Raw genomic sequence first — 288,358 nt, forward strand, 5'->3', positions numbered from 1 at the left:
CTATTAATGATATAAATATCTCAGCAAGAGGCCCAGCAATCACTTCTCTAGCTTCCCACAGAGTTGTCGGGTACATCTGATCAAGTCCTGAGGGTTTTTCCACTTTTAACCATTTCAAGACATCCAGCACTTCCTCCTCTGTAACCTGGACATTTTGCAAGATGTCACCATCTATTTCCATTCAGTCTATATCTTCCATATCCTTTTCCACAGTAAATACTGATGTAAAATATTCATTTAGTATCTCCTCCATTTTCTGTGGCTCCACACAAAGGCCACCTTGCTGATCTTTGAGGGGCCTTATTCTCTCCCTAGTTACCCTTTTGTCCTTAACATATTTGTAAAACCCCTTTGGATTCTCCTTAATTCTACTTGCCAAAGCTATCTCATGTCCCTGTTTTGCCCTCCTGATTTCCCTCTTAAGTATACTCCTACTTTCTTTATACTCTAAGGATTCACTCGATCTATCCTGTCTGTACCTGACATATGCTTCCTTCTTTTCCTTAACTAAACTCTCAATTTCTTTAGTCCTCCAGCATTCCCTATACCTACCAGTCTTCCCTTTCACCCTGACAGAAATATACTTTCTATGGATTCTTGTTATCTCATTTCTGAAGGCTTCCCATTTTCCAGCCATCCCTTTACCTGTGAACATCTGTCTCCAATCAGCTTTTGAAAGTTCTTGCCTACTGCCATCAAAATTGGCCTTTCTCCAATTTAAAACTTCAACTTTTAGATCTGGTCTATCCTTTTAAAACGAATAGAACTATGGTCGCTGGCCCTAAAATGCTCCCCCACTGACACCTTAGTCACCTGCCCTGCCTTATTTCCCAAGAGTAGGTCAAGTTTTGCACCTTCTCTAGTAGGTACATCCGCACACTGAATCAGAAAATTGTCTTGTACACACTTAAGAAATTCCTCTGCATCTAAACCTTTAACATTAAGGCAGTCCCAGTCGATGTTTGGAAAATTAAAATCCCCTACCACAACTACCCTATTTTTCTTACAGATAGCTGAGATCTCCTTACAAGGTTGTTTTTCAATTTCCCTCTGACTATTGGGGGTCTATAATACAATCCCAATAAGGTGATCATTCCTTTCTTATTTCTCAGTTCCACCCAAATAACTTCCCTGGATGTATTTCCGGGAATATCTTCCCTTAGCACAGCTGTAATGCTATCCCATATCAAAAATGCCACTACCCCTCCTCTTTTGTCTCCCTTTCTATCCTTCCTGTAGCATTTCGGATCGTGGAACATTCAGCTGCCAGTCCTGTCCATCCCTGAGCCATGCTTCCGTAATTGCTATGATATCCCAGTCCCATGTTCCTAACCATGCCCTGAGTTCATCTGCCTTCCCTGTTAGGCCCCTTGCATTGAAATAAATGCATTTTAATTTATTAGTCCTACCTTATCCCTGCCTGCCCTGACTGTTTGATTCACTTCTGTTCTCAGCTGTACCCGGCTCAGATCAATCTCTTTCCTCACTCTCTCTCTGGGTCTCACCTTACTAGTTTAAATACTCCCAAGCAGTTCTAGTGAATTTCCTTGCCAGTATATTAGTCCCCTTCCAATTTAGGTGCAATCCGTCCTTCCTCTACAGGTCACTTCTACCCCAAAAGAGTTTCCAATGATCCAAAAATGTGAATCCTTCTCCCATACACCAGCTCCTGAGCCATGCATTCATCTGCTCTATCCTCCTATTCTACTTTTCTTCTGCTGGCCACAGAAACGTCTGTCTGTACCTCTGACTATAGAATCCCCTAACACGATTAATCTCTTGAAAGCCGACGTACCCCTTGTTGCATTAAAGCCAGTCTCAATACCAGAAATGTGGCTGTTTGTGCTACATTCCCCTGAGAATCCATCATCCCCTACATTTTCCAAAACAGCATACCTGTTTGAAATGGGTATATCCACAAAAGACGCCTGCTCTAGCTGCCTAGCTCTCTTACCCTTCCTGGAGTTAACCCATCTATGTGACTGTATCTGAGACGCTCCCCCCTTTCTATAACTGACATCCATCACAGTACTGTTGCTGTTGCAAATTCCTCATTGCTTCTATCTGTCTCTCCAACCGGTCCACTCAATCAGATAAGATTTGCATCCAACAGCATTTATGGCAGATATAATCCGCAGTAACCCTTAAACTCTCTTTAAACTCCCACATCTGACAAGAAGTACATATCACTGCAAAGGCCATTTTTGCTCCTTCACAATCTGCAGACCCAGAAAATAATACCGTCTTATTCCCCTACAAACACTGCCCCAGGTTAAATTAATAGCTATGGCTTATATTTTAAGTTTAATCAAGAGACTTATCTCCAAAAACATATAATCAAGAAAGAATCCACTGTACCCACTACTGCAGCCTTTCTTTTGGACAGACTTAAAACAACAATTAACTTATCTGATCCTGTGCTGTGAACTTCATCCAACAGTTCCTCCAAGATTTAGTTGTGAATTTCACTGTTTGTTAATTTTCCCAGATGCACTCCGACATCCAGCGATACACAAATTCAAACAGCAAAGACGGTTAATGTGCAGGTTTTCTCACATTTTCTCTCCCTCTCTCCTCCTCCTGCGCAGTCCTCACCGTGTGCTTCCTTTGTCTGCTCTTCTCCCTTTTTAAACTGCTTTTGTTTTGACTTTGCATTGTTTTGGGAAAAAAAATGTTCCAACAACATATAAAACAATAATTGCTACTCCTGGAATTCGAGGAAATCACCTCCAACACCTAAAATACCTCAAAAAAAGAGCAGCTCTTACAGCCAGAAATTTTTCCCTTCCTCCATCTTGGATTACCCAGAATCCATGTTCTACCCTGATTGCTTTTCCAAAATGCAGCACCTCACATTTATATAAATTAAATTCCATTTGCCACTCTTCAGCCTATTGGCCCATCTGATCAAGATTCCATTGTACTCTGAGGTAACCTTCTTCACTGTCCATTACACCTCCACTTTTGGTGTCATCTGAAAACTTAAAAGGCACTGGGATGGGTACACAAGTAGGAAGGGTTTAGAGGGATACAGGCCAAGTGCTGGTAAATGGGACTAGATTTATTTGGGATACCTGGTCAGTATGTAAGAGTTGGACCGAAAAATCTATTTTCATGCTGTACATTGCTTTGATTATCTACCCAACAATTTAGGGCGGCACGGTGGCACAGTGGTTAGCACTGCTGCCTCACAGCGCCAGGGACCTGGGTTCAATTCCCGCCTCAGGTGACTGACTGTGTGGAGTTTGCACGTTCTCCCCGTGTCTGCGTGGGTTTCCTCCGGGTGCTCCGGTTTCCTCCCATAGTCCAAAGATGTGCGGGTCAGGTGAATTGGCCATGCTAAATTGCCCATAGTGTTAGGTAAGGGGTATATGTAGGGGTATGGGTGGGTTGCGCTTCGGCGGGTCGGTGTGGACTTGTTGGGCCGAAGGGCCTGTTTCCACACTGTAAGTAATCTAATCTAATGAAAGGTGGAAAACTGCCTAGGTATGTCCTGTATACAAAACGTAGGGCAAATCCAATCTGATCAATTACTGCCCCATCAGCCTGTTCAATCTTTAGGAAAGTGATCACCGGGATCATCAATAGTGCTTTCAAGCAGCACTCACTTAGCAATAAGCTGCTCATTGTTACTGTTTGGATTCAGCCAAGGCCGTTCATCTCCTGACCTCATGCCATCTTTGGTTCAAACATGAACAAAAGAGCTGAATTCTGAAGGTGAGGCAACTTGACTGCCCTTGACATCAAGACCAATTTTGACTGAATACGACATTGAGGAGCCCTGGCAAGAATAAAAATGAAAGAAAAAACACTCTATTGGCAGTGGTTTATAGAAATTCTGATAACAGGCTAGCTGTACTAACAAGGGCTGCATTCACAACCACAAAGTCCTACTAATCTGGATGCTGATTGCACTGTCTTGAGAAAGCACCATACTGAGTAGTTCAGCATAACCCTGCTGTGGGCCTCATGACATACATTTCCAATTAATGGTGTAGACAATCTGTCCCAGAGGATGATTCAGTGCTCAGCCACTAAACTAACACATTAACCACACTCTTAACCCTGTTGTTTGTACATTGCTCAAGAGAGAGGCAATCAGCTCTGATAGTTTTCAACTTGTGCTCACCAGACCAAAGGCAAGAATGCCAAATTTTAAACAATCTCAACAATGTATGCAACAAGAGAAAAGGGTGTTGATTAATTGGCAAATTGAGTCAGGTTGAGGCATTGACATGGAGATATCAAAGTGAGCTCCTCGAAATTCAAAACAGTAAGGGTTTGAACACATCCCTTTCGTTTGCAGAGAATAAATCCGTGTATGCCACTTCCAGCCAGCGGTAAACAGTTACAAGTGCACTGATAGTTACCCTAACATCAATTTATGTGAATCATTCAAGCTTGTACCATTATTAAAGCAAAACACTGCAGATGCTGAAAATCTAAATTAAAAATAGAAAGTGCTGGAGAAACCCAGAGGGTCCGCCAACATTTATGGAGACAGCAACAAATTTAACATTTCAAGTCTGTTATGACTTTTCTTCTTTGGAACTCACTGTGACTCATTAAACCAAAGTGAAAATCGTAGATGCTGGAAAACTGAAACAAAAATAATAATTGCTGGACTAAACTCAGCATCTCATAGTCATAGAGTCACAGAGGTATACAGCATGAAAACAAATGATTTGGCCCAAATCATTTATGTTGACCAGGTTTCTGAAACTGAACTAGTCCCGTTGCTTATATTTGGCCCATATTCCTCTAAACATTTCCTATCCATGTGCCTGTCCAAATGTGTTCTAAGTGTAGAATCACAGAATCCCTACAGTGTGGAAACAGGCCCTTTGGCCTAACAAGTCCACACTGACAGTCCAGAGAATAACCTGCCCAGATCTATTTCCCTGACTAATGCACCTAACACTATGGGTAATTTAGCATAGCCAATTCACCTGACCTACACATCTTTGGACTGTGGGAGGAAACTGGAGCACCCGGAGGGGACCCCATAGACACAGGGAGAATGTGCAAACTCCACACAGACAGTTGCCTGAGGCTGGAATTGAATCCAGGTCCCTGGTGCGGTGAGGCAGCAGTGCTAACCACTGAGCCACCTCATGGCCATACCAGCCTCCACCACTTCCTCTGGTAGCTCGTTTCATATACACACCACTGTCTGTGTTTAAAAAAAAGTTACCCCTCAGGTCTCTCTTAAATCTTTCCCCTCTTACTTTGAACCTATGCCATGTAGTTTTAGACTTGCCTGCCCTGGGAAAAAGAACTTAGCTATTCGCCTTATCTATGCCCCTCATGATTTTCAGCCTTCCTTGCTCCCAGGAAAACAGTCTAAGATTAGAGAGGTGCTGAAAAAGCACAGCAGGTCAGGCAGCATCTGAGGAACAGGAAAATCTACGTTTTGGGCAGTAGCCCTTCATCAGGAATTTCTGACCTGATGTGCTTTTCCAGCGCCACTCTAATCTTGTCTCTGATCTCCAGCATTTGCTGTTCTCAATTTTACCTGGAAAACAGTCGAAGCCTATCCTCCTTATAACTTAAACCTTTCAGTCTTGATACCATTCTTTTAAATCTTATGGGCACCCTTTCCAGTTTAATAACATCCTTCCTCTAGCAGGGTGACCAGAATTAGACACTGTATTCTAAATGTGGCCTTACCAATGTCTAGTACAGCTGTAAAATTACATTCCCAACTCCTGTACTCCACGATCTGACCAATGAAGTTGAGCATGCCATATGCCTTCTATATTAGACCATAAGACATAGGAGCAGAAATTAGCCATTGGGTCCATTGACCCAATACCATTTGATCACGGACGATAGGTTTTTCAACCCCATTTTCCCACGTTCTCCAAAAACCTTTGATTACCTTTGCAATCAAGAACTTATCTATCTATGTTTTAAACACACACAATGACCTGACCTCCACAGCCCTCTGTGGCAAAGAATGCCACAGATTCACCACTCTTTGGTTGAAGAAGTTTCTCCTTATCTCCATTCTAAAGGGTCTTCCCTTTACTCTAAGGCTGTGCCCTCAGGTCCTCCTCTCTCTTGCCAATGGAAGTATCTTCCCAACGCCCACTCTGTCCAGGCTGTTCAGTATTCTACGAGTTTCAATCAGAACCCCCCCCACCATCCTTCTGAACTCCATTGTGTATGGTCCCAGAGTCCTCAAACATTCCTCCTATGTTAAGCCTTTCGTTTCTGGGATCATTCTCATGAACCTCTTCTGGACCTACTCCAGGGCCAATACATCCTTCTAGAAGTATGTGGCCCTATCCACCCCGTGACTCCACTTTCAAGGAATTACATATCTGAACCCCTTGGTCTCTCTGTTCGACAACACATCCCAGGGTCCTACCATTAATTGTGTAAGTCCCACCCTGGTTTGTCTTATCAAAATGAAACAACTCACATTTATCTGAATTAAACTCCATCTCCTCAGCCCAATGTCTAATTGATCTAGAGCCCATTGTAATCCTAGATAACCTTGTTCATTCTCCACTATACCACCAATTTTGGTGTTGCTGCAAACTAGAAGGGTCCCTGGACCCTAAATATTGACTCTGCTTTCTCTCCACAAATGCTGCTAGACCTCCTGAGTTTCTTCAACATCTTATGTTTTGGTCTCATTAAACCTGTACAGCCCCATTGCTTCCTCTTGCACTTTGCCTGGTGACTGCAAGACAAAAAGATTTAACATCATGTCTCTTTTTATCAGCAACATTCATGGGTTCTGCACTACAACACTGCTGCTTGTTTGTTGTGTTCTGTTGAGTAATTGCTGCAGATGTAGCAGTTCAAGGAGAGGGTCCACATCACCTTCTCCAGAGAATCTACCAGAAGGTCAAAGGCAAGATGTCCAACATTTGTTGCCCGTTCCCATGTGACCTTGAACTAAGTGACTTACTAAGGCCATTTCAGTTAAGAATTAATCTCTGTACTGTATAGTAGGAGTCATATTTAATTGACCAGATCAAGCAAGGTTGGCAGATTTCCTTCTCTGATGGACATCAGTGATCCAGATGGGTTCTCAGGGTAAATAATTGTAATCGCATAGTCATCATTTATAAGACTTGCTTTTTTGCTACTAGGGTGGGATTTAGTCTAGTGCTCTAATTAATAGTCCAGTGACATTAGTACTACATTACCATCTTCCACAGATATGTGTAGCAGTACTAATACTCAAGAAGTTCAATTACCATTCAGGATAAAGTAAGTTACTGCAGGAGCCCATTAACCATCTTCCAACAAGATGGCAGCAGAGTAGGATGCTCCACACAGAGGTCTTCTGCTTGCCTGATTCTTTTCTTGCTTTTCGCTTTTGTATATCTTTAGCAGTCCCAGAGCGGTGCTCCAGGAGTGAAGTGAGTCCACAGCAGTACGGGGAGGGGGCGGGGGAGGAGAGAGGAGAGAGGAGAGAGAGTGAGTCCCGGAGCAGTGCACGTTGGGGGGAGGTAAGTCCTACAGCAATGCAATCTACCTTGGTGTGGCTAAGTGCCAGCACGGGAGAACTAGAGACTTGGAGCAGAGCGGGATATTTATTGGACTGGAGCCTGGCATGGGCTGTCAGACCATGTGCTGAGATGTTGCTATTTGAAACTCTTTACTGGACTGTAATGTAAATCCTTTAACTATGTTATAACTATCTTATTTCTAACTTACTTTTTTCGATGCGGTAAGTAAGGCTACTACTTTTCCTTTTATTCCTTTTTTTATCCAAGATTTGTACCTAGGTATTTGTACTTAAGGTGGTACCATTAGAAACAGCCATTGTAAAAAGGTTTCACTGTACTCTAGTACTTATGTACTGGAAATAAAGGATATTCTATTCTAAACATCACTTTTTCCCTCACCAGAACACTGCAGCCCCAGTGCTACAATTTATAGGACGTATTGTGACAGTTCACCAAAACTACTTCAGTGATGACTTCAACTGTCTAGAAAGTTATGAACAATAGGTAGATGGGAACACCATCACCTTTATTCCATCCTAACTTGGACACACATTGCCATTCTTTCATTGTCATTGGTTCAAAATCCTGGAACTCTCTTCCTAACAGCATCATGGGAACAAGTTCACTACACAACCTGCAATATTTCAGGGTAAGGTTCAACATCTCTTTGACAAGGACAACTGGGGATTGGCAATAAATTCTGCCCTTGTACTGGCACCTATGTGCTGAGAATTACTTTTTAAAAAGTGTGCCTGGGTAATGACTATCTGTACCGATGTTCAGCATAGTTACTGTAACTTAACTAATGGATAGCTGTTTAATATCATAATGTCTTCCCCAATTCCTATGACTTTGAGATATCTGCCTCTTCCAACTCTGGTCTCTTGCATTCCAAATCATAATTGGTTTTCCACTGATGGCTGTGCCTTCAATTGCCCAGGCCCCAAATTCTGGAATTCTCTGCTGACACCTCTCTATCTGATTTTCTTCCTTCAAGACTCGTCTAAGCACCTATGTGTTTAAACCAAGTTTTTGCCATCAGACTTAATATTTTCTTCATGACTCAATATCATACTTTGTTTTTTGATGCTCCTATGAAGCAACTTAGAACATTTTGGTATTTTAAATGTAATATAAATTTGTTGTTATTATGTGCATTGTAAGTCAAAATAAATATCCAGACATTAATAAAACGGGATACAGCTTAAAGGATATCAGATTATTCCAACAGGTCTTAGAGCAACCTTCTAAGTGCACAATTTAATTCAGCAATAGCAGTAACATAAAAGCTGTCCTATGGAGGGATTTATTTTACTATTGTGACAGTGTTGTGGTTTTAAGGAATGTGTTTTGTCATGGTTTCTTTTGTAAAGAGGGAGACAGGTACAAAACAGTATATTAGAAGGTAAATGATTCGTGAAGACTTGGGGTTTTTTTTAAGCTGGAACAATAGAAGCAGCCTGAGTGGGTGTAGTCAAGCTCCCACACACAGACCAGGGGTTTTTAGTTTTCAGCAACAATACTGTTGGGATTTTGAAGAAGTGGAAGGTATTTTTCCCTCTCTAAGTTACAACCAAAGGCTAAGGTTCTCTTCCTGGACTGTTGGATTGCGTATGAGACAAAATCTGAATTTATGAATTAGCCAAGGGTGTATTTATGAGATGTTACAATATTGGTACTGTTAATTAGTAACACTTACACTATTATTGTGTTAAGTTTTTCAATAAAGCTATTATCCCAAGTTCTTCTTTCTTTTGTTGTATTTTAACTGCACTGCTTGAATGAATTGCACCTGGAACACAACACCTGACATTTACCTTTTAAAATAAGAAAAAGTTAGGGTCTAGGCTACCTTCTTAATATATTTTTTTGGGGGTATGATCAGTTCCATAACACTATCAGTGGTCATAAACTCTGAGGTATGTATGTCCATGATATCACAAAGCACATTTTCATACATAGCATTGTGAAAATTGGCCCCAATGATATTGATTCTGGCTTTTGTGAAAATTGATCATTTTTTTGTTAGGCAAGATGCTCAGGAATTATATAAGAATCTAAGGTATAGGAGTTGGAGTAGGCCATTTGGCCCCTCAGTACTCCTCCTCCATTCAAAAGGTTCATGGCTATCTTTGAACTCAATTCCCATTTCCTACCCATTCCACATTTCCCTTCAATGTGTCCCAACCAAAGAGAAGGAAATAGTACTTATGGAATGGAAACTTATATCTTGGTAGCCTGTCTTTAATTTGTTTTCTTCAATGGATGTGGATGTCTCTAATATGGCCAGCATCTGTTGTCCATCCTTCAGTGCCCTGAAGTGAATGGCTCGTTCAGCACTTTCAGGAGGCTGTTGAGAGTCGAGCACATTACCTTGGGTCCAGAGTCACTTGGAGGCCAATGGTTGATTGTCTTCCCGAAACAACCAGGTTTTCTTTGACAACAATTGTTGATAGTTTCATGGTCACCACTACTGGGACTAGTTTTCCCTTCTAGACTTTTAAATTGAACTTAAATTCCACCAACTCCCCTGGTGCCCAAACAAAATTGAAATGAAGTCAAAAAACGCATAGAAGTTATAATCATTGGAAACCAATCATCTCCACTCCAGGAAATTGTGGCATGCCTCCCTCAGGATAGATGTTTGCCTGAAAATGTGCCCAGTGAAACTCATCCTGGGTAGGATGATGATGGGATTCTGACCCAATTTGTCCCACTTTGGGGAAATTCTCATGTGTGAAAACCTGTTTCTCCTCATCCATTAATATATTATCAAACCGGATCAATTCAGTCTGTTGGTTAAACAATCTTTTCACCATCACCAATGATTTTATAACTAATAAATATAAGACTTTGTCAAACAGAGTACAATTTTATTCAATGCCTTGGTGATTTTCATCTGGAGTGCTCATTCTGGAGACTAATTCTCAATCCCTGATGACTCCAGAGGGCTGGGAAACTTAAGCCCATTGCGATTCATAACTCAGCAAAAAGACAGAAATGGAATTTAAATTCTCAATGGGTTACTCAGGCCACGGAGAAAGGAGGTATAAAGAAATGTGCAAACCTAAGTTGAATGATTTATTTGTCATTGTTCAAACGTGAATTTTTTTAAAAATTAATTTTTTTTTCAAAGATGCTTTGACCTGTTTACTAAGCATTGGCTCTACCTCACACCAACATCTGTTGTTGCTTCGCCATCATTATTGAGTACAGGTGCGGCCTAAGTAAAGTCAGCTGTGGGCAGTAACCAGCTGGACTACATCAATCCCTCCTGCTGCTCCTTCAAAACAGTGCTGAAGTGTTGTTGGCATTCCTTTTCTGGTACCAGGGCGTCTCCACTAATTGTCAAAACCCATGGGAGGAAATCGTATTGGAAAGGAATATTTCAAAACTGGCATACTTTGCACGATGCTCCAAGCGTATATGTTATATACATACAGGATGTTGAGGGGTAATGAAATCAAGGTGTTTAAAGCATTCAGTAGAAAGACGTGTATTTACGTAGGGCCCTTTGGTGACCTAAGGACTTCCTTAAGACTTTTACTACTAATTAAGCATTTTGTACCTCTTGTAATGTAAGAAATGCAGCAACCTATTTACAGGTAGAAACAGTGAGAAAAATGACCAGATAGTCTCTTATTTTTTAGTTGGTAGCTGCAGAGAAACTATTTTCTAATTCAAGCCATCTTTAAAAATGATAGTGGAGTGTCAGGAGTGAAATCAGGAAACACTCATCTCCTGCAGTAGCAGTGCAAAACTGGTATTCTGTATCAAGGCTAAGAATTAGTATTTTTTCTAGGCAAGAGCAAAGTGATATGGAGAAAAGATGGATAGATGGAGCTGAGGCGCAGATCGGTCATGATCTAATTAAATGATGGAGAATACCTGACCAGATGGAGGTTTTGAGCTCAGCTTGCCTGTAGCATTAAGATCGATGGGGCAATTTTCCAGGAGGCGTTTTCCTAATTGCCTTTGTGTTTGTTATCCTATTGTCAGTGATGAGTGGGCCCCTGATTCTACAGTCAAGTTTAGAGTGGTGCTGGAAAAGCACAGCAGGTCAGGCAGCATCCGAGGAGCAGGAAAATTGGCGTTTTGGGCAGGAGCAGGCCCAATTAGAGCACCCACGACTCTACAGTACCCCTGGTGAAGGGAGTTGATGTTGAGACATGTTCAGAACCACAAGGGCACCTCAGCATGGAGGTAGCTTATTGGCCAACATCGAAGGATTTCATTCAAGACATTTGGAGAAGACAAGTAGAAAAGTGAGGACTGCAGCTGCTGGTGATCAGAGTTGAAAAGTGCAGCGCTGGAAAAGCACAATAGGTCAGGCAGCAGCTGAGGAGCAGGAGAGTCGATGGCCTGCTGTGTGTTTCCAGTGACATACTTTTCGATTTAGAGAAGACAAGGTTATCACTAGACGCAGAGAACCCTTCTACAGGTCTGTTTGCTGATGAGACTATGGCTTCTCATCTCCATTGAATGCAATCAGTAGTCCTTGATTGAACTGGAGGCCTCAGCACAGAGAAAGAAGATACTGTCTGACATCAGTACCCACTGGCACTGTTTCAAGATGGCTTCTATGCTCTGCCTTAATTGAACAAATTGGCCAGTCTTAAAGTCCACTTCTAGGTAAATTCCCTACAGTTGGGAATACTTTGGAAAAGCTTTCCCGCAGGGACTCTCTACTATTTGACTGGATCAAACCACCACCCAACCCCCCCCAACCACCCTGCCAAACAACTAGCCAATGTCTCATTTTCTTCCCAATGTTTTCCTTAGCTTGCAGATGGTGATTCTCTTCGGTCAGTCTTAGCTCATGTTTGGGCCTAGATTGTTTTGATTTTTCAACCATGACAGAAATGTCCATGGGGATGAGCATAATCCTTCCATCAGGATTCCACAGAAATGTGATTTCCAGCTATTGGGCATTAGATAATCAAGGGCACAAACATTGTTTAATTTTAACCATAGATACTATAGCCAGCTATTGTTTCGTCACAATATCACATTGGAATGTCAGCACCTACCCAGGATCTAAAGGCAAGAAGTGATTAGTGAAGTTCACGGTGGCACAGTGGTTAGCACTGTTGCCTCACACCACCAGTGACCTGGGTTCAATTCCCACCTCACACTGTGCGGACTTTGCACATTCTCCCTGTGTCTGAGTGGGTTTCCTCCCACAGTCCAAGAACATGCAGGTTAGGTGAATTGGCCATGCTAAATTGCCCGGGGTGAAATGTAGGGGAATGGGTCTGGGTGACCAGTTGCGCTTTGGTGTGTCAGTGTGGACTTGTTGAGCTGAAGGGCCTGTTTCCACACTGTAAGTAATCTAAAAGTAATGTGTTTTGTTGTATTCAGCTTATATAATTTTAAAAGAAACAATTGTTCCTTCTCTCCAGGTTGAATTTATTAACCATAACATTTGATTTATAATCTCCATCACACACTCTGCTTCTTAACAGGAAGATGCTATCTAAATCCAAACATTGGATCATTACTTGTACTCCATACCTAGGCACAGAGCTAGGCAATTAACCCTTTAGTCAAGATGCTAGAGGGCTTATGGTCTCCTCAATAATATCCCAATAAGCCTCAATTCATGTAGGATATCAGGGCTAAATACTTTGTAGGAGGAGGTGGGATGGAGGAAGGTTGTGAGAGGGATGGGAAGAGTGCACTGGAGACTGTTGACTTAATCCTGTTGTATGATGCCACTTTTAATCGAATCTGATAATAAGTTGCAGTTGATAAGACTGTTCTAGATAATAACCAAACATCCATCTCTCTATTCCATGTTAACCTTCTAATGTAACTTCAGCCCATGAACACTATGCTCCTGTCCCTCCAACCCCCACCAAAAACCCTGTGTTTTATCTTTATGGGTTTGGTCTCAGCGGAACTGACCTATTTTCTGTTAACTAGGTCATTAACACCCATTCTGGCATATTAACTCTTTTATTCCCATAAGCCCTCTCTTTGATGTTTAGTCTGGGCACCTTTACTATCTGTTCCAGTTGCTCCCTTTCCTGCCTTGTCAGCAGCACATAAACAACATTTTCCAGATGCCTTCAGTTTTGAAAAAGGGTCAGTTTGGGACCAAGATGTTTCTCACGGCTTGGTGGTCCAGTGGTTAGCATTGCTGCCTCACAGTGCCAGGGACCTGGGTTCAATCCCAGCTTTGGGTGACTGTGGAGTTTGCACATGGCTGCAAGGGTTTCTGCCAGGTGCTCTGGTTTTTTTCCACAATCCAAAGATATGCAGGTTAGGTGGATTGACCATGCCAAGAAACCAAACTGCCAAAGATGTGTAGGTTAGCCATGGTGAGAACACCATGCAACGTTACGGGAAGGGGTGGGGTAGAATGTCTGGGTATGATGCTACTCGGAAGATCGGTGCAGACTCGATGGGCTGAATGCCCCGTTTCCACACAATAAGGATTCTATGATTCAGATGCTGCCAAACCTGCTGAGTTTCTCCACATCTTTCTGCTTTTATTTCAGATCTCCAGCATCCGCTGTATTTTGAATTTCTTTGAAAACTTTCCCAATTGTTGTCCTTGTTGTGAACCCACGCAGACACGGGGAGAATGTGTGTATGGAGTTTGCACAGTCACCCAAGCTGCTGTTCTGGTATTTCCCATCTGACAGTTTACCTCAGTTTATAGCACTCTCCCTTCCGATTCAGAAAGACTTTGCACTGTGTATCAGTGATTGACAAGGAATGTGAAATGCTTTCCTTTTATTAGCCAAGGTACAGACTAATGATCTGGGAGGAGAAAGTGAGGACTGCAGATACTGGAGATCAGAGCTGAAAATGTGTTGCTGGAAAAGCGCAGCAGGTCAGGCAGCATCCAAGGAGCAGGAGAATCGATGTTTTGGGCATGAGCCCTTCTTCAGAAATTCCTGAAAAAGGGCTCATGCCCAAAATGTCGATTCTTCTGATCCTTGGATACTGCCTGACCTGCTGCGCTTTTCCAGCAACACATTTTCAGCGTAGACTAATGATCAAGTTAGCTAGAACTGTATGCGATGGTGTTCAAGTTACAACTAGAGTATTGTGTACAGTTCTGGTCATTGCATTGCAGGTTGGAGCACATTGGAAGGAGACAATACAATGATTTATAAAGATGTTGCCAGGAATGGATATTTTTACAATTGGGAAAAATCATGAGAAAATTGATAGTTAATTTCTTTGGAACAGAGGATGCTAACAAGCAACTTAATTGATGTGTGCAAAATTACTAGGAGCATAAGAAGGAAGGATAGGAAGCATTTATTTTGGTTAGCAGAGAAGTCAAGAGTGAAGTGGCATGAATTTTAAGTAATTCACACAAGAATTAGAGGAAAATTCCAAAGAATATTGAGGGTCTGGAACTCACTACCTGAAAACATTGTAGAAATAGAACCTTTAATTGCATTATAATAGTTATGGGATATGCATTTTAAATGGCTAGAGGGTGAAGGACTAAGGTCTGGAAATTGGGATTCAGCTAGGTAGGTTGACATGGACCCGATGGCACAAGTAGCTTCTTTCTGTGTGGCAAAAGGTTCTGAGATTTTCCCAATGGCATCAAACTGAAGCTACTCTCTATCAATTGCTGCTATTTCAAAGGTCTCCCTGTTTTGTAACAAAATTTATCACGTATCAAATGAATAAGTCACTTCTCTTACTGCTGTTGTGGGAGCTTTTTGTACACAAATTGATGGCCGTGCTTTCTGACATAAAAATAATGGCTATACTTTATGATAGTAAAAAATGAGGTCTGCAGATGCTGGAGATCACAGCTGCAAATGTGTTGCTGGTCAAAGCACAGCAGGCCAGGCAGCATCTCAGGAATAGAGAATTTGACGTTTCGAGCATAAGCCCTTCATCAGGAATAAGAGAGAGTAGCCAAGCAGGCTAAGATAAAAGGTAGGGAGGAGGGACTAGGGGGAGGGGCGATGGAGGTGGGATAGGTGGAAGGAGGTCAAGGTGAGGGTGATAGGCCGGAGTGGGGTGGGGGCGGAGAGGTCAGGAAGAGGATTGCAGGTTAGGAGGGCGGTGCTGAGTTGAGGGAACCGACTGAGACAAGGTGGGGGGAGGGGAAATGAGGAAACTGGAGAAATCTGAATTCATACCTTGTGGTTGGAGGGTTCCCAGGCGGAAGATGAGGCGCTCCTCCTCCAGCCGTCGTGTTGTTATGTTCTGCCGGTGGAGGAGTCCAAGGACCTGCATGTCCTTGGTGGAGTGGGAGGGAGAGTTAAAGTGTTGAGCCACGGGGTGATTGGGTTGGTTGGTTCGGGCGGCCCGGAGGTGTTCTCTGAAGCGTTCCGCAAGTAAGCGGCCTGTCTCACCAATATAGAGGAGGCCACATCGGGTGCAAGGATATATTTCTCTCCCCTCCCCTATCAGCGTTCCGCAAGGACCACTCCCTTCGTGACTCCCTCGTCAGATCCACACCCCCCACCAACCCAACCTCCACCCCCGGCACCTTCCCCTGCAACCGCAGGAAATGTAAAACTTGCGCCCACACCTCCACACTCACTTCCCTCCAAGGCCCCAAGGGATCCTTCCATATCCGCCACAAGTTCACCTGTACCTCCACACACATCACCTATTGCATCCGCTGCACCCGATGTGGCCTCCTCTATATTGGTGAGACAGGCCGCTTACTTGCGGAACGCTTCAGAGAACACCTCCGGGCCGCCCGAACCAACCAACCCAATCACCCCGTGGCTCACCCCCCACCTTGTCTCAGTCGGTTCCCTCAACTCAGCACCGCCCTCCTAACCTGCAATCCTCTTCCTGACCTCTCCGCCCCCACCCCACTCCGGCCTATCACCCTCACCTTGACCTCCTTCCACCTATCCCACCTCCATCGCCCCTCCCCCTAGTCCCTCCTCCCTACCTTTTATCTTAGCCTGCTTGGCTACTCTCTCTTATTCCTGATGAAGGGCTTATGCTCGAAACGTCGAATTCTCTATTCCTGAGATGCTGCCTGGCCTGCTGTGCTTTGACCAGCAACACATTTGCAGCTATACTTTATGATAATTCATTGGTCATGTAACTTCGGAGCATCCCAACTATGTGAAAAAAGAAAAATAAATGCTAGATTTTTTTCATTTCTAAATAAAATACATGATGTTGAGGTCAGAAAGAGAGTTGCTTTCTGGAAAATATATTAGAAAGCTAAGTGAAGATTCTTTAAAATTAAACTGGTTATATAGGTCTGTCTCTTACCAGGTCACAGAAAAAGGGATTGATGTGGTAATGAGTTAATTTTCATGGTTTCTTTATCCACAATGACTTGGGGCAATGTAATAATTTGACATGCATCATGCGACTTACAATTGGCTATCCATTTGAGATGATGTGCTTGTACCTGTTTGTCTGGCACAATATACTCTTGGGAGGAAGTAGCCAGTTTTATTGGTGGACGCACTGGCAAATCCCTGAATGAAGAAATGTTTGAAGCTTAGTATTCTCACTGAAAAACTCAGCAAAAAATAGTGACAAGAGGAAAGTCAATCAGTTCAATGGGATGTGGGAAAGAAGCCTGGTCACCTTAATCTCAGATCTAAATATATTCGTCTTTGAAATGTCAATCTCTGTTTGTCCACAATCCCATGTAGCACATTGGGATGCTTTACTAAGTTAAATCTGAATATAAATGCAAGTTGCTTTTATTGATGGTGAGCGGACCTACTTCTATTGTTAATGGATATGGACTGAAAGCTTGGTCAAAGAGGTCAGTCTTAATGCAGGAGAAAGAAACACACACAAACACATTTGAAAACATGCATGAAAATGAACATGAGCATACACAAACTCAATTGTACACATTAAAACACAAACACGCAAATGAACACAAACACACAAACATAGACATGAACTCACAAACAGAAGCACACACATGAACACACACATGAAGGCAATAGGGAATGCACAAGAGACTATAACAGGAGGAACATAAGAGCTGTCCTTAGAGGATTGAAGGTTTAAGAAAGTTACAGAGAAAGGCAAGGATTGAGACCAAGGCATGAGCATGAATATGAAAAACATGAGTGAATTCACCAATTTTTTTTTATTCACACTTATAAAATAAGTGTATTTTGATTATTATTATAATTTCGATTTCTGGAAAATCAAACAGCTTGATGATTTAATTCTGGCCTCCTTTTGTTAAAAGTTTTCAATCCATCCACTGAAAGATTGTAGAAGCATTCTGATGACATATGAAAGGAAAATCATCCAAGAGCCGTAATTGTTATGCCCTGTATTATGAACATACGAATAATGACTCCTTGTTCTATCCAACCTGTCCCACATATTTGCGATACTCCCTTGTGAAGCATCTCAAAATTATTACACTGCCCCAAGTCACTGGAGGAGTAAAACAAGTGTGGAAACTTTGCTCATTACCATATCAATCCACTTTTTTTGTGAGCTGATAAAGACAGACCTATGTAATCAGTTTAGTGAAAAAAGGTTTCATCCTTTAGCTCCATGATATACTTTCTAGAAAGCAAATCTCTTTCTGACCTTGAAAATGTGTTTTATTTCCAAAGGAAACACTCAGGAAAACTAATCCGTGACAGAAAAAACAAACAAAATGCAAAGACAATTGACTGAAAATCTGGAAATCTCCTCTCTGACCACCTTAACCAATCAATACAATCCAAGGGGTAATTCTGACTATTAATTTTATGCTCTATATTTTGTTTGAGCTGATCTCCCATGGATGGATTTGAATAATGCAGTTATGTTTCTGAACACAAGTGACCACTTGTAGCCAATGTTGCCAAACTAGAGAACATTTAAGATAGAAACAAAAATTTTGATACGTTTTTCAGCATCAATTTCATCATGTTCAGTTGGATGCAAGATGAATTTCATGTAAACTGGTGACTTTCTGATTGTGTAGTTGTGAAATAGCAGGAAATTGGAAAATTCCTTGAATTGGTTGAGGAAGTAAGTGTGAATGGGTTTACTCAACATAGAATCATCATTTTGCAGCAGCCAACTTAGAGAAGCACTGATGGTCAGCTCGGGAGTGGCTCACTCATTCCAGTTAATGGAACTGAAAATTTATGCTGTTAATCTAGCCACTCAGAGGTCAGGAGCTAATTATCCAAGAAGGGCAAACCATCTGGCCACTTTTGAACTTTCACCAAACAAATGGCCGTGCATACTATCAGACTGTTAGCAGACCAAGTTTGAAGGGTAACCTGACCATGAACCACTGGAGATCAGTGATGCATGAAAGAGACTCGCTGCAACTTAGGATCTCAGCAGCAGAGGTTTAGAAGGGATTTATTCTGGCAGACAGATGGTTGGAGAATAGCTAGGAGAGATTCTATACTATCAAGTACAGAGGTACCACATTTTTGTGAAATATTTCAGCAACAAATGAGCTGAGGTTGAGTCACAGGTAGATATTAGGGAAGTGGAAGTAGATATGAAGGAGAGGAAGTGGTCTCAAAAGGTTATTATGGGTTCAAATAAGATGGTAAAGTTCTGAACAATCTGGATAAGCCTCAACTCTAAAGGAGGTGAGATGGAGTTTGAGGCTAGGTGAGGGAGGAACACTGTACTATTTAGGCTCCTAAGTAAAGCATTAGCATTTGGGCAAGTTCTTCAGTTCTCTGCGTGAAGTCACATCTGCCCAAGAGCTCACAAGTAGGGCAGGGAATTCCCAAATCCATCCAACCTGGAACACGATTTAGATTCAATGCCATTGGCACCAATCTGATCCAGAGTGGTACTCTAGCAAATAGTACCAATGGGCATACCAAGGAGTCTACGTTGTTGTGGCAACTACACATTTATATGTATGTTATAGCCGGACACTATGGCAGTGACGACAGAGACTCAAGTTCTTTCCATCGTATAGATGACCAGGAATCTCTCCTGCTATTACTGCCTGTCATCGGTGTGTGTTGGAAGGATTTAAAAGTTGGTACTCAACCTATTTGGTCTATGTTATTAGATTAGAAACAGTCTCTTGGTCCAACATGTCCACACCGACACTCCCCGGCTAGACCCATTTCCCTCTGATTAATACAACTAACACTATGGGCAATTTAGCATGACCAATTCACCTGACCTGTACATCTTTGGGAACCCACACAGACACTAGTAGAATGTGCAAACTCCACATAGAAAGTCTCCCAAGGCTGGGATCAAACCTGGGTACCTGGTGCTGTGAGGCAGCAGTGCTAACCACTGAGCCACCATGCCACACAATGCAGTAGTAAGCAAACTACTGCAGATGCTGAAAATCTGAAGCAACCTCGGAGAAATGCTGGTGAAATTCAGCAGGTCTGACAGGATCTGCGGAGGGAGAAAAGAATTAATGTTCCAAGTCCTGAATGACCTTTTTTTTAGGATGTTCTGAAGGTGCTGGCTGAATTTTGCCAGTATTCTCTGTGTTTGTTATATTATGAATGCACCTTCTTTGGCCATTATTGGAGTGAAAGTGGAATCCAGATCTTCTAGCTCAGAGGCAGGGACACTACTCATTGTGCCATAAGTTCTCCTTTTTTGGGAAAATGCAGAATGCATATGAAGTCATTAATAACATACCAAAGAATCAACGTTGTTGAGCAGGAGAGGGAGCAATAAATGGTAATGAATTAAAAATCTCAATATTGGTGTTGAGTTAATCAAATTTATGTCTATCACAAACCACAAAAGAAAGAGCATTTGTCTAGTCATCATAAAGAAGAGCGCAGGCTCCTAAATTTGACAATCTTCTCTGTGTTTAGAGGTTGTTCGTAAGTGATCCAACTGCTAGTTTTGATTTATGACACAATTTCCCCTCACAATGCCATAAAACACATTGTGGTTTGTCTGTTATTCAATGCTGCCTTTACTGCAGTGAAGTTACAAATCATTTTTGTTTCTTCTTCACATCATTCTTAATTTATGCCAGCAGTTTCTGTGATATATTTTCCTATTTAGATGTGCACTTTACCCAACAGAGCCCCTTGTTCTTCCTTTTGTACAAGGTGGACTCCTTCACAAGTGACATCACCTTGGGAAATTTTTAAAATTAGAGTAAAATGGGCTAAACCCTTTTCTTGTTTCCGCCTGTAGAAAGTTAACTCATGCAGTCAGAGATCTAAAAATACCCAGAGTTTGAAAATAACAGCAGTCAGAGTTTTCGTGATATCATTCCAATGAAAATATCACTTCATACAACACCTAATCATACTGTACCACACATGTGGAGTGCAGACTCATGGCTTACACTCAATAGACTTTGTGTTCCTTCAAACACTTTAAAAATTAATCTTCTGTAAGGAGATGAGTACATTCAGTTGTTTTAGTAAATAATGGGGTGGCGCAGTGGTTAGCACTGCTGCCTCACAGCACCAGGGTCCCAGGTTTGATTCTAGCCTTGGGTGACTGTCTGTGTGGAGTTTGCACATTCTCCCCATGTTTGTATGGATTTTCTCCCATAGTCCAAAGATGTGCAGGTCAGGTGAATTGGCCATTCTAAATCGCCCATAGTGTTAGGCGCATTAGTCAGAGGGAAATGGGTCTAGGTGGGTCCCTCTTCGGAGGGTTGTTTGGGCTGAAGGGCCTGTTTCTGCACTGTAAGTAATCTAATCAACTCCTATGTTTTTCCACATCTGTTTGTGAATGTGTTTCTGAAAATAAATAATTTTATGATATATTTAACATAGTTTGTAATGCCTTTGATTCAAACAGACAGAGAAAATTAATGTAGATAACTATAGAGCAATTAGTATAGTATAAACTGTGAGACAATATTTTAAACCTAAAATGAACATACAATTGACAAAAGATGTTGGTTAATTGAGGCCAACTTTAGCTATTTTAAATTTATTCATGGCATGTGGACATCATTGACAGGCCAGCATTTATTGTGTTAAAAATGTGGGACTTCACAAGATAGTTTAATTTTAAAATGACTCTTTTAAGGTGAGGTAGAACAGAATGTTCTGGATATTGACAGTGCTAGTTATATTGGAGACAGACCGCCATGAGATCTTGTTTTCATGGGAAAAGAAGCGCTAACTGAAATCTATTGAAAATCACACATTAGTTTACATGCTTTGACTTGGAGAAAGGACAGCTGCATTTTGGAGACAGAGAAACATGGAAATATGAAGAGACAGAAAATGCAGCTATTGCTGTGAGGAGATTGTTTTTTGTGTTTGCAACCAATCAGGAGATTGGGGACAACACGTTCTCTATTTGAAAGGAAGGAGATGGAACAGTTGGGACTTCTGGAGATTTCAGAAAAGCGGAATCTCTGAGATGGGCCTTACTAATGGAAGCTAGTTCTGGAATACTCTGATTGAGTGAACATATTTTTGAACAACTCTGGAAGATCTGACATGACAAAAAAACATCTTCTGGCAATCTTGGAGTAATAAGGGACTGATTTTTTGTAATATCACTGGAAGCCATCAGAAGCAATGTACATTGCAAAAATAATTGAAAGAATTTGTAAGATATAGATCAATTGCAGTAGTTGGTTAATCCAAAAGTTACTTTTCTTATTTGATTGACATATTTGCTTATTGTCAAGCAATATTTGATTAAAGTTGAATTTGGTTTGTTACAGTAAAAGTTTTAAAATGTGGAATCAAGTTCCTTGGTTTATTTCCATTGTCATGATGAAATTAATCTCTTTCAAAAAGTTAACAATATCTAGAGGGACCATAACAAATCTCCAAACCTAATTTCCTGAAGATGATTATGGTAAACTATGCTTTTGGACCACTGCATTTTGTGTGATGTAAATGCAGTTACGGAGATGGAACGGAGCCAATTCCAACATTTTGACTCCATGAAATGGCAATATATTGAGGGAGTATGATGTGTGACTTGGAGGGACACTCGTTGATGGTTCTTATTGCTTTTGTTCGTCTCGGTGACAGAGGCCATGGGTCTGGAAGATGCTGTCAAAGAACGCTTGTAAGTTGCTGCTGTGTATCTTATTGATAGTACATACAGCTTCCATTGTCAATCTGATGGAAGAAGTGAAGGTTTAAGTTGGTGGACAAGGTGCAAATCGAGGAGGCTGTTTTGTTCAGGATGGCATTGAGCTTCTTGAGTATAATGTAGCTACATCCATCCAGTTAAGTAGAGAGAATTTCATCACAGTCCTGCATTTTACTTTTTGGATGGTGGAGAGATTTTGATAAGTTACTTGTTTCAGAGTTGCTAGCATTTGATCTGTTGTAGCGATGGTATTCACACAGTGGGGCCAACTAATTTTCTGCTCAAAACCAAACCCCAGAAGGTTTAAAAATGGGCAATTCAGTAATGGTAATGCCATTGAATGTCAAGAAAAGCTGATTAGAATGCTGTTGGATGTAGTCATCACCTAATACTTTGATGCAGTGAATTAAACTTGTCCGCTATCATCCCAAACTTAAAGTTGTCCAGTTCTTACTGCATTGGGGGTTGGAAGGCTTCAATACCCAAGATACATATGAATGGAACTACTTAATATTAGGCAACAATCCTACTTCTAAGCTTATGATAGATGAAGGGTCATTCACAAAGCAGTTGAAGATGCTGTAGCCTATAGTACTGCCCTATGAAATTCCTTTGGTGATATCTGTGGATAGGATGATTGGAATCCAACAACAACCATTCCTTGGTACTGGGTATGACTCTACTCAGTGCAGAGCTTACCTCCTGATTTCCATTGACTTTAGTTTTATGAGGGCTCCTTGAGGCCATGTTCAGTCAAATAGGACTTTGTCAAAGCTCATACCTCACCATTGGCAGTAAGCACATTTAACTACATTTGGTGCAAAGCTGTAAAGAGTTTTAGGGTTCAATGTTCCTTGTTAACCAAACTGAGCAATGGTAAGCAGGTTATTGGTATATGGGTGTCATTGAACATTGCTAATGACACCTTCAATTATAGTGGCACTGTCCATGGGTAGATTGATGGAATAGATTGAACTTATCCTGCTTTTTATGGAAGGGCAAACCTGGAAAATGTTCTAATTTAGTGGTCCAATACCAATATTGTAGCTGCACTGAAACACCATCACTGGAGGTACAATTAGTTCTGCCTAAAGCCTTTGCTGAGTTCAATGCATTCATTTCATTTTTGACATCATGTAGAGTGAATCAATTCAGCTGAAGACTGAATGAGACAAAGATGGATCACCCATTTACTAATTCAGGATTGTTTTATTGGTTTGATGATAATTGTTGAATGATTGACTAGATATATTAGGGGATGTGATTTTAGCATATTTGGATTTTCAAAAGATGATCAATAAGGTCCGTGTGATATGATGTGCATGTACACATGAGGGAAAATATATTAAGCTATTGTCAATCAATGTTCATCTCAAGGGGATACAATGTAGTAGTCCAATAATGTGCTAAGCAGCCTATAAGCAGCAAAGATCAGATATACAAGCCGAGTTAACTCTTTCTGTGTATTTTGTCATCTTTAAATAAAGAACCCACATTTTTGGCTTATCTATGCTTGTGTATGGTTGATTCCTTAACATTGAAGAATGAGAAGAATGTAATATGGTGGAAATGGTGAACCACAGTTTCTGAAATTTGATTGAATGGAATATCAACAGTAATCTCTTCACATGCAGAAGAAGACACACTAATGTGAAGGTAAAACAACTATCAGAATTTACTGTGCTTGTGAAGCTGCAACATTGTAGGAATAGACGTTATGCCTTCATTGTGGGATTGTGTCTCAGTCCAGCCAGTAGGCATCAGGTCCTGGTGAGATGGTTGAAATTTGCTTAAACAGTGAAGACTTACTGATTATATTGTTAAAGCAGGAACAGAAGTTAAGCGGCACACTTCAGGTTGTCTCAATTAAGTAGAATTTCAGGAAAAGGAGGAAATCTTGCTTGCTGACCATTTAGGAGGTCAGGGGGAAGCTAAACAGACAAGGCGAAGTTAAGAAGAAGCATTCATCTATTAATAGCCAGAAGAGCCTGTTTAAAAAAACTTTTTTCCACTAGTTACTTCAACTTTGAAGTCAGCTGCCATTTTTCCTGTCAAGGTTGTTATTTTATGGGCAGAGCTTAGAAGCCAAGAAGAATAGAAAGAGGATCACTATTACAGTCGAGCAAAATCTATGACTAGCTAAGACTGTGACTAAGGCTACCGCAACTCAGAACTTGCCGGTTGGTCAAAAGTCCCAGATGGCATTAGAAAATCCTGCAAAAACCCAGAACGTGACCACAAAATTTCAAACAATTGGTTGGAAATGAATGGATCTCCTTTTGGATTTTACAGTGTTCTGACAATACATTGAACTGTGTTTTTCTGACTTCAACATTTCCAAATCAGACAAATGAGCCATTAAGATTAAATTTACTATATCCAGTGAAGGCCGCTAATGAGAAAATGTTTTAGATCTAACAGACAACAATCTGAAAAATCCAGAATAAACATTGCCGACATTTGAAGATCATTTACAATTGCAATTCAACTTCAGAACACTGTCATAAATTTGTGTTCTTTAGACAATAGTAGTCAGAGACCATTGAGCAATTCCTAGCAATAAGGAGATTAACTGCAACTTCACAGCAGCAAGTTGTAGGTAGAATAATCAAGCTCATGGTACAATCTACACTAATGGAAACATTGGAAAATAATATCTTGGCTGAATGTAAATGTTTCAGAAGTGCTAATACAAAACAAACGCAATTAGTTGTTTTTCCAATGAGTAGACAGAGTTGACGAGCTAAGAGTAATTTGCCCACCGTTGGCATGATAACCAGTGCAGAGCTAGGAAGTGATGCAACTTCACATAGGTTTGTCCAGCTTTTAATGCTATATGCAAAGCATGTGACACCATAAGATATTGGAAGCCCAATGCCTAAAGCAAAGGCATTTAAGACCACAAGAATCCATATCCAGAGGCCAGACAGGTACAATATTCTTAATACATAATACATACCAAACAGCTTCAAGATCTGTGAAATGTCTAGCCAAGCCAGAGTGTCAGATGTTGAAGATGATTAGACCATTAACGACCAAAATGAGCTGACATTCTGCATCGTGGACATCAAAGCATATATTGGCACTGGTGCCAACCAAAGCTTTTGCTCTTTAGGTTATATGCCTACTGATACACCATCAACAATAACTTATATGCAAAACTAGATGCCAGCGCAGGTGAAAACATCTTTCAAGGTCACACACTGAAATGTTTGGGCTCACAATGTGGCAAATGGTGATTCAACTAAAGAGTGCCAAACTCAACAGATACAGTGGCTGAGAGATTCCATCCCTAGGATCCATTACACTCCAGACTTTTTGTAATATGAAGCCACATGTCTCAGTGATTGAAAGTCTATTGGAATGCAAAGACACATCCTTGTCACCATCCATATCATCAAAGAAGCATCATCAAAAAACCATAAGTTTAAATTAGGAGAAGGTCCTCTAACTCGACAAAGCAGGCCATCAGCCAATAGGCTACTTGACACTTCTTGAAAAGAATGCGCATATCTATTTCAAACTTGCAAATGCCACATTGTGGAGCCAATGGGGAAGTACTACTCAGTGACCAAACACCCACAATCATAATTGGTTGATATTTCCGGGGGAATATGATGCATTTCTCAAGTAACAAAGCAAAGTAAAAGATGTGGCGACATGGTGGCTCAGTGGTTAGCCCGACTGCCTCACAGCACCAGAAACCCGGGTTCGATTCCAATCTCGGGCAACTGTCGGTGTGGAATGTTTGTACATTCTCCCCAAAACTGTGTGGGTTTCCTCCAGGTGCCCATTTTTCTCCTACAGTCCAAAAATATGCAGGTTAGGTAAATTGCCCATGCTGAATTACCTATAGTGTTCTGGGATGTGTAGGTTAGGTGCATTAGTAAGGGGAAATATAGAGTAATAGGGTAGGGAAATAGGTCTGGGTGGGATACACTTCGGTGGGTCAGTGTGGACTTGTTGGGCCAAATGGCCTGTTTCCATATTGTATGGTTTCTGTGTGATTCTATATCTGTGTAATGTCCATAAAAGGAATATGGATAATGAATTACCCAACTCATAGCACCTTGAATCTAGCAGGAATTGTCAACATGTGCTCAGAGCCAAGATAATATCAATTATGAACAACAAATGGCATGACTGTATGATAAAACAGATGCCACATTAGAACAAACCCACAACCAGATACACCTATTACAATCAGAACATGTTCTTAAAAGCAACACAAAAAAAACCAAATCTAATGAACATTCTGAAATATACAGCTGTCTCCAGCAAAGACCACCATAACTGAACACAAAAGTTGCCAGGGAAACTTACCAGGTCTTGCAGCATCTGTGGAGAGAGTTAACATTTCAGCCTTTAGAACTGAAAGGAAAGGTGAAAATGAAATTCATTACATGTAGCAGAGAAAGATGGGGAGCAGCAAGTCAGGGGAAGGTTAGAGCACGCAGAGTAATTAGAGCTTGCAGGTATTAAAACCAAGATGAGTGTAGAGGAGGGATATGTGGATATTTGGGTGGAAGGTGCAGATAGGCCGAGGAAACAAAATGGAAAAATAAAACAAAAATAGTCTGAAGTTTTTGAACTTAATGTTGAGTCCTGAAGGCTCAAGTGCCTAAGTGGAAATCAAACTGTTGTTCCTCCAATTGGCACTGGGTTTCACTGAAACAGTGCAACAGACAGAAATGTAGAGCATGACAATAAGATTGTGTTTTAAAATATTGATTGGCTGGACAGTTCTTGCAGACTTAGTGGAGATGTTCAGCAAAACAATCACCTAATCTGCATTTGGTTTCTCAAGTTTGGAGAAGACAGACAAGTACGAATGACCAGATTGAAAGCACTAAAGTAAATCACTGGGAGGAGTATTTGAAGATTGTAGAGGGTGGGTGTAAAATGGCAACTTCTTGCATTTGGATAGGAAGGTGCTGTGGGAGATGATGGGGTACATAGGTGATAGAGCAGTGGACTAGTGTGTGCCAGAGTTGTCCGTGCCTTTGGAATGCTGATAAAGACAGGGAAGTGAAAATGTATTTGGTGGTGGTATCATGTCGGAAGTAACAGTAATAGTGGAGAATGATCCTTTGCATGTAGGTTTGCTGGCTGAGCTGGAGAAAGATCCTTTAAATACAGAAGTTGGTGCCGATGTAAATTGAGAACAAGGGAAATTCTATCGCTGTTCTGGGAGGAGGGGAAAGGGTTAGGGCAGAAGTGCAGGAAATAGGTTGGACAAAATTGAAGGCTCTGTCCTCCACATTGTAGAGAATGGTGGGCAAATCCTCAATTGAGGAAAAACAAAGAATGATGGAAGCATTTGTGGAATATGAAATCATCATTGGAGATGTGCCAGACTCCAAATTCAAAGAGTTATAGCTCTGCTGCAATGTTGCAATAAGCCCAGGAGCATGGCCTTATTTTCAGTTTAAGAGCTCCACAGCCTTCTGGTCTCAAGATTGAGTTCAACAACTGTTGAGTGAATTGAATTGGCTGAAGATTGGTAATTCTGGGGAACAACTTGGAGAGGCAGAGATGGATCATCTTCTCAGCACTTCTGGCTGAAGATTGCTCTGAATGCTTCATCATTACCTTTTGTACTGATGTACTGAGCTCTCTAAACATTCAGGATAAAACATTCATGAAGCTGCCTCCTCCAATTAATCATTTAATTGTCTACCACTACTCACAACTGGATGTGGCAGGACTACAAAGCCTACATGTTGATTGTGTAATCGCTTAGTTCCGTATACCACTTGCTATTGATGCTGTTTGGCATGCAAGAAGTCCTGTTTTGTAACTTCACCAGGTTGACACCTCATTTTTAGGTATGTCTGATGGTGTTTGGGTATTTCATTCCTACACCCTTCATTGAACTGGAATTGATCCCCTGGCTTGATGGTAAAGGTAGAGTGGGGGATGAGCCATGACATAACAGAATATGTTGGAGTGTAATTCTGCTGCTCTTATACCACACATTAAATGCCCAATTTTGAGTTACTACATCTGTTTGAAATCTATTATGAGAAAGTGAGGACTGCAGATGCTGGAGATCAGAGTCAAAATTCTGACACTAGAAAGCACAGCTGGTCAGGCAGCATCTGAGAAACAGGAACGTCAAAGTTTTGAGCATAAGCTCTTCATCGGGAATGTGGAGGGGGTGTGCAAAAGGGGGCTGAGAGTTAAATGTGGGATGTGGGGCTGGTGGGGGGGGGGGGGTGAAGGAGGTAGCTAGGATTGTGATAGGTTGATGAAAGCCAGGGATGATGGTGATAGGCCAGAGTAGAGGGGGAAGATGGACAGGTAAGACCCTTGTGGAGGGAGGAGGAGAACTTCTTCAAGGTGGGCATCTTTGCAAGAGGCTACACAGAAGTTTACAATCAACTGGCAGAAAGTGAGTCCTACCTGTCCATCTTCCTTCCCACCTATCTGCTCCACCTTCCGCTCTGACCTATCACCATCATCTACCTATTGCATTCCCAGGTACCTATCCCCCAGTCCCAACCCCATTTATCTCTCAACCCCCTTTGGGCTCCCCCAACATTCCTGATGAAGATCTTATGCTTGAGAGGTCAACTCTCTTGCTTCTCGGATGCTGCCTGACTGGCTGTGCTTTTCCAGCGCCACACTTTTTGACTGTTTGAAATCCATCTCATTTAGCAGTGATAATGCTCCCCAACATGATGAAAGGTATCATTGATGTGAAGATGGGACTTTGTTTCCACAAGGACTGTGCAGTAGTTGCTTTTTCTGATACTGTCATTGACAGACGTATCTGTGGCAGGTAGGTTATTGATGATGAAATAGAATATGTTGTTGGTTCCCTCACTATCTGCTGCAGATGAACTTCACCAATGGCTATTTCGTGTAGGATTCGACCAACTTATCCAGACCAACACTTGGTGATGGATGTTGAAGTTACCTTCCCAGAGTACATTCTATGTCCTTATCCCTTTCAGTGCTTTCTCCAAGTGGTATTCAAAACCGGCAGGGAAGGTAGGTAAGTGTTAATTACCAGGATGTTTTCTTGCCCACATTTGTCCTGATGCCATGGGACTTCATGAGGTCCAGAGTCAATGTTGAGGACTTTCAGAGCAGCTCCCTCCTGGCTGTATATCACTGTGCCACCACCTCTGTCATACCGGTGGGACAGGAGACATGGTGATGTCTGAGACATGCTCGTTAAGGTATGATTCAGTTAGTATGACTATTTCAGACAGTCTTGTCTGTGAGGCAGTTCTCCCAATTTTGGCCAAGTAACCTCTAAATTTAGTTACATATAACTTTACAGGGACAACAGAATTGAGGTTGCCATTGTTGTTCCATCACCCTGGTTGATCTGTCTAGCTTCATTTGAGAATTTATAGCATTTCGATACAACTGAGTAGCTTGCTTGAGCATTTTAGAGAACAGTTAAGAGACAGCCATTGTAGGTTTGGAGTTTAATGTAGTGAGGGCAACAGTTTTCCTCACCTAAAGGGCATCTACAACAATAGTTTCATAATCATCATTAGACTTTTATTTCCAGATTTTAAAAAGCTAATTTTAATTCTACTAATTTATGTGTTGTGAACCCATGTCTCCAGAACATTTATTGAGTAGTCCAATGACAAGACCACTATGTCATCATCTTCCCCCTATTGTGCTGCAATATAGAATGCAATTGCATTGAAAATGTTTGAAGCAGAGACCACTGCACCTTTAAAAGCATATTTGGTGCAAAGGCTAAATGGGGAGAAAGGGAAAATAATTGGAAATAGTTTCAGATTTAATTCACAAATGGCTGTCAGATGTGCCAAGGCCTTAATGGTCTCTTGCTGTTCTAGGACGTCTATGGTTCTGTACTTTGCTAGTTCTCCACTCGTATTTAAATGCCTGAGCATCTTTGACAAGTAGGCCACAACCCTTTGTGTCCAAAGCATTTTAGCAGTTTAAGAGGTTAAGTTGCATCAGGCTATTGTTAGAGTATCTCACCTTTCTGCAATCCAGTCCTCACCTGGTAATTTCACATGGATACTTTCCAAGTCAGTAATTGGAGACTCTATCATTCACTCCTTAACTCAGAGTTAGAGAAGATTGATAACAAGAACAAATAGCTAAAAGTAATTATGTATTCTTGCCTATTGATTGAGTATATTAAATAGTGTGTGCTATTGAGACAATAGTATTGAGACAAATGGGTCAAGGGTTTTTTTGCTCGGTCTGCACTGAAATGGTCAATCCATGCAGTGCCGGGTGTACAGATGAACTCTGAACTAGGGGAAGGAAAAGAATTACAGTTTGGGTTCTCAATCATTGTTAGACAAAGTGGGTAAATGAATCCACAAAATATAAATTTTGGTGACAGCAATGTATCATTTTTTTAGATTTAGAACATAGAACATAGAACAGTACAGTACAGGCCCTTTGGCCCATGATGTTGTGCCGAGTATTTATCTTAATCTAAGATCAACCTAATTAACACCTCCCTCAGTTTAATGCCATCCATGTACTTGTCCAGTAGTCACTTAAATGTCCCTAATGTCTCTGACTCTACTACCACCACTGGCATTGCCTTCCAGGCACCCACCACTCTCTGAGTAAAAAACCTACCTCTGATCTCTCCCCTATACCTTCCTCCAATCACCTTGAAATTATGACCCTCATGACAGCCATTTCTGCTCAGGGAAAGGTCTCTGGCTATCTATTCTATGCCTCTCATTACCTCGTACAACTCTATCAAGTCATCTCTCTTCCTTCTTCTCTCGCTGCTCTTAAACACAATCCCCCGGTTTATGAAAGCCAAAACACCATATGCCTTCTTAACAACTCAAACAACTTCGGGGTGGCAACTTTGTGGGATCTATGTATGTGAACCCCAAGATCCCTCTATACCTCCGCAATGCCAAGAATCCTATCTTTAATCCTGCATTCAGCATTCAAATTTGACCTTCCAAAATGAATCACTTCGCATTTATCCAGGTTGAACTCCATCTGCTACCTCTCAGACCAGCTCTGCATCCTGTCAATGTCTTGTTGTAGCCTGCAAAAGCCCTCAACACTACCTACAACACCACTGACCTTTGTGTCATCAGCAAACTTACTAACCCACCTTTCCACTTCTTCATTCCACTCATTTATAATAACTACAAAAGCAGAGATGCAAGAACAGATCCGTGTGGGATACCAGCGGTCACCAACCTCCCGGCAGAATACTTTCCATCCACCACCTTTCGCTGTCTTCTATCGGCCAGCTAATTCTGTATCCAAATTTCCCTGTATCCCATACCTCGTAACTTTCTGAATGAGCCAACCATGGAGAATCTTATCAAATGCCTTACTGAAATCCATATACACCACATCCACTACTTGACCTTCATCAACTTATCTCATCATGTCCTCAAAGAACTCAATAAGGCTTGTGGGGCATAACCTGCCCCTCACAAAGCCATGCTGACTATCCTTACTCAAACTATGTTTTTCCAAATAGTCATAAATCCTATCTCTCAGAAGCCTTTCCAGTACCTTGCTTAGCACAGACTTAAGACTGGCTGACATGTTATTCCCAGGGATTTCTCTATTCCCTTTCCTGACAGAGGAACAACATTTGCCTCCCTCCAATCACCTGATACTACTCCTGTGGAGAGTGGGGACACAAAGATCATTGCCAGATGCACAGCAATTTCAATCCTCACTTCCTGTAGTAATCATGGATATATCGGGTCGGGCCCTGGGGACTTATCTATCTTGATACTTCCCAGAATTTCTAGCACATCCACCACCTTAATATTAATCTGTTCAAGCCTATTAACCTGGTGCACGGTGTTCTCACTATCAACAAGGTCCCTCTCTCTAGTGAATACTGAAGCAAAAAATTATTTACGGCCTGCCCTACCTCTTCAGATTCCAGGCACACATTCTTTCCACTATCCCTGATGGGCCTTACCCTTTCTCTGATCATTCTCTTACGCCTCACATGTAGAATGCCTTTAGATTATCCCCAATACTTCATGCCAATGCTTTTTCATGCCCCTTTTGAGCTCTCTTCAGTCCATTTTTGAGTTCTCTCCTAGCTACCCTGTAATCCTCTAATGCTGTGCCAGATCCTTGCTTCCTCAACCTTAAGTAAGCTTCCTTCTTCCTCTTGACGAAAACCTCTCTTCTCTTGTCATCCAAGGCTCCTCCACCTTACCACTCCTTGCCTGTCTCAGTTGGACAAAGTTATCCAACATTCGCAACAAGTGCACCTTAAACAGTCTCCACATTTTTGTTGTGCATTTCCTGTAGAACAATTGTTCCCAATTTATATGCCAGAGCTCCTGTCATATAGCAGTATAATTTCACCTCCCCCAATTAAATACCTTGCCATGCTGTCTATTCCTATCCCTCTCCATGGCTGTAGTAAAGATTGTCCCTGTCACTGTCAAAGATCATTGTCACTGAAATGCTCTCCCACTGAGAGATCTGACACCTGACCTGGCTCATTGCTTAGCACCAAATCCAATATGGCCTCCCTCCCTAGTCGGCCTATCTACATATTGAGTCAGGAATCCTTCCTGGACACAATCTAACAAAATTGGCTCCATCTAGACCATCTGCACTAAGGAGGCTCCAATTAATATTGACAAAGTTTGAAGCCACTCATAACAACTCAATTACACCTGCAGCTTTCCAAGATCTGCTGTCCAATCTGTTCTTCCATCTCTCTGCTGCTATTGGAGGGTCCATACAAAACGCTCAGTAAAGTGACTGCTCCTTTCCTGTTCGTGACTTCAACCCATACAGACCTCAGTAGACAAACTCTCCTCAACAAACACCTTTTCTGCAGCTGTGATGCACTTACTTTTTAACAATGCTACTCCCCCTCCTCCACATACAGGCAGCACGGTGGCACAGTGGTTAGCACTGCTGCCTCACAGCGCCAGAGACCTGGGTTCAATTCCCGCCTCAGGTGACTGACTGTGTGGAGTTTGCTCATTCTCCCCGTGTCTGCGTTGGTTTCCTCCGGGTGCTCCAGTTTCCTCCCACAGTCACAAAGATGTGCGGGTCAGGTGAATTGGCCATGCTAAATTGCCTGTAGTGTTAGGTAAGGGGTAAATGTAGGGGTATGGGTGGGTTGCGCTTTGGCGAGTCGGTGTGGACTTGTTGGGCCGAAGGGCCTGTTTCCACACTGTAAGTAATCTAAACAACTCCTCAGAATAGTGTCCTGAATCCAAATATCTTCAGCTGCTCCTTCAATTTCCTTCCCTCTGATATAAAGTTAGAGGTGGTAATGTTCATTTGACAATTGCTTACTTTGGCACCATTTGTGGGTTTTCAGATATTGATATCTATGTCCAAATGCAACAAGACCTGGACAACATTCAAAGGCACATCAGAAGTGAGGTGGAGCACTCGCCACTGGCCTGGATGAGTGCAGTTCCAACAACCGTGTCTGCGTGGGTTTCCTCCGGGTGCTCCGGTTTCCTCCCACAGTCCAAAGATGTGCGGGTCAGGTGAATTGGCCATGCTAAATTGCCCGTAGTGTTAGGTAAGGGGTAATGTATGGGTGGGTTTCGCTTCGGCGGGTCGGTGTGGACTTGTTGGGCCGAAGGGCCTGTTTCCACACTGTAAGTCTAATCTAAAAAAAATAAAACACTCAAGAGAAAGGCTCAATACTGTCTAGGGCAGTGCTTCTCAACGGGGGCCGAAGCACCCCCTGAGGGGCATTTGCCTTCCTTTGGTGGGCGTTGAAGTCAAAGGGGATGGAAAGAGGGCACTGAACAACTTTGTAGAGAGCTTACCAATCACTTGGAACTACCAATCATGGTTTGCACTACCATTTCCTACCTCTTATTTGGTTGAGAAAGGATTCAGTGCTGTCGTCAGAATAAAAGATAAGACCCACAATCGCATGGATGTTGATTCAGCGTGGTGACCTGAGATTGCTTTTGACAAAAATTGAACCAGATGTATATGATTTAGCAAGACAACATGAACCACAAGGATCGCATTGACTATTTTGCTATCACAGACTAAATTTTATACGGAGTGAGCCAAAAGTAGGTGGACAATTATTCCTGATGAAGGGCTTATGCTCGAAACGTCGAATTCTCTATTCCTGAGATGCTGCCTGGCCTGCTGTGCTTTGACCAGCAACACATTTGCAGCTGTGATCTCCAGCATCTGCAGACCTCATTTTTTACAATAAGAACAGTAATAAATGATAACATTTATTTTTTGTTGGATATAAAACATATTTCACAGACGTTTTCTGTTTTCAGCACTGCAGTGTATTGCAGTTATATGTGCAAAAACAGACTTTGGTGATTTGGGAGCATTGCATGATTTCAAGGATAAGAAGGGGGCATTGAATATGGAAAAGTTGAGAAACACTGACCTAGGGCAAAGCAGCCCAATTGATTGGTAGCCCATCTTCAACATTCATTACCTCCACCACCAGCATCTTTAGCACAGCACACATCATTTACAAGATACACTGCAGAAACTCACAAGTTCTCCTTAGATAGCGTTATTCAAAGTCGTGATCAGAACCATCTAGAAAGACAAATGCAGCAGTTACATGGGAACAATGCCACAATTCGGTTTTCCTCCAACAACATTCTTTCCCTGTATCTGGATAAAAGCTCTGTACCTGCCTCCCTAATGGCAGTATGGATGCACCTACTCTTCATGCACAGCAGCACTTCAGAAGTCAGTTTGCCACCACCTTCTCAAAGGCAATTACTGAGAGCTAGTAATTGATGACCTAAACAGCTACATCCCGTGAATGAATTTAAAAATACACCATTTTGACTGGAATGTTGTTCATTTCTTGTCAGTGGAAGGTAAAAGATAATGTTACAAGGTTACAGAAATCACACCTTAAAAGACTGAAAACAAGCCAAAATGTAGACATGTAGGCTCCAAACAATTTAAAATTCTTTCACAAACCCTTCTTAAATTGCATTAACTTGACATCTCCTGCTTACTTAGCGTTTCTCTGTGGAATCTTACTCTAAATTCGGACTTTGCCTCTATCACACAGAAGTCATGTTTATAGTAGAAAGATATTAGTATTGACACTTGTTAAGTTATTTCTCTTACAGCATATATAATCGTACATCCATCCTCGTGGAGATTAGCACATAGGTGACAGGAACGGGCAGGATCAAGATAGACTGACTTTCACTATTGTACTTAAATGATGGATATGGAGCTATATTCTAACATGAGCCATACTTTCAGGGAAGCAGGAGAGAAAAGATATATTTGGAGCAAATGGAATGAATGGGAGAAGAGGATAAATATCCTTAATTTAATAAAAAGTATCTGGATCCATATAAAATCCAGCATTGTTTCCTATCCTTACAGAATCCTGTTATAAAATTGGAAGGATGTTTCTCGGGGAATGATAAACATTGATTTGTCTGCACACAAGTAAAACTAAACCAAGGTCACCCTCAAGAGTTAGAATATAAATAATATTTTCTTCTGTCTCTGAAGTATCTTTTTAATGTTCCACGCAAAAAATGTTTTCACATAAACTAATAATAAATGGAGCACCTTTTAAAAGTTGTTGAAATGGATAGAACTGACCGAAGCCCTCAATCTGCATTATGATGTCATGAGGAAATGGTCTTGATATTTGAGATTTTACTGTAAAAAGAAATGAAAATCAATGGAAGATCGTAAAGTGCAAGTAAAATAAGAGGCTTGTGGAAATAACACTATTAAGTGTTGCACTGGCTTGATTCCGTCTTTGCAAAAAATGTATAAAAATAATCGCTATTGCAGTGATGACTCTCACCAATCCCTGGACCATGTATTTCAATGATGATTAAATAAACTCCAACTCCTATTGAAAGTGTAGGGGACTATATATAAATGCAATCAAAGGGAGGTCTGTACGTTATTCCTGAGCCAGACATTTGCTGCACAAATGTGCACATTATGTACTGTAGTTGGCTCTGAATTCAAATCAATTATACCCAAACCTGTCCAAACACTGGAAAAATTCTCCATCGAGAATTTTCATTTGAGTCTACGTCAATCTATTTCCACTGGGGAACGTTTGCCTTTCCACCCCTCCCCCACCCAAAATGGTCTCCTTTCGCTTTAACAAGTAAATAACGCAGGATAACAGGGGGATTTAAAAGCAAGCAATAACTGAACTAACACAGAGCTTGTTGTGCAGATCAAAGAGATCTCTTTTGCTGTGACTGTATTGCCGACCCTACATGGGCTGCTTGTTAACGAAGGCTGATGGCGTTGGCTTTGTATGAGTGCCTGTGTTTTCTTTGGATCAGTTGCAGAAAGCTTTGATTATTTATGATCTGGGACAATGTGAATGTTATGCTTCTGGTGCCTATTACTCACGTCTGAGTGTCAAGACACCCAAAGTTTGACATTTAGGGCTCTGTTGCCTCTTTGATCTGTGCTACACAAAGAAACCTGGTCTCTGGAGGTGCTCCTCCCCAGTGAAGTGAAATCTCAGTGTTGCCCAGTTATTCCAAAAAGGATTCAAAATCACAGTAACAAGTGCTCGTATTGCTTTAGGAAGTCTTCAGCGGGACCTCCTGAAAGATGCTTTCCTGTGGTGAATCATGAATATGAAATCATAGAACTGTGTAGGTCAATTGGAGGCCATTCAGCCAATCATGCCAGTACTAGCTCCTTGAAGAGTTATCAAAATAGTCCCACCTCTGTCCCTTTCCCAAGCTCTGCAAGTTTTCCTTTCTAAATATATATTTAATTTCTTTTGAAAATTATAATTGTATTGCCTTCTGCCAGTCTTTAAGGCAGTTTATTCCAGCTCATCCCATCTCTCGTTCTTTTAAAAATTAACTTGCATCAATGCCTCTAGTTACACCTTATTTACTGTTTCAAGACCCTCCAGAATCTCCTCAGGACAAGTGGCTGAGTGCTGGGAGATCCCAGGTCTGTATTGAGTTTCAGTTGCGACAGCAGCATTCAGAGTGTCCTTAATCCTGAGACCAGGAAAGAAGGAACAATAACAGTCAGACTTATTGCTGTCTGATCGCTTCCAATGACAGTGCAGGAACTATGCTCCAGCGATGGTCCAGTTCAAGGGAGGAGAGGACAATAGTGTTGGAAGATAGCAAAGTCTTTCTGCACCAGCCTTGTAACAATCTTGTAGAATTACTTAATTGATCATTTTATTTTGCTGCCTCATTTGAGATTAGCAACTTCCCTAGCGGTATCTGTCCATATGGCTTGTGATGTTCATAGAGACAAGAACAAAACCAAAACACTGCAGGGGCCGGACATCTGAAATAAATATGTTGGAGAAACCCAGCAGCCTCTGTGGACAGAGAAAAAGAGTAAAGGTTTTGAGTCTAATGACTGTTCTCTGGAAGTTCAGTGGGGTTGGAAAGTGATGGTTTACATGCTGTTGACCAAGGTGAAGGAGGGATGAGTGGAACAGATGGTGCGGATGACCAGAGCAAAAAAACAAAAGGAGTGATAAAGATAGTAAAAGAACAAAGAACAAAAGAGAAGTACAGCAGCCCACCAAGCCTGTGCTGATCATTGTACCCTAAGTAAACTAAAAAACAAACCGTCTGACCTTATTTGGTAAAGAGAGATCTAAAAGAAAAATTGGTGTTAATGATAGGCATGAATAGTTAAAAATAATGTATCTTTATTAAGAGCAAACCCACACAAAAAAGGCATGTGTTTTGTAATCAAAATGGATGATAGTGCTCATGCTCTGAAGTTCTTGAATTTAATTTTGACTCCTGAAGGCTGTGAAATGCCTAGGGGTAAACTGAGGTGCTGTTCCCTCCACTCAGCATTGAGCATCACTGGAACATTGCAGCAGACCTATGATAGAAATGTCAGCAATAAAAGCAAGATAGTGCTTTGCTTGCCATTTCAATACAATTTGGATATTCACACTATCAATCACACCTATTTTACTTTTAGACCTCTCCTTTATTATCAATATCACTTGTTTGTCTTTTACACTGGACTTCACCATCTGTTCTCCTCATTCCTCAATCCTCTATGTCAGCAGCATAAAACAGCATATCAGTCAAAATGGATTGAATCTTAAATTTACCATAAGGGTATAAAACCATTGTTGGCTATTCAGCTGGCCTTTATACAGACTATCTAATTTCCAAACCTATTTTCATGGCTCACTCTCATTTCTGAGACAAAAGGTTCCATTCCAGAGCCCCAGTACCACTAGGTGTTCTGGCCAACATTTGTCCCTCTACCAACAGCAGAAAAACAAATTATCTAGTCGTTATAATATTGTGGTTTATGGAACATGCTGTGCAGAATGACGACTGCATTTCCTTATGTTGCAACAGTGCCAGGAAGTAATTCATTACTTGTAAAGCATTTTAGGAATGAGGTTGTGAAATGCACAACATAAATTTAGATTCTACCACTATGTTTAATTTAAGCTTGATCCTTCCATGCTACAATGTAGAACTTACCTTACTAATGCCCACTGTTTACTTTGAGTCATAGAGATGTACAGCACAGAAACACACCCTTTGGTTCAATTTGTCCATGCCAACCTGATATCCTAAATTAATCCAGTCCCATTTGCCAGCACTTGGCCCATATCCCACTAAACCCTTCCTATTCATATACCCATTCATATGCCTTTTAAATATTGTAATTGTAACAGCCTCCATCACTTCCTCTGGCAGCTCATTCCAGACACACATCCGTCTGTGAGAAAAAGTTGCCCCTTAGGTCCTTTTTAAATCTTTCCCCTCTTACCTAAACCTATGACCTCTAGTTCTGGGCTCCCTCACCCCAGTGAAAAGACTGTGTCTATTTACCATATCTATGCCCCTCATGATTTTATAAACCTCTATAAGGTCACCCCACAACCTCTGATTGTCCAGGGAAAACAGCCCCAGCCTGTTCAGTCTCTCCTTATAGCTCAACCCTCCAATGCTGGCAAAATCCTTGTAAATCTTTTCTGAGCCCTTCTAAATTTCATAACATCCTTCCTATAGGAGGGAGAGCAGAATTCCACACAATACTGCATTCCAAAAGTGACCTAACCAATGTCCTGTACAACCCTGATTGATAGCTTCTATGTAATCTCTTGAAGGAAAATAATGCATAAGTGCTTTCTAAATCTCTCAAGTAAATACTCATTCGAGCATTGAAAATAAGTCTTATTTTGTCAAGTTTTTGTGCCTTGCTCTTGTTGAGATATTCACAAGAATGCCAACATAAAGAGGAACAACATGTTTTATATTTATGAAGTGGAGGTGCTGATGTTGGACTGGGATGGAAAAAGTTACAAATCACACAAGACCAGATTACAGTCCAACAGATTTATTTAGAAGTAATGTACAAGCTTTCAGAACACTGCTCCTTCATCAGGTATCTAGCGGGGCAGGATCATAGGACAAGGAATTTATAGTAAAAGATCAAAGTGTCATACATATGATGCAATGCATTGAACAAACCAAGATTGCTGTTAAGTCTTTAATCACTTAGAATGGGTTGCAGGTTTTGATTCATTAACATGTAAATCCCAAAACATCTTTCAAGTCATATTTCCAAGATAACTCTTATACACGGTCACACTCACACGCACCCTGTCTCATATAGATGTTCTCTCTCAGACGCGCGCACACACACATATAAGTCTATGGGTGAATTTACATTTGTAGCTTTTTTATTTGCAGATACATTCTATTTTGTTCAGAAAGCACACAATCTGTGGGAAGTCATTCCATGTGACATTTTATCAATTCCTACTTTGGAAATAAAACCAGTCTGACTCAAGGTTGGGATACAGACAGACCCTAACCTCACACCTTTAATGCATTGTCTGAGCTGAGATGTCACCTGTTTTTATACTGATAAAGTCTTAAGTTATTTCGGGACTGTGACTTGAAAGAAGGTCTGGGATTTACAAATTAATGAATTGAAACATGCAACACCATTCTAAGTGATTAAAGACTTAACAGCAATCTAGGTTTGTTCAATACATTGCATCAGTTGTATGACACTTTGATCTTTTATAATCAATTCTGGGTCCTATGATTCTGCCCCACTAGCTACCTGATGAAAGAGCAGTGCTCTGAAAGCTTGTTCTTCCAAACAAACCTGTTGGATGATAACCTGATGTTGTGTGATTTTTAACTCTAGTTGTGACTACAGAAATTCACCAAACATCCTCAGACATCACCTTCCAAATCCACGACCACTTCCATCTAAAAGAACAAGGGCAGCAGATCTATGAGAAGACCACCACCTTCAAGTTCCCCTCCAACTACTCACCATCCTGACTTGGCAATATATTGCTGTTCCTTCAATCTTACTGGGTCAACTTCATGGAACTTCCCCCCCTAATGGCACTGTGAGTCAATCCACAGCAGGGGAACTGCAGCGGTTCAAAAAGGCCGGATACCACCACTTTCTCAAGAGCCATTAGGGACTGGCAATAAATGCTGGCCCAGCCAGTGATGCCCACATACCACAAATGAATAAATAACTTTTAAAAATTACTATTCACAGCAGGCAAGGTACTGACTGCACAACCCATGTGAGCTTGCAAAACTTAAAATACAAAAGTCATCAACAGTAGATAAAATGCTGCAAATGGACAACACTTGCTAAATAATCTGAAGTATGCTAGCTATTACACTGACCGCAATTTAAGGTGATTGATTAGACTTGCAGTCTGGCACTCTTTACCCATATCGGAAAGTACCTAAATCAATGCATTGCACCGTCTTCTTTGCAGACAGAAAAGACATGAACATATGTTACATTTATTTCAATGTAATAAAATAGACACCAATCATTCTCTGGTTCATTTTTCAGGGCAGGTTCTTGAGCAATCAAAGTTAACCTTCCTGGTTTAAATTTAAACAAGCTTGGCAGTTAATAGACAGTTATCATCTACTTGGTGGATTCCCATGAAAATATTGTGTCAACCAGAGTTGACTCGCCAAACAATCAGCATTCTATCTTATGTAGTATTAACATAATGTTTCTCATTACATTGCCATTGTGAATGTCCTGAGTAGCTTTAATAAAGAAGTGATTATTTCAGCAATACTCAAGTTATGTACTACTAAATGACTGAATAATAATTTGTTCTCATACTTAATCTGTACCTGTTGTCCACCATAAAATAAAAACTGTCATCCACACCCAATGCAGGAAGAATTTCTGTCCATGTCTACAGTAGCTTATTCCATCCACAAACGCAATGGCTCAGTGGTTAGTACTGCTGCCTCACAGTGCCAAAGACCTTGGTTCAATATCAGCCTTGGGCAACTGTTTGTGTGGAATTTTCATGTTCTGCCTGTGTGGGTTTCTGCTGGGTGATCCAGTTTCCTCCCACAGTCTAAAGATGTAGAGGCTAGATAGGTTGGCTATAGTAACTGTTGGGTTATGGAGATGGGGAAGTGGGCTGAGCTTGGGTGGGATGTTCTATGGAGGATTGGTGCAGACTTGATTGGCCAAATGGCCTCTTTCCATACTTTAGGGATTCTATGAAGTAGCTAGATTTCAGTTTGATAAAGCTATCATAGGATATAGAGAAAAGGTAGGCAAATGAAATTGAGGTGCAGATCATTCGATCATAAAGGTGAAGACTTTCACTTCATTTGAAATAGTGAATAAGAGAAAAACATACATTAATAAAACTGTTTTTATAATATCCACACTTACAGCAAAAAGATTGCTTTGAAATGCATTCAATATTATAATACAGAAATATGACAACCAATTGGCATATAGAATGGTGTCAAAAATAACACTGAGTCAATGACTCATGATAATGGCCTTGTACTCTTAATCTAAGTAAGCAAATTTAAGTACAAACTTTATTAGGTTGTACATTTTCAATAGGTTCTCCTGTTCATAGGATTGCCAAATTTGCTGCATTGCATTTCTCGTGATTTCAACAGATTTTGTCTCCAACAACATCACCCTCATTTTCCTCACCAACGGTTGCACATTTCTGCATCTTTTAAAGTTCTTTCATTTTGATTAACAATGGAAAGACCAACATTTGTTGCCCATTCCCGATTGTGCTTAAACTGAGTGCCTTGCTGGGCAATTGGGAGTCAATCACTTTTCTATGTATCTGGAACCATATTTAAGCCTGATTGAGTAAACAGGATGGGTTTTTATAACAATTGCTGATAGCTGTCATGGTCACCATTGCTTTTTTATTCCAGATTTATCAATTGAATTCAATTTCCACCAGCACATGCAAGGGTATTATCTAATCATTTGATCATGGGGTCCAGTGACATTTCTAACACACACTGTCCATTCTTTACAACACAGTGCCATTCGAAAAGTGAAAAGATCTTTATCTGATTGGATGATCATCAACTGCCAAAAAGCCCTTATTCCTATCTCCAATATTTTTTCTAACTAATTCAGTCACATGCCTGATTTTGAGGGTTGTAAGCAATTATCTGGCAGTTTCTTTAGGATTTGCAGCAAAGTAGAAATTGAAGTGTTTGGGAGCCATGATGCATCTTTGCTTTATGTTGCTGGTTACCACAAAGGCCTTGGATAGCTTATTGCAGGCACAAACACATCCAACTATTCCATCATGTAACAGAATGAGTTACCATGTAGCCAATGGTGAGAGTTTCTCCTCACCTTCTCTGTGCAGACCCTAAATTTCTTCATCTCCAGGGAGAAAAGCCCCAGCTTATGTTATTCATTCTCACAGCTGAAGATATTCGTCCCTTTAACCATTTTTGGAAGTCTTTTCTGCAAATCATCAAATGCCTTCACATCGTTTATGAAAGGTGGTGTTCAGACTTGGGCATAACTCAATAGATGAGACCACTCAAAGCAGTGAGTGCAGAATTTTGACAAATTTCATTTAGCAGCCTAGCTTGGAGTGCAGGTGCTATATGCCAGGGTAACCCATACTGTCAAAGCTTTGGTTAGGTCTATGATTAGTATATGTAGATCCGAATGTTGCTCTCTGCATTTCTTTCTGCAAGCATCGTAACAGCTGTTCTGTGATCGGTCTTGAAACCACAACGTGGTTCTGGGAAGTAGTCATCACCAAGGCAATCTTGTAGATGGTGTAATAAGAGTCTGGTGGGGATGTTTTCTGTGATTGAGACAAAATCTATTCCTTGGGTGCAAGACACATACATTTTTGAATCCTTCACACTTCCTGCTATTGATTCTGTTGGTACCTTTGACGTCTTGAACCAATTCCAATCCTAGGAACTGTTGAAGGTGGCTGTACATTTGTAGATAAGCTTTGTACTTTTACATTTCCAAGTCTGTGTTGGAATGCTTGCTGGGCCAATGGCTTGATTGTTCTGATTCCTTTTATCAATGGGAAGAGGGAGAAACAGGCCCTCTTTCTCAGTTAGTTGCTCAATTGGTGCAGAACCTCTGCTGAGATTAGTCTACAAAGGACCATTCCATTGCAGTTACCCTTCACTGGTTAGCTCAAATCCACTGGGAACAGTATGGGAGGAAAGGTTGCAACCAACAAACTAATAACAAAAGTTTTTTTTTAATAAAATGCATTTTATTTTAATTCACAATGATTTTATTCCCTTAGCCTTCTCCAGGAAATGAATTCACAATTCTAGGAGTCTGTAGGCCAATACTGAAGGGTTGGTAACCATGCTTGTTATATCAGCAATGGGGAGAGAGGTAGTGACCATTCACACTTCATAAAAGTCTTGAATTTGCAGGCATAAATCTTGAGTAGAGTTCTCACCAATAATTCACTCATGCCTCTTGCTCAAAGCTTTATGGAAAATAGATTGTTTATGGAGCACGAATAGACCATGGCTTTGAATATTTTGACATTTTCCAGCTGAACACATCAATGAAACACAGCGGTTAATGGAGCAATCAGAACAATGGAAAAAAATACTCTTTATGGAGTGTCCTGTTGAATTATCATGTTGGTCTGATTCCCTCATGACACATTTACTGGAATTTGGAGGTCCCACAGTTTGAAAATATCTATTAAAATTGCTGTTATGTTAGATTGGAATGTAACAAAATGTTTACAGCAACCGCCAGGAAATGAGATTTTCCCAACTGCCTCAGCTTTATTGGTTTTCCACTGGGCTGGTTTAATACACAGAGCTGAGATGTAGCACCACATTCATATTTATACTATAGTGTGAATTGTACCCTCCCTGGAAACGGGAATAAGTGAAACATCAGATCAAAAGGTTTCATACTGAAGCCAAAACAAATCTTAAAAATGCTAAGTAGTACAATTGCATAACAACTCAGAATATCCCAAAATACTCCACACCAATGATCTATCTCAGCAATGTAGTCAGTGTTATAGGGAAATGTAATGAGCAGTTGACAGGCAAAAATATCCCACAAAACAGCAAGCAGATAATAATGAGGTAGCCTGTTCTGGTGATGTGAATCTTGACTAGGACAACGAGGAGAACTCTTCAAATCATCTTCAAGTAGTGGCATGCTATCTTTTACATCTACTTGAGAACTAGGGCAGATGCAGCACCTCTGACATCCTGGGGTATTGCTGAGAGGTGTGTTCTAGCTTCATTAAGTGAGTGGCTTCAGGGATGGCAATGTTTAAAGTACTGATGTTAACAATGTGCTGGCTTCAACACATCAGTTTCTGCACTTGACTGCAGTTCTTTCTCCTGAATGCGAAAAGTGTCCTCCATATGGTGCATATTGGCAATTTCAAAAAGTTAATAACTAATTAAGTGTTATTTTAATTGGGGATTTGATATTTAACTATCACAATTTAACAGGTTTCAGGGGCTTCCCAGACCTTGCCAATGAAAGCAAAGCAGGAGCTCAATGGCAATTAAAGAAGATAAAGAATAAAAGGGAAACATTTGCATAAACATTGACATCTGAGAACTGCTTCCCTGACTAAATATAGGATACTGGTCGCTGAATTTGTTCTGAGGGCTTACTGTCACTACTTTACAGGGTTCTTTTTCTTAATCACTTTGCAGGTGATTGCCACTATATTGGAGGCCACATTCACCAGGTGGGAGGCTTGTGCATTTTATCCCCACTTTATATGATGTGTTTGATCAGCTTTGAGTTTAGATTGTACCCCAGAAGAGGAGCATTAGCAACAGCACCAAGTAGCTGCAAGAAGAACACTAGCCTCAGAAGAACCAACAGCAGAGATACCACCAGCAACTCCAGAAGGAGGAACACCCTCCTTCACCACAGAGATGTGTTGGGGTAAAAAGGGTGCAATTTGCAGAAGTCAATATCCACTGCATAGGGAGTGCAGACAGAGGATCACCTTCATGGAAATGTACAGTCATCCCCCTGTACCCACGGGGGATACATTCCAAAACCTACCACAGAAGCCCAAAACCACAGATAGGAGCAAACCCATTCATTTCAACGGGAAATTTATTCTCCCAGCAGCCCCCGGTTCCTGGTTCCGGAAAGTTCCCTCTAAGATGTTCTGGCCGTGGTAAACCACGGGTAACTGAAACCATGGAAAACAATTCAGTGGATACAGGGCGCGCCCTGTTCAAACAACAGTGATTGATTGGTTTCTCACATTGGGTCATGGCAGCTATTTGCAAATTAGTATTTGCATGAACATAATAAACCAATCACTCCTGGATCACCCTAGTGTATTCATCAATTCTATCAATGTGCAGCACCAAAAACATATTATGCAGGGCTGTATAATATAACAATGCAGGTGCTAAGATACTTTCATCCTGTGCAAGTCCAGCCTGTCTCACCTCTACACACTTTGAAGCAAACTAATGGGTGGCTGCTTGGAGACAAGGCATATTCACTTAAAACATGAGTGTTGGCACATGTGGGGAGCCCAAGCAAGAGGCCCAGGACTGCTATGGGGAAGCCATATGACAACCAGATGTGTCATTGAGCATTCATTAGCAATCTGAAGATACATTTCAGGCGATTCTTATATATTACTAAGCTGGAGTGAGTTCAGAAGGGATTTATTAGGATGCTGCCAAGAATGAAGGATTTGAGTTCTAAGGAGAGGCTGGATGGGCTGTGACTGTTTTCACTAGAGCATAAGAGATTGAGAGGTGACCTTGTAGAGGTTTATAAAATCATGAGGGGTAGAGATATGGTGAATGGCAGGTGTCTTTTCCCTAGGGTGGGGGATATTTTGAAGGTGAGAGAAGAAAGCTTTTAAAAAGACATGTGGGGCAAATTTTTTACACAGAGTAGTTTCTGTGTGAAAGAAGTGGTGAATGCAGGTACAATTACAATGTTTAAAACTCATTTGGGACGTACATGAACAGGAAATGTTTGGAGGGATATGGGCCAAGTGCAGGCAGCATGATTAGTTAGAGATTATGCTTGGCATGGACTAATTGGACCGAAGGGTCTGTTTCTGTGCTATATGACTATGACTCAACAGATCTGAAGAATCCTTCAAAATGTACTAGCCAGAGTTTCCAGTAATGCTTTTCAAACTATTTCCCACAGTGATTCTATTTTAAATTTTGCAAACGGTCACAACTCCATGGTCAGTGGTGGGGGACGGGGTAGGAGTAGAGAAGATAACCTATTAGAGCAGGGGGAAGTGGGGGTAAGTCATTGCTGCCTCACCAGCTCAGGACGCAAGTAAAAAATAAATCCGCTTGCCAATCCTTTTGGTGTCCTGACCCCCAGCTTGGGAAACCCTGGCTTATAAAGTGGTTGTGGTATACTGCACTCTGTGGATCATTGAGGTATGGACTTCAGGAGGACCAAAGTGCAAAGCACACAACAAACACTGTGGTGGCAATGGTGGGATGTTAGTTCAAGCACACTTTGTTGTCCTGGTGCCCTCCTCATGCCAAGGTTCAGTAATGTAATGCCACTGTATCCATCAGGGAACTACATTCCCAACAGTAGGCAGTTCTGCAATCAACTAAACATCCTTTTTGCTGGCATTAGTTCTTGCCTTAGTGTTATATGATGATTATTTCTCAAGTTAAAAAGCCATTTGTTTATAAAAAACAGTTTGATTAAACAGTTATTTTCTTGTTAATGAAAAAAGCCTGGCGTGCATATATTTTTACCCTGAACTAAACAATTGTGCAAAAGTATTCAGTTTGGTGATGTAATCAAATGTTCTTATTTGTATCACTCAGAGAATAGTGGGGCTTAAGTTCCAATGCATGACCCCAATACATCTTGACAAACATAACATTTGATAATCTAATATTGTGTAAGACAATTTTTTCCTCTTCGTCGTATTTCTATGTAGTTTAACCCCTGCGACTTCAGCAGAGGTATAGACAGGCTGCTGAATTCCCTGTTCTAACTGCTGAGATGCTCTTGGCTGATGTACTATGGGTTTTAGGAGTCTGTGAGGACTCTGTCTACAGACTGCTCTATTTGTCTGGGGTATACATTGCCATCAGACATGAGGCAGAGCTTGAGGTATTGGTGAGGGGTTGCATATTTGAGCAGCAGATGCATTTTGAGTGAATACTGCATTTCCATTCCTCCTTTCACCATTATTTATCTCATGTACCAGCAACATTCCCCAACCATCAGTGAGCTGCAGAACATTACAGTAATAAGGGTGGGGGGGGGGGGCAATGAATGGCTGAGTGAGGGCTTGATTAATCTGAGGTAACATTGCAATGTTTGTGTTATTAGTGAGGATCTGCATGTAGTTGTTTTATTTATGTGCATCAGTGGTCACCCTTTTCTGTGGATTAAGACATTGTCATGAAGACAATGACTGCAACGTCATATCACTCAAATTTTAGACCAATTTTATTTTTCTATCTTCAAGCAGCACAGTGCAACTCTAAAATTTTCAGCATATTCTTTGCTATATAGAGAATCCCTACAGCGTGAAAGCTGGCCATTTGACCCATTGCATCCATACAAACCCTTCAAAGGGCATCCCACCCAGGCCCACCCCCCTACCCAATCCCTATTACTGCACTTTCTATGGCTAATCCACCTAGTCTGCACATTCCAGGATATTATTGGCAATTTAGTGTGGCCAATTCACCTAACCTGCACACCTTTGGATTGTAAAGGAAACCCACACAGACACGGGGAGAATGTGCAAACTCCACATTGACAGTTGCCTGAGAGTGGGAGCGAACCCGGGTCCCTGGCGCTGTGAGGCAGCAGTGCTAACCACTGAACCACCCATTTCTTCAGAAGTATCCCTTTGTTGACAGCCCTAAAGGTTCAATACCTTTAGCCAGCTGAGTAGAGCTTGCATATCCTGCACCCTTCGCTACCATCACCAAAAAGCCAACTATTTAGCCTACCAGTCCCATAGAAGTGTGAGCATTTGAGCTGTTGCGTGGATCGGCTGAGTGCTGTAATGGTGTACTCTCATGCTGCGTTGCTTGCCCTAAAGAATCGTCGCTTTCCTCCTGAACCACCTCCTGGGGAATATTCCTCGAAGGACACAAATCAAAACTGTCAAGGCAAAAATGTTTTAAGGGATTCTTCTACATGCGTTCACAGTTCATGGGCTGCAATGTTGTTCTACAGTCTTTTTCTCCAGCAATTCAGTAAGCAATGAAATATGAATGAACATAATGTAATTTGTTGACTGGATAGAAGGACACCATTTACGAGGGTGAACTTTGAAGGAAAGGCATGACTTTGCATTAAAATGAAGGTGAGTGGGAGATCCAAGATGGTGGTAGTCTGAGTGGTCTGCTCTGCTGGATTCTGTGCCATACCCCTGGGCAAGTTGGATCTTTAACCGCACCCCCCCGCACCCCACCCCCCCTCACCAATCAGCCCCAGGAGAAAAAAGTACTTATTTAAACTTGCTGACCATTTGGAACTGCTGAAATCATGTGTGATAGCTTAAGGCCAGGATGAAATCAAATAAAGGTAAGGGGCCTAAAGGAGCACCTTTGGATCCAGCATTTACTCTCGGAGTTTGCCAAACTCCGAGAGTGGATTCAAGCAGCAGTTCAGCCACTATCAGCCACGCTGATAAAGCATGAGCAAGAAATCCAACTACTGGACCAAAGAATGGAGGCAGTGGAGGAGAGGACCACGGCATCGGAGACTGTGGCAGAGGTCTCGGGAGGAAAGATCCGAACACTGGAAGACCCGGTTCGGGTCCTTCAGGAACAAATTGATGACCTAGAAAATAAAAATAGAAGAAACATTTACGGATCGTGGGTCTTGAGGAAGGTGAGGACCTCGTCAGCTTCTTGTAAGGGTGGCTCCCGAAGTTCCTGGGGCTGGATTTGGAGTCGGGTTGGTTAGCTTGGAGCGGGCCCATTGGGTTGCAATGTGCAGGTCCAGGCCAGACACACACCCCTGCACGGTCCTAATTCTGCTCCTGCATTATAAAGGAAAACAATTAACAGTTGAAACAACAAGAAGACTGGGAAGGAATTCATAAGTTTCAATGTACAAAGGCTCAAGGATGATGTTTTTTCAGGACTTTTCAGGAGCCCTAATTAAAAGAAGGACATTTGATGAAGTCAAGAAAGAATTAAAGGACCTGAACATTCAATACTCCTTGAGGTTCCCGGCCGTGTTGCATTTCACATATGGGGAGATGATATATAACTTTGACTCCACAGAACTGGCGAAGGACTTTGTGAAGTCTTTGAGTTGAAGGACCTGAGTCAGGGTGGGAGGGGAGGGGGATTTATTGTGGACAATGGTATGGGTTTTTTTATTTCCTCTTTTTTTTAACTTCTCTCTCTCCTTTTTTTGTGGTTATTGGTTTTATATGGATAGCATTGTTGTAAAATTGAAAACAGGAATTACTTTATATATCGGTCAGTTGGGTATTATCTAGGGCTCTTTTTCTAACTGCTGTCCTTTTGAATTTTTTATTGGGAGTGGCTATATCTATATCTGTGGTTAAGATGAGTGGGGCGGTGGGGGGGTGGGGCAGGGAGAGGTGGAATGGGCATCCATTGTTAGCTTTTAGAATGTAAATAACAGGTTTTCCTCATTTGTGAATTGCCTGGGCCAAGGGCGCAGCCTCAGCTTGGGGAAGTTACGATGGTAGTAAGGATTGGGAGGGGTGCCCCCTATGGGCAAGGGGGAAGATCTCAAGTGAATTGGGAGTTATTTGGGTGTTCATTTCAGTCAAATATAGTGATTTTCTTAGTTGTAATAGTTTTTATAGGAATAGTTTTTAGACTTCATAGTGTAAATGTCTTTGTAGCTCATCATGCCTCAGATAAGCTCCCTTCTCCTGGGAGCTGCCTTGGATGACCATGGCTCAGGTGGTGCACCTGGAATATAAAAGGGAGCCATTCTCCTATTAAAAGAAAGCAGGTGTTATCAAGCCTTAGGAACAAAAGTGTAGACATTGCCCTGCTGCAAATGACACATCTAACTGATAAGGAGCATCTGAAAAGGGGGGTTTTGACAGGGTGGTTTTTTTCATCCTTCAGCTCTAAGAGTGGCTATACTGGTAAGAAGGAACCTCCCCTTCCAGGTAACGGAATAGATTAAGGTTGGAGATTAAGGATGAACATGGACAGTTTATCATTCTTAAAGCCCTAATACATGGAGAAGAGTATAGCATCTTGAATGTACATTGTTCCAAGGCGCACCCTCTTAAATTTCTATTTGATGCAGTGGCTAAATTAATGAATCTTGTATGATTACAGGAGGGGATTTTAACTACCCAATAGATCCCAAGATTGACAGGATTGCAAGAGTATGCCCGCGCAGTCTAAGCAGTTGGTGGACATGTGTGAAGTGTTGGGACTAGTGGATGTGTGGAGGTACATCCACCTTAATGGAAAAGACTTTACGTTCTACTCCAACCTACACAAGTGCCATGTATGAATTGACATGTTTTTTTTATACCAGCTGATGGTTTGGACAGAACATTGGTGTGCAAAATTGGGAATGTATCTGTTTCGGATCTTGCACCAGTGTATCTAAATGTTAAAATCACAGGTAGTGGAATGGATGCACGTCATAGATCCATTTTTGTGAGGGGATAGCAAATTTGTTGAGTATATTAGAAGAGAGTTCAGGACCTTAAGGGATCAGCTCAGGTATGGCTAGTAATCTGGCAATACTTTGGGAGACTGCTAAGGCATATTTACGAGGCCTGATCATCTCGTAATTGACGACTAGAAGGAGGCAGAGGGAGGAGCAGCAATGGATGCTGGACGCCTGGCTGAAAGTCGCTGTGAAAATATATTATAATAGGCCATCATTGGTTAAGCTGCAGTGGGTCACAGCTCTCCAGGCTGCTCTCGACTCATTGTACACACACGTGGCTAAAAAAAGAGGTCTCATTTGCCAAACAATGACTGTTTGAATTTTGAGATAAGCCTAGTAGATATCTGACATATTTGACTAGGAGGAAGAAAGCTTCCCAATCTATTATGTCTATTAGGGAGAAGGCTGGTATGATCACCTGTGAGTTGGAGAAAATCAATGTTAGGTTTAGGGAATACTTTGCAGAGCTATATCAGTTGGAGGAGGGCAAGCACGGTACAATGGGAATGCAGTTCTTTTTTGAAAGTTTGGACACCCCCCTAGTATAAACATGGAACAGGCTTCCCTTTTGAATGCGCCTATAACGGTACAGGAAGTGCAGGAAGCAATAAGATATCTCCAGGCTGGCAAAGCACCGGGGCCAGATGGATTCCCAACTGAATCCTATAAGGAATTCATAAGCATGTCAGTGGAGCCACTTCTGGTGATGTATAACTATTCGTACTCACATCTGCCACCTTCTCTTAGGGAGGCTAATATCTCTCCCATTTCAAAGAAGGGGAAAGACCCTGAAGAATGTGCTTGATATAGACCGATTTCACTGTTGAATGTAGATTTCAAAATTCTACCCAAGATGCTGGCTCTGAGGTTGGAGAAGGTCCTGCTCCGTATCATAAAAGAAAACCAGATGGTTTTGTAAGGGTCGTAGCTTCTCCAACAATATCAGAAGGGTACGGAGCATAGTGCAGGTATATCAGCAAAGATTGATCCTGGGTTTGGTGGCCTCCCTCGATGCAGAAAAGGTGTTTGATCGGATAGAATGGCTGTATCTGTTTGGGGTCCGAGAGCACTTTGGCTTGGGGGGATCCTTTGCCGGATGGGTTGCAGTATTGTATGATGACCCTAAAGCGGCAGTCATTACAAATGGTACTAAGTCAGATAACTTTAACACGGGGAGAGGTAGTTGATAGGGGTGTCCTCTCTCACCACTGTTATTTATCTTGGCAATTGAGCCATTAGCTGAAGCTATCAGGATGGATCCTGAAATAGTAGCACCAAGGGTGGGAATGGGGGAAGGATCACCCTCCATGCTGACGACGTCCTTTTGGTTTTGGCCAATCCAGAGAAGTCTGTTCCTCGACTGATTCAAATAATTAATTCATACGGTGATTTCTCGGGCTACAGGATCAACTTTACAAAATCGGACGCCAAGCCGGGAGGGGGATTAGTGGAGGTGCCTCATCTGAAGGATGGAATGCAGTTCCCGTTTAGATGGTCGTCAAAAGTTGTTTTGTATTTGGGAATTTTTATTAGCCCTTCCTTCCACCAGCTGTATTAAGCTAACTATGTACAACTACTTGAGAGGATAAAATAGGATTTGCAGTGGTGGCAGGGGTTACCATTATCATGGTTGGGCCGAATAGCTCTGATTAAAATTAATGTTCTTCCCTGCCTGCCGTACCCCAGGAGAATGCTCCCGTTGTTGTTACCTGGACAAGTGTTATGGAGGCTCAATGTAGTGAAATAGTATTCAATTTAAGTTATTTCAATTTAATTTTAGTGTTTATTTGATATGTCTGTAGTTTAGTTTAAGTTAAATAAATACGTTGTTCTGGTAAAATAGTAGGTCATTCATTAATAATAGTACTGCGTTATGGTTTTGTTGAAATGCCTCTATTTTTATGTTTTGATGGTGTTAATGTTTTTTGTATATAGATGTTTTGTAAAAGATTTTAAAAAGTTTTCAATAATAATATTTTAATAAAAAGATGAAGGTGAGCGTCAGTACTGGATAGTCAGTTGGGAATGAGTGTATTTCCAACTTAAGTTGGGGTAACGAGAGTAATATGTAAGAAGACAGAGTGATAGCATGATGTGATGCGATATAATGCATACCATGGGATATCGCTGGAGGTTTCATTTTACGTGGCATCGGCATTCAAATCCTACCACGGCAGGTGGTGAAATTTGAATTCAATAAAAGTCTGGAACTAAAACCTCGCCTAATGATAATCACGTAAACATTGTTGTAAGAACCCATCTGGTTCATTAATGGTGTTTAGGGAAGGAAATCTGTTATTCTTACCTGGTCTGGCCTAATCATGACTTCAGACCCACAATAATGTGGTTGCCACTTGGCAATTAGGAAAGAGCAATAAATGCTTGCCCAGCCAGTGATGCTCATATCCCACTCAGGAATAAAACAACTCACCAATGTCCTGATCAGGTCATTAAACAGTTTTTTATACCAAACCCAGGCCCATAGCCCTCTGCTCATCCCCAGCCATGCCATCTTACTTTCAGTGATAGCCTTTTCTCTCCTGTCGATAGGAAATATTATCATCTTATGGATCTTTGTATCCACAGTATTAGATCCAGGAAGACATCAGGAGAATAAGGCCACTGGTATGTTTGGACACCATTTTCACATTCACAGTGTTTCTCCACCTCTGCAGTTTCTCAATTGTCATCCTTGCATTGCCTCTTTAAACACTGAAGTGGCAATACACTCCTGTAGGTCATCATCCTGTCTATTCAAGCTATATGGTCACAGTGGAAGTTACGTTAAAAAAATGAAAATAAAATGGTTGGGTTTAAAAAGTCATTGACACACACCTCTGTTAAAATTGTGTTCCAACAAGCTGGTATGGAAGCTGGTATATAAATTACGGTGGTGCTGTGATGTGGGGCAGGGGAGGGGGCAGAATGAAGAGAAACAGGGTTATGTATTGGTTTGACTACGATAGGAGACCTGAGGGTTCCTGTGACACAGTAGTAGTGTTTGTACCTCTGAAACAGGAGACCCAAGTTCAAGTTCTACCTGCTCTCGAGGTATGTAATAACGTCTCTGAGTAGGTTGATTAGAAGATTTCGACAAGATCTGAAAGCTCAAAATGAATTGCCATAGCTCCACATAGGCAGTCCCTGCCTTAAAAATTCAACCAAGATAATGCAACGGCTAGATACCATGTAGAGGCGTGCAATAAAAAATCTTGTATTTAATCAACCTTTCAAGGAATACATTGCTTCCATCTATTGTTAAGTTTACCTCGACTAAAAGCCGTCTTTTCACATCTTTGTTCAAAATGCTTTATCAATCTGAATTTCTTTTATCTCCCCATTGACACCTCCTTTTTTCCTGCACCTGGAATATTATGAGATCTGTCAATGGGCCAAATGGCCTTTGCTGGTCTCCTTGGAGGAAAACACCTTGATGTTCATCATAAATTAGGTGGATGCAGATTGTCAGCAGTGTGATTGCTGTAATTTATTACATCTAAAACTCAGGTTTTCCAAATAAACCACAGGGAGCCTTTTTAGGAAGGCTTTTGGATACACTCTGGGTGGGCCCACCAAATTAAAAATAAATGTATTTTATGTGTTTAATTTCAATCTACATATCCTGTTATTGGCCCACTGTGTAAAAACAATAGGAACATGAGAAGACTTCTGAAAACTAATTAAAGTCTGCAGCACAGAGAATCAAGTCACTGAGCCCACGAATGTCTCTCTGATTCTTCACTGGAGATTTCCGAAATTGCTCTCTGCTTCAGATATTTACCCAACTTTTTAAAAAACTGCAAGTGCCCCATTCACTTCATTGTTGCCAGGTATTGCATGCTCCAATACTCATTGCATCTGGTGTGCTCTCCACACTTTCTCTTGTTGTGACAATTTTAAAATAGAGACATGGTGCCACTCATTTCCCAATCAGAGTAAATGCTGTTGCGTTTGAGATTGGGATCTTGGGACAAATTGCTATCTTGCAGCTTGTAGCAAAAAAAACTCTTAAATTCCAATACAATAAGCTAAAAGAGAAATAAATTAAAGAAATAAATGTGATGGCTTGAGGTATTAGCCTTTGTTGCGCCTTCAACTTATGGGTACAAGCCCCACCCCAGCAAGTAATCCTTCAACAAGTCCAGATTTTATCCTTCTCGCAGAGTGCTTTGGGGAACACCTCCGGGACACCTGCACCAATCAATCCTACCACCCCACGGCCGAACTCCCCCTCCCCTTGACTCTGCCGAGGACATGCAGGTCCTGGGCCTCCTCCACCGTCACTCCCTCACCACCCGGTGCCTGAAGGAAGAACACCTCATCTTCCACCTCGGCACACTTCAACTCCAGGGCATCAATGTGGACTTCACCAGTTTCCTTATTCCCCCTCCCCCCACCTTACCCAAGTTCCAACCTTCCAGCTCAGTGCCATCCTCATGAACTGTCCTACCTGCCAATCTTCCTTCCCACCTGTCTATTCCACCTCTTCTCCGACCTATCACCTTCATCCCCACCTCCATCCACCTATTGCGCTCTTAGCTACCTTCTCCCCAGCCCCACCACCCATCCATTTATCTCTCCACCCTGGAAGCTCCCTACCTCATTCCTTTTGCCCGAAATGTTGACTTTCCTGCTCCTTGGATGCTGCCTGACCTGCTGTGCTTTTCCAGCACCACTCTAATCTTGACCTAGATTTGGTCAGTACTAAGGGGATGCAGCATTGTTGGAAGTGCTGTCTTTCAGATTTGACATCAAACTCTGAAATGGCTAATGAAGATCTTATGCACTAGTTGAAGAAGAGTAGGGGACTTGCCTCAAAGCCTGTATCTGTATTTAACCCATAACTAAAATGGATCTTAAAATTGCATTTGCTGATTGCCTTATTTTTGTCTGTGGAATCTTGAGCACAATTGGAAATTGTAAAGATTTACTAGATCCTTGATGGCAGCAATGGAAATGGGTTGGGTCGATAGGGGCTAGTAAGATAACAGTGAGCTAACCAAGATGGTGCCCTAATAGATTTCCATTAAAAGGTTGTCGTGGTCTGAGAGGTAGATCAGCTTTCCATTCCAAGGGGGTTAGCAGCCTACTTGTGTATCCAAAGACTCTATTTAAGGGCCATTTTATGGAACAAATGGAACTTGATCAATACTGGGGCGACATTGTAACCTAAGAGAAGGTCATCAGCTTAATGGAAGCAACCTTCCAGGGACCAGTATTACTTTGGCTTGAAGTGGGATCTGCAAGTAGAAGGATAACCTTCGTGACACTGCCACGTCCTTTTTCCCTAGAAAATCTTTTCCTCTTTGACCATCAGCCCCCAAATGTTTTATTGTTAATTCACTCCCTCAGAGGGGCAGCCTAGCTGCCTCAGCAGTGCCCACCACCTCCCTGTGATACAGTTGCTGATTCAGAAAACCAGCAGTTCTGTGTAGCAATAGCATCAGCAGCTCATTTGTCATCTTTAATTGGATGGTGGCACTGTATGTGGTTTTCTTACAGTTAAATTGCAAGAGCCACTTTCTGAACCAACTTTCCTACCTGCCAAAGCTAGAGTTTTGAAGCTAGTGCCACAAGTTACCTCTGCATTTCTTCATATAATTTTAATGACTCCCTCAAAGCTGTGATGTGATGTGTTTTGGGATGACCAGCAATTCTCAAAGGCACTACATAAATGCAAATTCTGTCCTTTTATTCCAGGTTTTCAATGCTCATTTTCAAGAACAACAGAGGAAATCTAATTTCTCAGTATCTGCCTTTCCAGTCACTATCCATCTTCAGACAACTCAGCATGGCAACCCATAATCATGAGGCCCATTTAACCTCAATCTCTTAGGTGCTTAGAACAAATACAAAACCTCAATAAAGTACTACCAAGTCATAACGTTTTACAGCATGGAAACAGACACTTCAGTCTAACCCATCCATGCCAACCAGATATCCTAAATTAATCTAGTCGCATTTACCAGCATTTGGCCCACATCCCTCTAAACTCTTCCTATTACATACCCATCCAAGTGCCTTTTAAATGTTGTTTTAGTACCAGCCTCCACTACTTCCTCTAGCAGCTCATTCTATACATGCACCACCCTCTGCATGAAAAAGTTGCCCCTCAGGTCCCTTTTAAATCTTGCCCCTCTCACCTTAAACCTGTGCCCTTGAGTTTTGGACTCCTCTATCCTGAGGAAAAGACTTTGGAAATTCATCCTATCCAAGCCCTTCATGATCTTATAAATCTCTATAAGGTCACCCCTCAACCTCAGATGCTCCAGGGAAAATAACCTTAGCCTATTCAGCCTCTCCCCCATAGTTCAAACCCTACAACTCCAGCAACATCCTTGTAAATCTTTTCTGCACTCTTTCAAGTTTCAGAACATATTTCCAAAGCAGGGAGACCAGAATTGAATGCACTATTCCAAAAGTGGCCTAACCAATATCCAATACAGCCACAACATGATATCCCAACTCCTATACGCAATGCACTGGCCGATAAATAAAAAACTGTTCCAAATGCTTTCTTTCCTAGCTTCTTACTTCACTTTCATGATTTGATGCATTTACTTTGCTGCTAAAATTCACACATATCCATTACACAATAATTAATTAATATTACTTGGAAAATTACAACCAAACAAAACAAGGAAACAGAAAGAGCTATCTACTGAATGTGAGTTTCTTTCATTGTCCTCATGTCTGAAAAGTTATTAAATAGAGTTGTAACTAGGGAAAGTGTAATTTTGCAAACAGATGATCATGAATACACTACAACTTTTAGAATAGGAGGAAATGTACAAATTATTAATTTAAGATGGGCACAAAGTCATTAACAAGGCAAAGCAATTATATTTCTGACATGAAGACTAATGGCAAATAGGACAATTAATTGAAGATGTTCTAACTCTGGTGAACCTACCCCTCAACATTCTGTTTTCCCAAAACCTTCCAACAATCATTCCTCTTTGCCAGTCAATCTCTCTCTCATGTCCAAAACACCAATACCACCCAATCAGCTCCTGAGACTTCATGGTCTCTTTCCTAAAGCTTCTGCAGCCGTGCCTCCCTCTCTCTGTGTTTCTTCATCACTCCCTTTCTAATTTGCTTGTTTGGCTTGTTTTTCTTTTTATCCATCCATGTCTGAGATTTTAAATTCTTTTAATTCATCTTCCATTTTACCAAAAACTTCTGCAAAGCAAAGTTTTGACTTTTTATATTTGTAAATGTTATTTAGTTTAGAACGGAAATTCAAATGTGAGACTAGAATTCAAATTTGACATTAGATGTGTTTTTAAAATGTGTTTTACTATTAGGAGTATGATAGTAGTTGTTAAAATAAGAATAATATGGAGGACTTAAAGCTAAAGCCTAATGGTAATTTGTGAATGTGAACTCCGTTTTACGACAAGTTTAGAACAAAGCTAGCATCAGTGGAAGTGACTATGAAGCTATGGAGTTGTAATAAATGTCTAACTTGTTCACTAACATCATTTGGGGAAAGATACTTTGTTATGATCTCATCTGGCTTACGCTAATCCAGTCCCATAATAAAAAGGTTGACTCTTAATTGCACTTGAAAGTCAATTAAGTCATATGAAACTGCTGTGGGAAATGGAGTATGACAACACCATCTTGAAAATTAATTTTTAAAAATCCATACAAGAATAGATCTCCTGAAAGTGATACTGTGCTATAAAGTAAGCAATCCACAAGTTTTCAACAAATAAAACCCAAGTTGCCCTGAAACCAGATCATGAAATCTTTGTGCATCTCCAGTATGAATATCATTTTAGTGTTGTTAAGTTTTGACAGCGTTGAGTTTATTTCACATATTTTCAACAAACAAAAATAAAATTGAATGGATTTTGTGTAGTTCACTTACTCTAAATTATCAAAGTAAAAGAATAGGAGTTTGTAGAACTATATAGAACTTTTCATCTGGATGTTCAACAGCTTTTATATGCAACTAAAAGTTTCCGAAGTGTTGTAGGAAAAGCAGCGTCCAGTTTTAAAGCAGGTAACTCCCATAAACAGCATTTGGGACCATTAAAACTTATTAGATAATGTTTGTCTGATATGCATATTGAGGAATAAATACTGGTCAGGATCTCAGAAGATCTTTCCTTATAGTTTTCAAAATAGTACCATGGGATCATTCATATGCAATTCAGTGGAAATTTAAAACTTGAGTTTAAGATCACATTCAGAAGATGGCAACTCCAACAATGCAGCTGTTCCCAAATCCTGCAATGGAAGTATCTGCCTACATTTTGCCTCAAATGTTTGGAGCTGGACTTGAACCCATAAGTTTCAGACTTAGAGACAAGAGTTCTCCCATGGACCAAATTGACAATATCACAGTTGAGGAAGAAAACAGAAATGTTTGCCAAGTTCATTAAGGGTTCTGGCAACACTTTTTAAAAAACTTCAAATGAAAACAGATTGCGTACTGTTAAATAAATAATACATTTAATTAAGTTCATGTACAATACTATATAAAAAAATCGCAGTGAAATCCAATAAGGTAGAACTATTATGAAAGGCATTTTTCTTTACAAAAATATCGCTACAATATGGTATGGCTACTTTTGATAACATATCTAGGAGAATACCGTCAACATAATATGGGGGAAATCCACACAAAACTGGAATGTAAGAAAAGTAATACAGTAACATATTCCTTTTGACACTGGCATCAATTCTGAGGAAGTATTGACAATAACTTTGATCCAGAGCTGTGTCAGCAAAAGCACAGAAGTCTTCTGGCAAAGATACAACATAATGCAGTTTTGTATGAGTTTACAGCGGGATTCTGACATTTTGTATAAGATGCAAAATTATCTTTGTAGGAATTGTTTTGCTTTGTATTGTTCAGTTTCTGGAGTACACAGCCCAGTCTTCTGGCACTACAACTTTTCCAATGGTTTTTGTTAATAATAATAAGTTTAAAAAAAACATTAGTAGTTGCAGGGGTGAAAAAATTGTGGAGAGACACAGTACACATAAGAAAAACAAGGGTTTTTTTCTTCCTTAATGAAAATGTCTTTCCTATGAAGATGGGCACCTATCAATGACATCAGCATGAATGGCAGAAAGCAAAGAGGATATAGGTAAAAAAATTTTTAAAAATCTCAATATATGAATAAATTATATTTTAAAATGATTACTATGTGTTACATTCATCCTCATGGTGTTAACAATACATGCTGACAGACTGCTCGCTATCAGTTCATATCACAATACACTTCATAATTGTACCTACAGTAAAGGCAATCTTGTTTTGACAGAGGAAGTCCACTCTTAGATGGCTTGTGGAATGAGCTTAGGGTTCCTATTCAAGATGGTTTGTCTTAGTAGCTCAGATCCACAGTACCACAGAGCACATGTGTAGAATGCACGTTCAGTCCAGTATAAATATTAGTTCCATTGAGCTGATAAAAAAAACATAATAAATTCTGATGTTCATATTTTTTATGCAGCAGAGTAATGGCAGTGGTGTCTCAAATTTTCATAGATTTTTGTTTAGATCACTAGTTAATAAAAAAGGTATAAAGTAGGTCTGCATTTCGCGGTGAGCAGTCTTGCACTGTAGCCAAGAAACCGCACATCTCACCTTAGTCCCACAGACAGAAGTGAGAAGATAAGAAAGTGATTATTAACCCTAAAAAGACGTGCACACATATCAATCCAAACTGAAAAAATAAACAACTTATCGGGAGAAAAATTGCAACTTATGGAGCTGACATGGGTTTTGAAGCTTATTTGTTCCCAACTGTTGCTCGCACAGGTCTGAACTTCAGTTGAAAAATGGCCATCGACACAGTGCAGGAAACAGAGTTATCACAGAGACGGGAAAAGTCCTGCCCTAAATACGGAACTTTTATTCTTCTTTCTGGTAGTAGTCAGCTCCTCATGATTGGTGGTAATGATGGTAATGATGGTGATGGTGGTGTTCATGGTGGTGATGGTGTTCATGTCTTTGAACCACGGGCATGACATAGCCATCACTTGACATAACTGGTGGCAGATCCCGTACAAATTCTTGCTCCAGTGCCGGCAGCTGAACATGGGCTGTCTTCATTGGTGAGTGGTTCTCTTTTATTCGTTGCCTGTACTTTTTATGGCTGTGTAGTTGCGGCTGCTGAAGGTGGTGATGGTCGTGCCCTGGGTGGTTGGGCTGCGAGTGGTAGTGTAGGCCTTTCGCGTTCTTGTTTCCACCGCTGCTCTGACCTGGCACAATGGGAGCTTTGCCAGCTCCTTTGGAGGACTTGCCCACTGGCTTCTCTTGGCATTTCAGCCTCTGGTGTGCTTCACCCAACCGGAGCTCTCCCATGCTTGTAGGAGAGGGCTGGTCCAGCAGGAGCTGGGATCGACGGTGGTGGTTGCTGTGGGCCTCGGATTCCTGGGATCGTGACCTGTTCTGGGATTGAGTGCTTTTCCCATGGTGCTCTTGCCGGGTCTGCAATGGCGGGGATCCTGACAGAGATAAAGGGAGACAAAACCAGTGTCAACAGAATGAGATGAGCAGAGGAACACAGACAATGCAGCAATTTCAGCAGATGATCATTTTGAGAAAACCAAGGCCTAGGGTGGGATATTGGCTCAGTGGTTAGCACTGCTGCCTCACAGCACTAGGGGCTTGAGTTTGATTCCAGCTTCAGGCGACTGTCTGTATGGAGTTTACATGTTCTCCCTGTGGCAGCGTGGGTTTCCTCTGGTTGCTCCGGTTTCCTCCCACAGACCAAAGATGGACCAGTTAGGTGGATTATCCATGCTAAATTGCCCATTGTGTCCAGGGATGTGTAGGTTCGTAGGGCTGACCATGGGAAATGCAGGGTTACTGGGATAGGGTAGAGGGGCTGGGATGCTCTTAGTAGGGTTAGGGTGGACTTGATGGGCTGTATGGCTTCTTTTTGTACTGTAGGGATTACTAGAAATCTTTAAAATCGATGGTTGGTTTGATACATTGATGCTCTTATGTCCAAAGTTAGATTGTTTCCCAACAGGTTAAATAAAGTATTTTAAAGAATTTCTTTGCCCAGCCGAGTGAAAATGTTGAATTCACTACCAGATAGTTATTGCTGAAGCAGAATAATATTGATCCATTTAAAGAGGAGAATACCAGTACTCATGGGTGATGAGCAAGTTTGGCCCCAAAATGACCCCAGATTAAATTCAATTATAGGGTCACTGACTTTTCTCTGGTCATCCCATCAGTAATAAATGTAGGAGACAAACAGACTGGAGGACCAGTCAGGAGTTTGGAAAGTCAGCAGTGGCAGTAAGTCACAAGTAGAGCCCTTGACCAGCTTTAGGGGCATCTTGCAAGGTGAGGGGTGGTGATGGAGGGGATCCTTTGATAGGGAGAAGGAACCTGTATGAGGTGTGAGGTGGTGGCAAAGATTGGACGGGGTGAAACAACAATGGTGGAGGTGGGATAAGGGGGAGATGAGGTGCTGGAAGGGTTTTGGGCAGGGGGTTCAGAAAAGAGGCTGAACAAGGGATACAACAGTGATGGGGTACTGGAGGGAGTTTGAAAGAGTTGTGGGGCAGGGAGAATTTATCTGAACAGTATCGGGGACAAAAAGGAGGCAAGAGGTGTGGGGTGGGGAGACAAAGAAGGATGCAAGTGTATCGGGAGAGAGAAAAGTCTGAAAGGAGAGAGAACAGTTTTAACCCAATCGACAAACAAATTATCAGCTAAATAGGAGCTAGGATAACCTGATACCACTGTAACAATTAATTCTTTGAAAACGACTGTGATATCTCTAACTAAGACTGCATACGTTCAACAACTACTAGATGAGGAAAACAATGTAGTGGATACTATCACAATGAACACTGCAACAATTTTTAAATTTAAATTTGAGATTTAGGTCTGAGGCATTAAAATGCATAACAATTAAAAGAAGGTCCAGTTTTGTGTATATGCAAAGTAAGCACTACAGCTGTGACCTCAACCAGATTAAGGAAGGTGTGTTCAGGGCGACATTTGCATGGATAAAAGTGTGTATGTTGAAAAAAAACCTTTGGTGACAAAATTATGCATATTGTTTTGTGCAAAATGACATATTGCCGTATCTTGGAATGAATCTGCTCCTGTTGTGGTCGTAGTTTTAACAAGTTGGTAATTATTGAGGATGTGGATGAATTCTAATACTGTTTTGAAGAGTGAGCAAATTTAACCATATGTCAACACAAATACAGATGGCATTATTTACAAAGAGACTGTTTCACCTAAGAAGTGAATTAGTGAGAAGAGAAAAGCAGTGCCCGAAAGCAACAAAGCAGCCATCAAGAAAATTGCAAATGGAGTGCTTGAAAAAAAAGTAATTTGACATTGGATAAAATGCACAGGAAATGAAGTGAGAGAGTTATATGTATATGACATAAAACTGAAAGAAGTGTGGATGCTGTAAATCAGAAACAAAAATAGTAATTACTGGGAAAGCTGACCAGGTCTGGCAAGATCCATGAAGAAAAATCAGAGTTAACGTTTCAGGTTGAGTGACCCTTCCTCAGAAGGACATAATGGGAGGAGGCAATTAGAATGGGAGAAGACTTCTGTGCAGCGTACATACAGATCATTTTGCTACAACACACGTTTCCTTAATGCAAATTTGCTGTAATGTGATTGATGAACTGGGGACAGTTTCTAAAGCCCGAACTTTCAAAACATGTGCTGCTGGCTGTAACGCGATTACATCACCAACACTTTACGTGCTGTTTCTAAAGCGTAATTTTTCTATAACACGGGGTTGTACAAGAACTCAAGCATCACATTATAGAGGAATTATCTGTACACAGACAAGTTGGAAGCAATGGCAGTTTTGCTATTATGAATTCTAAGTAATGCAATTACACTTAATACAATAACTTTAACTTGAATTACAAATATATCTTTGCTTTCAGACACAGGTCAAGTGTCCCTTTGCTACATTTCCTCTTGGACTGAGAAAAGATGAAAACAGTGGCTACTGCCCCATTGCAGGAATTCGTTTTGCATCGATCAGCATGTGAAGAACAGCCCTGTGCCAGTCACTCCAAATTACATAGCCCACTTTTCCAGGATTCAAGGTCAAGCTTTTAAGTGTTCCCTAGAGTTCTGCTGTTATGCTGTGCCTTGGGGCGGTTAATTTATCGTCGAGTGTGAATGAAATTTGGCCTCCGTCCAAGCCCTCTGTGTATTTGTACAGGAGATAAGTTCCTGCATTTGTGTGGATCATGTAGTGCTGGGTACAGGCAGCAGTCCAATTTGGCAGTGTCACTGCCCTACTTTGATCTGTAAAGGAAATCACTTCTTAACCCCATCAGTGCCAAAATCACATGGGAGCCCACAAAACGCCAGAACACTGCTAAGTTGTCCATGAAGACTGGATTTGTCCCAAACCAGCTGCTGTTTCAGCAGACTTCATTAATACTACATACCCCGAACTTATATTAGTTCCACATGGATGATTTCAGTCAACCAATCCCTTTAGTTCACTTAATTGAGGAACTCATTATTTTAGAGATGTCCATTAGAAATTAATGACTAGCCACAGATGTTACTGTGGCAATATCATTTCAACCACAGGCACTCAAGCCAATAAAACATATCTTAAGCACCATAAAGGGAAATGTACCCAACATAGGGGTACTTATTCAACAATCAGTAACCAAGTAAAGGGCATCTATATCTATTTTAAGTTATCACTTTTCATCTCACCACTTATCAACAAACACTCAGTAAAGGTAAAGTTTGCATCCATACGTTGTGTGAATCGTTTGAGACTCTATGGCCAACAGTTACATTAATTAAAGAAGAGGTACGACAGATGGTGGAGAACCAAAAATGCTGGAGAAACTCAACACCTCTGGCAGCAACTGTGAAGAGAAATCAAGTTAATGGTTTGAGTTCAATACAATTGCTTTGGTATGAAGAAGTCACGTTGGACTCTAAATATAAACTCAGTTTCTCTTTCTCCACAGATGCAGCCAGTCCTGCTGAGTATCTCTAGCACTTACTATTTTTATTTCAGTGTCTATCACTTACTTTTTATTTACTGCGCTGAAATGCAATCAGCCATGTCTGAATTTCCAGTTTGCCAAATGAAGCTTGTGGCTAATATACTTGATGACAAAGGACCACTTGAAATTAGTTTAGCTGTCTGTAATCTTAACTACAAAGACATTGATTTGACCTGCAAAGTTATCTTATCAGTAATGACAAGACTGTTTAGTCAAGCCGTAGAGCAGATTATTCAAACGTATTCTTTCAATTTTGAAATGGGATTTACAAGGCTAGATTGATGGGACGATATCTAGATGAAGTGAAGTTAGATGATTTTAAAAACTGCCCAATGGGGCAGGAGGCAGGGAAAAATAGAGAGACAGTAGTGGGAAAGCAGTCTATATCTGTGTTACTCATAATTGGCAAACTCACTCAAGAACCAGAGCTGAAAATGTGTTGTTGGAAAAGTGCAGCAACGCATTTTCAGCTCTGATCTCCAGCATCTGCAGTCCTCACTTTCTCCTCACTCAAGAACCACACAAGCATGCGTAAAATAAATGTTTTTCCAAGCCTCTGGCTGATTCTCAACAGTTATCTTGCATCACAAACAACCTGCAAAGGTTTGACACATGTGCCTCCCTGACCAATTAAGAGAGAAGAAGTCTCTCAACACCCCCTCAAAAATATGGTCATGTAGAAATAAACTGAAGAGCAATCTGTGCCATTTTACTTGGGAGTAAATGTCATTTAATGTATTTGGAGTTTACATTTGAGTTCCAAGTTGGGGAAGGAAGGTAAGGAAGAGCATGAATGGGGGAAGGGTTCAATCAATAACTACCTATAGCACGACGTGATCAGTAAAATATAGCTGGGCTTTATAGGTTCTTCCATTTACAACTGTCCCAGTTCCTCATACTACAGGAGGTAACTTTAATTCTTATTGGTTTTATTCAGCTAGCAAAGAGAGCTTGTTCTCGACACAGAGCACAAAAGTAAGGTGGTTATGCTAATTTTTGATCAAGCATTGGTTAGGCAGGCCTCACCTGGAACGAAGGTGGTGAAGCTTTGAAGGAGGTGAAGTGGAGATGTCCCAGAGTGACAATAGGGGAGAAGGACTTCCATGAAGAGATCACAGAAGCTATAGTGGACAAAGTAGAGGGCAAATTTAATGGAGACATTCAAAATTACGAGGACGTTTTGATTGGAGAGGTGGAGAAACAGTGATTCCATTACCTAATGGGATAATTATAAGTGGCAGCAGATTTGACATGATTAGCAGACCAAATTATGGGGGACGGGAAGGAAAATATCTTTGTGCAGTGAGCTGCTATCATTTGGAATATGCTTTTCCAATCATGCTAAAGTAGTGACCGTTTTATTCATTTACCTGGTCCAAATTTGGATGTGTAGTTCTCTATGCCAGCCAAGTCCAAGTAATGGTTTCTTCTCTCTGTGTTTTCATCTACACAGTAATGCTCACGAACACTTGAATGCTGCTGGTCACAGTTGTACCTTCTGCAAGAAAATAACCCATTTCAAAATTATTTTTGACTCATTCCAACATGTTAACAGCTCTTGATGCGAGCTCAAAAGGTTTGGTACTCACTGAGTTGAACTCGAGACCAGTCTCCTCAACACAAGGTCAAATTCTTGACCTGGAGCAAGGTCTGATTTAATTTCAAAGTCTCTTTCACTCTCCCCTTTATTTAATTGAACCTTAACCTTGCAGACTTCCAGCTTATCTACATCCCTTAAAGTCTGCCACAGTAAAGGCACTCGTAACCTTGGTAATTTTAATTAACAATAAAGCCTCTTCAAAATACACACAGTAAATGGGTGATGAAAAAAAAACTTCTTACATTTAAAAAAGTGCAAGTCTAGAATCCAAGGTTATTAAAAGAAAACAGAATCATCAACTAGTTACTCTCCACAAACAGCAGGAGGAGAAGTTGCTTGAGCAGGAAAAGTGGTTTCCAGGAACCCTCTGCAAGTAGCTACCAGAACATATTGATGTATATGGAGAGTCATTAACAGTTAAAACTTCAAATGCACAAACTAGCTAACTCAATTCGTATTCTTTAAGAGTTAGAAACTAAAAGTAATCAATTAGTCTTTAGCAATTGTACTCAACTGGAGTTGGATTCTGAAAGGTAGGCAAGTGACTAACCTGGCTTCATTTTTCATTTTGATTAATAATGGGATACTATAGCACTTCAGGTTTAAAATGGGCATGACTATTAAGCACAGGGCTGTTTGTTGAAATTCAAGGCAGGTATGGCTTTGAAGGCTTTTTGTTGTTGTTGTTGTTGTTGTTGAAGAGATTATGGCTAACATTTTCAAATGACCAGCATTGAGACAGTGGGCCAAATGGCCTTCTGGTTCGAAGAATCAATTAAACAGTGGGCAGGGGAAGTACAGCTGACATATACTTGGTAAAAGCAAATTACTGCAGATGCTGGAATCTGAAACCAAAAAAGAGAAAATGCTGGAAAATCTCAGCAAGTCTTGCAGCATCTGTAAGGAGAGAAAAGAGCTGACGTTTCGAGTCTAACTGACCCTTTAAAAGCTAAAAAAAAAGGGAGAAATAGGGAGGTATTTATACTATTATAAATACCTCCCTATGTCTCCTTTTTTTTAAGCTTTGACAAAGGGTCAGATAGACTCGAAACATCAGCTCTTTTCTCTCCTTACAGATGCTGCAAGACTTGCTGTGATTTTCCAGCATTTTCTCTTTTTTGGTGACGTATGCTTGGATTTTGCAGGAAACCTTTACATTTTGGAAACTGGTACTATAGAAATTACAGAAAACAAGGTCTGATGTTGGCCAAGAAATAGATAAACTAAAATCAAAGAAAATCTATCAATGAGGTTAGAATTAAGATACAAATTCAACAAGTAGTGTTGAATAATGGGTAATGAATAAGGATACAGGACGGATAATTTATGAGTTAGCTGATTATGCTAAACTGGTCGAATTATGAAAAACAATATCCAAATTCTTCTGAATCTGGTTGCAATCAAGCCAATATCTGGTTTGTATGTTCCAGTGTTAACAACTGTAAAGTAATTAAGAATGAGAACAAGAAACCAAAAGAGAAAGGAAGTACTAAATGGAACAATGGTGCAGTGTGCTGAACCAAATACTCAGTTAAAGCGCTCAAGAGGATTAATCTGGGAAGCCTTCAGCTATATTTTGCTATTGTAGGTCACCATGGAATACAGTTCAAAAGGCATCAGTTAGACCACTGCTGAAGGATGTGTGCACAACTCACATTAGTTCTCAATGATTGGTACAGAGGCTACTCAGCCCATCTTGTTGGGAAATGAGCCTCAGATCATGTCAGATATTGTAAATAAGTGCTTCCTGAAATTGCTGCACTTAACTCTTCAATTATTTATATTTAATGCTTTGACTAGTTTGTGCCGAAGCTGATCATGGATAGGATATTATGGCTTAAAAGGAATAATGGTGAGAAATAGAGATATTCCAGGTATTCAGAAGAACAAAGAAAATTTGCAACTCATGGAAAAGATGGCACGCAAGGAATCAACAAATAAATTTTAACAATGATCAAATTCAGGGTGCACACAGTTAATAATGAGGAAATTAAAAATATGGAAAAGATTTTTTTACTATTTGTTTTTGGGGTGCGATTTAGTGGCTACCCATTATTATTTTTAACCTGTGCAATAAGCTGTCTTTTGGGAATAGGAATAGACCATTTAGTCCATTGAATCTCCTCCACAATTCAATAAGATCATGGTTGATCATCCAATTCAATGCTTTCTCCCCCCCCACCCCCGACTCCCCCATATCTTCATGTCCACTGATGTTATTGGTATTTAGAAATCTATCAATTTCCACAAAATATACTCAATGACATAGCTTTCAATATAGAGAATTCCAAAAGTTCACAATCCTCAGTGAAAAATAATTCTCATCTTCGTTCTAAGTGGCTTCCTTCTTAGTTGGAAACTGTGCCCCTGGTTCTAGTTTCCCTGAACAGGAGAAATAGCTTATCTACATCTACCAGGTCTAACCCTTTCAGAATTTTGTAAGTTTCAATGAGATTTTGAAATTCTAGAGAATCCAGATCCAGTTTTTCAGGTCTCTCTTGACAGGACAAGCCTGCTACCCTGGGAACAAGCCTAGTAAACCTTCATTGCATTGCCTCTATTGCAATAATATCTCTACTAAGGCAAGTGTACCAATACTATACACAGCATTTTAGGTGTGGTTTAACCAAGGTTCTAAAGTAGAATTTGCTACTCTTGTACTCAAATCTTCTGGTCTTAAAGGTTTACATTCCAGTAGCCTCTCTGGCTCATAGAATCCCTACAGTGTGGGAGCAGGCTATTTGGCCAATCGAGTCCACACTGACCCTATGAAAAGCATCCCACCCAGACCTATCCCTGTAATCCTTCATGGCTAATCCACCTAACCTGCACATCTCTGGGCTGTGGGAGGAAACATGCAGACTCCATACAATAGTCACCAGAGCATAGAATTGAACCCAGATCCCTGGTGCTGTGAGGCAGCAGTGCTAACCACTGAGCTACTGTGCCACCCCAAATAAGCATGTCACCCTTCAGTGACTTATTGACAAGGAGAAATCAGTTTACACATTCACATTGTCTAACGTGTTATCATTTAAGAACTACTCTGCACATCAATTCCTCATATCAAACTGGGTATTCTCTAATTTTTCCACATTATTGGGTGCGTTCCCGTGTGCTCTCAAAAATTCTCTGAAACCTCTTTGCAACTTTCTTGCAGTAATTATTTGTACCTAGCTTTGTGTAATTCACAAATTTATAAATATACATTTGCTCTCAATTCCAAATCATTGACATATATTGCAAACAGTTGGGGCCCAGAAAGCTAGTTCCTGCAACATACCACTAGTCTCAGCCTGTTTCTACTGTTTTCTGCCCATTAGCCAATTCTTAATCCATGCTAGTACCTCTTATCTCAAGTGTTTTAATTTTGATAATCAAATTTCCTTTGGGGACTTTATATAACGTTCTTCTGAATTCAACCACCAATTCCCCTTTATCAATTCTCAAAAACATGCCAAAAATGTTTATCAACACGATTTCCCATTCACAAATCCATAAGAACTATGTCCAATCGGATAATTATTATCCAAGAGTCCATTTATCACAACCTTTCCAATAGATTTAAGCATTGCCCTAACCTTAATTAAAAAATAACAGGTCTATACTTCCACACTTTCTCTCTCCCTCCCTTTTTAAATAGTTGGATGGCATTTGTTATCTTTCAATTTGCATGAACATTCTGGAATTTATAGCAGTTTGGAAGATGGTCATCACTGTGCCACTATCATGAATAGCTACTGCTTTCAACAACTCTGGGATATAAAATATCAAATCCCAAGTTATAATCATCCTTCAGTCCCATTAATCTCTCTAACATAACCCAGCAAGACTAATTTCCTTCAATCCTTTGTTATCCCTAGCCTCTTGGATGTCCAATTCTGGGAGACTTCTATCTTCTTCAGTGAAGACAGAAACAAAAGTAATCATTTAGCTTCTTTTCCACTTCTCTATTATCCATTACAAATTCTTTTAACTCTGCCTGTAATGGACCTACATTTGTCTGAGCCAAATGGTTTATTTTTATGCACATATAAAAGGTTTTATAGCCTTTTAAAAGCTTTTCTTAAAAAAAAATGGTTTACATTCATATTTTATTCTCCTTTTCAGTTTCTTGGTTCTCCCGTTTGTATTGCAAAATTCCTATAATTTTCAGGTTTCGTACTATTGTTGGCAATTTAATATGACTTTTAATCTTAGGCAATCTTTAACTTCTTTGTTAGCCACAACTGTCAGAAATTTTGGCAGTTTTGGGCCTTGAAGTAAACTATGCAATATTTCTTTAAAGACTTGTTTATATACAATCATACCTTTTAAAGTATTTCCCCAAACACTCCAGCCACTTCTAAACTTCATAATTTCTTTTGTTCAAATTTAACACAGACTTCAAATTTAACGAGCTGACCTTCAAATATAAAATTTTATGATGTTATGATCACTCATCCCTTTTACCACAAGATTATTAATCAGCCTTTTTCAGACATGTAATGCTTGATCTGAAATAGACTGTTACCTTGTTAGATTCTCAATATTTTTAAGCTAGAAAACCATTCTTAACACACTTTTAAAATGTATTCTACACAGCATTAACACTCATTAGGTTTAATCTGAATATATTCGGATTGGAGTCATCCATGATTACTGTATTATCCATCCACATGCTTCTCTATTCCTCTGAGTACAGTCCATTTACTATGGAAGCTAGTCAAATAGAAATGTGTCACTGAGCAAGGAATCAAGGAATGCGAGAAGTAAAGTGGGATTAATCCATTAAAAGGGAATATGTTTATTCCAAAAATGTCTCAAGGATCATTCTGCAGCGTTCCAATCTAAACCTGGAGAGTGATTTAGTAAAGATGGCTGCAGGACCAAAGGAGTGTTTATAAATTGCACGTAGTATACTTAAGAGGGAATTCAGGAGGGCAAAACGGGGACATGAGATAGCTTTGGCAAATAGAATTAAGGAGAATCCAAAGGGTGTTTACAAATGTATTAAGGACAAAAGGGTAACTAGGGAGAGACTAGGACCCCTCAAAGATCAGCAAGGCAGCCTTTGTGTGGAGCCACAGAAAATGGGGGAGATACTAAATGAATATTTTGCATCAGTATTTATTGTGGAAAAAAAAATGGAGGATATAGACAGTAGGAAAATAGATGGTGACATCTTGCAAAATGTCCAGATTACAGAGGAGACGCAGAGGGTGGTACGTGAATGGAATGAGCTGCCAGTGGATATGGTGGAGGCTGGTACAATTGCAACATTTAAGAGGCATTTGCATGGGTATATGAATAGGAAGGGTTTGAAGGGATATGGGCCGGGTGCTGGCAGGTGGGACTAGATTGGGTTGGGATATCTGGTTGGCATGGACAGGTTGGACTGAAGGGTCTGTTTCCATGATGTACATCTCTATGACTCTATGTTTGTGTGCAGTGAAAATTTCCATTGGGAGTTGAACTTTGCAAACTCACAACTCTTGATTTTGCCACATTTTACTGAGAATCCAGACACAAGCTCAAGTGCTCAGTATTTCAAGGACTACAATAACTTTATTTGTCTTTCTAATGAACTCAGTGATTTGGAAATCAGGCTAGAAATCTGTTGGACAAAGTAGATTAGTACCTGAGATGAGCAGACAGCCTTTTGTCCATGCTCTTCATTTCCTCCACATGTTCTCCTTCGTTCCTGCCCCGGCTGCTTTCTCGATCTACAGAACAGAAAAGTCTCTTCATAAACATGTTTGGTTCAGCCAATCCTCACCACCTCATAGGGGTTTCAAGCTGCTCAAAAAGCACAGAGTAAAACTTTCAACAGCAATAAGGGACGGACTGAATGAATTTAATTCACACAGAATGTAAAACTCCTTTCACTAACTGAACTGATAGTTTAAATTCAGTCCTTTTAGTCATAAGTTGTTGCAAAGCCCTCAGATGGGGGGGGTTGGCTAATCAGCATAGACACATTAAAGGGGAATGAGCTAAGTTTCAGTAGGGCCAGGTGAAGTAGGATGGGAAGAGGCTTGTAATGAGCATAAATACGTGCCCACCAACTGGATCAACCTGCCTGCTTCAGTGTTGCATCTTTCTTGTGACTTAAAAGTCAGTGAAGATAGAATAGTGCTGATGAGGAACAGGGAAATGTCAGTGAATCCAGCAGATATATGGTTCATGCCTGTTGCTATAGTGATTCAGGCCATGGCAATTATTCCACAAGAGATTTTTTTTAATCAGGGAAAGTGATGAAGTAGTGCCGAAGCTTTTGGTCAACTGCAATTAACATAATGAAAGAATGTGCATTTATACCCATGATCTCAGGCACCCAATGCACTTTACAACCAATTAAATACTTCTGCAGTACCAACCATATAAACTAGCTTAAAATTCTGTTTGAGGTATAAATAGCCCAGACACTGGGAGCAACACCCCTGCTCTTTCTCAAAGTAGTGTCATGTGACCTTTTGAGTTAATCTGAGCGGTCAGACAGGTGCTTGGTTCAGTGATTCATTCAAAATATGGTCTTTCTGTTTAGATCTCCCTCAGGACTGCAGCTGGAGTCCTAGGCTTGTTTCTATGCTCAGGCCCCTGGAGACAGAATTGAACCCATAATTCTCTAACTTAGAGCTGAGACTGCTGCTTATTGAGCTGAAGCAGGCGCTGTGATCACAATGGTGCATCAAATTGGAGGAATACATGTTCATTAAAACCAAAACAATCCTTGCAGCACCACAGTGAGACTGGGCATTTTAGTTTGTTTTCTAGGACTGAAGGAAGATCTGCCACACACACACACACACACACACACACACACACACACACACACAATATTAATCATGTCCACCTGCTGGAGGATGAAAAATAATTTAAATGAAAAGGAAACTATTCTATGATCAGCTTGCAGTAGATGAGAACCGATTTACCTTGACCATTGGTGAGGCCATCTTTCTTCCTATGCGAAGGCTCAGGGGTCACTGTCAACTTTACCCTCAGCGTCTTGCTGGTGGCAGATGATTGGTTCACAGAAGCATCTACAACTTCATATATGGTGTGCATCAAGCTGGACATATCCTACACATTTCATTTTTCAAAAGACAAGTTTAATATGTTTAATTCAATGAAAAGTCCTTTGTTGCACAGAAGCTTTTCCTACATTTCGACACATGGAATATTCAAACATGATTCCATGTTCTAAATGATATCCTATACTTCAAGTAAATTAAAAACCAGTAGTTAAAATTTTAATTTTTTGCAATAGCAGGGTTCCATATAGCAACAGTAGGCAAACTAGCCACTTGAGCCTGTTACCCAAGAAAAGGAGTTATCCTTTATCACTTATCCTGTTGTTTTTTTTTAAGCTATGGCTGATCTATACCCCCAACTCTATAGCCCTGATTACTCTTCTGTAACAACTTTCTGTCCATCTATCTCACTTTTTGAAGTATCAATGATCATGCATCCACAACCTTAGTGAGTTTTGAGAAGATGTGTAGCTCAGGTTGAGGTTTTGGATGTAGGTTTGCTCGCTGAGCTGAAAGGTTCATTTCCAGACATTTCATTACCTTACTAGGTAACATCTTCAGTGGACTTTATGCAAAGCAATGCTGAAACTTCCTGCTTTCTATTTATATGTTTGGGTTTCTTTGGGTTGGTGATGTTATTTCCTGTGGTGAAGTCACTTATTGTTCCTTTTCTCAGGGGGTGGTAGATGGGGGTCTAACTCGATGTGTTTGTTGATAGAGTTCTGTTTGGAATGCCATGCTTCTAGGAATTCTCATGCGTGTCTTTGTTTGGCTTGTCCTAGGATGGACATATTGTCCCAGTTGAAGTGGTGTCCCTCCTTATCCGTACGTGAAGATACTAGTGAGAAACGGTCATGTCTTTTTGTGGCTAGTTGGTATTCATGTATCCTGGTGGCTAGTTTTCTGCCTGTTTGTCCAATGTAGTGTTTGTTACAGTCCTTGCACGGTATTTTGTAAATGACGTTAGTTTTGTTCATTGCCTGTATAGGGTCTTTCAGGTTCATTAGCTACGGTTTTAAAGTGTTGGTGGGTTTGTGGGCTACCATGGTGCCAAGGGATCTGAGTAGTCTGGCAGTCATTTCAGAGATGTCTTTGATGTAGGGGAGAGTGGCTAGGTTTTCTGGATGTGTTTTGTTTGCTTGTTTGGGTATGTTGCTGAGAAATCGGTGGACTGTGTTCATTGGGTTCTGGATTAGTGGTGCTGGAACAGCACGCCAGGGCCTCAAGTCCTCTGTTTTTTCCTCTCCAGACCAGGGCCTCCAAGCCCTCCGTTTTTTCCTCTCCAGACCTCTATCAGCCATGACCAGGGCTTCCAAGCCCTCCGTTTTTTCCTCTCCAGATATCCCCAACAGTATCCTACCACCGACACTCTCATTCGTTTGGCCGAACTGATCCTCACCCTTAACAATTTCTCCTTCGAATCCTCCCACTTCCTCTAGACCAAAGGGGTAGCCATGGGCACATGTATGGGCCCCAGCCATGCCTGTCTCTTTGTTGGCTACGTAGAACAGTTGATCTTCTGTAATTACACCGGCACCACTCCCCACCTCTTCCTCCGCGACATCGATGACTGCATTGGCGCCACCTTGTGCTCCCGCGAGGAGGTTGAGAAATTCATCAACTTCACCAACACATTCCACCCTGACCTTAAATTTACCTGGACCATCTCTGACACCTCCCTCCCCTTCCTTGACCTCTCCATCTCCATTAATGATGACCGACTTGACACTGACATTTTTTACAAACCCACCAACTCCCACAGCTACCTGGATTACACCTCTTCCCACCCTACCTCTTGCAAAAATGCCATCCTGTATTCCCAATTCCTCCGCCTCCGCCGTATCTGCTCCCAGGAGGACCAGTTCCACTACAGAACACACCAGATGGCCTCCTTCTTTAGAGACTGCAATTTCCCTTCCCACGTGGTTAAAGATACCCTCCACCGCATCTCGTCCACATCCCGCACCTCCGCCCTCAGACCCCACCCCTCCATCCGTAACAAGGACAGCATGCCCCTGGTGCTCACCTTCCACCCTACCAACCTTCACATAAACCAAATCATCCGCCGACATTTCTGCCACCTCCAAAAAGACCCCACCACCAGGGATATATTTCCTTCCCCACCCCTTTCCGCCTTCTGCAAAGACTGTTCCCTCCGTGACTACCTGGTCAGGTCCACGCCCCCCTACAACCCACTCTCCCATCCTGGCACCTTCCCCTGCCACCGCAGGAACTGTAAAACCTGCGCCCACACCTCCTCCCTCACCTCTATCCAAGGCCCTAAAGGAGCCTTCCACATCCATCAAAGTTTTACCTGCTCATCCACTAATATCATTTATTGCATCCATTGCTCCTGATGCGGTCTCCTCTACATTGGGGAAACTGGGCGCCTCCTAGCAGAGCGCTTCAGGGAACATCTCCGGGACACCCGCACCAATCAACCACACCGCCCCGTGGCCCAACATTTCGACTCCCTCTCCTACTCTGCCGAGGACATGGAGGTCTTGGGCCTCCTTCACCATCGCTCCCTCACCACCAGATGCCTGGAGGAAGAACGCCTCATCTTCCGCCTTGGAACACTTCAACCCCAGGGCATCAATGTGGATTTCAACAGTTTCCTCATTTCCCCTTCCCCCGCCTCACCCTAGTTCCAAACTTCCAGCTCAGCATTGTCCCCATGACTTGTCCGGACTTGTCCTACCTGCCTATCTCCTTTTCCACCTATCCACTCCATCCTCTCCTCCCTGACCTATTACCTTCATCCCCTCCCCCACTTACCTATTGTCCTCTATGCCACTTTCTCCCCACCCGCACCCTCCTCTAGTTTATCTCTCCACGCTTCAGGCTCTCTGCCTTTATTCCTGATGAAGGGCTTTTGCCCGAAATGTCAATTTCGCTGCTCCTTGGATGCTGCCTGAACTGCTGTGCTCTTCCAGCACCACTAATCCAGAATCTGGTTTCCAGCATCTGCAGTCATTGTTTTTACTGCATTCATTGGTTACCCATTCTTTTTGAACACACAGTATAGACGATTTTCCTCTGCTCTGCGTAGTTTCTCTGTGCTGCAGTGTGTGTTGGCTCGTTGAAACAATGTTCTGATGCAGCTTTGTTTGTAGGTGTTGGGGTGATTGCTTCTGCAGTTCAATATTTGGTCTGTATGTGTTGTTTTTCTGTAGATGCTGGTTTGAAGTTGCCCATTGGCTGTTTGCTCTACTTTGACCTCTAGGAATGGCAGTTTGCTGTTATTTTCCTTCTCTTTAGTGAATTTTATGCCAGTAAGGGTATTATTGATGGTCTTAAAGGTTTCCTCTAACTTGTTTCGTTTAATGATGACAAAGGAGTCATCCACATAGCAGACGCAGAGTTGGGTTGGATGGTTGGCAGAGCTGTTTGCTTAAGTCTCTGAATTACTGCCTCTGCTAAGAACCCTGATATCAGCGATCCCATGGGTGTTCCATTGGTTTGTCTGTAAGTTTTGTTGTTGAAGGTCAAGTGGGTGGTAAGGCATAGTTAGAATAAGGCATAGTCAAACACATCGAGTTAGACTCCATCTACCACCCCCTGAGAAAAGGAACAGGAAGTGAATTCACCACAGGAAATAATATCACCAAAGGAAATGACATCACCAACCTAAAGAAACCCAAACATATAAATAGAAAGCAGGAAGTTTCAGCATTGCTTTGCTTAAAGTCCACTGAAGATGTTACCTAGTAAGATAATGAAATGTCTGGAAATGAATCTTTCAGCTCAGCGAGCAAACCTACATCCAAAATTCACAGCCTTTTGAGAGAGTTCCAAATTTACACTATGTGAAGAGATGCTTCCTGATGTCACTCCTGAATGGCTTAGCTCTAACTTCAGGGTCATTCTCACATTTTCTGAACTCCCCCACCTGAGAAAATAGCATCATTACCTACAGAAGAAAGTCCTTTAGCTTGAAACATCTTAACTCAGTGGAATACAAGCAGTGTCAGCGTAAGGTGTCCCTTTAATTTCGCTTTTTTAGTTCTGGTAACATTTTGATGATGGACTCTATAAAGCCAGTCCTTCCTGAAGTTCAGTGGCCGGAACTAAATGCAGGACCCTGGAGGTAGTCAATTGGTGGTCTATACAATTGAAATCTTACTTCCAGCAGACATTTCAATAACCTGATAAAATTATTTTCATGTACTTAACCACTAGGTTTGTGGCTTCAGTTCTTGGACCAATAAATCTGTGCTCATCACCATTTAGAAAAGACTTAGGATCAATCTAGCTTGGGGCTAAAGTGAATGATCTCTCACTTGCTAGTAAGCACTGGTGATGAGGAACCCTGCTCACTAATCAACAAAGTACATTGGTAACAGCTGCAAATTCACATGCTTGTCATGCACCCATATACCTGGATTTATGGCTGTGCTCCCCTCGGTGTGAAACATAGACAATCTTCTCAAAATATAAATATCTCTGAAATGGATTGTGTTTTTGTTGGATCTGACACCACTATGCATAGAATTAGAGAGCTTAAGTATTGTCACAGGACAATTTCCTATGTTGTGCTGTACCCAAGGCTTCTCTCACTTTACTGCATCTCGGAGTCATACAGCACAGCAGAGGCCCTTTGGCCCATCGGTTCTATGCTGAATTATTCACACTAATTCCAAATTCCACTTTCCAATACTTGGCCCACAATCTTGAATGTTATGGCATTTCAAGACCTCATCCACACACCTTTTAAGGTTGAGCATTTACCTAAATTACTGTCCTCCCAGGCAATGCATTTTAGATTCCCACCACCTTCTGGGTGAAAATGGTTTTAATCAAATCCTCTCTAAATATCCAGCCCTTCACCTTTAAATTATCCCCCTTGATATTGACCCTTCAACTAAGGTGTACAACTATTGCCTATTTTGTCTATCCCCGCAATCTTACACACCTCAGATTGATCAGATGTAACTCTTTCGTAATCGTCAAAGTTAAGCCCTGTGAATGCCAAAAGTCCAAACCAAAAATAGAAAATGCTGAAAATACACAAGTCAGGTCATTTCTGTAGCAGGATAAACCAGGAGGTGACATTCCAGGACTATGAGTTTTCATCAGTACTGGGTGCTATTTGCAAGTAAAAATGAGGAGGGTTGAAAAATGAGCAAAAAGGAGAACATCAGTGATGGGGTAGAGAGTAGAGTTTAAATGCTAAAGGATCATTAAATTAAGGGAAAGAGAGGTAATGACACAAATAAAGAAACAACATGATGAATGTCAGCTGAAAGCAAAGAAAAACAAGACAGTAAAAGTAAAACCTACCAAGAGAATGAGATAAAATGGAGATAGAAGTTTCCAGTTCTTAACTAGCATCCTTTTAAATGCATCATTGCTCTTTGCCTCAACCATTCCATGTAGTAGCAAGCTCCTTCATATAATCACAGTGAGTGGAGAAGGTTGTTCCAAATTCCTTTGAGTCTCCTCTCGTAACGCACCCGTCCCAGTCCTTGCTAGGTGCCTGCTTCATGTACTCAGAAATTCCGGGTGGGGAACACTGAGTAACAATTGCTGCTAACGGTTTATATGTTACACTGTCATGTTGAAAATGTTCGTTTTCTTTCAACCTCCACCATACCAAGACTACAAAAACACAACCCTTCTTCATAAAATTGATTCCAACAAGAGATAGGTATTGCAGCAAAGCAAATAGGTAACCAGGTTGAAACCAGCAGACAACCATAATTTGTCGCATCACAATAGTCCAAAAGTGGAAGATTTCAGGCTCAATTGCCCTGTTCCATTAGAAGACAGTGGAGAAAGATCCATGACATGATCAGTTGATTCCTAGCTGACTGAGTTTAGTGCTGCAGATAAATGATTTATAGGTGTGTATGCTTCATGACAAGTAAGTGTCAGAATATTTGCAGTGTTGGTTAGACTGCCACAGGGTTGAGCAGAATCAAGTGAATTGGCAACATTAGAGTCATAGAGTCATAAAGATGTATAGCATGGAAATAGACCCTTCAGTCCAACCTGTCAACACCGACCAGATATGCCAACCCAATCTAGTCCCACCTGCCAACATCCGGCCCATATCCCTCCAAACCCTTCCTAATCATTTACCCATCCAAATGCCTCTTAAATGTTGCAATTGTACCAGTCTCCACCACATCCTCTGGCAGCTCATTCCATACACGTACCACCTTCTGCGTGAAAAAGTTGCCCCTTAGGTCTCTTTTATATCTTTCCCCTCTCACCCTAAACCTATGCCTCTATTTCTGGATTCCCCGATCCCAGGGAAAAGACTTTGCCTATTTATCTTATCCATGCCCCTCATAATTGTGTAAACCTCTCTAAGGTCAACGCTCAGCCTCCGACGTTCCAGGGAAAACAGCCCCAGTCTGTTCAGCCTCTCCCTATAGCTCAAATCCTCCAACCCTGGCATCATCCTTGTAAATCATTTCTGAACCCTTTCAAGTTTCACAACATCTTTTTGATAGAAAGGAGACCAGAATTGCATGCAATACTCCAACAGTGGACTAACCAATGTCCTGTACAGCCACAACATGACCTCCCAACTCCTGTACTCAATACTCTGACCAATAAAGGAAAGCATACCAAATGCCTTCTTCACAATCCTATCTACCTGCGACCCCACTTTCAAGGAGCTATGAACCTGCACTCCAAGGTCTCTTTGTTCAGCAACACTCCCTAGGACCTTACCATTAAGTGTATAAGTCCTTCTAAGATTTGCTTTCCCAAAATGCAGCACCTCGTATTTGTCTGAATTAAACTCTATCTGCCACTTCTCAGCCCTAGGCCCATCTGGTCCAGATCCTGTTGTAATCTGAGGTAACCCTCTTCGCTGTCCACTACACTTCCAATTTTGGTGTCATCTGCAAACTTACTAACTGTACTTCTTATGCTCGCATCCAAATCATTTATGTAAATGACAAAAAGTAGAGGACCCAACACCAATCCTTGTGGCACTCCACTGGTCACAGGCCTCCAGTCTGAAAAACAACCCTCCACCACCACCACCCTCTGTCTTCTACCTTTGAGCCAGTTCTGTATCCAAATGGCTAGTTCTCCCTTTATTCCATGAGATCTAACCTTGCTAATCAGTCTCCCATGGGGAACTTTGTCAAACGCCTTACTGAAGTCCATATAGATCACATCTACTGCCCTGCCCTCATCAATTTTCTTTTTAACTTAATCAAAAAACTCAATCAAGTTTGTGAGACATGATTTCCCACGCACAAAGCCATGATGACTATCTCTAATCAGTCCTTGCCTTTCCAAATACATGTACATCCTGTCCCTCAGGATTCCCTCCAACAACTTGTCCACCACTGAGTTCAGGCTCACTGGTCTATAGTTCCCTGGTTTGTCCTTACCGCCCTTCTTAAACAGTGGCACCACGTTTGCCAACCTCCAGTCTTCCGGCACCTTACCTGTGACTATCAATGATACAAATATCCCAGCAAGAGGCCCAGCAATCACATCTCTAGCTTCCCACAGAGTTCTCAGGTACACCTGATCAAGTCCTGGGGATTTATCCACCTTTAACCGTTTCAAGACATCCAGCACTTCGTCCTCTGTAATCTGGACATTTTGCAAGATGTCACCATCTATTTCCCTACAGTCTATATCTTCCATATCCTTTTCTACAGTAAATACTGATGCAAAATATTCATTTAGTATCTCCTCCATTTTCTGTGGCTCCACACAAAAGCCACCTTGCTGATCTTTGAGGGGCTCTATTCTCTCCCTACTTGCCCTTTTGTCCTTAACATATTTGTAAAAACCTTTTGGATTCTCCTTAATTCTATTTGCCAAAGCTATCTCATGTCTCTGTTTTGCCCTCCTGAGTTCCCTCTTAAAGTATACTCCTACTTCCTTTATACTCTTCTAAGGATTCACTCGATCTATCCTGTCTATACCTGACATATGCTTCCTTCTTTTTCTTAACCTAACCCTCAATTTCTTTCATCATCCAGGATTCCCTATACCTACCAGCCTTCCCTTTCATTCTGACAGGAATATACTTTCTCCGGATTCTTGTTATCTCATTTCTGAAGACTTCCCATTTTCCAGCCTTCCCTTTACCTGCGAACATCTGTCTCCAATCAACTTTCGAAAGTTCTGGCCTAATACCGTCAAAATTGGCCTTTCTCCAATTTAAAACTTCAATTTTAGATCTGGTCTATCCTTTTCCATCACGATTTTAAAACAAATAGAATTATGGTTGCTGGCCCTAAAATGCTCCCCCACTGACACCTCCGTCACCTACCCTTCTCTAGTACGTACATCCACATACTGAATCAGAAAATTGTCTTGTACGCACTTAAGAAATTCTTCTCCATCTAAACCCATAACGCTATGGCAGTCCCAGTCGATGTTTGGAAAGTTAAAATCCCCTACCATAACTACCCTATTATTCTTACAGATAGCTGAGATCTCTTTCCAAGTTTGTCTCTCAATTTCCCTCTGACTATTAGGGGGTCTATAATACAATCCCAATAAGGTGATCATCCCTTTCTTATTTCTCGGTTCCACCCAAATAACTTCCCTGAATGTATTAATTTGTTATATGACTTAATGCCCCATTAAGCAATATTTAAATCATTGCTAATCAACTTCAAGTTACAACATTACTCTTCCCTCTACTGCCAATGATTAGACAGTACTTGCAGTTATTCCCCAATCCATCTGGCAATAAAAATGCTATCATAACTTGTAGAAGATTTCTCCACCCAAGAAATGCCGTATAAACTTTCATATACAAACAGACTACATGGATACCCTCGGATGATTCTTTGAAAAAAAAAGTCAATTGTATCGAAGTTCAGTACAAAAGTCAGATGTCGGAGAATAACATAATCAGCAAAAATACAAAGTAATGGATGAAAGGACTTATACAGAAATTAAGGATCTATCCAATGTTGAAGACGAAGAATTCTCTAGAATCACAACACAATAAAAAAACTCACTTGATTACTTACAAATAATATTGCTTCTTGTAAAAATGTTCTCCCATACCCAACATTTCAGAGGGTCTAAAACTAAAACGAAGATGGAACCTTGCAGACCTTTCCTACATCGATTATGTAGTCAAACCATTTGAGAGTGAGGCAGGTCTTACACTTAAGAGAGTGATTCTGCACACTTCAGTTTATTTCAGGTCTCACATAGCTAAGGCTTGACTGCAACTTCTTACTCCACAGTCCCAGGGTCAATCCCCATCAATCATGCATATTTCACATTCATACACTCATCAGCGGATTGTTCTAATAAAGCAACACCAGACATTACTGGATAATTCCCTATTGTAAAAATAGCGAGCTTCTTTAGGGTTCATCATGTACTCTCTATCAAATCTCTCCCAATTATAAGACATCTAAAGTTTTATCAATGTTATTTACATTGGTAGTTTGTGGAAATTAATACACCATGACTTCCCAAGAAGCAGAAACAAATGTAAATGTAAAAGTACCTCCTTAGTAACCTTGCCACAGTTGTCAAAATCATAAAGAGTGAAGGTCCATTCCTGATGGTTATCTTCTTCAACAGACACGTCACACTCTAGCTCCTGAAAAGAAAGTGCATTTCTCTATTCTAAATTTCCTCTACTCGTGGGATTTTTATTAACAGGTTGAAACAAGTCATAACTCTAGGTGCATCGGAACAATAAAATGTGGCATGGTAGTAATGCAAAACCTAGGCTCAAGCCACTACCAAATTCTACTGTTTCTGGGAAATGGTGTCCCCTTATAAAAGTGTAGCTTACGTTAGATTCCTTACAGTATGGAAACAGGCCCTTTGGCTCAACCAGTCCACACCACCCTCCGAAGAGTAACCCACCCAGACACAATTAAGGGATGAGTTACTAGTTTATTTAAGGAATAACTGGCAACTTTATTTGCCACTTAATTTGTAGCTCTTTGAATTCTATTAGATTAAATTTCTTTCACCTTATATTCAATTACTGCTTTGGAAAAGTATAACAGAACTTCTAGAATTGAAGAAATCTATTTTCTATAGGTATTGATAGCTTATTCACCTGGATAATCATCCCAATGTGTGAGTTTGATATTAGAAACTCTGGCTAATCTAGTTAACCACTCATTTATACATCCCTACCTTTCCAGTGAGGATCACCATGAAACTATTTGACAGGGAGGCCTAGCAAATTCTATCCTTCTCCAACCAATGAACTCAAAGGCCAATTGCACCCTTCTGAATATCATTTTAGGGGCACACAGATGGAAAAACTGAACCACAGACCTTCCAAATCAGTAAGCTTCAGCTCAAGACCAGAGTTACCCACTGACTAATATGGAAGAGATTGAGCACAACACGGTGCAATAGAAACTGCTGACCAGTTATGGGCACAAACGCACAAAGCACTTTACACACAATCGAAGTAAATCCATTTCACACATTTATACTTGCATATCATCCACCACCCAAAGAATGAAAGCATCCATACCAATCAAAAAACTCTCCTATTTTCCTGATACTGTTGCCAAACGATGCGTATATCAGTATCGAAATTCCGTGTACAGAAATGGGGTCTATTACTCATTTTCTATTCTCTAAATCGATGGTCAATGCTCCACACTTGATTTTCAGTTGGTCACATGTGGTTAACAAATTAGACAGCACTTTTATACCAGTTAAATTAAAGTTGTAATATACTGGGAAAAGAGTTTATTTGCTTTGGAACTTTACAGTGAGGGATTGATACAGCTTATGTACGTGGTCCAATTCAATTGTAAGCGTAAGCAGCAAGGTTTGAGGAAATCATTAAATTAGTGTCTTCATGGACATGTACTCCATTGCAACATCAACTGTGCAATCGATTTTATCATGGAAATAATATAAATGTCATAATTAGAATCAAACAAGTCATGAGATTATGAGCTTGTACACACCTAAAGTAATCTATTTCTTATGCATGTGACTATTGTACAAGAAAAGGGTTACATTGACTCAGCTTGCATTTCCTTGGGTACAGAAGATTAAGAGATGATGTATACAGAGGGAAATAGTAGGAGAGAGAGAGAGAATGTGAAGGACAGTGGGAGAGAGACTAGGTCTGATGGAGGTATTTGGAAATGAGGGAATAAGCTAAAAGTTATGCCTAGGCTTTCAGGGTTAACATCAAGAAGCATTTCCCAGAAGGGATAATGGAATCTGGAACTCTCCTTTAAGAATTGTTGACGCTGGGTCAACTGAAAAGGCAAGGGTATTAGTGGATCTGAAGTAAAGGTGAGCAAATGGAGCTACATACAGGTTAGTCGTGATCCAAATGAATAGAGAATTGAATGGCCAATTCCTGACCTCTCACTTCTCATGTGCTTCCAGCAGGGATCCATTTCATAAACCAGACATAAGACTCCAGCATTACCCTAATTCTTCAAACATATTCTGTTTTGAGCCCAACCATCTAATAGATGTATAGAATAACTGCCAAAATTTATAATGATATATTAATTTATATATCATTATAAACACAAACATCTGTTTGGACATTTTGTTTTTAAAGAGCTAAAGTTAACCATGCCTCATCAATAGAACTCTTCTCAAAGCAATTTCTTCAATAATTCACTATCTTCAGACTGAAAAACTCACATCAAAGGTCAGTCGTTTCTTGCCTGTCCCTCTACTGCCCTCTTTACCAGGACATTTTTCTCCATCATCTTGGCTGAAGGTGGACGTGAATCCATCACATGGCTCTGCTTTCTCTGGTGGGAGCACCACTGGTGAAAAATTAGGGAAGAAGCAAAAACAGACAAATCAGATAATGAATATCTATTTATGACTAAGGATGATGCAAGGTCAGTCTACTAATTCTCAGTATTGTACTTGATTAGTTCACAAAATGCTATTTACAGTCCAAAGATGTGCAGGGTAGGTGAATTGGCAGTGCTGAGTGTTCAGGGATGTGTAGGCTAGGTGCATTAGTTCGGGGAAATGTAGAGTAGTTGGGGAATGGATCTCGGTGGGATACTCTGGAGGGTTGATGTGGACTTGTTCGGCCTAATGGCCTGTTTCCACACTGTAGGGATTCTATAATTCACAAGTTCAGAACACGCTTACAGCCAATCAAGTATTTGTGCTTTGAATGCAGTCACTCTTTAATAATGACATCGCAACTAATTTTCACACAGCGAGATCCCACAAACACAAAGTGGTCATGGGTAATTTGACCATTTTATAGATGGACTGTTGCTGATTTAAAAAAAAAGTATTAGCCAGCAACTTCCTTAATCTTCTTTGAAAAGTGCCACATCCTTCTGAAAGGGCAGATGAAGTGTTGGCTTAACGTCTCATTCAAAAGCTGCAATGCTGCCCAGGCTGAAATACCAACAGTGGTTCATTGAAGTGTCTGCTTAGATTATGACCCGATAGTGGGATTGGAACATGCAACCAACCAATTTAGAGGCGAGAGTATAACCAACGGAACCATGGCACTGCACTGACATCATAATTCCACTTTATACATGATACTTCATCTATGTATACGTTACAAATAGGATTGCCCACCCCCCTTTCCTGATCAAACAGGTAGATTTTAAGGAGGTGAGTGGAGATTTGAAAAGGAAATTCCAGAGGTTCAAACCTAGTCTGCCAGGAATACTGTGTTGAAGGAAACTGGAGATATGCAACAGGCCAAAATTGCAAGAGTCTGAGTGGTAGAGCACTGGAAGGGTAATAACGCTGTAGGAAGTTACGGGAATAGGGAGGAGCTGAAAAAACTTTTAAAGCTCAGGCATCATCTGACATTGAGCCAATTTTGGTGAACAGGACTTGGTACAAGTTAGAATGAATGCTAGCAGAATTCTGAATAAGCTGATTTTAAGGTGGGTAGAAGATCAGAGGCTGGCCATCAGCACATTGGAACTCCCCCAAAAACATTAACTAGTCTTAAAAACATGTAATCATTCAATAAACTTTATTTATTTCCATACCGATTTCCTCACAAGCAAATAAACTGTAGTTTCTCCCTGCAGAATTCACAAATTTCCAAAAGAAATGGAAAACTGACTCCATGCAAACGGCAGATATGGTTAATTAAGGATAGTGCATGACACAGAATTAAGAAAAGCAGTTTTACTGCACTGAATGATCTTTTCCTGTTCCAGAACATTCTTAAATTCTTGCAATTCCAATATGAAGTCACATGGTATGTGCATTAATTTGGTCAAAGGTAACTTTATTTCCTGAATGTGTCATTCATCTTAATGACACTGGTCACCAATATACTGACAGCTCAACAAAACAAGTAACAAAAGAGAAAAGTAAAACTCGTCCCTGATTTTGAGCAGATAGTTCACCTCCTCATCTACTGAAAGGAAAGGTTTGCATTTGTAGAGAACCTCCTGTACTCTCCCAACATCCCAAGTGTTTTATAGCAGTAACTTTTCATTATCATTGTACCATTAATGCAGTAAGACATCCTGAAATCCAGCAACCAAAACCTGACAGCATGTCAAAGAGGGACTCATTGAGACAGTTGACAGGCAATGAGGAACATGTGAAGCTTTGTCATTGTATTAATACAAGAAATTTAGTGGCCAATTTAGACACACAACAAAATCCCACAAACAGTAATGAGATAAATGACCACATTATCTGTATTAGCAACATCAGTTGACGGGTACATATTGGCAAGGGCTTCCATGTGCTGGAAAGGAATGCAACATTCAACAAGACTTTTTAAGTGATACTCCAGATGGGATTTGGATTAAGCCAGGTGGTAGAAAAGGCCAAATGCACAGGAAACTGTTTTCCAGGGAAAAATTCCAAACAAGAAATTTTCAAAGAAATTTCATTGCATGAGAAACATTCTGGGAATTCCTGGAGCTGGCGCAGAATCACAAAAGTTGGAATGCAAGTGCAGCACATGATTAGGAAGGCAAATGAAATGTTAGGGTTTATTGCAAGTGAACAGAAACACAGGGAAGTTTTGCTGCAACTATGTAGAGCCTTGGTAAGACCATGTCTGGATTACTGTGTACAGTTATGGCCTCTTTATCTGAATAAAGATAAAAATTGCATTCAAAGCTTCTCAGAAAAGGTTCATACAACTGATTCCTGGAATGAAGAGTTACGTTAGGAGGAAAAGCTGAACAAACTGGGCCCAGACCTGTGGGAATTCAGAAAAATGAAAGGTGACCTTAATGAAACTCAAGGTTCTAAGTGGATTTGATAGGGTGGATTGCAAAGGGTAACTACAACAAAGGGAGACTGTTTAAGAATAAGACGTCGCCGCTTTAAGATGGAGAAGAGGTGTTTTTATTTCCAAATACTTATCTCCTGAAAACAATGGAGACTGGAACATTGAATTTATCCAAGGCAGCGTTGGATAGATTTTTGATAGACACAGGAGCCAAAGGTAATGGCGGGCTGAAAGGAAAGTGCAGTTGAGATCACAACCAGATCACCCATTATCTTACAGAACAACAGAGTGGGCTTGAAGGCTGATTGACTTACTTCTGTTTCTAAGCCCAGTTTTCTTATTTTTCTTTAATGGAGCTACTTCAATTGAAACATTAATAATTTAAAAAGTATGACAAGCTGCTGTTGCTTCCAACAAATGTGTATCTAATGCTGAATAGTTAAAAACTCTTACTTGAATCTCGATGTAAGATTTGTCTCCATATGTGGTGCAAACTTGTTCCCAGCAGAGTGTTTTACTCAATGTGGTAGTGTTTATGTTACCTTCCAAATTTTTTAAAATGTGAAAGTATCCTACAGACATCTATTACAATGATTTATTATGTATAAACATTGCATTCCTTGAGCAGAAACATCTAGGTTAATATTAAGGTATTAATTTAAAGCAGAGGCGCATACTTCCTGTTGGGTGTCATGCTTTAAGTGATCCAAGGTAAGATAGATTCTGAGACATTCACACCCTCAGGTCACATCCTAAGATGCAATGGTGACATCATAAGCATGACTCTTGAAAAGTCCTTTGACTTAACGATCATGAAATATAACGCAATAATATGGAGACGGGAGGCTACAAAATAATCCTTGCTGCTCCTGTTTTCCAGATGAAAAAGAATTGGTGGATAGAGAAGAGCAAGAAAAAAGAATTTCAGGGAATAACAATGATTTGGACCTTTGTTCAGGACACAACCACATTGGTAACTGCCATCAGTTAAAGTGAAGGGTTAATATATACATTTCACTGTACTCCTGTTCTAATAGACTTGAGTACACGTGACAACAAAAGCTAAATAACTCAGCATCCAGATTTAATTCCCACAAGGAAAATGGTTTGGATTATGTGGATCAGGTGTTGCACTTGAGATTTCAAATCAGTCAGTGTAGCATTCGCGGTCACTAACCCCCTACATCATGTAAAAAGTAAAATAAATGTTCAAAAACCAAAAAAAAACTGCAGATGCTGGAAATCAGAAGCAAAAACAGAAATAACTGGTAAAACTCAGCAGATCTGGCAGCATCTATGGAGAGAAATCAGAGTTTACATTTCTTTTAGAATTACAATCCCTACACTATAGAAACAGGCCATTTGGCCCAACAAGTCCACACCGACCCTCCGAAGAGTATCCCACCCAGACCCCTTATCCTACCCAATTACTCTATATTTCCCCTGACTAATGCACCTAAACTACACATGCCTGGAGACCATGGGCAACTTAACTTGGCCAATTCACTTAACCTGCACATCTTTGGACTGTGGGAGGAAACCAGAGCACCCAGAGGAATCCCACACAGACACGAAGAGAATATGCAAACTCCACACAGACAGTCACCTGAGGCTGGAATTGAACCTGGGTCCCTGGCACTGTTAGGCAGCAGTTCTAACCATTGAGCTACTGTGCCACCTGCATTTCAGGTCCAGTGACCCTTCTTCAGAAAATAAATGCTCGTTTAGAGATAGAGAAGCAGGCATTTCACCAGTGTCTCATCTCCACACTCCGCGTCGACGCTCCCCTACCCTGACCTATTCAACCCAGTCTTGTCACTCTCCATTGACTGTCAACTCACTATCTTCCTGGGTCATAATTATGATGCCTAGGAAAAGCAGTAGCTTAATCCAAAAACATTAAGGCCTGAAGCTGGCTGGATACTATGGACCACAGGATAGGCTGCAACTTCATCCCCATAAATCACACAGATTTAGCTTTTGTTGTCACGTGTACTCAAGTCCATTAGTACAGGAGTACAATGAAATGTATATAATGTCACCACACATGGTGCCATCTTAAGTACAAAGGTACCTCAATACAAAAATACTTATGTACAAATTAGTAAAAGAAACACAGTTAAAAAAGATACCTACAATAAAATTATATTGGAATCCAAATACCTAACATCAGGGTCCCCATCTATCTCCAATTACCTGCAGTTACTAACACTAGCAGATTACATAGAATTTTGATAGGAACAAGAACTTCAACCTAACAATTCCTTATTGGTGTTTATTCCATGGACAAGCCCCCTCCCAGCCCTCTTCATGTAATCTTATCTGTAATACCTTCTGCTCTTATCTTGAGGGGAAACCTATCCAGCTTCCCCTCAAGAGCATCAATATTTACATTAACTGTATGAAGTGGTAATAGCATCAACATTGCATCAATTCTTTGGACAAATGAATTGGTGACTGTCATCCACTTCTTCTTCAGTCTTCCATTCCAAGGCAGATCTGATCTACAATCTCCACCTTGGGTATTGAGACTGGGATACTACTCATTGCACCACAAGACCTCCAAATTGTAGCCCTTAGCTTTGGAACCTTTCACAAAGTGGAAATATCTTTCCTACATTTACATGATTAACCTCCTTCAGAATTTAAAGACTCGATACATTCTGAAAGAATCACAGCATCCTGTTCAATCTCTCCTCGCAGTTATATCCTCTTATTTTAGACATTGTCCTCACAAATATTGTTTTACACTTTCCATTACATAATTTGCAAACCAGACCTGTGCATCACACTCCAAGTGTGGTCTTGTCATGTTTAACACAAGTTCTTCAGTATATGGACTTCAGTAAGGCGTTTGATAAGGTTCCACACAGAAGGCTATTGTACAAAATACAGAGTTTCAGGATTGAAGGTGGTTTAGCGAATTGGATCAGAAAGTGGCTAGCTGAAAGAAGACAGAGGATGGTGGCTGATGGGATACGTTCATCCTGGAGCTCAGTTACTAGTGGTGTGCCGCAAGGATCTGTTTTAGGGCCACTACTGTTTGTCATTTTTACAAATGATCCAGATATGGGCGTAGAAGGATGGGCTAGTAAATTTGCAGATGACACTAAAGTAGGCAGAGTTGTAGATAGTGCTGAAGGATGTTGTGGGTTACAGAGGAATATAGATAAGATGCAGAGCTGGACTGAGGTGGCAAATGGAGTTCAATGCAAAAAAGTGCGAGGTAGTTCACTTCAGAAGAAATAACAGGAATGCTGAGTGACCAGATGCATAAATCCCTGAAAGTTAACAACCCTACCAACCTCGGTGGCATGAAAGCATATGGTGTGTTGGTGTTTACTGGCAGGAGGATTGAGTTTCAGAGCCACGAGGTCATGCTTCAGCTGTACAAGACACTGGTAAGGCTACACTTGAAGCATTGCGTACAGTTCTGGTCACCGCACTATAGGAAGGATGTAGTAGTGAGGAAAGGCTGAGGGAACTGAAGCTGTTGTCATTGAAGAGGTGACCTAATTGAGATGTATAAAATAATCAGAGGGTTAGATAGGACAGTGAGACCCTTTTTCCTCAGATGGTGAAGGCTAACACGAGGGGACATAGGTTTAAATTGAGGGGTAAAAAGTGAGGTCTGCAGATGCTGGAGATCAGAGCTGAAAATGTGTTGCTGGTTAAAGCACAGCAGGTCAGGCAGCATCTAAGGAACAGGAAATTCGACGTTTCGGGCTAGAGCCACAACACATTTTCAGCTCTTAAATTGACGGGTGACAGATTTAGGACAGATATCAGGGGTAGTTTCTTTACTCAGAGAGTAGTAGGAGCGTGGAATGGCCTGTCTGCAATAGTAGTAGACTTGCTGATATTAAGGGCATTTAAATGGGCATTGGACATACATATGGATAGCAATGGAACAGTGTAGGTTGGATGGGCATCAGATTAATTTCACAGGTTGGCGCAACATCGTGGGTCAAAGGGCCTGTACTGTGCTGTAACGTTCTTTGTTCTTAGCTCTTCAATTCTAATCCTCTGGAGATGAGTCACAACATTTTGTTTTTCAAAAAGAAAAGGCCTTGCTCAAATGCCTCCTTATTGCTCCCACCTTCACACTTGTATTGAAATTTGTTTGTCACTTGCATATTCATTCTGCCCATTTATTAGCCTCGTCTTGCATTTTGTTGGAGTTCCTCAGAGTTGATCATATCACCTACTTTGGCGCTGTCCACAAATTCTGCAATTGCATTTGTGATCGCCAGTTATCTATATAAGTGATTAACAGCAATATATTGCTTATGGTAGCAAATTTAGGATTTATCTATTAATTTGATATCACTATCGGTCTGGAGTCACGTGTAGGCCAGACCAGGTGAGGATGGCAGTTTCCTTTCCTAAAGGACATTAGTGAACCAGATTGGTTTTTCCCAACAATTGACAATGGATCCATGATCATCATCAGACTCTTAATTCCAGATTAAAATGTTCAATTTTATTGAATTCAAGTTTCACCATCTGCCGTGGCAGGATTTGAACCGAGGCTCCCAGAACGCTATCTGGATTGACAGTCCAGTGATAATACCACTAACCCATTGCCTTTGCATCATTTGCAGGCCATCAGGCTTATAAAATCCTGGCAGAAGTTTTTTTAATTCAAAGTATGAAAAGGTTGTCTGAGCTCTAAATTTTCAGGGTTAAGGAATTACAGAGTGGACACCCTGTTGTACAGAATTTCAGGAAAACTCCTCCCATCATGGTTAATTTATTTTGAAACAATAAAACTGTTCAAACTTGATGACACAATGCCTGAATCAATAATTTAGCTTTGAATTCAACATTTGTTCTTGTTTTTTTGTTACAATCAGCTATGGGGATAATTTGTAGTTTGAATATCCATGGAGTCCAGAGGCAGCTCACTGTTTAAAGTTGTAGTTTTATTCAAACAGATGCAATTTTTATAACTAGGATTTCCAAAACTCTGGCTTCAGATATCTAAGGAAAGGACAAATTCTGTTGGAGACATTTAGAGAGGAAGCTCTTTGGAGGGATTTAAGTGTCCCTTTGGGATTGTTTAGAATCAACATGATGACATCTTGATAGTTCCAACGTGGTTAAGTCGTTTACATTTCCCAAACTCACTAAAATTCTGAAATAAAACCCAGCTTGCTGTGGATGCTTGCAATTTCATTGCCTGTTAGTCTAAGCTTGAGGGGGTATCCTTATTGGAATAGTCCTGCACAACTAATTCTACAACCTATCATTATCAGAAGATTATGCTATAGGCTCGCAGTTTGACTGTTAAGTCTGGCTGGTTATAAAGTCCTTAACGTAGGGTTTATAAAGCATTTTTTAAAATGGGGGATTAAGTACTTGAAATCATTATATATTTGGAATGGGATTTTATGAATGAAACTTCTTTTAGGAAGACAATGAAGTCGGTAATAACACTTGTTTTATCTAATTTCTGTACAACTTTTGAGGTCTGCTTAGAGTGGATACAGGGGGAATTGGCATGGAGTATGAAAGTGCAAAGGGTGTTGGAAGGGGCAGTGTCAATGTGCATGAGTGAGCACAAAGCTGGCACTGAAGACAAAAAGGCACTGGGGTGTGACTAGAGGAGTATAATGAACATGGAGGGATCTTAGCTAGGACAATGGATGGTGGCATGGATGGGGTGGAATGGTTATGAGGGATGAGGGCCACGGGGACTTTTTCTTATGTAACAGGAACTTTTACGCATCCTCCCTCAGCATCCAGCAACCCCTTTGGCCATCTCTGCACTGCTTGAGGACAACACATCCAAATCCCATTAAAACTAATCCCACTGGAACAAAAGTCTGAAGATCGGGGCACTTCCTCCAGAGTAGAGTTTGCAGCTTTGGGAATGTTCCTAACTCAAGAGGGAAAATTTGACCCAGAATCACCCAAGGTATCAGGATGTTATTGAAGGCATTGAAATGTAACAAAATATGCTGTAAATAGCCAGTTTGCTTTTATGAGAATAAGGGATCATGGGTAGCTAATTAACATGTCTACCTGGATGCAGTTGCCATGGGGATGAGGGCAGAGGAAGCCTCTCTTGAAAATCAGGTTGCAGGCTTCCCTATAAGTCAATGAATATTTCAGTCAGGTTCTGGTGTGGTCTACTAGAGGGAAGGCTGCTTGGCTTTGTAAGCCACCATAGCTGGATATGGGAAGATACTGGGCTTTAGACAAAGCGATGCATCCTAGAGATGTCAAAGGCCTGAAGTCTGAATAGCCTACTCTTTCTCCTCTGTCTTGCATTCCAACATTGCGGACGTGGCACTGGGGATGAAGAATCATCAGAAAGGGCTCTACTGCTTATGCACTACTTAAGGAATGCTCGGACAAGTGATGAAATCCTGGAGACAGTCACTTACAGTTACTAATCGGTTACACATGGATATGAAAATGATTGGAAGCTAGGGATAAATGTGGACCATTTGCTAAAGGACTATGATCATGGAGAATGCAATGTATACTGACCATAAAGAGGAATATTCCATTCTGCAATTTAAAGTGTTCATTGGCTACAAACAGAAAATTGGATTTCAGTCAAGTATCCTTTTCAAATATAGATTCAAATATGAGATTCAAAGGGAACTCTTGTTTCTTTCTCCACAGACGCTGCCAGACAAGCTGCATTTACCCTGCACTCTTATCTTTCATTTCTGATTGGTAGCAGTTGCAATGGTTTGCTTTTATTTTAGTGGCAATTTTAGCATTTTTTTAAAACAGTAAGCAATTGTAAAAAGTGAAATTCTGTGTCCTTCTTTCAGCTCGTAACTGGAAGTTCAAACTTCTTTTTAAAGGATGGTAACTTTTTCCCTTAAAAATAAATAGACACCTTAAGTGATTGCAAGTTCCACATTCTAACTGCTCACTGAGGGGGGTGGGGAAAAGAAACTTCACTTGAATTCCTGACTAGATTTATTGAAGACTATCTTGTATATATGGCCTCCCTTACATTCCTCATTTCAGAACAGGGAACATGATCTTGTGCCCAATAAAAATTGCTTTTTGACCTATATAAACAATTGAATGACTGAAACCCATTCTGATGTCCCTTCACGCATAACTAGCACAGACCTCAGGATCCTCACCTATCTGGGGATCAATAAAACATAAACACATTCCTGACTAGATCTGTGGTGATATACGAATTTTTATGCCAGGGTCAACAGGAAGAAGTCAGAGATTTATTTGCTTGTGGCAAGTCTCCAAGCTCTGGCCACTGTTCTTACCCTTACGCGCCAAACATCACAGCCAAGAAAATTTAGATTAACGCCATTAGAATAGACTCAACCTGTACTCCATTGAACATCGCCTGCATCTTGCATCTTTGAAGCAAACACACTTGCATTTGCACTGAGTACTCAAAAGATACAAATTGTATCCCACTTGTGCCAAACAAAACAGTTTTGCTTCTGGCACATAGGGCGCCCTTGAGAGGATACTGCTCAAGGTGTTGCAGAGCAGCGAAGGAACACCATATTGATGTCACCCCACTCACCCGGCTGATGCAATGTGGACAACCTAACCTGGACCATGTAGGTGCTGAAAGTGAATTTGGGCAGCACTCTGGAAACAAAGAGTGCAGAGCTGCAAGATAGGCCTCACATAAGTATTTCTTAAAAGACCAAATTGGAGGCAAGGTCATTTTCAAGATCTTTTGCTTCTGGGAAGTGTCAGCTAGTACCCCCCCCCCCCCCCAATACATTTGGAGGTGTATTTATGCCACTACACCCTCACAGGGAGGACAGAGGAGGTTATGACCTGGTCTCATAAAGGATCACTCCTCCTTTAGGGTACTCATTAAAACCTACTGATCCTAGAACTGCTCTATGTGACTTGCATCAAATCTGTCTGATCATTGTTCTTTGAAATAGTTCAGGACATTTTATCTAATTAAAGGGCAGCTATATAAACGCAAGGAGTTGTCGTCTTGACTGGACAAGTAAATAATCCCACTATACTTGCAAAACCCCCAGGTGCAGTTCCCTGTTCCTTGCCCAATAAAAACACCAGCATGATCTCAGTTTTAATTTAAAACCAGAAGCGGGAAGATCATTTTACCCAACCCACAGGTGAAGGGTTACACTAACAAAACTGATACTGAACTGACTGCTAACAGCAAAGTAACTGCAGTCCAGGAGATCAACTGGTTTAAAAACAAAAAAAATCATTTAGCTCCATTAAGTTTTGAAGCAGCCATGAAAAGAAGCAGTCTTCAAATTTCAAATCAACAGATTGAAATAATTTACTCAACATGTGAGATTATGGAGAATAATGAATACCTGGAAGTGATTACTAGCCTATAATCTCACTGGCAAAGGGTCAAACAACATTTGAAAAAAAAGAAACATCTGAAAGTGGAGATGAAATTGGAGCTTAATAATCACTCCCAGCTATGAATCACTTCACTTTTTCTTTAGTTAAGCATATACAAGCAATTTACTCCCTGGTGTTCAGTGAGAGGCAGCCTTTGCTTGGTTTTTAAAATGTTAGCTCTCAAAACTCTGCTTACAACACACTAAACAGAACCAGGTGGCATGGGATCTCTCACATAGGGCTGTGACCCTTTTTTTTAAATCTCATCACTGAAGCTAGTTCAACACTAGTTTGGATAGAGGTAATCAAGTTCTCCATTAATTATTTCTGCTTGTTTCTGCACATCCTTGGGTGGGTTTTAGGCACATTGGACATTAGAAGATTGGGCAGAAAATGGAAGGAGTTGCCAATTCATCATTGACTCGTTCGCTCGTGAACCAAAAATAAATTCCGTCAGGGAATCAAATCAAATTGTCTTTTTTCCTACCGCTCCCCCCAAACCCCGCCCCCCCGCCCGCCAACAAAGTTGGGTTACATCTCTTGAGAAATTTGAGATAAAGTAAATGCTAGAAATAAAGGGATGGTTTTGTATCTATACATTGCAATGGTTTCCTCTGATTGTGATTATTCTCATCTTCTCTGTGGGTCCACCCACTGAAGGAGATGGATTGCTAGAACAGTCAACAACTGCAGTAATACCAAGTGGTTAGTGGAATGGTAGATGGCAAACTAGGTAGATTTGTCCTTTATTATCGAAGTTCCTACACTAATGATACAATCAATGCTTCAGGTGATAGGTGGCAGATGTCTACTCTTTGAATGTTGCATATCAACCTTCAAGTAGGTTTATGACATGTTAAATTAATGTCTTGTGTTCTTTTCCACACCCTCTCTAGCATTTTTAGCTTCCATACTTCACCTCAAAGGCAGTGTCAACAGAAGAGATCACCAGCTCTACTGCCCAATTTAACCTCCAATTGTCATCCAAATTAAATGAACACGGGACCACTTTAGCTACCATGTCTCCAAACTTCAAAAAGCAGTGGAGTATCATATCACACCAAATTGCTTTCTTATCATTGGTGTGAGAAAGGGAAAGTGTCCCATCTTTGAATAGTCCAAGTGAACCGTCTAGAATAACAACTTATATAAGCATGTAAATAGCAGGTTATCAAGCTTCCTGACAGTGAAAATAATCAATGTCCCTTTCTCATTTCTCACTGCTGTGGCAGAAAATTAACCATCTCTAATTCAAAGGTTTCAAAATCATTTGCTCCAATTTGAGCAGCTCAACCTAATTTTACATCTTTGAGAAGGCTAACAGGGCTCATGTCATCAAAGCTATCAGCCAGGTACACAACAAAATCAATCACAGCACTGCTTAGATTTGAATTTTAAGCTTAGTTCTGCTCTCAAGCAAGTAGTCTGAAAAATCATGAAACAATTGTAGCAATTTAGGACAGGACAGGGTACTTGACAGTAGCTGCTTGGTTTTTCTTATTGATGTTCAATTGGGCTTAAAAAAAGTTTTTTTTAAGCACAATTACCTTGGGAATTATATTTTTTATGGAAAATTTATAAACCTTTATCATTTGGTTTCATCTCAGCAGACATCCCTTTCATATTTAAAAATGAAGTATTTCTGGCTGTATTATTTCTTAATCATGTATAAGAACAGTAAGATAGTTCCTCTCAATTCTTTTCCATTGTATTAAATTATTATTCTTGACAGTAGAATTTGCCCTTGGATTGAAATACACACTGTTTTTGCATTGGATTGTCTGCTTTTTCCAGATAGCCTGATTTTCTTTGGTTTAGGCTAAATTCACAAGTCAGTTGCCAAATTATTAATTTTCGAAAGATTTATTTATTTATTTATTTCTTTATTCGCTTTTGTGGATGTTAAGTCGATCATTGACAAACAAGGAAATATCATAATTGGAATCACAATCTTTTTTTCCTGCTCCAGTTAATCAATTCAAAAAAAGATAGTAACTTGGTGCTAACATATAAAAAAACTCAATGGGCTCAGTGAAAGTGATATTCAGTTATAATTTAAAAGACTGAAAAATTCAAAAAGAGGGAGAGAACAGAAAAGAACAAGAATGGAAAATGAGAACGGAAGTAACAGAAAAGGGAAAAGCCAAAGAGGAAGAGAGGGAAGAAAGTGAGACAGAGAACTAAAAGAAAAGAAAAAAGAGAGACCGAGAACAAGAAAGCAACTGCCAGGTTTTCTAACAAAATTGGTCTAATTGGGTGGACAATGTGCAGTTGCCAGATTGTAACCAGAATAAAAGGTCTTTCAGCCATAACCAAAACACATTGATGGACCAATAGTTTATATGCTTTTCAGTTTTCAAAATAAACTTCTAAATTCCTGCCCCAATTCTCCCCACTCCAACATGATTAAACAGTGAGTTGTGAGGGAGTTGCAAACTTCTGCTGACCTTTGAGCTTTCGATTGAAGATACTAATTGATAGAGTTTTCGGTAAACAAATACTTATATCCATTATGGTCTTATTCAGCCATGACTGATTAAGAGGTTGTAAACATGCATGCATCACTGGGAAGTGACATATTTTAACCCTGCATAATTGTCCCTTACAAAGCCTAAAGCTGTCCATGACTTATTTAATTAGAGCCAGCCTCTCGAATGTTCAATTCTTCACACACCAGTGAAGGAAATGTAGAAAATCCCCAAGGTGGTATTGGCTGCTCCATCATCATGACTCACTATGCATGTGAATGAGCAGAAACAAGATCATTCATTCAACTGAAATATTTGCGTCAGTCAAAAAAAAAACACACCATTGAACAAGCGAAAGGGATAAAGGGAGGAGGCTCAAGAAGAACTAGTTAAATAATGATGAAATGCCTCATAGTAAGCAAGCATAATGTTTTGCATTTGATTACCATGCATTACTTCATGCCAACTGATTAAGTTACCATTGTCATTAGCAATTGATATCAAGTCTCCCTTTACTTGAGATGAGCTGTCTCATCTCCTGAAGGTTATAAGCACAACTCTTGGCTTTTTTTAAGCAGCTCAAACTTTTAGCTGTCAATTTATTTTGATATTCTTAAATAATGTAATTTTTGTTTAAAGTAACTGCTTGTTGCTATTTTCACTCACTCATCCTAGTAAAAAGGAAATCCTTCCCCAGCTTACCCACTACCTTCTCACCTGCTGTCTCTACTAACCCCAAATCCGCTCTAATGTCCTATATACTATCCCAAAGACATGCAGGTAGAAAAGTAACTCAACCCTAAGCCTGCTGGGATACAAAAACTTGGCAGACCAGAGCAATTCAACTTCAGATTTTTCTTGTTTAACTGCAAGTAGACTGTGTTGGCAAAGCATAATGTTTAGGCTTTGTAAGGGACAATTATGCAGGGTTAAAATATGTCACTTCCCAGTGATGCATGCATGTTTACAACCTCTTAATCAGTCATGGCTGAATTAGACCATAATGGATATAAGTGGGGAATCAGCCGTCTGAAGAATCAGTAAGAATAAAGACAAGAAGAGTAGGCCATTTGGGACCTTGTGCCTCCTCGGTCATCCAACTCAATCCTGGTTAATCTTGTACCTTGATGCCATTTTCCAACACTACCCCTATAAGTCTTTAATATCTAGACGAATGAGAATCATTGGGATTAAGAAGGAGATTTATGCAGTTGATTGGGTACTGTGCATGATGAAGTAGCATAGATGGGCATGGGAAGTGCATGGGAAGTGACGGATGAGGGTGGGAGGACTGTATTTTGTTTTATTCTAAGTTTAACGGCTGCCATAAAGATCATTGAGGGCAGTTCTGCCCACATGCTACCTCCATTGTGGCTGCCTCCAACCTCAATTTCCTTTTTTTTTGGAGGGGTGGGGGTGGGATTTGGGCACAGATCCAATTAACACCCACACCACCTCCTCGCTTTTCCTCCCTCCACACCGCCAACGCCCATCCAAAGTTGGAACCATCTGGGTCTTTAGTTAGTTCTGAATGGTGTTAGCTGAGCCAGGAATCTGCACTCTTAACATGGCGGGGAAATCCAAGCCTACATTTCAAAACTACTTCACTGGGTGTAATTTGGAAAGCAGAAAGGTGCTGTAAAAATGCAAATATTTTGTTCTTTTTAATTTTTAATAAATATACTTTTCAAAGTTCCAACAATGACTATCTGCTTGACTATTCTCACATAAGAGTCTTGATATTCCTGACAGCACTTGCAGCCAACTTGTTTGATAGGAAAACATACAAACTCTAGTTGTCAAAACTAACATTCCATTAGCTCTTCGGATTATTTTTTGAGGCAGATTACCTCTACAACATTTTAGTAATTCATATCTCCAAATTCATCGGGAAAGCGACCATTCCCAGCTTTTCAGCACATTCCCGAATGTTCTTGGAAGTGTCAAGCACGGCCATTGTGAGCTGGTGGGTGGTATGAGCAGAAACCTGCATTAACCAGTACTGCAGTCTCATGGAGCTCGCCCAGTTGCTATGGATAGCTCAAGGATTTTGTTTTCTAGGTTGGTCAAAGTATGTTTCCCCCTCAGCCAGGAAATTGTAGGGCCAACAAGATGGGATAGGGGACTGGAGGGAAAATGGCCCACACCATTTTGGTCTTTTTCTGTTCATTAACTGCTCCCACTTAATGCTTTTGATTTGGAGATGCCAGTGTTGGACTGGGGTGTACAAAGTTACAAATCACACAACACCAGGTTATAGTCCAACAGGTTTAATTGGAAGCACTAGCTTTCGGAGCGCTGCTCCTTCATAAGGTAGTTGTCTCCTGATGAAGGAGCAGCGCTCCGAAAGCTAGTGGTTCCAATTAAACCTGTTGGACTATAACCTGGTGTTGTGTGGTTTGTAACTTTTCCCACTTAATGCAGCTTCATGGATGCAGTATAATAGCACATAAGAAAACTAGGACCAGTGGACAAAACACTGCAACAGGAGGTACTAAGCTAACAGTGTTAATCACAGCTGTTCCACTGTCAATGCAGAATATATGTTAGATGCTCTATAGGCCTTGTGTGGACACTGTTTGAGGGGATATAACTATCCTGAAGAAAACAAAGACAAATAAGATTTTATGATAACCATGTTTCTTTGATGTTGGATTCTACATGCACACTGGCAATGCCCAGCTCTACCTCATTGCTCCATTTCTCATCTGCTCCAGGCTCTCTGATTTGGAACACCACTTGTCCATTAAAAAGAGCACAGAAAAGATTGACCAGAATGTTACTGGGACTGGAGGCTTTGAGAGAGGCTGGATAAGCTGGTACTTTTTAATTCGGAGCATAGGAGGTTGAGCGGTTACCTTGTCGAGGTTTATAAAGTCAAGAGGAGCATAGAGAAGGTGAATAGCAAGGATCTTTTGCCTAGGGTTGGGGAGTTCAAAACTAGACTATATAATTTTAACGTGAGGGCAGAATGATTTAAAAGGGAGCTGAAGGGCAAATGTTTCACATAGAGTCTGGTTCGTATGTGGAATGAGCTGTCAGAGGAAGTGATAGGTGCAGGTTCAGTTACAATATTTAAAAGACATTTGGACAGGTACATGAACAGGAAAGGTTTAGTGGGATATGGGCCAAATGCAAGCAAATGGGACTGGTTTTGTTTGGAAAACCTGGTTGGCATGGACAAGTTGGACCAACAGGTCTGTTTCCATCCTATATGACCCCTTGGCTCTACATCGTTTCAAATTTCACATTCTTTCCAGTGCCTAGCCTCCTGATTCCACCTCTAATATTATTCTGATAATTCAAAACTTCAGTTAATCTCCTGATCATCCATGTCTTTGTTACCACTAATCTGCTCTTTCAAAGCTGCATGTTGGCTCAGTGGTTAGCAATGCTGCCTCACAGCGACAGAGACCCAGGTTTGATTCCAGCGTTGGGTGACTATCTGTGTGGAGTTTGCACATTCTGCATGGGTTTGCTCTGGCTTCCTCCCGCAATCCAAAGACACGTAGGCCAGGTGAATTGGCCATGCTAAATTGCCCACAGTGTTAGGTGCATTAGTCAGAGGGAAATTGGTCTGCGTGGGGTTGCCCTCCAGAGTGTCAGTGTGGACGTGTTGGGCCGAAGGACTTATTTCTGCATTGTAGGGGAATCTAATCTAATCTCTGCTGGTCAGCTTCCCACCCTCTGTAAACTTGATCTCATCTGACACTTGGAGGCCGAAACCTTAACTTGCAAAGTTCTGTTCACCATTCGCCCCTTTCTCACTAACTCATTCTGACTTCTGACTCAGCAACCTATCACTTTGAAAATCCTCATGCACATACGCCATGGCCTCATAAATCCTAATCACCATTACCTCCTCCAGGCCATCATACAGACAATATGTCAGATTTATATTAAAATAATTAGATTAAAAATAAAAGGGGTTACCCTGGATTTGGCTTTTTGTTCAGCTGGCTGTGGGACTGCGCCTTAATAGCTTACACTTTAGCTGCAAAACATTGGTAGATTTCATTGCATGAAAAGGAAAATCATGCTCCGTGAAGTAAGTTAGGATATTTGACTAGGGTGAGGATGCTATACAAATGCAAAAAGTGTTGAAACCTCTCAGCAGATCAGATGATGGCTAAAGATGGTTTTGAGTGACAGCCTTCATTGGGTCATGTGCTTTTAGGGACTTGTCCACACAAAACAATATCAAGATCCCAACTCATAGGCTAAATATTTTTTGTCTGCTGTTTTTTTTAATTGATTTTCAGCATTTGTAGTTTAATTTCACAAATAACAACAATAATTCATTCTTCACTCACCCTCCAGGGGGCACTGGTCATCAAATAATTGTCCTTTCAGTTCTCCATTCAATACCTCCTGCAGGAGAGACAGAAAAGGAACATATTACAGACAAGGAACAGACGTGTTTGTATAAAAAGGAACCTCAGTCACTGAATCATTAATACAAAGGATAAGCACTTCCCTGCAGAGAGGACCTCGAATGAAAGCAGCAACAGATCCCAGTAATGCACTTTGTGCGTAAAAATCAAAATACCTCAAAACAATCCCACAAGTGAACAACAATTGTTTGAAAGAACTCATTTAAACCTCTCTTCTTGTTTTGAAGGAGGAGTGGTCTTCAAACACAGGGAGGAACTTTACTGATAGTTTCTGTGCATTTCAAATTTTATAAATACTTGTGCATATTCAGCTCATTACACCCATGCTATACTTCCAGGACTTGATTAGATTCTCTACACAGTATGGAATTAGGCCCTTTGGCCCAATAAGTCCATACCGACTCTCCGAAGAGGAGCCCACCCAGACCCATTCCCCAACCTTATATTTACACCTGACTAATGCACCTAACACTATGGGCAATTTAGCATGGCCAATTCACCTAACCTGCACATGGATTGTGGGAGGAAACCAGAGCACCTGGAGGAAACCCACGCAGACGCAGGGAGAATGTGCAAACTCCACACAGACAGCCACCAGAGGCAGGAATGAACCCGGGTCCTTGGCACTATGAGGCAGTAGCACTAACCACTGAGCCATCCCCTTACTTCCCCAGATCGCTTCTCATATTTTTCTGTTTTTCTCCAGTCCCTATTTACAAACTGTTCTGACTCCAAAATATTTTGTGAGGCCATGAAATGCCTGACCAATTTGCCATTCAAGAAAATTCTCTGAATTTCTCTCTGCATTTGGAAATGAAATGTAATTAATTATTTTTCTCTAACTACCAACTCACTGGCCAGTGGAACATTTCTTATTCACATTTTAGCCTTCAAAGGTTTCCCACAATTTTGCACACCTCTATCTTGATTGCCTCATAACCTTTTGTGTTCTAACAGATGGACTGCCAATGCATTTTAGCGTCTCCCATAGGTACAGCCTCTCACTTCTTATAAATGTGACCTGTGTTTTCTCCACAGCCAGCAATTGCTCAAGGCACGATGTCTGGACATCATATTCTAAGTTAGCCTTGACTGACAAGTTATACATTACATTTATCATTACCTTTTTAAATTGGCACTTTATGATGCTATTCATAAATTTGTTTAAAAATAGAAGTTTATCAATAAGTCACCCGAACTGCCTTGTTCTCTATTCTGATTGTGGTCTCTTGTGCATTCCTGACTTGCGTAGCCCTATCACTGAGTGACCACACTTTCATCCATCCCTTTTATGACATTAAAACATGGGGAAGTTACAGACAGAGCCAAGAACACATAACAGTACAGCACACGTATAAGCCCTTCAGCCCACCATGTCCGTGCTGACCATGATGCCATTCCAAATTAATCCCATCTGCCTACTAATGGTCTGTATTCTTGCCTGCTCATGTGTATGTCCAAACGCCTCTTAGACCTTGCTATCGTGTCTGCTTCTACCACTTCCCCTGGCAACACATTCCAGGCAGGAACCATGCTGTGTGTGAAAAAAACTTGCCTCGTCCATCTCCTTTAAACTTTCTCCCTCTCACCCTAAACCTATGTCCCCCAGTATTTGACATTGTCACCCTGGGAAAGAGACTCTCACTATCCACAGCCTATCCATGCCTCTCATAACTTTATACACTTCTATGCCGCCACCCCTCAGTCTCTTACCCTCTAGCAAAAATAATCAAAGATTGTCTGACCTCTCCTTATAGCTAATACAGCCCAATCCAGGCAACATCCTAATAAACCTCTTTCGAAACCTCTCCAAAGCATCCACATCCTTCCTATAGTGTGATGAGCAGAACCACACACAATAACCAAAATGTCACATAACTAAAATTCTACACAGCCACAACATAAATTCCCAAATTTTATACTCAGTGCCCCAACCAATGAAGGGCAAGCATATTAAACATCTTCTTTACCACCTTACTCACTTGTGTTGCCAATTTCAGGGAGCTATGGATTTGGATCCCAAGATCTTTCTGAACATCAATGCTCCTAAAAAGGTCCTGCCATTTAATGTATACTTTCCTTGCATTTGACCTCCAAAATACATCACCTCATATGTGTCTGGATTAAACTCCATTTGCCCTTTCTCCACCTAATCTTCCAATTGATCTATATCTTGCTGTTTCCTTTGACAAACTCCCTCACTCTCCACAACTCCACCAAGTTTTGTGTCATCTGCAAACTTACTAATCAGACCACTTAACACTGTCACTAAAATCATTTATATATGTTACAAACAAAGATGTCACAGAACTCCAGTCATCCCTCCACAACTACCCTCTGTCTCCCATGATCAAGCCAATTTTACATCCAGCTTATCAACTCATCATGGATCCCATGTGACTTAATCTTCTGAACCAGCCTACCATGTGAGATCTTGCAAAATGCTCTAGTAAACACCATAGACACATTCACTGCTCTACCTTCAAGCATCTTTGTCATTTCCTCAAAAAATTCAATCAAGTTTATGAGACAAGATCTCCCCTGCACATAACCATGCTGACAATCCTTAATAAGTCCTGTCCCTAGGAATCTTCTACAATAATTTCTCTATTGTAAGGCTCACTGGCCTAGAATTTCCTGGAATATGCCTGTTGCCCTTCTTAAACAAAGGAACAATGTTGGCCAATCTCCAGTATCCTTGGACCCTGCCTGTGGCTAACAAAGATACACGATCTTTGTCAAGACTTTAGTCACCTTCTCCCTTGCCTCTCTCAATATCCTGAGATGAATCCCACCAGGCCCTGGGGACTTATGTACCTTAATGTTTCTCAAGCCACTCAATACTATTTCCTTCTTAATATTGACATGCCCTGAAATATCAACATACCCATATCTACTCTTATCATCCCTGTCCTCCTTCTTAGTGAATACTGATGCAAAATATTCATTAAGGACATCATCAACTTCCTCTGACTCTACATGTAAATTTTGTCCTTTGCCCTTGAGCAGACCTACCCTTTCCCGAACTACCCTCTTCTTTAAAATACACATAGAAAATGCCTTCGGATTCTCCTTAATCCTACTTGGTAAGGATATTTATGGCCCCTTTTGGTACTCCTAATTCCTCAATTAAGTTCTCTCCGACTTCCCTTATATTCCAAGAGCCTTGATTGATTTCAGTTTTCTAAACCTTACCTATGCTTCCTTTATCTTTTTGATTAAACTTTTGACATCTCCTGTCATCCAAGGTTCTTCAATCTTGCTATCCTTATCTTTAATCTTCTCAGGACCATGCTGGTCCACTGAACTCTAAGTAAACTGCCTTTTAAAGGACTCCCACATGTCAGATCCTCAAACAGCCACCCCAATCTAATTCCTCCAGTTCTTGCCAAATACTGTTGTAATTAGGCTTTCCCAATTTCCCTAAAGACTGATTTTATCGTTATCCATTTCGATTTTAAAATTTGAATGATCACTATTCCCAAAATACACTCCCACTGAAATTTTGATCACCTGGCCAAGCTCATACCCAAATCCAGTACAGTCTCTTCCCTGGTTGGGCATGTTGTTTCAAGAATCCCTCCTACATACACCTAACAAATTCTGGCCAATCCAAGCCTTTGACAGTAAGGGAGTTCCAGTCAATACTGGGGTAGTTAAAATCACCCATTACAACGACCTTGTTTTCACATCTTTCCATGATGTATCTATATATCTGTTCCTCTGTCTCCTGTTGGCTATTCAGAGGCCTATTGGATAACCATGTTGTGATCATTGCAATTTTCTTATTCCCGAGTTCTACTCATATGGCTTTTCTGGAAGAGATCACATCTCTTGGCGCAACTGTGATATTCTCCTTAGTCAGCAATGCAACTTCCCTTTGTTGTTGTTGTTATGTCCCAATAGTCTTACCAGACCATAGGGGCTGCTCTCATTGAAGAGAAGTGACTGGTAGTGATTTAACCTGAGGGCCACCAGACCTCAGGCACGGGACGAGGCTGAGAAGGAGAGTCCTTCGTTGTAACCTCAAACCAGTGATGGGAATTGAACCCATGCTGTTGGCATCACCACTGCTCTGTAAACCAATGATCCAGCCAACTGAGCTAAACAAATTGCACCTCCCCAAACCCTTTCACCTCACTCCCTATCTCACCCATAACATCTAACCCCTGAGATGCTGAGCGGTCAGTCCTGTCAATCTCTCAAACAAGTTCCTGTAATGACTATAACAGTGCAGTTCCATGTACTGATTCATGTTCAAAGCACATCTCCCTATCTTGTTATAGGGCTTTCATTACTCTGGCGCTGCTTGTTGTTCTTGTTAGACTTACTTGACATAAATACGAGCTTCACCTCAATCCATCCACATGCAGACCTACTATTCTGGCTTCCCCACCACCCACCAAACTAGTTTAAACCCTTCTGGGTGACACTTGCAGACCTCCCTGTACCTTGGGCCAGAAATGACACATATTGCAAAACATAGAAGGGTAAAAAAACAACACGCCGCTGATGGCATGAGGGTTTTTCTTGAAAATCGCCAAGTCAACCTTTTGACAGAATTCTTCATTAAAATTACACAAAGTTTGCAGAAAGGAATTGGCCAAGTGATACATAGCTGGTATGACCCCCACACACATCAGCACACCCACCTAGTTGTTGCTCCCTTGTGTACTTTCAAGGTTCCCCCTAACAATGCAATGTAAATCATTTGACAGGAACAGAATCAACATATGTACCTCTTCAACCCCACTTTCATATTTGGAACAGTTCCCAAGTCAATGACAGGCCTAAACTCTGGCCCTCCCCATGCATTAGAATCTGCACCTGTAACCCACTCAATCGATTATTCTTGCCTGTGGAATTAAAACTACCCAGTGAAATCTGAGAAACCTGTAATCTCTCTTTCTGACCTCTAATGGGGCTCCCTCTTTCTGACAAGTGCTAGTGACTTGCTTCAGTTCAATCTCAGCAAATATCCACAAGATTTTTCTCCCCTGTCCTTGACTTTCCAAAACACTTTTCTCAGACACCTTCTCTTCTGTTAACACCATCGTGAATCATCTGCAGTATGCATGCAAGCCTTTGAAGTCTCCCAGGCAGAGGGAGGTGCATAAACAATTTCCAAATCTTTTGGGAAGCAGCCGTCATTGATCAGGAATTCTAGCAAGGGATGTTTCGGGATTGAAGTACACACACACGGCAAAAAGAGTTTCTTTCTTGTTTCTCTTGCTATGAACAAAAGGGAACTGGCAAAATGACAAGAGCTTGGGCTGGGAGAGAAGGCTTTGTTGCAGGCTAATAGCCAAATGTCTCCTTTGTCACCACAAACCCATCATGTTATCAAGGCTCGTGCGAGATAAAGGACAAGATTATGAAAATAAATCAAAATGATTTAGGCACTAGTTCAGAGGAACAAAAAGACCAACTCCAATTTATGCAGTTTTATAATTGGACTCAGTTGGAGACTGGCAGCTTTACTTAATTAAGAAGTGTCAGGATTAATTTTTTATAAATCTACGGTTGAGATTTGATAAAGTTATGTCTGAACACAGAGGTAATTTCTTGATAAAATTCACAGAATTCTTAGGAATATTATTGGGCAGATGGGAGAGGAAACGCTGGATAAATGTTTCACTGCCTGCTGTTTTCTCACAATGGTCAATTGTAAAGTGCTACAGATTGTTCAAACAAGACTGTAATGCCACAAGGAACTACTCTTCAGTTTACAGGTCTTGCACAGGATACAAAAGCCAGTTCTGACGACGTTCTCTACAAAATCTAGCTGAGTTTTTGTGTGAACAGTGCAAGCTCTCCTTAGAGTGTTCAAAAGATGCACTAGTATGGAGTAGAACATGGAATGCAACAATTTCTGATGAATAAGTAACCCAGGGGCATAACATTTCAGCTCCAAAGAACAGAAACTGACATTTATTCATAGATTTCTACAGTATAAGAGACTACCATTCAGCCTGCCATACAACTGCTGGCTCTTTGAAAGAGCGATATAGTTAGTTCCACTTCACGACAAGTGCAGCCCTATCATTTTTCCTCTTCTAATACTTACACCACTTGAATTTAGCAAGTTACTTTTGAAACTGCTTCAACCACCCTTCCTGCAAATTGATTGCACATCGTCATCACATTTCTAGAACATCATACATGTTCTCAAGAAATTCCAGAGTAATTTACAGACAGGTAGGGCTTTATTGACAGCATAGTGAATATGCTTCAAAGTAGGAAAAAAAGTAATTTTTTTAAATAGCATTGGATAATCATTAATGGAGATGAATTCCCTCTCAATTTTCTTCAAAATAGGCTCATGTAATCTTTTACATCATCCTAAATGGACAGACAGAGCTCTGAATTGTCAGGTCAACCAAAAGATGGCAACTAACAGTGCAGCTCTCCCTTCATATATAGTGCAGCACAGGCCAGATTATGTGTAAGAGGCCTCGGAGTGGAACTTGAAACCCCGACTTTAAGATTCAGGGTTGACTGAAACAAACCGGCAGGTTATAGGCAATCAGCAGCTGGCTCTACATCACTCCCCCATTACCATTCCTATTTCCATTGAAGCCTACGGAATTGATCCAGGAAAGTGGCAACACAGGCTGATAAACCCACTCCTGCACCATCATCAAATTAGCATCCATGTTTCTGCAACACATTCGTATCTGCATTTTAAGGTGGACAGGCTGGATAGGTTGAGATTGTTTTTATTTCCATGTAGGAGATTGAGGGATGACTTTATAGAGGTTTAAAATCATAAGGGGGTAGAGAAAGGGTGAATAGCAGATGTCTTTTCCCTTGCATTGGGGATTTCAAGACCATGGGGCGATTTTTAAGCTGAAAGGAAAAAATTTAGAAAAAACATAAGTGGCAGCTTTTTTTTAACACAGACAACATGAGGAATGAACTTACAGAGGATGTGGTGAATGCAGCTACAGTTACAACATTTAAATAAGAATAAGAATAAGAATTGTTTGGAGAGAATTGTTTGGAGAGATATTGGCCAAGTGCAGGTAAGTGAGATGAGTTCAGTTTGACCAAAGGGTCCGTTTCCATGCTGTATGAAGCTATGACTCTAATTTACTGAGACCAACATGATCAAGACAAGCTCCCTTAAACAGAGTAGGAAAAGACAGGCACGAAGATGCAGGCGTTAAGATTAACATTGACAAAGAACAACATTAAAACAAAGCAATGCCCCTTTTAAATTTTGTTTGTTGTGTGCAACCTATATTTTTCAACAAATAACACTTTTCAATGTCTTGCTCTGAGCAGTGTCTGCAATACCTTTCAGACAGGGACAACACAGCTAGCTTTGTAGTAAATTATCTCACCTCAGCATTCCTCAATGTCAGTGACCAGGGTCCAGCATGTACCATTTAAATTAGTAGATTATAATCTCAGACAAATCAAATGTCCAAAAAACTGGATTTGGGTTACATTCGGGAAAGCTTCTGTGCAATGAAGCTTTGAAACCGACTGCTCTGATTTACTTAATACACGCACACACATAAATCAAAAATCAGAAGAGAGAGCCAGTTGACTGTTCCCAAGATCTGTGGAATCATTGCCGATCGCCTTTCAACTCCACCATTTCCAGCCTTTCATGTAGAATCAGGTTGCAGGGCAGCTGTCATCGCTTGGAGGGGAAGAATAAAGGACCAGGTGACATCAGCCCAATCTCTGCAACGACTCCCATTGCCAGCAAACCTCCCCTTTGCATTCCCAAGGAGCCAGTAACACTACAGAGCTTTGTTCAACACTTCCCTTCAGAAAGGTGACCTTTATGAGCTACTCATTTCAGTCAACAGGTCAATAAGGAACATTGTACTAAATGCACAGGAGTTTCCTAAACAACACAATCTTGTGGATAAAAGTCAATGGGGTGGGCAGCAGTGTGAAGAGAGGACCGGAAGTCATTGATCTGATAACAGTACTTCAATGAAAGATAATCTACACTTTAAAAGGTGACCAGTGAGCTCCATTATCACCCTATGTTTTATGCCCAACAAACTGCACATTTGCCATTCATGTTTCCAGATGAAAGATTTTTTTAAAAAACAAGAGTACAAGAGTGGGCCAATTCAGATTTCAAGCTGAAACTTTCAGAATGAAACAAGCATTCCTGTTGAAATATGTCCAAAGACTTCTCAATTTCTTCATAAATTGTTAATGTGCAATTTTCGCTGAAATTCTTAAATAATTTATTTCTATCAAAGAGTCAATGAAAACAAAGAAAAATAACATTGTTTAACCACAGAACAGAATTAGATTATTGCCATATTTTGTAGACAATGGAAAATGGATATGTAATCAATGTCTTCTCTCTCGCTCAGCTCTGGGGGTCTGACCTTATCTGGCTCCATTCCCAGAGCCATCCAAGTGTAGTATAGCATCTTTCTGGAGATGCTCCCTTCCTAGTGCACTCAGTCTCTTCCAAACTTATCCTTGACTCTGGGGAGAATTTCTCTTACACTGTTTCAAAAAAAAAGAGGAGGATCTTGTATGTCCAATTACTGCACTGAAGAATCAGACTACTTGTATTTTAATCACTGGTGTGGGGCTCAAACTCTCAACCTTTTGACTAAGAGGTGACACTCTAAGTATCGCCATTGCATCATCATAGCCCAGATCTTTTATGCCATTATTAATATTAATACCATTCCATTACTTGCCTCAGCTATGCTGCCTTCTGCCAGTTCATTCAGCATTTGGTTTCCTTTGGCTGAAAGAAACTTGCTTTGGACTCCAGTGTCATCTTGCAACCAATTCCATTTCCCTCCTGATCAGTGGTTTAGGTCAAATCCAAAGTGCAAAATTGTACATTGCATCCATTACCATGTGCATTCATCTTGCAACTCCACCACAATTAACTGGTTCCCCCCAGGCCCTGCTCACACCCATTCAGAAATCTTTACCCACACTTCTAACATCTCTTACATCACCATTCTATGATGTGGAGGTGCAGTGTTGGACTGGGTTGGACAACGTAAAAATTCATATGACACCAGGTTACAGTCCAACGAGTTTATTTGAAAACACTAGCTCTGATCTTCATCAGGTGTAGTGAGAGAGGAGGTATCAGACACAGAATTTAAAAGTAAAAGATCAAAGGATATACAACTGATGCATATGTTTGGTTTATTTAGGTTTGTTTAATGCATTTGCATCAGTTGTATAATCTTTTACTTAGGAATTCTGTATCTAATGCCTCCTCTCTCACTACACCTGATGAAGGAACAATGCTCTGAAAGCTATTGTTTTCAAATAAACTTATTGGACTATGACCTGGTGTCATGTGATTTTTGACCATCGTCATTCTAAAGCTCTAAGATTGCCCATGTTCTTTCCCACTCAGGTCTGGTTATTCAGCGCTGACCTTGTTATATTTACAGCTAAGATTTTTCATCAGTGGTGGAGATCAAGGGTTTTGGAGAAAATGCACAAAGGTGGGCAGTAGGAATGTTGGTTCTACCATTATATTACTGAAAGGCGGAGCAGGCTTGAGAAGCTGAATGTTCCTATTTCGTATGGTCTTATTGGTCCCCATTAGCTCAGTTTATCTCAGGACAGTGATTTTAAAATCCTTCTCTTCACCTTTAAACGTGCCCACAGGCTTGCTCTACCATTTAAGTTGTTTCCTCCCTTTGTGTCTTCAGTTAGCCCTATGTCTCCTATCTCACCATTGAGGAAACTGCCCTGAATAACCTCAGTCATACTCCTTGGAAATGCTTCTCAAAATCCCACTCTTGAATCTGAGATAGCTGTACTCCTTCAAATTCTGATCTCTTGCACACTCATTACTGGACCATTGGCAGCCATGCTTTCACTAAAGCAGGCCCTAAATGCTAGAATTCTCTCACTTAACCTCTCCTGCTGCCACTCCACCTTTGAAATACCCCTTAAAATGCTCTCTTTTTGACTAGGTTTTTGGTCTTCCATCCAAACATCTCTACACAGTGTATTATTATGTTTGATCATTCCCCTATCTTGGGATGTTTTAATATGCCAGAGGCATCCTATTGGTTGAAAACTTAGAACAGAAGGGGTGAGGATTGGAGAAATCTCATTTACATTATGCTTATTTAATTCAGGTAATTAAAAAATATAAATGGAAACACATTCATTTATGAAATCACATTAAAACAAAGCTCTGTGATTTTGCAATGCATCTTAAAAGTGGAAATACAACATTTGTTGTTCCCTAAAGTGAAAGGAAATTAAAATAGCTCAGAGCTTCAGGCAATCTAAAAAGATCACAAAGATTTGAAGATATTTATTACTTCAAAATCCTGAAACCAGTTTATAGTCTGCTCCGGTTTACCAAATAGTTCTAGGTCAAGGTGAAAAAAAATGCATTTATCAGAATACTTTATTGACCAAAATGATTTTATATCAAAGTTACATTTTAAATTTAATACACAAATTCCACTCAAGACTTGAATCAACGTTTACAAGTAATCAATAAATAAATAAATAAATCATTTTACACAATCAGTTTCCATCTTTTGACGTATTTGCTACTGAAGGAATCAAGCGAATACACTTAGTCTGTTTCCTTCACAAACTGATGGACCCTTGTAACACCTCACAAACTTTAGCTGCTTTCAAAACAATTGCATACAGACTTGTAAAGGAAATAGCCATATTGCTATTTGGCCTCTTTGGCTGAATAATTGATTTTTGTCATCTCTTCAACTCTAATCACTCCACAAAATAGCTTAGCTTTCAAGTTTTTGTTCTGCTGCTACGACCAAAGGATAGACTTTTGACCTTTGACCTGGGGCCACATAGGCATCATAGGTTTTGCACTAATTCTCCTTGAATATATCAATTCGAGTGTGGGGAGCCACCATCTCAGAAGGTAATGCAGCCTGCAGTTCAGGTAATAGCTGAGGTGCCCTCCTTGGTTGAGATTCAACTTATTAAAAACCAGTAAAGTGCCCTCCACAGCCTCGTCACCATTGTGTGAGGGGAGCCCACTGTTGAACCACAGCTGTGGTCAGGCAAGTGAGGAGGATCTCAAAGACCTCTCTGGCCTGCTAATGTGGTAAGTAGCCTCTGAGCAGCTGCTCTCGTCCCCAGCATCTTGCTGGAGGAGTGGGCATTTGGTGCTGAAGGATTTACCTTTAGGTCAACTATAAACTTTCAGTTGTCCAATGATACTAAGCCTCATTGGCCTTTAACAAGGTCAATTGTTTATTACAACCTGCAGGAACATTGGCTGTGGTTGGGATGGTGCTGATCAAATTGTACACCTACCCTTTGCCATAATTACCCCATATGGGGCTAAGTGCTCTGCACTAAATGACAGGGAAGTGAAGGGAGTGCTGGCAGCAGAAGCTCACCAACTATTTGAAAAGTAGTCTGAAACCAAAGTGTTTTTTAAAATTAATTCATGGGCATCACTGGCTGGACCAGCATTTATTTGCCCATCCCTAATTGCCCTGAGGGCAAGTTAAGAGGGCTCTTGAATCACGTCATCCAGATCAGGTAAGAATGGAAGATTTCCTTCCTTAAAGGACATTGGTGAACCACATGGTTTTTTTCTTGATAATCGCCAATGGTCATCATCAAACTCTTAATTCCAGATTATTATTGCATTCTAATTCCATCATCGGACATGGTGGGATTTGAACCTAGGTCCCCAGAACATTACCTACATCTCTGGATTAATGGTCCAGTGGTAATACCACTAGGCCTTTGTCTACCATGCCATCTTCTAGTAAGGGGATGGTCTGCCCTTTTAGATGGGCACAGAAGAGCAAGCACTACAGCTTGAAAAAGAACGAGAAAATGAATCCTGATCACTAAAACAGACTAGTTGGTCATTTATCTCAATGCTGTATTGCACAAGCTGCCTGTCACATTTCCCAGAGTAGTGCCAACACATAAACAACACTTAACAGCCTATGAAATGTTTTGGGATGTACAGGGTCAGTGAGAGATAAACAAAAATCCTTTCTCTTCTTTTCCTTTTGTGCAGTTTAAGCCACTATTGCCAATTGTTCTTTCTTTCAAACCAGGAGCTTAGCCTGTGGTTTAATTACAACCTCTGGATCTGAAGCTCTGTTTCCCTTTATTTAAAAAAAAGACACGTCTGGCACTCAAACCCTGATATATAAGTAGCTCGTCTCAGCATCCAGCAGCTATTTCCTCCAAATTGAGGGTCTGTCATCTCTCCAAGAAGTTTTACACCAGCCCCAGATGGGAACAGCATTTCCCCATTGGCTGGCGTCCATTTCCCTTCCTCCCACCTCCCTCTCCCGCTTCCCTCCCTTGCCAGCAGTTATCAAAGCCAGGATTTGCTTTCAGTGACTATAGTGTTTGGAAATGGAAAAAAAAATAAAATTCGCTTCAAAGTTCAGCCCCATCACTATTCTCAGTACATTACCTAAACAATCAGCACATCCAACATGTCAAGTCATTCCCACAGAGGAGATTTTGGTGCATTTCCAATTGTATATGCATACCATAACATATATAAAAACATACCGCCAACACAAGTCAAGGCACTGGGCAGCCTTCAAACACTTTTAATCACTGCAACAGCTGGATCAAATCTCAGTGAAGGCAACAAGGTCAGTCTCAGTGGTGTGTAGTGTGCAAAGGCTTTTGGCAGAGCTTCTAAGCTGCTTAGTAGTCAAGGAGCAGCTACATTAAAGCAGCAAACATCACAAGGATAACGATTCACTCCCGACACCGAGCCCATAACAAAACGCATCTCTTCACTGTTTTAACACAGACCTTTCTTCCCTTCAACTCTATAGTCTCAAGCGTTGCCCAAACATGACAATTTGGATGCTCGTAAAATTTCAGTCATTTTAACCACTGCAGACTAGAGAATGCACATACTTTCGGGTGGAAATACTTAAAGAAGAATGGGTATCATTATGGGGTGTCCTGCTCACTCAAAACTTAATTGAATATAGTCCAATTACAATTAACAGGCAATCAAAACTAACACGGTGGGCAGAAACATGCATGAGTGTGTATACACACACACACACACACACACACACACACACACACACACACACACACACACACACACACACACACACACACACACACACATTCTCAACATTATCCATCCAACCTTCTGTGCGGAATGCCAGCCTCCATGAATGTTCTTTTTTGCAACCTTTGAGGTTGTTTGTAAATTAAATAAATAAGGCCAGTCTTTGAATTTTATTTCACAATCTTTCATCCACAGGACAGAATGAAATTTATTACTGCAGAACTCGCCCCAAGGGATGTTGTTCAAATTGAATTACAGCAAGGTCACCACAGCACCTCAGTCCATCTGGAAATGTAGTGATGAAACTTCCAAAATTATAGCAGAAAATGTTTGTGCGATCTCTACTAGGTTGCAAAGACAGCACTCATTAGATTAGATTACTTACAGTGTGGAAACAGGCCCTTCGGCCCAACAAGTCCACACCCACCCGCCGAAGCGAAACCCACCCATACCCCTACAGTTACCCCATTACCTAACACTACGGGCAATTTAGCATGGCCAATTCACCTGACCCGCACATCTTTGGACTGTGGGAGGAAACCGGAGCACCCGGAGGAAACCCACGCAGACACGGGGAGAACATGCAAACTCCACACAGTCAGTCGCCTGAGTCGGGAATTGAACCCGGGTCTCAGGCGCTGTGAGACAGCAGTGCTAACCACTGTGCCACCGTGCCGCCCACCTGCCACCGTGCCGCCAAACAGGAGCACCCAGTCACCAATCTTGTCCTACAGATTCTCCTCAGTTCAATAAATATGAAACAAAAAGGAATTTAGGTACAGTCTACACTGAGCCAATAAAGTGGTGGTACAGAGTCTAAGGCCGAATGGCCTGATTATTTTGCTAAATTGTGTCATTATTTGTATGCTCTTAATGTGCATACAGTACTGTGCAGTTTCCATTTCTGTTCAGTAATGAGTCAGATCAGTAATGAGTCTACACTCCTATTTTTAAAAAAGCATTTCTTGATCCCAACAGCAATCGTACAACACTGCAGATTATTGATCTTGCTGAAGTGGTTCAAGTTGAAATGAAGGATCTCCTCTCTCTCATATGTAATTAAAAGATGAAGAAGAAAATCAACTGCTTGAAAAATGGCCTGATGGCACAGAAATACATTATGGTGGTAAATTACGTAAATTGACAGGTGGAGAAGACATTTCTGTTGTGAGCTATGCAAATCTTGGAAAGGGAACACATGTATAACAGGTTTATCCATCATTCAAATGAAGCGTAAAACTTCTCGTAGTTTTAGATTACCTTTGGAGTTCAAAAAGGAAAAAATTTAAAGTCACCTTATTAAACCAGAAATATTCCACTACTACAGTTTTCTAAGTACCATGAAAATCCAAAGAAATAGATTGAACAAGATTTCTGGAGGAAAGTAGTGACCACACTAACAAATTGCTATGAAAAGTTTTGATTCTGCCTTTAAACTTTCAAACCAGAACCTTTGGAATTCTTTCATTACCAATGCCCAATGCTTATGGTGGAGTCGGCAGGAAAGAAGGATTCAGTTTTATTACGTGCATTTGTGAAAGGCAAGGCATCACTAGCAATGTCAACATTTATTACTCATTCCCAACTGCCTGAGAAAATGGTGTACCAACTTCTAGAAACTCTGCAGTCAACATAGTCATGAGGGAACCCCAGGATTTGAATTAAGCGGCAATGAAGAACTTGCTTCAAAGTTTTTTGATGAGTCGCTGTAATCCACCTTGTTAAAGGTTGGACCGTACACCCCCTAACTACCAATGGCAGAGGAAGCAATTGTTTTAAGATGATGGATGAATTGTAAATAAAGTGTGGTACTTTCTCCCATGGGCTGCACGGTGGCACAGTGGATCGCACTGCTGCCTCACAGCGCCAGAGACTCAGGTTCAATTCCGGCCTTGGGCGACTTGCTGTGTGGAGTTTGCACATTCTCCCCACGTCTGCGTGGGTTTCCTCCAGGTGCTCCGGTTTCCTCCCACAATCCAAAAATGTGCAGGTCAGGTGAATTGGCCATGCTAAATTGCCCGTAGTGTTAGGTGAAGGGGTAAATGTAGGGGAATGGGTCTGGGTGGGTTGCGCTTCAGCGGGTTGGTGTGGACTTGTTGGGCCTGTTTCCACACTGTAAGTAATCTAATCTAAAATGGTGTCCAGCTACAAGTGTTGTCAGGGCTACATTCAGCCTGGTACACTCATTTCCACCTGCAAAACCAGGTCAAGGTGTTAAATTACACAAGACGGCCATTAACTAATGAAATGAATAGTTGCTAAGAATTGCTTTACAGAGTGGTAAGGATGTGGAGTACATGAGTACATCCTTGTACATGAAGTGATTGCAGCAGATGAAACTAATTAATTTAAGAGGAAGTTCAGTACATTCTTGAGGGAGAATGGAATCGATGGAAAAGGAGGAGTGTAAGCACTGATATGGGATATTTGGAGCTAATGGCGTGTTAAGCTGTGCTGTCGGTTCGATACTAAAGTTCCATCTATTTCACCTTCTATCATCCTAGCAGCTACATCATGATAGGATGGTGATAGCAATCAATCTCCATCAATTAGTCTACACCAGACCCACACGACACAAGGAAGATTCCAACAGTGGGATCTTTGGGAACTAAAGATCCAAAGTCACCTATTCATTGCTCTCCAGCATGCTACATTTACCACATGTCATGTCTCAAGTTACTCATATACCATATCCAAAGGTCTTATTTAAATTAATCTAATTCATGCATGAATGAATGAATTCCAATGACTTTCACTGTCTCCCTCGGCAACCTGCTCCACAGTAAAGCAAGTTACTTTGAAAGAAAGAGGAACAGGGAATAAACTTGTCAAATCAGTCCAAAAAAACTGTGTGGGAAACAATTTAACAGCTTTAATAGTGTGTTAGCTCCATTTCTGGCCACTGCAGTACATTCCTGCTCTGTGCTTGGCCCATGCACAGAGCTTATGGTACGTGCAGAATGGCTGATAAAGCTTAAAGGGATTTGTTACACATTCCAAGGACCTTCTGAAAAATTCTTGCCCCCATGCTGTGACAAACTCTGGTCACCAGCTGGGCCATAGCCCCAGAGTTACATGTGAGGAGCGTACAAGGGCAACAGCAAATGAGGCACCCTGGAGCTCACTGCCAGTTCCTGTCGGTCAGTTTCTCGATTAGCACATTTTGTATGGCTCGGCATCTGGGGTTTAGCTTTGTATCATTTACACAAGTGGGAAACCCAACAGCAGAAGAGTTAAGTTGGCTTTCTAGGATTTACTATCGTGGAGTGAGGTGGAAAAGAACCATCCGTTCCATGCGTTTTATGAAATAAAGAACTGAGCAGAGCAACAGGCATGCCAAATGTATCTCAGAGCAGCACATTTCTGGCAACAAAGGAGCAAACATGCGATTGGAAGTCATTCAGTGACTCAAGGGCTCCAGCCTCCTCCTCTCCCATTTCTCCCATGACAAATGTTCAGCAGCCAAAATTAATCTGTCTCATCTGGGCTTTTGCCCAATAACTACCCCTCCCCCCACCCCCCCCAAACCCCACTATCAATTTCCAAACCGTGAGGTAAACAGAATCGGAAAATCTCATAGCATTTTGAGCAGACAGTTCACTAAACATCCACTAGATCTCCAGTCTACAAATGGACAAGTCCCAAAATACAATGAGGTTGCCTTGAAGAAAAAATAGACATGCAAACAAGCACAATTACTGGTACTGGGGATCAATAAAAAGACATTTTCTCTCAAGTTTTCATCACAGCAATTAATGAGTATCCATTTAGAACTGATAGGTACACAATAGTTATGAAACAAACTTCACACAGAACAATGACACATTAATCTGCATGAAAATAGTTTCAGAACAACTATAATGCCGACCAATACCAATTGCAAATGATCAGGAAAAGGCTATTCAGTCCCATTTAACTGTTCCACTGTTTGGTCACATAATGATTGATCTCATGAATAGGAAGAGTTTAGACGGATATGAGCCAAATGCTGGCAAATGGGACTAGATTAATTTAGGATATCTGATTGGCATGGATGAGTTGGACCAAATGGTCCGTACTGTACAACTCTATGACTATCTGTACCTCAACTCCATTCCAATGGAAAACAGTCCATGTTTCAGGCATCTATTGTGATGTCAATAGCCTTAATGAAATGGAAGCCAAGACTCACTGTGTTTCCATTGGCAGCATACAATAAGTTAGCACTAGACAAGTGTAACAAATTATGCACTGGTTTTGTGATTTGTATTTCGACTGAAACCTACGATGATAGATCAGAGTTGAAATGTTGCTCCTCCAGGTCAGAGTGGAAACATTATAATGTTGACAGAATACCAAAGTGTATATTCTAAAAAATTAAGGGGAAATAAATGATCTTGCAATTACAGACTGCCTTTCAACATGTTGCTCTTACAGACATGGAAAACTTTTGGAGTATAGTTGCTGTTGTTATATCAAATACGAGCTAGCTTGTGCACAGAAAGCTCACACAAAGTCGCACTAACAAGACAAGCCTCAGGCGACTGTCTGTGTGGAGTTTGCACATTCTCCCCTTGTCAGCGTGGGTTTCCTCCCACAGTCCAAAGGTGTGAAAATTAGGTGAATTAGCAATCGGAAATTGCCAATAGTTTCCAGGGATGAGCAGGCTAGGTGGATTAGCCATGGGAAGTGTAGGGTTACAGGGATAGAGTAGGGGCCTTCATCTGGATGGGATGCTCTTCAGAGTCATGTGGACTCGTTAGGCCATGTGGCCTGTTTCCACACTGTGGGGATTCTATGATTCTATGAAGACATGTTCTTGTACATGATTCACAAGTTCTTAGCATGCAGGCACTGCAAGTACTCAGGAAAGCAAATGAATTGTCGGCCTTCATTGGAGAGGGAATGGCCCATAAAGGTAGGAAAGACATGCAACAACTGTACAGTGCATTTGTGAGACTGCATCTTGAGTATTGTGTGCAGTTAGGGTCTCCATGTTTGGCAAGTGATATACTCAGATGGAAAGCAGTTTTAAGAAGGTTCACTAGACTGATTCCTGAAATTAAGGAATTATCATGCAAAAATGGATCGAGGAGGTTGGACCTATACTCACTGAAGTTTAGAAAAATGAGAAGTGTTTTTTTTAGATTTTTAGATTAGGTTCCCTACAGAGTAGAAACAGGCCCTTCAGCCCAACCAGTCCACACCGACCCATTTCCCACTCACTAATGCACCTAACACTATGGGCAATTTGGCATGGCCAATTCACCTAACCTACACATCTTTGGACTGTGGGAGGAAACCGGAGCACCTGGAAGAAACCCAAGCAGACACAGGGAGAATGTGCATACTCCACACAGACAGTCGCCCGAGGCTGGATTCGAACCTGGGTCCCTGGTGCTGTGAATGATAGAGTAGATGTAGAGGGGATATTTCCTCATGTGGGGGAATCTAGGACTAGGGCAAACTTTAAAAATAAGGGCTTTCCTATTTAAGAAATGAGGCAGATTTGAGAGGGCAGTTAGTCGTTCAAGTTATCCTCCACTTGGAGCAGAAGTGATGGAATTAATTCCCCCTCAAATATATTAAACTTTTGATGAAGGAGTCGAAGACTGAGGGTGATAGGCAGGAAAGAATGGAGGCCTCCATCAGATATTAGTGAATGATGGAGCAGGCTAAATGAGTCAAATGGGTTATTCCTGCCTGTTTCTTGTGATCTTATGACTAGCTGAACACTGAAATAGTGAAGTTGACAAATAAATAGAAATCAAGGATTATATATGCAAGTCTACAAGTTGCACAAATGCTAGATGGTGTAAATATATATTATCCAGTCACACACATACACACACTTTAGACCGATAAAGGAAAACTTAGCAACTCAATGGCTGAGATGTGTTCATATGTCATGAATACGCATTTCCGATTGCTCATCTGTGAACTAAGTTGGGCAATCAATCGAACAGTAGAACTTCTGCCACTCTCCCAGACATTTTGCTTGGACAAAAGGGAAAATTGTTCTGGTCTCCATTTGTTGAAAGGGACATTGAGACACCAGAGAAGAGGCAAACTAGATTTACAAGGGCAATACCAGGAGGATGCACCCTTCAAGAAAGGCAGAACAGACAGGATTCTTTCTTGTGAAACCAAGATGTGACCTTACAAAGGTTGGCACAGTGGCACAGTGGTTAGCACTGCTGCCTCACAGCACCAGGGACCTGGGTTCAATTCCAACCTCAGATAATTGTCTGTGCAGAGTTGGCACACGCTTCTCGTGACCACATTGGTTTCCTCCGGGTGCTCCAGTTTCCTTTCACAGTCCAAAGATGTGCAGGTTAGATGGATTGGCCATGCTAAATGCAAGGTTATATGGATAGGTAGGGGGGCTGGGTCTGGCTGGGATGCTCTTCGGAGGATTGGTGCAGACTTGATGAGCTGAATGGCCTCTTCCTGCACTGTAGGGATTCCATGATTCTAGGTCTTTAAATCAGGATAAAGGTTTGGTAGGGTAAACATAAAGAGGATGTTCCAAGTTCTGAAAGAGACCAAAACTAGTGGCAATAAATATAAAAGACATTACTAATTCCAATAGTGAATCCAAAGAGAACATTGCCAACCAGTGTGGAACTTCATTGATTAGTTGAAGAGACTGGCATAGATACATTTGGGGAAAGCCAGAAAGCGCGAGGGAGAAGAGATAAGCATGCTCGTAGGATTAAGTGAAAAATGGAAATTCAACATGTGGTGCCAACTGGCAAATTTCTGCACTGTAAATTCTATGTAAAATTCAAACACAAAAATCACACAACACAAGGTTGTGTGATTTTTAATTTTGTGCACCCCAATCCATCACCGGCATCTCCAAATCAAAAATTCAAATATGTTGTGAAGTTAAATATTGGCAGCTTTTGATAAAAGGCAAAAAGATGCACTACTCCCATCGCAACAGATTACAGAGAAAATCTAGACATTTCGTAAGGCTGGAAATTGAGTGGCATATTGTGAATTAATTGAACTCATATAATTCCCTCAGGAGAATGATAACTACAGTTCATGGCTTTTCTCCAAGGAACCTTGAAATCACAGTCCTGGGATCATCCTGGAAAGCAAACCATCATCATAAAGCCCTCCTCCACACTGGCTTTCAACAATAAGCATCAGGAGCTCATGGATTTCTGTGTCACCAGAATTATCTGTGACTATTTGATCTGTTTCCTCTGCTGCATCTGTCCCTTCTAGTTCATCTTCCATTAACTCTCCCTTCTCTAGCCCAAGCACTGAGCTTGCATTTTTTTTTAAATATATGGTTTCTCTCCAACCTTCCTCATGCCATCTCTGAACTCATATACATGAGATCCGCATCCTGAGAGTGCCTGGGTGATTTGGCAAGTGATGGTGAAAATTTCAAATCTGATGTCAGGAGACAGTGGCCTAACTGAGGCTGGTGGGGACAGATGTGAATGGTAAACGGAACCTTTTGGAAGCAGAAAGCTTGAACAGATTTTAATGGAGGCTGCAACAGTCATCTTTATTTCTTCATTCTTTCATGGGCCATTTGTTGCTCATCCCTAACTGCCCATGAACAGAATGGTTCGCAAAGTCATTTCAGAGGGCAATGAAAAGTCAATCAAATTTCTGTGGGTGTAGAGTCACATGTAGACCAGACAGAGTAAGGGTGGCAGATTTCCTCCCTATTGGACATTCGATAAGAAGAGGAAGAAAGACAGTTTTGTGGCTTCATTGCTGTGAATGAATGATGGTGTTAGGATCAGAGGGTGGTGTTTGGGCTTGTAATTGTTGAGAAGCGGTGAGTCAGAAAGCTGGCTCTCAGTGACACTGCCTGATGTCAGTTTTGTTCAATCAAGCCCTGAGTGCTTATAAATGAGGAGCCTCCATGGGGGTTCAACAATCCCCGGGGCAGCCCTAAAGCAAATCCTATGCCTCTATCTTAGTACATATCAGTCCTCAGTTGGCATCAGGGTGAGGGGTCACCCACAAACCTTCCCACGATCAACCTAAACTGGTGCAGAGGTCGGAAAATGGTAGGACTTACCACTTGCCATCTTCACCCCTAATTAAAGCCCCCGCCACCAAAATCACCAGATGGGAGGACATTAAATTCCAACCACGTTCTGAGTTCATGGGTGGAGCTCAAAGCCAGGAGTTAAGAAATGTATAAAATAAGTTGGAGGCGAAAGTTAGAGATCGGCATGAATTTGTAAATGAAAGCATATGTTACATTTGAAATAGTACTTGGGGTAAACTAGTCTCAAAAGGTATTTCAATACCTTTGAAATAGTCTTTGCTGTGTTCAGTGCGAGTATGCAAGCAAGAAGGGGAATAAAACTTGGGAAAAATATAACAATCTTCGGTCAGAAGCCTGACAGAATGATGTAGATCTTTATACAGTGAGGACAAATGGTACAACCTCAGGTGACCTCTAGGAAAATATGGAAGAACCAAATAAATCCAAGCTGCTAAAGCCAACCATTTTGCAACACCCCTTTGTCAAGTACTGATATCAGATGGAGACAGGGTGGCCTCAAGCTGTTATTTCTCCATGGTCAAATAATTTGAGACACTCAGACATCTAGTCTGGGGTAGAAGGGCCAATGAGGGGAAATGTTCAAAACTCACAGAGTGACAGAAATTAAGTATGACAAATGGGGGAAAGACAGAGTAAAGAAGAAAGTGACACTAACATTCGCCAATCTTGCTGAAGTTTCACTAGCTGGGTCTTTCAACATTGTAATCATAGTATAAATTATCCGTCATAAGGTACTGCCCTGAATAAAGCCTACACTTTAGAAACTAGAAATGCAGAAGCACCAACATGTTTCATGTCTGTATTCACTCAAATTCAAACACATCCTGAACTGATTTATTTTCACTTTCTAATTAAGGAAACCTCAGGATTAAGAGTACAGAGCAAATTCCACTTCACTGAGACATATATCTTAGTTAGCGAGTTTTGAGAAGATCTGTTGCTCTGGTTGAGGTTCTGGATGTAAGTTTGCTCGTTGAGTTGGAAGGTTCATTTTCATCAGAAACGTTGAAAACGAATCTTCCAGCTCAGCGAGCAAACTTACGTCCAGATATTTCTTAGTTAACAAAACCGATACATACAAGTGCCTCTGCTAAAAACACTGTTAAAAACAGAGTAAGTAATAAAAATGTGGTGAATTCTTTGCATCATGGAATTGTAAGTGGAAAATTAATGCATCAAAGAAACTCTCAGTTTCAGACCTGGGGAACTCCTATGTAAACAGTGATTGACGTATGTCACAACGTAGGATCTGTAAGGGCTAGATGTACACTTTTTCTACAGTGCTTGCTTCATTCCATTTGTTAGTGTGGCAACAACAGTACTAAGATCAGAAAGGCAAATGCATATCCCATTATTGTGTGATGAAATACATCAATGTTGCAGCATTGCTACAGGAAACCAAATGCTTGTTGAAACAAAGAGATATTTGATAAAAGAGGTATGTTGTTAAAGGGTGACAAGAACTGTCATTTTTTAATTCTCTCAGGATATAGTATTTCAGGCAAGACTGACATTTGTTCCTAATCCCTAGTTGGCTTTGAAGTGATAAGCTGTTTTCTTGAACCACAGCAAAGTCACAGATTTAATATGTGCAGAATGGCCCATCACATCTACACTGGCTGTATTATCTAATGTCAATCATTGAATCATAGAAATCGTAGAATGCCTATAGTATGGATGCAGGCCATTTGACCCATTCAGTCCACACCAACTCTCTAAATAGCATCCCACTCAAATCCACTCCCCTACCCTATCCCTGTAACCCTGCATTTCTGCACTCTGGACACAATGCTAAATTGTTCATTGGTAATCTATCTAACTTGCACATCCTCGGACTGTGGGAGCAAACCAGAGCACCTGCAGGTACACATGCGGAAACTTGGAGAGTATGCAAACTCCACACAGTCACCTGCAGGTGGAATTGAACTCAGGTCCCTGATACTGTGAGGCAGCAATGCTTACCTTTAAGACACCATACCATCAATGTCCTGGATTTTCCCCATCTCCCTGCACACTATCAGTGGGGTTGGTTAGCTCTACTGGGTTCAATTCCTACATTGGCTGAAGTTACCATGAAGGATTTTACTTCTCAGTCACCTCCCCCTCAGTTGAAGAATGGTGACCTCCAAATTAAACCACCACCAGTTGTCTCTCTCACTCTCTCTCTCTCTCTCTCTCTACAAAGAGAGCAGCCCTATGGTCTGGTAAGACAATGGAGACTTTGTCATGAACTGAATGGACAGAATAGATAAGGTAAAGCTATTTCTGCTCATAAAAGATGCAAATGAGAGGGTATAGTTGTAAAGTGATGTGCAAACCTTTAACTTTATTACTAACCAAATAAAACATCCAATGTCCTTTTCAATTTCTCAATTGAACCTGCATCCACCACATTTCTAGATAGTGCATTTCATATCCTAACTACTCGCTATGGTGATAATCTTTTCTCACAGCACTCTTGCTTCGTTTGCACATCACTTTACATCTATCATTCTCATCTTTTATGGGAGGAAACAGCTTTACCTTATCTATTCTGTCCATCCTGTTCATGATTTGGAAAATCTCCATCAGATCTTCTCTCTGCCGCCTTGTCCCCAAGCAGAACAATCCCAATATCTTCGACCTCACAGATGAAGTTTCTCGTACCTGGGACCATTCTAGCAAATCGGTTTGCATTCTCTCCAATGTATTTACATCGTTTCTATAACGTATCACCCAGAACTGGATATAATACTCCACCTGAGGTCTGACAAATTGTCAGTCATAAAACAAAAGGATCATTTGGAGTCACAAAGGTCAATAAAGATGGCAGGTTCCCTTCTCTGTATGGCATTAGTAAACCAGGCAGGCTTTTTTTTTGCAACAATTCAGTAGCTTCCTAATCACTTGTACTAATATCAACTTTTAACTTCTAGATCTCTTGAAACAGAATTCAAGTTTTTGGACCACTACAGTGAGATTTCAATCAATATCCTGTCGAGTATTTGCCATTGTTTTACAACAGAGCGAAGACCAACTCCACTCCATCATTAACTCAACCCTCCACCTTCTTAAGGCAACAGGAGATGGACAATGCCCAGCATTTAAATGATCAGTAAAAAAAAACCTACATCCCTTCAGATATTTTGTGATAGCTCCACTTATTAACAGAAAATAACACTCCCAACATTTCCTTCATTTTCCGTTACAAACACTGCTAAGATTTTCACATTGCGTTCAAATTCCTCCATGCTCTCACCCTTGCCCATCTCTGAAAACTCCCTCCAGCCATACACAATCATCCAAGGACACTGTACTCCTCCACTTGTGCATTGCCTACTCCCTTTACACCTTCAATGGCCTGGGACCCAAGCTTTAGAATTCTTCCTTAAACCATTGTACTTCCTTTTCATTGCTCCTCAAAATCTACCTCTTTGACTAAGCTTCTTGTCATTCATTTGGGATGAGTTACGACACCAAAAGCTAAATATAAATAAAACAAAACATAAAAAAAACTTTGTTGCATTTATTAAAGTTACACTAGTTTCAAAAATGTTACACATATTGATTCCCCAGAATGTAAGAGAACTACTTTAGTCAAAGCAGAGTTACATCAATTCCTAAATTAATACCTTAATCTGAGCAACCAACAGCAAGTCTACCACCAGCTGGCTAATACAGTTTTAAACAAACTCTGCCTAGTTTATTGGTAAACCTCCTAAAATCACCCCCTACATTGTTCAGTATATGTAAACGAGAAGATGAAATATTGTGTAGTTATTTTAGAAGTTGCTTCTGGTTCAGTCTCAATCTCATCTGATTTATCCATTACTAATTTGTGTATAATATTTGCTTAGATTGCTTGTCATGTGCAAGTGAAGGAATATTTAATTGACCATTTTTGCCAATACAACTTTTAAAATGGATTGGGTGAATTAAAAGTTTTAAAAGGGAGCTAAGGGGCAACTTGTTCACGCAGAGGGCGGTGCATGTATGGAACGACAAGTGATGGAGGCTGGTAAAATAGCAACATTTAAAAGGCATCTGGATGGGTATATGAATAAGAAGGGTTTAGAGCTATGGGGGCCAAATGCTGGCAAATGGGATGAGATTAGGTTAGGATATCTGGTCAGCATGGACAAGTTGGACCAAAGGGTCTTTTTCCGTGTTCTATATCTCTATGACTCTATGACTATGCACCTAGTAAATCACAATATAAACCAGAAACTGAGGAATGAAGAACAAAGACTTCAAAGAGAACTGATTATTCTTATTTGTACTCTCCCACAGCTCGCACTTCACAAGCAGAAAGTCCCGACGTAGTTCATTTTCTCAGATAGATGGTACAGGCTCTGAACCATATAATATTCATGTTCTGAAATCATGGGGGTAGATCAAGAGTGCTTTAGGGATTGGTACATGAATTGAAGTGTACTCACTTAATCACTTAGCTACAACTGTTCCTAGTTTTTGATTTCACAGTCTGATAAACACCACAGCACAACAGGTCACAGAAAGACTTGTCTGTCATCATTTTCATCCCGATTATGAATATCAAACCTTAGATCAGACTTTTCACACACACTCACTCTTCCATGTCCTTTCCCCCATTGTTGCAATTTTTACTGCTTGTACAGATGAGTCAACCAGACGTGCATTTATAGAGTACCTTTCCACATCTTGGGCACTCCCAAAGTACTTCACAGTCAATGACTACAATTCAAAGTACGGGAACTCTAAGTTCAGAAATGCAGACATAAATTTCTGTACAGAAACTCCCACAAAGACAGTGAGATAACAAGCGAATAATTGGTTTATTTTTATTTAGTGGTACTAACCAAGGTGATCATTCAAAATTGCAATAGTCTTCAAAATAATGAGATTGCTAACATTCACTCAAGGAGCAGAGAGGTGTCGTCAGTAAAACACCACCTCTGACAGTATAGCATTCCTTCACCATGAAACTAGAGTGCTGGCTTGGAGGTGGTCATGACTCAGGAATTGAATTCAAATTATGGTGCAGGCTCGAAGGGCAGAATGGCCTACTCCTGCACCTATTGTCTGTTGTCTATTGTCAAAATTCTGACTAGAGAGCAAGAGTGCAGCCATTAAACCTATTTGTTAATCTAATTTTAAAACAATGTAAGCTACATATAAAGCTGAAAGAAATTGTTCGTGAGATGTGGGCATTCATTGCTCGCTGGACCAGTATTGGCTGCCCAACCCCAATTGCCATTGAGAAGATGATGGCATAGAATCTTCTTGAACTGCTGCAGTTCTTAGGGTGCAGATACACGCATGGTGCAGTCCGAAATAGACTACAAGGACTTTGACCCAGCAATAGTGCATAGCTTGCATTTCAGAGGGCAACTTGAATGTGACAATCCCATTTATCTGCTGCCCTGTCCTTTCATGTCGTGGGTCCTGTGAAGGACTCTAGGTAATTTGCCACTTTGCTGCAGTGTATCTTGTCGATGGTACACATTACTGCCACAGTTGGTGATGAAAGAAGCCTACGTTGAAGATGGGGATGAAATGTCAATCAAGTGGATTCCTTTATTCTTAACTGGGTCTCAGAAAATATCCTCCTCTTCATTATCTCTCCCAATTTTCTTCCTGCTCTTCCTAAGGGCAGTTCCTCAGTCACCTTCCAGTTTCTCACCCTGTAGGCTTATTCAGCTTTTAGCTTTAACAACTTATGGCAGAATATGAAATGTTGAGGGAGAGCGATCTCAAAGTTGACTTTGACCCTGTCCTTCATCCAATACCCTCACTTCCATCAACAGCAATTAAGACCAGGAGTGTGAGTTACATCTCCCCAACAAACAGACTTCCATTCAAATAGCTCACCCTCATTCTGAATTGAGATCTGCCAACTTTCACCTTTCCTGATCAAGGTTCACATGGTCACTCAAGGCTCTTCACTCTAGCAATAATGAAATCAACTGCAAAGAACATCTGTAATAAAAGATCTACAAGTACATACATCTGGATGAGGGCTTTGCACACGGTACACCACTATCTCTGCCTGCGAAAGTATTTATCTTTCATCTTGCTCCAGGTTATGAGGGATGTTAGCATAAGGCGTCACCGGATAATCAAACAGTTGAGGCTTTCAATAACTAAATAGAATAGGCCCATTTCTACTGCACCCAATTAGCAGCTTACCGAGGTCACTCCAGTTACTAATATAAGCCAGATCTAAATGTCTGAAACTCAAATGACTCTTCCTGTTCAACAGGTTTATTTGATTACGAGAGAGGCACAGACTCCAAGACAGCAGTGTGTCATTGCCCTACTGCTTTTGAGCCATTAAGCTCTTTTCTGTAAATATTTACATACAGGTGGATTTTTAAATAAGAGATATCAGTCAAAGCATTCCTCACACCAACTTACACATTTTAAGAGCTTGCAGTCATCACTTCAAATAAACACACACAAAAGCAAAAGGATCAGGCTATTCAGCCCCTTGAAAGTTGCAGTTCAGTACACATTCAACAAACATGTTCGAGGACAGTCACCACACATTCTGAGATTTCAGGCTTTTCAGCTTCACCATTTTGTAGAATCTAGTTACAAAACCAGACGCCTTTCAAAGGCTATTGATGAAGTCCTGCAATTCTAATTTAGTCAAAACTTGTCATTTATGAGGTATTTTTGGGCAAGTGGGAGGAGGTAATTAAAAGTGACTGTATCATTATTTGGGAAAGGAACCATTTGTTTTAAGAAAAACCTAAAAATTCTTGTCAGTCCCCCCAGATCAGATCAGCACTTCAAGATCCAGAATTAAAGTCCTTTATTATGTTTCAGCAACATGTTTTTATCAATAAAAATGCTCACATTGACTCATCACATTGTTCAAATAATCCGACCTCTCCAAACGATCATTTTAGAAATTCACATTGATAAATGCAACTGCTATTTTGAGCTAATTCTCATGAGCCAGATGACTTGCATTCACATCGCTTTTCTTGGAGTTGGAGGAGTTATCTACCCGAATCAGACAATGGGAAAGCTCACATCTCCACAAAAGGCCTTTACAGATTACAGTTGGTTCTGCTATAACCAGTTCCTTCAACACGGGTTGGCTTCAATGCAATTGAAGAATTTAGATTGTTATTTGGAGAACACAAACACAATTCTGGCTCCATTAGTTTAAATGGCATGGCTATTGTGCGATTTTCTTATAATGAGAGATCGCATGGGAATGGAACTGTCATGTTATATCAGAACCGACTGTATTAGCATTGCAGGCAATAGAGCATCTGAACACAACATGCAGTTCTCACAATGCCACAATCATGTAACCTTTGTGGGTGATGAAGCTTCAACCTTCAAGCTCACTCTGTTCTGCTAGTGTGAAATGTACTGCAGGAGCCTGCAAGATAGAAAGGGTGTAAACAGAGGCCCAGTGATGCAAGGAATGTATTGCACATCACAGACTTTGACTGTACAGTGGAATGCTAGAAGGTTTTATGTTAGATCAGAAAATAAATAAACCTCCAAGTTCAGGCATTGAAGCACCCTCAAGCCTTGGTGGCGTATGTCTAAGTGTACAATGAGTGCAAATCTCATGCCACTTTCACACCATGTTATTCTTTGTGTATTTTCAACTGCACCACTAACATAGTTCATCCTAATCAGTCTCTCTCCATGACATCAATCTATTAGTTTTCAGCCTAACTCACCTGACAGGAAGGTTGCTCCTGAAGCCCATTTTACATCATGCACAAATTTAATTAGATACAAAATTGAGGCATGGGTGTACAAAACAGATATCCAATCCAAACAAGCTCCTTTCTTGCTAGACAGGTGAAGTTATAAGTGGCATAATTATTGCAGAAACAAATACATTAAAGAAATTCCTGTATGTTGCAGGAATTTTGTGCGAATAGCCACACCTTTTGTCATCTTTCTCCTCCATCCAAGTATAAAAGTCTCGCCAATCAGTCTATGGCGCAGCCCATTCAAAAGAATCTTTGCAAATTGGGCTTTTATGGTTAGACCTTCAAACGTGCACCACACACAAAGCAGCAGCTATTAGTTTTTTTTAAACTAAGTGGGATAAAGTTCATCTCTCATTTTGGAAGTTGCAGTGCAACAACTTTAATATAGAAAAATATGGATCTGTTCCAACTGGTTCCACTGGCAGAAATGTGAAATGATGAATGAAGCAATCAGTGGAAAACAAAAATTTAAATTAATGAGTATTTGTGCACTTACTCGCACAGACACGTGTGTGCTTGTGTGTATGTGTGCGCGCACCACACAAAACACACATGCAAACACATTGCAAAAATCTCCTATTTTGAAATAAAGTACCTTCCTGCAATTGTTCACAGATGCCCTAATTCAACTTTTTTTGAACACATCTGGCACTAACCCTATTAAAAAAAATCTTTGTATGAAAAACAGTTCTGCTAACATAATAACAGTGCAATTGCCCCACACTCTCCATCTGAGTGGAATTTAATATCAAGGTGATCTGCCAGCGAGGGCAGTCTGGAAATACTATTGAATGCTTTGAAGTTTAAGTCTCCATTTCAACAGCTAAAACAGTTTCAGATGTGACAATGTAATTTTATGGCTTGAATAATACCTATATACTCACAGCTGAGGTCCACAGAGGGTGTATTACAACTATACTGAAAGATGGTTTGCAGAACTCTGGGCTCCTATAACATTATTCTCCTTCCCCAGATTTCTTTTCTACAGAAAGGAACTTATAAAACTACAGAATACAAAAGTAAAACAAGACAAAACTATCACTTTTGAAAGCAACAGCCATCATTAAAAAAATTCCCTCGACTCAACTCTCCCTACATCAAATGGATTGAAAAGATAAGCACAGAATACAAAAAAAGTGTTTCTGAGCATTACTGTCCAACAGTTAAGTCTCACCAATGGTGCTCCATATTAAATGACAAGTAGCCTTTGGAGAACAAGATTGAGTCACTGGCTGATTTCCTCTCTCCCCTTTTCAGAGTACCTGTTTTATCAACTTGGCTATACTCTGTATTGGCTTGCCAAAATATGACACTCACTTGTTATTTTCTTCCCGTGAACTGCTAAAAGGATGTGGTTCTGTTGTGACTATGTTATAGGGACTGTAACTGAATAATATTCCAGAGTGAAAATACTAACTTCATCAGGAAGTGTGAGAAGTTGAAGTCAGTTTTAATAGGCAGAAAAAAAATTGAGTAACAATGACCATGAAAATATTGGGTTTTAAAACGCAGTTGGAATGCTAATGTCATCGCATTGTGACTCACTCTGGCCTAACCATGAGTCTAGTCCTTTGCCTATATGCTTCATAGACTTGGATTCAGGAGGAGGCTATTCAGTTCATTGGGTTTGCCTGATCTTTGAAAAATTAGCCCCACGCCTCATAGCCCTGCAAATGCACCACCAGTGCATTCCATATTATAACAAAACAATACAACACAGTACTGGATTCAAAATGTTAACTCGGTTTCTCTCTCCACAGATGATGCCAGACCTGTTGAATTTCTCTAGCACTTTTTGTTTTTATTCAGATTGCCAGCTTCCACAGTATTTTGCTTTTATTTGAACATGTTCCTCGCCTTTATTTTTGCCAATTATCTTCAAGCTGTGTTCTCTCCCTGTGGAAACAGCTTCTCTTTATTGACTCTTACAAGTGCTTCAAGATCTTGAACCTCTATTGAAACTCCCCTTAGCCATCACTGATCTAAGGAGTACAGTTCAGCTCTGCCCATCTTCTACCAAACTGAACTCCCTCATCTCTGATCTCATTCTAGCAAGTCACCCCTAGACCTAACTGGAGATTTTATCCCCTTCCTCACCTTTTCCTAAAGTGAGCTGTACTCAGAATTCCATTCGTTTATCCATTCACAGAAGGTGGCAATTTCTGGCAAGGCTTCCATTTATTGCCTGACCCATAACTCTCTGACAGAAGGTGGTAGCTGTGAAGGCACTCCCAGAAGTCTGTTTTTAGGTAGAAAGCTCAGGGTTTTACCCAGTAAGAACCAAGGAAAGATGGTGATTTCTAAGTTAGGATTGTGTGAAACTTGAAGATGAACTTGTAGCTACTGTTGCTCCCATTCTCCTACTATTCTTGGTCACAAACTCATGCCAATATCCCCTACATGGAATCCTACAGATTTAATCAGAGAGGTCTTTTACCCCAAATAGCAGGCATTCAACCCATCCTGAATCCTTATGATGCTACATTACACTTTTGCTGTGATGTCATTTTGACCCATGCATTTGCTCTGAGCTCTGCACTGTCACCCCCAGCACCAAGAGAGATTTGGGACCTACACTCAAAAGGAATCTTGAACTGCCTGCTTCCTTACCCTGTCAGATGGCACTCACTTGCAATCTTCCTGAACACCAAGTCTGCAGAGTGACCATCTTCTGAAAAGTGTAATTCAAGGAAGCTTCAATCACTCATATAGCCTACAATGACGGCAGCACAGAAATCTTGAGCTCAACCAAAAATAGCCCAAGGTACTTCCTGTTCATGCCTTATCCAGGTATATGAACCATTCTGCAGTACGTGCATGGCACTAAAGTTGCAGGCGATGTCATTTTCTACTTTTAGTATGAATATAATTATTTATACCAGGTTCATATTTCATGTAATTTGGATCATTTACTGCAACTTGCCAGTATTTAATTTTATCTACTTAGATTTAATTACTCAAATAATATATTTAATTGTTACTCCTAAATTTTAATCATTTTGCATTGCCTTCCAGTTCTTCACGAAAATTCCTGTGTTAAAACTCTCAATATTTTGCAATTCCCTCTGTGCTTTGAACCATCTGCTCCTAGAGCTACACCTTTGAATATATACCAGGTGCACATCAGTCAGTACTGGTCAATCAAGCTCCAGCCGCAAATAATTAACATCTTGTCACTACCTGATTACAATTGAATGACAGTTAACTATCAACATAAATGCAGTTTTGGAAGCTGAAAGGCTACATTCAGTCTCAGTTTGACAAAAATACACTTTCAGTACTTCTTGCCAGTGAATTCCCAATCTCACCAAATTCCCATTTTAAAGTCGTCAAACTGTTTTAGAAATTAATGACTGGGAAAAATCTGCCTATCCATCCTAATTCAAATCGCTCAAATATATGACCTCACCATGTGTGCGGCTCTTACTAAAGGAAGTCCCAAATTCCAATCTTTTTTAGACAATGTTTCAGCATTTATAGTACAAAACGTGTAGGTCAATGAAGAGAATACAAAAGGGTATTACAAACTCAGCACTGCAAAACAGATGCATCTCCCCAAATTAAAGATAGAACTTGCAAGCTCTGAAGGTTTGTAAAGTCATCTTGGACGTAGACATAGCTAATGAATCTATTCAAGATTCAGAACAACGTTGCACTTCTGCCAACAGCCTGTGGTCTGGATTCATGAAACCCTTTTGCGTGAGTCAAGTCTCGGAATATATTTCACAGTCACTGAATTAAAAGGAAGTCTAACAAATTATCATTTTCATTGTGGTTGATTTTGGGCTTCTAGATGGCTTTGGCTTGGCATGCTAATGGAGCATCAAAAATGATTCTTTTCAGCTAGCCAAATGACAATTTGGAAAAACAAATCAATTTAGAAACTGGACATTATTCACAGAGACCATCTTCCCAGAAATTAAGAAGCTTCCCGTAGACTGGATTGGGACATCTCTTCATCATTACCATTTTGCAGTTGTCCTGGAAGTAGTTGTCAAGTATGAAGGTTATACGTAATGCACAAGTTCAAATTAAAACAGTTCATTAGATGAAAGTCCTCTCAAGGCTGTGACCAGAGAGAAAATTAAAACAATTCAAATAATAGAAAACAAAATTGATAATCTGGGCATAATTATGACATGATAGTCATAGGGTTGTGCAGTACAGAAACAGAACCTTTGGTCCAACTTGTCCATGCCGACCAGATATCTGAAATTAATATAGTCCCATTCGCCTGCATTGTCCCATACCCCTCTAAACCCTTCCTATTCATGTATGCATCCAGATGCCTTTTAAATGTTGTAATTGCATCAGCCTCCACCACTTCCTCTGGCAGCTTATTCTTACACGTACCACCCTCTACATGAAACGTTGCCCCTTAGGTCCCTTTAAAAATATTTTAATTCACCCTACCCATGCCTTTCTTAAAATAAAATTATTGGCAAAAATGGTCAATTAAATATTCCATCACACACACATAACAAGACAATCCAGCAATCTAACCAAAAATAATACACGAAACAATAATGGATAAGTCAGAAGACATTGTGCTCAGGCTGAACCAGTTGTAACTTCTAAAATCGCTGCACAATATTTCATCCTGCTGTTTACTTGTACCAGAGAAGATAGGGAGTGATTTTATTTCTTTTTTTTTGTCAGGCCTACCCCTTAGGACACTAGAATCACAATGTAAACTACATGGATGCAAAGTCCATATTGAAGGATTAACGTAAACCGCTACAGTTGTGGGCAATATTCAACAGCTGTTCATTAGGAAATAGTATTACCAGAAAATAATCCTAAACTGTAAAGGATACCAAAAGTTAAATAGATTATCTGATTAAAAGTGATTTTAAACCGCAATGCCATAACGCCTAACCTGTGCTAAGGGGTTTTGAATCGAGTTTCATTGAAATGTTTATCTGACAGACAATAGTGACAGAGGAGTCTAATCACATTTGTAATGAGGAACCTTGCACACAGCCATCAGATAACTACCAGGTAATGTGTGTGGCATTGTTTGAGGGATTAACACTTGCCAGGACAAAGGAAAGATTCCCCTTACTCTCTTCCACATGCACCTGAGGCAGACAGAAGTTTATAATCCTATCTAAAAGGTTACATTCATTCTCACAGTACTACACTGGCCCCCTCCAACAAAGTTAAAAATCACACAATGCCAGGTTATAATCCATCAGGTTTATTTGGAAATACAAACATTCAGAGCGCTATATAATGGAGATGGAGAGGTCCAGGAAGGGGAGGGAGGTGTCAGAGATGGTCCAGGTAAATTTAAGGTCAGGGTGGAATGTGTTGGTGAAGTTCATGAATTGCTCAACCTCCTTGTGGGAGCACGAGGTGGCGCCAATGCAGTCATCAATGTAGCGGAGGAAGAGGTGGGGAGTGGTGCTTGTGTAATTATGGAAGATCAACTGTTCTACGTAGCCAACAAAGAGACAGGCATAGCTGGGGCCCATACGTGTGCCCATGGCTACCCCTTTGGTATGGAGGAAGTAGGAGGATTCGAAGGAGAAATTGTTAAGGGTGAGGACCAGTTTGGCCAAATGAATGAGAGTGTCAGTGGAAGGGTACTGTTGGGTTCGTCGGGAGAGGAAAAAAACGGAGGGCTTGGAGGCCTTGGTCATGGCGGATGGAGGTGTAGAGGGATTGGATATCCATGGTGAAGATGAGGCATTGGGGGCCAGGAAAACGGAAGTCTTGGAGGAGGTGGAGGGCGTGGGTGGTGTCTCGAACTATGTGGGAAGTTCCTGGACTAGGGGGATAGAACAGTGTCGAGGTAGGTAGCGATGAGTTCAGTGGGGCAGGAGCATGCTGAGACAATGGGTCGGCCAGGGTGGTCAGGCTTGTGGATCTTGGGAAGGAGGTAGAACCGGGTAGTGTGGGGTTTCTGGACTATGAGGTTGGAAGCTGTGGGTGGGAGATCTCATGAGGTGATGAGGTTCTGTATGGTCTGGAAGATGATGGTTTGGTGATGGGGGGTTGGGTCATAGTCGAGGGGGCGGTAGGAAGAGGTGTCCTCGAGTTGGCGTTTGGCTTCAGCGGCGTAGAGGTCAGTGCGCCAGACTACCATTGCACCCCCTTTATCTGCTGTCTTGATGGTGAGGTTGGGATTGGAGCAGAGGGATTGGAGGGCTGCGCATTGTCAGGGTGAGAGGTTGGAGTGGGGGAGGGGGGGTAGACAGGTTGAGGCGGCTAATGCCCCGGCGGCAGTTGGAAATGAAGAGGTTGAGGGCAGGTAATAGGCCAGCGCAGGGTGTCCAGGTGGATGCAGTGTGTTGGAGGTGGGCGAAGGGGTCCTCAGAAGGTGGGCGGGAATCCTGATTGTGAAAGTAAGCTCGGAGGTGGAGGCGACGGAAAAATTGTTCGACATCACGGCGTGTATTAAATTCATTGATGCGTGGACGAAGGGAATGAAGGTGAGTCCTTTGCTGAGGACTGATCCTTCGTCCTCAGTGAGGGGAATGTCTGGAGGAATGGTGAAAACTTGGCAGGGCTGGGAGCTGGGATCTGGTGTGGGTGTGGAGCTGGGAGTGGGGGCGGAGCCAGTAACTGGAGTGGGTGTGATGGTGGGGGGAATGGGGGTGGAGTCATGAGCAGGGGTGGTGTTCCCCTCAGGATTCTGGGGGCCAGGAATGGTGACAGTGGGATCTGTGGGGGGCGTGTCAGCAGAATGCAGATGAGTGGCGTTGGTGGGGGCGGAAGTGGTGGCAGACACGGCAGGGATGGAGGAAGTCACTGAATGTGTGACATCAGCGATGATGTGAGGGCCAGAAGTGGTGTCACATGTGATGCATGAGGAATTGTGAGGGGCGGAATGGTTGTGGGAGTGGCCATGACGGGGCACCTCCCACTCTGCCGAGGACAGGCAGGTCCTGGGCCTCCTTCACCACCGCTCCCTCACCACCAGACGCCTGGAGGAAGAACGCCTCATCTTCCGCCTTGGAACAATTCAACCCCAGGGCATCAATGTGGACTTCAACAGTTTCCTCGTTTCCTCTTCCCCCACCTCACCCTAGTTCCAAACTTCCAGCTCAGCATTGTCCCCATGACTTGTCCTACCTGCCTATCTTCTTTTACACCTATCCACTCCACCCTCCCCCGCCCCCGACCAATCACCTTTATCCCCTCCCCCACTCACCTATTGTACTCTATGTTACTTTCTCCCCACCCCCACCCTCCTCTAGCTTATCTCTCCATGCTTCAGGCTCTCTACCTGTATTCCTGATGAAGGGCTTTGCCTGAAACGTCGATTTTACTGCTCCTCAGATGCTGCCTGAACTGCTGTGCACTTCCAGCACCACTAATCCAGGGATGAAAAGATCAGTTAATGTCTTTGATCTAGAGTTGGTTAAGGAGAAACATTGGCCAGGACTCCAGAAGAACTCCCTGCTCTTTTCAAATAGTGTCACACTTAAAATCTTTAGGATCTATCTCATCCATAAACAATGCAGCAGATTCTCAACTTCAAAAATGGATTCATTTTATTGAAATGTCAGCTTAGATCATTTGTTCAATTTCTTGTGTGGGATTTGACTCGGATGTAAACTGATGGTGCTAACGTAAATTCTAGTGGAGAATGCATTAGTTGTTGGTAAAGTGTTGGAAAAGGTTGTAAGAAATAGGATTTATAACCATCTAGAAAAGAATAATCTGATCAGGGACAGTCAGCACGGTTTTGTGAAGGGTATGTCATGCCTAACGAATCTTATCGAGTTTTTTGACAAAGTGACCAAACAGGTAGATGAGAGTAAACCGGTTGGTGTGGTGTGTATAGATTTTAGCAAGGCATTCGATAAGGTTTCCCACAGTAGGCTATTATACAAAATGCGGAGGAATGGGATTGTGGGAAACATAGCAGTTTGGATCAGTAATTGGCATGCTGAAAGAAAACAGAGGGTTGTAGTTGATGGAACATGTTCATTTTGGTGTCCAGTTACTAGCGGCATACCGCAAGGGTCGGTGTTGGGTCCACGCTGTTCGTCATTTTTATAAATGACCTGGATGAAGGCTTAGAAGGGTGGGTTAGTAAATGTACGGACGACACAAAGGTCAGTGGAGTTGTGGATAGTGACGAAGGATGTAGTAGGTAGCAGAGAGACATAGATAGGATGCAGAGTTGGGCTGAGAGGTGGCAAATGGAGTTTAATGTGGACAAGTGTGACGTGATACACTTTGGCCGGAGTAATCGGAATGCAAAGTACTGGGCTAATGGTAAGATTCTTGGGAGTGCAGATGAGCAGAGAGATCTTGGTGTCCATATACACAAATCCCTGAAAGTTGTCACCCATATTGACAGGGTTGTTAAGAAGGCATACAGTGTTTTGGCCTTCATTAATAGAAGGATTGAGTTCCGGAACCAGGAGGTTATGCTGTAGCTGTACAAATCTCTGGTATGGCCACACTTGGAGTATTGTATACAGTTCTGGTCACCGCATTGTAAGGAGGATGTGGAAGCTTTGGAAAGGATGCAGAGGAGATTTCCTAGGATGTTGCCTGGTATGGAAGGAATATCTTACGAGGAAAGGCTGAGGGCCTTGAGGCTGTTCTCGTTAGAGAGAAGGTTGAGAGGTGGGTTAATAGAGACATACAAGATAATCAGAGGGTTAGATAGGGTGGACAGGGAGATCCTTTATCCAAGTATGGGGATGGCAAACACGAGGGGACACAACTTTAAAGTGAGGGGAGATAGGTATAAGACAGATGTCAGAGGTAGTTTCTTTGCCCAGAGAGTAGTAAGGGTACGGAATGCTTTGCCTGCAACGGTAGTAGATTCGCCAAGTTTAAGTGCATTTAAGTCGTCATTGGACAGGCATACGGACATATATGGAATAGTGTAGGTGGGATGGGCTTCAGATTAGTATGACAGGGCGGCGCAACATTGAGGGCCAAAGGGCCTGTACTATGCTGTAATGTTCTATGTTCTATGGCAGCAGAGTCCAAAACTAACTCCAAAAACACAACATGCACGATGCAGTTTGGAGTCCATTCTGGCTTGGTGATAACACTACTACCTCATGAGGAACATTAATTAAAACCTTATAAAAAATATTTGAATCCACGTTCCCAATCATTGAACTCAGTTCTCATAGTTACAATTGCCCAAATATGCAAAGTATTTTGGGAAAGAGAATTCCAGTCATTTTTGTGGCATTCTGATTTAAATTGCTGAATAGCCATGCCTTAATTTTAAGATTATACCACCTCGCTCTTGATTAATCCAACAGATGTAATATCGCTGCATCGACTAATTGAGTACTTAAAAGTGCCTTGGATCAGATCACCCTTCATTTTCCAATAGTAAAGGGATCCCATTTAAATCAGAGTCAAGCGAGCTGGACTGTTTTTTTTCTGATATTTTTCATAGCTGTCTTCAAAGCATTCCACCACTGTCTCTTCTAATGGCATCAGCCCAGACTATTTCAGATTTCCCTCCTCAATCCAGACCCATTAGGTGCCAAGTTTGTGCTTTGTTCTATTGCCAGGAGAACAAATAAATACATCGCTGGGGAGCGTGGGGGAAAAGGTTTGACAGATACAGACACTAGGTTAGGGTTTGATCTTTTAGTAATACTGTCCTACTTCTGTTCCTATTTTATCCATTGACAACTGCTAATAAGTGCTTGGTATAGGGATAATGACATCCAGAAAACCAGGCATCATCAAAGGAACAGGTACACTATTGTCGGAAGAACATTATCTTATTTAATTAGTGTATAGCACTGACATCAATGAACTCAGTGAAGATAAAACCGAAGGTGCTGCTCTGTATTATGAAGCATTTTCTTTGCCTCACCCCTCTAAAAACAAGTGAAGCCACTATTTCAAAATAAACTCAAATCTGAACATCATAGGATTGGATTGTGGTTCACAGCGACCACACTAAGCCAGCCTACATTGGCTCATATTTACCTTCATCCTAACACAGAAAGGACTTTTTGTTCAAAGAAAAGTGATGATGGGCTTCCAAAAATAAAAGGGCAAAGCAGAACATCGCTCTTGTACTTTGCTTCTGAATTGTTTATACCGAGTGTCAGCACAAACTATGTGCCCAGTGAACTGCCCAATGTTCCTGTTATTAATAATTGTGAGAAGCCCATTGTTCATTTAAAGCAAATCCAGGAACTTTCAGTATGAAGACCTTGTTACTCAGTCATTTCTTCCACACACATAACACATATATTTAACACACACTAGACCTATTCCGATTACTAGTGCTTATCCTTTACAACTGTTCAAGTAATATTTTCCAGCAGCACATTTAAAAAGCCCAAGAGAAGTTTAGATTAGGTCAGACTTCAGAACCCAAATACAAATCAAGTTAACAGACCAAACACAAGATTCGGCAGTGATGCAGTTGCTCTCTTTTTAAATTGGGCAAGACAAAGGCAGCTATGGGTCACTGGGTAGCAGTCTCACCTATGAGTTAGAAAGCAAGCAATTCAAGCTGGAGATCAATATGAGGGTTAGCATTCTAATGCAGTAATGAGGGGTGTGCTGCACTGTGCCCCTTGAATGGGTGATTAAACAGAAACTGTATCTACTCTTGGGCAGTAACAATTTCACAATTACACTATTCTGCCAGATGGCAACGGTCCTGCATTAGGAAGTATGATTGGAGGAATTGGGGAGGACATTACTGTAGTCACATCTATCCTTCCATCATTACTTAACAAAATTATCTGGCCACTGCCAATTGTGGGAAATTGCTGTGCACACATTAATGATGTTTTATACATTTCAGCAGTGACCAAACCTAACTTGCTGTGAAGTGTCCTCAGTTATGACTCGAACCCGTGGAGAGTTTTCTCCCCTTCAACTCCAGTTTTCCTCCTTGTACTCAGTCAAATGCAGCCTTGATGTCAAGGGCAGTCACTCTCACCTCATCTCTGGAATTTAACTGTTTTGTTCATGTTTGAACTAGGATTGTCATGAGATCATGAGTGACCCTGACAGAAACCAATCTGGGTGTCACCGAGCAGGTTATTACTAAGCTTTCATTGCTTTATTGATGGATTGGGAGTTGACTGATGGGGCTATAATTTGCCAGGATAAATTTGATCGTGTGTGTGTGTGTAAAATTGAGGTATAATCTTTATTAATGGCTAGCAAAAAAATTACGTGGAATGGATTGACATCTCATGTAGATAAACCATAGGACTAGAAAAACATTCCTTCAATCACTACTGAAACACTCTTCCTAACAGCATTTGCATTATATGTACTTCAGTGGTTCAAAATGGCAACCTACCACCATCACCTTAGGCACAATGAGGGAGAGTCAACAGTAAAAAAAAATTCCATTGATGCCCAACTCTCAAAAATAACTAAAAAATAGTAATAACTCCACAGACAGCAGAGAAGCTAACTGACTCTGCACAGCAAATGGAACTCATATATGTTCAACAGCTATGAAGTGCTGAGGTGATATTTCAATTGCACAATCTGAAATATTGAGTTAATGACTGCAAATATCCTGATTATCAACATGTTCTGTATCTGCTGCTATAGGTTTAAGCACTTTTATGGGGTTTGTAGGGACTGTAACAAGGTCAGCCAAGTGGACCTCATCGAATATGAGTTCCCTGATTGGACCAGGTTAACAGCCCAATCAGGAGACCTGGCTGACAGGTATAAACAGGAGCACCCGATATCCTGCTCACTCAGAGCTGGATCAGTGTCAAGGATTCTCTGGAGAAAGGGTGACCTGGTGACGGGATACCAACATCTGTGGAGTTATTTCAGTGATGATGAGAGAAAAGTACGCTCCTGAAGAAATTTGCCCGCAACAGTTGCCTTTGAGTTGGGGTAAGTACTTCTGGCATCAGTCTGTTATTTGGGAAGCGTGACTTGTTTGATCCTGCCACCGAAAACTGGGCCCAGTAATGTGGAAAGAAAGCATTACGCTCTCCACCCAAATGACATTGGGGCAATGAAAAGCAATGAGAAATCCTCCTGACAGCTTGTGGACCTACAGCACTTTTGATTATTAGAAGCCTAACGTTCCTCGAGGTACCAGATACAAAAAAAAACTTACAAGAGTTGGTGGATTTAGTTAAGGAATTCATGACCCTATGCCTCCTCTAATTCTGAGATAATGTCGGTTTTACTCAGCAACTCGAGAACCAAGGAATCCGTGTCAGGACTTTTGACTAGGTTAAGACGCTAAGCAGAGGCATGAGGCATCAGCTAATGCAGAGCATAAATACATCCAGATAGAGAAGAAAGGCTTGGCAGTCATCTTCAGTGTGAGAAAGTTCCACCAATGCCTTTATGGACATGTATCTGTAATAGTAATGGACCACAAACACCTGGTAGGTCTATTTATAAAGGATAAGACAGTGCCTCCCAAAGCTTCAGACTGAATTCAGCAGGGGGCTCTAATACTAAGTGCACATAATTACAAGTTGGAACACTGTCTGGGAGGCCAACTAGCAAATGCAGAAGCTCTAAGCTGCCTCCCCCTCGTGTGTACACCACCGGCAGTACTGCCACTGAAAGAGTCAGAGTCATAGAGATGTACAGCATGGCAACATACCCTTCAATTCAATTTAGTCATGCTGACTAGATATCCTAACCCAATCTAGTCCCACCTGCCAGCACCTGGCCCATGTCCCTCCAAACCCTTTCTATTCATACACCCATTCCAGATGCCTTTTAAATGTTGCAATTGTACTAGCCTCCACCACTTCTTCAGCCAGCTCATTCGATACACATACCACTCTGTGTGTGAAAAGGTTGCCCCTTAGATCTCTATTATATCTTTCCCACCTCACCCTAAACCTATGCCCTCTAGTTCTGGACTCCCCACCCCAGAGAAAAGAGTTTGTCTATTTATCCTATCCATGCCCCTCATGATTTTACACACCTCTGTAAGGTCACCCCTCAGCCTCCAATGCTCCAGTGAAAACAGTCCTAGCCGACTCAATCTCTCCATAAAGCTCAAATTCTCCAACCCTGGCAACATCCTTGTAAATCTTTTCTGAATCTTTTCAAGTTTCACAACATCTTTCTGATAAGGAGACCAGAACTGCATGCAATATTCCAACAGTGGCCTAACCAATGTCCTGTACAGCTGCAACGTGACCTCCCAATTTCTGTACTCAATACTCTAAGCAATAAAGGAAAGCATATCAAATGCCTTTGTCACTATCCTAATTCCCTGTGACTTGACCTTCAAGGAGCTATGAACCTGCACCCCAAGGTCTCTTTGTTCAGCAACACTCCCTAGGACCTTACCATTAAGTGTATAAGTCCTGCTAAGATTTGCTTTCCCAAAATGCAGCACTACACATTTATCTAAATTAAACTCCATCTGCCACTTCTCAGCCCATTGGCTAATCTGATCAAGATTCCGTTGTAATCTGAAGTAATCCTCTTCGCTGTCCACTACACCTCCAATTTTGATGTCACCTGCAAACTTACTAACTATATCCCTTAAGTCACATCCAATGATGAAATGATTGAATAAATGATGAAAAGAAGTGGACCCAGCACCGATCCTTGTGGCACTCCACTGGTCACAGGCCTCCAGTCTGAAAAACAACCTTCCACCACCACCCTCTGTCTTCTATCTTTGAACCAGTTCTGTGTCCTAATGGCTGGTTCTCCTTGTATTCCATGAGATGGGTAACTTTGCTAACCAATTTCCCATGGGGAACCTTGTCGAACACATTACTAAAGTCCATGTAGATCACATCTACCGCTCTGCTCTCATCAATCCTCTTTGTTACTCTCCAGACACACTTCACAGATGCAGAAAGATCCAGTCCTGGTAAAACTTCAATAGCTGAAGGTGACAGGGGAAATCAAAGGGCCACCACAACTCTAATTAAAACCATTTTGAACAAGGACCCAGATCATAGCAGAGGATGGTATATTATTATGTGGAGCAACAGCGATTATCCCGAGCAAAGGTCGCCACCAGGTACTGGCTGAACTCCACTAGGGTCATCCAGGGGTTTGCAAAATGGTAAGACATTATGCCTGGTGGCCGGGATTGGATGCAGACATAGCAGTGTTGGTGGGGGAGTGCGCACAGTGCCAACAAGGACAAATATTACTGCTGGCAGCTCCCCTACATTCTTGGGAGTGGCTAGGTAAACCCTGGACTCGGTTAAATGTTGACTATGCAGTCCTTTTATGAATTCATTGTTCTTAGTCATTGAGCTAGATGTGCATAGAGTTCATTTGTCAAACACAGGGACGACGATAGATAAACCATGTGCGTTTTTCGGAATGCACAGACTCCCTGAAGATAACGGACCATCGTTTACCAGCAGGGAGTTTGATTATTTCCTAAAGTCAAATCGTATTCGACATAAGGACAGCTCCATACCATCCATCATCCAATGGTCTGGCAGAAAAACCAGTCCAAACCTTGAAGATAAGTTTTAATGAAACAGCCTACAGCTTCATTCGATGCCAAACCTTCCAGGTTCCGGTTTGATTATAGAACCACTCCTCATGCGTCTACAGTGATAGCTCCAGTGGAGTTACTAATGGGGAGAAGACTCCACACCAGGTAAAAACTGATCATCCCGTACCTGAGGGGAGCGCAGGGGGTGGGGACAATATGGCATCAGGAACGCTGATGCTGGTCACAAGACTCTGTTAAGCGAGAGAGACAGTTTACTTCAGGGGATGAAGCTTGATGTAGGAACCACAGGAATTGGGCCTACTTGAGTAGCAGGCTTGGAGTCAGATATTACAAGGGGGCATAGCTTTAAATTAAGGGGTGGTAGGTATTGCACAGATGTTAGGGGTAGATTCTTTCCTCAGCGAGTCGTGAGTTCATGGAATGCCCTGCCAGTAACAGTGGTGGACTCTCCCTCTTTATGGGCATTTAAACGGGCATTGGATAGGCATATGGAGGAAAGTGGGCTAGTGTAGGTTAGGTGGGCTTGGATCGGCGCAACATCAAGGGCCGAAGGGCCTGTACTGCGCTGTATTCTTCTATGTTCTATGTTCTATGTTCTAGGAGCACAAGGGGCCAGGTCCAGTGATGTGTAAAGTTTGGGTAGGAATGAAGGTCTGAAGAAGCACACATATCATACGAAAGCTGCAAATGTGCAAACAGTGCGGGAGCAAAACATGCCTGGCTCCTCAACAGCCTTTCTGACTGTTCTGGAACCTGTGGGTTCTCCCACTCCATCAAGTGTTGAAGATATCACAAAATCTGAGATGGACACAGCGAATGTTGTCACTTCAACATCTTTGCTACCTGAAGAAGAGAATGAATTTCTCCTGAGACGCTCCGGGCGCAAGAGGTGAGCTCCTATGCATTTCAAGTATTTCTGGTATAATGCAAGTTTCATCAATGTGAATTGGCTATAACACGATTGATGAATAGTGGATGCTATTTGGATAGTGTGAACATTCTACTATACATGTATAAGCGATCTTCTACTGCGTGGTTTTCAATAACGCAAGGTTACACAGCAATGCAACCATTACATTATAACAGAAATACCTGTACATGTCACCCTTATCAAAGGCAGACTTAGAGGACCCGACCTGGTCTAAAACACCCCAGGAGGAGCTGCAAAGGAAAGCACAGCCTACGTCCTTGGACTCAGAGAGGAATGGGCATAGTGACTGTAATGAGGTCAGCCAGGTGGACCTCATATGAGTTTCCGGACTGGATCAGATTAACAGCTCCAGTCAGGAAGCACAGGCTGATAGTTATAAACAGGAGTGTCAGACATCTTGTTCATTCTGAGAGCTGGCTCGGAGGGAGCTAGATCAGTGTCATGGAATCTCCATGTGTGAACAAAGGGTGACTTGGTGATGGGATACTGGCCGCTGGAGAGTTATTTCAGGGCTAACAATGTTTTAGCAGATGAACTGCACAAGTACATTAATAAACTTCCTATGCACGTTCGTCTCTAATAAAATCTATTGTACTGGCTAGACTTTGCTGGTGATCAAACGGGGAACTAAATCAAGGGAGTTAAGCCAAAAATATCTGCAGTAAGCTGAACCCCAAGCTATAGTATTCAATTCACTCATTCGAACAGCAAATAGACAGCCTTATGTAAAGAATTTGGAGAAATTGTAAAGCGTTACAGCAGTTAAATGAAAAAAACCTCAAGTCTCTAATGAATAATACCCCTTCACTATGTGCAAATGTGCCCTTAAAAAGTTTTTTCCAAAAAGCTCAATCAATAGCAGACACAAAATAAAGTGCACAATTTGAATGAAAACAGCTGTCGCTTTTCTAAACTTTGTTGCTCTCTACCACTTAACCCTTATCCCTCAAGGTCCTTGTCTTGAAATAGCAGTGCTTTTGTTTCAAGAGTACTTTATCTTGGTCTGTAGCAAATCATTTTATTTCAATCCTGCCTGTGGTAAAGATACAAGTGACCCCAGTACTGGATGGAAATGAGTTTTGGGAACGGGGGATGGGATGGGAAAAGTACATCTGCCGCTAGAGAACATGACTCAGGATTTCCTATTGGGACTAAAGATGGGGTTTTTTTGGTCAGGAAAGGTTGGGATAGTCACAATGCACCCCTTGCCAAAAATAGGGCGCATCAGACAATTATCATTTTACACCTCACCTGATTTACTGTCCTCTCCATAATGAAAGTAAAATTTGACAAAATCTAACATAACCAGCTGGGCAATCAAGTAAAAGTCCTGCCAGGGGAGTCAATTTAAAATTACAGCCGTCCCCTTCACATCTCTAACCAGAAACTAGAAAAAATCAAAAATTATAAACATACATTGTGAACAACGGCAGTTCTAGTACTGAACCTTGTGACATTCACATTCCATCTTCTGCTACTCTGAATAACTACCATGTGCTTTTTGCTTTCATCTTGAAGCATGCTAGCTCTCCATTCCGAAATAAAAGCAGAAAATGCTTGAGAAATCCTGTGGACAGAAGAATGGAGTTAAGATGGAGGACAGTGATGATTGGTCAGAAGAGTCACGGGACTCTAAACATTCCGATGAAGGGTCACTGGACTCAACATTAACTCTGTTTTTCTCTCCACAAATGCTGCCAGACCTGCTGAGTTTCTCCAGCACTTTGTTTCTGTTTCAGAGTTCCAGCATTTGCAGCTGTGTTTTAAAAAAAAAATTACTCCCATTCTATTACATGCCTCCTTACCCCTCTTCACAGATAGAAATAATCACGTCAGTGATGCGTTTCTATTCCTGACATGATTTTAAAATGTAAGGGCAAATGAAGCCAATGAGTGGATATTTTTTATTACAAACATGTTTCTGGATGATGCGCTGGGGATAGTTTTGAGGTTAAAAACAAATCAAAATATAAACATCCTGGATTTCAAAACTTGATTCGACTGGAAGGTGGTAGCCATCCAAGTACACTCACATGTCCCCACACTTCTGATGGGGCTTTGAGTGACATTTTCTATTCACTGTGAGTCTAATTCAGTTCAGCGCCCTCTGCAGGTAATTAAAGATCCATGTGAACCTGGCAAGGCAATAATGCTAATAACTGGGCTAATAAAAAAACTATTCCAAAGCATGCAATATATTTAAGTTAGGTTATTTAATTACATGTGGAATCATGCACAAAGTGAAATGAGAGAGGCTATTAACAAAGAGACAGGCAAAATAACCTATGCAAGCTGGTAACTAAAATCCAAAGGATTGAAATTCCCCACAGAGGAAGGTTGATTTTTGGTCCTAGACAGGTTTACTTGCAAGTAACATTTATCACACCACTGAGAATTCATTGATGAACGCCCACCATCGTTTACCTCCAAGAGTAATATCAGTACAGGAAACTATCTAGATGAGCAGGGCAACTCCAAAATAAAAATCGATTTTGATGATTAAGTATCCATACCCAAATGCGGGGAACTGTTGTCTAATTTATTCTTTAACAGTGAGCGCTAGTTGCCTCACTATTATAGCCACTGCAGAAACTAGTCTTTAAAAATTTGATCACAGAATGTATGGAAGGTTCCAAAGGAGGAAATTTAAATGCACTCCAGTCACTTTGAGCATAATCTAGGCTGACAATGCAATGCAACCCTATCACAGGTGCCATCTTTTAGGCGGGAAGTTCCTTCAGTGGGGCACAGTGGACCTCAGAGTGCTATTTGAATAGCAGCAGGGGAGCTTTTCCCAGTTTCCTGGTCAGCATTTAGCCCTTGGCAAGCAACATCAAGAAGACACTCAGTTGGTGTATTTCATTCTTCCTTGGGGAGACTTGCTGTGTGAAATCTGGCTACTACGTTTCTCTAAAACACAACAGGGACCAAACCTCAAAGTACTCCATCAGTCTTACGGCATTTCAGAACATCTTGAAGTTGTGAAAGGTGCCACAGGCAAGTGAGACTTGTGTGTGCATAGTTGAAATTCTCTCAACTCTGGGGAAATCAGCTATCAGTAAATTTGTGAATGCCCCAAATGGTCCTGAAGAATGTGTAGTGGGCATACAGTTATAAATCTACAGCAATGTTGCAAAAGTATCATTATTTAATCTGCTTGTTTCAGCCTGCCTCCAAAACACTGGGGTGTGGAGAGATCAAGTAACATCCATTGCATCACTGTTGCCATGTGAGCATTGACAACTGCCACATCAAAGCATGAGAAAATTCCCTGCTGGAAATCAAATGACTCAGGCCCCTTCCTCTGCGTGCAGCTGGCTTTGGAACAAAATACAAGGCATTGCTGCTTGTAACTATGTTGACATGAACACAGGTCAATTAATGTCTGAATGGGACTGGGATCCCAAAAGCCACAGCTCTACAGCCGTTCCAACAGGCAGCGAGCAGGCATAAGAACATTCCCTTAGACAGAGGCACTTCATCCGGGTGGGACAAACAACCTTTCCGTTGAAATCCATGCCAAGTCAGTCAAAGTTGGGGCAAATCCAAACCTCCACTACACAGAAATCCACACAAAAATCCCCTGTGAAGTGCTGATTGAGGTGGTTTGGAAAACATTCAAGAAAAAGTCAAAAAAAATAATAAAAGAGCGCAGATGTCATCACAAACTTGAAAATAATTGTCCGAATTTTCCAAAATGTTGTTCTGCTTTTGCATTGCAAAGATAAACTTACTATTTTTACAATGCTTGTGGGCTGTTTGCGACCCATGCATCTTATTCTGACTGCTCCCGAGAATTTAGACAGTTCTACATGATGCAAATACAGAACTACATCAAAAATGCTTAGCATGCTTTAAAAAAAAATTGGCAGAGGTCACACAAATCGTCTGCATTTAGTCAAAACGCAAATTTGTATCCCAGTTGTACGAGTGTTTTTTTATACTTGTCACTGAAAATACAGTCTGATAGAACAGAGAAACTGAATTGACAGGATAGTGTTTCAGAAAAAAAGTCATAATCTAAACTAAAAATAATACTAGTAAGTCATCACTGACAAGCAACAAAGAAAGATAAAGAAACAAAAACAGAAATTGCTGGAAAAACTCAGCAAGTCTGGCAGCATCGGTGCAGAGAAATCAGAGTTAACATTTCGGGACCAGTGACCCTTCCTCAGTTCTGAATTCTGAAATGGAGTCAAATTCACTAATACACTCCACAGTTCTGAGGTAGGGTCACTGGACCCGAAAGGCTAACTCTGATTTCTCTCCACAAAATCCTGCCAAACCCGCTGAGCTTTTCCAGCCATTTCTGTTTTTGCTTCTGATTCCCAGCCTCCATAGTTCTTTTCTTTAAGAAAACTGAGTTTCATAACCTCAAGATGGTATAAAATATTTTTTCAGCCAATTAAGTACATTTTCATGTCTGGTTACTGCTATAGTGAAGGAGACAGTAGCCAAGTTATGCAAGGAAAGATTCCACCGAATAGTCAGGAGATAGATGATCTTATTCCTTTTTTGAAACGAAATGTTGTTTGAAGGAAAACATTGGTTGGAGCACCAGGAAAACACCTTGGCTTTATAAATCGACATGACAGACAGGGAATCTTTTGCATCTTCCAGAGAGGGCAGCTGAAGCCTAGGTTTAATGTCCAATCTGAATGATAGCATCTTTCAACTAGTCAGCATTCCCTCAGCACTATACTTTGGAATGCTAACTTGGGCTGTGTGCTCATAGCTGGAGCAGTATTTCAATCTACAACTTCAGACTTAATTAGAAATGGAGTAAAATTCACTAATGTGCTCCACAGAGATATCATATCTAGAATATTCCATTAATAACTTCCTGAACGTTAATTGTGAACCTTAAAGAAAACAAGAGTTTCGTGAAAGAGCAGATACATTCCTAGAATTTCTTGTCAACCAACCAGATGAAGGAAGATATTCAGGCTATAGATCTTGGTCTTTTCACTCAACTACATGTCTCATAGGAATGACATTTAAAAATCCTTTCAGAAATCAGAGGGAGCTGTAAAACACTCTGCAAACACCTTAAGGTTTAAATGGATCTAATTATGATAAAATAAAAAAGGTGAATCCACTCCATAAACCTAAAGCAAAAATCTTTAAAGTTTTATTTTTCTAAATTCTAATTTTATATCTTTCGTTCTTGGCTGCTGAAAGCAGAAGAGCTTCCATCATCCATAGCATGCTGAAATCAGATAGCCTCGCTGGGAGTAAAGATCCAATTAGATTGGAGATGCATTTGAAGAGAACAAACATCTTTATAAATAGATGCGCTTCATGCATTTACTTAACACCACTGCTATTTTTGTGATGCATTGAAGTTAGGCACTTCACCGGGAAACAGAGAGGGGCGGGTGAACTGATAACAGCAGGTGATCCATTACTTTAATGGAATACTGTATTGTGAAATGCTGAAGATTATTCTCAGTCATGGTAAATGCTTCTGTGTCAGTCTTGGTTCGGTGGTAATGCTGTTGCAGCAAGTCAAAAGGGTCTGGATACAGGCCTCACTAATTCCCAGTGTTGCATTGAGGGGGTGGCAGATCTGTCAGCTTTTGGGAGTATGGCATCAAATTAAGACCTTGACCTCGCTATCACAAGGATATAAAAAGATCCCTTTGCACTATGTGAAGACCAGGAGCGTTTCTGTCATTGTTATTTGGGGGAAATCTGTTGTGCTTTCTGACACAGAAGCAGCTGTGCAGGAAAAATAATTTATAGGCTGAAAAATGTTTTAGAACATCTTGAGGCCAATGAAGTTGTTATATAAATAAATAAACTATATAAATTAATTTGTTTATATTTCAAATATCTTCACCAGTACTTTCTTAAAGAGCTGCAACAAAAGATAAAATTAGAATTTTAAAATAAAAATAACTCTCTTTTTGACTATAGTTGGCCTCTGCAATACAATCCCAATATACTTAAATAATATATTAATAATCAGTAGATAATGAAAAAATAGGGAAAGGCATGTATTTTGTTATTGGCAAGTAACAGATTAAGTGGCATAGGTTCAGTTGACTCAAAGAAATCCTGCAGGTTTAATTAATACCCCAGTTATCTGTAGTTGCAAGTTGTAGTCTATGTATTAATCTTAACTCTAGCTTGCTTCTGTTGGGCTGCATGTGACAGTTGGACAGGTTTTTGTCCTGGTCCTTGACTCATTAAATATTCCCAGCTTTTAAAATAAAAATGCAGGATGTGCAAATCTGAGGAAATGTGCTTCTCCTTGCATAATCAAGAAAAATCAGCCACTTACAACTCACCCAATAAACTGAAACTGTCCTTAGAGGCTTGGCATTCTAACCAGAACTCCATCTGTAAACACATTGATTTAGATCCTACCTATCTTTCCTTGAAAACAAAACTAGAAATGACATCACCCACCTTAAGAACCAAGACCTATAAATAGAGAAGCAAGACATATCACCAGTGCTTCACCATAGACTGGAGTTACCTACTATGGTGACAAAATGTCTGAAAACAAATCTTCCAGCTCAGTGAGCTAACTTACATACTTATCATCAAATTTAGCTACAAATCTTCTCAAAAATCGCTAACTGTCTTTCAAAACCCATTTAAACAGGAAAGGCTCCTCTAGTGGTAAATATTCTTCTATGTCAATTAATCAATAGAAGTATTTAATCCACTTCTTTAACATTAATGCAAGGGTCTATGCAGATGTTATGAAAATCAGCAAACAATGAATCATTAAACTGTTATGGTGCAGGAGGTGGTCATTCTGTCCATCACGCTTGAACATTCAAACAGCGCTTCAAATGGGCCTCATTACCTCATGTCAATCTCCTCCCTGTTCTCCATATCTTTGCACAATATTCCTATTCAAATGCCCCTCTTGAGTGCCTCAACTGAACCTGCCTGCACCACATTTCTAGGTAGTATATTCCATACCCTATCTACTCACTGTAAATGTTTTTTCACTTAACACCCTTTTTTGCATATCACTTTAAATCTATGCCCTCACACTCTTGTTCCTTTGATGAGCAGGTACCATTTCTCCTTATCTACTCTGTGCAGGCCATTCATAGTTTTGAAAACCTCTACCAACCTCCTCTCAGCTGCTTTATCTCAATGGAGAACAATCCAAAATTCTTCAATCTATCCTCATAACTGAACGAGTTATTATTGGCACAACTGAAGATTTCCTTGCTCAGAATGGGAATATGTCATTGAAATCCAGCTATACACGTGACTAACAGGCATATATACCAAATCAGTGCATCTTGCTTTAAATGAAAAACAACGTACATCTTTGGTCGGCGTTGAAACTTAAAGGAATGGAAAAGCGTAAAATTAGGTGTTGCATTTATCGACCAACACATCAGTCAGCTTATTGAATGGTTTCATTCCTTCGCGGCTGATCAAGTCACTTGTCCCATCGTCATCTGCACAAGAGCAAGGCAGAAGCTCAGTATCAAGTTTTTCACCATCTGTAAGGCTTATGTCAGGAGTTCGATTGGAAACTTAAGACTTGCATGGATAGGCACAACAAGAGTCACAAGAGAATCTGGGTCAGAGAAATCTAGACAGATGTCCCCAAGTGGACCCAATATCCAACCACACCATCAGTGCACCCATATGAATGCGCCAAATACACGATGGAGATAAATTTCAGAATCTTATCTCAATATCCCCCTCAGCTCTACAACCTCTTCTTCAAAGGGTGAAAGCAAGAAGTACCATTTGATCACCATCATCCCCAGGTCAAACACAATGTTAATTAGCATTCTTAACTCCTACCTGAACTGACCTAACCAACAGGACCATCAGCACAAGATCTTTAGCAGTTCAAAAGATTCCAGCGCCACATTCTCAAGTCCACTGGGGTGGGCAATAAATACATATCCAGAATACAAAGAGGAGACTATGTTTCCCATTCCCAGTTAGGATAACTCCAGCGCATGAACAGTATCAGGGCTTTGCCTCCTTTCATCCAAACAGCTAAAGCTACTTTATAATGGAAACACCTCACAGTCGCTGCAGAAATTGACCATGATGCTATATGAAGGCAGCTTTCAAAAAGTAGACTTCCACTTTCTTGCTATTATTAATAAGGTGGCGTTAAGAGACATTTCAGGTACTAATCAAAACCAATCTGTTATGATAGAGAAAGAAACAAATTCCTCCACTGCCCAGCAAGGGTCCAGAAAACTCATTTGTACAGTAACATTTGGTACAGGTATAGGACTGCCCTGAAATCTCCAGGATTTGAAGTTTATTTTGCCATGACTACTCCAGAAGTAAACTCTCAGTGATATTTTTTAAAAAAGTGATTTGCCTTTTAAATTTTCTTTGAACACGTGTTTATTAGTTAATAAACAGTACCGGTGGGAGATGGGTTCATGTTGAGAGAGATAAGCGAGTAGATTGGATAATAAAGAATTGGATTGCTTTGGTGGGTGCTACAAAAATGGATTGGTGGGTGTGATCAATGGCAAAAGTAAGGAGGCAGGGCAGTTCAAAGCAGGAAGTCATCTGATAACACATTTAGGAGCATGTCCAACCAGAGTTGGCAATCCTGCTGAGGTAGCTCTGTGCCATAGGAAACACATTTTATAAAGTATGTCGTTCCTTGCCAGTTCTCCTGTTAGACAAACATCCTTGTGCTATTCCGACTGAGACCTTGTATTTCCATATGTCCTTGAATTGCAGCGGCACTGATTGAAAGTACATTCACAGACTGACCAGCTGTTTAGGTAACAATTTCTGTGAAGAACAAAAGATCAAAAGAACATCCAGTACACAGGCTCCAATAGGCAGCGACATTATTCTAGACAGGATGATAATCTGTATGTATCCTCTGATGTGCTGATTTTGAGGATAACACAATGAACAGGGCACTGTTGCAGACAGTGCAAACACACACACAGTCATTAAATACAGGAAGGCACCTTAGATCAGTCACATGTGGATTTACAGAGACTGAATGGGAATATGTAGCATGGCAAATAAACAGCAAATCACGTGTTATAGAAATAGTAACCAAACAGAAAGCTCTTCATTTAACTGTCTTACTATCTCCTCTGAATCAGCGGTTGTAGGTTTCTGTCCAGACCAAATTCATGTACAAAGTCTCTAGTACAGTGATGAAGGAGTGCTGCAATGTTGGAAATGTCATCTTTTAGATGCCCTGATTACTAGGATAGATCCAAAAGACTGTAATAGTCTCATTTAAAGACAATGATGAAGAGTGTCAAGAACACTGGGTAAAAATGCTAATCCTTCCACTAAAATAGACGTCGTTCTTTATAGAAGTTTGCTGTGCACAAATAAGCGACAGATTTTATCACAAGTGACCACAGTTCAATTCCAACACTGCAGCTGATGTACAGCCCAAATAATTGGCTCTTTTTGACTCATTCTGTGGAGTGAGATGCCTTCCATCACTGGCAATCAAGATTTCTAGAAATGTTGATATATTCGTGGGAAGTGCAATTCTGGTGCTGATGGACCTTTCTGGGATGATGGGTTTCATTTTGCATCAGCTCAATTAACAAATAATTTAAACTGGAGCAGTGCAAACTGACCATCATCATTAATTTGAATCATCCAGCTAACTACATGTGTCTTGGTAGATTGTGCTTGTATATTACCTGATAACTGACCGAGCATTTTGTAGTCATCATTTAATATTTTTAACCTCGTGGTCAAATCATGTCATGGCCTAACCTTTCTTTAATCTCCTCTAGCCCTGTAAACCTTCAAAAACTGCCCTCAAGCTGTTCCAATTTTCTTCCATCATTAGTGGCCGTGTCCTGAATCTGAAATCCCCTCCCCAAATCACATCTTTATCCAAGCTTTTGTAACCTGCCCAAAATCTTCTCATGTACCTTTGTCCAATATTTTCCCGAAAGCACTCCGATGATGGTCCTTGGGACATATTTAACGGCCCAAAAAAATCGGTACTAACATAAATGCAAGTGAAAAAGAAAAAGGCTCACTTCCCATTCTGCTGAGCTTTTGTAAATACACTAATTACAGCAAGCTTCCCAGGGATGTTGCAAACAATATTTGGATGCTTTTGTTTCCACAGAGATATTCTATGTTCTGCTGCCAAAGAAACAAACAAGCCAAAAAATGAGGAAAACCGCACAACAGTAATCATAACAATTTTGTGAACTTTGGCATCGAAACACTTTTGAAAATAAATCATAAAGTAAAAATCCCTTGCCTCTTTCAAGAGTTATTTATGGATGAAACTTCCTTCTCCTCTTGCAGATCCCATATTAGAAAGCCTTAGATAGGGCAAGAAAGTTCTTGCAGTAGTATTGCAGATTTCTCCATCAGAATGTACTGTTCCCTAAGCTAACAACAGCTTGTATTGGTACAGTGCCTTTAAACCTGGTAAAACATCAGAAGGAGCATCTCAGGAACATTAGGGAAGAAAAATTGGCACAGGATCTTATAAGAGGACAGAAGTCCAAATGCTGAGGTTGAAAAGAGCATCTTTAAAAGAGGGAGAGATAGAATGTTCCAGACGTTTAGGTTTAAGCTTACAAAGGTATAGACACAAATAATAGAAAACTGTAAAGAAGTCACTCGCAGAATTGGAGGAATAGAGATTACAAAAGGTTAAAGGGCTAGAAAATTGATGTAAGGATGTACATATAAGAATTGACTACAATATAGATTAATAAGCATAGAAATCACTGATGTACAGACTAAACCTACATAAGTTTAAACAAAAACACGTGCCATTCCTCTATTGCTAAGTCATGCAAACAGGAATTTATAAAAAAATTGTTCATGGGATATAAGCATCGTTAGCTGGACCAGCATTTATTGTCCATCCTGAACTGTCTGGAGAGGAGTTAATAGTCAAACCATATTGTAGGCTAGATCTGGTAGGGATGGCAGATTTCCTTTCCTAAAGGGCATGACTGAATCGGATAGTTTTTAAAAATATAACAAACAAACAATTGTTACACACTTTCATTAGGCTAGTTTTCTTCAGATTTTTATTGACTTCAATTTTACAATCTGCCATGGTGGCATTCAAATCCCCATCCCAAGGACAACAGCCTGGAATTCTGGCCAGTGACATTATCTGCCCGAATATTTCTTGTTCACAGCTCAATCCAGCTACATTTACAGAACTATGCAATATCCCCTGGCTCACAGGGTAGATGGTGGCCCAGTGTTATTATCGCTGGGCTGTTAATCCAGATACTCTGGGGATCTGGGCTCGAATTCTGCCATGACAGATGATGGAATTTGAATTCAATTTAAAAAGCATCTGGAATTAAGAGACACTGAAGACCATGAATCCAGTTGCATTTGCCGGAAATACCTATCTGGTTCACTAATGCCCTCTAGGGAGGGAAACCGTCATCCTTCCCTGGTCTGAACATGTGACTCCAGGTTCACAGCAACATGAATCTTAACTGCCCTCTCGGCAATTAGGGATGGGCAATAAATGCTGGCCTAGCCAATGGCAGCCCTCATCCCATGAATTAAAAAAAAGTTCCAGAATAGGCAAGGGTAGAGGAAATTACAATGATTATACAGCATCCCCTGTTGGAATCCACATCATTTAACAGAAACAGATCCAGCATGATGCCTGCCAAAGTCAAGTGGCCGAATATTCATTATATTGGTTTCTACAATGGACAATTGGATGTAGCATCAGAGGATTTCCATCAGATAGAAAACATTGTCAAATGACAGCAAGAAGTGAGAAGATTGGCAGGGAACAGGGAAATGACCATTCAACCACTCGCCACTGGGTCAGTCATGAGATGGCACAATTTTAGGGTATAGGGCAGGAAATCCAGATGGGATTTGGGAAACAAAAACCCTTTTTAGAAATCTGGAATGCCCTGAATGGGAAGATAGAGGAGGCTAGAAACCGTACAACCTTAAAAAAGATTTTGATGAGCACTTCCTACATCAAAACATTCAACGATATGGGACAAGTGCAGGAAATTGGGATTAGCGCGATTTTAGATGGTAATTATGTCAGTGCAGACCCAATGCGCAGAAAGGCCTTTTCTGCACTGTATGAATCTATCTACTACCCACTCCATACCAGTCCCAACATTCAATAATTTGCAAACCAACTCCATTTCTCTCAATACCCCAGGTTAGCAAAACGCTACAGATCTTAGATTTAAAACTTAGCAGCCACTGCTTCATGTGGGAATAAACTATTTCATTTAATGGATTGCTTTTTGCAAACAATGATTTACTCTGTATAGCTATTTTGTTGCTTCTGCCTGGCCTCCCCTCTGCTTTAGGCACATACCCACCTCCACATCAAACAAACCTCCCCCAGTCCGCTGGATCCCCCCCAGATCCCCCCCTCCCACGACCCTCTGGTGGGATTTGTAAAAAGCACAAACCCATAGCAGATGTTTACTGCTGTAATGATGAAAGACACTGCTGTTCTGGACAGCAGCCATACGTTTTCCATTCAGAGATGAAAGGTTCCACATGCCTCTCAGCCACAGCGCACAGTTTCAAAAGCCAGCAAGATTCTTCTACCTCCAATCCAGCCCCCTCCACTACCAACCCCCACCCCAACGACCAACAGAAACACTTTACAAGAAAGCCTTGTATGCTTCACCACTCTCAACATCCTGTGTAGACAATTCCTCCACTAGAAACTTATTGTTCAGGAATTTACCTTTGTGCTTTCATTCGGTTACATGTTAAAATTGACTGCCTAGAACATGGCAGTATACACCCAGGAATTGAAAACACTACAAATTGCCAATGGTTGGGTTGTCAGCTTCTGCTCATTAGATGACCAGTTACAAGTAAACATTTTTTGTTCGCTGGAGTGCAGTCAGACTTTTTAACTGAAGCTATTTAGATTTTGACTTCTATTTGAAATTTGTCAGGTTTATGAAGGGCACTTGAATATAATTTGTTGCTGTTAATTTCATGAATCAGATTGCAGTGGGTCAATCCATTACCTTACAAATCCTGATGAGATAATTATAGAGGAGAAAGGTCGTTCAGCCCATTTATTTCATGCAGGTAGACACAGCTGAAAAATGCAGTTTGATCAGCATTCAATAGTTTCAATGATTCCAGGGTTGTCATTACAACTTTATTTCAAATTCTGTTCCATATCTTCCTTGCTCACTGCGAAATTAAGTGAATCAATATATGTCCAAAATTTAACTTTCACAATTCAAATCCAAATCCCTTTTCCTGATCAAGATTTAGTTTATGTTTACATATTTACACTCTCCAATGCTTCGCTATTTTATACACATATGAAATTCCTGTTTATTTGTTAAAAGCATTATTCATGTCATTGTTATCACTAGACTTAGTTATTCCAATGTGGTTCGAGCCAGCCTTTCACCTTGCACTCTCTTAAACAATGGGCTCATCCAAAACATAGCTGCCTGAGGTTGTAACACCCACCTAGTCCCATTCACCCCTACTCTGTGCTCTTGCTTATCAAGTTGGACCGAATGGTCTGTTCCCATACTGTACTCTATAACTATGATTACCTAAATTGATTTCTGATTGAGCATTGTCACAGATTGAAAATTTTTCAAAACTCCTTTAACGAAGTCCCACTTTACCATCGCCATAACCTCTTCCATATCTACAGCTCCCCTCCAACTGCATTCCTCCAACACCAATTGTTCGCATTTTCTTAAACGTTCTTACCAAAATGTGGTGATAATGCCCCAAGCACTGTGATTTGTCTTTCCAGTTGCCCCAAGACACTGATTAAAATCAACCCCTTTCTGCAGGATTTGGTCACCAAAGCCACCATCACACTGTCAAATTTTGTATGCTCCATCGTTGGAAAGAATCTTGGCCCATTTTCAAATATGAAATCATGTTATACAAATGCAAAGTGTTGTAACATGCACTTACAAGATTATCTTCCTTTATTCCTTCCAACCTAAAAACTGCAAGATTTTCTCACAACTCGGGCCTTCTGGTATAAGTCATTTTCTAAAGGTCTTCATTATACCATTTCCACTGATCAACTGTCTTTCTTGTGTCTCAGATGACTGTGTAGTTCAGTATTAGTTTGCGTTATGTTGTGTACTGAATCTATCACAGCTTCATCCTTTGTTATTTCAACACCATTCAGGGAGTCAGTAAATCATGTGCCTTTCCTTTCTCTGTGCTGCAATTTGCTCTCTTCATATTAAAATTCAATTTGTCAATGTTACATAGTTTAAATCTATAATGTCTGATCTAGTTCCAACAGATCACCTGCAAATTGGCCCCTTTCACTGAATCCCTAATTCAGGTTATTTGTATCAATTAAAACGGTCCCATCACCTTCTCTCAAGAACACTCTATTCAATACTGTTACCTCTGCCCACTGTGATCAAAATCCCCACAACAAATTTTCAACTCCTCATCTATATCCCAATGTTTATCCTGAATCTCAATACGTCTATGAATTAAAATCAAAGCCAATGTAGAACTTCTACCAAAAGGTTTTGGAAATCCAGGTGCACTGCAGCAGCATGAGGATTTGAGTTATCACTTCTCAAAAAGGCAAGGGGAAATGGTTTGCAACATTGAGTAAATCTGGATCCAGAGGGATCCAATCATTATCGTACACAATGTTCAATAAGTCTCGAGTGATTTTCTCTTCCCCCCCCACCCATCTTTCTTTTCAAGTTAAGTACAACAAGTCAGTAGCTACTTGCAATCTAAGGGTAACTTTAGTGTCCATTGTCTCTCTAAGTCAGTCAAAGCCTTTTAAATCACTTCCCAAGTTCCATTGAAACAACCAAGAGTTATTCAGAAACCTTTTATCTTGAACCATATGTGAGCTTTCTTAGGACTGCCACTAAATTTATTTTTTGTTCTAATTTGGAATTTCTTCAAGCACTAGCCATAGTTCCATGTGAAACAGCGACACTTGATGGGCATCTTTTTGGCTAAAAGGCTAAACTACAAACACAATTTGATAGAGAGAATGAAAACAGGCAGCATAAACTAAACGGTACAATTTTAGAGGAAGTGTTGGAACAGTGTCCTGGGTTCATTTGACCACAAATCTTTAACAATGGGAGGATAAGTTGAAAAGGCTGCAAAAAGCATACGTAGTCCTCGGCTTTGATCAACAAACGTTCTTTTTGAAAGAAAATGTTCATGAGATGTACATACCACTGACTAAGTCCATCTCTAATTGCCCTTGAACATGGCTTGCTATGCCTCCTCAGAGGCAGTTGAGAGTTATTTACATTGCTGCAGATCTGGAGTCACATGTACGTCAGACCAGAGGGTTAGAATTAGATTAGATTACTTACAGTGTGGAAACAGGCCCTTCGGCCCAACAAGTCCACACCGACCCACCGAAGCGCAACCCACCCATACCCCTACATTTACCCTTTACCTAACACTACAGGCAATTTAGCATGGCCAATTCACCTGACCAGCACATCTTTGGATTGTGGGAGGAAACCAGAGCACCCGGTGGAAACCCACGCAGACACGGGGAGAACGTGCAAACTCCACATAGTCAGTCGCCTGAGGCAGGAATTGAACCTGGGTCTCTGGTGCTGTGAGGCAGCAGTGCTAACCACTGTGCCACCGTGCCGCCCATGAAAGAATGAAAGATTTCCTACCCTAAAAAAAATTTGTGAACTAGGTGGAATGTTACACATGATGATATTGCCGTGACTGGCGTTGCTGATACTGGCTTTATAATCTCAGATTAACCAAATTTAAATTCTACCAATTGCTTGAACCCATTTCTTCAGAGTTTGATCTTCTGGATCACTAATTTACAATGTCACCTCCTCCCTTATAACGACAGCAAAAGCAAGGAAGTTATAACAAATTTTCAGAAAATAAAAAATGCCTCAGCTATCTTGGACACCACACTTTAGGAAAGATGTTAAGCGTTTGGAGAGACTGAAGAGTTTTGCTAGAACACTACTAGGCATGAGGGACTTCAGTTATGTAGAATAGCTGGAGTTGTCCTTCCATGAATAGTGTAGGTCAAGAGGTGCTTAAAATTTTCAAGGATTCTCATTGTCTTTGGAGTTTCAACAGCTGAAAGATTGGCAAAAGAGGCATATTTTAAGGTGACTGTCAAAAGGACGAGAGTAACATTGTTTAAGAAGAAAAACAAAACAGGGATTGAGATCTTAAATAAAATGAAAAGGAGATGGAAGCAGCTTCACATCCTAACTTTTAAAACAGAACCAATAATTTGAAGGGAAAAGAACAGTATAGGACTTTGGGGGAGAGAGAGAAAAAAAACAAGGGAGTGGGATTCATTGGATAGTTATGTCAAAAAAGAGTCAACCACAGGCATGATGGGTCAAATTCTCTCCTCCTGACCGGTTTCATTCTAGAGGTCTATGAAAAGATCCCATGGCACTTTAGCGGCAGGGGAATTCTCTTGGTGTCCTGGCCAATGTTTCTCCCTGAACCAACACCTAAAAACAGATGGTGTGGGACTTTGGCTGTGCACAACTTGGCTGCTGCATTTCCTACATTACAACAGTGACTAGACTTTAAAAATATTTAACTGGCTGCAAAGTGCTTTGGGACTGAATGGTGCTATACAAATGCAAGCCATACTTTAGTTCTCTTTAGTATTTCAGAATTCCTGTTTTTGCGCCTATTTGGACCTTCCAAGCTTCTGTACCTTGTGACTTCTTGCTATACTCAAATGAATTTTATTTCCATTCAGCCATAGCTACAGTTCCTTTGATCATCCTTTTGGCCAGCCTTTAGGATTCCTTAGGTTTTCTCCAAACTCTCTTTATCAGGTCAAAATTTGTGAAACCTATAATTCTCCTTATATCCCTGAACAGTTTTGTCAATCCATTGAGAGCCGTCCTTAATGATGTTGCAATTCTTCCATCTTCAACCTACACCCCATGAGTGCTTCCCCAGATTTTGATTCTTATCTTTGGATTCAAGCAGAGAGTGCATGGATTCCTGTTCAAATCAACTGGAAATCTCAATACAATCCAAATCTCCAGCTGCATTGTAAATGGGGCGGAACAGAAACAATTTATTTAATGCTCCACTCAGAGAATTGCCAACTTACTGGTTGGTCCAAGTGTTTTCAGACACCATGTAAAAAAGAGATCACACAAGTTCCACCACTGATGTCATCTATTGGGGGAAAATTTGTGTGTGGTTCTAAGGATGTGTCAAGTTTTTTTTTCCATCTTTAAAGTACTCGCCAATAATAATTTAAATAGCAAAATGCTCGCCAATCAAAACATCACAGGATGTCTGTACCCATAATGGATTACAGTATCCCTCTTGCCCCCTCGAGTCCTATATGGGAAAATGATTTTAAAGAAGGTGGATTTCATTCAGTTTTAACAGAAGCAAGATGGAGTTTTCATTTCTGAAAATTTATTTCTTTGAAAATTAGAAGCCTTTAGAGAGAGAAAAAATATTAAAAAGGATCTTGGTGCCTCTTTGAGGAGCGCTTACTCAACTCTACAATAAGACAAAATGCTTACCTATTCACGTGTTGTACTGGAGCTCAGAGTCCAGAGTTTAGGATATACAGGCCAATGCACATCACCTCCAGTCAACTTCGCTTTACATTCATATTAATGGGGAAAATAAATTAAAAACTTTAAGTTATGGTGGACTTGGGATGGTTGAATGGGAGATCTATTTTAATAATACTGTAGGTCATATACCAGATAATATCAGAGTAAATAACTAAACTTGTTTGTATAAAATGTTGTTGGGTGAGAGATCAATACAGGCCAGGAAACAAGAGATTATCCTTTTAACTGAGTTAGTGCCTTGGAATCATTTATGTCCACCTCAGAACAGACAAGGCTACTCATCTTATGCAAAAGACTGCACCTCATATTTCACAAGATCAGGAATATACACAAGTCTCTTGAGTTGAAATTGAATGCACCAGCCTCTGAGACAAGACAATTATTATGCAGTCAAGGTTAATACTCTTTAAAAGGGGAAGACTTTAACCTGCTTTCCAACCCACAACATATTACTTTGTTAGTCAGTAATTATTGTAGAGTTGGCTTCAAAATAGAACCATCCCAGGAGCAGGAGAATCGACATTTCAGGCATGAGCCCTCCTTCAGGAAAGGGCTTCCTGAAGAAGGGCTCATGCCTGAAACGTCGATTCTCCTGCTCCTTGGATGCTGCCTGACCTGCTGCGCTTTTCCAGCAACATTTTCAGCTCTGATCTCCAGCATCTGCAGTCCTCACTTTCTCCTTCAAAATAGAACCAACAGGCAGTACAAATAGCCTGCAATGATGAGTGAACAACATGTACCAATGGTTTCTGGAAGTATAGAGAGAAATGGTATATCCAAGGAGATCCTAAAGCAGTACTGGAGCAAACACCATATACACAGTATTTGCTGACACCATTGTGGCACATTTCACCTGGTCTAGGAAGAGTCAACAAACATTCAGTCCCCATCACTATCAATGTTCAGTAGCAGCAACTATAACTTGCAATGCAGAAATTCACCAAGGCTCCTCAGACTGCAACTTTCAATACTATGACCACTACCATCTTGGAAGGATGAGGGCAGCAGAGGCACGGGAACACCATGCCACTTAGAAACACACTGCTGTGTCCTTCGCAGTCACCGCATATAAATTCTGGAACTCTTCCCCCCTCAGTGAAATCATGATTCTACCTATAGCAAATGGATTGCAAGGTGTTCAAGAAAGCAGCTCACCACCACTTTCAAGGGCAACTAGGGATTCCTGATTCCTGAAGAAGGCCTTATGCCCGAAACATCGATTCTCCTGCTCCTTGGATGCTGCCTGACCTGCTGCGCTTTTCCAGCGACACATTTTTCAATGAGGGATTGGCAATAAATGATGGCCCAGTGACACCCAATTTCCTTGAATGAATAAAAAAAAATAACAAATCCTACTCCTGTTGGCAAATAATGGATTGCTTGGAGTTGGATCATTGGTATATTTAATTGGTTTCACAGAAACAGACACTTAACAAACCAATGATGCAGCTTCTCCTCAGAGTATCGCCATAGCAGTTCACATTGATCAGATTCTCACAAACATAAAGTAATGCCAAAGAGGGAGCAGCCATTGCATAACCAGACCAGGCTCCAGTTGCTGAATAGTATTAATTTTCAGGATTTTTTAAATTAGTTTTCATTCCCTTTGCGGAGAGGATTTGGGGATTGAGTTATGTTTAAGTGTTCCATTTTAATAGAGTGAATTCACACAGGTTTTATATTTTAAAAAAGCAGCAGGCAGACTGGCATTGATGAGGTTTATTAAAGCCAGACAGGCTAGTTCGTGGAATACTTATTACAATTGAAACAACCAGGGTCAATGGAGGTATCCCAGGTCCATTAATCAGATTGAACACTGGTCATCTTGAGAGCAGATGTTCCCTTCAAAACTACACCCCAAAAGGAGTGGAAAGTTTGCTGATTTTACTTACGATTCTCTACTGATGAATCATTCACTGGAAAAATCAGTGCTTAAACAGCCCTTCTCCTGAATGGCAAAACTTGAAAAAAAAAGGGAGCAAGGGGATAAAGTCAGTGAGATTTTAAATCAGAATCCCATGGCTCACTAAAAATGTAGCGGATTCAATTTATACTTCATAAGCCATCTAGGAAGCATGATATCTACCCATCAAAGGTGTACAAACTTCCTCAAAGATCAAATGAGGTTATGTGGAATTTGCTTTGCCTATTCCTTCAGCTTATTTGAAATAAAGCAATTCACATCTCAGCCTATGGAAAGAATGCAAAAACATTGAGGTCAGACAAAGGGTCTAATTGTAAAATTTTGTTTACTTAGATATTTTCTCTTCTTTTTAACCATAAAGTAACAAAAGTCAGTTAAACAGTCCCTGATGGGGCAGTTATCTATTTTTGTGCACATTCCTGAACACAAGGAGGTGATGGCCTAGTGGCATCATCACTGGACTGCTAATCCAGAAACTCAAGTAATGTTCTGGGGACCTGGTTTCAAATCCCAACACAGTAGATGATGGAATTTGAATTCAATAAAGGAAAGATGATCATGAATCCACTGCTGGTTGTTGAAAAAACTCATAGCTCACTAATGCCCTTTAGGGAAGGAAACTGCTTACCTAGTCTGGCCTACATGTGACTCCAGACATATATAGTTGACTCTTATCTGCTCTCTGGCAATTATGGTGGGTAATAAATGCTGATACTAGCCAGTAATGTCTTCATTCCATGAAAGAATAATAAATAAAAACAAGATACTCAGATCACTTCAAAAAGGTCCAAGGGTTACTGTAGCCAAGTGAAATCAGGGAGGTGTGTCACTTTGACATGAAATCTTTCAAATGGTGCATTAAGCACAAGTACGTCTGCCTGCTCAGGTGAGCATAAAGATTTGTGCTGCTATTTAAAGGAAAGCATGGATGTCCTGGTGAGGTCGACACCATCATTTATTCTTTGAACTAACATCACTAAAACTCATTGTTAAATCATTTAATTCATTCCTGTTGTGTTGTTGCTGCGCATAAATTGGCTGGTATGTTTGTTTGCAGAAAAAAAGAACAGTTTGCGTTAGCCAAGACTGCTCGAGACATTGTGAGGACACTCGAGGTGACATACAAATGCAAGTTTGTTCTTTATTCTGTTGGAATGGCCTGCATGCTTGGGAAGCCTGTCAGGTGGGATTTCATTGGTGTCACCTTTCACTGGGAAATCGGTGAAGGCAAATCCCTGACAAACATGGGATTAGTCAGATCCTTTATTTAGAATACAAGAGTTGTGACCTGGCTTATCTGGCATGCCTCCAGCAGTGCCAGCATGGATCTCATTCCCCAGAAGTTTATTGATGTGACCTTCACAGTGATAGGAAGATTTGTCCCAGTCCTTGAAGTCATCTACAAAGTCAGCCCACAGTTAGCAATCAACCCCCATGGAGTATTTAATGGAAATGCTGTCATATGTGCCCAACTTACCCAGAAAGAATTTCTAAGGATGTTCCAATTAGCAGTAGATTTTGTTGGATTAGCTTTGGTTTGATTCAATAAAGAACTAGATGGGCTGAAAGATCTCTTCACATTATCAACTTTTATGTTTCCATAAGACAGTAAAATACAGGGTTGTGACTATAGAAGTGTTGTACTGTGAATATGGTCTTCCCCTTTGCTAATTTTGCTTCACATTGTCAAAAATGATTAAAAATTCAAAATTTAGTCAGAATTCTATTGACCTCATTGAGGCTGATCGCTGACCTAACTCAGCAGTTTTCCATCTAGATCAGAGTGGTGCTGGAAAAGCACAGCAGATCAGGCAGCATCCGAGGAGCAGGAAAATCAACATTTTGGGCAAAAGCCCTTCATCAGCACCACTCTGATCTAAATCTCTGGTTTCCAGCATCTGCAGTTCTCACTTTTGCCTAGTTTCCCATATAGCCTGTTCCAAGAAATTTTACAAACAGATGTAAAGCTAGGCACACTGTCTCCTGCACAGGAATCAAAGTCCACTTTCAACATATTGAAGACACAACAATCACGAATGAATATAGGTTTGACAAGATGAAAACAAAATCCCCTTAACATGAAGGTAGCATGCTTGCTGCAGACTGGACTGACCACCCAGAGAATGAGAAGCCTGTGGGACAGCCTACCATGGAAAGCAAAGGAGACCAAAATGTTGAATACTTTCAAGCTGTTAGATGTACTTGTTAGGGTTAAAGTGATGGAAGAGTGTTTGGCGAAAGCAGGAATAGGATACTGAATTGGATGATCTGCCATGATAACTTTGAATGCTGGAGCAGGGGCAAAATGGCTCCAATTTGCAATGTTTCTATGATCAGAACAGGCAAACGTCTTAACCATCAACTCTTTCTTTCAGATTTGCCCCACTGCATCTTTCAGAGAGCTCAACAGCCTCTACCTGCTTTCCAGGTGTCTTCCCAACTACTAGAAGAGTGTCAGCAAAAAGGCTTTAGTTCAAGGCGCAGGGAGAACGTGAAACATTTGACCTCTGTTCTTTGGGAGGATAGCCAAGATAAAGAATTCCATTTGTTCGTAGCATTTATGTACGAAAAGAAAATTCAGCTAACTGCAATGGAAGCCAGAAAATGGGGGTTGGGAGGGGTGAGGATAAAAAAACACATATCTGCAAAAGGATTTAACCGATATTCCAGCACAGATTACACAGGTTACTAATGGCACCTGAAGAATCTTTCTGCCCCTACCCCAACTTTATTTCCCATATCCATACGTATGACGATATTAGCTGCCAATTATTCTGCTGCTGTCCATTTCTCCAACAACTGAGCACCACTACCTCACAGTGCCAAGCACCTGGGTTCAATTCCACCCTTGGGTGACTGTCTCTGTACAGTCTGCATGTTCTCCTAGAGTCTGCGTGGGTTTCCTGCAGGTGCTCTGGTTTCCTCCAACAGTCCAAAATGTGCAGGTTGGGTGGATTGGCAATGCTCAATTGCCCCATAGTGGCCAGGGATGTGCAGACTCAGTGGATTAGCCACGGGAAAGATAGGGTAGGGGATGGGTCTGGGTGGGTTCCTCTTTGGAGCATCAGTGTGGACTTGTCAGGCCAAATGAACTGCTTCACACTGCACAGATTCTAACCAATCTAACTCACCCCCTCAGAATCAACTGGGGAATAAACAGTTTTGACACAGATAGACAATAGTAATTACAAATGGGCCACTTACTTAAATGACACAAAACCAATGGGCAGCTTAGATAGGAAGTTTCTTATGGTGTATTGGCTGCCGATTCTCAACAAGTTTAAAAGAGGTTTTGAATGGTTATTGACTGGACCAGACAAGCATCATATAGCAGTTAAGCAATTAAGTAAATTGCATCCAAGATTTTGCTGTGTCAACAAGGGTCACACTCGGTCAGAAAACGGTGGCGAACTCATGGCAAATTCCATTGGTTAGGGCAGCGGGGTAACCCAATGGAATGAAGTTCCCTTCACTGACCACAATCCAAATTTGGACCAAACACTCAGAATAAAGATGAGTGAAGACAGGACAGATTGTTCCGCGTAGAGGTCACTTACTCCATCCCCTGCCAATGTTGGCCACCACCTCTCAAATCTACAGCCGCTGTAAAACGAAAAGAAACCAAAGCAAATCTCAGGGACCCGAGATAGAGATGAAAGATTTGAATTTGGCAAGTGTCAGGTTTATGCCCACTAGAATATTTTCAAAGATCAGATTTTACAAAAAGAACAAAAAGCCTTGTGTACAGAAATGGGCCCGTGCCAAGAATGTCCTGACTTAGGTCTTCGTTGAGCACAGTACCTGGAAACACATCACAAGATAATGCAGAAACATCTGCTCTCTGAAAGGGAAGAGATATTTAAAAATATGGCAAACGCAGCAGTCTATCAAGCAGAGTGGAGACCAGAAGACGATGCCTAATTACACAGCTAAGGCATGACAGGAAAACTCGGCCTCCACAGAGCGGCCACTGGCACAGGCTAGTCCTCCTGACTGTGTTGTACAGTGTTCCCAGACTATTGGTGGTGGGTTACTCAGGAGGTCTAAATTGCTGCAGCAAGATGTACTATTGGATGCATGTTGCAGTCTGGAGCTTTGGACAGTGAAGATAGGTTCTCCAACAATCTTTCCATCACATGGCTGACGAGGAACCTGTCCTGCTCTTACCACCTAACATTGGTGTGTGTTGGAACAATTTACAAACTGATATTTAACCCATTTGCTGCATTATGAACATATTTTCTTTTGTCCTAAAATGTTAGAGTGGAACCCAAGCACAATGCTTTTGGCTCAGAGGAGGCAGATGTTATGTACAGTCAGTTCTGCTGTAACAATGTAATTCCGTTCTCATGCAACATCATGTTATCAGAAAATTGTGTAAGAGCAGCACTATTCAAACTAATGCAGTTATAATGCAGATTTTGAGGTTTGCTCTGTAGCAAGTATCCCCAATTTGTCAATCATGTTAGAGCAAATTTATTAGATTACTTACAGTGTGGAAACAGGCCCTTCGGCCCAACAAGTCCACACCGACCTGCCGAAGCACAACCCACCCAGACCCATTCCCCTACATTTACCCCTTCACCTCACACTACGGGCAATTTAGCATGGCCAATTCACCTAACCTGCACATCTTTGGGCTGTGGGAGGAAACCAGAGCACCCAGAGGAAACCTACGCAGACACGGGAAGAATGTGCAAACTCCATACAGACAGTTGCCCGAGGCGAAAATTGAACCCAAGTCTCTGGCGCTGTGAGGCAGCAGTGCTAACCACTGTGTCACCATTTGCACTAACAAAATGCATATTATAGCACAAGCTGTACTTGGTATCAAGGCTTCAAGTTATAATGAGAGCGCTTGCAACCGATGAGTATGTGATGATATGTGGGGAATGTTGTTAGGCTAGCTGAGGTCCTTTAGATTTGACTGAAGCCAACTTAACGAGAAACAAATCCCTCAGTTAAATGTTACCATTTACATAAGCATACAGATTCCCTGGGAAACACGAGACAATATAATGTCTTCTCTAATGACCCTTTCAAGTGATATACTTCTGCTGCTTTACCATCGAAAGACAGGCAGAGTTGCACTGCTATTAACATTTCATGACCTCAGAACATTCCAATGAAATACATTTTTCCAGGTGCTGGGAAGTAAGATATTGGTGTAAACTAGGAAGCTTAGCAGCCAATTTACATTCAGCAAGTTGCCACAAACAATTAAATAATGATCTCACAAATCTATTAAGAGATGCTGATTAAGGGATAAGCAATGGCCAGAACACAGACAATTATCTCTCTTCTTAGAAATGGTTTGATTGGATTTTTATATCCACTCGAGTTAGGTTAGGGTTGATATACACACAGTCAGTTCAATATCTTACTTCAAATGATGGCACCTCAACACTGTTGTACTTTTTCGTTAGTCTACATTATTGCTTTGAGTAAAAAATGAGGTCTGCAGATGCTGGAGATCACAGCTGAAAATGTGTTGCTGGTCAAAGCACAGCAGGCCAGGCAGCATCTCAGGAATAGGAAATTTGACGTTTCGAGCATAAGCCCTTCATCAGGAGGCTTATGCTCGAAACGGCGAATTCCCTATTCCTGAGATGCTGCCTGGCCTGCTGTGCTTTGACCAGCAACACATTTTCAGCTACATTATTGCTTTAATGTGTTTGGAATGGGATTCAAATCCCCAACTTTGTGACTCAGAGACAAGAGTGCGCGCACTGAAATACAACTGACATGTCCAATTAGAAGGTTACAAATGTTTAAACATATATCAAGTTTATAAAGCCCAGGAGGAAAAGGAAGTGAAAAGTGGACAATCTGGAACACTTATATACACCGACTGGGTGGTTATGGTTTTCTAGTTGTAGACCATTTGGATTGGAACACAGTTTCTACATGTCACTTGTTGCTGTTCAATGCAAACAAGAGCGGCAGTTTCAACATTTTTGTCGAAAAGCAGCCCTCCCCTGCCAAGAATTGAAGAGTGTGAGGGAGACAGGGAGACAGACAGGGAGAGACAGACAGAGAGAGAGAGAGAGAGAGAGAGACATGAGAGAGAGTGAGTGAGTGAGTGAGTGAGTGAGTGAGAGAGAGAGAGAGAGAGAGTTGTTGGGTGGGTTGTGGGGCGGGAAGGTTTAGCATTTGTAAATACTAAGTTTGCCTGGAATGCATACTATAGCTAAGCTTGTTCTTTTTTTGCTGTTAACGTTAACAACTCACATACCATAAAAATGTTCCTAATGGGGGAAAACAAAAAAAAACAGTCCTTTGGAGTCCTTGGATGCTGTGGCAAAGTGAGGAACAAAATGCTAATTGTTCCAATTCAGATTTACATTTGACACTGCATTCCCATTAAACAGAACTCAAGCCAAGTTAACTTATTCCTTATCCAAAAAAAATTATTTACCATCTTTCATGACAATGACACAGTCTAAATTGCTTAGCAGCCAATCGGCACTCAGCAAACTTCCATCAACAGTAATGTCCAGATAATTTGTTCTCTGACGTTTATTGAAAGAGAAACATAACACCTGGGCTCTGGTGTTAATGCTCTTGTTCTTCTTTAAAAAAAGTATTATGGGGTCTACAGGGAACTCAGGTGCATCAATTTAACACCTCATGCAGAAAAAGGCACATCCAGCCCCTGCTGTATTACAATGGTTGTGTCCCAATCCCTGTACTGGAAAACCTGGGTTCAAATCCCACCCACTCCAGAGATATGTAATAATATTTCTGAACAGGTTGATTAGAATAATAGGTTAAATTTTAAAAATACACATCCAACAATGCAACACTCCCTCAGTACTGTACTAGATTGTCAGCCTTGATCTACTTGCGCAAGTCCTGGGACCGAGCTTAGAAGCAAAAACCTGATAATTTTGCAGTGAGTTCACTACTGACTGAGCCCTGGCTAGTACACTGGATTATTTTTCCAAATGACGCTTAAGGTAGGAAACACTGACGAATGTGTCGGCAATGGAGCTTTGGGACGACCCATTATTTGATTCCAGAAAGTTATGGATTCAGGTCCCATTCCAAAGCCCAGAACAAAATCCAGGCTGATCCTTCAGTTCAGAATTAAGAGAAGTGCTATATTTCAAATAAGACATTAAACTTAGATTTCACTTACTGCCCAAGTTGGATGCAAATGTTCTCTATAGGCCCTATTTGAAAGAAGAACAAGGAACTCTTTCTCTATAAAGAGAATAGGCTAGGGGCAGAGAAAGAAGCCGAAGTGAATTGCACCTGCAGAGAGTTGACCAACGAAATGCCCCAAATGATCTTGTGTAATGCTGCTATTAAGGTTCTCATATCCTAGTCCATTATGTTTCCCTCACACATACAGGTTGCACAGTAATTTACCTCAACTGACAGCTGCTTTTCTACTTTACAAAATTGACTACATTTCAAAAGTACTCAAGACAATAAAGTACAGTACATGGTGATGCTGAGGTCATGAAGGATCATACAAACACAACTCTTTTTGAGAAAAAGAACTTTCCCTCATTAGCAGAAAGCACAATTGATGTTATTTTGTTAATCAGCATTTAAATACCGATGTCATGTCAGCAAAGGTCTGTTGGAAAAAACTTTTAAAAGTGGCCTTTTAGAATCTATTTAAACATTAATACATCAGACATAGTCAAAGCATAATAACATCAGCTTCTTGTTGCCAGCTTATAGCTGGTAAAACGGTCTGAAGGGATGCCAATTACACGACATGTACCACTGATTTAAAATCCTTTCAGATTCACAATGGATCTAAAAAGTGAGCACCATCATCTCAACTTCTGAATACTGCTGCTGGAAATTGTTAAAGTTAACTGTACACCCGACTGAATTTGATTCACTTCAAACTGGCTCAATTTCAAAACAAATTCAAGTTGTAAATGTATTCAGAACACTATAATATTCAAATACCTCAATACCCTTGCAGAAACCCAAATGTTGGACAACATCTGCCAATAAGTACAGCACAAGATGAGACAGCTTTTGAAAAAAAAATCTAAAATATATTATTTTTATCCTGGGTCAAACCATACAACATTTTGCTCTCTGGTTAACCAGCTCAGTGGGATATTGCAGTTCATCTGTTCAAAATTTTCTCAAAATTACTTTTCTTAATCAGAACTTCTTCATGCCTGCATGGAAAGTCATGGGTTTTTTTTTCTTTGAAATAGCAAAAATTAAATTGGATTCAGGTACATTTCTAACGTGGCTAACATTTACTGGGCAACCCCTCTTATTCAGATTTAATACAATTGAGTGGCTTGGTGGACAACCCTGGAGAGCAGTTAGGATTAATCCAGCATTGGACGGTCTTAGATATCATATTAGAACTTTTTTTCTAAGGAAAGAAAACAAAGGACATTTGTAGACTAGTGGTATTCTTACAAAAATTTGAGAGTTATCAGCATCACAATCAACAATTCCTGATTGTTTATTTTTATTTTGTAAGAGTACAGAAACTGTGAATTCAAAATCAGACTGCCATTTGGAAAATTTAACTCCGTTTATAGTCCAAGCAACTAGATATCAAGCTCAAATCATATAACTATATCATCACTGTAAGCTCACAGAACCCAGTCACGGAAGACGAAGTAGTAGCTTATATTTTATACTTTGATCAGCACTTTGAGAAGGCATTGTCATTTACACATTAAATTTAGAAAACAAAGTTCTTTGAGTTAAATTCTTGAATGCACAAAATCAGAAAATGTTTATTACATTGCAGCACCACAATAATGACATCCAAATAGGTCTTTCATTATAATATGTATAGAAGTCTAACTTACAGAGGGTGACTAATCTTTCAAATGAAATACACAAGAATCTCCTCCACCCAACCTGAAGCCTTTAATTTAAACTCCCACAAACTTTCTGGATGAGAATGTGGAACAGATGGTTCTGGGCCGGACACTGTCATTCAAACAATGGAGTAACCCGGAATCATTCCTCTCTCGAGGCTCTTTGATGTTTCTGTGAAGCAGCTGTAGAGTTCAATTATCCAACATCTTAAAAAAACACACTTGTCCCCTTTTTTCAAATATATGTCTTAATAAAAGCTCCTTCATCCTAGTTAACAAATGTAACATATAACCATTGTGCTGTGGTTGGAGTAGGAGGTGAAAGAGGAAAGTATCGCATTTACTTTTCCCATTTGGTTAAAAGCTATCAGAATAGCAAAATATTTAGAACTGCAGAACAAACTGAAGGAGTTGGAAAAGAAAAGAGGAAAAGAAATCTAATACTAGGAAGGGTTTAGAGGCATATGGGCTAAGTGCTGGCTAGATTAGAACAGGATCTGGTCAGTATGGATGAGTTGGACTGAAGGGTCTGTTTCCGTGCGGTACACCTCTGTGACTCCATGGCTCTAAGTTATATTCCAAAATTTTCAAACTGGTTAATGCAAGTTTCAAACTGCAAGATTACTACCAGCCTTTTCCTAAAGATATCTAGGAATGATCTGTCATGATCATTGATGAGAATGACATTTAAGGGGCCCACATGAGCAGAGGGAAGGTGCAAGCATAGGAGGCAAAGAGGGGACTCAGAGGAAGTCTTTTTTCAAGAGGGAGGAAGATTAAAATGACAACTTGCAACAATAATTATTTGTTGAATTGTGGACAAGCCATGTAGAATGACGCCAAGATTTCAAAAGTACGTTACCAAGAAACAGTTCAGGTCTATGGGGAACTGATGTCATGGTCTAGCTCCCCAAGCTTACATTGCTCATGGTCTGCAACAACAGAACTAAATGAGTCCAAAAAGTAAATATTCAATGGGCTTGATGCCTCAGGTCCCAAATAGAATTGACAAACATACATAAAAGAACATGCTCTTCACTGGACATGAATCACCAGGATAATGGATAGGATAGATTAACTGTTGTGCAATATGCAAAGAAAATAATTTATTGTCAACAGTGTTCAAGTCATAGGAACAAGAGTAAACATCTTAGCCTCTCAAACCTAGCCCAACACCATTTAATTAGATCATGCCTAATCAGTGATCTAATTCTAAATATCGTACTTAAGTCCTCTGGTTAACAAAATTCAATAAAATCTAAACAGTGACAAATTCAAGTCTAGTTCAAGCCTAAAATCCAGATTGCAGCAATGAGAAGGTACTGTGTTGACAGAAGTGCCTCTTTTGGGTGAAGTTTGGAACTCTTAAGTGGCAACTGAAACTAGATCACACTAGATCACTCAGTTAATTTTAAAACTGAGATGTGCAGACTTAAAAAAAATAGAAACAAACATTAAGGGACATAGAGTTAGGTAGCACATTCGCCAGAATCTCAATGAATGGCAGAAGAGTTGAGGCACTAAATGGTTTCAAACTCATCCTACTATTTTGAGTGATTATATTAAACTTGGGGCCCAGTTTGTTGTCTCAGATGGATACAAAAGATGCCACAGCATCACTGTATTTTAAAAATTAAAATCAGCAGTGAGTTCTCCTGGTGCTCCAGCCCATATTTATCCCTTACTCATCATAATTAAGGCAGGTTATGTCATTTATCTCACGGCAGAACCCTGCAACTTGCCTGCTGCGTTTCCTGCATTACAACACTGCTCACACTATTGGTTGCTAAGTACTTGGGAACATTCTGAACTTGTGATTAACATTATACAAATGCAATTGTTTCCTTAATCCTTGGGACCAGGGCACTCTGAACAAGGAATCCCAGATCCAGCAAAATCAACCATCATGTACAGCCAAATGCAACTTGACCTATACATTAACCTGACACTAAGGGAATTAAATACTAACACAATATCGTAAGATGCACAACAAATATAAAACTTAGATCCATAAACTTGCAAAATTTCTGCTCACTATACAATAAAGCAGAGGGCCAATTATTTATGCTAATTTGCAATAAGTTATATCATTAAAAAAAAGCAAGATCACACAGACACAAGATATTTTGAATGAGAAAGCAAAATTAACTTTCAAACTATGTAGTTGGCTTAAAAGACAATTCTTTGAAGGCATACCACTATTCCATCAGACTTATTTGCTCATACATACAACATTGACATTTCAGTATTCCATTCAATACATCAACCTTAGGAAAACAAGTCAGCAACATGAAAGTCTAGCATATAGTTGAATCCTTGCTCAAAGGAAAGTTAGAAATCGTACAACACCAGGTTATTTCACCTGATGAAGGAACAGCACTGCGAAAGCTTGTGATTTCAAATAAACCTGTTGGACTATGACCTGGTGTCGTCCGACTTCAGACCTTGTCCACCCCAGTCCAATACCGGCACCTCCACATCAAAGGAAAGTTAGACTCAGGAGTTTAAAAATTCTCTCAATGCTGGAGGTTACATTTGAGATTTAAACAGGGAACATTCCATGACCATTAATGTTCACTGATACACAATCCCATTGTGTATCTTTAGGACTCTCGATTTTACAGATGTGTACATTCATACAGTTTTCTACATTGGTCTTGAACCCAAAACTGCCCTCTCATTCAGCAGTTTGAGAAGTCAAAACCTTCTTGAAGCAGTGAAAGAAATATTTGAATTCTTCTGGTGTCTTTCATTATCTTTGGACATACCAAAGCACTTTACAGCCAATAAAGTATAATAGAAATGTAATGACTGTTATAATGTAGAAAACACACTAGACTATTCGTACACAGCAAACTTGCACAATCAGCAATTTGGTAAAGGCTGGCTAATCCGCTTTATTGGCTATGCTCAGAAGATAAATATTAGCTTGGGTACCAGGGAGCTTTCCCCTGTTGTTCTTCTGCAATGGTGCCAGGAGATTCCGCAGTATAGCACTGCACACATCAGCTTAGATTTTCTGATCAAGTCGCTGGTGTGCTGCATAAATTCACAATGTCTGATGTGGTAGTGAGTGTGCTATGATTGATAGGAACACTGCAGTAACACTTGAGTCTTGATTAGATTCCCTACAGAGTGGAAACAGGCCATTTGGCCCAACAAGTCCACACTGACCCTCCGAAGTGTAACCCATCCAGACCCATTTCCCTCTGACTAACACCATAGGCAATTTAGCATGACCAATTCACCTGACCTGCACATGTTTGGATTGTGGGAGAAAACTGGAGGTCCTGGAGGAGACTCATGCAGACACAGGGAGAATGTGCAAACTCCACACAAACAGTTGCCGAGTCTGGAATTGAACCTGGGTCCCTAGCACAGTGAGGCTGTGGGGATGGGGTATTAAGACAACTAACTAACTTTGATCATGTTATTTGTGCCTCCAAAATAATTGAGATTTTGATTTTTAAATTGTATTAGATTCTAGGATCAGCTTGAAAGGATTGAATTTGGTTTACTAGCAAGTTTCTATAAAGGAGTAAGTTGTGGTACTTCAACTCCAAACATGTCAGCATTAACGCTGCTCAGCTATGCAAATTATTAAAGGTATCATAGATTGGGGAAGCCCAATAATCCCAATTAAAAAGGAAGGAATCACATTTGTTGACTTGTGCCATGGGCTCATTTCAATATTGAAGACTATTCAGATTTAATAAAATCAGAGAATGTGGTTTGTGCCCAGATCTGAAAGTAGACCCGGGTCTTGAGTAAGAGCTTTGATAGCCATTTGAATCGCATGGAAATTGTAGACTCTTGTTAGACTGTTTTTATGTTAATTTTTGTTGTTTGACTGGAGTTCCCATTGGTTAGCAGATCAAAAGCTTTATTGCACCTGCTCAACGTCGAGTTCATAAAGAGTCATAGACAATTTCTTGCAGACACAGAATTGGGACTGACTCAATAATGCTATAAATAACATCCAATTCTGGAGTAAAAGGAGAAGATGACAAAGAACTGCTAGGTGTCGGGAGGAGAGAATGAAGAGAGATTTCATTCGGAATGTAAATCACTGAAATGGAGTAATGCAAGCTCATCGAGATAAACAGAGCTAGTTGCAACTTGTGTAAAATGGATCAATAGGAGCACGGCGTGAATGTTAATGGAGGAGTATCGAAGCTGGCTAAGATAAAGTTAAAGGAAGAGAGTCTCCAGAGGATGTTGTCTAGGATTTTTATTTATTTTTTCTTACAGCAAGGCAGTGCTGAGGGAAATAGGGGAAAGAGGATACATTGGACTGACCCAGGGAGTTCCCAAAAGGTTGGACATAGTGCAGGAAGCCAAACTTGTGGTCAGTGCACTTCATAATTCAGCGCAGGGGAAAGCATGAGAGGTTACCAAGGTTAAGGTCAGAAGTAAATTCAGCACGTGAAGAAGACTGTTTAAGTCTTCAGGACATTTGATTTATTTAGTTTCTAACATCAGACAGACAACGGAGCATTAACTGCAAGAAGACAGCAAATGGAAAGGAGGGAAAGAACCACACACAAAACAGGAGAAACGGCTAACAAGTAACACACTCATTGCTTTGTGCCTAAGCACGAGCAGAACCGGGAAGCAGCAGTGTCCAACAAGGGAGAGGGAAGAGAAGGAAAGTGGAGGAAAGTGAAGCATCTACAGTATTGGAGATGAGGTGACAAAACTCTGTCCTAAAACACACAGGAACATTACAAAATTGACTAGCACCCTGAGGATAGCAGAAGCCACATAGGAGATGGTCTACAAGGAGTGATAGAAGCATTGTTACAAAGGAACATGTTCTATGATTTTGAAAAGAAACAATTGATGACAGGCAGCAATTGGAGAAGACAGAATTGTCAGTAGAGCAGTGGGTCAGAGGACCAAAATGGAGAGCCATGGAAGCAAAGAGCATTGTTGAAGTAAACAAAAGCTTTCTATTGGCATTTAACAATGAAGAGGTCTTTTCCAAGCTTTAGTAAATGAAGAGGCTATCACAATATTGGGCAAGAGAAGACTCCAGAAAAGCTGGTGGAAATGAAAGTGGGTCAGCCATCTGGCTCAGAGGAGACAGCCACATGTAATGGTTGAAACTGCAAAGGAATTGACCATAATCTTTTAATCTCCTTAGATACAGAGGTGGTTCCAAAATATTAGCAGATGACAAATTTTACTCTCTTGTTCAAAAAGAAGGGAAAAAGGTCAACCTGACAATTACTAGTCAGTTTATTTTGGTAATGAGAATTAAAAATGAAATTGGTGATGAAATTAAAAGGTATAAGTACTTGAAAGAGGAAAAATGCAGGGTTTTGGGCAAAGACTTCACAAGTGAGACGTGTTGAATTGTTTTGTGAAAAGGTCTCTAAAGACAAATTGCCTCATTCTGCGTTTTACTATTCTATGCTTCTAGCATACAGCCCTAGAACAGGATGCAATAATGATTTTGAAGGTACAGACAACACCAGAAGTCAGAGGAAAGCTGGTCAAAAAAAAAACCAAGCACCACAGACTTGAACTAAATGTAGTTTACACATATGAGAAACAATTCAATTTTCGATGGAGCCAGTTTAAAACCACATCAGAGCAGGAGAATTTTGAAAGTTGAACATGAAATTCCCATCATTTAGATTGTGATTTATAATTAGAAACAGCTTCTAATCTGGAAGAAATCCAAATTCAAAGTCAAAATCCAACTTGGATTTGAGAGCTAATGTATTTCTAAAGGAAGCCAAATCAGGAGAACAGATAAGATCTCTCCTTTATACACAGTAAAAGACCTAAGCAAATACCATATGGCCTCTTTTTCAGAGGGATTTATGAAGGTTTCAACTGATGGGTTGCATTTGCTTGCTGAAGTTTAAAAAAAAACTAACACTATCCAAGATGGCAATTGTTTTTTGTTTCCCTTTTTGTCTATTATTCTTCTGGCTAATGCATCTCTACTATAACTTTTCATTATTTTCTATTTTTCCAACTTTTTATTTCTGCTTACACTCCAATATGCTCTTTTTCTTTACAAAAATTATAAATGACAGAATCAACATTGAATATTCAATGTCCTAGCCAACATCTATCCATCATTAAAGTTGACATTATCTTATTATTACATTGTTGTTTGTGGGAACTTGTTATTTTGATGTAGGAGCCAATTTAATCACAGTGACTACATTTCTCAAGTACTTTAGTGGCTGCACTACAAAGTCACACAGGCATGATAACAGTAGAATCATCTCGATTTGAGGTGTTGGTTAACAAATATTGGTTTGAACATCTGGGCAAACTTCATTCTTCCCTTCAAATATTGCTAGAAATTCTTTTACATCCAACAGAGAGGGCCAATGAGAATTCAGTTTTATGTCCAACAGTCCCTCAATGCTGCAAACTTGGTTTGCGTCATGTGTCTGGGTAGGAATTGAGCTCACAACTTTCTAATAAGGCAATTGCAATACCAACAGAACCACAACCTTGATTTCTAGACACAAGATCTAAAATTGGCTGTGGCTAAACATGCCCTTTGTTACTGATAGAAAATATATTTAAGAGCCAGATATCATTATCTTTGCAAGTTAGCTTCTCACAAGAGGTTAGAATTTTGAATCAACACTCATTTGTGGACTTCAGTATTTTCATATAACGTACTGTTCGATTTGCTGTTGTTCATACCATACTGCATAAGTAAACTGCAATCAAACATGTACAGACAAAACCTGTAATGACTCAATTTGTTATGCTAGGAATAGCTTATCCATACAGACTAGTGCAAGCCTATATTTTATCTCAAGTCTATTTGAGGTGGTGCAATAACAGAAGCAGCTCTATAACGCGTAACACCACCACTGTATTAGAGAAACAGGGTAAGCAAAAATCAAGGAAGGAATTCGGGTTTTAATAACCATCCCATGACCTTATGAAGTGTATAGATGGGAGCAGTCACAAATTCATCAAATTGTGCTGGAACATACCAACAGCCAAGCAGCCTACATACATGAAGAATGGGCTCTCAGCCAGAGGATCAGAGACAAATAACTATTCTTACATATAAAGCCAGGAGGTAGGTCCCACCTTCAAGATATTAGAAACAAATGGAAGAAGAAAGAAATTTCCATTAAAAAGCAAAATAATAAACTGAATGTTTAAAATAAAATCTATGCCTACATAATTTTAAAATATAACCTAGATTTACAGATATTTACCCTGAAGAAAGAAATAAAAAGCTGGCTTCATTTAAAGTTGTAGTGTAGGCAGGTGTACTTAGAGCAGTGACTGTTACTTTGGAAATCATTTCATAAACTAAGGATGGTGCATGCTACTGAGGGATGTGAAGGAAACAATGGTGATTCACCTGGTGTTTATAGTCCATTCTATTTCATACTACATTAAATATAATAATTTATGGGATATGGGTGTCACTGGCTGGGCTAGCATTTATTGCCTACCCCTAGTGGCCCTTGAGAAGGTGACAGTGATTTGTTTTTTTTAATAATGGTTCCTGTCTGTGAGGTGTAGATACACCCACAATGCCATTAAGGAGGGAATTCCAGGATTTTGACCCAGTGATACTGAGGAAATGCTGAGAGAATTCTAAGTCAGGATGGTGATTGCCATGGAGTGGAACTTGCCAGTTCTCCTGCCGTTGTCTTTACAGATGGAAGTGGTGTTGGCTTTGAACATCATTGACTTCCATAATGTACTGGGTTATACTCTACGAAGGACCATAGGTATCCCTCCTCAATAGGGAGAGGAACAATTGGTTATACTGTATATAGTTTGAGAGCCATCATTCCACAAGTTTGGGATAAGGCCTCCAAGTACTACCACAGCCAGTACAGGACTGTTGGAGTCATTCTGCATTACAGTCTTGAAATCTATCCAACTGAGATACCTAATGTCCCCAATCCAAAACAGACCAGCCCTTCCCTGTCACAGAACTTGATAATGGACAGTCTCAACTGGGTCCTGTTGTCAAGGGAAAGATAAATTATCAACCAAGTCGATCAGTGTGTAGGGAGAAGAGAAATTTTGGAGCATCAGATATTGACAAGGAAATCTTTTGCTTGGGAGATATTCCATGATCAAAGGCATAAAGTAGGTTCCAGTAAGAAACAGGATATACTTCAACAATTCAGCAAGCTTACTCAAAATAGATGGCTATACTAGAAGTCAGGAGGATTAATGAAACAAATTCCAGTCAAAGTGGAGCTCCGTCTTCAATAAGAATAAAGAAAAGTAGAAGAATTAAAACTAACAAAACAACTGCTCATTTTCAGGACAATCAGCAATTGGATTGAATGATTATTTTGTTTGTGTGTTGAAGTTCTTATATGTACGGCGTGAATTCACCCATTCAGGTTGTTCTTCTTTAATATTACATACTCCAAATGATGATTTACTCTGGGAATTTTTATACTATATTTTTATATAATACAGTGGACTAAGTGCCAGTTTTACACTCAACTTGGATTTCAGTTATGTTTTTCTTTAATCATACTTCAAGTGCATCAGCTTGAAAGTTTTGCGTGCCTTCTATTACACTTTACTGATTACATTGTGTCAAAAAAAGTCCAAATACTTCCATTCTACAGTAAACATACATACAGACTGGCTCTAAAATGGCCAAGCTATCCTTGACTAATTCAGTTTCCCTACCCTACAATGTTATGATTAGATTACTTACAGTGTAGAAACAGGCTCTTCGGCCCAACAAGTCCACACTGGCGCATTTCCCTCTGACCAATTTACCTAACATGATGGGCCATTTGACATGGCCAATTCACCTGGCCTACACATCTTTGGAGATGCCGGTGTTGGACTGGGGTGTACACCCCTGCATATCTTTGGAGTGTGGGAGGAAACCAGAGCACCCAGAGGAAACCCACGCAGACACGGGGAGAATGTGCAAACTCCACACGGACAGACAGACAGTCACTGGAGGCTGGAATCAACCTGGGTCCCTGGCACTGTGAGGCAGCAGTGCTGCCCATTAGGGCCGTAGATTCTATTTGAAAGAAGGAAGACATCTTTCTCCAATCAGAACCAACTCAAACACAGCCCTCATTGCCAGGTCATAAACACCAAAATGCTTTCAGAACAGACACTTCATGAAGTTTGTTAGCATCGTTATCAAAACTGGTTTGGTGATTGAGTTGTTCTAGCATGGAGTAAACATGTCAGTGTGCAATTAATGATGAACTGTGTTTATACTACTAAATACTTTCCCATTCTGCCTTTCCCTTCTTTTGATATTTCTTTGAGGATATTTATCTACTTCTTACCCTCTGAGATCACTGACCATCTGCTCATAGGTCTTGCAAAGTTTGCAAATTGAAAGACAGAGGGTTTGAAGAGAACACCGGGTGGTGTGGGGGTGGGGGGAGAGGGAGGTGAAAGAGAGAGAAAACAGGCAGAGACAGTGTGAGAAAGGACGTAATTTTGTGGCAAACTGATCCGCCCTCAGAGGAAGGAAACCAAAAACATTAGCCCCATAAATGCAGCTTTCTTCCCCTCAGTTTTCAAGTGAAAAAGTAACTTTATTACATCTGAATGCATACAAAAATAAAACAGAACCTTCCTAATACATTACCCAGCCCTTCATGAGTGTGCAATGTTTTGATATGGAAACAGCATGGGGAGAAGTTGAGGCTTACTCCATACATACATGTATCTTAAATTGCTTCCCATCAATTTAAATGATTCAGATATCAGCTTAAATTTGCAATGCCATTAGTTAAATTGTATTTCTGAGATATTATTTATTAAGTAGCACTTTGGGTGGGGAGAAGGATGGTGGAACAGTGGTAATGTCATACAGATAGCCAAAGATTGTGACTAATGTATTGGGGACATGAGTTTTTTTTAGACTAGATTCCCTATAGTGTGGAAACAAGCCCTTCAGCCCAACAAGTCCAAACCGACCCGCTGTAGAGTAACCACCCCACATCTGACCATTGCACCTAACAACTATGGACAATTTAGCATAGCCAATTCACCTAGCCTGCACATCTTTGGAATGTGGGAGGGAAGCCCACACAGACACAGGGAGAATGTGCAAACAGATAGTCTCCAAAGGCTCGAATTGAACTTAGGACCCTGACGCTGTGAGGCAGCAGTGCTAACCACGGAGCCACCATGAAATCACACCATAGTACCTGGTGGAATTTGAATTCAATTAATAACATCCTGAATACAAAACTGTCAGAGATGTTGACTGCTTGACTGATCATAACGCCCCATCTAGTACCCCAATTTCTCCCTTTTGGAAAGGAATGTTGCTATGCGCACCTGGAGGCACACAGCAGTGTGGCTGACTCTTAAATACCCTCTGGAGTCAATTTAAGAGCAATTACTGAACTCTTCAGCCACACCAATGAAAGGGTAGAGAAAACAAAAGCTGATGATTTGGAGGTGGCATGTTAGCTCAGTGGTTAGCACTGCTGCTTCACAGTACCAGGGATCTGAGTTCAATCCCAGCCCTGGGGGTCTGCTTGCGTGCAGTTTGCATATTCACCCCACGTCTGCGTGGGTTTCCTTTGGGTGCTCTGGTTTTCTCCCACAGTCACAAAGATGTTAGATGGACTGGCCAAGGTAAATTGCCCCAAAGTTTCCTGGGATGTGTGGATTAGCTGGGGATGGGGAATGCAAGGTTACAGGGGTGGGCTGCCTTTTGGAGGGTAAGTGTGGACTCGATAGGCCGAATGGCCTGCTTTCACACTGTAGGGATCCTATGATTCTCATGGGGAGTACTGTGATAAAAGAGAGTGTGGAACTGACATAAATCTCTCTAGCTGTACTACTGTGTTTGCAGCATGTTTATCGGGTATTACAGGACAACGTACCCAAGTCACCTCTCAGCTAAATCCTTGCCCCATCCACACAATTTGAACTGAGACTCAATGGAAAGTGTCGAGGTTTGGGAATCTTAACCTTGACATCTCCACAACACAAGCAACAATAGTGGCCAGGCCAGGCTCAGAAGAAGGCTGCAATGAGCAAGGCAGACGTGCAGATTCGAGTACATTTTACAGATGTTGATTTCATTCCCCCCCCACCAAAACCCCTTCTCTGGTTACAATACACTTTGGAGTTGGGACCTTCACAATAATGTTAAAGGTGTATTGGGGAATGGCGAGAAAATGTTCGCCTGCTGCAAGGGGAACCTATTGGGGAGGGGTGGGAAGATGTCATTTGTATCTTGGAATTCCCTTCCCGGGGAGTTCAAGTCAATTACCGTAGAGAAAGGACGGTATCCGCGCAATTTCGCTGGCTCCAGGACACTGATTGCAGTTGTCTGCCGCTCGAATTCCTCCAAACCCCGGCGGTTCAGGTAGGCATTCACCACAAAGCTGTCTCCTAAACACAGGTCCCGGGGGGGAAATGGGGAGGGGTGGTAAGGAGGATTATGGAGGATGGGGGAGGGAGGGATAGAAGAGGGGGGGAATGAAGGGGAAGGAGGGGGATGGATGAAGGGGGAATGGAGGGAGGGAGGGAGGGGATGGAGGGAGGGAGGGGATGGATGGAGGGAGAGAGATAGAGGGAGGGAGGGGATGGATGGAGGGAGAGAGATAGAGGGAGGGAGGGGATGGATGGAGGGAGGGGATGGATGGAGTGAGTGAGATGAAGGGAGCGAGAGAGATGGAGGGAGGGAGGGGATGGAGGGAGGGAGGGAGGGGATGGATGGAGCGAGAGAGATGGAGGGAGGGAGAGAGTTGGAGGGAGGGAGGGGAAAGAGGGGATGGATGGAGGGAGGGAGGGGATGGATGGAGGGAGGGGATGGAGAGAGGGAGGGGATGGAGGGGATGGATGAAGGGGATGGAGGGAGGAGATGGAGGGAGGGGGATGGATGGAGGGAGGGAGGAGGATGGGTGGAGGATGAAAGAGGAGGATGGATGGAGAATGGATAAATGCGGGGGGGGGGGGAAGTGGGGGGGAAGGACGGAACAACAACAAAAAAAGTAACGGTTGAGAGTTGGCCAAATGATCTCGATAACAGAGGAGGAGTAGGAACATTTAATTGAAATGCAGTTTTAAAAGGAAAGAGCGAATCTAGTGAATATCAGTTACTGAATTAAAACCAAATCGAACTCAAACCGTCTATAAATTTTAATTCCTCATCGATCGGTAAGACCAGTTAAAGGAAAGCAGCTCACCTTCGGGGTTTTCTCTCCGCCTGCACGCTGTCAGTTTCAATCGACCCCATAGATTGTTGAGGGGGAAAAAAAATTAGAAAAAAAAGTTAGCAACATTCACAATTCTCATCTCAACTACATTATCCTTCCCGAAAACAAAACAAAATCACCCTGGGTAAAGTATGAACAGACCCCACGTGTGTGCAGCCGTGAGCTGAGTTTCAATTTGCCTACCATGTTTTGACTGAAGTTTGCCCATTTTCCCGCAGTTGCTAATAGTCTCTGCTTCACGTCCACGCCGAGGCAAGCATTTGGAGGTTTATTATGGTCGTTCCTTTGCCGGTGGAGTGCTAACAATCCCACAATAACGGAGAGAAAAGCTCTCCCTGCTCAGGATCTTCTTCACCGAGTGTCCAGGAGAGCTGTCACAGAGCGACTGAGGCAGCGCTCGCTCTCCCCTCTCACCAACACCACATTATAAAAAAACCTGCAGCCTGCCCTCGGCGGCACATAAAAGTGGGAGGAAAGACTTCCCTTTGAATGCCAAGCTCCAACCACTTTAACTCTCGTAGACGCGATCAGTCGAGTGCTGATTTCTGTGCAACTGCTTTAATGTGTGCCAAACACCGAATGTTCAACGGTATCTTCCAATAAAATACCTTCTGATTTTTCTGAAGACTTTGAAAACAAAGCACTCTCTAAAGCAATTACCACTCGTTCCTCATGCCTTTGGTAGTTCTTAGTAATTTATTCGATAGCTATAATGCCATGTAATCATGTTAACTTCTTAAAATAACACAGATTATGTAAAAATCAGTTTTTTTTCCCAAAGAGTCATGGAGTTTTAAAACAGGATCTCCTCTGTACTAGTCATCAAGCACGTATCTATTCTAATCCCATTCCCCAGTACTTGGTTTGTCTGCATTGGCGCTGCAAGGGTTTATCTAAATTCTTAAATGTTGCGAGGGTTCCTTCCTCTACTGTTTTTTCAGGCAATGAGTTATAGATATCCCCTAAACTCTGGGATTTTTTTTCTTTTAACTCCACTCTAAATCTTTTGCTCTGTGAATGAAATCTGTGCTATTGACTCTCTACTCAGGGGGAAAAAATTCTTCCTATCAACGCTTTTCATAATTTTGATTTGGAGATGCCGGTGTTGGACTGGGGTGTACAAAGTTAAAAATCACACAACACCAGGTTATAGTCCAACAGGTTTAATTGGAAGCACACTAGCTTTCGGAGCGTCGCTCCTTCATCAGGTAATCTCATAATTTTGTACACATCAATCAAGCCCCGCCTAAACTTCCTCTGCTAAAAGGGGAGAAACCCCAGTCTATCTACTTTCCCTTTTAGCTGCATTGTTCTAGCCCAAGCAACACCCTCAGTATATTCACATCCTTCCTATAGTGGCATAACAGTACTACAGTCATTTGCCACAGTGGTATTATCGCTAGACTACTAAACTAGATAGTAGAAAGTGACGTCTGTAGATGCTGGAGTCTAGAGTGTGGTGCTGGAAAAGCACAGCAGGTCAGGCAGCGTCCGAGGAGCAGGAGAATCAATGATTCCTGATGAAGGGCTCGTGCACGAAACATCAATTCTCCTGCTGCTTGGATACTGCCTGACCTGCTGTGCTTTTCCAGCACCACTCCCTCAACTAGTAACCTAGGTACCCTAGTACGTAATGTTCTGAATACCCAGGTTCTATTTTTTTAAATTTCCACCACCAGGAAGAAAGGAAAACATCCGAGTGGCCAGTGACAAGCAGTGCCCTTCACATCAAAGGGCAATGCTGTGTGATCAAACAGTGAAGGGGAGGGCAGGGATCTAATCAAAGTAGTGTTGGAGGGGGAGACCTCTGATTATTTTTTTTATTTTTACCCCCATACTACCGCCTAACCGCGGTAGTGCTTATTTTAATCCCCTGCTTATTTTATTTTCCCCCAGCACCCATGGTGTGTGTGTGTGCAGGTGTGAGACACAGTGAAAGACACAAAGTGTACAAATCTTTATTCAATTTCCACCACCAGGAAGACAGGAAAACACCCACATACCCAGGTTCTAAACCGAGCATGACAAATGATGGAACTTGAATTCAATAAAAAAAATCTGGAATTAAAAGTCTAATGGCCATGAAATGATTATCAGGAAAATCTTCCTCCTTTAGAAATGAAACCGCTGTCAATACCTGGTCTGGCCTTTTTGTATTCCAGACCCATAGTTAGGTCAGTGACTCTAAAATGGCCTGGCAAACTATTCTGCTGTGTCACCTGTGAGAAAGACAAAAGGGAAAATTAAATTAGATGTACCACATGATCTTATGGCTTTGGCTAGAGCCAAAATTGGGAGAGCTGTCTCACAGACTAGTCAAGTAACAGTCTGACATAATCATCCTCGTGGAATCACACCTTATAGACAATGTCTCAGACAACAGCATCACCATCCTTCAATATATCCTGTCCCGCTTGCACAACAGAACCAGCCGAGATGGTGGCATGATGGCATACAATTAAATGGGAGCTGCCCTAGAAGTCCTCAACATTGATTTTAGACAACATGAAGTCTCATGGCATTATGTCAAATAAAGGCAGTGATCAAACATCCTGTTGATTACCAAGTACTGCCATCCTGCTGATGAATACCAGTGGAGGAGGCACTGAGAGTGGCAAGGATGGAGAATGTATTCTGAGGGGGAGTTCAATTTCCATCATCAAGAGTGGCTTGGCTGCAGCACCACTGACAAACTGGTTGAGGCCTAAAGAACTGTGTTGCTAAACTGGGTTAACAGCAGTTGATGATAGAGCCAATAAGAGGGAATCACATATTTGGCATACTTGGTGGGCGGCACAGTGGCACAGTGGTTAGCACTGCTGCCTCACAGCGCCTGAGACCCGGTTTCAATTCCCGACTCAGGCGGCTGACTGTGTGGAGTTTGCACGTTCTCCCCGTGTCTGCGTGGGTTTCCTCCGGGTGCTCCGGTTTCCTCCCAGTCACAAAGATGTGTGGGTCAGGTGAATTGGCCATGCTCAATTGCCTGTAGTGTTAGGTAAGGGGTAATGTAGGGGTATGGGTGGGTTGAGCTTTGGCGGGTCGGTGTGGACTTGTTGGGCCGAAGGGCCTGTTTCCACACTGTAAGTAATCTAATCTAATCCTCACCAATTTGCCTGGCATAGCTGCATCTGTCTGTGGCAGTATTAGTAACAGTGATCACTGTACATTCTGACTGGAGATGAAATCCCATCTTCATATGGAGAATATCTTACCTGATGGCACCATCATAATGTTAAATGGGAAATACTTCGGACAGATCTTGGGTAGCACGGTGGCACAGTTAGCACTGCTGCCTCACAGAGCCAGAGACCTGGGTTCAATTCCCACCTCAGGTGACTGACTGTGTGGAGTTTGCACATTCTCCCCATGTCTATGTGGGCTTCCTCCGGGTGTTCCGGTTTCCTCCCACAGTCCAAAAATGTGCAGGTTAGGTGAATTGGCCATGCTAAATTGCCCGTTGTGTTAGGTGGGGAATGGGTCTGGGTAGGTTGTGCTTCGGCAGGTCTGTGTGGACTTGTTGGGCCAATGGGACTGTTTCCACACTAGTAAAAAATGAGGTCTGCAGATGCTGGAGATCACAGCTGCAAATGTGTTGCTGGTCAAAGCACAGCAGGTTAGGCAGCATCTCAGGAATAGAGAATTCGACGTTTCGAGCATAAGCCCTTCATCAGCCTGATGAAGGGCTTATGCTCGAAACGTCGAATTCTCTATTCCTGAGATGCTGCCTAACCTGCTGTGCTTTGACCAGCAACACATTTGCAGCTGTTTCCACACTGTAAGTAATCTAAAAAAAAGATCTAGCATCTCCAAACATTCATGAGACACCATGGGCCATTAGCACCATGAGACACCATGGGCAAATTGTACTCCAGGACAACTTGCAACCTCATGGCCCAGCATGTTCTGCATGCTAAATAACACAAGCAACAAGTGATAGAGTCTAGACTATCTTCTTAATATATTTTGAGGGTGTTTGGTTTGGTCCATCTCAAGCTACAAGATGGTCATCTACCTAACAATGTTGAAAATTGCCCAGTTACATCCTGTATCCCCCAACAAAATGTATGAAAAATCCAATCTGGCCAATCCACCAGTAAAGTGATGGAAGGTTCAATCAACAGTGCTATCAAACACACTCTGCTCACTTATACTCAGTTTGGGTTCCACCACAGTCACTCATTACAGCCCTGGTTCAAACGTGGACAAGAGAACTGAATTTGAGACATGTGGAGAGATTGACTCCTCTTGACACCAAAGCCACATTTGACCCAGTATGCTATAAAATATGGGCTGAAAATGTGTTGCTGGAAAAGTGCAGCAGGTCAGGCAGCATCCAAGGAACAGGAAATTCAGGAAGGGCTTATGCCCGAAACATCGAATTTCCTGTTCCTTGGATGCTGCCTGACCTGCTGCGCTTTTCCAGCAACAAATTTTCAGCTCTGATCTCCAGCATCTGCAGACCTCACTTTCTCCTGGTATAAAATATACCTACCAAAACTAGAATCAACAGGAATCGGGGAAATCACTTCCCTGGTTGGAGTTGTATATGGTAGGAAGGAATGGTTGTTGGATGTCAGTCATTTCAGCTCTCAAACATTTCTGCAGATGTTCCTCAGTGCAATGTCTGAGGATCAACTGCTTTCAGCTGCTTCAACAATGACCTTCCCTCCATCATAGTCAGGAGTGAAGTGTTTGATAATTGCACAGAGCTCAGTACTATTTGTAACTTTTCAGATACTGAAGAAGTCCACGTCTAAATTAAGCAAGCCCTAGAAAATGTCATTTGTGCCACATAAGTGCCTGCCATGGCCATCATTAACAAGGGAGAATCTAACCATTTCCCCCTTGAAATTCAACATCGTTACCACCATTGAAACCCAAACTATCAACATCTTGGAGAGTTACCATTGACTAGAAAGTGAACCAGATTATAGTCATAAGTACTGCAGCCAAAACAGTAAGTTAGAGACTAGGAATCTTACATAGAATAACTCATCTCCTGGCTCCCCAATGCCAATCCATCATTTATAAGGCATGAGTCACGAGTGTGATGGAGTACTCCCGAATTGACTTGGTGAGTGCAGCTCCAACAACACTCAAGAAGCTTGTCACTATCCAGGATAAAGGAGTATGTTTGTTTGGCATCACATCCACAAATATTCAGTCTCTCATCACTGACTCTCAGCAGTAGCAATGTGCACTGTCTACAATAAACACTGCAGAAATTCACTGAGGTTCCATATAAAGCACCTAACAAACCCATGACCACTATCATCCAGAAGGACAGGGGCAGCAGATATATGGGGACACCACTACCTGCAAGTACCCCTTCAGACGACTCACCATCCTACCTTGGAAATATATTGCCATTTCTTCACTATCACTGGTCAAAATTCTGGAATTTCCTTACTAACAGCATTCTGTATAAAACTTAACCCAATAGACTGCAGTAGTTCAAGAAGGTAGCTCACTACCACCTTCTCTAGGGATGGGCAATAAACGTTGGCCCAATTCATGATGCCCACGTCTGAAAGTGAATTAAAAACTAACCAGGAGAGATTGACAGTTGTTTTTCAAATCTGAGTGGGAACAGGCTCCTATGTGGAGTGGCAATGTCCCTGCCTCTCGGCCAGAAATCCCAACAGTCCCAGAGGTGTGTCATAACATGATGGAACAGATTAATTAGAAATAATTATAGTCATTTGATAATGCAGTGGTAGTACCCCTACCTCTAGACCAGTAAGTCTGGGTTCAAGTCCCATCTATCCCAGACATGTAACAATGTGTACTTTCAGATTGATTAAAAATATTCACAAATTTCAATTATGGCTTATTTAATCCTTAACAGGTCAGAGCTCTTTACAACATTTACACAAATGCATCTGACAAATACCCCACGACAAAATTTTTTAAAATTCTGATCATGGCCCCACCTGACGCAAAGGAGTCCAACGCACGTTGTATCATTGTGTCTGCAGCAAAAGACTTGGATACAGAACATAACCTCCACAGATTCTCCTAGCGAGTTATCACAATAATTCTGTCTTTATAAGCATCTTTCTGTTCATTGTTTTAATTGATCTCTTTACACAAATGAATTGAGCTGCAACAATTATTTTTTAATTTCTGTTTGGCACTTATGATTTTTCTTGATATACTTAAATTATAAATGTAATTGGTTAGATTGCTTAGGTTAGATGTATTTATTTTAGCCATGTGTTTCTCTTCATAAACGTATCAATGTGTTATTGACCAGTTATTTGTATTACTTGTCAGTTGTCAGTTGCTCCTAAAGCTTCATTAGGAGCAGAGTAAGCATTCAGTCCTCTGATCCTGTTCAACAATTCAATAACATTATGTTTGATCTGTTTGTGGTCTAAACTCTGTCTCAGATTAGGTTACTTACAGAGTGGAAACAGGCCCTTCGGCCCAACAAGTCCACATCGACCCTCTGAAGAGTAACCCACCCAGACCCATTCCCCTACATTTACCCCTTCACCTAACACTACGGGCAATTTAGCATGGCCAATTCACCTAACCTGAACATTTTTGGACTGTGGGAGGAAACTGGAACACCCAGAGGAAACTCACGCAGACACGGGGAGAATGTGCAAACTCCACACAGACAGTTACCTGAGGCGGGAATTGAACATGGGTCTCTGGTGCTGTGAGGCAACAGTGCTAACCACTGGGTCACCATGCCACCCTATCTTGTTTCCTATCCACTATAATTCCCCTTTTTATCTGAAGTCTATCTACTCAGCCTTGAATAAATTCTATGACCCAACCTCCACTGCTTTCTGCAGAATTGAATTCCACAAACTAATGATTCTCTGAGAGAAAAGAAATTCCTCATCACACTCTTACTAGGGAGACCTCTTACTCTTAAACTATATACCCTAGTTCTCAACTCTCCCATAAGAGGAAGCATGCGTGCAAGCTTAACCCCTCAGCATCTTATGCTTAAACAAAATCACTTCTCATTCTTCTAAGCTCTGAAGATTATAGGTCCAACCGGTTCATCCTTTCTCTGTAACTTAAACCCTTCATCCTAAGAATGAGTCAAGTAAACTTTCAATAAACTGCTTCTAATGTAACTATATCCATTTTTAAATGAGACCAAATCTGTACATAAGACTCCAGATGTGGTCCCAGTAAACCTGAAAGAGCTGCGATAAGATTTGCCCAATTTTATATTATTCTCTTGCAATGAACTTCAACCTGTATTCCATTTCTCTCACAATAAACACTATTTGCCTTCTTAATCACTTGCCATATATGCATACTAACTTCTTGTGATTCAAGAGGACCAGATCACTCAGATCCCTCTGTTCCATTGAGTTCTGTAACTCTGTGCAATTAAATAATATATAACTTTTCTGTTTCTCCTGTCAAAGTGGACAAGTTCACACTTTCCCACATTATCTTTTTGTCCACTCACTTTATCTATATCTCTTTGTAGATGCCTTTCCTTTTCTTGATAACTTACTGTAGAATCTGTCTTGGTGTAATTGGCTACCTCTCATTGAAATAATTAATATAGGTTGTAAATAGTTGAGATTCCAAAAGTGATCTTGTGACACTTGCCTAATTACAATTTGCCAACCTGAAGTTGACCCATTCCTCCCCACTGTCTGCTTCCTGTTAGCTAACCAATCCTTTGGACATAAGGATAGGCAAGTTCTGCTGCAGCTTTATAGAATATTAGTTAGGCTAGCTGTGTCCAGTTTTGGTTAACACATTACCAGAAGGATGTAGATGCTTTGGAGAGGGTACAAATCAGGTCTATCAGGATGTTGCCTGATAAGGGGGATTTTATCTGTGAAGTCTGGGGTTGTTTTCACTGGAATGCAGGACATTGAGGGGTGACCTGACAGGAGTTTGTAAGATTATGGATTGCATGGATAGAGTGGAAAGTATGAGGCTTTTTTCCAGGGTGGGCAGGTCAATTATTAGGGGACACAGGTTGAAGGTGCAGGGGGAGGAGTTTAAAAGAGATGAACAAGGTAAGCCTTTCACAGAAATGGTGGTGAGTGCCTAGAACATCCTGCCAGAGGGGGTGGTGGAAGGCAGTTTTGGAATGAAAGGACAAAATGTGTTGGCGCAGGTTTGGAGGGCCAAAGGGCCTGTTCCTATGCTATATTGTCTTTTGTTCTTTTTCCATGTAAATGTATTAAACCCTACATCTTAAGCTCTTACTTGTGTATTAACCTATTATGCAGCACTTTAATAAATGCCGTTTGAAAATCTAAGTACATCACATCTACAAGTTTTCCTTTATCCCATTTACTTTCTCAAATAACTCTAGTAACAGCTGCACTCTACATAATTCTCAAATTTTTTGCACTGCCCTGTTTACAATCTTTTCTTTGCAATTCATCTGGATTACTTTCCTTTATAATTTGTTGACTTTGTCTCCAAAAAAGTACATTGACAATCCTCTCTCCCTTCCAATTCTTATATTGTGAAGAGTATGTAATACAGTAGAGTCATAGAATCATAGAGATGTACAGCATGGAAACAAACCCTTCGGTCCCACCCGTCCATGCTGATCAGATATCCCAACCTAATCTAGTCCCATATTTATTTTAGAGTTTGGATTTTAAAATAGGAGCGGGTGGATGTGGGTCAGTTCTTTGAAGTTAATTTTTAAAAACAGATCAGAAAGTCATTTAGATCAGTGATCTAAGTGCATAAATTCCAAGACAAAATTTGTCTGCAGTAAAATGCCTGACAGATGGCTACAGTGTTAATGGATGTAATGTTTATAATATTGGGTTTATAACTGACCAGAAAACTTTTATTTTAATTTAAACTTCAGAACAGAAGGTTCAAAGCCTCAGTTCAGTTGTACCAGGAATTCAATTCAGAAGGGAAAGCTACTAGAAGAGTGAAACCAGTCACCATTAAAGTTGGTGTATATTATATTGGCACAGTGTCCCTTCAAGAGGTGAGTCATGTGACCACTGGTGAGGTTTTAGGCTTGTTCAGATTTGTTTTGCGCTCCTATAGAGTGCAAAGCTTTAAAATAAATGCATCATGTTGGGTTACAGCAAATGGTGAGTTTGTATATTCTTTAGTTCTGACTGGAGCTGATTAAATGCCCAGTTCAGAAGGACTACAACCAATGTTTTTAGTTTGTGAAGCATCCATGCTGAAAGAGCTTGGACAGGTATCTTCAAATTGTTAATACTGAAAGATTTTGACAATTAGAATTACAAAAGGTTCATGCCAACAGACTTAAACTCCTGCTCAGTTTAAACCAGTAACATATAAAAGATTTATCCCATGCAGTAACTTGTGAAAAATTGAGAGGGCAAGAAATATTTAAAGTAGAAATTAACAACTTTGTTTCTTAAAGTAAACAGACAATAATTAACAACTGGGGTGGGGTAGTCCAGAACTAGAGGGCATAGATCAGTGAGAAGTGTGAGAAGGGAAAGATATAAAAGAGACTTAAGGTGCAACTTTTTCACACAGAGGGTGGTACATGCATGGAGTGAGCTGCTAGAGGAAGTGGTGGAGGCTGGTACAAATGCAACATGTAAAAATCATTTGGCTGGGTATATGAATAGCAAGGGTTTGGAGGGATATGGGCTGGGTGCTGGCAGGTGGGACAAGATTGGGTTGGGGTATCGGGTCGGCATGGATGGGTTGGACTGAAGGGTCTGTTTCCATGCTGTACATCTCTTTGACTCTATAACAATGATTTACAACTCATTCCTCTAACCTATCTTTTACCTTCCCTTCTAATACTAGTTCGATAAAATTCCCAATTAAGATTTACAAAACAAAACTTCTTATCTCAAAACCAGGCAGCTTTCAGTTCTTTTCTGTACTTCTGTCTCCTTTTCTTCCTCTTGGGGATTCTGCCTCACAGGTTACTGATCGATAAAGGTACCTTTAAGAGAGCTATTTTTTGGGCAGTCTCTACATGCTACCTTGTCAGTTCTCCTCTCAACTGTTCAATTTTGCCTGTTCTTATACCCCCAAAGCATTGCATTGTGTTGTTGGCTTTTAAGATTGTCAATATACTCAATTCAAACTCGATTGGAATTTGATATTTTCAGGGTATAATTTAAACAGATTGGCTAAATTTGAATTTATTTTCGTCTCATAGTAACTCAGCCAGTGCTATCTGTTCTGAACCAAATGTTACATTGTAAATCTCCAGCACTCAGTGTGCTTGCTAAGTCCTTCCATCTCTTAAATGTACAGTACACTTCGACACCTTCATAACACTTCCCCCCTTAAGAAAAAAATGAACCATCATAATGAAAAGAGGGCTTTTTAAAAAAAACACGTTACCCTAACATACAGTTAACTTTAATATAAGTTCACCTTAACCTCTTCCCAGATATCTGGATATATACATAAATATATATATATATATATAACTCTTAACAGTTAAATCAGCGATAATGCATCTGCGATTACATTCTTCCGACCCACAACATGTATGATTTTAAATTAGAAGTCTGTAACATAAGACTCCAATGAAATAGTCTCATATTCTTGTCTTTAAAGAGTTCTAAGAATGTAAGTGGATTGTCTCCGACACATTGTTCATGACATACACATTAAAATGTTGTAAGACCATTAGAAAACTCAATAGTTCCTTTTTGGTTGTGGAGTATTTCCTCTGGTGGATGTTGATTTTCAAAAAGTAACCAAGTGGCAGTTCAATCCCATTCCTATCATCTTGTATGAGTACAGCTCCAATTCCTATGTCTCTATCATCAATGGTGATTTTTAAAAAAAAATTGAAATGTTTAGTGTAGGTTAATCTGGTTTGGTGGTTAATATGGCTTTCAAATGCTTCCTGGCATTGTTTTGTCCACCAAAACTTTGTGCTCTTCTTCAGCAAATTGATTAACGGTGCCCATACACTGCTAAAGTTTGGAACCAACTTCTGATAGAATCTGCTGAGTCCTAAGAATCGAAGCACCTTTTCCTTCGCAGTTGATTGTGGAAATTCCTCAATGGCTTTCGTCTTTGCGTTCCATGGGGTCAATCTTCCATGACCGATGTTACTTTCCAAGAAGGTCACCTCTGCTTTTGCGAATTCAGTTTTGTTTAAGCTTATCACCGGTTTTGCTTCTCGTAGTTGTTCAAAGAGCTTTGCCAACTGTGCCATGTGATCTTTCCAAGATTTACTAAAGATCACTACATTGTCCAAATAGACTGCACAGCTTGTTAACCCAGCCACAACTCTGTTCATGAGTCTTTGGAATGTGGCGGGTACGTTCTTCATTCCAAATATATAGCCCAAATGGGCTGATATAGCCCATTTGAGGTTACAAATTTATTTCGCTGTCTCTGATAAAGGTACCTGCCAGTAACCATCCATTAAGTTCAACTTGGTGATGTAACTGGCTTGTCCAACCTTCTCGATACAATTCTCCAATCTAGGAATTGGATAGGAGTCTGATTTTGTAACTGCATTGACCTTCCGATGATCTGCACAGAATCATTGAGTCCTGTCCAGTTTGGGAAATAAGATGATTGGCAAACTCCCCTCACTCTGGCTTGGTTTGATGATATCCTCCTGGAGCATGGCCTCCACCACCATCTGGACCTGTCTGGCTTTGAAAGGATTGAGCCAATAGGGGTGTTATTTTATCGAAGCAGTATTCCCTACGTCTACTTCATGCACAATAGCATTAGTCCTCCCCATCTGATTCTTACATATGTCCTTGTACTGTAGTAACAAATCTTTCACCTGCATGCTGTGGTGCTGAGACAGATAACTTACTAACCTATCCCACTCCTCAAGGGCTTCCTCATTTTTTAATCTATTTTGAGACACATCATCTGGATTTGACTCCTCACTCTAAGGGGCAGTAACTAACACCCATTTCTTCACTTCTTTCTCTCTAGTAAAATACAGGTTTAACATGTTCACAGGACATACCTGACACCTTTTTTCCTATCTGGCATCTTTAGTAGAGAATTCACCTGATTCAACTTTTTCTCAATTTGATAGGGACCACTCTGCTTTGAAGGGATCTCCTTTCACTTGTAACAGTACTAACACATCAGCCCCTTGGGAAAATGTCTGAGTCTCGGAGTTTTTATCTGCCACCTGCTACATTCTACACTGTACCCTGTTTAGGTGCTGTTTAGCTAACTCACCTACTCTATTTAGTCTCTCCCTCACCTCCGATACATAATCTAAGTGTGAGAGCTCCAACTTTGGTCCTGTCAATTTTTCTTTAATTAATTTCAAAGGGCCTTTCACTTCATGACCAAATATTAACTCGAAGGGAGAGGACTGAGTAGATTCATTTGGGGCATCTCTAATGGCAAACAATACGAATGGGCTACCTTGATCCCAATCATTCGGGTAATCCTGACAGTATGCTCTCAACATTGTCTTCAAGGTCCGATGCCACCTTCCTAAAACTCCCTGGAATTCAGGATGATACGCACTGGATTTAAAGTGCTGCAGACTAAAGCTATCCATAACCTCCTTAAACAGCCTAGCAGTAAAGTTTGACCCTTGGTTTGACTGAATCTCTCTGAGTATCCCATACTGTGTGCAGAAAGCTACTATCTCCTCGATCACCTTTTTTTCCTTGTTATTCATTAATGGAATTGCCTCTGGAAATCTGGAAGACACCTCCAGTATGGTTAAGAAGTACTGGTTCCCACTTTTAATTCTCGGGAGGGGACCTACACAGTCAATTATAACCCGCGTGAATTGGCAATAAAAGTGCTGGTTTTGTTACTGCCTGTGGCCTACCTACCATTTGGTATGTATAACACGTATGGCAAAAGTTAACCCACCCTTATGCATTTTAGGCCAATAAAATGTTTTTGTACCTTATCCTGAGTCTTTTGTACCCTTGGGTGACCTCCTACAGACAGTTCATGTGCTACACGTAAAACCTCCTGTCTGTATGTTTTTTGCTTCATGCTGTGACTTATGATAGTGGGATCTGGTTACCACACAGTCTGGGAAAATACCAGGATATGTCTATTTTAACTCCGCAGTTTCTTGGTCTTCCTTGGGCTTCTCCACAACATAAGGTGTCGCTCCCACTTTGGATCCTGGCAAATCATTCCCAAGAACAAACTGAATTCCTGGAACTGACACTTTGTCAATCACTCCCACTGTAATTTTCCCAGTCTTAAGTTGGTACAACAACCTAATCTTATATTGAGGAATGCTAAATTTCTGTCCATCTATCCCACAAATTACTACACTCACAGGTAACAGATCAGAAAGAGTGCATATTTGCTCATCTCTTACAATCAGCAACTGGTTAGATCCTGTATCTCTCAAAAGTATAATTTCTTGTCCTTCACCCACTGCTTTCTGAGTAAACTTTACCCACAGAGGTCAATTCTTTGTAGAGATCAGGTACTAACTCCATACCCAGCCCCTACCTAGGCTGTGCACTCTCCTGCAGCTCCTTGGCTTTTCTTGGGGTCTCCTTTACTACCATCACTAATGCCACTGTCTGAACTTCTTTTACTACATCTTACCCACAGTGCCTTTCTTTAAAAACCAGCACTGCGTCTTCACGTGTCCCACCTATCGGCAATGAAACACCTTTTTCCCAGTGCCCTTCTGAAACCACCAGCACTGTAATTTTCTGGGTCCCACTCCATTACAGTGAAAAACCTAAGGCCTTTCACCTCCTTTTCACCCTCTTGGGCTTTTTTGTTATCCTGTGGTAAACTCTTACCAATGCTCTTTACTCTTGCTGCCATGGTGTAGGATCTCTGCGTCTCCCAACTTCTATTACTCATAGGACAAAATTTTGGCCGGAAGTTTGTTTCATGCACCAACATGTATTCATCTGCTAATTCTGCTACCCTTCTCACTTCCTGAACTTTCTGTTCCTCTGCATGAATTCTTATCATCTCAAACTCCTCCAGCAGAATAATCTCTCTTCAAGCCTCAACAGTCTTATCTATTTTCAAGGTATGCACCCATCAATCAAAAAGACTATGTTTAAATCTTTCGATCTCAACATAAATCTGACCTGGCTCCTTCTTTGTGTTTATGAACTGCTGTCTATATGCTTCTGGTATCAATTCATAAACACTTCTTTACCACTCATCTGACAGTGTGGCAAATACCTCACTAGCTCTGCCTACCAGTTTAGTCTGAACTAGCATTACCCATAAATCCTTGGATCACTCCTTGCCAATTTTTCAAATGAAATAAAGAAGGCTTCAACATCTTTCTCATCAACATGTGGTAGGGTTTTGACATTTTTTATATATTAGTACTTTCTCTTTTAATCTGTCTCCTGTTAACTTGACTTTGCTGACTAAGTCGCAACTTCTCAAGTTCAAACTCTCTCTCTTGTTCAGCTAAAACCTTTCTCTCTTTTTCCTCTCTCTCTCTATCTTCTCTCTATTTCTCTCTCCCTTTCTTCTTTTTATCTTTGCTCAGCCGAGAAGCTTCTCCCTTTTTTTATCTCTCCCTGTCCCTCTCTTCTCTCTCTTTCTCTTTCTCTCTTTTCTCTCTCTCTTTTCTTTCTCTCTCTTTCCTTTCTCTCTCCCTCTCTTTTTCCTCTCTCAATCTTTGTTTATCTTCTAACTCCATTTTCCTCAATTGTAATTTCAGTTTTTCTACCTCTACTGCATTTGTCTGTTTCTCAGACACAGCTAAGTGTTTGCATAACACCATACAATTTCAGTTTTACTTTTGTCTTTGGTTAAACGTAAATCTAACCTATTTGCTAATTCTAAAAGTATGGCCTTTCCCTTTCCTTGTAAACTTTCTTGGCAAATTTGAGAATCATCTTCAAATCCCAGAACCTCTTTAGCAATTTCAAGAGCCATTTCTCTCACTTTTAATTTAATCAACCTCAAGTTACCGAAATTAAACAAATTCTCTCACGTACATTTTATTTAAAGATCTAGGACACAAACCCACAAGTGTTTAAATCTGCTGGGACTTTTCGTAATCCCAAATCTATTCAAATCTGTATAAAGCAGTTCAAATCCTGGATCCAAGCCCCCGAACTGTTACAGCATGGGGCAAATGCTCCTGCTCAAGTTAAACCAGTGACACATAAAAGATTTATCCCATGCAGTAATCTCTGAAAATTCAAGAGGCCAAGAACTATTTAAAGTAAAAATTAACGACTTTATTTCTTAAAGTATAATGGAGAAGAATTAACTAACAACTATTTACAACTCCTTCCTCTAACCTACATTTTACCTTCCCTACTATGATACTAGTCTGATAAAACTCCCAATTAAGATTTATAAGACAAAATTTCTTATCTCAAAACCAGGCAGCTTTCAGTTCTTCTCTGTATTATTGTCTTCTCTTCTTCTTGGGGATTCTGCTTTACAGATTACTGATCAATAAAGGTACCTTTAAGAGCGCTATTTTTGGGCAGTCTCTACATCTGGCTTGGCAGTTCTCATCTTAACTGTTCAATTTTCCCCTGATCAGGGAAAGCATTGGATTGTGTCATTGGCTTTTAAGATTGTCAAGTACTCAATTCAAACTTGATTGGAATTTTGTATTTTTAGAGTACAATTTAAATTGATTGGCCGAATTTGAATTTATTTTTATCTCATAGCAACTCAGCCAGTGCTATCTGTTCTGAACCAAATGTTACATTGTAAAGTCTCCAGCACTCAGTGTGCTTGCCATTTCCTTCACTCTCTTAAAGGTGCAGTACACTTCTACACCGTCATAACATTTACCAACAACTGTGACCATAGCAATATCAAAGCCTCAAGCTATTGTGTTCCTGGCACCAAAGAGAAAGCTGTGAATTCTTAAAGACATGTGTCCCTAATACATGGGGCCCCAATACTGCTTGTGCACCAAGTAGGTCACCAAGTGATTAAACATAAAGCGTTAGTAAAATCCTGTCCATGCAGCATTAAATCCCAGCCACTACCACTGCTGAACCCTAGACACGTACATGTTGATTCTCAACCTATCAGCTACAATGTCACTTTTGTGAGAATCTTTTAGGGCAAATAATGGCTTTATATATTATGTTACAAGTGCATTTTTTGTCTTGAGAGATTACGACTGGAGATGTGCACTCATGGTCAAAGAACCATGTGCAACTTTACCTTTGTACTCGTGAGTCTGTAAGACATATAATTTTCCGTGTGCGTCATTGGAAGCTTCACTTCCATGCCAAGGGTGAAAGCAGCCCTTGATCAATTTGAATGGGGGCAGAGTACAGGATGTAGTAGCTTAGGAAATGTACATAATCTGGGTTGACTTTTCATTGTAGTATGGAGAGAGCACGGCAAATTTGAGATACTGTGTTTTGAATGAATTTTAGATCCATACAGCATGAAAACAGATCCTTCAGCCCAATGCATCCATGCCGGCCAGATTTCCTGAACTGAAGTAGTCCCGTTTGCTTTTGTTTGGTCCATATGCTTCTAAACATTTCCTATCCATGTACTGTCCAAATGCCTTTTGAATGGTATAATTGTACCCGCTTCTACCACTTCCTCTGGCAGCTTTGTTTCATATATACACCACCCTCTATGTGAAAAGGTTGCCCCCCAAGTCCCTTTTTAATCTTTCCCCCTCACCTAAAACCATCTACATTTGGGCTTCCCTATCATGGTGAAAATACCTTAGCTGTTCCCTTCATCTATGCCCCTCATGATTTTAAAAATCTCTCTAAGATCATCCCTCAGCCTCTGACACTCCAGGGAAAAGGTACCAGCCTATTCAGCCTCTCCTTATAACTCAAACCTTCCAGTCTCAGTAGCATCCTTGTAAATCCTTTTTTGAACCCTTCCCAGTTTAATAATTTTTAAATTTTTTCTATAGCAGGGCAAACAGAATTGTATGCCATACTCTAAACATGGCGTTACAAATGTCTTGCACAGTTGTAACACAATTCCCCAGCTCCTGTACTCCATGCTCTGAGCGATGAAGACAAGCATGTCAAATGCCTTCTTCACCACCCTGTCTACCTGTGATGTCTATCTGTTCAACAACACTCCCTAGGGCCGTACCATTAATTATGTGGGTCCTGCCTGGTTTGTCTTAACAAAATGCAACACCTTGCATTTATCTGAATTAAATTCCATCTGCCATTCCTTGGCCCACTGGCCCAGTTGATCAAGTTCCTGTTATACTCTTAGATAATCACCCTGACTCATTGATAACCAGCCTGATCAATTTTGGTGTCATCGGCAAACTTATTAATTAAGCCTTCTTTATTTTCATCCAAATCATTTATAGAAATGATGAACTATAATGGATCCAGCAACAATCCCTGCGGCATACCTCTGATCTCAGGCTTCCAGTCTAAGCAACAAACAGCTACCACCATCGTGTGTCTCCTACCATCAAGCCGATTTTATACCCAATTGGTTAGCTCTCCATGGATTGCATGTGATCTAACCATACTAACTTGTCTACCACGCGGAACCTTGTCGAAGGCCTTGCTAAAATCTATGTAGATAATATCTACTGCTCCGCCTTCATCTATCTTCTTGGTCAACTCTTCAATAAACTCAGTCAAGATTTTAAGACATCATTTTCCATGCACAAAGTCACACTGACTTTGCCTAATCAGTCCTTGCCTGTCCAAATATACATGGATCCTATCTCTCAGAATTCCTTCCAACAACTTACCCACCACTGACGTCAGGCTGACTGGTCTGTAATTCTCTGGCCGTTCCTTGCAGCCTTTCTGAAATAATGGCACAACATTAGCCAGCTCCAGTCTTCTGAATATTAAAGCAAAGCCCTTAGATTCAGCAGATTCCAGGACATCACATGAAGTAGAGCGGGTAAGTTCTTCTTGGTATCTTGACCAATGTTCACACCTCAACCAGCATCAATGTTTCTGGGAACTTGCAGTGTGAAAATTGTCTATTGCATTTCCTAAATTACTTCAGATGTACACAAATGAGTGTTCTTTGGGCACATGTGATTGCTAAAAATGCATTGTAAATGCAAGCCTTACCTTTTTCATTGATGGTTATTTAAGACTTAATTTTTTTCAACTCTTCCTTACCACGTTCCTGAATTTCATTCTGCAGCAGCTCCAGCCATTCTGAAACTCTGATGTAGAGTCATGTCTTGTGATATTCTTACCATTGCATATATTTCAGCTGACCTTCATAATTTGTCAGTTGGCAGTCTCAGGATAAAAGTAAGTTATTCTCACTGCCTACATAAAAAACAAGTTGTAATAAAACAAGTACAGGATAATTTTTGCAATTTAACAGAACAGAATTTAGCCACTGTCACAGCAGGAGATTCAGCCAAAGCCCAGACATCAGTATGATGTCCAAATTTCAAAAACCAAAATTGGTTCTTTGAGTATTCTCAGGCTAAAAGGTTTCAGCAATGCTAACACTGATGCACTTTGCCAGACCAAGAACTTTAGCTTGATCATATCTCACAATGCTTAAGGCAGTCAGATTTCTGTAAATGGATCAGAAATTAAGTAGTACAAATCACACGCATGCACCATGTATGATTGTACACTCATGAATCATATGGAAAAACAGAGCTCAGGGGTGTAATGAACTAGAACATTTTGCATTCAAAATTAGTGAGTAACCAGTTTTTAACCAGAAGAGCTTTTAATATTTCCTGCAAGTGAAACAAGAGAACATAACATAACATGATGTAAATCACAAAGCTTAAACAGTTTGGGTGGTCTATCTTAATCCGAAAAAAGGCCACTTACTTAAATGGATTGAGTTTTTCTGTTTACTACACTTAAGAATTTCCAGTAAAGGACTGTAACCTTTTTTAATTTGTTCATGGAATGTGGGTATTGCTGGCTCAGCCAGCATTTATTGTTCATTGCCCAGAGGCTAGTTAAGAGTCAACCACATCGCTGTGGGTCTGAAATTAATTGGATGCTAGATCAGGTGAGGCTGGCAGACTTTCTTCACTAAAGGATATTAGTGAACCAGATAAGTTTCACTACAATGGTCAGTATTATCTTTTTATTCCAGATTTTTGTTGAGTCCAAATTTCACAAACTTTCACAGTAGGATTTGAACCTATATCCATAAAACGGAAGCTTGCAGTTCTGGATAGTGACATTGCCATTATAGCACTGCCTCCCCTAAAAGTTGTTTAGTGATATACAAGAATTGGTGATTGATTTCATTTTAAGTAATGAAAGAAAAGATCAAAGGCTGGACTCGTGCTGAGAATACATCAGATTCAGAGTTACAGGAAAAACAGCAAACCTTCCATGGAGACAGTAAGGTAAAGGGGATGATTAGCTTGCATTGCTGGTTTGTGACGCTGAATGATGCCAACAAAGTAGATTCAATTCCTAAATATTTCCAGAGCAAGTTTATTTTCCAAGTGAGATGTGATAGATATCCATCTGCCCATTTAATAGAACAATACCAAAAAATTCAACATGTAGGAATCTATTTGGACATTACTGTTTCTGGTGATTATCATTTGGGCTATTAGTTAACCAAGACATATTGCAACATCAAATTTTCACAAGGGAATTGGTTTAGCTCAGTTGGCTGGATTGTTGATTTGCAGAGTATTATGCCGCCAGTGGTGTGTTATCAATTCCACCACCAATTGAGATTACGATGAAGGACTCTCCTTTTCAACCTCTTCCCTCGCCTGAGATGTGGTTACCTTCAGGTTATAATTGTCACCTCTCTCTAATGAGAGATGATCCTATGGTTTGGTGACACAATACAATTTTCACAAAATAAACAAAAAATTAGCTATGTTTAGAACTGTAGTAGTTTCTTTAGTATCTTACATAAGCGACTGAAGGAGGTCATTTTGATTTGAGCAGAGATGTAAGATGGGAGAATTTGGATTATCCACATTTTCCTGATATTTCTTTCCAGTGGGTGCAATGCATTTGAGTAGAAAGTATTCAGGCAGGGTCCTCAAGCATCAGATGCAAGTCCTTTCCAATGCCTGTGTTTCGTACATTTGCAAATGAAGAGTTGTAGGAGAAGGGTTTGGTGATATTTTTCTCACGTTGGGGCTAGTGTCTTTACTCCAACTTCATTACATTGTCTCAGCCTGCTCCTGCCCCATCAAACTCATCTCTGCATACCTCGACACGGTCCTGTCCCCCCTAGTCCAAGAACTCTCCACCTACGTTCGGGACACCACCCACGCCCTCCACCTTCTCCATGATTTTCGCTTCCCCGGTCCCCAATGCCTTATCTTCACCATGCACATCCAGTCCCTGTACACCTCCATCCCCCATCACGAAGGACTCAAAGCCCTCTGCTTCTTCCTTTCCCGCCGCACCAACCAGTACCCTTCCACTGACACCATCCTTCGACTGACTGAACTGGTCCTCACCTTGAACAACTTCTCTTTCCAATCCTCCCACTTCCTCCAAACCAAAGGAGTTGCCATGGGCACCCGCATGGGCCCCAGCTATGCCTGCCACTTCGTAGGATATGTGAAACAGTCCAACTTCTGCAACTACACTGGCACCACCCCCCACCTTTTCCTCCGCTACATCGATGACTGTATCGGCGCTGCCTCATGCTCCCACGAGGAGATTGAACAGTTCATCCACTTTACCAACACCTTCCACCCCAACCTCAAATTCACCTGGACCGTCTCAGACTCCTCCCTTCCCTTTCTAGACCTTTCCATTTCTATCTCGGGCGACCGAATCAACACGGACATTTACTATAAACCGACTGACTCCTACAGCTACCTAGACTACACCTCCTCCCACCCTGCCCCCTGTAAAAACGCGATCCCATATTCCCAATTCCTTCGTCTCTGCCGCATCTGCTCCCAGGAGGACCAGTTTCAATACTGTACAACCCAGATGGCCGCCTTCTTCAAAGACCCCAATTTCCCCCCAGACGTGATCGATGATGCCCTCCACCGCATCTCCTCCACTTCCCGCTCCTCCGCCCTTGAGCCCCGCCCCTCCAACCATCAACAGGACAGAACCCCACTGGTTCTCACCTACCACCCCACCAACCTCCATATACAGCATATCATCCGCCGTCATTTCTGCCACCTCCAAACGGACCCCACAACCAGGGATATATTTCCCTCCCCTCCCCTATCAGCGTTCCGAAAAGACCACTCCCTCCGTGACTCCCTCGTCAGGTCCACACCCCCCACCAACCCAACCTCCACTCCCGGCACCTTCCCCTGCAACCGCAAGAAATGCAAAACTTGTGCCCACACCTCCTCCCTTACTTCTCTCCAAGGCCCCAAGGGATCCTTCCATATCTGCCACAAATTCACCTGCACCTCCACACACATCATCTATTGCATCCGCTGTACCCAATGTGGCCTCCTCTATATTGGGGAGACAGGCCGCCAACTTGCGGAACGTTTCAGAAAACACCTCTGGGACACCTGGACCAACCAACCCAACCACCCCGTCACTCAACATTTCAACTCCCCCTCCCACTCCACCAAGGACATGCAGGTTCTTGGACTCCTCCATCGCCAGACCATAACAACACGACGGTTGGAGGAAGAGCGCCTCATCTTCCGCCTAGGAACCCTCCAACCACAAGAGATGAACTCAGATTTCTCCAGTTTCCTCATTCCCCTCCCCCCACCTTGTCTCAGTCAAATCCCTCGAACTCAGCCCCGCCTTCCTAACCTGCAATCTTCTTCCTGACCTCTCCGCCCCACCCCACCCTGGCCTATCACCCTCACCTTGACCTCCTTCCACCTATCGCATCTCCAATGCCCCTCCCCCAAGTCCCTCCTCCCTACCTTTTATCTTAGCCTGCCGGACACACTTTCCTCATTCCTGAAGAAGGGCTTATGCCTGAAACGTCGAATCTCCTGTTCCTTGGATGCTGCCTGACCTGCTGTGCTTTTCCAGCAACACATTTTTTAGATCTGATCTCCAGCACCTGCAGTCCTCACTTTCTCCTCCAACTTCATTACCTCTTACACAATGATACTGATTGCATAAACAAGTAACACTTTGATTCACTGGATTTGTAACGCAAACCAACTGCGTTAAAGAGCAAGTGACATTTAAATTTATTTTTCAAGATTGTTTGGGTCAGCATGGAAAATCATTGCATTAAGTGGCTACTAGGTCTTTGAGAAAGTGAAGAATGGGGAGGCTACTCGGGTCCCTCAGTGCTGATCACTTTCTCATTGTGTTAGCTAGTTGCATTTCATGCAACTTTTGTATCTTCGTAGCAACTACTTGCATTTATATACATCTTTGACATAATCAAATGTATTCAAGCCATTCACAGGAGAGCTATCAAACAAAATTTGACACCATGCCACATAAATGTTCGGACAGGTAAACCAAAAATATAACTTTAAAGGAGCACCTTCAAGGAAGAGAGCAGTAGAAAATGTTGTTTGCTTTTATTATGTTTAATTATGTCAAGGTGGTGGGCATTAACCACGGTTTCAAGTGCTCTTACAACTAAAAACAGACTAAAACTGTGGCTTTTGGGTTAGAGGTACATGCTTGTAATGTATATTACTGCAAATAATTCAAAAGTGTATAAAGATTGTTTCTAGTTCTATCTGGAGAGGTGCAGCACTTATGATCTAAAAGGTTAATGGTATGGCAGCCAATTATGAGTGATTGAAATTGGGGATAATGAAGAAGCTATAATTAGAAGAGTGCAGAAATTTTGGAAGGGTTGTGGGGCTGCAAGTGGTTACAATGGTATGGAAATTTGAGACCAAGGAGAGCTTAGCAAACAGTTAAGGATATCAACATCACGGCATGGATAAGCACAGACCATGTAGAATCACAGAATTGTTACAACACAGAAGGAAACTATTCAGCCCATCATTTCTACACCAGCCCTTTAAATGAACATTTCACTTAATGCAATTTTGCTGCCTTCTCCCTGCATGGTCCTTTTTAAATCATAGTCTGATTCCCTTTTGAACACCTGAATTAAACCTGCCTCCATCATTCTCTCAGGCAATGCATTCCAGTCCATAACAACTCACTGTTTGAAAATACTTTTTTCTCATATCATTTTGCTTCCCTGGCAAACTAAATCTGTGCCCTCTTGTTCTCAATTCTTTCATGAGGGAATAGTCTCATCGTCAAAGAAAATGGGTCTGAAATCTTCAACTTTTCTTCATAACTAAAATTCTTCATCTCTGGAATCATTCTTCTGAATGATTATTGTGTCCTCTCAATGCCTTCACATCTTTATTAAAATGCAGAATCTAGAACTTGACACAATACTCTAGATAATTCTTAACTAGTGTCACATACAATTTAATGCATCCTCCTTATCTTGTGCTCTATATTCTTATTAATGAAGTCTAGGATTGCTTTAACCTCTCTCTGACTGTCCTGCAACCTTTACTGTCTTCTGCAAAGAGGGACCCTTGGGTCCCTCTGCTCTTGCAACCACTTTATAGATAGATATTATCTATCTATGCTTTTCCTAACAAATGAATTATCTCATATTCGCTGTATTGGCCATCTGTCTGCTTATTGCATCAATTTTTCTATCCCCTTTTGGAGCTGTAGACTATTCCCCTCATGATTTTTAAAACCCTCAAGTCCTGAATTATTCACAATCTTCAAATTTGTGGTCTATGTGCACAAAGGTCAAGATTATTAAAATCAACATGGAAAATCTACAGTTCCTACACTGTGGAACTCCATTATAAACATTCCTTTAGCCCTCAAAAAAATCCATTAGCCACTACAGTATTTAATTTCTGGATATTCAGCCATCAGCCACACTTTGCAATGAAAAAACAATTTTTTGCTTTCTCTCCCAAGATTGGCATTGCATTTCACGCTTGCCAGGAATAATTAAATGTATCCAATGACCAAAATAGGACACACACATATCTATGTACATGCTGTCTTTTACACTGAATTTCCTTTCTGCCCCCCATCTCCATTCTCAGAAACCCCACTGCAGAACATTCAGAACAGGTGGATATACAGCAGTAAGTTACTGTAATATTGCTCTCCCCACACTGCTGGCCACTACAGTATTGTTCTAGGCTGTGATATTAAGGCACAAGTCAAAGTCCAGGAACTTGCTGTAGGATTAGTCATGGCAGAGAATGAGCCAGGAAAATCACCTTTTACCAACAGTTCCTAACATTTTTTTACGTAATAAGAGTTTGGAATAAAACTCAATGAGCCCTTGTGGAGCTAACGTTTACTCTCTACTTGGTCAGATGGTAGTGAATGTTGACATAGAAAAGCTTTCCTTAGATGTTAAAATTGTACTTTACGTGCTCCAACTATTGCGTGCTTTGAAGAAAAGGGGCACAGATTGCTTTTGAACCAGCAATTTTTGTCACTCGGATCTGAGCAGCTTGGCACTCTGAGACTTGACTGAGATAACACAATGTCACAGTTGGCAACACTGTAATTCCATCTGGAATGCTAGATTGTCACTGAAGGGAAACCATACAAAAACACGCTCCAAATATTTCTCAAACAACTCTCAGCTTGACAGTTGGAAATTGATTGGGGATCTTATGCTAGCAAAAATGTTCGTATGATAATGCATGTCACTTTTAGGAGAGGTTGAATTAAGATGTGGCAACCTGTTGTTCCTGCTCCTCGGATTTACCAAGAGTATTTACATGAAATATCCATGGCCTGGCATCTTAAAAAGGGTCTGGTTTAAAATTGAAAGGTTTCTGGTTTGAGTCATATTCAGTAGCTATGTGTGATATGAACACAGGTTGTGTCAGTTAGTTGCAATGCTTCCCAGAAACCAGTGCATTGTTAAATCAAGCACTTTCGCAGCACAGACTTTAATGTGTTACCAAATCCATGATTAAGGACATTGTTTCCCCCTCAATTTCATCCTCTTTTCACTCTTAATTGGTTGAAGGCATTTCCTCTTGCTGCAATAAGGCATCACAGATGTGAGTTCAGTGCTAATGACAGTGGGAACTTTAAATGTCAAGAAGGTAATTTTGTCAAAGGAGAGGAGAGAGCAGGGGGACTGCATGTTAGTGATAGGGTGATACGATAAGACTATAAGACATAGGAGCAGAAATTAGGCCATTCAGCCCATCAAGTCTGTTCCACCATTCATGGCTGATAAGTTTCTCCCGCTTTCTCCCCAGAACCCTTGATCCTCTTGAAACTCAAGAACCTATCTATCTCAGTCTTAAATATACTGAATGACCTGGCCTCCACAGCCTTCTATGACAATGAATTCCATAGATTCACCAATCTCTGGCTGAAGAAGTTTCTCCTTGTCTCCATTCTAAAAAGGCCTTCCCTTTACTCTAAGGCTGTGCTCTCAAGTACTCTGATCACTTTAGTTTATGGTGCTCCACAGTGGTCAATGGATTGTGATCAGAGCTGGACGCAATAACCCCAAATTCCACTGTGCTCTGATGAAAAACGTTCCAAAGATTCTCAGCCTTATGAGAGAATAAATTCCTCCTCCTCATCTCATATGTTAAATGATAAAACCCCCTTTTTAAAAATCTATGCCCCTTAGTTCTAGTTCCTCTGACAAGAGGAAGCTTCCTTTCAGGACCTATCCTGTCAAGTCCCCCCTTTTTTGATTATAAATTTAATGAGGAATTCAGGAGAAATGTAACTTCTTGACCTAGAGAATGGTTAGGATGTGGTACTTGTTGCCAAATGTAGTGATTGAAAGAAATAACACAAATGCATTTAAGGAATGTGACCCGTCCATGCTGATAAGGTTAGATTAAGTCTAGAGAGGATTAGATGATAGGGCTAGATGAGAGTAGGAGGAGCCTTCTGTAGAGCATAAAAACCATATAAACTATTTGGGCGTTGTGACCTGCTTCTGTGCTGTAAATCCTATGTAGTTTTATATAACTTTTACAACTCATGCCCAGCTAAAAACAGATGTGGAACTGTTAATATGGAATGGAAGGTTTAGCCACTGGTTTCCATCATCATCTAGTCAATTGGAGTCTAAAATTGCAGGCAGCAAGTGTCTCAGCTAGCTCTATTCCAAGAAACTCAGTGGTGAAGGATAGAATTGGAGCCAATGTTTACAAACCTTTTAAAAGCATTTATTTACCTATGTACGTAACATAAATTAGATTGCATTACCTAACTCAAAAGCCACTGTTTTAGCTTGTTCTTATTTATGGGAGTACAAATAAATCCACACTTATCGTCCACCATCTGCATACAATAAATGTAATTCATATACAGTCACCTTTGGAAGGCGAGGGAAGGATTGGAAAGACAGGCCCTCCTATGGTGCAGTGGTAGGGTCTCTATCATTGAGCCAGGAGGCCTGGGTTCAAACCCCACATATTTCAGAGGTGCGCAGTAACAGGTTGAGTAAAAATCAACATCACTTAAAGCCAGCTTGACTCCAATACTAACCTGAGACCTAAGCAAGGAAGTAGAGTTGAGGCACATTCCAAGGTCCAGGACTACTTGCTGAGTGATGGACTAAAGCTTGGGGCAACACCTCTCTCTGAGGTCTTCCTGCTGAAGATAAAAAGGAGTGAGCTCAGCAATCGGACCCTCACAGTGTCTTAAATATGTATAGTATTGTATGTATAAGAGAGATTTTTGTTTTTTTGGATAGAGTCAAAGTCTAATGCTTTGTTTGTTTATTTGATATGCAACTGTACAGAACCAAACTGCATTTGTGATGATGTATATATACACAAAAAGATTTGTTATGAATAAAGTATATTTTTGAAATTTAAAAATCCCCACCTATTTCAGAGGTGGGCAGTAACACTTCTGAACAGATTGAGTAAAAATCAACATCACCCAAAGCCAGCCTGACTCCAATACCAGCCTGAGACCTAAGCAAGAAAGTGGAGTAGTGCTGTCTTCCCCAGCTAGCAGACTAAAGCTAGAGAAGCTAGGGTTCACATTTGGTTTTTTTGTGACTCTGTTACAAGGAGGAGCACCTCTTTGCCACACTGGGGAACCATGGGTATCTCCTGCCCTCCATTTTCTAACTTCACTTTACCTGTAACTGTACTGGCTCTCCTCCATTATATAACTTAATGTTGAGGGCTGTAACTTTAATCTTCCTGAGATCTGCCTTGAGCCAATCAACTAGGTACTGATTCCAGCAAACTTCAGGTAAAGTTGTCGGTTAATGCAAAATTCCTTATTAAAATGAAGCCCAAGAGCTAACAGCTCTCTTAGTTTCCCGTGAAAGGGAAATGCCGTCCCACTCCCTCCTCCACTATATATGAACTGCTGCCATTCATATTAAGCCCTCCTCTTTTATGTCTGAAAATGATAATTGTATAAGATGGGAAGCTAAAGTCATAAGCAAGTCATAATGAAAATGACGATATGAATGTTTTAGGAGTATGAATTAATAACACAAATCATCACAACTGCAAAATGAAAGTACCAAGATTTTTATGAGGACTTTCAAATCACTGTATGAAATTACTTTACCATGGACTCCTGCATCTTGTAGCCACTAAGAGTAAACTAAAGCAACGTGCACAGAATTAATAGACAAAAGCAGGCCATTTGTCCCAACTGGTTTATGCTCCATAGGAGCCTCTTCCCACACTATGTCAATTAACTCCATCTGCATATCTTTATATTCCTTTCTGCCTCACATACTTCTTTAGCTTCCTCTAGTAGATACTTATTTTGAATAATAAAATCCCTATGGTCTGGAAGCAGTCCATTCAGCCATTAAGTCCACACTGACCATCTAATGAGCATCCCAACCAGACCCACTCTCCTGTTCTATCACTGTAACCCTGCATTTCCATGGCTAATACACCTCGCCTGCACATCCCTGGATACTATCGGCAATTTAACATAGCCAATCCATCTAACCTGAACATCTTTGGACTGTGAGAAGAAACCAGAGCACCCGGAGGAAATCCACGCAGATACAGGGAGAATGTACAATCTCCACAGATGGTCGCCCAAGGCTGGAACTGAACCCAGGTCCCAGGTGTTGTGAGGTAGCAGTGCTGACCACTAAGTCACCGTGATGAATTTTATTCACCAATAATTCCATATAGTAGCAAATGGCATTCTAATCACTCTGGGCAAAGAAGCTTCTTTGGAATCACTTTATTGGATTTATTTGTGACTATCTTACATTTATGGCCCAGGTCCTGATTTTGTGCCCCAACCTTCTCCCACCACCATCACCACCCCCAAAAACACACACACACATGGAATTTCAATGTTTGTCCGACTGAAGCACTTCAGAGTTTTGATAACTCCTTTTAGGCCACTGCCAGATAAATGGATCCCTCCCTGTTCAGTCTTTTCCACCGTAGTATCCTGTTAGTATCCTTATAAATCCATTTTGCACCTTCTTCATGCCCTATAACCTTTCTTTATAACAATGTAAGGGATCAGACAATGCGTGGTGTGTAACCTTGTTCTTATTGTTGCCATCATTATTTATATACTTTAAGATACTGGGGTCATTAATCCTGTTAGAGTCACCTATTCTGATCTCTGAAGAATGCTACTTTCTGTACAGTACCATTATCTCTGCTGTTCAGTCACAAACTGAGAGCTAAACTTTGCTGCACACACATTAATCAACGTTTTCCCCTTCTCAGTTACATTTTAAGGAAATTAGATCCACTAATTTACCAAGGATTCCAGAATTAGTCAACAGATTACGCAGATTGACAATGTGCATTCCACATCGAATCTGATTCCAAATTGACCATACTTTCTTAGTTCTAAAAGTATGCCAAGAGAATGACACCTTCCGTTACATTGACTACATGTTGATTTTTGACTGATTAGGGGTTCTCTTACAGCTAGAAAGTACTGCAGAGAAGGGCAAAACAAATGAGTCGACGAGGGATTAATGTCATTCACTAAAAGACAAAAGAACGGCTCAGGTAGTTTCATCTTTGCCATTAACACATGCGTTTCTTAGTTATTACTATACTATCCTTTAATGATAGGGGGCCTATTGAAAGGGTGAAAATTCTCTGTCCAGCTTCATGCTGTTTTATGCTGGCAAGACACCTAAGACACAGTCTGGAATCCTGCTGTGTTCGTTTCCTGAGGAGTTAGACTGGGATAAGTAAAACTAGAGAAACAGCCTGTTCTTTGTTGTTACAGCACATATGTGTTAGGGTTTTGTTTCATCCATTTTAACAACCATGTTTTTTTCAATTTGGCTTACATCCTTAAGTGTTTGGAGAGTTGAAACATTTGGCAGACCTAATGGCCCTTAAGAATGTGATTCTTTAGCACTAGTGAACATCACATCACAATGCATTCCAGCTAATAGGCACACTGTTTCATCAGTACATTCATTTAAAGGGGACATTTGTTCAGATTGATCTGTTCCATGTTGCTGGTCAGTCTGGACTCAGTGATAGATTCCCGTCTCTGAGACAGCAGGTTGAGGATTCAAAACTCATTCCAGAGACTTCAGCACACAATTTGGGCCGGCATTACAATACAATAATGAGTGCTGCATTATTGGAGGTGCAGGCTTTTGGAAAGAAATCTCCAAGATGGCAGAGGCAGTGGGGATTGGCAGCATTCGAGCATGGGTTCATGCAGCGGGTTCAGCCGCATCCACACAACTCAGTAACGGTTTTCTTTGGTCTCGGCGACCCTGGGGCCTCCTCCTGCAGGAGGCTGGGGTCCCACGTCGGAAGAACAAAGGTAGGCTCCGAGCTGCACCAAGGGGCGGTATGGAACCTGCTCAGTGTGACCATAAGTGGGCTTGGAGCTGCACCAGGGGCTCTTTGGGACCTGCGCAGTGTGACCATCGATGGGCTCAGAGCCACACGGGGGTGCGCTAAATGACCTGCGCAGTGTGACCATCGATGGGCTCAGAGCTACACTGGGGGCGATGAAGGGATTTTGCCCGAAACGTCGATTTTACTGCTCCTCGGATGCTGCCTGAACTGCTGTGCTCTTTCAGCACCACTAATCCAGAATCTGGTTTTCAGCATCTGCAGTCATTGTTTTTACCACCGTTATGGGACCTGCGCAGTATGACCATCGGTGGGCTCGGAGCCTCACTGGGGGCGCTATGGGACCTGCGCAGTGTGACCATCGGTGGGCACGGAGCCTCACTAGGGGCGCTATGGGACCTACGCAGTGTGACCATCGGTGGGCTCGGAGCCTCACTGGGGGCGCTATGGGACCTGCTCAGTGTGACCATCGGTGGGCTTGGAGCCAGACTGGGGGTGCTATGGGACCTGCGCAGGCCACACTGGGGGCGCTATGGGACCTGCGCAGTGTGACCATAGGTGGGCACGGAGCCTCACTAGGGGCGCTATGGGACCTGCGCAGTGTGACCATCGGTGGGCTCAGGGCCTCAGTGGGGGCGCTATGGGACCTACGCAGTGTGACCATAGGTGGGCTCGGAGCCACACTGGGGGCGCTATGGGACCTGCGCGGGTGGGCACAGAGCTACACTGGGGGCGCTATGGGACCTGCGCGGGTGGGCACGGAGCCCCACCGGGGGCGCTAAGGGACCTGCGCAGTGTGACCATCGGTGGGCTCAGAGCCACACTGGGGGCGCTATGGGACCTACGCAGTGTGACCATCGGTGGGCTCAGGGCCTCAGTGGGGGCGCTATGGGACCTGCGCAGTGTAACCATCGGTGGGCTCAGAGCCTCACTGGTGGCGCTATGTGACATGCGCAGTGTGACCATCGGTGGGCTCAGAGCCACACTGGGGGCGCTATGGGACCTACGCAGTGTGACCATCGGTGGGCTCAGGGCCTCAGTGGGGGCGCTATGGGACCTGCGCAGTGTAACCATCGGTGGGCTCAGGGCCTCAGTGGGGGCACTATGGGACCTACGCAGTGTGACCATAGGTGGGCTCGGAGCCACACTGGGGGCGCTATGGGACCTGCGCTGGTGGGCACGGAGCTACACTGGGGGCGCTATGGGACCTGCGCAGTGTGACCATAGGTGGGCTCGGAGCCACACTGGGGGCGCTATGGGACCTGCGCGGGTGGGCACGGAGCCCCACCGGGGGGGCTAAGGGACCTGCGCAGTGTGACCATAGGTGAGCTCAGAGTCTCACTGGGGGTGCTATGGGACATGCGCAGTATGACCATCGGTGGGCTCAGAGCCTCACTGGTGGCGCTATGGGACATGCGCAGTGTGACCATCGGTGGGCTCAGGGCCTCAGTGGGGGCGCTATGGGACCTACGCAGTGTGACCATAGGTGGGCTCGGAGCCACACTGGGGGTGCTATGGGACCTGCGCAGTGTGACCATCGGTGGGCTCGAGGCGTTGCGAGCGGACAGGGCCGTTGCCGACAGGAAGGAGCACGTTGCCAGGACCTTCGGGGAGTATGTTGCACAGCGGTGATTGGAAGAGCAGAGAGGGTGAAATCTACAGTCAGGGAGAGCTGAACTGTTCAAGCGGTTTCAGTCATGTCAATTTAATACCAACTTATTCAGAATTTTACGATTTTTACAGTTTGTTCAGTAATTTACTCTGGTCCAAGATGGCGCCCGATTGTCCTAATATTATACACTCCTAACTGTATCAATACAAGTGACAATATTAAATAAATCTAAACGTAAATCTAAATCAAAATCTAGATGCTAAACGGAGGTTTTGCCTGTCCTGTCAGCTGGTGTAAAAGGGCCCACGACACTATTTGAGACCTCATTGGCCTACCTTACATTTATTCATCAGCAAATGCCACCACTAAAACAGATTATCAAATTGTTACTTCATTGTTTATATTTGATGACACCAAACTAGAGGGTGTATTTCTTCCTGCAAGCTTGTATTAAACACAAAAGAAGGGCTTCTATTTATGTTACTATATTTGATTAATTCTGAAAAATTGATTAAAAATGATATCTGATTTACTGTTTGATCATGCCCCGGAACTTAATTAAGAGCACTGGGATAAATTTGAACTCCCCGTAGTATTATTACCTCACACACAATTAATGGGACGGGAGAAAACTGCGCGCACCTCGCAAATCTACACATAAAGACATCAAAGACACCTTCAAGTCAATACTAAATATACTGGTTTGTGGGAACATATTGTGTACACTTTAGCTTTTGCATTTCCTGTATTACAACAGTGACTAGAATTTAAATATACTTTCATGGTTGGAAAATGCTCTGGGACACTTGTGATCTAAACGTATATTAATTCTGTAACCAGGCAGACATGGATATATTAAACCTTTCGATCAGTATGAAGTCACTTTTGCTAAGAGACTGTGAACATAATGTTTAACCTTTGAATTTTGCATCTGGACAGATTGAAGATTAACACTAAACATCAACCAGTTGGCTGGGAATGGGTTGATGTGCCCTTAAACATCAATTATTACAAACACTCCATAGTTTCACTCTTGCCATGGAAATGAAGACAGAATATATACTTCAGTACATTTTAACTCTGTACTTTGATCCTGTTAGCACTTTGCAGATTAATGAAAGTGAGGTTAATGGTCTAATCACAAGACACATCTCCAACTGTGTTTCATTGAGACAGTGTTATAAATTTCACTGATATGGTCAATGGCACCAGGGTGACTGCTTTTATAAGGATTATGAATGGGCTTGAGTCATGGTCAAAGTCAGTATGTTTTCATAGAACTGGAATGAGTTGTGAGTGTAATTAGAACCAGTTACTGTGTAACCCTTTGGGTACTGAACTTCCTTCCCTCCGTGGCAAAGAAATATATGGAGAAGATACACAATGCGGACCAATGGGATACACACTTCATTCCACATGTAGGGGAGATACCGTTCCACATTAGTTGGTGATGAATTGCTTTCTCAGATGTGGAATAACCATGTTTCCCATTAATCATTATATTTGCAAGACAGATGATGACATCTAAATCAAAAGAACTTTTAGGAAGGGAATTAACAATATAGGAACAAGAGTGAGGTATTCAGTCACGGGTATCAGTTCTTCTATTTAGTTACATACTTTTTGTTCTATACCTTAACTCTGTTTACCTCTGCAGTTCCATAACTCTTAATACTTATTCTGGCCTCTTGAGCATCTTTTGATTTTAATTGCTCTAGCTTTGGTGGCCATTCCTTCAACTGCCTGGGTCTTGAGCTCTGGAACACATTCATTACATCTCTGCACGTCTTCAGTTCACTTTCCTAATTTAAGACGCTCCTACCACTTTGACCAGGCTTTTGGTCATCTAAACTGATATCTCCTGATGTGATTTGGTCTCATATTTCTTCTGAGAAATGCATTAGTACATTGTATAATGTGAAAGGCACAATGTATGAATATAATTAGAACCGGTTACAACGTAATCCTTTGAATGCTGAATTTCCTTCATGGCAAAGAAATATATGGAGAGGATGCACAATGGGGATCAATGGGATACACACTCCATTTCACATGTAGTGAAGATACCCTTACACATTGATTGGTGTAATTGTTCATAGCTTGGCTTAACAAAAGTCCATCAATCTATGTTTTTTAAAGTTTTAATTGACTTAAATCTCCAGTAGCATATTGGGAAAGAGTCTTTCAGAATTCTACTGCTTGTTGGATGTAGTCATTATTATCTCTGCACAGCCTAGTTCTAATTTTAAGGTTATAATCCCATTGTTCTGAACCTGACCATCTGAGGAAATGTGGCAGAATAACCTTCCTTTAGGCCCTGCTGAAACAGTGGACCCATTTACAGGTGGGGAACCTAATCTGGTAGGGTTTGCTACGATCCCTTCTCCAAACAATGGCTTTGGCACCTCTCCTCCTGTCCTCCAAGCAATTGTGGGGGGTGGGGGGTAGGGGGAAGGCGTAGGATGGTCCATCCATTTTGTCAGAGGAAGGATTTCAGATCAAACAGCATGGTTTACAAAGGCTCACCAGTGCTTTGATATTTGAGATGACAGTAACCACAGGAAAGGCGAAGACAGGCTTCTCCCAGGTCTGTCACTCTTACCTGAAGGTAGAATCTGAGGGACTGCAGGGAATTTTGTTCTTCCCAAGGGACAAGGTAAAGGATAACCATGCTAACTATGAAGGTGCAGATGGAAGCAGCTGACGAAAGCAGCTGCAGGTGTCTTCTCCTTCTACCTTATCCAAGACCTCAGGAGGACATGATTGGTATGTGCTGTAACTTAATCCCCCATACTGACTTTCCTAGTATTCTCCTGACTCCCCTTTCCAAGTCAACACCGCTTGCAGCTTCACTCATCACTCTTTTTCTAGGCCACACACTTCACCATTTGAGCAACTGACACTGATATACTCAAAATGAGCAACAGTGTGGAAGCAGATCATTTGTCCCACCAAGTTCACACTGGCCCTCTGGAGACCATCCCATCCAGACCCACCCCTATCCTATCCCTCTAACCCTGCATTTCCCATGCCAATCCACCTAACTGCACATCTTTGGGCCGTTGAAGGAAAATGTAGCATCTGGAGGAAACCCACGTAGACACAGGAAGAACTTACAAATTCCACACAGACAATTGCCTGAGGCTGGAATTGAACCTGGGGATCCCTGAGGCAGCAATGCTAACCACTGTGCCACACTCAGACCTCTCTGCTTTCTCACTTTGCAAGGGAGGAAGGCATAGCGCTTGTTGGCTCCCCAGTGTCAGGCACCATGTGGGCCTTTGGCAGTGCTATTCCACTGGAAACAAAGCATTGTTGCGAGAGGCTGCCAATGTCAGCAGTGAGTACTCTGGTCCTGAGCGAACCGAGGGACTCTTAATCAGCTATGTTGAGAGAGCTGATCCTCTGGCTGTAGATTGTAGTGAGGGTCTCGCTTTCTACCAGCTGGATCTGGGTGGCTAATGGAGGGGGCTGCATTGAGGAGGAGGAGACTGGTGCTGCAGCTATTGCTGCACTGCTGCTGGAGCTGTTGGCTGTAATGTTCTCTACTACTTCCCTCAGGAAAGATGGACAATGGAGTTGAAAAAGTTACATCCATGCTGTGGTGTAGGTTGGCAGCAGTAAAGTGCAACTGAAGTGCTAAGCAGTGATACATCTTCCAAGAAATTGGCAATCACCAACAAGTAGTGTTGGCATTATCTGAGGGAAGAAGTGCTTTACCAAGAGTATCTCTCTGACCATGATAGTGAAGTTCTTTAACTGATTAAACCATTCCCAGCTTTTTGGTTTGACTGAAAACTCTTACTATCACTGGTGAGGTGCAGAAGTCCCGCACTGTTGGGAAGAAAGAAACTCATGAATGAAAAAGACTCATAATTGACTTTCAATCATTTGAGTTGCTTTTCTGCCAGGTCCATGGGGATTACTTGCCAGACTTTGAATCCTGTCTGGCCAAAGACATGGGATGATGAGATGAGATCGATATCTCAACCAAGTATCAATTTCCAGGCACTTGTCATGCCACACAAAACTTGACTCACCTTCATCTGGCTGCTCAAAATTTCTCTATCTTACTCACCTCTTTGGTCAGCTTAAATATCGCTGTTACATCACCCTGTAATATTCCTTGATTCACTAAAAAGCAAATTTGCGACAATATAGTCATGATCTGGAGATGCCAGTGTTGGATTGGGGTATACAAAGTTAAAAATCACCACCAGGTTACAGTCCAACAGGTTTAATTGAAAGCACTTGCGTTCGGAGCGCTGCTCCTTCACCAGGTGATTGTGGAGGACACAATTGTAAGACACAGAATTTATAACAAAATTATAGCAAAAATTCTGTGCATTATAATTGTGTCCTCCACTAACACCTAATGAAGGAACAGCGCTCCGAAAACTAGTGCTTTCAATTAAACCTGTTGGACTGTAACCTGGTGTTGTGTGATTTTTAACTTTGCAACAATATATATGATAAAATAGACCTTTGGGCTTTTTTGCACAATGCTGCAGATACACAAGTTGTAACAAGTTGGCTGACTTTGCCTTGTTCCCTCCTGATGGTATTTTTGGATGTCAGAAGATCGCCGATTGAGTTGTTGGACATAACGTTTCTGCACCATAGTGAGCTTTACCTGAGCCCCTAGAGCTGTTGCCACTATAGAGTCATACAGCACAGAAATAGACCCCTCTGTTCAACTTGTCCATGTGGACCAAGTTTCTCAAACTAAAGTCGTCCCTTTTGCCTGCACTCGGCCCATATCCCTTTAAACCTTTCCTATCATGTACCTGCCCAGATATCTTTGAAATGTTGTAACTGTACCTGCATTTACCACTTCCTCTGGTAGTTCATTCCACATACGAAGCACCCTCAGTGTAAACGTATTGCCCCTCAGGTCCTTCTTCTCTCACCTTAGAAATGTGTCCCTCTAGTTTTGAACTCCCCTACCTAGGGAAAATACCTTTTCTATCTATCTTATTAAATGGCCCTGAATTTGGATCTGTCCTTGTTTCAGTTTCCATGTTTTGTTTTTATATTCCAGAAATGGGCAAGGTTCATGCTGAAGTTCTATGCCTATGGATATAAATCCAATAGATTTAGGCATCCTATGTTCATATCTATTCAGTTTGTCTTCTTTCTATTTACATAGGGCAGGGTTTGTTTCATTTGCATTGAAAGGTTTTGAAGTAAGAGGGTCATTTAAGAAAATAGCTTGGAAAATGCTTGTGGCAGGGGACCAGATTATCAGTTCTTTATTTTTTTTGTCCCACTGGACACAAGGAAGTCTCCATTTGAAATGTGCAACTACCTGTTTGAGACCATGTGCATTTTTAGCTATCCAAGCATTTGATACTTTGTAATTTTGATTATTACAAAGTTTGTTACCGAATAATGTTTAGGGTTTTTTTTTGCTAAGTGAACAATCGTTATTTATTAGCAAAGACATTTTTTAGGTTAGAATTTGCAAATCCCTCATTGCACATGTATGTCCAAGTTTTCCGTGATTTCCATGATCATCGAAAGTTTACAAATTTGAGAGCTGTACACATTGACCTGCCATCAGATAGAACTTCAGAATTTATATTTGTGTGGTAGCTCTAAACTCATGAATGAAAAATACTTCTAAGTACTCCGAAACCAAATAATTTTCTCAGGTTAGAAAGGATAGGCCTTATGCAGAATCCTGTTTGCTAAAACGGAAGTCTCTGAGCACATACAGTATTTTGTTATGAATTCTTTCTCACTGATACTGATTGTTTTACATGGAATAATAGATACAATAGAAGGAAATGACAGGGTAGTGACGAAACTAAATTGATTGGTTGGCAGAGAAACTAAAGAAGGAAAACAAAGAAAAATAAGTGAAAATAAATAGGTTTGCATTTATAAAACAGTTCACATAACCTCAGAGCATCTTAAAGTATGTCACAGCCAATGAAGTGCTTTTTAATTATATATTGTAATATGGGAAAAGTGGCAGCTGATTTGTACACAGCCGTAGTGAATGGGATTAATAGTTCATAAAGCAAAACTGTTAGAATTAATATCTGATGATGTTATATCCAACTCAAGTCAGACCTAAGTGAAGAAGGTTCTAGTAAAGCCCTGCTCCATCATATAAATAGTTCATCAGATATGGCATTCAATCCTGTCTGTCTAAGGCTCCCAGAAACCTCTTGCAATTTAATACAACAGCCAAGTCCCATAGGCAGCAATGACTTCATGACCAGCTAATCTGATTCATTGATATTGGCTGAGAAGTTAATGTTGGCCAGGACCCTAAGAAAAATTCCCCTGCTATTGCAAGCTCCATTAAATGTTATCTAAACTCTTCAAAGAAAGTGGTGAGTAATATATGCAGAAAGGTAACATCACCTTCTGGGAGAATGTTCACTTTTAGGAGTAGCATGACTGGAATCTGATTTCTCAACCCAACATGTTTGGTGAAGGAATAGCTTGCAAGCTTTGGAGGTGTCTCTTTCAAAGAGTTGGCATGATCGGCCGAATGGCCTCTTTTTGCATTGCAAAATTCCATGATTCAATACATGACTCCTGGTTAATGTTTTTGGATTATTAGCATATTTTGATACTTAATGTTGACCTCATGACATGTTTTTGTATTTAAGGGTTGATTTACTGAAATAAAAACATAACCAGCAAGAAAAATACTTTCACTACCAGTGAGCATTTTGAGTGCTAATAAAAATGCTTAACTTTGACATAGTTGCATACTGCAGCTCTGTAGAGAGTTTAGAATAACAAAAGATTAATAATAAACATAAAAGAAAGACGAAGGCCTCATTTTAATTTCAGACCAGTTTTCTGTGGGTGGGCAGCACACTCACTCACTACATCAGAAGCCAGGCTTTGGGAATTTTAATTGATGGCCTTCATTTATATATCAATGATTAACTTTTGTATCTGATCCCAGTTGAGAGAGGTGCAGAGTTACATGGCACGTAGTTTACCTGCTCACAAGATCAGGGATGGATTGAACCTGCTTGTGGTGTCCTGCAGGCTGGACGAAATGATGCATCCAATTTGTGCACTGCTAGGATCAGGAGAACCACAGTGTGATGATGGTGAGATAATCTGTTTCGGTGATGTTGATTGAGAGACAAATGATATTCAAGTCTCCATGATTTCTCTGCTTCACTTCAAAATAACCATGGGATCTTCCATCTGAGAGGATGCTGATGGGGTCTTGGTTTAATTTTTCATCTGAGAAATGGCATCCCTAACAATGCAGTGCTCCCATATCACTGCACTGGAGTGCTGAGCTTAAATTGTCAATCTGAGCACCACACCTCCACAGTTCCATTAATCATGTGTGAGTTCCCTGACATATATGCAACATTCACAGTTCCATAAAACCTCTCCCACATTGCTTCCTGACATTAATTGTAATGTTTCTCCCAAAACAGATCATTGTGTAAAAATTAAGCAATAAGCCTGGACTAGGCCATTCAAGGTCCGTATAAAGTTTGGTTCTTCCTTCAATTTCTTGCCAATGTTTCTCCAAGTGGTGCCCTAGAACACTTGAACATCTCCCAAAGCAAATCCATTAATTTTCAGGACCTTTATAGCTACTAATGATTCTTGTTAGAGGCAAAAAGCTCTGTTTCTGTAATAGATTGCAATTTAGATTTTAAAAAAGGTTGGCAACTCACACTATGTCTTTACTCAAATGTTATTTCAAATATTATTCAATCTAACGTTCCTGTATTCCACCCAAAGTCAAACAGAGTGATGCTGTTTTTCCTAAATTTTAAATACCTTTTAAGTGTTTCCTAATTATTCCCCTAATTTATATCACAAAATATGACATTCAAGCAAATTGTCATTCAAGCAGAAAGTACAAATGAGAATGTAATAGTTCCCTGATACCACCTACCAATATCTGAAATAAACTCTGGAATTAATGTATACTTTCTCAACTGATTTTCAACAATCGCAATCAGTCTTAACATCAAAATCCTCTTAACTGTCATATATAACATTTTCCCATGTATTCTTCCTCTACTGTGTTGGAAGTGTAAACAGAATAGCATTTGCTCAGGCATAAATAGGCAACAATGAACTACTTTTCTGTTTCAAAGCTAGCCATTAGCCTCACAGTTAATACAGCACAAGTGCAATTTGCAGATCATGTTCAGACCAATATTCACATTCTCTGGGAAAGTATTACTCTGCCCCGATGGGAATTATTCAATCAGCTAATTATATCAATTCCTGTCCGGAAACTGCAAATGAATAAAGAAAGAACATGCATCAGAAATGGCATCTTTCACACGCTTTGGCTGTAAAGTGCTTTGGGACATCCAATTAATTACTCTTAAAGTGTTGTCTCCCTTCTAAGTTAAGGAATGGGACAAATAATTTGTGCGGAGCAGGGCCAACAACAATAATGTGCATTGACATAACATCCTTAAAAAAGAAAATTGTCCGAGGATGCTTCACAATAATGAGACAAAAAGTAAGACACTGAACCTCAGAGAAGGTGTTAGGAGAGATGCTTAACAGCATGGCTAAAGGGATAGGTAATTGGTTATGTCATAAACGAAGAGCAAGAGACAGAGGTTCAAAATGTTTTTTGGGAGGGAATTCCAGATCTTGATGCTTAGACAACCAATTTAGACCAATAATGTCAGGAGAATAGTGTGTGTGTGTGTGTGTAGGGGGGGAATGCACTAGAAACTTAATTGGACAAATGCTGAGATGTCATTATTGTACAAGAGGAGGAGTGTACTGAAGTATGGTGGAGTAAAACCATGAATTAATTTAAATGTAAAGCTGAGATTTTAAATTTGACATGTGTGTCAGAACCAACGTATATCATGAGTACAGAATTGATAAGTGATAGTGATTTGGCAAAGGGCCCTCTAGCACATTTTATCAACTCCGACTTTCCAGCATTTGCAGTCCTCACTATCTCCAAGATTCAGGATATGGGCAACAGATGTTTGGTAGAGCTGATACTTACAAAGATTGGAAAGATAGGAGGTCATCCCAGGAGGGAAATGTAATAATTAAATCCAGAAGTAACAGTGGCCAGGTTTCAGCAGGTGGATGGATTGAAAGAGAGACAGAGTTGACTGGATTACAGGGTTGTGAGTATACAGTTTCGGTGGCAGGATATTATGTTGGGGCTTCAGCTCAGTGTCACATCAAACTTTGTAGCTGCAACTTGTATATAGGAGAAGATTAAAATCAGTGACTATGGGTAGGTTTGTCTTTGGAACTGAAGACAATAACTTTAGTTCTCGCAATAACCAAATTGCAGCTCATCTAAGACTGCATCTCATATTCTTATGATTCGGGGAGTTATAGCGGATGGTGGACATAAAAATAATCATAACTTTACTTAGCAAAGGGAAGGTAAGTTCTCCTAAGTGTTCTGGGGATTTATTGCACAATTAACATCTAAAACAGATGATCCGCTCATTATCACTTTTCTATCTGTGAGACCTAGACATGTGCAAATTGGTTGTCCCATACATTACATTACACTAGCATTAAACTTCAACAGTACTTCATTTTAAAATACTTTGGGATATTGTCCTTAGATCCGAAAGAGTTAACATTCTTGAGTAATAAAATAAATGTTATTGACTTGACCTGACTCTCAAGATATGTACAAGCTAGATCAAAGAGATGGATGACCCCCACCTACTCAAACCACTGCAGGCAGACTACAGTGGTCACAACACGGAGGTGCCAGTAGTGAACAATGGAGAACTTAATTGCACAAGTGAAGAAATGTATGAATTCAATTGTCTGCATTAAAGGAAGATCAGACCTGAGACAGAGGCTTGGAGAAAATAATCTTAAAAGCTTCAGTACAAATTTGATGACAACCAACTGCTTTGCAACCATTTTGTGCAGTGTAATCCAGTAACTTGTGAAAAGTTAAAAATAATCATAAAATTTGGTGTCCCAATATTGGTTACATTCTAATTTCAATGGCTCTTTCAATTTTGTCTTGTAATGGGGCAGAACATGTTGGAAGGCTTTCAATAGGTCACTCAGAATAGTTCAAGCAATTTTGGTTAATTTTGGACAGTCAGAGGGAGGTCATCAGAGAGGCAGATTGTTATGTTTGGGCTGTTAATCATTCAGGGAAGCACCCAGAAGCAGACTCTATGTTAAGCAGCACTGCTTAACTCATTTTGTGTGTTGTGGCACAGGGAGAGTTCTCAAAAATGGTTGGACAGTTCTTTGTCACAAGGACTCAGGAAAGAGTTTTAAGAGCTGTTTAATGTAACTGAGCATGATTAGACCCTGGGGGTAAAAAAGCTCAGGACAGTTCTAGCATGGGGAAGCTAACTGTATGTGAAAAGTTGAAATTGTACCTGAGTAGGTGCTAATGTGCAGTTTTTATAAACCACAGGCTTGCAGTCATGATTGGGAGAATAAACTACGAGAACATAAGCAGTTATTTAATTAGACTGTAACATCTGCTTTTGAGGAAGTTTTGAGGCTACGTCTTCAATAGAGAAGAAACCGGAATCACTGGCAAAGTTTAATGTGATTTAATGACTCACAGTGTCACTAACTTTTCTGATTGCAAATTGCTAATTCTTATGCTTTGAGTGTTCAAGTGCAGTTTACTTGTTAAGTACGTATACCGCAGGTTAATTCTGGATGTTAGAAATAATTTGTCTATATACTCGGGTGACTGGAGTTTGCACAGTCTCCCCATGTCTACATGGGTTTCCTCCCACAATCCAAAGTTGTGCAGGTTAGGTGAATTGGCTATGCTAAATTGCCCATAGTGTTCAGGGATGTGTAGGTTAGGGGTATTAGTTAGAGGTAAATGTTGAATAATAGGGTAGGGGAATGAGTTTGGGTGGGTTGGTTTTGGAGGGTTGGTGTCGACTCGTTGGGCCTAATGGCCTGTTTCCACACTGTAGGGATTCTATGATAACAAATAATTGCTGCACATCTGTATTGCACAGTTTATTGTTGCTTGTTCAAAATCTTGGTAAGTTGCGGCTTTTTTATTCTCTCAATGAATGCTTGGGACCTTACATTTAGTCAATTGTAAAAAAAAGAGTCACTGGTTCCAAGCTAGATAATATTTTAAATTTGGCAGCACGACCTGGAGAATAACACAAGGTACAGTGCATCACATGTCAACAGTCTGCATGAATGGTGCTGGTTCCATTTTCGAGCAGATGAACCAAGTGGAAGTCAAGGATTAGGTAAGAAAATCTTTGGCAGTCTTAGAGAAAGTGAGGACTGCAGATGCTGGAGATCAAAGTCAAAAGGTGTGGTGCTGGAAAATCGCAGAAGGTCAGGCAGCATCTGAGGAGCAGGGAAGTCGACGTTTTGAACATAAGCTCTTCATCATTCTGGATGTTAGAAATAATTTGTCGATATACTCGGGTGACTGGAGTTTGCACATTCTCCCCATGTCTACGTGGGCTTTCTCCGGATGAATGAAGCTCTTGATGAAGAGTTTTTGCTTGAAATGTCGACATTCCTGCTCCCCAGATGCTGCCTGACCTGCAGTGCTTTTCCAGAACCACACTTTTTGATTTAGAAAAGGTTAATTGTAGCACAAAAATAGTAAGGGTGAATGGGCAACTTTAAAATACAACAGCTGCTCCAATTTTCAACAACATCATTGCAGGCAAGAACCAAGGGAAGAAATGGGAAAGCAACAGTAAAGAGTTGTGTACAAGTTGCTTCAGGAGCACAGAGAAAGAAGATTAGTCATTCAGAAGCTAGACAGACCAGTTTTCAAGATTTGAAGTGGTATTTCTAGTCAAGCTGAGAGAGTTCTTGGAGATGAAGAAAAGACCACAGCTGGAATCATGGGGAGGCTTAGAAGAATGGTAAAAATCCTCCAATACTGCAAAAGAAGGAGGAAAATTTCAATTATTGCAAGATCATTTAAAGCGAAGAATAAGAATACTTCGTAAAACATTTATGTTTTTATTTTGAGGAAGATTTGGTGGCAGATGAAAGAAGTTCTCATTTTGGAGCATGCCATTCATTTGGTAGGAGAAACAGAATTAGAACGTTTTGATTCTCTAAGGAGAGGGAACATTTTGATATGGGAGATTTACAGAATACTTTCCTTAAGAACAAGATAGCAAAAGAAAATTCAAGAAGAGAGAGCTAAGATGACAACCACAAGAGGTCAGAAATCATTGGCATCAATATGGTGTCAAAAAAACTTCTTAGGTATGAATAGTGTCCAGCCATTGAAACAGAAAGCTTTCACTGAAATAAAATAAGTCATTTTCAGAAGCTTTTTTAACAGCAGAACACAGATACTGATAAAAATGGTAAAAATAAAGTCTTCACACATAATGCTGGGTCAAATCCTGGGACTCATTCCCGACCAGCACTGTAGGTGGATCTGCACAACATGGACTACAGCTGTTCAAGAATACAGCTCACCTCCACCTTTTATGAGAAGTTAAAGGTTGGACAACAAATACTTGCCTAGTTAATGACACCCGAATCCCATGATTAAATTTTTTAAAAATCTATTTTTGAAGTTGAACAATATCCACTGTAAGATAAATTCAAAGTGTTCCTTAATTAGATAAATAACTTTGAACAAACATTTTGGCATGCAGAAATGTATGGTTCATGGACATCTTACGAATTTTAAGTTAGACACTGGAGGAAGTGAACAGTCTTGTCAGACAGAGAACATTGGTTAACAGAACACTACACGTATATAAGGAAGCTTATTCCAACTCATGAGCAAAATCAACTAGTTACTTATTAGAATGAACTAGATGTTGAATCTGAAAGTTGAGAGGAACAGGAAACCCGAAACTTTCAAGAAGATGGTCCAAGCAAAGAACCAGATTCTACAAGATACATTACCATTCTTTTGAGTCAAGCAAAATGTGTTCGTTGAGTGTTACAAAGCTTCCAAACTGACCTGATTTAGGGAGCAGAGACTTTGGTGGGGTGGGGTAATGGTTTACTATGTAAATATAAATAAATAAACGTAGTTGGGATAAACACTGGGAAGGGGGCTAATGTATATGGACATTAAATGGTTAATATCTGGAAGTGTTTTGTAAGCACCACCCACTGATGATGTCACAGTCACAGAGACAGTCTAGAGATAGAGATAACAATGGGGAGGTCTAAAAGTTTTTGTGTAACCTGTATATGATGTAATGATACAGGAAATATCTCTGTTAATTTTGTGATGATGCTATAGATTTAAAAGCTGTATTTTGTCTTGATTTTTTAATGAAAAAGGTTGAGATAGAAGTGCTGAGTGTTTGTTCCAAACTAATAAACAGCTTGAAAGAAGTTGGATTTTTTTAAAAGATGGAACAATAGCAGCAGCATAAATGTGTGGAGCTAGGCTTCTACAGAACCAGAGTTTCAGTTTAGCTTTCAGTTGCTGGTCTCTTGAAATGGATGTGGAAGCTATTATTCCTCTTTGTATTATAGCTAAAAGCTGGAGTTCTCTCTGCTGTGAGAAAATCTATTTGCCTTTGCCAAAGGTGTGTTTATGAGATGTTACTATACTGCAACAGTTGTGGCTTGGTAGTTAAATAATGTATTAATATTTTGTATTAAAGTTATGTACATTTTTCATTTTCTTGTTTGTATTTTAATTATAGGGGATGACTATAGTGTGTGTGTTTTACTTAAAGCCAAGTAGAGTAACGAATTGAATTACATCTGGAACATAGTGTCTTACACTTGCCTTTAAAAATGAAAAAGTTAGGATCAAAACTATCTCCTTGATTTATTTGAAAGGGGTTTGGTCTGGTCCATAAATATTTTACCTGACTCCTGAGAGCTCTACAAGCTAGACCCAAGAGGTGGATGACGCCAAACACACCAGATCACACAGCAGTGGTCTCAGCATTTTGAAGTTGTGAAAGACATTGTATAAATTCAAATGTGCTCCTTCTCTTCTCAAAACACAGGGGACTGTGAAGGCATCCTGGGAGAAGACACAGAAATGAATCAAATGAAGGACAGTAATACCTATTCAATTTGATTCTCTCAGTATTGTATGAAAAGGAATAGTCATCAGAATAGTGTGTGAAAGGTAAAGTTCTTGCCTGCTCCAGTATGTGTAATTTATGCTGAACACTGTAGCTGCAACTAAAATTTTAAATAATGCCACTTTGTGGCATAGGGCTTCCATTTTGGCCTGGTGATGATGCAAGTTGCTCCCCAGTTGGAAAGTATTTATTTTCCTCCCTTGAATTTCCATTTAAACATATTTGCAAATTAGTTTTATTGATTGGCAAATGCAAAATCTGTCGTGAACCAGTGAAATCTGATAGCGTTTTAAAATGCAAGTTTTAAAAGATAAACTTTGCTAACAAATATACCTTGATATTTGAGTGGAATGCAGATTGATTAATGCAACTGAAAGCATGTTTATCATTAAAATAAACTGTTTTCACAGCCTATGAGTAGTTAATTTTAACTTATTGAAAGTTTGCTGAAAAATATACTATTTCTTAACTTTATTGCAATATGGTATTCAGTCTCTTTAGTAAATAATCAATTTGAATTTAAAAACCTTATTCATGTCCTTGAGCCCAAAAGAACCAGCTGAATTTTTAGACCCTGCTCACAAGCCTATAAACTGCAGTTAATAGAGAGGATTGGTGAGGTTTAGGGAGGGACACCTGCACAGCAGAAAGCATGGTGAGGTGAAGAATGTACATAAGGGAAAATAGCAGCTAGTGAAACATAGAGGTCTCCGCAGTCTTAAAAGTTTAGAAGATGAGATCATTCCCAACTTTATAGCAGACCAATAACCCATCACAATTGCAAGGCTGATAGTAATTTTCCTTTGATCCAGCTCATAGCCTTTAATTATCTTTCTTCCCCTGAGTGAGATCTGCCTGACTTTCTGATAACGTAAAGTCATTGATCACTGGCCAACTGTATGTTCACTCTCTAAGCAATAATAATGCAGTATCCAAAAATGTTTCTGTCATTGTCTATTGAGCTTCCTCATTATCTGATGTTTGCCCATTGTGGCATGTTTCTGGACCATCATAACATCTCGGCACATTAAAAAAAAGGAACCCCCCCCCCCCCCCACCAAAGAGACATCTGAAGTGGGGTATGAATCCATGCTGACCTTTTGCATCGCACCCCGTTAACTTCTTTAAAAATGTCATTCACAGTAGGCCAACATTTAATGCCCATCCCGGAGAGCAGTTAAGAGTCAAACACATTACTGTGGTTCTGTCGTCATATGTAGTACAAATCAGGTAAGGATAGTATTTTCATTCACTTAAGAGCATTAGTAAACCAAATGGGTTTTTTCCAACAATGGATTCATGGTCTTCATTAGACGCTTAATTCCAGATTTTTAAAATTGAATTCAAATTCCACCATCTGCCATGGTGGCGTTTGAACCTGGGTCTCTGGAATAACAATCCAGTGATACAAAGGTAAAAATCACACAACACTAGGTTATAGCCCAACAGGTTTAATTGGAAGCACACTAGCTTTTGGAGCACAGCTCCTTCATCAGATGGTTGTGGAGTCCACAATTGTAAGGCACAGAATTTATAGTATACTGTCTAACCAACACCAATTGTTACAGCTAACCTGAGAATCCAACATTTTTTTTTAAGAAGTTTTGTGACTTATACATGGTATTCGAACAGATGAAAGACTCAACAGACAATCAAGGTATTTTTCAATGTATTATTTCAGTTACATCACACTGTAAATTTTTGATATAAATTCTGTGCTTTACAATTGTGGCCTCCACAACCATCTGATGAAGGAGCGTCGCTCCGAAAGCTAGTGTGCTTCCAATTAAACCTGTTGGGCTATAACCTAGTGTTGTGTGATTTTTAACTTTGTACACCCCAGTCCAACACCTGCATCTTCAAATCAATCTGGTGATAATGCTTCTTGGCTATTGACTCCTCTGAGTTAATCAGTCTATGGAGCACTTCCACAATTAATAGTCTCCCAATGTTTTTTTCCCTCAAAGGTCCATCTGTGTGCACACAGCTCAGAGGGAACATTGTCTCTGAGCGGTTAAGTTCGGAAATGTGAGAATGCAGCTTGAAGCCGGGCCAACTGAAGCATTCCAAAAGGGAGAAGACTGTTGCCTGGACAGGAAGAATGTTGGGAATAAAATAATTTTTAGTTGATGTCCTCCAGGGAGAAAAACTGCCATCCTTACCTGGTCTGTACTACATCTGACCCACAGCAATGTGGTTGAACTCTTAACTGCTCTGGAATGGGCAATAAATGCTAGCCTAGGGTATGGCAAGAAGGTGGCAGAATGGGACTAAATGAATTGCTCATATGGAAAGCTGGTACAGGGTCGATGGGTCAAATCTGCAGTGTGAAAATTTGGAGATTCATGACAATATTTCCAAGAAAAAGTCAAAACAACAGCAGTTTAAAAGGGAGAAAATCAGACAAAGGAAGCACATGGTGAGGGCAGTGCAGGAGAGAGAGAGAAAACCTGCACAGTTACTGCCTTTGCTGTTTGAATTCATGTATCGCTGGACATCGGAGTGCATCTGGGAAAATTAACAAACAGTGAAATTCACAACTAACCTTGGAGGAACTGTTGGGTGAAGTTCACAGCACAGAATCAGATAAGTTAATTGTTGTTTTAAGTCTGTCCAAGAGAAAGGCTGCAGTAGTGGGTACAGTGGATTCTTTCTTGATTATATGTTTTTGGAGATAAGTCTCTTGATTAAACTTAAAATATAAGCCATAGCTATTAATTTAACCTGGGGCAGTGTTTGTAGGGGAATAAGACGGTGTTATTTTCTGGGTCTGTAGATTGTGAAGGAGCAAAAATGGCCTTTGCAGTGATATGTACTTCTTGGCAGATGTGGGAGTTTAAAGAGAGTTTAAGGGTTAATGTGGATTATATCTGCCATAAATGCTGTTGGATGCAAATCTTATCAGATCAAATGGATCGGTAGGAGAGACCGATGGAAGGGATGAGGAATTTGCAACAGCAACAGTATGTGATAGATGGCAGTTATAGAAAGGGGGGAGATAGTGAGGAAAGAGATCGATCTGAGACGGGTACACCTGAGAACAGATGTGAGTCAAACAGTCAAGGCAGGCAGCGACAAGGTAGGACTAATAAATTAAATTGCATTTATTTCAATGTAAGGGGCCTAACAGGGAAGGCAGATGAACTCCGGGCATGGTTAGGAACATGGGACAGGGATATCATAGCAATTACGGAAACATGGCTCAGGGATGGGCAGGACTGGCAGCTGAATGTTCCAGGATACAAATGCTACAGGAAGGATAGAAAGAGCGGCAAAAGAGGAGGGGGAGTGGCATTTTTGATAACGGATAGCATTAAAGCTGTGCTAAGGGAGGATATTCTTGGAAATACGTCAAGGGAAGTTATTTGGGTGGAACTGAGAAATAAGAAAGGGATGATCACCTTATTGGGATTGTATTATAAACCCCCCAATAGTCAGAGGGAAATTGAGAAACAAACTTGTAGGTGATCTCAGCTATCTGTAAGAATAATATGGTGGTTATGGTAGGGGATTTTAACTATCCAAACATCGACTGGGACTGCCATAGTGTTGAAGGTATAGATGGAGAGGAATTTGTTAAGTGTGTACAAGACAATTTTCTGATTCAGTGTGCGGATGTACCTACTAGAGAAGGTGCAAAACTTGACCTATTCTTGGGAAATAAGGCAGGGCAGGTGACTGAGGTGTCAGTTGGGGAGCACTTTGGGGTCAGCGACCATAATTCTGTTAGATTTAAAATAGTGATGGAAAAGGATAGACCAGATCTAAAAGTTGAAGTTCTAAATTGGAGAAAGGCCATTTGATGGTTTTTAGGCAAGAACTTTCAAAAGATGATTGGAGGCAGATGTTCGTAAGTAAAGGGACGGCTGGAAAATGGGAAGCCTTCAGAAATGAGATAGCAAGAATCCAGAGAAAGTATATTCCTGTCAGGGTGAAAGGGAAGGCTGGCAGGTATAGGGAATGCTGGATGACTAAAAAAATTGAGGGTTTGGTTAAGAAAAAGAAGGAAGCATATGTCAGGTACAGACAGGATAGATCGAGTGAATCCTCAGAAGAGTATAAAGAAAGTAGGAGTATACTTAAGAGGGAAATCAGGAGGGCAAAACGGGGACATGAGATAGCTTTGGCAAATAGAATTAAGGAGAATCCAAAAGGTTTTTACAAATATATTAAGGACAAAAGGGCAAGTAGGGAGAGAATAGGGCCCCTCAGAGATCAGCAAGGGGCCCTTTGTGTGGAGCCACAGAAAATGGGGGAGATACTAAATGAATATTTTGCATCAGTATTTACTGTGGAAAAGGATATGGAAGATATAGACTGTAGGGAAATAGATGGTGACATCTTGCAAAATGTCCAGATTACAGAGGAGGAAGTGCTGGATGTCTTGAAACAGTTAAGGGTGGATAAATCCCCAGGACCTGATCAGGTGTACCCAACAACTCTGTGTGAAGCTAGAGAAGTGATTGCTGGGCCTCTTACTGAGATATTTGTAGCATCGATAGTCACAGGTGAGGTGCCGGAAGACTGGAGGTTGGCAAACGTGGTGCCACTGTTCAAGAAGGGTGGTAAGGACAAGCCAGGGAACTATAGACCAGTGAGCCTGACCTCGGTGGTAGGCAAGATTTTGGAGGGAATCCTGAGGGACAGGATGTACATGTATTTGGAAAGGCAAGGACTGATTAGGGATAGTCATCATGGCTTTGTGCATGGGAAATCATGTCTCACAAACTTGATTGAGTATTTGATGAAGTAACAAAGAAGATTGATGAGGGCAGAGTAGTAGATGTGATCTATATGGACTTCAGCAAGGCATTTGACAAGGTTCCCCATGGGAGACTGATTAGCAAGGTTAGATCTCATGGAATAAAGGGAGAACTAGCCATTTGGATACAGAACTGGCTCAAAGGTAGAGGCCAGAGGATGGTGGTGGAGGGTTGTTTTTCAGACTGGAGGCCTGTGACCAGTGGAGTGCCACAAGGATTGGTGCTGGGCCCTCTACTTTTTATCATTTACATAAATAATTTGGATACAAGCATAAGAGGTACAGTTAGTAAGTTTGCAGATGACACCAAAATTGGAGCTGTAGTGGACAGCAAAGAGGGTTACCTCAGATAACAACAGGATCTTGACCAGATGGGCCAATGGGCTGAGAAGTGGCAGATGGAGTTTAATTCAGCTAAATGCGAGGTGATGCATTTTGGGAAAGCAAATCTTAGCAGGACTTATATATTTAATGGTAAGGTCCTAGGGAGTGTTGCTGAACAAAGAGACCTTGGAATGCAGGTTCATAATTCCTGGAAAGTGGAGTCGCAGGTAGATAGGATAATGAAGAAGGCATTTGGTATACTTTCCTTTATTGATCAGAGTATTGAGTACAGGAGTTGGGAGGTCATGTTGCGGCTGTACAGGACACTGGTTAGGCCACTGTTGGAATATTGCGTGCAATTCTGGTCTCCTTCCTGTCAGAAAGATGTTGTGAAACTTGAAAAGGTTTAGAAAAGATTTACAAGGATGTTGCCAGGGTTGGAGGATCTGAGCTACAGGGAGAGGCTGAACAGGCTGGGGCTGTTTTTCCTGGAACGTCGGAGGCTGAGGGGTGACCTTGTAGAGGTTTACAAAATTATGAGGGGCATGGATAGGATAAATAGGCAAACTCTTTTCCCTGTGTTGGGGCGTCCAGAACTAGAGGGCATAGGTTTAGGGTGAGAGGGGAAAGATATAAAAGAGACCTAAGGGGCAGCTTTTTCACACAGAGGGTGGTACGTGTATGGAATTAGCTGCCAGAGGATGTGGTGGAGGCTGGTACAATTGCAACATTTAAGAGGCATTTGGATGGGTATACGAATACGAAGTGTTTGGAGGGATATGGGCTGGGTGCTGGCAGGTGGGACTAGATTGGGTTGGGATATCTGGTCGGCATGGACAGATTGGACTGAAGGGTCTGTTTCCATGCTGTACATCTCTATGACTCTAATAGGGACTGTTTCCAGGTCTTGACTGTGTACGTATCTACTCTGCATTCCAGCACTACATTCTGGTAGTCAGCTTCCGATCTGCATATCTCCAAGTCTGCCATTCAAGGCAGATGGTTTGCAGGACCAAACAGAGCTAATGTCTTTTCAGTGCATTTGTGTGTAAGCAATGGCTCAAATGAAGCTGAAAATGAGAGATGGGTTCCATTCATGTTGAAGGGACAGAGTGAGGGTCCTTCGGAAATAGAGGTATCCTTTGAAGCATTAAGAAATTTCCAAAAATAAAGAGGACTGATGCCAGGGCCCATTGGAATGGAGGGAAAACCCTCCCCGCAGGGTTTGTTTTAGCCACAGGTGGATGTGACCTTTCATCCCTGTGGCCGCATCATTGTGTTTGGATCCTTAGACACAGAAGGCACAGGCAGCAAGAAGAGTGGGAGACTAGCTACAGGGAATCAGTAGGTTCCATATTATGTGGGAGCTGCCTCTGTGTCAAGATGATTCTGGTGCAGTCATTCCCATAACCCTCATTAATCACTTAGTTATTCATTCATCAGCAATCACTCAGTAGCTAGTATGATTGTCCACCTTGAAAATTCTGTGTCACTTCACGGGTTCTGTGGGTCCTTGTGTGAGCCTGATCCTAGAGCTGCATCTCTAGCCACACATCTGGCAGATGTTTCAGGGAGGTGAGAATAGTCTTTGGCCTTGAGATCGTTGAGTTCTTTTCTCCAGTTACTTTGTGTACTTCCTCTTGCTGATTGATCTTCACAAAGTATTATGTCCCTTCTTACAGGGTTTTCCTCCTAAGTCTGTTTCTTCTGAATGAGGGTTTCCCATGCATTGGGATCTAAGTTGCAATTTCTTGAGGGAGTCTTTGAAACGCTTCCTTTGTCCTTGTTTTGTTTGTGTGCCTTTCTTGTGCTGGGTGATGAGGATTTGATTTGGTACTCTGAACTCAGGCATTGTAAGCATATGGCTGGCCTTGGAGAGTTGGTTTTGGATGATCGTGGCCTCTTTGTTGGTTCCATTAGCTGCTTCAAGGATGCTGATGTTAGTTTGCCTGTCCTTCTAGTTGCTGCTGAAAATCCATGTTAAGCAATATTCATGGTTTTTCTGATTATTAACCTCATTGATTACTTGTCACTGCTGTTATCCCACTGCCTCCAACAAGATTGCTGTATAGTGACAATAGGGACAGGCCCATTCACTTTGCTCCTATCCTGAAGGCCTCATTCTTTGAGACCAGGATGTTTCTGCTATGTAATGAAACATTAGAACAATGCATTTGGTGTACAAGCAATGGCTGCAGTGAAACTGAATATGAGAGATGTGAATGAGTGGGCCATTCCAGCAATGAATACAATTTCTGGCTAAATGGCCCAGAGAGAGAAGGAAAATAGATCACTGAGGTAAGAAATCAAGAAAAAGCCTGAATATTAATGTAAGTAGGCAATACAAGAAGCATGTTCACCTGCTAAGAATTTGCAATTTTATTTTCCAAACAACCAGCAACAATGCAGCAAGTAACTTATCAACCTGAAAATAGTCAATTTATAGATATGGCATTATTCATGCTACAACAGGTGGAAGCATGAAATGAGTGGTGAATTTCCATGCACCAAGCCTGCTGTTTCAATCTCCACCATCCTCAAAGGCAAGGCAGACACACGGCAAAAACAAATGCACAAAAAGCTGGACCTACACAGGGCGGCAGAGACCTTTTGGAAAGAATTGTCTTCAGAGACTAAACTAAATTGTAAAACTGATGGCCTACGCTTTTTTTATACTTTCCACCTACGTATTCTTTCAAATAGTCAGACTTAGGATAAAACCACTATGACTGCTATTTGGGAGTAGGCATTGACCTTGCTGATCTTTGTGTGGGCATTGACTAATGAGAACACTAACTGGCCCATTAAAATCCTGGAACCAAGCCAAGTGCTTGTGTATCATCAATGTCTTCCTGGATTTGCAGTGCCCTCTCATTCTACTGTTGAGTTACCAAGAAGAAGATTGCTTGTGCCGAATAGATTAGTCATTCGTTTGATGTATGAATGCACATGAAGTTCACTACGTTCTCTGCAGCAATTAAAATGGGCCTGGGGCATAAATGTTCATTGGCATGGTACCAATATTGTTAGTGGGAATTGTCACTAGGTCAGTTTTGAACAGACTCTTTCTGCAAGGCCAACTCTCATTAGATGTTAGTTTCATGGCTATGGCATTAGCTTACAGCAATGATTACATTTCCAAAGTACTTCATCACTGTGGAACATGTTGGAATGTTCTGGACATTATGAAAGGCAATGTGTAATGACAGGTTTGCCCTTTTCAAACAGCTTCTCTCAAATTCTCCATCATCTTAGAAAGGCCCCTCTGGAATCATCAGAGATGGCATGAGCCAGAAACAGAAGATTCTACATCCAAATTTCAGTGCCTCTCAAGGTCTGCTATTTTGCATTTTGTTTGAAATCGCATCAGCTGGTTTTGGTATTTACTCAGTTATATGGCACAAAAACAGACCTTTTGGTCCAACCAGTCCATGCCGACCATAATCTCAAGCTAAACTAGTCTTCCCTGCCTGTGATTGACTAATATGTCTCCAAGCGTTTCTTATTCATGTACCTACCAGAATGTCTCTTAAACATTGTAACAGTATCCTCATCTGCCACTTCCTCTGGAAGTTTATTGTACACACGAGCCACCCTCTGCATAATTAAAAAAATTGCCCCTTTTAAAATCTTTCTTCTATCATCTTAAAAATATACCCCCAGTCTTGAAATCCCCCACCACAGAGACAAAGCACCTACCATTTACCTTTACGATATCCCTCGTGATTTTATAAACCTCTCTAAGGTGTCCCTCAACTTCCTAAGCTCCAATGAAAAATGACCCAGCCTTTCCCTATAACTCAAACTCTCCATTCCTAGTAATGTCCTGATAAATTTCTTCTAAACGCTCTGCAGCTTAATAATATCCTTTTGTATAATAGGACAACCAGATCTGGATACAGTACTCCAGAACAGGTCTAACCAGCACCCTGTACAACCTCAGCATAATGTTCCAACTCCTATATTCAAATGTCTGAGCAATGAAGGCAAGCATTCTAAACATATCAGAGCTGTAATGGTCTGAGTTAGTTTAAGGAAAAATTCCATTTAGTATCCTTAATTTATTCTGTGCTTTTCTGTATGTTACCATTAAAATATAGAATCTACATTGCAGAGTACTAAAGGAAGTGGACCTAGAAATGTTGGATGAATTGGTGGTCATCTCCTAACATCATATAGATTCTGGAAAAGTTCCTACAGATTGGACAGTGGCAGATAAAACCCCACTATTTAAAGAGAGAGAGAGAGCGAACTAAACAAAGAATTACAGGCTGGTTAGCCTGACATCAGTTGTGAAGAAAATGCTCAAGTCTGTTATAACATGTGATAACAGTACCATGCTGGGAAAGTATTGGTGGGATTGGATAAAGCCAGCATGGGTTTATGGAAGGAAAATCATGCTTAATATATCTATTGGAGTATTTTTGAGGATGTAACTAGTAGACTAGATAAGAGAGAACCAACGGATGTGGTGTATTGGGATTTTCAGAAAGCTTTTGATAAACTCCCATATAACAGGTTAGTTGGCAAAGTTGAAAAATATGGGTTTGGGTATAATACATTGACATAAATTGGTACGTGGTTGACAGACAGGAAACAGAGAATGGGAATAAGTGGGTCTTTATCTGAGTGGCAGGCGGTGACTAGTAGAGTACTGCAAGGATCAGAGTTAAGGCTGCAGCTGTGAATTATATGTATAAATGATCTGGATGAGGGAATTAAATGTAACATTTCAAAGTTTGCTGCCAACATAAATCTAGGCAGGCTTGTGAGGAGAATGAAAGAAGACCTCAAGATGAATTAGATATGCTAATGGAAACAGATGGCAAATGCGGCACAGTTTGGACACATGAAGTTATACACTTGTGTGACAAGCAGAAAGATAAAGGGTAGAGGAGTGCAAAACTAGAGGGTATAGAATTAAGGTGAGAAGGACAAGATTGAAAAGGGACCTAAGGGGCAGCTTTTTCACGCAGCGGGTGGTGCGTGTGTGGAATGTGCTGCCAGAGGAAATGATGGAGGCTGGTACAATTACAACACTTAAAAGGCATCTGGATGGATATATGAATAGGGGAGGCTTTGGAGGGAGATGGGTCAAATGCTGGCAATAGGTTTGGCTTAATTTAGGATATCTGGTCGGCATGGATGCATTGAACCAAAAGGTCTGTTTCCATACACTACAGTTCTATGACTCCATGATTCTTTTCTAATAGGGCTGGAAAGCCTAGAAGCAAGGAGGATGTTTTTTTTGGTTTGAGAGACTAGAATCAGTGGTCAAAATCTCAGTACACAGGACAGACTTTTTGAGCTGAGTTGAGGAAGCAATAGGCTGCCTTGGCCAAGTCACCAAATATGTTCAGTCAGAAGTCACACAACTCCAGGTTATAGTCCAACAGGTTTATTTAAAATCACAAGCTTTTGGAACACTGCTTTTTCATCAGGTGAAGTGTCAATCCCAGTTCATTAGCATCTCCACATCATCGATATATTCAAGAAAGAGATTTTTAAAAATATTTAATGCATTAAGGGATATGGGAGAAAATGTGAATATGGCTTTGAAATAAAGTTTTAGGCATGATCATATTGAATGGTGGAACAGTTTTGAAGGATCAAATGACCTACTCCTGTTCCTTGTACCTATGTCTCTCCATTACCATGAAGACTGAGCTCTTGTTGAGTCAGATGTCTTGAAGTCTATTTACATGATTAACTATTTAGAGGGCTACAATATTACAGACATAGTAACCTTCGCTGCCATTGTTTCCACTCCTGTTTCCATTGTCCTGTCCCCTTCCCCACCTTACTCCTGGACATCCCCAACCTTAATGATACTGTTATTGGTTCTTCTATCTTAACTATGAGTGACTTTCCTTTATCTCCAGTGGGAGTTGTTTCCGTCTGTGGGGGGAGTAGTACTAGAGAAGAAGGGAGAGTTGCTACAATCCAGGGGGTTTGGAGTAATTCTGAGTTGGTATATCTGGTTGGGCAGACCATGGAAATTTACAAACTATCTGGTGGATACAGGGGACATCCAACCAGAATAATAATGGAATAATAATTAACAAAACCTGTGATCAAGCTCATAGAATAACCATTTGTATTAGATTTTTTGATATGGAAGTTTGCAAAATTGTATCTAATGTGGGAGAGAATGCCACAGGTTCACAACTCTGAGTGAAGAAATTCTTTCTCATCTCAGTCCAAATGGTTCTGGTCACCACATTACCAAAAGGATGTGGATGCTTTGGAGAGGATGCAGAGAAGGTTCACCCAGGATGTTGCTGAAAATGTGTTGCTGGGAAAGTGCAGCAGGTCAGGCAGCATCCAAGGAGCTGGAGAGTCGATGTTTCGGGCATGGGCCCTTCTTCACCCAGGATGTTGCCTGGTATGGAGGGCGTTGGCTATGAAGAGAGGTTGAGTAGATTAGGATTATTTTCATTAGAAAGACAGAGGTTGAGGGATAACCTGATTTAGGCCTACAAGGTCATGAGAGGTATGCACGGGTGGATAGCAAACAGCTTTTTTTTTAGATTACTTACAGTGTGGAAACAGGCCCGCACAGACCCTCCGAAGATCAACCCATCCAGACCCCTACATTTACCCCTTCACCTAACACTACGGGCAATTTAGCATGGCCAATTCACCTATCCTGCACATTTTTAGGCTGTGGGAGGAAACCCGTGCAGACACGGGGAGAATGTTCAAAGTTTGTGCAAAGATTTGTAGCTCAGATGCTTGTTGTAGTGGTTCTGTTCGCCGAGCTGGAAGTTTTAGTTGCAAACGTTTCGTCCCCTGGCTAGGAGACATCATCAGTGCTGTGGAGCCTCCTGCGAAGCGCTTCTTTGATGTTTCTTCCTGAGGCATGGCATTCATCCACAAACTCCATCAACAAACACATCGACCTGGACCCAATATACCAACCACTACAGCGGACAGCTGAAACTGACACCCGGAAGCGGCAAGGACAGACCACTATAAATACCGGAAGAAACATCAAAGAAGCGCTTCGCAGGAGGCTCCACAGCACTGATGATGTCTCCTAGCCAGGGGACGAAACGTTTGCAACTAAAACTTCCAGCTCGGGAGAATGTGCAAACTCCACACAGACGGTTGCTTGAGGCAGGAATTGAACCCAGGTCTCTGGCGCTGTGAGACAACAGTGCTAACCGTTGTGTCACCGAGCCACCCACAAGTATTTCCCAGAGTGGGGGACTCAATTACTAGAGGTCATGAGTTCAAGATGAGAGGGGAAATGTTTAAGGGAGATAGTGGATGGAAAGTTTTTTTTACGCAGCGGGTGGTGGCTGCCTGGAATGCTTTGCCAGCGGAGGTAGTGGAGGTGGGCACGATAGCATCATTTAAGATGTATCTAGATAGATACACGAATAAGCAGGGAGCAGATCCTTAGAAAATAGCCAACAGGTTTAGAAAGTGGATCTGAATGGCACAGGCTTGGACAGCCGAAGGGCCTGTTTCTGTGCTGTAATTTTCTTTGAATCTTGAATATTTTACTAGTACAAATATGTAAATTGCTGTTGTTGTAAATCTTCAAGTTCTCAGCTCAAGATGTCACTTGAAACCCTTTTCCATATCGGACAACCCACCAATTTAACTCACGCTGAGTATTAACTTGATCCAATAAGCAAGCATAAATACAGCATCTCTCACCAATTAAAGCCCTGAACTTCTTCAACTTCTGAACTTTAGATTTTATTTATTTGTTTATGGAATAGACAATAATGACTAAGGAAACATTCACTGCCCATACTAGTTGCATTCAGAAGGTGGTGGTGAACTGCCTTCTTGAATTATTACAGTCCATGTGCTGTAGGTGGACCCACTATGCTAGTAGGCAGGGAGTACCAAGAAAGTAATGTCACGACAGTGAAAGAACATTGATCTAATTCCAAGTCAAGGTCGCAGGTGGCTTTGAAGGGAAGTTGTAGGTAGTAGTGTTCCCATGTATCTGCAGCTCTTATCCTTCAGGGTGGTGGAATTCATAGATTGGAAGATGTTGTCAAAGAAGCCTTGATGAGTTACTGCAGTACAGTTTTTATATGTTATATGTGTGTCAGCGGTGGAGGAAGTGCCTGTTGAAGATGTTCAATGGTGTGCTCATCAAGTGGGCTGTTTTGACATTTTTAAAAATTCATTTGTAAGATGTGGGGGTCATGGCTGGCCAGCATTTATTGCTCGGCCCTATTTGCCCTTGAGAAGGTGGTGGTGACATGGCATTTTGAACCACTGCAGTCCACTTGCTGTGGATTGACACACCATGCCATTGGGGAGTGAATTCCAGGATTTTGACCCAGTGACATTGCAATGTATTTCCAGGTCAGCTTGGTGAGTGGCTTGGAGGGGAACTTGTAGGTGGTGGTGTTCCATGTATCTGCTGCTCTTGTCCTTCTATATAGAAGCGGTTGTGGGCTTAGAAGGTGCTGTCTGAGGATATTTGGTAAATTTCTGCAGTATACCTTATTGTTGATACCGAGTGTCAGTGGTATAGGGAGTGGATGCTTGTGAGTGTGGTGCCAATCAAACTTGCTGCTTTGTCCTGGATGGTGTCAAGCTTCTTGAGTTTTGTTGGAGCTGCATTCATCCAGACAAGTGAGGAGTATTCCATCACACTTCTGACTTGTAGATAGTGGACAGACTTTGGGGAGTCAGGAGGTGAGTTCTGTGCAGAGTATTTCTAGCCTTTGACCTACTCTTGTAGCCTCTGTGTTTATGTGGTGAGTCCAGTTGAGTTTCTTGTCTGTGATAAGCCCCAGGATGTTGGTAGTGGGTGATTCAGTGATGGTAATGCCATTGGATGTGAAGGGGTGGTGGTTAGATTGTCTCTTTTTAGAGATGGTCATAGCCTGGCATTTGTGTGGTGCAAATGTTAATTGCAATTTATCAGCCTGGAAATTGTCCAGATCTTGTTACATTGGAGCACTGACTGCTTCAGTATCTGAGGAGTCACAAATGGTGCTGCACACTGTTCAATCATCGGTGAACATCCAACTCCTGACCTTATGACAAAAGGAAGGTCATTGATAAAGCAGCTGCAGATTGTTGGGCCGAGGACACTACCCTAAGGGACTCCTGCAGAAACGTCCTGGAGCAGAGATGACTGACCTTCACAACCACAAGCATCTTCCTTTGTGCCAAGTATGACTCTAACCAGCGGAGTGTTTGCCCCCTGATACCCACTGATTCCTGTTTTGCTTGGGCTTCTTGATGCCATAGTCAGTCAAATGCAGCCTTGCTGTCAAGGGCGGTCCCTCTCACCTCACCTCTGGAATTCAGATTTTTTTGTCCACGCTTGAACCAAGGCCGAAATGAGGTCAGGCTTGAAGTGCTCATGATGGAACCCAAAGTGGGCGTCACTGAGCACGAACTGTTGAGCAGGTGCGGCTTGTTAGCGCTATTAATGATACCTTCCTTCACTTTTCTGATGATCGAGAATAGACTGATAGGGCAGTAATTGGCTGGGTTGGATTTGTCCTGCTTTTTATGTACAGGGCATACTTGGGTAATTTTCCATATTGTTGGGTAGATGCCAGCGTTGTGACTGTACAGGAAAACTTATGTAGGGGAGTGGCAAGTTCCAGAGCACAAATCTTGCCTGACTGCTGTCAGAGCCTGTAGCATTCATGATATCCAGTGTCTCCAACCATTTCTTGATCTCACGTGGAGTGAATTGAATTGTCTGAAGACCACTTGAGGTGGCTGAGATAGATCTTCCACTTGGAATCTTCAGCCTGATCTTTTGCATTGATGTGCTGGGCTCATCCATAGTTGAGGGTGGGGATATTTGTGAAGCCTCCTCCTCCAGTGAGTTGTTTAATTGACGACCACCATTCATACCTGGATGTGACAGGACTGCAGAGGTTAGATCTAATCCATTGTTAGTGGGATCACTTGCTGTATATGCTGTTTGCCGAGCAAGTAGTCCTGTCTGGTGGCTTCACCAGGTTGCCATCTCATTTCAAGTATGCCTGGTGCTCCTTCTGGCATTGCCCTTTTGCCCTCTCCATTGAACCAGGGTTGATATCAAGTCAGGCCCCCTGACTTGAGTGGGGGAATTTGCTGGGCCATGAGGTCACAGATTTTGCAGGAATACAAATCTGTTGCTGTTGATGGTCCACAACGTCTCATGGATGCCCAATTTTGAGTCGCTAGATCTGTTCAAAGTCTGTCACCTTTAGTATGGTGAAAGTGCCACATGATGGAGGTTATTCTCAATGTGAAGGTATGACCTTGTCTCCACAAGTACTGTGCAATGGTCACTGTTACCAATACTGTCAGGGACCGATGCATCTGCAGCCGACTGATTGGTAAGGAAGAGGTCTGGTATGTTTTCCCTCTTATTAGTTCCCTCACCACCTGCCACAGACCCAGTCCAGCACCTACACCCTTTAGGACCTGATTAGCTTTATCTGCAGCATTGCTGCTGAACCATGAAATCCCCCATCCAGAGTGTATTTTGTGCCATTGCTACCTTGAGTGCTTCCTCTAAGTGTTGTTCAACATGGAGGAGTGCTGATTCACCTGCCAAGGGAGGACAATAATGGTAATCAGCAGGAGGTTCCCTTGCCTATGTTTAACCTGAAGCCAAGAAACTTCATGATGTCTGAAGTCAATGTTGAGGACTCGTAGGACAACTCCCTCCTGACTGTATACCATTGGGCCACCACCTCTGCTGGGTCTGTCCTACCAGTGGATCGGGACATATCCAGGGATGGTGATGATGGCATCTGGGACATCATCTGTAAGGTCTGATTCTGTGAGTATGACTATGTCAGGCTGTTGCTTGCCTAATCTGTGAGATGGCTCTCCCAGTTTTGGCACTAAAAGGAAGGAGGTTTTGACAGGGTCAACAGGGTTGTTTCTGCTATTGTCTGTTCCATTACCTAAGTCGATTCGATGTGATCAATCCAGTTTCATTTCTTTGATACTTTGTTGCAATTGGTACAACTGAATGGGTTGCTAGGGCATTTCAGAGGGCAATAGAGAGTGAACTACATTGCTGTGGGTCTGGAGTCACATATAGGCCAGACCAAATGAAGATGACAGATTTCCTTCCCTGAAGAACATTAGTGAGCCTTTCGCTTTCAGCCCTTTATTAGGCATATTGCTTCTTGGTGCTTGGTGATATGCTTTGTGGGTCCTAAGAAGATTGAAATGATCAGATGGTAGGATACCAATACTGGAGCAGTATCTAATATTTTTTAAAGATTTCTATGTACTGTAAAATGAGATGTTAGTACACTGACTGGAATGCAGTAGTAAATGATGCAGCATTCTGGATTTTTAAGTATACTTGCACATGATAATATAGATCCTTACACTTTTCAAATAACATAAAAAATAAACTTGGCTTTCATCTCATGGCCAGCAGTCCCTTTAACCATTAGGTGTTCAGGAATGACAGTAAATAACATCTTCGCAGTCAATAATCTTTTTGATATGGTGCTTTAGTGTTTACTGTGATTAATAAAAGTTAAGTTTAATATTGATATAATACCGTAAGTATGTACCTTTACTGCATGAAGTGATTTTGATGCTTCACTTCTTTCCGAAACAACCTTAAAGGTACAGATCTATCTACATTTACTGTGACTGATCTTTCCCATTCACTCACATGTACCCAATAGAAGTCAATTATAACTAAGACTTGATTATACGGAACTTTAGTCTGGATTCTACAGGACAACCGGCCAACAAATGCTGCTTTCTAGGAGAAAGTGAGGACTGCAGGAGCTGGAGATCAGAGTTGAGAGTGGAGTGCTGGAAAAACAGCAGGTCAGGCAGTATCTGAGGACTAGGAGAATCGATGTCTTGGGCAAGAGCCCTTCATCAGGAATGCTGCTTTCTGCTCAGGCCCACTTAGAAGAGAGAGCTTCCTTTATTTTATGCTGAACAGAGTGCATTTCCAACAAGCTGAGGTAAAATCTGTATGATTTCATGCATACTTTACTGTCTTAATTTTATTTGTTAGGATTGTTGAATTGTGGGTGAACGTTTTAAAATTCCTGAAACCCTACAAAAAAGTAATATGCTAGAGACGTTGTTGTAAACAGTCAAAAAGTGTGGAGCTGGAAAAGCACAGCCAGTCAGGCAGCATCTGAGGAACAGGACAGTCGACGTTTTGAGCATAAGCTCTTCATTAGGAATGCCATCCTGATGAAAAGCTTATGCTTGAAACGTCGACTGTCCTGCTCCTCGGATGATGCCTGATCAGCTGTGCATTTCCAGCCCCACACTTTTTGACTCTGATCTCCAGCATCTTCAGTCCTCACTTTCTCCACATTGTTGTATATGTTGACTTTTATCATTAACATTTTTGACAATCAACTGAAGTGTTTGTTCTGAAACTGGGTTAGTGATCGAGATGTTGTGAGTTAAGACCATGTAATGTCAAATTGTAAAATGTAATTTGAGAAATCTTCAGTTGATCAGTGGGCTGGTATCATCAATATGAATAAAGAAGATCATTCAAGCCCTCAATTCTATTCTGTGATTTTCACCTAAATTTTATGTATTTTTCTTTGCCCATATTCTTTGCTACCTTCATCTAACAAAAATAATTTGTTTTGAGCCTTAAAAAAAAATCATCCATAGCTTTTGGGGATTTCCATTACCCTCTGTGTGAAAAACATACTTCCTGATTTCATTTCTGATGAGTTTAATGTCAATTTTATGATTGTCCCCCATTTTTCAGGACCACCCACACTAAAGTTAATTTATCTGTATTTGCACGGCTATAGTTTGTTTTTTAATTCCAAACTTAACCTTCTGAACACATGAAGCAATTTAGACTGAGAATTTCGGCATGAAATGTTGGTCAGTTGTAAATTTGGAATCCAGTTTAAGTGCAAAAGCAATGATGCCTGGCTTGAAAGTAAGGGGTCAGCAGAGTTCCTCTTAATTGTCCAGATTTAGCACCTCCACTGCCATTTTATTTAAATCTAAATGGTGGTGACTTAATGCTGGTAGTGTAGATGATGCACTGCGGCAAATTGTAAGGAGCCAATCTTGATGGAGCTGGGGCATTAGTTATCCATCCATTCTCTTTAAGGAATTGAGTTGGATTGCTTTGGGAAGTTTGTTTTGAGAACTAAACGGTGCATGTGGCTTAATTCTCCACTGTTCTGTGATATCAATGATACCATTGTAAGTCAGAACGAAATGCAAATGCAAGTTTATATATAATTTGACATTAAATGATATATTCCCTTGTCAGCATTGAATCTTTTAGGTTTTACATTGATAATAATTTGGGCTGTGCTGAAAGAAATTGTTATCAATAGCCAGTAAATCCATCCAGAGTAACTGCATCTCCATTATTCTGAATATGATCATGTTGAACTTTAAAGAACAGTAGTCCCATGACTTATTTATGAATGCATTAATTTTCTCTGACATTCTATGAACTCAACCATCAAGCACACAGTGTCTCTGAGTCGTGGAGCAGACGTATCATGAACAAGACTTAAAACAGATTCTTCAGATGTTTTCCAATTAACAGCATTGCATTCTGGTATAAGAATAGTCTAAAATCCAACTTTGTAATGAGGTACTGTACTTGACTGTTCTGCTTTGTGTCACTTGAGGGAAAGTGTCTTCCTGGAACAGACCTTTGAATAGCAGAGATCAAACATTGCTCTCTCTCTCTCTCTCTCTTTTGCTCTCAAGGCTGGCAGCCAGCAGGATATTCTTTTTTTCCTTTTCTTTTTTTATACTGGGCTCAAAAGATCAAGCTGCTGTGACTTTGAAGTGACAGGCTGCTGTGATATTTGCAATGTGTTCTCAATGACGTTTAGGGGGCAGCGGGTACTATTTATTGAATGTATTATGTGCTGTAGGCTTGGATCCATGGCTTGTTATATCCATACAGTTCATCTCATCTTTGTAACATCAGTGAGTTGACTGAAGGTTTAAAAATGCTGTTCTGCAGTTTTCATAGAAAAGTAATCATTTGGCACAATTTAATTGCAGTGTTTAATAAAATTAACATTGCTTTCAAGTGCATAAAATTTATGCAGCTTCTTTGCAAAACTGAAACTCCCAGAGCAAATGACTGAATGTCTCCCTCAATGGCATGAAATTACCGTTCAAACTGATAGAACATTTTAGTGAAAATGCAGTTTGTTGTAAGCTTCAGGAAACCATCAGGTGATAAATTAGATCCACAAAGTCTGCTCAAGACACATTGAAAGTCAGACTTGAAGATGTAACTTCAGCTGACAACTTAATAAGCATTCATAGTCTTCAAAAGAGATATGAGAGAGCTAACCAGACAGATATATGAGAGACCGGTGCCTGATTGAGAGCATGTACTTAGGGTAGGGGGCTGGCAGCTGAGACCCACTTTCCTGCACTTGATTCTGACAACCCACCCAACTCTTCCTGCAACTCCCATATCTAGAAACCCAGCCCCCAAATATCATGGACCTGACTCCTTGGGAGTAACATTCGTAGAAGCCACCACTCTTCATGTGATGCTATTGATATCAGGAGGTACCAGCCCCTGATCAGCTGGTAGTTCCTATCCAGATGAATTTTCTTATCCCCTCTCCCACTCCTGGGACCTGATTCCAGAAGAAGGTCTGCTGGCATCCTTGGAACTTCCTGATTGTCACTGTCACTGGACTCCTGAACAAAAGAGGAGCGCTTCGACAGCTTGTGATTTTAAATAGACCGGTTGGACTATAACCTGGTGTCATGTGACTTCTGGGGTTTTGTCTGCTTTCTCGACAACAAGTGCTACCTTACCTGCTGAGTTTTTCCAGCAATTTTTGATTTTCTTTCTGATTTCTAGTAACCGCAGTTCTTTAGGTATTTTTGTTTAATTTGTTAACTCCAGTTAGTTCCACTTTCATCAGTCTCTGCATATACACTGCATATGCAGTCTTTGAATTGTGCAGGTCTCTTAATGGTATAAGAGTACATTGTTGCTGGCTGTTCATCTGATATCTGTTCGTTCCAGGGATGATGTTCCTTCTCCATGGATCGATATTCCCATGGTGAATGCTGTTGCTGCGATATCTATTGTTGCTGATCTGTTTCTGTTGCTGGAATGTAATGGATCTCTGGAACTGATGGTTGTTCTCTACTCTGTGCAGGTGGTGAGGTCATTTCTTTCTGATTTGCTGTCAGCAATAAAGGAATAACTTCTCTAGTTGCGGTTGTGATACTGCATCTGATGGTTCACATGAAATGTATAAAGTTGAGGTGACAACTGTTCTACACAGGTTCCAAGTTGCTATTCTGGGTGAGTTTTGTTGACAGCATTGTACATTTGAATTCTGATTGGCTCTCCATTGCTCTCCTCTGGCTATGTCTTGGTTGTTTAATTGAAGTGAAACTTGTCTTTTTATTGTTTCATCTTGGTTTTGTCATTCATGCCTGTTAACTATTCCAGCTCCATTTGTTTTTATCACTATTGAAAAAGTAGCTTGGATACGGCATAAAGGTAATTTTTGGGCTGTTCTATTAGGTTATATATCTCAATCCAAGGATTGTCTGTGCTAGAGTTGCACTTTTTTATGATTCAGTTCATGATTTTTACTGCTTCCTCTGCCTTTCCATTTGACTAGGGATAGTGTGGAGACGATGTAAAGTACTAAACTTCCCAACCTTTTGAAGTAATTGCATTCTTCATTCATGAATTAAGGGCCATTATCGCTCATCACAATGTATGGAATGCCATCACATCTGAAATGTGCTTTCAGGCATGATGTAATTTCATTGATAATTGTTGTCATCAGCTGGTCTAACTCTGTTGTCAGAGTAGTAGTTGATGGTAACAATAATCAGTTCCTGTGAGATCGAAGAAGTTTTCTCCAAACTCTATCCACAGTCTGTGGTATCTTGTGTCATAGGCAGCTGTCTAGATTAATTAGATTGGTACTTGTTACAAAATGCAAAGAACTGAACTGCTCTTATGATTATGCAGGTATATGAAGATATTTTTATGAAAAAAATATGTTTCTGAAATAAACAAATTGTTGCAAGCACTGCACTTGCTGATATCATCCTTAATCTCATTGTCTATAAGAACACCTATTTTGCCTTCTTCAGATTAAGCTCAATTCCTTGATGGCTTACACTGATGTACTTCAGCATCTCTTTCCTCACCATCACATGGTTAATGACTCTATTTCCTTTGACCTACTCAGTCCTCAATGTCTCTTAAAGCAATAAGTCTGTCTTTGATGCTTTCAGACTATTATTGCCACATGTACCTATTTACAGTGAAAAGTCCTGTTGTGCATGCAGTACTGGCAGATCAAGCCATACAGAATGCATTAGTGTATTAGAACAGAGCGAAGAGTACAATGTTACAGTGTAAAAAGGGAACATGGGATAGCTTTAGCAAACATGGTCAAGGAGGATGCAAAGGGATTTTATAAATACATTAAGGACAAAAGGGTAACTAGGGAGAAAATAGGGTGAAGAAGTGCTTCTGCCCGAAACGTCGATTCTCCTGCTCCTCGGATGTTGCCTGGCCTGCTGCGCTTTTCCAGCTCCACACTTTTCAATCCCTCACAGATCAGCAAGGCAGTCTTTGTGTGTGGAACCACAGGAGATGGGGGAGATACTAAACGAGTATTTTGCATCAATATTTACAGTGGAGAAGGACATGGAAGATAGAGAATGTAGGGAAATAGATGGTGACATCTTAAAGAATTGCATTATTGCAGAGGAGGAGGTGTTGGATGTCTTAAAAAGCATAAAGGTGGATACATCACCAGGACCGGATCATATGTACATTAGAACTCTGTGGGAAGCCTTACCACCCACTTCACCTTCAACAACAAAACCAACAGATAAACCAAAGGAACACCCATGGGATCTCTGATATCAGGGTTCTTAGCAGAGGCAGTAATGCAGAGACTTGAACAAACAGCTCTGCCAACCAACCAACCCAAACTTTGGGTCTGCTACGTGGATGACACCTTTGTCATCACTAAACAAAACAAATTAGAGGAAACCATCAATAATACCCTAACTGACATAAAATTTACTAAAGAGGAGGAAATCAACAACAAATTGTCATTCCTAGATGTTACAGTAGAGCGAACAGCCAATGAGAAACTTCAAACCAGTGTCAACACAAAAACAACACATATGGACCAAATATTGAACATCCACAAATGAAACTGCATCAGAACATTATTTCAATGAGCCAGCACACACTGCAGCACAGGGGTACCATGTAGAGCAGAGGAAAATCACCTATACCATGTATTCAAAAAGAATGGGTACCCAATGAACACAGATTGCTGATTTCTCAGCAACAAACCCAGCAGACAAAACACATCCAAAAACCCTCGCCACTCTCCCCTACATCAAAGACATCTCGGAAATGACTGCCAGACTGCTCAGACTCCTTGGCATCATGGTAGCCCACAAACCCACCAACACACTAAAACAGCAGCTAATGAACTTGAAAGACCCTATACAGACAACAAGCAAAACTAATGTCACTTACAAAATACTGTGCGAGAACTGTAACAAATACTACAGGCAGAAAACTAGCCACCAGGATACATGAACATCAACTAGCCACAAAACAACATGACCCTCTTTCACTAGTATCCTTACATACAGATAAGGAAGGACATCACTTCGACTAGGACAACACATCCATCCTAGGACAAGCCAAACAGAGGCATGCACAAGAAGCATGACATTCCAACCAGAACTCTATCAACAAACATATTGAGTTAGATCCCCATCTACCATCCCCTAAGAAAAAGAACAGGAAATGACATCACCACAGGAAATTTCATCACCAACCCAAAGAAACTTAATATATATAAATAGAAAGCAGGAATCATTAGCAGTGCTTCGCACAGAGGCCCACTGAATATGTTACCTAGTAGGATGATGGAACATTTAGAAATGAACCCTCCAGCTCAGCGAGCAAACCTACATCCAGAACCTCAACCTGAGTTACAAATCTTTTCAAAACTCACTTACCATTAAGTGTTTAGGTCCTAGGGAGCCCTCACTATCCTCCAGTATTTAAGTCCTGCCCTGATTTGCTTTTCCAAATGCAGCATCTCACATTTATCTAAATTAAAATCCATCTGCTACTTCTCAGCTCATTGGCCTATCTGATCAAGATCCTGTTGTAATCTGAGGCAACCTTCTTTGCTAACCACTACACCTCCAATTTTGGTGTCATCTGCAAACTTACTAACTATACCTCTTATACTCACATCCAAATCATTTATATAAATGACAAAAAGTAGAGGACCCAGCACCGATCCTCGTGGCACTACACTGGTGACAGGCCTCCAGTCTGAAAAACAACCCTCCACCCTCTGTCTTCTTCCTTTGAGCCAGTTCTGTATTCAAATGGCTAGTTTTTGCTGTATTTCATAAGATCTAACCATGCTCACCAGTCTCCCATGGGGAACCTTGTCGAACTCCTTACTGAAGTCCATATAGATCATGTCTACCGCTCTGCCCTCATCAATCCTCTTTGTTACTTCTTCAAAAACTCAATCAAGTTTGTGAGACATGATTTCCCATGCACAAAGCCATGTTGACTATCCCTAATCAGTCCTTGCCTTTCCAAATATGTGTAAATCCTGTCCCTCGGGATTCCCTCCAACAACTTGCCCATCACCGACGTTAGCTCACTGGTCTATAGTTCCCTGGCTTGTTCTTACCACCTTTCTTGAACAGTGGTACCATGTTAGCCAACCTCCAGTGTTCCGGCACCTCATCTGTGACTATCAATGATACAAATATCTCAGCAAGGAGCCCAGCAGTCACTTCCCATGGGGTTCTAGGGTACACCTGATCAGGTCCTGGGGATTTTCTACCTTTATGCATTTCAAGACATCCAGCACCACCTCCTCTGTAAATGGACATTTTCCAAGATGTCACCATCTATTTCCCTGCATTCTATATCTTGTATGTCCTTCTCAACAGTAAACATTGATGCAAAATACTCCTTTATTATCTACCCCATCTCCTGCGGCTCCATACAAAGACTGTCTTGCTTTGAGGGGCCCTATTCTCTCCCTAGTTACCCTTTTGTCCTTAATGTATTTGTAAAAACCCTTTGGATTCTCCTTGGCCTTATTTGGCAAGGCTATCTCATGTCCCCTTTTTGCCCACCTGGTTTCCTTCTTAAGTATACTCCTACTGCCTTTATTCTCTTCAAAGGATTCACTCAATCTCTGCTGTCAAAACATGACACATGCTTCCTTCTTTTTCTTAACCGAACCCTCAAATTCTCTAGTCATCCAGCATTCCTTATACTTACCAGCATTGCCTTTCACCCTAATAGGAACATACTGTCCCTGGATTCTCGTTATCTCATTTCTGAAGGCTTCCCATTCTACAGCTGTCCCTTTGCTTGCAAACATTTGCCCCCAGTCAGCTTTTGAAAGTTCTTGTCTAATACCATCAAAATTAGCCTTCCTCCAATTTAGAACTTCAACTTTTAGATCTGATCTATCCTTTTCCATCACTACTTTAAAATTAATAGAATTATGGTCGCTGGCCCCAAAGTACTCCCAACTGACACCTTAGTCAACTGTCCTGCCTTATTTCCCAAGAGTAGGTCAAGTTTTGCACCTTCTCTTGTAGGTACATCCAGATGCTGAATCAGAAAATGTTCTTGTACACACTTAACAAATTCCTCTCCATTTAAATCCTTAAAACTATGGCAGTCCCAGTCTATGTTTGGAAAGTTAAAGTCCCCTACCATAACCACCCTATTATTCTTTCAGACAACTGAAATCTCCTTACAAATTTGTTTCTCAATTTTCCGCTGACTATTAGGGGTCTACAATACAATCCCATTAAGGTGGTCATTCCTTTCTTATCTTTCTGTTCCACCCAAATAACTTCCTTGGATGTATTTCCAGAAATATCTGCCCCAAGTGCAGCTGTAACACTATGCCTTATCAAACTCCCCCTCCTCTCTTGCCTCCCTTTCTATCCTTCCTGTAACATTTGTATCCTGGAACATTAAGCTGCCAGTCCTGTCCATTCCTGAGCCAAATTTCTGTAATTGCTATGACATCCCAGTCCCATGTTCCTAACCATGCCCTAAGTTCATCTGCCTTCCATGTTAGGCCTCTTGTATTGAAGTAAATGCAGTTTAATTTATGACTCCTACCTTGTTCTCTGCTTTATCCTGCCTGCCCAGACTGTTTAACTCATTTCTTTACTTAACTGTACCAGTCTCAGATTGATCTCTTTCCTCACTATTTCCCTAGGTCCCACCCATACCCACACCTTACTAGTTTAAATCCTCCCAAGCAGCTCTAGCAAATCTCCCTGCCTGTATATTAGTCCCTTTTCAATTCAGGTGTAATCTATCCTTCTGGTACAGGTCATTTCTATCCCAGAAAAGATTTTAATGATCCAAAAATGTGAAGACTTCTCCCATGCACCAGCTCCTCAGCCGCACATTCATCTACTCTATCCTCCTAGTCCTACCCTCACTGGCTCGTAACACCGGGAGTAATTCAGATATTACTACTTTCGAGTACTTTTTAAAATTCCTGCCTAACTTCCTATATTCTCCCTTTAGAATCTCATCCTTTTCTCTTCCTATGTAGAATGACCCCCTGCTGGTCCCTCTCCCCTTTGAGAACATTCTGCACCATGTTTGAGACATCCTTGATCCTGGCACCAAGTAAGCAACACACCATTCTGATGTTTCACTGCTGGCCGCAGAAACATCTGTCTGTGCCTCTGACTAGACTGTCCCCTAACATAATTGATTGCTTTTGACCTGACATATCCTTCATTGCATTAGAGCCAGTCTTAATATCAGAAACTTGGCTGTTCATGCTATATTCCCCTGAGAGTCTATCACCCTCCCAATACAGAAGACTCCTGCATCACCTAGCTACCTCTCCTACCTTTCCTGGAGTTAACTCATCAATGTGTCTGTATCTGCAACTTTTCTCCCTTCCTTTAACTGCCATCCATCACACCCCCTTGCTCTTGTAAATGTCTCATTGCTTCTAACTGTTGCTCCAACCAATCTATTGGATCAGATAGGATACGCAACCAAAGACATTTAATGCAAATATAATCCTCAGTAACATGTAAACTCTCTCTAAACTCTATGATTTGACAGGAAGAGCACGTCACTCTACTAAGGGCCCTTTTTGCTCCTTCACAATCTACAGATCCAGAAAATAGCACTGTCTTATTGCTGTGAAAAAAAACACTGCTCCAGGCTAACTTAATACTTGTGGCTCATATTTCTAAAATTTAATCAAGAGACAGATCTCAATAAAACATATAATCAAGAAAGAATCCACTCTACTCACTATTGTAGACTCATAGCAAGGCTACACTTAAAATTATGCACTTATGGGTTTCTGTGGTGTGACCTCCAACATCAGTTATGAATGTCACTGTTTGTTAGATTTTTCTAGATGCACTCCGATGACCAGAGATACATGATTTCAAACAGCAAAGGCAGTAAACTGCGCAGATTCACTGCTGTGCCAGTTTTCTCTCTCTCTCCACTGACCATGTGCTGCCTATTGTCTGTCCTTCTCACTTTTAAAAGTGCCATTGTTTTGACTTTTATTCTCCAAAGTTCCAAAACAATGCAACAACATATATAACAGCGAATGCTGCTCCTGGAATTTGAGGAAATCACCTCCAACATTTAAAATGCCTCAAATTTCTTCTATCTTCCATCTTGGATTACTTGATAACATGAATAGCAAAGGTCTTTTCCCTAGGGTAGGGGAGTTCAACACTAGAGGACATATTTTTAACAAAAACAGAAATTGCTTGAAAAACTCAGCAGGTTTGGCAGCATCTGTGGAGAGAAATCATTTCACATTTTGGATCAAGTGACCCTTGATCAGACACTTTGGATCAGAACTGCCAAGTGGCCTACTCAAAGCCAATAAACTGCTTGAGAGGCTTTTGGTTTTTTTATTAAAAGTTGGAACAATACAAGCAACCTGAATGGTGGGGTCAAGCTCCTACAGAACCAGGGTTTTTAGTTTTAGCTTTTTGCAGTTGCTGGGGGGGTTGAAGCTGGATGTGGAAGTGATTATTCCTCTCTCAGTTATAGCTGAAGCTGGGGTTCTCGTCCTGCTGCTACATTTACCGGTGAGACAATCTATTTTACTGAATTTGCCTTTTCTGAGGGCGTGTTTAGGTTATATATAATATTTTGTTAAGCATTTCGATACACTTACAGTTAAGCTAATTTTTATTATTTTTATTTTAACTGTAGTGTAAAAGTAAAGTGTATTATATTTAAAGTAAAGTAGTTTGACCAATCAAGATCGCATCAAGAATGCAATGTCTCACACTTACCTTTAAAATAAGAAAGGATCAGAGTCTAGACTATTTTCTTAACATATTTTGAAGGGGTTTGGTCTGGTCCATAACAAATTGGGAGCTCTTTTTGGGATTAAAACCTCTAATTCCAGGTTGGGTTTTGGATTATTGGACTCAAAGGCAGAGAGTGATGGGTGTTGGTGTTCTCTTTTCATGTGTTAAATTTGATTAGTTTAAATAGAATGTTTCTAATGTATTAATGGATCTTTCAGTCATTAAGAGTTTCCTGGGGATGGAAGAAGTCACTTACTGAGTTTTCTAGAATGTGAGCAAGGCAAAGCTTTTGGAATTGGCAGACAAGCAGGTATTGGCGTTGCCTTTGTCAGTGCAAAAAGGAAAGGTAATTGCAGCAATAGCTTGACAGTTATGATTGCTGGAAATGTCACTGAAATCTTTGGAAATGGCTAAAATTCAATGGAAAATGAAGCCGCTTGAATATGAAAAGGAAACAGTCTGAATTCTGATTGAAAGCAGAAGTTCTAGCAGAGGCAAAAGGAAAAGAAACAATAGCCTGGCAGAACAAAAAGGAACGGAAAGACTGGCCCTAGCAGAAGAAAGGGAGAAAGAGAAAGTGTTTGAACTTCAGAGGTAGGAACTGAAAACTCAAGGTTGACTTAAATAGCGGAGGTAGAGGTGAAAGGTTGGGACAGTGATGAGGACAGTGATGGAGAGCAATCCCCTCATAGTCAAGGCCTAGTGGGGATCTATTCAAATATGTCCATGCATTTCCTCAGGTCAATGAGCCAGATGTAGAAACCTTTTTCATTTCATTTGAGAAAGTGGCTAAACAGATGAAATGGCCAGTGACCATGTGGGTAATGTTGGTCCAAATGAAATTGGTGGTAGAGTATGTTAGATTTTTGCATCACTATCAGAGGTGGTATCTGGGGAGTGTTATTTTAAGTGCATATGAGCTAGTGCCAAAACCTACTGACAACACTTTAGGAATCTAAGGAGGAAGCCTGGTCAAACATACAAAGGATCAAACAAAATATTTTGATAGGTGAATAAAGGCAAATGATATTCTTAGAAAGATGTTTACTTTGGAAGAGTTCAAAATTCACTTGAAGTCATTAGACCTCATGAGGAAGAGCAGAGTGTTAAGACTGCAAGATTAGCAGTGGGAAATGGCAAATGATTATGAGTTGGTTCATAAATCAAAGTGTGGCTTCTGACATCAATTTCAATCTATGAGGAATTGGAATTGGGGAAAAGAGAAATCCTCAGGTAGTAAGGGAAAAGGAGACCTCATTGATGATAGCAAAGATAGTTCACCAGAGGTTAAAAAGGAATCCATGAGGGAAAGAGAGAAGAAAGAAAGCTTAGGTGTTTTCCCCGTAATAAAGTAGGCCAAATGAAGAGACAGTGTTGATGATTTTGAAAAAGCACTGGGAAGAGGATATTGGAAAATAGGATAAACCAGTGAGTTTTGTTCAAGTGGAAAAGGAAAGCACAGTGAAAGCTCAAACGCTGTCGAAAAATGTAAAACCCAATCAGGAGCTCTTTGAGAAGAAATTGGCAGATCTCTTTAAGGAATTTACTTGTGTGGGTAAGATTTACTAATGTATACCAGAAGGAGTTGGTGAAGAAGTGAAGAGTTTGAGAGATACGGGAGCAAGTCAATCTTTGGGGAGAGATGAAATTTGTAATTCAAAAGGTGTATTGCCTGGAGTAGTGGTAATCCGTGTGGACATCATGGTGAGAAGAGCAATGTTCCATGATATAAAGTGAGGTTGGAGAGTCCTGTGAAAAGTGGTGAAGTAGCGGTGGGAGTAATAGAGAAATTCTCGGTTCTGGAAATATAATTTCTCCTTGGTAATGATATAGCTCGATCACAGGTGGGAGTGATGCCTACAGTGATTGAAAATTCAATGGAAGATAAGTAAACTGAGATGTTACATTTGCTGTTTCCTTCAGTAATTGGTTTTCTTGTCCACCATTATCAGCTGGAATTTCCTTGCCATTTTTTTCACAGTATTATTAAGGGGATAGGTAAGATAGATGTAGCGAGGATGTTGCCACTAGCAGGTTAAAGTAGGACAAGACGGCATAGCCTCAAAATTAGGGGGAGCAGAATTAGGACTGAATTGAGAAGGAGCTTCTTCACCTAGAGTGTTGTGAATCTGTGGACTTCCCTGCCCATTGAAGTAGTTGATGCTAATTCAATAAATGTTTTTGAAGTTAAGATTTTTTTTGAATAATGAAGGAATTAAGGGTTACGGTGAGTACTACTCTGGAAATGTGTGCACCACTCTGACACCAAATTACAAGTGATTAATGTTAATATTTGTCACAGCTATACACTGAAGTATCTACGGCAATGGTAGAGTTCACATGACTGTGCCAGGTCAGGCAGTACAGTAAAGGTACAATTGGATTGCTCAACGCAAGTGAGTATGTCTCCCCAGCCAATCATTAACCCTTCCTCCCATCTTCCTTACATTGACTGTCAAACCTAAGGCTAGGAATTTCCATCAAGTTGTTTTCAATCCATAAATGCTAAAATTACATTTGTAGAGTGTTAATAACTACAAAGAATTTCCCAGGCTACCTGTACTTTTCCAGTCAACTGCCATTGTGTTGCTTTCAACTAATTTATTTGGTTTGTGTTGGTCTGTCTCCTTTGTATATTCTGCATTGGATGTTCATATATAAGAACATGAGAACCAGGAGCAGGAGTAGGTCATCGTCCATTCGAGTCTGCTCTGCCATTCAGTAGGATCATGGCTAATCTTTTCATAAGCACCACTCACCTGGCCTCTCACTGTAACCCTTAATTCCTTCATTGTTCAAAAAATACCTACCTTAGCTTTAAAAACATTTCCTGAAGTAGTGTCAACTATTTCACTGGGCAGGGAATTCCACAGATTCACAACCCTCTGGGTGAAGAAGTTCCTTTTCAATTCAGTCCTAAATCTGCTTCCCCTAATTCTGATGCTAAGTCCTCTTGTCCTAGCTTTTCATGCGAGTGGAAACATCCCCTCGATGTCTATCTTACCTATTCCTTTCAGAATTTTGTATGTTTCCATAAGATTCCCCCTTATTCTTCTAAATTCCAAAGAATGTAATCACAGTCTACTCAGTCTGTCCTCATAAGTCAAGCCCCTCAACTCTGGAATCAACCTAATGAACCATCTCTGTACCCCCGCTAGGGCCAATACATCACTTCTCAAATAAGGAGACCCAAAACTGCATGCAGCACTCCAGGTGTAGCCTCACCAGCACCTTATACAACTGCAACATGATCTCCCTACTTTTAAACTCAATTCCTTTAGCAACAAAAGACAACATTCCATTTGTCTTCCAAAATACTTGTTGTACCTGCAGACCAACCTTCTATGATTCATGCACAAGGAAACACAGCTCCTTCTGCATAGCAGCATGCTGCAACGTTTTGCCATTCAACCCAGTGAACTTTCTCTGTACCCCTTCCAGTGCCAATACATCCTTTCTCAAGTAAGGAGACCCAAAACTGCATGCAGTAATCCAGGTGTGGCCTCACTAGCCCTCTATACAGCTGCAACGTGACCTCCCTACTTTTAAACTCAATCCCTTTAGCAATGAAGAACAAAATTCCGTTTGCCTTCCTAATTGCCTGTTGGACCTGCAGACTAACTTTCTATGATTCGTGCACAAGGATGCACAGCTCTCTCTGCATAGTAGCATGCTGCAACTTTTTACAATTCAAATAATAGTCCTTTTAACTGTTAATCCTGCCAAAATGGATGACTTCACATTTATTGACATTGTATACCATCTGTAAGACCTTTGCCGACTCACTTACAGTATCTATGTTCCTCTACAAAGTTTCACAGGCCTCTGCACATTTTGTTCTGTCACTCATCTTAGTGTCATCTGCAAATTTTGACACACTACACGTGATCCCCAATTCCAAATCATCTATATAAATTTTGAATAATTGTGTTCCCAACACCAATCTCTGAGGCACACCACTAGTTACTAATTTTCAACCAGAATAGCACTCATTTTTCCTCACTCTTTGTTTCCTCTTAGTCAACTCATCCTCTGTTCATACTAATGCTTTATCCATAACACCATTCATCTTTATCTTATGTAGCGGCCTAAAGTGTGGCACCTTGTCAAAGGCCTTTTGGAAATTTCAGTACACCATGTTTACTGTACCCCCGTTGTCCACCTTGCTCATAATGTCTTCATAGAATTCCAAAAGATTAGTTAAGCATGACCTGCCTTTTATCAATCCATGCTGCGTCTGCCAAATGAGACAATTTTTATCTAGTTGCCTTGCTATTTCTTCCTTGACAATAGACTCCAGCATCGTCCCCATTATAGAAGTTAAGCTAACCAGTCTATAATTCCCCATCTTTTGTCTACTCTCTTTTTAAACAGTAGCGCCACATATGCTGTTCTCCAATCTGCTGGAACTGCCCCTACGTGCAGTGAATTTTGGAAAATGATCACAAGTGCACTTGCTATTTCTCCCGCCATTTCTTTTCTTACCCTGGGATGCTTTCCAAAAGGGCCAGGAGACCCATCTGTCCTTAGCTCCTTTAGGAGAAAATGAGGACTGCAGATGCTGGAGATCAGAGTTGAGATTATGGTGCTGGAAAAGCACGCAGGTCAGGCAGTATTCAAGGAGCAGGTGAATTGATGTTTTGGGCATAAGCTCCCATGGTGAAGGGCTTATGCCTGAAATGTCAATTCTCCTGCTCCTCAGAAGCTGCCTGACCTGCTGTGCTTTTCCAGCACCACCATCTCAACTCTTAGCTCCATTAGCTTGCCCAACACTACCTCTTCCATAATAATGATTGTTTCCAGGTCCTCACCTACCTTCATGTCTTCGTCAGTTGCTGGCATGTTATTTGTGTCCTACACTGTGAAGACCGACATAAAAGACCTGTTCGATGCCTCAGCCATTTTATAACATCCCATGACTAAATTTCCCTTCTCATCCTCTAAAGGACCGACTTTTGCTTAGTTTCCCTGTCAAGCATCAATATGGCAATTGATATTCTCTCTAAGAGATAATGGAGCCCTCCATTACTGTTGATGACTGACCCTCTTATACCATTATAGTTCTGGTGTAGGCACTCCTCCAGTGTTTCCTCCAACTTTTTTCTTCACTGTGCAGACTTCTGAGATCCAGGTATGGTGGCACAAAGCTTTTGAGTGGCCATATTAGAGGGAACATCAATAATCATGGTCATGTTAAGCAGAGAATGCTCAACACAGAAAAGTTGAGGGAAGTTTGGGTTAGTTGAAAGTAACACTGTGGTTGTTGACAAGAAGTGTATAGATAGGCTGGGAAATACCTTGCAGTTATTATTAACACTCAACAAACTTTTTATATTACCATTTACAGATTGGGAACAACCTAGAGGTAACTCCTAACCCTAGCTTTTACAGTCCATGTTTTTGCTTTCTACAAATTGAATTGAATTGAATTGAATTGAATTTATTGTCATGTGTACGGAGACACAGTGAAAAGCTTTGTCTTGCAAGCAATACAGGCAGATCACAGAGTTAAGTAACATAGATAGTAAATAATACTAAACAGCAGAAAAGTGTGCTATTAAGTTTAAAGAGTATAGAACGATTGTAGGAAATAGGAAACTTAGATTTGCACGTAGGAGCTCACAAGGATTCGACCATATCTGGTGCCATTTTCCCCTATTATGCATCTGTTACTTTGGACCCAGGAATTTTGTACCAGATTGCCTGTGCCAGCTCAGATTTTATTTCCTGCTTGACAGCATTATACAAGGAACAAAAGAAAATCTCCAGATTTGACCCCTGCAGTCACCCATGCCGTATTTTCTGCTGATATGGTTCAGATGAAATCTCACTGATCTTTGGCGGTTTAGACACATCAATAAAATAGAAGTAATTAGGAACAGCTTTTGCTGCCTTGGTGTTAAAAATTGAGGGACCTAGATCCACCATGTTATTTGCACCACTCTGGTTTCCCTTTCCAATGCTAAATATTAATGATCAAACATTCAACAATTCTCCCCACTCCTTGCCAGTGTGTAGTCTGCCTGATATAAGCCCCTTGAGATTTGAGAAGCTTGAAATATGACTGATTTTCTTGTTCTTTTTTTCGTCTGGAATTTTCCATATTTATCATAATGAAAAACTGTGAACAGAAGCTGATTCTAACCTAAAAGAGTTTTCATGATTATTGAAATAGATACCATGGAATGGTTTGTTGCAAGTTGCATTGCTGACTTGCAAAAAATTCTCCTTTTCTTAAAGTGGGTGATGTTTGGCTTTTGAATCTACATGCATTATTTTCTTAAGTCTAACATTATAGCGAGGTTACAATCCCTGAGGAAAGTGCCCATCCGTGGAAATTGTTTGCAGAAATCTGCTTAACATCTATAATGAAGACTTAAGGTTAGAAATTGAATCTTTAAATTATAAGCCATTTTAGTACCACCAGCTTTGCAAAGTTGCATCCTAATTACTGCATAAAATCAGACAAAGAATGAACTTAATGGGAGCCAATGTTGCCACTAATTTAAGTGCTTGCTTGTAATTTCTTAACTAATGACTGCCTTTTGACAACTGAAGTTATGTATAAAGTAAGTTGTATATAGTTTAAAGTTTTGAGAATCCATGTTGTCATTATAATAATCCACAAGGTTTTTAACTGTTCAATTAAAATGTATTAGTAAGTTGCTGATTTATTTTAATGGGTATTTCATTCATCTTGCATTAGTCCATGAAACATCAGGATTAAAGCAATTTTACAATTTAAAATCCGTATTTAATTAAGTCAGAAAGCTTGGCTCATTGGAAAAACGGGTTAGTGAAAAGCACATAAGTACAAATACTTATACCAAGAGATTAATTCTAACTCTCGGGTAAGAATGTGGCCTAGCGAGGTACAAGCAGTTTGGAGTGCCAGGGCAGAGATCTGACTGATGCCAACTATTGGACTTCACAAGACTCTCCAGGACAGACTTTCACTAGTATCTTACGGGATTAGAATATTTGGGAGACACAAGGCTATTACCAGGAATTGCAAGGAAGATTTCCTGGTAAATCTTAGTGTTCAGTGCTTTGAGGCATGCAGAAAGCAGATGGGGGTGGTTCCAGCAGTTTTCAGTTTCTGTTTTTAGAATTCCAGAATATGAAGTCTTTTGTTATTTTTTAGGGCGGTTCAGCTATTACTGCAGTGAGATTATATCAAAGTGACAATTTATTTTGAAGTGAGTAATAAATACTTGCCCTTGCATTGAGTGTCGACAGTGTAACACACAACACGATAGTTACAAGACCCAGCTGTATCTAAATTCAATTCCAGTTAGACTCCCTTTACAGAAAAAGAAAATGACAACAAGATGTACTAGAATGAAACAACCAAGAGCCAAATCTGTTCTGCCCAAGGTAGAACAGTTACAATACTGTCTCGATCCCTGTGTTGCTCATTAACTGAGAAAAAAATTGCACATAATCAGTTTTCACAAACTCAGGATGTCCTTTACTGCCAATGAAATACATTGAAGTTTAGTTACTGTTGCAATTGAGGAAATACAGCAGTCAACATCACAAACAGCAATAAATGAGCAGATAGTCTTTTTTAATAGTGCTGTCAAGGGATAATAATCATCATGGACACCAGGAAATACTGCTGTGCTGTGCTTTGAAATAGTAGATGATTTAATATGATCCTTGTTACAGCATGCTTTACACTAGCATTTCAGCTAGCATGCTTTATGCCACATTGAACAACCTATTGTTTCTCTAGGTGTCTGCAATATACATGCTCTTTCATGCTGCAATCTTTGTACTGGGCTGCAAATCTTCTGCTGTTTAGCATCCCCAATTCATGCGTATTCTAGAAAAAACTTTTGCCACACTCTTCAGTACAGTAACACCTCTCATTTACATTTCTATACATACAGACTATTGAATATAGCTTTCTAGACCAGTGATTATTCTTATTTTATTAGAAGTTTCTCTTTAATTTGTTCTGCTCTGTTCTGCTAATGTCAGAGTAACACTAACAATTACAGTATCATCATTTATATTTTCTAATCTGCTACATCTCCTGCAAGTTTTGCGCTTAGATGTTTTATATAATTCCAGAAATGTACTTGTAACTACATGCATTGTCATATTTATCGTAGACATAATTATGACTATTTCTCACCCCTCCCCCACATCTCCCTCCACTCTGCTACAATCTGAATCTTAACAGTCAACTGATCACCCTGATCTGGTTCGTTTGATTTCTAACAAGGGTGACTGTTTGCTATATTTCTTATAACTGTTGTATCATCTTGTATATTATTCAACATAGTACAATTGTCATTGCCCAACATCTTTTGATATCATACTCACTTTTGTTTTGTAGCTGGAGTCATATCAACACCTTCCTGTCTCTTCTGAAGTTTGTTCAGGTGTAAGTACCAAATATGCTTTCAGTGATCTCTTCCAATAACAACTGCTATCTCTGCTTATCTGACTCTTAACCCAACTTTCTGACCAGATCTCAAGGTCAACAGCCTGTGTCCTGAGTAATACTAATTCTGCTGTTTTTTTTTCTGTGGTATTTTTATATCTGCTTAACCTCCTCATTGACCTGACATTTCACTTTTTTGTCCTGAGATTATACTCAATTATGGGATTTCTGATTTAAATCTCCTTCCCATGAGTACATTGAGGATCCAGTACTTAATGCTGAGACTTAATAATGCTAATTCCCAATCTCCATTCTTGAATATTAGTGACATTATGGTTTTGATGTAGATAAAGTGGAGAACTTGTCAACTGGTTGATGCCTGCCTTTGGTGTGAGTTTCCTCAATTTTGTAACTACAAATTGAGATCTGTTATCCCAAACAATTTTCTCTGAGAAACCAAATGTTGTAAAGACTAAGTGCTCAAAGACCGTGTGCTCTAATTGCAGACTCTGTTGCTGTTGTATAAATTCTTGAAACTATGATCCATTCTAAATAATAATCTAACAGGGTTAAATGTGTCTTCCTTTTGAAGTTGAGTTGATATGTTATAAGTTGCTCCCAAGGCCTTTCTGGTAGTTTCTTTTTGTTCATTCACAGGATGAGGTTGGCTAGGCCAGCATTTATTGACCATCCCTAAATGCCTAGAGGGCTATTAACAGTCATAAAGTCATAGAGATGTATAGCACGGAAACAGACACTTCAGTCCAACCCATCCATGCAGACCAGATATCCCAACACAATCTAGTCCCACCTGCCAGCACCCGGCCCATATCCCTCCAAACACTTTCTATTCATTTACCCATTCCAAATGCCTCTTAAATGTTGCAATTGTACCAGCCTGGACCCTTTGGAGTCACATGTAAGCCAGACCAGGTAAGGGTGGCAACTTCCTTCCCTAAAGAACATTAATGAACCAGATGAGTATTTTTTCTAATAATCAACAATGAATTCATAGTCATCATTACACACCTAATTCCAAATTTTTAACAATTGAATTCAAATTTCACTACCTGCTGTGGCAGGATTCAAACACAAAACATTAGCTGGATCTCTGGATTAACAGTTCAGCAATAATACCACTAGGCCATTAGCTTCCCTTCGTTTTGAATATAGATTTCTCTGTTGACACTTTAGTGTTGATGGTGCACGTGTGACATGATGAGATAAAAGTTTCTATTTCCTTCAGAATGCTGGGCCTGTAGATGAACTGTCAAGCTACAGCTTTTATTTGAATCCCAAGTGTTCTCCATGAAGCTGTTTTAAGGATTTATATCTCATAGTCTTCAGCATAACCAGTCTGTCATCATCCACCAATTGTTAAATGTTGCGTGTGTTTGTGATAGCTTTTCAGAATTTGACTTGATGAACAGTAACTAGGCCACTTTTGTAGACAGTGATCTGATCTATCTACATTCCTGTTCTGCTATCTGAGCTGCACAAACTTCTTTTAGCTTCTTCTCAGTAATGCACTGATAACTGCAGGAGAGTATGATCACACCTTTCAAATGAGAATAGTGTATTAGCTGTAATTTGCATCTTGCCTTGGACATAGACTGTCATAGAGTCATAGAGATGCACAGCACAGAAACAGACCCTTCGGTCCAACTTGTCCATGCCGACTCGATATCCTAAATTAATATAGTCCCATGTGCCAGCACTTTACCCATATCCCTCAAAGCCTTTCCTATTCATATATCCATCCTGATGCCTTTTAAATGTTGGAATTGTATCAGCCTCCACCACTTCCTCTGGCAGCTTATTCCATTAACACACCAGCCTCTGTGTGAATACTTGTCCCTTAGACCCCTTTGAAATCTTTCCCCTCTCTTCCTAAACCTATGCCCTCTAGTTTTGGACTCCCCCAACCAGAGAAAAGACCTTGGTTATTATCTATGCCCCTCATGATTTTAAAAAACCTCAGTCTCCAACACTCCAGGGAAAACAGTCCTAGGCAAAAACAATGACTGCAGATGCTGGAAACCAGATTCTGGTCTAGTGGTGCTGGAAGAGCACAGCAGTTCAGGCAGCATCCAAGGAGCAGTAAAATTGACATTTTGCCTGAAACGTCAATTTTACTGCTCCTCGGATGCTGCCTGAACTGCTGTGCTCTTCCAGCACCACTAATCCGGAAAACAGTCCTAGCCTATTCAGCCTCTCCATATAGCTCAAACCTTCCAACCCTGGAAACATTCTTGTAAATTTTTTCTGAATCCTTTCAAATTTCACAACATCCGTCCTATTGGAGGGAGACCAGAACTGCACACAATATTCAAAAAGTGGCCTAACCAATGCCCTGTGCAGTTGCAACATGACCTCCCAACTCCTGTACTCAATGCTCTGACCAATAAAGCAAAAGATACTGAACACATTCTTCACTATCCTATCTACCTGCAACTCCACTTTCAAGGAACTATGGTCCTGCATTTCAAGGTCTCTCTGTTTAGCAACACTCCCCAGGACTTTACCATTAAGTGTATAAGTCCTGCCTGCACTTGTAGTATTATTCTAGCAGTAAGTGTTTTGTGTATAATTTTAATTGTACACATCAATTCCTTCTTACCCAACCTTCATTTCAAATATTTGAATTTCAACTAAAATATTTCTATTTTCTAACTTCATTACAGCCAGTCCATTTACTTATACACCCAGAATCAATGAATTCTCAATTTTATTTTAGAGAAACTCAGTATGAATCATTCTCTTGTCTTAGCTGGTCAATCTACTGCTATAGAGGCAGGATGTCACATGGGTCAAATAACCTCCTTCTGCACCGTTACCATTCTCTGATGTCTGTAAACCCCAGAAAAGCATAGAGATTTTCTCAAAATCCATATTCAGATAAGTAATTACCAATACAGTCAAGTAATGAGCTAGAAATGGAACTTTATAGTGTGTATTAATAAATAATGTACTGGAGTCTACATGAAACGATTTTCTGCTTGACCTGTCATGTAGTTTATCTCATCATTTGAACCTGACCCTTGATACTCTCAACTGTTATGAATTCCTTTGATCCTAATAATGTGATTGGTGGTTCATGGCCTGTTTCGACACAGAATCTCAGTCCCTTGGAACAATCCATGAACCTTTTCCATATGTAATCGTCAATGCATCTTTTGAATTGTAACACATTGCTGTTCAGTTTATGTCAGTGTTTTTGTTGCAAAATATATGGGCCTCTTTGTTTCATCATTCTGCACCTGAATGGAAACTGCCCATTGATCTGTGAATGATGTATCTGCAGCTACTATAGTGAATGCAGCTGGTTTACAGTGAGATAATACATCTAAAAAGAGTAGCTTCTTGTTAATTTTCTCAAAAAACTGTGATCAGTTGCCAATTCCAAGTCTTTCTTTAAAAGCCATTTTGGGGTCAAGTGAAACTGATGAGACTAGGAGTGAACTTACCCATCTATCCACCATTCCTGAGAAGTGTTGTACATCATTTATGCACTTCAGTTGTGGATATTTATTTATGGCCTTTGACTTTTTAGGATTAACAATGATACTTTTCCTCTGTATTATGTGATCCGAAAAACTTGATTATTGTCTGTGAGAATTGTTACCTCTCTTTGAGTGTAAATCATGCATTTTGTAATGCTATTAAACCTTTTCTGACTGATGTCATACTCCATTTTGGTCTGACTATGTACTAGGATGGTGTCCTTGTGACAAATGATAATGACAAATCACTTGTCTTAAAGACTCATTGATATTGCATGCTGAAAGACTTCCAAGTGCAATGAAATTTGAAAGGTAGACAATTGAAGCAGCTTTGTCCAAGTAGTGTGATAGATATAGTCAGCAACCTTCACCCATAGTCCAGGCATATCTGTCAAAATCCACTTACATCTAATTTGGTAAAATAATGTGTTTTGCCCAGAAATGTCCTTTTTTTTAAAGCATCCATCCCTCATCTTCACCTGTCCCATCTCTGACACTTCCATTAACTTCACTAGTTCCATTTTTGGGAATAGGCTAGCCACCAATATCCATTGCAAACTCACTGACTCCCACCATTACCCTGACTACATTTGCTCACACCTTAATGATTCCAATCCATTCTCCTAGTTTCTCTAGCTCCATCATATCTGCTCCCATGTTCCCATGATAACATCTCCCACATAAGTGCTTCTAACATTTCTTCCTTCCTTCTCAACCACACCTGCTATTACCAGGGTTGACAGGACCCTCAGCCAATCCATTTCACACACCTTTGCCTTTACTACTTCCCCTTCCAAACACTGGTAGAGTTCCCTTGATCTCACTTTCCATTCAACCAGCCTCTGCCTTCAAAAAAATCATCCTCTACTATTTCAGCCACCAATAGCAGGATATCACAACCAAATGCATCTTCCTGTCCTCTCCCTAGTTCTTACCATTGTCACTCCTGGCATCTCTTCACACCCAACCATGGCATCTTCTCATTCAATCACAGATGTATCATAAATGCTTTCTCCTCCCTCCTCACTGTCCAAGACTACCAAACACATCTTCTAGGCCAAGTAGCAATTTACTTGTAATTCTTTCCATTTCTTTTGTGTTGTATTCACTGCTCACAATTTATCTACATTGGTAAGGTCAATCGCAGACTTTCTGATCACTTTGCAGAATACCTCTGCTGTATCCACAAGAATAAATTAAACCACCTTGTTGCTTACTGTTAATATACCAATTGTCACTCATGCTAACATTTCAGACAGAACTTGTTGCAGGGTTCCAGCAAAGCCCAACATCTAATTTTCCATGTAGCCAGTTACAGTCTGTAGATTCAACATTGTGTTCAGCAACTGCAGACCATGATCTCTGTTCTCCATTTTGATTGCAACCATTTCTCCAGTACAGCCCTCACCTCTTTAACCCTGCAAGGTCTTACTCGTATGGGTTTGCTAACAGCAGTGATGACGTATTTTCTACTATTAGTGCTGTTCATCCATATCATTCCTCTACTATCATTAATGCTCCCTTTGAATTTGGCTCTGGGCACCCTCATTATCTGTTCCACTTGTTCCCCCCCCTCCTTTTTCAACAGCATAAAACTATCCTTTTTCCATTCCCCCTAAAGTTCTGAGAAAGAATTACATTGAATTTGAAGCATTGTCGCTGATTCCTTCTCTACAGATAATGCCTGACCTGCAGTGGTTCTCCAGCACTTTTGGGTTTTATTTCATTGCTCAAGCATCTCCAATACTTTGCCTTTCTCCATGCTTTAACATCTTGCTTAACATCAGGGAATAGTTGGAGAAAATAGCATTGATAGATTTACGGAGAAGATAAGCAAATGATTTAGATGAAGGAAGATAGAAGGAGATCTCCAGCATCCACAGTTCTTTGTTTTATTGACGATAGGTTTGGGTAGAGTTGGGGGGGAGGGAAAGTGAAAGCGACAGGGAGTATGGAGTTAAATGGAAAGATAAACAACAGGATAGCATATGTGCAGGCGGATCTAAACTCGAGGCAGCAAAAAGGAAGGATAACTTCGGACATCTTATGACTTTCAATATCTCTAATGATAAAGTTAGCATTAAGGCACTTTACCTGAATGCTCGTAGCATTCATAACAAAGCAGATGAACTAATGGCACAGATCATAGTGAATGATTATGATGTGGTAGGCATCACAGAGACGTGGTTACAGGGGGGTCAGGACTGGCAGTTAAATCTCCAAGGATTTTCAACTTATCGAAAAGACAGGGAGGTCGGCAGAGGGGGTGGGGTTGCCTTGTTAGTTAAGAACAAAATTAAATCTATGGCACCGAATGACATAGCGTCAGATGATGTGGAGTCAGTGTGGGTGGAACTGAGGAACTACAAAGGCAAAAAAAACATAATTGGAGTTGTGTATAGACCTCCTAACAGTGGTCAGGACCAGGGGCGCAACATGTACCGGGAACTAGAGAAGGCATGTCAGAAAGGCAAAGTCACGGTGATCATGGGAGACTTCAATATGCAGGTGGACTGGGTAAATAATATTGCCAGTGGATCCAAAGAAAGGGAATTCGTGGAATGCTTACAGGATGGCTTTTTGGAACAGCTTGTCATGAAGCCCACAAGGGAGCAGGCTATTCTGGACCTGGTGCTTTGCAATGAACCAGACTTTATAAAAGATCTTAAAGTAAGGGAACCCTTACGGAGCAGCAATCATAATATGGTAGAGTTCAGTCTGGAGTTTGAAAGAGAGAAGGCAAAATTGGATGTAATGGTGTTACAGTTAAATTAAGGTAATTATGAGGGCATGAGAGAAGAACTGACAAAAATAGACTGGAAGCAGAGCCTAGCGGGGAAGACAATAGAGCAAAAATGGCAGGAGTTTGTGGGTATAATTGAGGACACTGTACAGAGGTTCATCCCCAAGAAAAGAAAGATTATCCAGAGAGGGATTAGACAGCCATGGCTGACAAAGGAAGTCAGGAAATGTATTAAAGAAAAAGAGAGATCGTATAAAGTGGCCAAAAGCAGTGGGAAATCAGAAGATTGGGAAGGCTACAAAACCAAACAGAGGATAACAAAGAGAGTAATAAGAAAGGAGGGGATCAAATATGAAGGTAGGCTAGCCAGTAATATTAGAGATGATAGTAAAAGTTTCTTTCAATACATAAGAAACAAATGACAGGCAAAAGTAGACATTGGGCCACTTCAAACCGATGCTGGAAGCCTAGTGATGGGCGATAAGGAAATAGCAGGAAAACTTAACAAGTACTTTGCATCAGTTTTCACAGTGGAAGACATGAGTAGTATCCCAACAATTAAAGGGAGTCAGGGGGCTGAGTTGAGTATGGTTGCCATTACAAAAGAGATAGTGCTAGAAAAGGTTAAAGGTCTTAAAATTGATAAATCTCCTGGCCCCGATGGGATACATCCTAGCGTTCTGAGAGAGGTGGCTGAGCAAATAGCGGGGGCATTGGTTGAGATCTCTCAAGAGTCACTGGAGTCAGGGAAAGTCCCAGATGATTGGAAGATCGCTGTTGTAACCTCCATGTTCAAGAAAGGACAAGACAAAAGATGGAAAATTATAGGTCAATTAGCCTAACCTCGGTTGTTGGTAAAATTCAAGAATCCATCATTAAGGATGAGGTTTCTAAATTCTTGGAAGAGCAGAGTCTGATTAGAATAAGTCAACATGGATTTAGTAAGGGGAGATCATGCCTGACAAACTTGTTGGAATTCTTTGAAGAGGTGACAAGTAGGTTAGACCAGGGAAACCCAACAGGTTTGTCAGTGTCTATCTAGACTTCCAAAAGGCCTTTGATAAGGTGCCACACGGGAGGCTGCTGAGCAAGGTGAGGGCCCATGGTGTTCGAGGTGAGCTACTGGTATGGATTGAGGATTGGCTGTCTGACAGAAAGCAGAGAGTTGGGATAAAAGGTTCTTTTTTGGAATGGCAGCCGGTGACAAGCAATGTCCCGCAGGGTTCAGTGTTGGGACCACAGCTGTTCGCATTATATATTAATGATCTGGATGAAGGGACTGGGGGCATTCGAGCAAAGTTTGCAGATGATACGAAGTTAGGTGGACAGGCAGGAAGTACTGAGGAAGTGGGGAGGCTACAGAAGGATCTAGACAGTTTGGGAGAGTGGTCCAGGAAATGGCTGATGGAATTCAACGTGAGCAAATGCGAGGTCTTGCACTTTGGCAAAAAGAATAAAAGCATGGACTATTTTCTAAACGGTGAGAAAATTCATAAAGCCAAAGTACAAAGGGATCCGGGAGTACTAGTCGAGGATTCTCTAAAGGTAAACATGCAGGTTGAGTCCGTGATTAAGAAAGCGAATGCAATGTTGTCACTTATCTCAAGAGGGTTGGAATATAAAAGCACCGTTGTGCTACTGAGACTTTATAAAGCTCTGGTTAGGCCCCATTTGGAGTACTGTGTCCAGTTTTGGTCCCCACACCTCAGGAAGGACATACTGGCACTGGAACGTGTCCAGCGGAGATTCACATGGATGATCCTGGAATGGTAGGTCTAACAAACGAGGAACGGCTGAGGATCCTGGGATTGTATTCATTGGAGTTTATAAGATTAAGGGTAGACTTAATAGAAACTTACAAGATAATACATGGCTTGGAAAGGGTGGACGCTAGGAAATTTTTTCCTATAGGCGAGGAGACCAGAACCTGTGAACACAGTCTTAAAATTAGAGGGGGTCAGTTCAGGACAGAAATGCGGAGACATTTCTTCAGCCAGAGAGTGGTGGGCCTGTGGAATTCATTGCCGCAGAGTGCAGTGGAGGCTGGGACGCTAAATGTCTTCAAGGCAGAGATTGATAGATTCTTGATGTCACGAGGAATTAAGGGCTACAGGGAGAATGCGGGTAAGTGGAGTTGAAATGCCCATCAGCCATGATTGAATGGCGGAGTGGACTCGATGGGCCGAATGGCCTTACTTCCCCTCCTATGTCTTATAAACCCCAGCATGGAGTGGTTGAGTCCAATGGCATGTTTCTTTGCCATATATCCAATGTACCCTTTATTCCTTCCTGACTTTCTTGTTCAAAACCTTAAATCTCTGTCTCCGACTTCACCTACCATCACCGAAAGGGAATGGCTTTTCTTTATTTGCCTTACCTGTCATAATGAACAAAGAACAGTCCAGCACAGGAACAGCCCCTTTGGCGAACCAAGACTGAGGTCAGCCTTCAGTTTCCTTATGTTACTTGATATTAGTAGCAAATATGACAAATGGAGGGAGTTCTGTTCAAAGTATTAGAAAGCTGCATTGTTTTAAATTGAGAGTACCCACCTCACATGATGGCTCTGTGGTTAATGGATCCTATGTGATACATAATATTGAGCCACACAGATTGTGGCTTGAAGACACCCAGTTAGGCTGGTGAAAGAAGACAACATACTTCTTCCTCTCCTGCCAACCTAGCCAAATGACACAAATCATGGCATGAAGCATCCTGCTTTTGACAGCCACACGTGGTTAGAAAAGAAAATTGGCACATGATTAAGGAATGTAATCTTGCAGGGGTTGAGCCCAACTTGATAAGATTAAAAAAAGACTGTCCATGTTGGAGGCCATTTGAAACAACTCACAGCTGGATGAAGGAAATACTTATTCCTAATTAAGCAGATTATGGAAATAGAGTTCAGATTAGCTTCCTTACTGGTTCAATTGGACTTCTAGAGAATCCAAGAAAATCCCTACATTTCCCAGCAGATTGACCTTTCAAATAACAGGATGACTAGCAAGGAGAATGTAAGTAGACATGTCAAATGTCAATTTCTTTATTCATGTTTTATTGTAATATATCATCCATTTTGGCAAATTAGATACAATTTAATCAATTATAATGCAAATGTTTCCATTTCTAATAGATTCAAAATATGATTTTTAAAATCTTTTGCTATATTATAATCTAAGGTCATAAAATTGAGTAGATTAATCAAAATAGACTGTGATCAAAAATAATCGCAATCCAAATATACATTTCCAACCAGGACTGGCTGATATATGGTCAGGATACAAATAGAGAATTATTTTGCAATATATGGAATGTATAGGAGGTGATGTGTTCACAGTCTTAAGTGCAAAATGTTACTCATCTGCCTGTTGGTAAAAACAATGACTGCAGATGCTGGAAACCAGATTCTGGATTCATGGTGCTGGAAGAGCACAGCAGTTCAGGCAGCATCCAAAGCACAGTGAAATCGACGTTTCGGGCAAAAGCCCTACATCAGGAATGTTCCTGATGAAGGGCTTTTGCCCGAAACGTCGATTTCGCTGCACTTTGGATGCTGCCTGAACTGCTGTGCTCTTCCAGCACCACTAATCCAGATGCCTGTTGGTAAGTCTGCTGAAAAGAGAGAACGTATCTGTGTTATCTTGGCCAGTGGAACCATCAGGGATTTTAGATGTGAGATCCTGCTTCTCAAACTTACTTATTGCCTGAGACATAGTGACACTCGCATTAAACTCACCTTCAGTTGTCTCTCTGTCTGTCATGAGAGAGTAGCTCTATGGCCTTCTGGGACTATGGGAACTGTCAGTCAGTATTATAGTGAGGCAGCAAAGGATTACAGAAACATAAATATAGAAGGATAGAATATAAGTGCAGGAGTAGGTTCTCCAAGCCTGCTCCATCACCTAATGTGATCGTGTCTGATCATCCAGCTCAGTAACCACTTTCTCCTCTTGCCCAAGGATCCCCTTAGCCCTAAGAACTATAACTTTTTAAACTCCTTCTTGAAATATGTTTTGGGATTGACTGCTTTCTGTAGCAGAGAATTCCACAGGCTCACTACACTCTAGGTAAATAAACTTCTCCTCATCTCAGCCCTAAATGGCCCAGTCTATATCCATAAACTGTGACCTGTGGTTCTGGACACATCCTTCCTGCATTTACCCTGTCTAGTCCCATTAGAATTTTATAAGTTTCTATGAGATCCCCATCCTCATCCTTCTAAAGTCATAGACTCATAGAGATGTACAGCATGGAAACAGATCCTTCGTCCAATCTGTCCACGCCGACCAGATATCCTAATCCAATCTAGTCCTACCTGCCAGCACCCGGCCCATATCCCTCCAAACCCTTCCTATTCATATACCCATCCAAATGCCTCTTAAATGTTGCAATTGTACCAGCTCCACCACATCCTCTGGTAGCCAGTGGATACAGTCCTAATCTTTCCAACCTCTCTTCGTTGTTAGTCCTGGCACTCCAGAAAAATAGTCTAGGATTCAAGAAAGATAATGTACAGGCATCACAGGATTTTGTAGGAGCAGTTGGCATACTTTTCCTTCATGAGGCACCTGAAGAGTGAACAACCACAACTCGTTGTTTCATGTACACACCAGAGGAAAGCAGCACTGATTCACCCATTGGATTTCATCCCAATACAACCTGTTACTCCTGGTGTGAAGATGAAAATGGATTCATTAACCCTGGAGTTGACTAGTGCAAGGAAATCTGAGACATGAGTCAATATCACCATGATCTGTATGGAGTCAATGGAAATCCAATGATATGAAATTTCAATGAGACAAGGTAATGATCGCATTCCTCAACACTATTTACTCACCTTACCACATATCCCTTGATTCTCTTTCCCAATGTAAATCCATCAGACTTGGTGTTGACAGCTTCAATTAAATTCCAGCAGCCTCAGTATTTTGTGGAAGCAGTTACAGATTTCAACTACCCTTTGAATGAAACAACAAAGAGATGGTGTAATGGTAATGTCATGAGACTGTAAACCAGAAGGCCAGGGTAAAACTCAGGGGCATTCATTCAAATTGTGCCATGGTGGATGGCAGAATTTAAATTGACTTGATAAAATCTGGCAATTAAAGATATTCTTAGTCATGGTGACCATGGGCTACGATGGAACGTGTGGCAGAATCAGGTGACAATTGCAATGAGACCCACCTCGACGTTGAGATCATTATCCCCTATGTTTTATGCTTTTCATAAATGGTGTGGCAAGGTTCTTGCTATTGCAGTGGCAAGTTGTCTAATTTTCTAATTGCCTCACAGCGCCAGAGACCTGGGTTCAATTCTCGCCTCGGGCAACTGTCTGTGTGGAGTTTGCACATTCTCCCCGTGTCTGCGTGGGTTTCCTCTGGGTGCTCCGGTTTCTTCCCACAGTCCAAAGATGTGCAGGTCAGGTGAATAGGCCATGATAAATTGCCCATAATGTTAAGGGAAGGGGTAAATGTAGGGGAATGGGTCTGGGTGGGTTGCTCTTCGAAGGGTCGGTGTGGACTTATTGGGCCGAAGGGCCTGTTTCCACACTGTAAGTAATCTAATCTAAATTTCTTGCTAAACTTTGTTCACAGCCTAACTCACCTCATTAATTATTCAACCTCACAACTTACCCAACAAGCTTAACAGTGAACTCAGCCTGCCACTTGTTCCGAAAGAATTGCGTGGTGGAAACCGGGTATTGAGATCTAAGGGTATCTAACTAGCCATACAAACCAACATCCACAGACATTGGCATATGACATGTGCCAGACTTGAGAACCCTCATGGCACAGCAATGATCTACTTACACGATGCTCAGGTACTTCAATGCTGTATTGCTAACCTTGGGCCACAATGGCAACTATCGTGGTCTTACTGCAACAAGGACACTGCACCCAGCTCATGAACTGGACCAAGCTGCATCTCTGGGCCCTTGGCTTGCTCTCACAGTGCTTACTAACAATTTATCTGAATGTGTGCAGCATCTCTACCTTGCGTTGGCTTGCTTGCCTTTTTGTACATTGTTAAAAATCACACAATATCAGGTTATAGTCCAACAGGTTTATTTGGAAGCACTAGCTTTCGGGGCACTGCTCCTTCATCAGGTACCTGTGTATGGCAATGTGAATTGTGATATTTTTCTATGGTACGTTTTTGCCCCTCCTGGTATTCATAGAATCACAGAGATGTACAGCACAGAAACAGACCCTTTTGTCCAACATGTCCATGCTGACCAGATGTCCAAGATAAATCTAGTCCCATATGTCAAAGCCTAGCCCATATCCCTCCACATTCACACACCCATCTAGATGTCTTATAAATGTAATTGTACCCACCTCCACCACATCCTCTGGCAGCCCATTCCATACATGCACCATCCTCCGTGTGAAAAAGTTGCCCCTTAGGTCCCTTTTAAATCTTTACCCTCTCACCATAAACGTATGCCCTCTAGTTGTGGACTCCTCTACCCTGGAGTAAAAAATGAGGTCTGCAGATGCTGGAGATCACAGCTGCAAATGTGTTGCTGGTCAAAGCACAGCAGGTTAGGCAGCATCTCAGGAATAGAGAATTCGACGTTTCGAGCATAAGCCCTGGGAAAAACACCTTGTTTCTTTACACCATCCATGCGCCTCATGATTTATAAACCTCAATTAGTAAACCTCAGCCTCTGCTGGTGCAGGAACTGTTGCACTTGAAATAAAAAAAGAAAAGGTTACACACCATAAATGATCAAAAAATTAAAATGGAGTGGAGGAGAACTGAGCCTTCCATGTGCAGATTCAGGAGTCATATAATGTAGCAGCAATAAATAATGAAAACCCTAAAAACAACTGATAAGTGACTTTGTTTTTGTTTTTGCACTGGGATTAGATAATGTTAAACACACATGGCCTACATACATTTTTGTACGTGGAACATTTCCAATGCTCTTAATAGAATGGATAGGATAAAATATAAATAGGTGGGAAATTATGGTGCTGTTATACTGATATTGATGGATTGTTGTAGACAAGTCTATCAAAAGTAATAAACTAAAGCAGTTAGATGGAGTTAATATACAAATCATGATTTAATTGAATAACTGAAGAAGTTTGAGTTTCTGACAGGCTCGTTCCTATTCCCATCTTCCAAAATCTCATCTGAAAGATGGAACTTCTGACAGTGCAGCAGCCCCTCAGTACTGTACTGCAGGATAAGCAAAATATAAATATCTATAAAGAAGCAGAAAATCTATCCCCCGTCAAACATTTTCCAGTGCAGGATAATTGCTGCAAGAGAACAAATTGCAACCAAAAGGTACTTATTCATTAATTTAGGTGGCTTGTAGTTGCGTCAGTATATTTTTATGCTTGATTGTTCTCGCACAGTTGCTTCACTGCCCGGCTCCAGACTGCAGTCCAAATTACTTCCAGCCTCAAAATTACTCTGTGGAAACATGTTTTTCAGAACTCGATCACTCCCACTAGGGGATTGACTTCATCGCTCATGCCTTACAGCTTGGAATCGGTCCAGTGAGAGCTAATCATTTAACTGTAGCTTAGATTAAAGGCAGAGAAATAAATAATTAGTACTGTGATTTTCAGAAGAATTTTGTTTCTTTTATGGCAGATCTTTTACTCTTGGGAACTTTATTTCTGGAATGCTGCTCCAAAATCAAAAGGCAAATGTGGAATTAAATTCAATGGAAAGATCAAATGGAGGAGGAGGCTATTCCAATGAAATTATTTTGCTACTAGACAACATTTTACCACTGATTCAATATTATTGCTGATAACCCTTACTCATATTTTAAAGCAAACAGCAATAACTTGGCAATAACTCACAACTTTGCAGAACCTTTAAAATAGAAAACATCATAAGGCAGAGATACAGAGTCATAATTAGTTGTTTTTAAAAATGTGCTTTACTCTGAGTAGGAGATATGAGGAATGTATGGGCAAAGAGGTAGTCTTTAAAGAGGAAAAGGGAGGCGATTCCTATTTGTGGTACTTGGACAGACGAGGCACAATCACCAGTGGTGAATTGAACAGATTAGGAGATGTGTAGGAGAGTACATGTGCTTAGCACAGGTTTTGATTAATAATTGGTTAGTTTTTGGTTAATAACTGTTATGCTGTCAGCTAGAGTGCATCGTTGGTGATCTCAGATGATATGGAACTGGGACCTGAGGGAAAACAATTTGACTGGAATTCTGCAGAACCACATCTCTGTGATTTGTGTCAATACTGAACAAATGTTGATTAGTTTGGACTAGTATAGGTTTCATCCCTCATCTATCAAAAGCATCCAGAACTCTGTGGTGATATTTACACATGGTGGCAGCAATTGGTGAACACATGACCGAAATTTCTAACCAATGCTTATGAAGGCAGAAAAGCAAAAATCTGTCATAGTACAATCAACAAAACATTCACAGCAACTGTCGGAATAATTACTTTGATTTACTGGAGTTGCATAACAGCTGACTGGAAGTATATGAATAGGAAGGGTTTGGAGGGATATGGGCCGGGTGCTGGCAGGTGGGACTAGATTGGGTTGGGATAGCTGGTCAACATGGACGGGTTGGACCGAGGGGTCTGTTTCCATGCTGTACATCTCTATGACTCTATGACTCTATGACTTTGTGTGTCCTACACCTCACAGGACATCTTGACCAAGTTGCACACTGGAGCGGTACCACAGATTTCATTGATACTGAACTGCATCTGGAGTTGCTCAAAAGCCAGAAAAGCATCAGGTCAGCGTGCTCCTGTGTATAATTGGCAACTGTGCTGATGATATTTTAACAAGACGTGAGTTTGACGAAGAAGCTGCAAAATATTGAAATGTTGTTGAAGCCTTCATTTTCTACGTCTGGTTTGATCATAGTAAAATTGACCCTGAGTACCAGTGTTCTGCAGCAAATTTTTATTCCTTCGATAAGTCTTTCTATTGTGCATCTTTTAAAAAGTTGAGCTAAAAGGATCCACAAAGTGCCTACAATGAAGCAGAGGGCATGGTGGTAATCATTAATTGGTGTGCCTATTGTTGTTGGTAAGCACCAGATCACTGACAAGCATACTCAGTACTATTTATTGATGCACAATGCTATTCTGCCATTACAAAGGGGCATTTTCAAAGAATATGCTGAGATAGGCAGCCTATCTCACGTGCCAACAACAGCTTATGCCACACTCTGTAATTCTCACAAGTTTCACTCGCTGCTTTTATACAAAGTGTTGGAATCCAACAAGCAATTCTGAATTACTGGTATAATAGCCAAGACACCTTTTAAATTGGACACCAGAGAGGGCATTCCTTCATGTTGGTTCAAACCTGAGTTTCTCCAGTCATCCATGCTTTGACTCTATGGCACAGGAAGCACTCCATTGAAGATATTAGGTCAGATAGATTCCCCCTTACATCACAAGAGGAAATAAATGACTGAAGGCCTTTATGTGACCCACAATCATCCTCACTGAGTCATGGAGGCTGCACAGATTTATGACTGGCTTGCAAGGTGAATGCACTGAAGGAGCAAAACAACCTAAACAAATTCAGAAGCAATTCACCATGACTAAGAAAGCAGAAATGGTTAACCAGATCACTCTAAAAACAAAAGCCATGCCAGTGTGTCTGTTTATCCCAAGAAAGATTCTAAGCCTTCTCTTAGGTAAAGTCTAAAAGGAATTTGAAGCTATGCTGCATCTAGCTATCACTTGTCCATAGAATCCCTACAGTATTGAAAGAAGCCATTTGGCCCATCGAGTACACACTGACCCTCTGAAGAGCATCTCACCTTCACATCCTCCCCCTGTTCCACATTCCAATGGCAAATCCACGTAGCCTTCACATCCCTGGACACTATGGGCAATTTCGCCTGACCAATTCACCTCACCTGCATGTCTTTGGACTGTGAGAGAAAACTGGAGCACACAGACATGAGGAGAACATGCAAACTCCACACAGAAATTGTCTGAAGGCAGGAATTGAACTTGGGTCCCTGGCACTGTGAGGCAGCAATGCTTCAGCATGATGCCTGTGCCTAAATCCAATGATTTTTAATGCATTTGTGTAGACCTCACGCAGCTCAACAAAGGCAAGGAATGACCCATTCACTCATGGTATCCATTGATGAGAGCTTGGCAAAGCTCATAGGCAGATCAGTCTTTACAAAATTGGATGTGGACAGTGATTTTTAGCAGATGTTTCTAAATGAAGCATCTAAGCTATTAACAATGCTTATTTGCCCTTCGGAAGAGACTGCTTTAATCATCTACTGTTTAGATCACTACAACACATGAAATCAGCTAACACTCCATAAGTGGCATCTGAGAAGACTTAGCCCTGCAATTCCTCTGCCTCAGCCATGATCATCCCAGATGTTCACCTATTTTGAACAAAGTGCTTTTCCTCCCTCCATCATCCAGACAGCCCTCCGCTGCACCATTTCCATTTCCTGTTCCATCTCTCTAACTCCCCCCCAATGCAACAAAGACAGAGTCCCCTTTGTCCTCATCTACCACCCCATCAGTCTCCACATCCAATGCATCATCTTCAAATACTTCTGCCAATACCAAATAGACCCCATCACCAAGAATGTCTTCCCCTCCTCACCCCTCTCTGCCTTCTGCAAGGACTGTTCTCTCTGGCAGTCCTTTGTTCACGTCACTCTCGTTCTAGCTAATAGAACCCCCAGGTACCTTCCCCTGCAACCAGGAAAGATGCAAACCCTGCTGGTACACCAAACTTCCTCACCTCCATCCAGGGCCTCAAAACGTCCTTTCAGGTGAGGCAAAGGTTCACCTGCCTCTCTTCCAACCTAGTTTACTGCATTGGGTGCTACCAATGTGGTCTTCTCCACATCGGGGAGACCGAACGTTAACTTAGGGAATGGTTCACTGAGCATCGCAGCCAGGTCTGCAGGGGCCAACCAGACCTCCAGGTCACCGCCCATTTCAATTTCCCCAATCACTCCCTTTCCGACATCACCATCCGTTGCCTCCTCAATTGCAATAACAACCCATAGCTCCTATTGGAGTAACAACACCTTGTCTTCTGCCTGGGCACCCTAAGAATCAACATTGTGTTTTCCAATTTCAAATAACCTTCCTCCCCATCTCCTGACTACCGTCCCAGCCCTTCCCCTTCCCTTCCACTGCTCCTGTCCATCAACTGGATTTATTCCTCCCGCTGACCAACCAGGGCTTACCCTCTACCTGTCTTCACCTATCCCCACTTCACTACCTTGCCCCCTTTATCTGCAACTCCCCCCACTCCCATCCCCAGTCCTGAAGAAGAGTTATTTCTGAAACGTCAACTTCTGCACCTCCTGATGCTGCCGGGCAGGCTGTGTTATTCCAGCCTCCTCCCTGTCTATCTGAGAAGACTTTGACAGAGATATATTCAACACAGATAATATTCTCACTAATGTCTCCACAGGCTGTGGCTCTCACACTCAAATACAGTGTGAAATCTGCTATTAACTTCCTGGGTACATTGTTGATGTATCAATGTTGATCCTCAAAAAAAAAATTTTCATCATCCTACAAAGTTGACAAATTCCAGCATTTTCTGGGCACAATTAACCAGTTGGGTGACTTCATTCTGAATGATGTGGCACTCATGCTATGGAAACCTCTAAAACAGGAACAGCCTTAGTGCTGGGGTTTGCATTAAGAAGAGACCTTCAATACATTTGCAAACATGCTTATGTCTATCCAAACCCTGCTCCATAATGACCCAGATCTGTATATTGTTGCAGATGCCGTTGCTGCAGTGTACGCATCTCTCATTGGCCTAGCCAAGGAGCTGCTTTATTCCAGGTTCAAAATCTTTGCTCTCAATTACTGTCCTACAGTGGGTCCAGGGCACTGGCAGCTATGAAGCAGAGATATGCAGGCATGAAGGAAGAGGGCCTGGCAGTGATCTGGGTCTACAAAGTATTCCTGGTTCACAATCCAGACAGATCATAAACCATTGGTAACCCTCGTCACAACCAAAGATCTGGCGAAAATGCCACCCTGAATCCAATGATTTTGATGATGTCTTATGTGATTTGAGGCCACAATATGGCAAAGACAAACTCCCAACCACGGGTGATACTTTGTGCCTATTGGCTGTGAGAAAGCCTACACTGAATGGTCTTAACATCGTTGAGGACATGGAGTCATGTGTCTCCCAGTTGACCAAATTTTGCCCTGCAAACACTTAGAAATGGGAATAAATTCATGCAGCTCTAAAAGCTCACACTGTGGGGTGGCACAGTACCTCAGTGGTCAGCACAGTTGCCTCACATAACCAGAGATCTAAATTGATTCCAGTCTTGAATGACTGTGTGGAGTTTGCACATTCTCCCCAAGTCTGCGCTGATTTCCTCTGGGTACTCTTGTTTCCTTCCACAATCCAAAGATGTGCAGGTTAGATGAATTATTCAGGGGAAATGTAGAGTTGTGGGGTGGGGGAATGGGTCTGGGTGGACTACTCTTCAGAGGGGCGGTATGAATTTGTTGGGCCAAAATGGCCTGTTTCCACACGGTAGGGATTCTATGATTTCTAAAATGTACACAAAACAGCACACTGACGGCATGGCCTGTATATTTCCTCATTAATTGCACTCTAAAAGAATACTTCAAGCAATGCCAAAAATCACACAACACCATTGGAAGCACGCTAGCTTTTGGAGCATCACTCCATCAGGTGGTCGTGGAGGGCTCGATCGTAACACAGAATTTATAGCAAAAATTTACAGTGTGATGTAACTGAAATTATACATTGAAAAATTGATTGTCTGTTAAGCCTTTCATCTGTTAGAATACAGTGATAGCTTCACTTCTTTCATGTGTAAGTCACAAAACCGTTTTTTAAAAAGTTGCATTCTTGGGTTAGCTGTTAACAATGGTGATAGCTAGACAATATGTTGAAGGTGTTGGCCCCCTGTGTTCTCTGTCTATGCCATGATGTTTAGATTGATTCTAATCTAAAAAGTGAGATAATGGAGTTTTATATGAATTCTTGCAGTTCATGTGGAAGGCATCTTGAAATCTATTGTACAGGAGATCTCCAGCTTTTGTCGTGACACTACAGATTTCTTATAGAAACTCAACACCCACGGACCAGTAAAACCAGGAGCATTCCTCGTCATAATGGACGTTTCCGCACTCTACACCAACATCCCCCACAATGATGGCATCACGGCAACAGCCTCAGTAGTCAACACCAACAACTGCCAATCTCCAAACACCATCCTACAGCTCATCCGCTTTATCCGCGATCACAACGTCTTCACCTTTGACAACCAG

The 288,358-nt window shown here is 41.0% G+C and overlaps 1 protein-coding gene across 3 annotated transcripts; it reads right to left on the bottom strand.

Moving 5' to 3' along the window:
* Nucleotides 1-59,796: 59,796 nt before the first annotated feature.
* Nucleotides 59,797-188,279, bottom strand: nkd2b (NKD inhibitor of WNT signaling pathway 2b). Of its 3 annotated transcripts, XM_060850150.1 has the most exons (10): nt 188,025-188,279; nt 187,812-187,838; nt 186,893-187,014; nt 103,205-103,262; nt 85,530-85,657; nt 83,389-83,484; nt 73,833-73,980; nt 72,539-72,623; nt 66,689-66,816; nt 59,797-61,784 (listed from the first exon to the last, which is right to left on the bottom strand). In XM_060850150.1, the coding sequence occupies exons 1-10, from the start codon at nt 188,047-188,049 to the stop codon at nt 61,219-61,221; spliced, it is 1,383 nt and encodes a 460-aa protein (XP_060706133.1). In that variant the 5' UTR covers nt 188,050-188,279; the 3' UTR covers nt 59,797-61,218. The 3 variants fall into 3 exon arrangements, with proteins under 3 accessions (XP_060706133.1, XP_060706134.1, XP_060706135.1); XM_060850151.1 differs by lacking the exon at nt 83,389-83,484; XM_060850152.1 differs by lacking the exons at nt 186,893-187,014; nt 187,812-187,838; nt 188,025-188,279 and adding an exon at nt 110,632-110,714.
* Between the last annotated feature and the right edge of the window lie 100,079 nt (nt 188,280-288,358).

The sequence above is a fragment of the Hemiscyllium ocellatum genome, chromosome 34 (genome assembly GCF_020745735.1).
Source record: "Hemiscyllium ocellatum isolate sHemOce1 chromosome 34, sHemOce1.pat.X.cur, whole genome shotgun sequence".
Classification (NCBI taxonomy): Eukaryota; Metazoa; Chordata; class Chondrichthyes; order Orectolobiformes; family Hemiscylliidae; genus Hemiscyllium; species Hemiscyllium ocellatum.

Coding starts and splice junctions, on each gene's coding strand:
- nkd2b (XM_060850150.1), bottom strand. CDS start 188,049: ATGGGCAAACTTCAGTCAAAACATG. Junction 187,015..187,811: donor GCGGAGAGAAAACCCCGAAG/GTGAGCTGCTTT, acceptor ACCTGTGTTTAG/GAGACAGCTTTGTGGTGAAT. Junction 103,263..186,892: donor GATACCGTCCTTTCTCTACG/GTAATTGACTTG, acceptor TCTCTCCTGCAG/GAGGTATTGAATGGAGAACT.